Genomic DNA, 287480 nt, shown 5'->3' with positions numbered 1-287480 from the left:
TGGCTAGTGTTAAGTGTCATGTTGGCTGGTGGCATATTGCCACTGTCATGCTGGCCGTTGGTCGGTTTCTTGTTGGCCGTTGGTCGGTGTCGTGGTGGTCGTTGTCGTGTTGGCTAGTGGTGTTGACTAGTGGTCATTGTTACGCCCTGCCACGCCCTAGTATATTAGAATCTACCGCCTAACCTATACTTGTCCGACAGGACGCAACCGCAATGAGTTCTTAAGGATAATCGGGAATTAAATTACCTCAATGCTTAACTCCAAGCAACTAAGTGTATTAGATGAGCAAAATGTCAAACACCACACCAACGCTTATAATACGTGAGCAAAAGTTACTTACAAGACAAAACACTACACAAACGTGCTGGCCGCTAATCGCAATGGCCCACTTCCCAAATACTGGACAAAGAGACGTTCAGACTGTGATTAATATAGACACCTTCTAAACAGCAGTTACGTAAGAACTGAAATGCCGATAAGGGCGTCGACGGAAAAAAACAGTTATTGGAAACTACGCAGTTTAAAAAGGATAGTAAAAAATAGCCATTGCACGCGATGCGGGAAAACAAATTAATTCTTTGGTCCGAGGACGGCTGGCGCCGACGAACAGATTAGATCAGAACAAGGTGGCCATTATTTGCGAGATTGGCAGTCATTAAATTTAAAAGTCCAGTGGAGAATCGCCAGAGGTCAGATTAGAAAAATAGCTTCACGAAAAAAACATCATTAAATGTCCCGTGTGCAGAGAATGATAAGCTGGCTTAAAAGTGCCGTGTGCACATACAGGTAACTCTTAAAAACACATACCAACCAAAATAAGAATAAAAGCGTCTCAAGTCCCTAGACCCTAATTTTAAAGTAAGGCGCAAATTAATAATTAAAGTTAGAATTCGCAGTCGACAAAATGATCACAAAAACACGCTACAGTCATTGCCGTGTTGGTCGGTGTCGGTCGGTGTCATGTTGGCTGTTGTTGGTCGGTGTCGTGTTGGCTGTTGGTCGGTGTCGTGTTGGCTAGTGGTGGGCAGTGTCATGTTGGCTGGTGGTCGTTGTCATGTTGGCTGGTGGTCGGTGTCATGTTGTGTTGGCTGGTGGTCAGTGTCGTGTTGGCTAGTGGTGGTCGGTGTCGTGTTGGCTAGTGGTGGTCGGTGTCGTGTTGGCTAGTGGTGGTCAGCGTCGTGTTGGCTGGTGGTCGGTGTCGTGTTGGCTAGTGGTGGTCGTTGTCATGTTGTGTTGGCTGGTGGTCGGTGTCGTGTTGTGTTGACTAGTGGTCATTGCCGTGTTGGTCGGTGTCGGTCGGTGTCATGTTGGCTGTTGTTGGTCGGTGTCGTGTTGGCTAGTGGTGAGCAGTGTCATGTTGGCTGGTGGTCGTTGTCATGTTGGCTGGTGGTCGTTGTCATGTCATGTTGTGTTGGCTGGTGGTCGGTGTCATGTTGTGTTGGCTGGTGGTCGGTGTCATGTTGTGTTGGCTAGTGGTGGTCGTTGTCATGTTGTTTGGCTAGTGGTGGTCGGTGTCGTGTTGGCTAGTGGTGGTCAGCGTCGTGTTGGCTGGTGGTCGGTGTCGTGTTGGCTAGTGGTGGTCAGCGTCGTGTTGGCTGGTGGTAGGTGTCGTGTCGGCTGTTGGTCGGTGTAGCGACTTTCTGGTTATGTTGAGGAACTTATGGTAGTATCCTATTTTCGTTTAATAAGTAACAAAACCTAAAGTCGCTGAGTGAGTCCTATCCGGGTAATTATAAATTCTATTCTGTTCTTAGGAATAAATCTCTTAAGTGTAAAAAACTATCACAAACAAGAGTTAGCATTATTGTCAAATCATAACATGTTACTGCAATAACCACGAATCAAATCTGGCATATTAGAACCGAATCGTTCTCAATTATATAGCACAAAATGCAATACAATTTAGCAAAGTCATCACGCTAACAATTCTATTTCTGGCCAAGTTGGTAAGTTAGAAACACAAAAGTCCATCAGTCACTCAAAGACCTGTAGACGAGGCTAGCAGGAAATTGCTAAAATAAGCAGTACACGGGACTGGGCGCCCAATTATCTCGCCCGAGTGACCATCGCTTCGGGCAGCGAATTTCGCTCGCACGCACAGGGTACATTAACATTGTATGCTCTAAATGACCGAAATAAAGTCGTGGTAATGTACACCTCAAAAAGATAGAAAGGAACAGACAATAACTACATTAATTTCGAAATACAAAACACTTAAGAATTATCGCCGTCTTAAAACCTATTTAACAATTCGTAATAATTCCTAATGATAGTGGAACTTTGAGATTGTATGCTTGTGACAATTAACAAATTTGGGTGTTTACTGTGTTGATAAACACGTCCAAAAATGACCTTCGCCAAAAATGTATATTGACATGTCGCGTAATATGTGATATTGTCTCTTGGACGAAAATGTCTTGGTGCACCGTAGTTGCACAAAAAAGCATGACGATGGTCGCAGCTGGTGCTCCATATTTGACGAAAACAATGAGTAGGTTTTTCCAAAGATTCCTGCAGCGTTTCCGATTGTACACGAGATCAACTTCTTTAATTGGAATGACGAATGGCCTCCTGTTCAGCGAATGAAAGCCAAAGCTATGTTCGTCCAACGCTGATGGCCTCAAGCGACAAAAATGTCTCGAACCAGCTGCTGTAGAAGTGTACACTCGACTGGTGTTTGAATTCGTTCACGGCTTGTGTTCGTTGGGGGTTGAAGGTTGAGCTGTCTAGCTGCCAACCTCAACTGCAACTGCAACCGAACCTTGGGGGTTTATTGCCAAGCAATCTCAAAGTCCCGATGTTTTTATATACTCAGTGAGTATATCCGCAAATGAATAAAGGCTGCAACCTGGTGAATTTAGCGACTAGTTCAGGTTGCAGTGGTTTAGACGCGGCGTAGTCCACTGGACCATTCCAAAGTGTACGAATACTTCTGAAAAACAAACAATTTTTGCAAATTTAAGAAAACATTTAACATGAAAATATTAATCGTGGAATTAACACAATGATTTTTAACATAACTGTGCATAAACAAGTTACCCTTTACCTTTTAGCAAAAAAATATATCAACAGATATAATAATTTAACATTAAGCAGAACTTATTTTAAACAAAAACAAAACACAATTAAAATTACAAGTTTTCAAGCTGTTCTTAAAACATTAAATTCCTAGCGCAAATGTTTATTTATCCCTTATCCCTTTAAAATCAACACCGCTAGAAAATATTTCTATCTTAATAATTTATCATCAATAGTTTCCATGTATAGCTCATTCATATGATTATGAACCATCCCTAGAATAAAAAATAGTTGAATTATTATTTGTTCACATGCAATATTCGCTGTCTTGGTGACGCCATTTATTGTTTTCACCCAACTGGAATTTGACCAATTGGCGTTGTCTATTGTAGCATTGTACTTCCCTTTTGATGACGAACTTTAGTCCACCTCCTGGCAATTGACTTAAAGATGACAAAAATGTCAGAAAGAAAGTCTTTAACTCGTGCGACCTGTATAAGGCTGTCGCAAGTCAAATGAAAGTGAGATTCGAGCATCGCACTTAGAATTTTTTTCTTGCTGTCATCTTCAATGCATGAAAGCTTGACGCATCGGCGACCGTCACATTTATAAATGGCTGCTGTGCTGAAAACCACCCCTATTCTGAAAACCACCCCTATTCCACCCCTAAAACCACCCCTATTCTGAAAACAAAACCTTCTTCATAGACGAAAACTGCCAAACAAAACAAGTGATTATATCATGGACACACGGGGTCAGCGACTCCGTCATGCCCGAAACAAAGATACATTTATCGCACATTTATACAGTTTATATTTTTATTTTTAATAGCAGTTTATATTTTTATATTGCCCAGGTTTCGCTTGCTCCCTACGCTTTTACAAAAGGATGATCAGGCCTTAGGTCAAAACTTTCAGGATACAAAAGAACCTGCTTGAGCATTTTCTCTACTATACAAAATTCACAAATCTACAGCTGTCACGTTTTTTTTATCTAGTCGTCAGGTGGCTTAACCCTTCACCTGTCCACGACTTAATTTCTAAAGGGGCATAAAATCCATCCCTTCTCAAAAAACGACGTCTCGTCAGACATCTAGAGGGCTTCAACCTCTCTTAAATTTGTCACGTTAGTACTTCATGAGGATACACCACTGCCATGAAATTTACGTACTAATATTTGTCACTTTTGTACTCCATGAGGATTCTCCACTGCCATGGATTTTTCGTACAACTAACTCAAGTGCTGCGCAAAACACGATTTGACAGATCTCACGATCGGCGTTTCAACTTCAATTTCAAAAATATTTGTTCATTGCACAAAAAGACAGCGCAAGTCGTTATGGCTGTTGCAAAGTTACGATGCGGAATAGGAAACCTTTGTTTTCCAAAACATGAATTATTTTTAACTTATAGCTTTGCAGTTCTTTAACGGTCCGACAAACATTGGATCCAATTTGAAAAAAATTCAATTCAAACCGTATTTATTTCTATCATATCTTATTCTGAAACTCAAATATCCAAACTGCAACAACGCAAAAATGTTCCAAATTATTTTTTTAAACAACAATCTTAACTCAAAAACCAAAGCTTTCTTACAAAAACTCAAAAAATTTCAAACAATATGATCAATTTTTCTTTCGTTTTAGTTTTTATCAATGATTTCCAAAAATCTGGCCAAAAACATTTTAAACAAACAACGAGATTGCTTTGCTCGAATTCTGCAATCAAACTTTGAACTTTTTGTTCCTGCATTGAAATGCTTGCCAAATGATCGCTCGACACACTAGACTTATTTAGCGATGACAAAATTGAACTTGACTTTTCCATGACTTTGCAAAAACAGAGTGAAAAAAAAACTCAACAAAAACAAAAATCAATCAATTTTCAACAAACACAAAAACAACGAAATAATTGCACTTTTATCCAAAAAATTTTTTCAAAAAAATATCAACCTTCAATTGCACAATTTTACCCGAATTCCAATTAGTGTTTCAAAAACAACCAAAGACTCGGGGCACCAATTAAATGTAGCGACTTTTTGGTTATGTTGAGGAACTTATGGTAGTATCCTATTTTCGTTTAATAAGTAACAAAACCTAAAGTCGCTGAGTGAGTCCTATCCGGGTAATTATAAATTCTATTCTGTCCTTAAGTGTAAAAAATGAGCGTTAATAACTATCACAAACAAGAGTTAGCATTAATATCGGCATTACACAAATCTACTTACAATATTATTGTCAAATCATAACATGTTACTGCAATAACCACGAATCAAAACTGGCATATTAGAACCGAATCGTTCTCAAATATATGGCACAAAATGCAATACAATTTAGCAAAGTCATCACGCTAACAATTCTATTTCTGGCCAAGTTGGTAAGTTAGAAACACAAAAGTCCGTCAGTCACTCAAAGACCTGTATGCATGAACACCAGCGTTCGGCGTCCTCCGAAGTTTGCAAACATTTGCAGAACAATCCTAACCACCGAGTGGACTTCACTTCCCCAGAGATTTTGGGCTCGGCACGAGACCGCTACCGCCTCCTTCTGTTGGAGTCGCTGCTTATACAGCAGCACAAGCCCGCTCTCAATGTTGACACGGTCTCAGTCCCCCTGTATTTGTTTAATACTTAAATGGTATATTCGCGCAATTCCATCGTCGTGTTCATATTTTATTTTTAATTTATTACTAATTCCCTCTTACGTGTATCTGTTGCTTCCCATTGACCTCATTGTCTTATCTTTGCCCTACTTTCGCCTTACTGATGTAATTTTTCGTTGCAGTTCTTATCTCCGTTACTTTGCGACTTCCTTTTCTGTTTATATAACGTTCTAAAACGTCCGAGCGTATATATAGTGACTCGTTTTTATCTTAGTCTCACTTACTGCACTGATAATGGCAAAAGAAATTGCCGAAACGTTTGCTAATAAAAGAATGAATCTTTTATCTATTATTTGGGCCACTCTCTTTCTACTGAAGATAAATTCGGTTGATATATAGATCAGCATGGTCCAACTGCAGGCCCGCGGGCCAAATACTACCGTAACTGAACAAAGGTATACATTCCATAAAGTTAGTATATACTATGTATAATTTGCCAGAAATAAGCTTTATCGTGTTTAGTATTTTCTGATTAAAATTAGTGTTCAAAAAGAAAAAGTTATTCTTGTAATTCTTTACGCTTAGCTTCAGTGTTAAAAATAAGTCGGACAGACATTTCACAAAAATAATTATCCAGGTACTCAGTACTGGTAAAAAAGGTATCTTTTTAAATGTATTTAGACTAATATTCCAGTAACCTCATGCTTCCTAAGGTTAGTTGCTAAACTTTTCTTTCCCTGCTTCGGTTTCTAGCGAAGATCTTTCACAGACAATATATTCCAGCCATCTGTGGAGAACAAACAACTGCGACGCCTTAAAATCAAGTTTATTCAAGTAGCAATGACGTTTTTCCGTCACGTTTAGGCAATCTTGGGCGCAATGTTGTCATTAATGTTGGAATCACGTTTTTCCGGAACGGCATTCTTGAATTTACGCGGTTTCTTCAGAATTGGCGAAAGTTTTGACGATCTTAACGCCATACTTGCGAGACGTGTTTTACTGCCCTGTAAGCTGTTTGTGTTATTGAAAGCGGAGTTAAGCTGAATTTTTCGAATGTACAATAAATTTATAAGCGACCTGACAGTATGCACTCTGTAGTTCATTGGCAGTTTGTTTAATTTCGATTTAATAGTACGCTGGTCAGTCTCCTTGTTGAAATATACATTGAATCGTTCTTTAAGCTACGCCTCTAAACTACAAAATTCGCTTAAATGAAGATTGCGGATTGTATTAAGGTTAGCATTAAACATCAGCATCCTTAATCGTGTTGTTTCGTTTTTAACAAGCATTTTTCTACGATTGTTTGGTGTCATTCACCCTGACGAAGGCGACTTGAACAGGTTGCTAAAACGTTGGTTAAGAATTACAATAACCTACTATTAATATTTGATTAAGTATTTAGCACATATAAGGAGGAGGTCCATTATCTTGCGTTGTTAATAGGCTTTAAAATATTAGGCAATTCATACGACCGAACTTTGCCTAGCTTAATACTGCACTTCATTCATTTACCTTATAGCTTAACTTAGAAACCCTAAACCTGGTGAAGCACAGTTGTTCAAATGCTCGCCAACATTGAAATACGTTAACAGTTCCATTAATTTTCAGTTCTTGAATAAGAAAATACGGCTGCTATTCAAATGAACAACTTCATCGGTTGTGCTTCATTAGTTACTTGATCTTCATTAGTTACTTGATGATGCACAGTTGTGCGAAAGCTCGTCAACAGTAAATACAGCTTGTCAACACTGCCACTTGCCTTTAGTTTATTAAAAAGAATTTATCATACAGTAGTTTCATTTAGAAATTAGAAATACAAAAGGTAAAATAACAAACCACAATATATATTCAGCATGAAATTTACAAGCCCTTGAAAGATTTCAAGCGAGAAAAAGCATCTTATATTTAACGACAAATCGTATGATTGTGTATTTCTACAATGAAGACGTTTATCTCCGCTTCCCTCAATCACATTTGGTGCTTTTTTAAATAAAAACAGTGTTTTTGTGGTAATAATGGGGTAATAATTTCGTTGGTAATAATTTGTCTTCCACAAATTCCCAAGTCAGTTCAGAGATCCGTCATCCAAAAAAAAAGCAAAAGACAGATTTCAAAAATAATAATTCCAGTATTATTATAGTAAAACAGTAATAACGGCGTAAACAGTTATACTGCAAAATGCTACTTACTTATGTATGGGATTTGATCTTCATTTTACGTCTAACTACAACCTCCGCTCCTCCAGCCATTATCTCATGGTTTATTCGAAAGGTTCACAAACTTACTTTAATATGGCCTTTATTATTCTTACTACGTATTTCATTTTTAAAACTGATGTTTTCACAATAAACAATCAATAAGTTAGCAGTGAACTTCGGTATAGAATGTTGCAAGCAAATCAGTTTGTTTTCTCTGCAATGGCGTTTTTTTTTATTTTGGTTAAATGTCTTGACCATTCGATGAAAAATGTAGTTATATTATTTATTTGTTGGTTTAATCTCAAAGTGTACTTAATTTAAAACATTTGTTTAAGTATTCTCGTTTTTTAAATTCCTTCTAAATTGTCAATTGAGCATTTTGGAGGTAATTATCATAAGGATTAAAAACACAAGTTGGAATAGATGGTTTTGCTTTGTTACTTAAAGGCAGGCTACGTCCAGATTGTTTGGCCTTTGTCCCAGAGTCCTGGATAATTAACCTAAATGTCGCTACATGATGATTGATAGGTTGCAAATGATTTAAAAGTTAGCAGATATTTTAGTCACGCTTTGAAGTTAGAGATTTGTTATACGCTGTACAAGATAAATACACACACATTTACAACTTCTGTGGATCTTCTGAATGTCTGACGTAATGTTGTTGTAATACCGCAACGCAATGTTGTTGTAGCACCACATACTAAACTTCTAGAATTAATTTTCAGATTCGCCATATTATGTTAGTTTAACTCTCTTCAAGTATTCAAATACTTTAGTCTTTAAAGTATTTGAAAGGTTTACATTTATTTAAAAATTAACCTTCATAAAAAACATACTTTTTTGCAAATATTTTTCAAACAGGGCCAAACTTAAAGTAAACATGTTATATATTAACTCCTTGAATATAGTGTTTGACGCCATGCTGGAGTGAAACGCTTTTTTGACAGGTTCGGGTTCGGTTAAGGTCTTTAAAAATGTTCGGTTCAGTTAAGGTACGGTTCTTTAAATCTTACAAAATACGTTTCAGGTTCGGGAAACATTCGGTTCGACTTTTTAATTCAAATAAACAATAAAAATTAAATCAATTGGAAGAATTTTGCTACATTTTTTTGCTAATAAATCCAAACAATGATATTGATGGCGATAAATTTGGTTTATTTACACAACGAAACAATAATTCACGATACAATGGATGATGGCAGTAATGGTTTGTAAATTAAAAAAAAGCAATAAAAGCGCGTTGAAATTGCGATTTAGATTGATAACTTAAACTTTAAGAAAAAAAGAAAAAACGGGCGGTCATGAAACATTACAGTTATTTTTTAAGAATGTGCTTAGTTATTAGAAGGATTTGATGATTATTCTTTGTACAATGTTCTTTTCGCTCCATTTTAAAGATGAAGAATCTGTGAAACATGATTGAGATAGTTAAAGCACCACCCAGTGTTGCAATGACTTAAGTTAATGACTAATTGCATACATTTTTTTTAAGTCTTTTCGAAATGACTGGTTTACAACGTAAAAAATGTAAGTAAGTACACACAATACAAGCAAAATAAAATCATTTCAAGAAATTGAAGACCACGAAAAAGTAGTGTATATATTTATTTTTCTACTAAATTTACATTGGCTAACGATACCGAAAAATTAATAGTCACTCTGTGGAGTAAAATAATTGTCCGCACAACATCTTGGTTCTGTCCGCACAACATCTTGGTTGCCAATCAATTGTATTTAACTTACCATTTGTCGTTATATGAAGATGCTATTCTTGATCGAAGTCGGTCGCAATTGGGAGAACACGATAAGTCCTAAAAAGCAACATTATTTAAAGCAAAAACATCTAGGAAACCTACTGTTAACACCAACGACATAATAAAGCCAAACATAATCTGGTATGCACAACAGAATAACAACTTAATCGTCTGAATAAGGCTCCGTCGAAATAAATTCCAAATTTATCAGTATAAGGCCAAAAGGGCCAAAATAAAACGGTGGGAGAGGGTGTGGAGCGATCGGGGAACATGGTTCTAGTTCTAATTTAAATGCCGCCGTTAGGACGCCGCATTTTTAAAGTTTTTTTTGTGATTATTGGTGGGTAATGGGTGGGGTTAGAAAATCGGTTGGGATTGGAATTATTAGGGGAGTTAGTGATGTGCTTAGGGGTGCGGTTTTTTTGAAAGTTTCGAATAACTCTTTATTCATTTTTAACATAGCTATAACTTTGATATTCTTATTACGTCCTCCAACCATTATGCTCCAAAGAATCTTTAATAGTGTTTTACAAATACAGTATTACGGCCACCAAGTCTGCATCGTATTAAACTAAACACGTTTAAATGCCGCCGTTAGGACGCCGCATTTTTGGCGCCGCATTTTTCAAGCGTTGTTTGGGATTATTGGCGGGTAATGGGTGGGGTTAGAAAATCGGTTGGGGTTGGAATTATTAGGGGAGTTAGTGATGTACTAAGGCAGGGTGGTCCAAGGTTGACAGCCTCACCGGCCACAATATTTCATGCATATTCTTCGCGGGCCACACAATGTAGGCTACATGCGTACAAGAGGATCGACGATTTTTGTTTAATCGGGGCATGAAATGTTAAAAAATGACGTCACAAAGCATCGTCAAAGACTTATAAAAGCTCCAGAAATTTTCTGTTATAGTCGAACTTGTGCCCAAATGCAATTGAGTGTTGTGACACTGGGAAAAATGGTGCGCGCGAAGCGCGAAAACTTTGCGTCTTTGACAAGACTTTTAATTTGGAAGACTACCTTTAATAAGCCTGAACTGTTCGCGGAAATCGTACGTAAAATTTTACCCAGTTAAATTTGACTGACATTGCATCTTGAAAAGGGTCAGAGCGTTAGCCTATAAAGTCACAGTAAAAACCTCTAAAACAATACTTTCCAGTAGCGTGATATATTTTATTATTCATTTACTTTAAATTAGCAAAAATAGTAATTTATATAGAGTCGTACTTTTTATGTTATGTTCATATTAAAAATACGGAAAACAAAACGCAAATATACCTTATAAGTTCGCAAAACAGTCATTTTAGAAAGCTCCATATAGGACGCACTGCTGCTTCATTTAAACCGGTCTAACACATAACAAAAATTAGGTGTTCTTGCCACCCCCTGGATCCAAATTTGGTGAGCGATAGGAATCTGGTTTTTGGTTTATTTAATGGCATAACAGGAAAATGTAATCATAACCAAACAATTGCAGTATGTTTACTGTTCGTTGATCACATATATTTGTTTGAACCCTCAACGGTCCGCGTAACAATAATTCAACTGTGCTTCGCGGGCCACGAAAAATGATGTCGCGGGCCTCATGTGGCCCGCGGGCCTGGGTTTGGACCACCCTGGTCTAAGGAGTGCAGTTTGGAGTTGAATAAAATGTCGTTTAGGCCTGATTGTTGGAATTTAGGTCTTATTCCTATTCTTTTACTAATTTAAAAAGTAAAATATTTTTAACAAGTTATTTATTTTAATCCATATGAATTACATCAGTTATATTATTAGTTAAGTATAATGGTAAATTCATCGTGTGCTTTACTTTGCTGATAATTTTGTTGAACTATCGTTGTAATTTTTTTATATTTATTATTTGGTACAAAATCACAATATTTAAATGAGAATTATTTTATTCTCTAATATTTAGTACTAATAGGTACAAGCAATACAGCTTTGATTTGGTAATTATATAATATGGTATAATCAATAAAATCAACAATTAAAAAAAATAACTAGTACTTTGGAGCATAATGGTTGGAGGTTGTAGTAAGACGTAATAAGAATATTTACTTCTGTATGGGCTTTGATATTCTTATAACGTTAACTAAATAAATTTTCTAAATAATATAGCTACGCTACTTACACAGTATCAAATGGTAAATGTGTTTTTGAAACGGACGATTAAAAACTAAACCTCACCATCAAACTTTTTTTTGTCGCCAATGTTCTGAATATATTTGAAAATTGAAATTTGTTGGATTGCTGGTTGTACTATTCCTGTTTGTTTTACGATGTTGTTTATTTATTACATGCACATAATTGAGTTATAAACTATTGTATACTGTGTGTATTATTGTGTATGTTGCGTAGATAAGGGTGTAACTAACAAAAACAATAATTTTAAAATATAAAATGATACAAATGAAGTAAAACGTTTTTCATCCTAATACGATATAATAGAAATCCTAAAAAAAAGAAATTTAATAGTTTTAAAACTACAAACAGCGACCAAGTTTAAACTCACACTCAAACTTCTTTTGTGACGGGAATCGATGATTTGATGAAGTTTCCCAAAACTTCCGCCACCTCCAGCGCCACCGCGACCGTTAATAGGTCTGTAGTGCATAAAATATATATATTTTTTCAAACACCTTCATGTTAAGGAGTTGTTTTATTTATATTATACCGTTACTGATTATATATTATGAACTACAGCTACATTCTGGGCTGGTGGCACACTTTAATGTAGGACTGCGGAGTTGGTTTAAAACAATCCAACTCCGATTCCCGAGTCCGACACCGACCAATAAAATAATGCGATTTCGTCGAGTCCCGAGTACGATCCTGACTCTACAGCCAGTATTTCACTAATTTACGTAACTAAAATAAAGTTCAAATTCAGCAATTCATAGGGGTGTTATTTAATTCATTCACTCACAATACATGGTTGGAAAATATTCACCATAATATGCTCTTCCGCCTTTACAATTTACAGTTAGCTATAAGTTTTAAAATTTCGTACTGCGCATGCAGACTCAGAACTCGGGTAATTTTACGTGGTCTTACTCGAGTCCCGAGTCACGAGTCCGACTTCGCAGCCTTGGTTTAATGTTTTCGCAAACCAAATTATCAGCAAAATTCGAACTAACAATTTAGACCAGAGGATATTAGTGTGAGCAATATTAGAAAAAAGCGTTTTCTGATGCAGTCTAATTTGATATTTTAACGTCTTTAAAGTTGAAGGTAGCGCCATTTAAAAAAACAACAAAAACACAGTCTTCTGAAACAGCTATTTCGGATTTAAACTTTAGTTCCATTTTATATTTGCGAAGGTGATATCGCGATACAGAGGACCGAAGATTCTTTTCAGTATAATTAAATCTTTTTATTGCGTAACTTACCCTCGTTTTAAAGCCACAGCATCAGTTGTAATCAACATAGCAGCGCAAAGCACAACAAGGAATATCAGTTTGTTCATTTTTAACTTGTAGCTAAGTTTACAAATAAAGGGGTTGTATAAAACAACGTAAAAAATATTGTACATTTAATTGACTGAATTCTCAATGGACTAAAATTTTGAATGAAAAAAAAATTTTGAATGAAAAAATGTGAGACGCATTAAAATCAATTCCATCCACATTCAGTTTGGTATTTTCAACCAACGGCTCCAATGCTTTTTGTTAATAAACAAACACCTTAAGGTAACTGTTTCGCTTTAAAGGCAACACCATTAAAGGCCACCCCATTGCTCAGCTGGCTAACAACATTTATTTGAGTGACCACACCTAGGCAGTCAAACCAAAGACAACTCACAGTCCATATTTGGCCGCAATCTGTATATGAAGCCTTGAGGCAATTTGTGCGTTTTTGTAACATTTTGTTGTGCTGACCTGCGATGACGTTTTTGTAAAAGGGATTTCTTGCACGCTTTCTTAATCTTGATGTTAATTATTCAATTAGTGTTACCCCAGCCGATATTCAAGGCATGGTCGTTTCGATAATTACACAATCTTTCGTTTATACTCATGGTTTTTCTTATGACATGAATGTAAGTGTTATTTATCGCTATGCGCGTAACTGTGTTTTATATATAATTATTTCCTAGCAAATGTCGCAATTGTGTCTGTATGAATATTTTCTCGCAAGTTTTTTCTTAATTAAATCTCTAAAATATAGCTAAAATAGAGGCGTCAGTCTCTTTTATAACCACTTGTTGTTTAAGGCTGTTCCTTTCCCTAATCCGGTAACTTCATTTACTTTCCTATTTTGGATGCATTGCATCGATCGTGGGTGGGAGGCAAAAAAAACTTGAAACTTGATGTTGGCAAAATTTAGGGGTTTGCTGTAAGCTGTAAGATTTCACACTCGAATATTGTTATTGTTTTTTATATTGTTTGTTATATCTTCTCAATCTTATTTCGCGGCAACTCAAATGTTAGGTGTAAGTCAAACATCGAAGCATCGGCGACACAATCCTCTTCACTACAACTTTTGAACCAAACATAAGATAAATACCACAAATAAATTGGAATTTAAATATTTTGAGCTATGTCTTCATATTTCTTTCACAGTTTTAAATAAAACTTGAAATTTGATGTTGGCAAAATTTGGTGTTCGACTGTAAGATATTTCACACTATAAATATTGTAAGGCTATTTTAACGAGATAATTACCTTTTAGCATAATTTTTTCCAATAAAACCATTAATCAATTCAAGGAAAGATACACTCACGAATATGTTCAACAACTGTGATCTAGCCCCCTGAAGCTGCTTTTTGACCAACGATAACGTTTTACGTATCATTAGTACAACGAAAGGCATTTCTATGGGGAACACAAAAAATATTTCCCACCATCAAAAACAAAAATAATTAATCCGTGTTAAAAAAATTATTTTTGTCCCCTTAAATAAAATAAAAATTTGTACCTCCCTTAAAAATATAAAACCCAGCCCCTGTCGGATAATGTCTATTTAATTTTAAGTCCATTTGACCTTTCCTGAGTTTCTTGTTTTCGTGAGAGGGAAATCAGATATCCGTGAATTTTAGACGCACCTTATCAATCACTAGTTGCTTGGCATTTCTCCTCCGCAAAAAAGACCCATGTAAGCTCTGTCCAGTGGGTTTGACCTTTCTACTTTATTTCTGCCTTATTTTGCTTGAATGAAACCGGGCAACGGCGAACTTTAGTCGCTCCTAATCATTCAATTACTTGCCTCACAACTTCATCAAGAGCTAAGAGCAACATAAGTTTATCGTCAGCCAAATTTTACCTTAAAGGCTCGCACTAAATACGCCATTGGCATATCACAAATAAATTGACTTGACTAGAAGTTAAGATATATAAAAATGCTTATTTACGACACTGGTAATCGGAGTTGTTAACCAAAGTTTTCAACCTCCTATTCAAGTTGCCTACTTCAGGGTGAATGACAAAAACAACATCAGAATGATGCAATGATGGTCACAAAATGCTTGAAAGTCGATAAACATACAAACACCAAGAAACCATTGACACTGGTGTTGGTTCAATTAACTATTATTTTTGTGGAATTAGAACAAACAGATTTTACAAGACCTGAAATATTAGTTAGTTAGTTAGTAAGCAATATCTTATGAGTTGTGTAAAGTAATACAATGGTTAGATTTAGCTTCGCTTCCATTCTGATAGATGACGAATCTGTGAAGATAATTGAATATTTTTAGACCAGTGCTTTTCAACCGGCTGTATCGTCTAAATGTTAACTCTGTGCGTTTTATAAACCTGATAGTTAACCAAAACCTGTTAATTTTTTTCTTAATTGAGGTTGCTTCGATATGTGTCCTGACCCACCGCCTACCAGAAGTACCTGATGTTTGACCCGACCAATGGACCAACTAAATATAAAAAAATAAAAATTAAATTTTTTTCCCCCGTTAAAAATCGCCAAATATAGTTTAGATTAGAAGAAAAATTATTGTCAAACTCGTCGAGAAATTTTTGAGCTGCGATAAATACATTTACAATAGGAGGCTACAGTAAGTCAACTAGAGTTATTAGGCGTCCTTACCCGCTTTACAGTTTTGTAAAGACTTAATTCATAATGTGTTGCAGTTTAAAGTTAACGAGATTTCGCTTCACCATTCGTCATAAGGTCACAGTAAAACAGAAGCGATTTAAATGCACAAGTATAGGGGTTTAAGCTCACATATTAAACTGCGATCAATGGTACCGGTCTGAACTTCTGAAAGCAAACGTTATACGACGCTATTTCAATGCATTTGAAATATTCGACAAACTTCACCGTAAAGCTGACTTTATAATTTTGTGGAGCTTTATTGACCCCATGAGCTTAGGAAAAGGATCTAATGATTAATAATTAGAAGGATTTGATTAATTGTTATTCTTCGTAGAATGTTGTTTTTGCTCCATTTTTGAAGATAACGAAGGACAACCCTGTGTTGCATGTGCCAAAATAACATATCACTTGCCAAAATGTTAATTGTGAATTCTAATATTTCGCGCTTACTTTTTTAGGCTTTAGGACAACGATTAATTTTTTGAATTTTAAGTAATAAAAATGGAATTCCATGATGTTATGTTTGGCGTGTGTTTAAAATTCCAGTTAGAATTTTATTGCCAAATTCTAGTATCGTCGTTTTATTTTCATCGCTATGGTTGAATTGCCACTTTTGCGCACTCCTTAAAATTCCTCCTTTAATATTTAAATTCTACCTTAAAAATGTAAATACCCTCTTAAAGATGTAAACATTCCACTTAAAGATGTAAACATTCCACTTAAAGATATAAATATTTCACTTAAAGATGTAAACATACCACTTAAAGATGTAAACATTCCACTTAAAGATGTAAACATTCCACTTAAAGATGTAAATACCCCCTAACATTATCGCTGTTTATTGTATTCCTGGTTATTCATTTTCGATGAACTTTTATTTGTTTGGTTGTGTTGTTATATTTTTGTTATGGAAATACTATACGTATTTTACTTCATACTAATTCTGTTTGTCATAGCTTTGTTCGTTATCTTTTTAGTGTATCCTATAGCAAATGTGCCATTCGCAAAGATAAATACCCACTTAAAGATGTAAATACCCCCTAAAGATGTAAATATTCCACTTAAAGATTTAAATACTCCCTAAAAGATATATGTGTTTTTGACCACTCAGTGTAACCCCAATTTTTATAAGTGTGGTATATTTAAATGAAGTTTTTTAGCAGTACCTATTACTCTTAAAGGTAACTAACCAATGCTGCAAACAAACTGGAAATTCTAAAATCACTTTTCGCACATTAATTTAAGTTTGTTATTTCGCTAGGAAACTAGGTCAATACTGGACTATTTTTTCCGTGGTTTCGCTTGTCTGACTTAATTTAGTAATCTAGTTATACGCAAATATGAAAACAGCCAATGCAGTATTCTTGAGTATAATTCAACAACAAAAACACACGATGAAAAGAGCAAAACAAAGGACCTAGCAATCGATTTTGTTCGCATACATTGAACAATGAAAGAATAATATTTATGTAACTTATTTCACATTAGCTTCGACCTCACTTTTAGGGTTTTCAGTTTTTGCAACTACAAGTCTCTTGCATCGCATGTAAAAGTTGTCAAACAGATTTGAGTAAAGCAATGGGTTTAAAGCACTGTTAATGGGAAGCAAAATACCAGCACTGACAATGTAAATATCATTAGTAAGAGGAACACCAGAAACAGCTAAAAAGCCACAAGTACACAAAGGAATCCAGCAACAGAAGTCAGTGATAAGCAAGCGAGAAATACGCGTTTGCATTTTGTTGTTAGCTTGTTTCTTTTTAGCTTTTGACATTTTGTTGCTTTTTTTGTAAATGACAAGATAGGATATAAGCATGACAATGAACAACACAAAGTTAAGAGAGATAAGGAAGGTTGAATATTGCCAAGAAGCTTCGTTTACTGAAGTAAAAAACCTCGGCATGCAAACACTAGTTTCACCAAAGTAACCAAATTCACCTTTAATAGGATATTGTGGGAATGTCGAGCTTATTAGTTGCTTGACTTCATACCAGGGTAAATCGGTAAAATTCTCCTTCATTATTCGTTTTGCAAGAAGCAAAGTTTCATTTCGGGGAACTCTGTCGGTTTTATAAAACAGGTTTGGAAACCACACATGGGAGGTAAAGTATCCAGATGGGTAATAAAACAAGGGTATAGCACCCAGTAAGAAGCTAGAAGCCCACACAGTTATACAAGACAAGTAAGCCCACTTTAGTTTTAAGGTTCTAGTTGCAAATGGATTACAGACGGTATAAAGTCTACAAGCAGTCATTGTGGCCAATATTAAAGCACTAGCTTCAGAAGCAAATAAAGCAATGAAACCCAATATATTGCAAGTATTACTAGTTCGCCAGGCAGCATTATTTAAGCAATAATTACCTGAAAGTTGGACACCTTTAGCAGCTATACCAAGCAAATAAACACCCATCAAAAAATCTGCACATGATAAATTTATTATAAACAAATTATTCATTTTTTTAATGACATTAGCTTTTTTATCAGTGACCATTTCCTTTATGGAGGTGACAAAAACCATAAAGTTTCCAGCCCCAGCTAAAAAAAACATTATCCAAACCATGGCTCTGAAAAAAGGGTTTGCAATCATTTCATTCACATTTGAAAACACGGTGTCATACTTGCTAACATCCGGGCATTCGTCACTTCCGTCCGAACACTGCTTCAGTCCATCTTCAACCAGGTCGATGTCGACAGACAACGGTTGTTTGTTGTCGCAATAAAACCTTGTGTTCTTGCATCGCGATTCTGTTTCATCTGATCCATCGTCACAGTCAACTACGCCGTCACAAACCTGGTCGACGTCGATGCTGGTGTAGACTTTGTTGTTGCGACAATTGTGGCGTTTTGGACAGAGGTTCTTTCCAGTTTCGTTGCATCTTGATTCACCGGTGGAAGGGTCAACCAATCCTTTACAAGCCAATCCAACAATTCCGTTTAAAAGTGAACACGGGTCATCACAAAATGGAGGACGGTCTTTGCAGTCCCCACATTCGTCCTGAAAATACCCGCATTCAGGTCTTCCATCGCATTTAGAAGCAATTAAAGGACTCGGGAATGCATAGGTTCCAAGAAGTATGTATGCAAAGCATTCGGTTGTGATTTGATCTTGTGAGTTTTGTTTTTGCGAACTGCTGCACGGAATGGTGCTTTGTCTCACACAACTGACTTCAGGGTTGCAAAGTACTTTTTCTATATCCACGCAGTCCGTTGCACTGTAGCAATGCATTTGGTTTGGAGGGCAAGTGTCTCTAGCGTCGCCCAAGATATCACTGCAAAATGTTTGATCGTCGCACAAACATTCATCGGAAAGATCGTAGCAGTCTGGAACCCCGTCACACACTTGCTGTTGAGAAACAACCAGTCGTTTGTCTAAACACAAGAAGCACTTAAAGATTCCATCAACGAAACAAATATCTGATTCGTCGCCACATTGGCCGACCTTATCGTAGATATTGCTTTGCGGTAAGATACATGATTTATATCTTGGTGACATCACACATTTTAATCCAAATCCAGATCTTTCACGCGAACAGCGAAACAATTCAGGCCAATATAGCCCATCCTCGCTTTGGTAAAAATCTTCAAATAATCCATCAGTACAAAGCCACTCTCCTGTCTCACAACGTTCATCTCTTCGATTCCCACAAGGTCCAAACTTCTTGACGCAAGTTAAATCATCTATATATGAGATTAGGGTGTTTTTTTTAATCTCGTTCAAACAATGCCACAAATAGTTAACATCGCCAGCTCTGCTATCGAATCTCAGACAAGGTTCATCTTCTCCATCTTTGCAATCCTTGATTCCATCTACAAGTTGGTTTTCCATTATACATTGTCCAGTTGGTTTGCATGTGCTTTGGTTAAACGAACAACCGCACATGACCACGCCAACTTTGCAAGTTGTGCAGTACAACTCGTCGCTATTATCTTCGCAACTCTTTACACCGTCGCAGGCAAGATCTGTGTGGATGCATTTACTTCCATCTTTACACTTCCATTGGTCGTCAGGGCAAGTTGCTACGCAATCCCACTCATCGCTATTGTCCTCTTTGCAGTCTATCCATCCGTTACAAACATCGCTTTGCTGAATACATTGACTACCAGTTTTGCAATTCCAAGTTCGATCAATGGGGCAAGTTGTACAGTTGGATTGGTCGCTATTGTCGATGCAGTCCTTTACACCGTCGCAAACATCACTTTGCTGAATACATTGACTACCAGTTTTACACTTCCAAGGTCGTTCGTCGGGACAAGTTGTACAGTTCAACTCGTCGCTATTGTCGTAGCAGTCCTTTACACCGTCGCAAACATATCTTTGCTGAATGCATCTACTACCAGTTTTACACTTCCAAGGTCGTTCGTCGGGACAAGTTGTACAGTTGGATTCGTCGCTTTTGTCGTAGCAGTTCCACAAACCGTCGCAAACATCACTTGGACGAATACATTGATCTCCAGTTTGACATTTCCACGCGCCATCTCTACAAGTCGCGCAATTTAAATCATCTTCGCGTTCGTAGCATTTCGGAAAACCGTCGCATAAATGACTCTCGTTAAAGCAGTCGTACGGAATGCTGATATTAGGGGAAGGTTTAAAGAGACACGAGTGAACTGGGCAATCAAAGTTATAAGAACTGACAGACTGAACAACACAGGCCAACGCTACAACAAATGTGAACATCATTGCTTAACGAAATTACTATAAAAATACGATATTTGTTTAAAACCTATAAAATGGTACAAAGTGAAATCCAGGAAAAAGATAAGTGGAGTTCAGAACCACAGGAACCATCAGTTATCACTGAGTGGAGGTAAAAATTTATAATGTCAACCAACCCATAAAAAGTTGAACATAAAACCTTAATTTAAGATTTCTAAAATGTGACATAAAAAAATATACATATACTACTAGAAAGATCAGAAATTAAGCATAACTGACAAAAATAAAACAACTGGTTGTCTTTTGTCCTGCCCGGAAACTTTTAAATAAATTTTTAGTTTAGTTGGAGCCTCTCGTGTCGTGCCGGGAGACATTAAATAACTTTGTAGTTCAGTTGGAGCCTCTTTTTTCGTGCCGGGGAACTTTAAATAACTTTGTAGTTTAGTTGGGGCCTCTCTTGTCGTGCCAAGGAACTTTGTAGTTTAGTTCGGGCCTCTCTTGTCGTGCCGGGGAACTTTAAATAACTTTGTAGTTTAGTTGGAGCCTCTCTTGTCGTGCTAAGGAACTTTAAATAACTTTGTAGTTTAGTTGGGGCCTCTCTTGTTGTGCCGGGGAACTTTAAGTAACTTTTTAGTTTAGTTGGGGCCTCTCTTGTCGTGCCTGGGAAATTTAAATAACTTTGTAGTTTAGTTGAGGCCTCTCTTGTCGTGCTAAGGAACTTTAAATAACTTTGTAGTTTAGTTGGGGCCTCTCTTGTCATGTCGGGGAACTTTAAATAACTTTGTAGTTTAGTTGGGGCCTCTCTTGTCGTGTCAGGGAACTTTAAATAACTTTTTAGTTTAGTTGGGGCCTCTCTTGCCGTGTCAGGAAACTTAAATAACTTTGTAGTCTAGTTGGGGCCTCTCTTGTTGTGCAGGAGATCTTTAAGTAACTTTTTAGTTTAGATGGGGCCTATCTTGTCGTATCAGGGAACTTTGAATAACTTTGTAGTTTAGTTTGTGCTTCTCTTGTCGTGCCGGGAAATTAAAATAACTTTGTAGTATAGTCGGGGCTTTCCTTTGCGTGCCGGGGAACTTTAAATAACTTTGTAGTTTAGTTGGAGCCCCTCTTGTCGTGCTAAGGAACTTTAAATAACTTTGTAGTTTAGTTGGGGCCTCTCTTGTTGTGCCGGGGAACTTTAAATAACTTTTTAGTTTAGTTGGGGCCTCTCTTGTCGTGCCTGGGAAATTTAAATAACTTTGTAGTTTAGTTGAGGCCTCTCTTGTCGTGCCTGGGAAATTTAAATAACTTTTTAGTTTAGTTGGGGCCTCTCTTGTCGTGCCTGGGAAATTTAAATAACTTTGTAGTTTAGTTGGGGCCTCTATAGTCGTGCCGTGAACTTTAAGTACCTTTTCAGTTTAGATGGGGATCTTTTTGTCGTATCAGGGAACTTTAAATAACTTTTTAGTTTAGTTGGGGCCTCTCTTGTCATGTCGGGAAACTTTAAATAACTTTGCAGTTTAGTTGGGGCCTCTCTTGTCGTGCCTGGGAAATTAAATTAACTTTGCAGTTTAGTTGGGGCCTCTATTGTCGTGCCTGTGAAATTTAAATAACTTTGTAGTTTAGTTGGGGCCTCTCTTGTCGTGCTAAGGAACTTTAAATAACTTTGTAGTTTAGTTGAGGCCTCTCTTGTTGTGCCGGGGAACTTTGCAGTTTAGTTGGGGCCTTTATTGTCGTGCCGGGGAATTTTGAGTAACTTTTTAGTTTAGATGGGGCCTTTTTTTGTCGTATCAGGGAACCTTAAATAACTTTGTAGTTTTGTTGGGGCATCTCTTGTCGTGTCAGGAAACTTTAAATAATTTTTAGTTTAGTTGGGGCCTCTCTTGTCGTGTTTAACTTTAAATAACTTTTTAGTTTAGTTGGGGCCTCTCATATCATGCAGGGAACTTTAAATAACTTTGTAGTTTAGTTGGGGCCTCTCTTGTCATGTCGGGGAACTTTAAATAACTTTGTAGTTTAGTTGGGGCCTCTCTTGTCGTGCCAAGGAACTTTGTAGTTTAGTTCGGGCCTCTCTTGTCGTGTCAGGGAACTTTAAATAACTTTTTAGTTTAGTTGGGGACTCTCTTGCCGTGTCAGGAAACTTAAATAACTTTGTAGTTTAGTTGGGGCCTCTCTTGTCGTGTTGGGGAACTTTAAGTAACTTTGTAGTTTAGTTGGGGCCTCTCTTGTCGTGTTAGGGAACTTTAAATAAATTTGTAGTTTAGTTAGGACCTCTCTTGTCGTGTTGGGGAACTTTAAATAACTTTGTCGTTTAGTTGGGGCCTCTCTTGTTGTGCCGGGGGACTTTAAATAACTTTGTAGTTTAGTTGGGGCCTCTCTTGTTGTGCCGGGGAACTTTAAGTAACTTTGTAGTTTAGTTTGGGCTGCTCTTGTCCTGTCAAGGAACTTTAAATAACTTTGTAGTTTAGTTGGGGCCTCTCTTGTCGTGTTGGGGAACTTTAAATAACTTTGTAGTTTAGTTGGGGCCTCTCTTGTTGTGCCGGGGGACTTTAAATAACTTTGTAGTTTAGTTGGGGCTGCTCTTGTGGTGCCGGGGAAATTTAAATAACTTTTTAGTTTAGTTGAGGAACCTCTTGTCGTGCTAAGGAACTTTAAATAACTTTGTAGTTTAGTTGTGGCCTCTCTTGTTGTGCCGGGGAACTTTGTAGTTTAGTTGGGGCCTCTCTTGTCGTTTCAAGGAACTTTAAATAACTTTGTAGTTTAGTTGGGGCCTCTCTTGTTGTGCCGGGGAACTTTAAGTAACTTTGTAGTTTAGTTGAGGCTGCTCTTGTCCTGTCAAGTAACTTTAAATAACTTTGTAGTTTAGTTGGGGCCTCTCTTGTCGTGTTGGGTAACTTTAAGTAACTTGGTAGTTTAGTTGGGGCCTCTCTTGTTGTGCCGGGGGACTTTAAATAACTTTGTAGTTTAGTTGGGGCCTCTCTTGTTGTGCCGGGGAACTTTAAGTAACTTTGTAGTTTAGTTGGGGCCTCTCTTGTCGTGTTGGGGAACTTTAAGTAACTTTGTAGTTTAGTTGGGGCCTCTCTTGTTGTGCCGGGTGACTTTAAATAACTTTGTAGTTTAGCTGGGGCCTCTCTTGTCGTGTTAAGGATCTATAAATAACTTTGTAGTTTAGTTGGGGCCTCTCTTGTTGTGCCGGGGAACTTTAAGTAACTTTGTAGTTTAGTTGGGGCTGCTCTTGTCCTGTCAAGGAACTTTAAATAACTTTGTAGTTTAGTTGGGTCCTCTCTTGTTGTGCCGGGGGACTTTAAATAACTTTGTAGTTTAGTTGGGGCCTCCCTCTCTTGTTGTGCCGGGTAACTTTAAGTAACTTTGTAGTTTAGTTGGGGCCTCTCTTGTCGTGTTGGGTAACTTTAAATAACTGTGTAGTTTAGTTGGGGCCTCTCTTGTTGTGCCGGGGAACTTTAAAAACTTTGTAGTTTAGTTGGGGCTTCTCTTGTCGTGCCGGGTAACTTTAAATCACTTTGTAGTTTAGTTGGTGCCTCTCTTGTCGTGTCCGGTAACTTTAAATAACTTTGTAGTTTAGTTGGGGCCTCTCTTGTCGTGTCGGGTAACTTTAAATAATTTGTAGTTTAGTTGGGGCCTCTCTTGTCGTGCCGGGGAACTTTAAATAACGTGTAGTTCAGTCGGGACATCTCTTGTTGTGTTGGGGAACTTCAAATAACTTGTAGTTCAGTCGGGACATCTCTTGTCGTGCCGGGGAACTTTAAATAAGTTTGTGGTATAGTTGGGGCCTCTCTTGTCGTGTTGAGGAACGTTAAATAACTTTTTAATTTAGTTGGGGACTCTCTTGACGTGTCGGGGAACTTTAAATAACTTTGTAGTTTAGTTGGGGCTTCTCTTATTGTGTCGTGAAACTTTAAGTAACTTTGTTGTTTGGTTGGGGCCTCTCTTGTTGAGCCGGGGAACTTTAAGTAACTTTTTAGTTTAGATGGGGTTTCTCTTGTCGTATCACGAAACTTTAAATAACTTTTTGTTTAGTTGGGGTTTCTCTTGTCGTTCCGGGAAATTAAAATAACTTTTTAGTTTAGTTGGGGTCTCTCTTGTCGTGTTGGGGAACTTTAAATAACTTATTAGTTTAGTTGGGGCCTCTCTTATCGTGTTGGGAACTTTAAATAACTTTGTAGTTTAGTTGGAGCGCTTCTTTTGTCTGCCAGGGAACTTTAAAAAACTTTGTAGTTTAGTTGGGGCCTCTCTTGTCGTGCCAGGGAACTTTGTAGTTTAGTTTTGGCCTCTCTTGTCGTGCTGGGGAACTTTAAATAACTTGTTGGTTAGTTGGGGCATCTCTTGTCGCGCCGGGCAATTTTAAATAAGTTTGTTGTATAGTTGGTGCCTCTCTTGTCGTGTTGAGGAACTTTAAATAATTTGTGGTTTAGTTGGGGCCTCTATAGTCGTGTCGGGGAACTTTAAATAACTTTGTAGTTTAGTGTTAGCTTCTCTTATCGTGTCGGCAAACTTTAAATAACATTGTTGGTTAGTTGGATCCTCTCTTGTCGTGTCAGGGAAATTTAAATAACTTTGTTGGTCACTTTGGGCCTCTCTTTCGTGTCGGGGAACTTTAAATTATCTTGTAATTTAGTGTTAGCTTCTCTTGTCGTGTCGGCAAACTTTAAATAACATTGTTGGTTAGTTGGAGCCTCTCTTGTCGTGCCGGGGAACTTTAAATAACTTGTAGTTTAGTTGGGGCCTCTCTTGTGGTGCCGGGGAAATTTAAATAACTTTTTAGTTTAGTTGAGGCACCTCTTGTTGTGCTAAGGAACTTTAAATAACTTTGTAGTTTAGTTGTGGCCTCTCTTGTTGTGCCGGGGAACTTTGTAGTTTAGTTGGGGCCTCTCTTGTCGTTTCAAGGAACTTTAAATAACTTTGTAGTTTAGTTGGGGCCTCTCTTGTTGTGCCGGGGAACTTTAAGTAACTTTGTAGTTTAGTTGGGGCCTCTCTTGTCGTTTCAAGGAACTTTAAATAACTTTGTAGTTTAGTTGGGGCCTCTCTTGTCGTTTCAAGGAACTTTAAATAACTTTGTAGTTTAGTGGGGGCCTCTCGTGTCTTTTACCGGGGCGCCACGAACTATTGCCATAAGTGCGAAAGTGTTTTGTCAATTGCTTAGTATAACCTGAATAATTTCCTATTTTTAAATGAAGTAATACATTTGCACCAATGAAAGCTCCATTTTGAATTCTATGTTGTACGAAATTTATACAACCCCGTTTCCGTAGCACATCATTTTTATTTGAGCAGTTTATTTTCAAACCACAATGTTGTCAAACAAATAAATTTTTTTTTAACGTTTATTTTTAATTATTTTAATGCTAAAACATGTTGTTAAATACGATGCAATGACCAATGAAGTAAATATTCAAGTTTATGTGATAGTTTGAACTTTTGCAGCATTCTCTGTCCGGCTTTCTGGGTTTTACAAAAATAAAAAACCCGAAAATTTGTATACAGTTAAAGTTAAAGAAAAACTGAATTTAAAAGTCGAAAAGGTTGAATAAATCAACATCATTTTGCTAAAGACGTTTAACCCCCATTAACTGATAGTGGTACAAGTTTGTATCGAAACGTATTTGTCGAAATAACGTCGATCTACTCCGCCAATTTGTCCTTGATATTTATTTTCAAGTTACATTACAGATCCATGCATATGGTACTTTAAATATACTAAAATTTTCAAATATATGTGAGAATTAGGCAACAAACTCTTTTGCAGCCAATTTGTAAGTTGTTTATATTAAAAAGCCAAAAATACAAATTTTGAAAGCACATTATCTGTTCCGATAGTTGTTTATTGCTACTTATAGTTTAAAATATTTTAACCAAATGTATTTTGTTTATAACGTATTTATCGTAGAAACTTATTTTATAACATTAATTACGGCCGTCGTTAGAATTAACTACATTTACCTTTCAATTAAATTTGTTTAAAAACATGAATTCCCAATTACGTATATCAAGCGTTTTTAAGTTTGTTAATTAACATAACATTTTGATTTAAATTCATGAACATATAGCATCTCTTTAGCCAAACTATTGCAGATAAAAGAAACATGCAACATACCTAATGTATCACTTCGGTGGCTTTCAACGAGCATAAATTAGGAAACTGGTTTACCAAAACTTAATTCTATCAACTATTTTAATAACACTAGATTTTTATCGCACCTAAACCGTTTTACACCAAACAGTCACACTCACAATTTTTCTCCAACTGCTACAAATGCAAGATTGATGGAGGTTTTATGAGCAGGACGCCTCAAGAAAAAAGCCATATTGGGATAAAAAGATAATTACGAAGAAGCTAGAGAAATAGCGGAGCTGGTTTGGAACAGAGAACGTCTTGTGACTTCCAAGTAAGCTTCCGACTAGCTCATGTTTGCGATCTCAGCAGCGCTGGACGTCGCAGTCGCTCGCAGTAAACATTTGCACCAATCTGACGTGATGATGTGAGGTAGAGTGCAACAGTTCATTCCTCCAAGCAACATCAACATTTATCAGGAATATGACGCAATGATGTGAGGTAGAGTGCAACAGTTCATTCCTCCAAGCAACATCAACATTTATTATGAATCTGGCGCAATGATGTGAGGTAGAGTGCAACAAATCATTCCTCTGAGCAACATTAACATTTATCTTGAATCAAGCGGATTGTTGGGAGCCTGAAACCAACCCAAGCTGCCACAATAAGCAACAACACTCTGACGAAACATCCACCCGCGATAAAGCGTTTAGCGAGAAACCAGGTTTGCGTATTTAAATTAAAAGTGGCATCGACCAACTTTATAACACCATTTATATTTTACTGATTGATTAACCCAGTGGTTGGCAAACTGTGGGAGCCATTTTTGGTGGGCCGCGAGCTACTTTTTAGTATTTAAGTTTGTACGTGTATTCGTGGGCCGTACGATAGCCGTTCATTGCACTGTATTTTAAAAGTTTGAATTTTTATATTGTCTCAGCGTGGTTCAGGCCCGCGTGCCAAATGTGGCCCTGAGAGTGCCTGTCAAACTATGTTTTTTGCGAACTTAAACAATGTAAACGCAATTGTTTAGCGCTTCGCGCGTTTATTCTTCGTGTTATGGTACGTTTTACATTATGGCAGTGTTTTCGGCGTCAAGTCGCCTTGTAATATTTAACCTTTCTTGGTGTCAACAGCCTAACGCTGCGTGGACTTAAACTCCTACAAAATGCAATTTCTACCAAAAATATAGCTAGTTGGAAAATAGCTGTTTATATAACGTAAGTAACATTTATCAAAAACAACAAAGATTTCAAGTAATATATGCAGTTTTGTGCGAACATTACATGTGATTGCTAGCTGATATAGTGTTAATCTGTTACATGGATTGCGTTCGGTGAATGCACGGATACTTCGAGTATGCGTTGATTACCACCAGCCAATAGTAGCCCATAAAATTCACTGCATGATCAATGTGAATTCTGCTCCACGGCTTCTCTGGCATCATCCACGGATGAATGACTGCTTTGGTTGGTGCGTTCTGGTGCTGTGGACAAGTCGTACATCGCTGACACAATGACTGCATCAGCACTTTGATTGCATTTAGGTGGCCAGCCTTCCCTTGTAAATCGCACAACACGCGATAAGACAGAATCCACTTCGGTTTCCTTCTGTAGGGTGGCGCTATCGGCGGGCTTCACTTCTAAGCTTAATGTTATGATAGAGCAAACTATTGCGGGCCGTACAATAAAACATGCAAACTGAAAAAGTTGGGAAGCACTGGTTTAGCAAATTATAACATTTATTAATGTATTCTAAATCAAAGCTTATTCATAAAATGGACACAAACATTACTATCATCAAAAGCATTAAGTTTGTAGAGGACAAAATACATTAAAACCAATATTAAAAATTTGTGCCAATATGTTTTACCAACAATAATTTTGGATTAAACTTAATGTGATTGTTTTACCGGTTAAGCAAAAAAAAACTAGAATTAAAGTTTCTGGAGGTTAATGAGCGAACTCTAAGTCGAAAGACAATTGGGAACATTGTAAATCAATTATTGCGACGTTTATTAAGTCGTTCCTTGCGTGAGAACTTTGTATTGAATGTTGTAATGACGTGTTTATTGAACTTCTTACACGTTTATACATGTCTTGATATTGGCAAAGTTTCAAACTTGACTAGAAGAGATTTGCTGAAATTTCATCAACAAGTTTTTCTGATGATTCACTTACTGAACAATAGGATTTGCTAAGTGAAACCAAACACTGTGTTTTCTTTCAAAACTTCAATAGGTTTTAACAACAGCCAGTGTGACATTAAGGTTAAATCAATATTATGAATGGCCTTCGGAGTACGTAAACCGTACTCGTTGGTCAAAAAGCAGCTTCAGAAGGGCTAGATCACAGTTGTTGAACGTAAATGGTTACTTTACATCAGTCTTGCGATAAAACATGCACGTGGTTTATTATTCTTGACCATTGAACTTCAAAAAACAATTTAAATCAATTAAAGTAAGTTTCTGGTGGTATTTTTCTTCTTTTTGGTAATTTCAGGCTTCCATCACAATGAAGGCCGAATCAACATTGTACAAAAAAAACATTCATCAACCCAGCCCAATTTTTAAAAAAAAAGGATGATTTGTGTCAGACTTTCCAATTCATTTATAACTGTCACATTATATTGGCCAATATTATTTATTATAAGTAAGTTCTAGCACACTTTTTCAACACAAACAAAACCTTAATATTAACCAAAAATGCACGATATTTAACTCATAATTATTTTATTCTCTAATATTTAGTACTAATAGGTACAACTAATACAGCTTTGATGTGGTAATTATATAATATGGTATAATCAATAAAACCAACAATTAAAAAAAATAACTAGTACTTTGGAGCATAATGGTTGGAGGTTGTAGTAAGACGTAATAAGAATACCTACTTCTCTATGGGCTTTGATATTCTTATAACGTTAACTAAATAAATTTGTGAATAGAAGTCTAAACAATATAGCTACGCTACTACAAAAGTATCAAATGGTAAATGTATTTTTTAAACGGACAATTAATAGCTAAACCTCACCATCAAACTGTTTTTGACGCCAAAGTTCTGAATATATTTGAAAATTAAAATATGTTCGTGGTACTATTCCATTTTGTTTACGCTTTTGTTCATTTGCTATGCGGTACACATTATTGAGTTATACTTTTTTGTATACTGTGTATATTATTGTGTATGTTGCGTAGATATGGGTGTAACCAACAAAAACAATAATTTTAAAATATAAAATGATATAAATGAAGTAAAACATTTTCATAGTTTTAAAACTACGAACAGCGACCAAGTTTAAACTCACACTCAAACTTCTTTTGTGGCGGTAATCGATGATTTGATGAAGTTTCCCCAAACCTCCACCGCGACCGCTAATAGGTCTGTAGTACATAAAATATATTTTTTTTCAAACACATTCAGGTTAAGGAGTTATTTTATTCATATTTTACCGTTTCTGATTATTTAGATTATAAACTACAGCTGCATTCTGGGATGGTGTCATAGTTTAATGTAGGGCTGGGCTGCGGAGTTGATTTGAAATAACCAGAATCCGAGTCCCGGGTCTGATTTAGACTCTAAAGCCTGTATTTCACCCTATCACGTCACTAAAATAAAGTTGATATTCAGCAATCTAGACGGGTCTTATTTAATTCATTGACTTACAATACATGGTTGGAAAATATTCACCATATGTTATTCCACCTTTACAAACAGTTGGTTGCCATATCAGTTTCAAAATTTGGTACTGCGCATGCGCACGTCGGACTCGGGACTTGGCCTTGGTTTAATGTTTTCGCAAGCCAATTTATCACCAAAATACGAATAACAATTTAGACCAGAGAAACAGCGTTTTCTAAACCTCAGGCGGTCAAACTTTATTTTTTAACATTAGAGGATATATATAAAACATGGCGGTTGTATGTGAATCATGTGTAATTATTTTTTAAAACAACGGTAGCGCCATTTTACTATAGCCTTCTAAAATAGCTCGTTTTATTTGTTTTTAAACTTTAGTTCCATTTTATATTTGCGAATGTGATATAGCGATACAGATTACCGAAGATTCTTCTCAGTATAATTAAAACTTCTACATTATTGCGTAACTTACTCTCGTTTTAAAGCCACAGCATCATTTGTAATCAACAAAGCAGCGCAAAGCACAACAAGGAATGTCAGTTTGTTCATTTTTAACTTGTATCTAACTTTTACACTAAAATGCCTTTTTGAAACATAAAAATATTGTATCATTCAATGGACTAAAATACTTAAAAAATACTGAAATACTAGATTAGACATGAAGTCATTGGTAAGCGCATGATTCCTACCAAAATGTGTTTTGTCGCATTTATTTTCGTCCTAGTTTATTTAAGGCTTTTTACAGTCGTGAGCTTTCAGACAACTATGGAGCCAAAACAACCGAGACGCACTAAAATCAATTCCATCCACATTCAGTTTGGTATTTTCAACCAACGGCTCCAATGCTTTTTGTTAATAAACAAACACTTCTGGGTAATTGTTTTGCTTTTGCTCAGCTGGCTAACAACTTTTATTTGAGTGACCAAACCTATAGGCGGTCAAGGACAATTCACAGTCCATACATGGCCGCAATCTGTATATGACGCCTTGAGGCATTTTGTGCGTTTTTTTCCTGTTCTGTACCATTATTTTGTGCTGACCTGCGATGACGTTTTTATAAAAGGGATTTCTTGCACGCTTTCATTATTAGTCTTGATGTTAATTATTCAATTAGTGTCACCCCAGGGCGATATTCAAGGCATGGTCGTTTCGATAATTACACAATTTTTCGTTTATACTCATGTATTTTTTTATGACATGAATGTATGTGTTATTTATTGCTATGCGCGTAATTGTGTTTTATATAATTAATTCCTAGCAAATGTCATAATTGTGTCTGTATGAATATTTTCTAGCAAATGTCGTAATTATGTCTGTATGAATATTTCCTAGCAAGTTTTTTCTTCGCAAATTAAATCTCTAAAATATAAAATAGAGGCGTCAGTCTCTTTTATAACCACTTGTTGTTTAAGGCTGTTCCTTTCCCTAATCCGGTAACTTCATTTACTTTCCTATTTTGGATGCATTGCATCGATCGTGGGTGGGAGGCAAAAAAAACTTGAAACTTGATGTTGGCAAAATGTAGAGGTTTGCTGTAAGATATTTCACACTCTGAATGTTGTTATTGTTTTTTATATTGTTTGTTATATCTTCTCAATCTTATTTCGCGGCAACTCAAATGTTAGGTGTAAGTAAAACATCGAAGCATCGGCGACACAATCCTCTTCACTAAAACTTTTGAACCAAACATAAGATAAATACCACAAATAAATTGGAATTTAAATATTTTGAGCTATGTCTTCATATTTCTTTCACAGTTTTAAATAAAACTTGAAATTTGATGTTGGCAAAATTTGGTGTTCGACTGTAAGATATTTCACACTATAAATATTGTTAGGCTATTTTAACGAGATAATTATCTTTTAGCATAATTTTTTCCAATAAAACGATTAATCAATTCAAGGAAAGATACACTCACAAATATGTTCAACAACTGTGATCTAGCCCCTGAAGCTGCTTTTTGACCAACGATTACGTTTTACGTATCCTTAGTACAACGAAAGGCATTTCTATGGGGAACACAAAAAATATTTCCCACCATCAAAAACAAAAATAATTAATCCGTGTTAAAAAAATTATTTTTGTCCCCTTTAATAAAATAAAAATTTGTACCTCCCTCAAAAATATAAATCCCATCCCCTGTCGGACAATGTCTATTTAATTTTAAGTCAATTTGACCTTTCCTGAGTTTCTTGTTTTCGTGAGAGGTATCCGTGAATTTTAGGCGCACCTCATCAATCACTAGTTGCTTGGCATTTCTCCTTACACAAAAAGATCAATCTAAGCTCTGTCCAGTGGGTTTGACTTTTCTACTTTATTCTGCCTCATTTTGCTTGAATGAAACCGGGCAACGGCGAACTATAGTCGCTCCTAATTTATCAATTACTTGCCTCACAATATAAGTTTATCGTCAGTCAAATTTTACCTTAAAGGCTCGGACTAAATACGTCCTTGGTATTTCACAAATAAATTGACTTGGACTTAAGTTATGTTACAAATAATTAGACTAGAAGTAAAGATATATAAAAATGCTTATTTACGACACTGGTAATCGGAGTTGTTAACCAAAGTGTTCAACCTCCTATTCAAGTTGCCTACTTCAGGGTGAATGACAAAAACAATATCGGAATGATGCAATGATGGTCACAAAATGCTTGAAAGTCGATAAACATACAAACATCAATAAACCATTGACATAAGTGTTGGTTTAATTAATTATCATTATTCTTGTGCAATAGAGCGAACAGATTTTACAAAACATGAAATATTAGTAAGTTGTGTAAAGTAATGCGATGGTTAGAATTAGCTTCGCTTTCATTTTGATAGATGACGAATCTGTGAAGATAATTGAATATATTTAGATCACACACAAAACATATTGTTACTCCATGGAGTAAAACAGCACAAACATAGATATATATATATATACATCACATAAAGCACGAATGTCAGTGTATTTTACACTTCTTCTAAATTTAAATTGACAGTCGATAACAACACACATCGGTGGCCACTCTTTGACCTAAATCAGTGGATAAACAAGGAAATAAATCTTTGTAGTGTACGTAAAGTTGCTCTGCTCTGAACTTCACATTTAACTTACTATTTGTCGTTATATGAGGATGCTTTTTCTTGTTTGAAGTCCATCACCATATCGTCAATGTTCTAAATACATTTGAAAATTTAAATATGTTTGTTGTATTATTCCTGTTTGTATTTACGATTTTGTTTTTTATTACATTTGGTGCACATTATTGGGTTGTAAACTATTGGATACTGTGTGTAATATTGTATATTGTGTAAATGTGGGTGTAACTAACAAAACAAACAATTTTAAAATATAAAATGGTTGAAATCAAGTAAAAAGTTTTTAATACCAAAACGATATAATAGAAATCCCAAAAAAATTTTTAATAGTTTTAAAACTACAAACAGCGACCAAGTTTAAACTCACACTCAAACTTCTTTTGTGGCGGGAATCGATGATTTGATGAAGCTTCCCCAAACCTCCACCGCGACCGCTAATAGGCCTGTAGTACATAAAATATATGGTTTATCAAACACTTTCAGGGTTAAGGAGTTATTTTATTCATATTTTACCGTTTCTGATTATTTAGATCATAAACTACAGCTACATTCTTGGCTGGTGTCATAGTTTAATGTAGGGCTGGGCTGTGGAGTTGATTTGAAATATTTCCACTCCCGAGTCCCGAATCCGACACCGACCAAGAAAATACATTTCGTCGAGTCCCGAGTCTGATTTAGACTCTAAAGCCTGTATTTCACCCTATCACGTCACTAAAATGAAGTTGATATTCAGCAATCTAGACGGGTGTTATTTAATTCATTGACTTACAATACATGGTTGGAAAATATTCACCATATGTTATTCCACCATTACAAACAGTTGGTTGCCATATCAGTTTCAAAATTTGGTACTGCGCATGCGCACGTCGGACTCGGGACTCGGGTAGTTTTACGTTGCCTTATTCAAGTCCCGATTCCCCAGTCCGACTTCGCAGCTCTGGTTTAATGTTTTCGCAAACCAAATTATCACCAAAATTCGAACTAACAATATAGACTGGGGGATAGTGTGTGCGTAATACTTAAAAAAACGTTTTCTAAACCTGAGACAGTCAAATTTTGTTTTTTAACTTCTTCAGAGCAGATATATAAATCATCTTTTAAGTTGATGGTATTGCCATTTTACGGGCTTTTAAAATAGCTGGCTTTATACGTTTTTAAACTTTAGTTCCTTTTATATTTGCGAATGCGATATAGAGTGCCGAAGATTCTTCTCAGTAAATAAAACTTCTACTTGATTGCGTAACTTACTCTCGTTTTCCTTTTAGAGCCAAAGCATCAGTTGTGATCTACAAAGCAGCGCAAAGCACGACAATAAATATCAGTTTGAAAAACTTTAAACAGTTGTACAATTATAGGTTAAAATTATTGTCAAACTCAAATATTTTTTTGTGTTTTCTGATTTAAATAATTGTTTAAAATAATAATGTGTTCCTGTAATTAATTACTTTTGCTTCACTGGTAAAAATAAGCCGAAACGTCATTTTACAATAATATTACTTAGGTGCCACAAAATTTTTTTTTTTGAATGTATTATAACAAGCTTCCTAAAGATTACTGAATTTTGTACTGTAGCATATAGCCTACTTTTACGTCACTATACACGTGACCATTGTCCACTGACGTGTGACCGCCGCACCTAGCGAATTGCTTTTCCGCATTTGACAATTCATTCTACTTTATACGTCTTACTGATTAGCGGCTTGAATCACCGCTCTGTTTATCGCTGTATTTCTGAGATTTGTGAATATACTCTAAGAGCAACTATCTACTGAGTGGATTGTCTTTGCTTAGAGTACAAGAAGTTAAGGACAGGTATTCTAGCGGCCTGGTCCTTTGGAGTCGGATTAAGAACTTGTAAGAGACTTAGGCAGCCGTCGGCCCTCGTCTATAGGGTCAGCAGCCTTCTTATAGCTCCCAAGAACCCCTCTACGCTTCATGTACCCTGCTTAGGTTTGCCGTTGATTATTCTCGCTTAAAATTCTCGTAATTTAGCTGCTTTCAGCGACAGTAACTTTCAGCAACTGTGCTAAAATAACATCTGTGACGCCATAAAATCAAGATTATTCAAGTTGCAATGACGTTTTTTATTTTAATCTTTTTGATATATTAATTTATTCTAGATTAATGCTTTTTCGTAAGTTGCCACAAACATTTTTAGCGATACAACTATTTTTTGATTAATGTGAGTGAAATTGTGTTAGCGGTTGATCAAAGTAAAAAAAAAATAACATTTCTGATGGTTAATGAGAGGTCTGGAAGTCAAAAGACATGAAATAATTTAAGCTCAGACAAGTTGGAACGTTATAAGTCAATTAGTGTGGCGTTTATTAAGTTGTTGCACGTTTTAGCAATCTCGCGTGCGAGCTTTGTTGTGATTGTTGTAATGACGTGTTTACCGAACTTCTTGCACGCTTATCTTGGTATTGGCAAACTTTCAAAAATGGCTGCAGAGATTTGCTGGAATTTCATCAAAGAGTTTTTTTGATAAATCATTCACTGAACAATATGACTTTCTAAAAGAACCAAACACTGTATTTTCTTACAAAACTTCAATTTACAACAGCCAGTGTGACATTAAGGCTAAATCAATATTATGAATGACTTTTGTAATGTTGATACCGTAATCGTTTGATAAAAAGCAGCTTTAGAAGTGCTAGATCCCAGTTATTGAACACATTGGAAACACATGGGCCGATCTGGTTTAGTTTGTAGAGTTTTAAAAAGAATAGCAATGTTGTGTAGTGACTTAAAACATGCACATGGCTTAGTTATTCTTGGCCAGCAAAAAAACAATTTAAATCCCTTTCTGGTCGTTTGTTAATTTTTTGAGCAGAAACGCTGGCACAGGGGCTGGGAAACTACGTAAAACAAGCGACTCCTGCCAGAAAAGAACATTTTCTGATACTTGTATCAATTTTTATTTGTTTTTTGTTTTTTATTTGCTAGTTTAGCTGGAACAGCTACAAATTTTACAAGTTTTTTTACCTAGTGAAGTGATTCCCTATTTTCTGTCTAATTTACGGGGAATTTAAACTTGGGCCTTAATTTATTGCGCTGGCAAAATAAATAAGTCAAAACAAACAAAAAAGATATGCGATTCAGTATTAACTTTACCAGGCATATCTCGAGCACTCACAATGCTTCAGTAGGCAGAAAATGCCGGAAATTGATTCCATCAATCACATATAAATGACAGTGTAAAGTCGAAGAATTTCTAGCCTCTGTAAGTCCAGCTCCAAACTTAATTAACTGAAAGATCAACTTATTTTTGAAAAGCGCTGAATATCCTATTTAAACAACAATTTCATATTGAACAAAAATTAGTAACGGAGTGTTGCTCTTCTAGCGGTATTATATAATTGCTTTAAGAGCAACACTCTGTTATATATTATGCCTGGCAGCAATAGCTTTATTTTTAGTAACTTTGTTAGCCCAAAGTAATATTTTAGTTTCCAAATAAATGCAATTTATCTATTTCCATTAATTATGAATAAATATTCTGCGAATTCACTGATTAATAAAAATCCAAACTGTAGCAAGAGTAAATCAATTATGCCATGCAACCGGGATTTAATTTTGAAATCTATTTATTCGACAGGGAATAAAAAGACTTTTGAATGACTTTAAGTTAAGCGATGGGGCATCGGTCTGGCATCGGCCATTTTTGTCGAGGTTTGGTGCTTCCTAGTTGACCGGAATTCGACGGGTTTAGGACTTATTCCGGTTTAGTCGTTGTTACGACTATTAGGCATTAGTCGTATTTTGGTCTTATTCCGAGCATTCAACTTAAAATGTAAGGAGAGAAAAGTTGAATGTTCACCTACTTTCTAATTATTTAACAAATCAGTCGTTTTAAATTAAACTAACTTAGTTAGTCATTGTCATTCCGACGTTGATGCAAAAAAGAAAAGAAGAAATGTGAAGCAAGAAAAAGAATCTTAAATCACCAAAAATGGTAAGTTTAACTTAAATTAAAATTTCAGTATTTTGTGGCCTAAACATTTATTTGTATTTTACAGATTCGTCATATATCACAATGGAAGTGAAAGCTAGATGGAGAAATAATATTCTAATCTTAACAACTAATGTCTACTATTTAGTGAAATTACATAATGATGAAAAATTACAATAAAAAAAAATTCTAATTTTAAAGCTATACCAATGTTTTTTATTTTAATTACCTCATTACCTTATATCATATAGCGACCATTATTTGAAAATGGTTACAAAACTTTTACGGTTAATGCAATGGTTCTTAACCTTTCTGGAGTTGTTAACACTAAAATTAATTTTGTCTTTAATTAACCCCTTTTGAAATAAAAAAAAATGTAACCTGAATTAACAAATAAAAAACATTAGAAAGACCAATTAATTTGAATTCATGCAGGAAGCTATGATGTCAAACGAACTATAAAACAAAAAATATGCGCGCGAAGGGCGAAAAAAATTTGGCAAAATAGTTCGACAGGCTCTCAGGATACATGGAAATTCATAGCAGCAACAACTTAAAATAAAATACAATGAATTTTCGGCTTCACGCGGCCCACAACTACATGATATGTTCTAGTAAACCTTAAACAGTGAGTCATTGAATTGTCACTCGTAAATAATCAACTTCAATGCAGTATTAAAAAAGCAAGCAGGGAAATATTAAAACCTCCTAAAGCAGGGGTTTCCAACCTGTGAGCCTTTTTCGAGGGGGCCATGAAAAAAATTAAAAAGTAATATTTTTATTAGTTTATTATTTAATAGAAATAGATTTCACTATAAAAAAAATAAATAAATTAAAATTTAATGAACTCTTGAAGCTACAAGAAGAGACAGCAACCTGATTGAGCTTTGAGAAAGATAGTTTGACAACATTTAGGGTAAAACTAACCAATTTTTACCCTAACCTTCATGACATTGATGTTGCCTTTCCCATTAATGCATCGCTGTGGAAAGACAAAGCAGCGTAGTGTCTTGATATTCAATATGACACGCGTCTGGCTCTTTCCACCACTCTACTAACAATTAAGACATTGTCAGAGCAAAAATAAGCTCAGTCATCACATTAACTGAATATGTAATAACTAATTAACGAACTATCATGGTTATTGTGCGTTGTATTCACATTATTTTGTCATTCTAACTGTCGGTTACTGTATATTCAAAAAGTTGAAAAAAATAAGGGGGTCAATGATTTCTCAAAAATTTCAAAGAGGGCCACGCTGTAAAAAATATTGGGAACCCTGCACTGTCTAAACCAGTGTTTCTTAACCTTTTGTACTTGGGGGCGTACCTAGAGACGTATAGAAACGCGGCGGCGCAACTTTCGAGCGAAGCGCGCGCGAATTTTTTGAGGTGTACCTCTATTTCTCTTACATTGCTTGCCATTTTTTATTATATAGGCTTTATTTGTCAAATAGTAGCCTACAATTAAGTGGAATGTCAAAAAATGAACATACAATTTAGGTACATTATGTATATATATCTCTAATTTGGTTTGATAATAAATTTCGAGTAAATCAACACCATCTTGAAAATGATGTTTTGCTATGAACTTGTATCATCATCAGTTATAGAAATTCGTTATCAAGCTCAACATTAATGAACAATTTTAGTAATTGCCTCAATTTTCTCGGAATAAATATATATTAAGGTACGACAAGACTTGAGATATGGGAACGAGCTGTTGAGCTTGGTTTGCAAACTCCGCAGATAAAACAGTTGATTGATGATCATCCATCCAATTCAGACTATGAACATCCTTTGTGGCATTACCATGCATTTTTATCATGATTTTAACTTGCTTTAGCATACAAGGACTATGCAGTGCACTTCATAGATTTGTTTGTATCATGTTCCTTACATTTTGGTTTTATTTCATCAATGTTTTTCGTGTTTTTATTAAAGGCTACACCTTTCATCTTTCATGTTTGTATTTCTGTATATAACATGCACTTAATGAGATTTAAAAAAGTTTCCTCACGGTTTTAAAGCGTACTACAAACTCTGTAAATTAAAGCAAGTCTTCCATATTTATGTTTCATACTAAGTTTTCCAACAAAAGTTTTCATAATTGTGTGTTGACAATGTTATCAGCTGATTAACTATTGAAACAATGTGGATAAACTTAATTACTAATTATTAATCACAAACTTTTTTTTAATATTTTGCAAACGGTGCCAAATCTGAACTTGGTATATATTCACCCCTTGAAATATAAGTTGTGACGTCATGCTGGAGTGAAACGCTATTTTAACGGGTAAGATTCAGTCCCTGTTCAACTCGTCAATTTTACAAAAAAATGCTTCAGTTTTGGTTACGGTTCGGAAAAAAATGGCCCAAAACCGGTTCATAAAGTTCCGGTTCGGATTCGGTTCGACTCCCTGATTCAAATAAACAATAAAAATTAAATCCATTAAAAGACTTTTCTACATTTTTTTACAATAAAGTCGAACAATGATTTTGTTGATGAGAAATTTGGTTTATTTACACAACGAAACAATAATTCACGATACAATGGATGATGGCCGCAAAAGCTCTGAAAACTGGGAAAATCAATAAATGTGCATTGAAATTGGCTATTTAGTTTTATTACTAAATATTTTGGAAAAAATTCAAACGGTCAATAAGCATTATAGTTAGTTTGTAATAATATTTTGTAGAGATTTATTGACCTCCATAAGCTTGTGAAAAAGAATCTATAAAGATTAGTTATTAGAAGGAATGTTTGATTATTCTTTGTACAATGTTCTTTTCTTTGAAGATGACGAATCTGTGAAACATGATTCAGATAGTTAAATCACAAACCAGTGTTGGAATGACTTAAGTTAACGACTAAATGCACTTAAGTTACTGTTTTCAAATGACTTGACTTAAAATAATGTAGTTATATAACTCAACTGTGACTTAAGCCGTTTGAAAATGTCTTGTTTACAACACTGGCACACACACAAAAAATAATCATGATAAGAGCACACAATACCCAAAATACATTTTAAGAAATTAAAGACCACAAAAAATAGTGTAGGCTATGTCCTTTTGTTTAAAATGACATCGGCCACGATAACGGATAATTAATTATTAATCACAATGTGGACTAAACTAAATTAAGTGTCCGTACAACGTAATGGTTCTCAATAAATTGTGTTAAACTTACCATTTTTTGTTATATGAAGATGCTTTTTCTTGATTGAAGTCGTTCACAATCTGATTATTTTCCTCCTGAAGGAATTTGAAATTATTTTACATTATTATTATTAATGTTTAATCAAGTATTAATGTGTAATGTATAGATGTGGGCGTATCCCAAAATTAATCAAATAATGATTTAAACAACGTATTTTATTTTAATCCTAGTAAAATTACAATTGTTGTGTCAAACCAACAAGCAGCAACTCAATACTTTATTCGCAAAAACTTCTTCTCACCCTCAAACTTCTTTTCGCCTGAAAACATCTGATTCTCTGCAGTTTGCCGCCGCCGCCGCCGCATCCGCCACGGTCCCTGTACAAAAAAATCATGCAACAAGACATAACTTGGACTTTTGTCAAATATCTTTTAAATGAAGTGTTTGCATTGAATACATTTTATAAAATTTTGTTATTGATCATACTTTTAGCACACAACACAATTTTAGGTAATCTTTTTGTTATTTTTGATTGAGTTATTGCTCATAATCATACGAGTTTACCAATTTCAACTTAATAAAAACTGTGGCTATTTTCTAATCGAACTGGCGAGTAATATGTTTTCCTATATTCAACGCCTGTTTGTTTATTGGAACTATAGTTGTACATTCTGGGCTTCGGCCAAAGTTTATTTAGTTCTTACATTTTATCAAACTGTTTTAAATAGTTTGAATTTCTATAATCTATATATCATCATTTATTAGGTTTTTTTTATTTATTTACGTAAACTTACCCTTGTGACGTCACAGTATCAGTTGTGATCAACAAAGCAGCACAAAGCACAACAAAAAATGTCAGTTTGTTCATTTTCAACTTTAGTCTTACAATTGAAAAACAGGTATTTAAAACTTAAAACAAAGTTGTGCAATCAATTTGTTCAAATTGTTGTTTAACGCAAGCTACATATTCTTGGACCTTTCACAGACAATATATTCCATCCAACTGTGAAAAACCAACAACTGCTGCGCCTTAAATCAAGATTGTTAAAGTTGCAATGGTGTTTTTCCGTCACGTTTCGGCATTCTTGCATGCAAGTATTGCCATTAATGTTGAAATCACGTTTTCCGGAACGGTGATGTCGCAGTAGAGTGCCAAAGATTCTTTTCAGTAATTAAAACTTTTTATTGCGTAACTTACTCTCGTTTTCCTTTTAGAGCCAAAGTATCAGTTGTGATCAACAAAGCAGCGCAAAGCACAACAAGAAATATCAGTTTGTTCATTTTTAACTTATTGTTAACTTTTACAATAAAAGACCTGTATGAAACATAAAAATATTGGATCATTCAATGACAAATTTTCAAGGACTAAAAAATACTGAAATACTAAACTAAAATGTGTTTTGTCGCATTTATTTTCGTCCTAATTTATTTAAGGCTTTTTACAGTCATGAGCTTTCAGACAACTATGGAGCAAAACAACCGAGACGCACTAAAATCAATTCCATCCACATTCAGTTTGGTATTTTCAACCAACGGCTCCAATGCTTTTTGTTAATAAACAAACACCTTAAGGTAACTGTTTCGCTTTAAAGGCAACCCCATTAAAGGCAACCCCATTAAAGGCAACCCCATTATCTTAGGGTTCATTCGAAACTTACAAAAATGCTACCTACTTCTTTATGGGCTTCGATATTCATTATACGTCTAACTAAAACCTCCAGCCATTATCTTAAGATTAATTCGAAACGTTAAAAATGCTTCCTAATTCTGTATGCGCTTTGATATTCGTTGTACGTCTAACACTCACTTAAACTAGTACGAAATCAAAACAAGATTCTAAGCAGAATTGCCTCGTTACAATTTGAGGAAATATTCGCCAGCCACAAGTCACGACATTACGAGAATTCATCGCAATATGTTTCCGCAATTCCTTCAACGCTTGAAAAGAAGCTAAAACTCAACTCAACAACAACATATCTCAGAACATATAGGATTTTTAACTTAGTAAAACCACTTATGTCCGATAATATCGTATAAAGTAAATACACGACACTGATTAGTTTAAGTATTAATAGTTTCAGGATACTAGTGTTATAACGTTTTAAATATTAGTACTTTTAACTTTATTAAAGAGTTATTTAAATCAACATGATTTATTACTGTATGGTCCCGCTCAGCTAAAACTCTGCATAGTCTGTAACGCTGCAACAAGTGTCAAACCAGATTTGATAAAATTTTAAACTGAACAGCAATGACTGTAGTCAGACGTAGAATTAATGATAAAGCCCATACAGAAGTAGGGAGCAATTTCTTACGGCCTACCAGTTACTATTTAACCTTTAATGATAAATTTCAACATTAAGTTAGAATTCTTTTTTACGCTCAAAATCTTGGCATTTATGTGCGACAGGTTTTTGACCAATTTCTATTTTAATTTGTGTTAATCAGCACTCGCCCGGAGAGATTTGCACTCGCATTGGCGAGCGGGCGAGTGCTTAAGCCCAACCCTGTATAGTTAACCCTTTTCTTCCGGAGTTATCTCCCGTACTTTATAAATTTCTAAAAACAAGTCCAAGTAATTTTTTTTTTGGAATAAATGACAAGTTCCAGTCCAAGACATCAGTTGCCCAAGTCAAGTCCCAGTCAAGTCATAATTAGAGCATGTCAATTTCAATTCAAGTCCTTGTCATAAAAATAAAACTTTAAACTATGAAAACTGGTAAACTCATCCAGATATTATGAACAAAAACCCGAGAAAAAAATAACATAAATGCAACATATAGCAAAACATGTGGCAAAAATAAGATAAGACAAGGTATTGACTTAAGTCATTACAACACTGTATATTTCATTATTACTGTATACTATATTATAATTTTAACCCCGTCTTTATGTAATGACGTTTTACCTTTTCATGTTTTTTTAATAAAACTGTAAGAGGCCACCACATAGAATCCTTTAAAAGTTTAGCAACCACTGGTTAAAAAAGTACTTCACATAGCAGCATTTTAAAAAACATTTAACAGACAGAACATTTCTATTTTTTTGTAAATAGCGGTTTCAAAATAAGTCGATAAAACATTTTTAGGGGCTCACGAATGAATGTTTCGAGTAAAAAAATGATGAATAATGAAGCAAATATTAACTTGCCTATAAATATTTGATTATTACCTATAACTGTATTTTGAATTTACACCCGTCTTCATGTAATGACGTTTTACCTTAATGGTAAAAATAACGGCCCAAATTTCTGCGAATGCTCTAGCCATCATCAGTGATATGAAGGCAACCATTACGGTATTGATCACTGATGATGGCATAAGCATTTGCCGAAACGTTTGAACAATAAAGTATGTCGCTTTTTACGTCTATTTGAGCCGTTATTTTCACCATTAAACTTATGAACAGATCCTTATATAGTGTTCTAACGTTTTACCTTATCATGTTATTTTAATAAAACTGTAAGGGGCCACCACATAGAATCCTTTAAAAGTTTAGGAACCACTGGTTAAAAAAGTACTTCACATTGCAGCATTTTGTTATACACACAAATGCTGATGTACGCTGAATGATATCTTTGGTGAATCATGTCTCACTCTTGAAAATCGTGTGGTTAGTTTTTACGTCATAGTGGTGCGAACAAAATATTTTTTTCCTGAGAATGTTGTTATTTGCGGATAGCTTGCTTTGCATCAGAGGCGGATTTCCTTAAATTACATAACACTACTCGTGAAATTACGTTGATGAGTAAAATAATGATTATTTGTTGCTGTTATTGCAAACAAAAACACATTCCGTAAATTGTAAACAGTTCTTTGGGCAGTTCGCAATAATATTGATCAATTTTTTTCCAACCCATAAACCATTTAGTTCAGCTTTAGATAGTCATTTCTGTTTTGCCAACTCTTCGTTTTAACGCCAACCCTCCTTTCACTTTGACTAGTTTTCCTGTGTTTTCACTTTAAAGTTCGGTGAGTGGCAATGTTGACAAGTCATTTTGAACTGACTTAAGTCCCAGTACTAAGTTGCCAAAGTTCCAGTCAACCATATTTAGAGCAAGTCAACTCTACGTCACGTCCTTCTCATACAAATTAAACGTTAAAATACTAGAATTTTTAAATTTGTCCGATTATTATCAATACCAAACACAACAAAACGCAAAATATAGCAAATTAATTTTTTTATATGCAAAAATTTGGATAAATTTCTCAATTTTATCAAAAAACAATATTTACAGTCATCCGACCTTTAAGTCTTTCGCCTCCTGGTTGTATACAAAAGTTTGTTTAGTGACCCCAATGGTTAGTTTTGACTACATGTTACATGAAATATTTATGCAAAATGTAACGTTTTATGTAATTCAAAATGTAAAGATAGACACATTTAAGGTTCAACCAGTGCCGGATTAACTATTAGGCTACTAAGGCGAGGCCCTGGAAAGTCCGGTCCTACATTTTTTTAAGGTTTATTTTTGTAAGGCTGATAGTGATACGGATCCAGTACCAATACAGTACAGTTTTTGCTTAAAATCGAATGACTGAGTCGAGACAATATGTGCCATGTGTGTGAGTTTTTGCAGCTTGTTTGCAAAATTAGGCTCTCTTTAGTAAACAGCCTTAGACCTAGAACAGTCTATACCCTATATCCTTAACCGGCCCTGGGTACAACAGCTGTTTTTTTATGCCTTAGATGCATACAACAGCTAGCGTCGTGCATCTTTTCGTGTGTGTGTAAGGTAGGGTTTGCCATTTGCACGCAAAGGCCAAACGTTAAAAGGTAAGTTGTTTACTGCGCTTTACTTCCACGATCGGGGTTCAGTATGGTTCAAACATCTCACGATTCTCGCCATGCATTTCACGTTTGTTGCTCACGCATTTAAAGTGCGTTTAATGCCGTCGCACAGAAATGCGAATTTTCTTGATCGTTCGCAGTTAACCCTCGTGTGTTTCTCATGTAATTAGGTCATCGCAAATTATTTCCGAAATATTATTTTTTTAAGATTTTAAAGACAAATTTTTGGTCGAAATTCTTTCCAGTTTTAATTGTTTTTACTCAAAATTAAACAAACAACAAAAGCTTAGAGACTTTAGAACCATATATATATATGCGAAATAACAGCTTTATTAGGTCCATAGTGAAGACTAAAACAATTTGCAAAGTTTTGTGTCTGATGTCCAGTTAGGGCGTTTTTTGGGCGTGTACAACCCTTTTTTTGTTCACTTTATTTAGCTGCCATGCATTACGCTTCCATATAGATTTCATTGCGACCACACCCTCCTCGCTAAATCCTTAAACATCGTTCATCTTTTTAAGGAAAGAATTACTTTATTTACAAAAAGCGTGATTTTTTATGTATAAGAACTCCCAGTGAAAAAATTACAATGTTTGGAGCTTAATGGTTCTCATGTAGTTAAACGTCCATACTAAAGCATGATTGGTCTTCTTGTAAATTATCCGAATTATTTATTTAATTGTAATGTAAAACATTGCTAAACCGTGTCGAAGAAAATTGACTGTCCAAAAAAGTCGCTCATTTACTTTTTTCGAAACAAATATTCGATTTATTTAATTGTTAAATTTATTTATTTATTCCCAGCGATAATTTTCCCAGGAAACATGGAAACAAAAAATTCAAAGTTAGCATTTTAACATTCAATAATTGCCGTAAATTTCCCAGTTTTAGGTCAAAATGACCTTAGTTAAGTTTGGTCATATCGGTTTTAAGACTTAAATCACGTCAAGTCATTATTCAACTAAGACTTTCGGATCGTCTATAATTGTAAATTTTTCTTATTGGTAACCCTTTAATACAGGGGTGGGCAACTTACGGCCCGCGGAGAACTTTTTTAGATTGGTTTTGGCCCGCGACTAGAAAAAGTTGCCCACCCCTGCTTTAATACAACTGTTTTTGTACGATTTTAATGCAATTTATAACGAAAATATTTCTACTTTGTTTTTTGGTAAAGTGCGTTGCTTTAAATTTGTTCATTTTTACATCACAATAAACTCTTTGATTTTTTTAATTTTTATTCATTGTAAATCAAGATACATTTTAAAGCGGTCCACGAATGAATGTTGTCAAAAAAAAATAATAAATAATGAAGCGACTAAAGCAAGCAAATATTAACTTGACTATATATATTTCCAGTCATTTCGAAATTACTTAAGTCTCAAGTCCAAGTAATTTTTTTTTTGGAATAAATGACAAGTTCCAGTCCAAGACATCAGTTGCCCAAGTCAAGTCCCAGTCAAGTCATAATTAGAGCATGTCAATTTAAATTCAATTCCTTGTCATAAAAATAAAACTTTAAACTATGAAAACTGGTAAACTCATCCAGATATTATGAACAAAAACCCGAGAAAAAAATAACATAAATGCAACATATAGCAAAACATGTGGCAAAAATAAGATAAGACAAGGTATTGACTTAAGTCATTACAACCCTGTATATTTCATTATTACTGTATACTATATTATAATTTTAACCCCGTCTTTATGTAATGACGTTTTACCTTTTCATGTTTTTTTAATAAAACTGTAAGAGGCCACCACATAGAATCCTTTAAAAGTTTAGCAACCACTGGTTAAAAAAGTACTTCACATAGCAGCATTTTAAAAAACATTTAACAGACAGAACATTTCTATTTTTTTGTAAATAGCGGTTTCAAAATAAGTCGATAAAACATTTTTAGGGGCTCACGAATGAATGTTTCGAGTAAAAAAATGATGAATAATGAAGCAAATATTAACTTGCCTATAAATATTTGATTATTACCTATAACTGTATTTTGAATTTACACCCGTCTTCATGTAATGACGTTTTACCTTAATGGTAAAAATAACGGCCCAAATTTCGGCGAATGCTCTAGCCATCATCAGTAATATGAAGGCAAGAGGCCACCACATAGAATCCTTTAAAAGTTTAGGAACCACTGGTTAAAAAAGTACTTCACATTGCAGCATTTTGTTATACACACAAATGCTGATGTACGCTGAATGATATCTTTGGTGAATCATGTCTCACTCTTGAAAATCGTGTGGTTAGTTTTTACGTCATAGTGGTGCGAACAAAATATTTTTTTCCTGAGAATGTTGTTATTTGCGGATAGCTTGCTTTGCATCAGAGGCGGATTTCCTTAAATGACATAACCCTACTCGTGAGATTACGCTAGTGAGTAAAGGAATGACTATTTGTTGCTGTTATTGCAAACAAAAACACATTCCGTAAATTGTAAACAGTTCTTTGGGCAGTTCGCACTAATATTCATCAATTTTTTTTCCAACACATAAACCCTCAACAAAACCTAATTCATTTATCCAAAAGACTTCAGTCAAGTCAAGATATTTTGCCCGAAATACTTAAGTCAAGTCAAGTCATTGACTTAAGTCATCACAACACTGGTAAGTGGTTTTCACAGTTTGGTCCCCGGTCTGGGGGCCTACTGGTAGGTTTAAAGGGGTCGGCATAATCTCTCATTTTACAAGCTGGTAAGTTATATCGTTATCAAAAATATTTTAAATTAATTGTTTTTTTTATATTCATTCTTTCTACAGCTTGTGTAAGTATAGTTGGTTTGACTACTAAACGAATCGTTAGTAAAATAACTGTAAAGTTAAATTGAAATATTCGCTGTTTTAAACATTACAGCAGTCCGCCAATATTTCAAGGGAGGATAAAAGTTTCGCTAGATGAAAAAACAGTCTACTGCTAGAGTTATTACGCTAGAAGTTCTGTAGGTGTCAAATCAATTTAAAGTAAATAAGGTCAATAAAAAATTTACATTCGGCCAGCGAGCCGGTATTTACAGTTATCCGGCCTTGGTAACTTTTGCCCCTGGTAGTATATAAAAGTTTAGTGAACTCAGTGGTTGGTTTTGGCTGAAGGTTAAATGTATTTTTTCTGTAATTAAAATGTAACGATAGGCACTTTTAAGGCACAAGGGCTGTTTTTTTTCTGACGTACAGATGTACACTACAACGTATTGCTTCTTTCGATATGTGTATGTAAGGTAGGGTTAGTCATTTGCACGCAAAGGCCAAACGTTAAAAGGTAAGTTGTTTACTGCGCTTTACTTCCACGATCGGGGTTCAGTATGGTCCAAAAATCTCACGATTCTTCCCATGCATTTCACGTTTGTTGCTCACGCATTTAAAGTGCGTTTAATGCCGTCGCACAGAAATGCGAATTTTCTCGATCGTTCGCAGTTAACCCTCGTGTGTTTCTCATGTAATTAGGTCATCGCAAATTATTTCCGAAATATTATTTTTTTAAGATTTTAAAGACAAATTTTTGGTCGAAATTCTTTCCAGTTTTAATTGTTTTTACTCAAAATTAAACAAACAACAAAAGCTTAGAGACTTTAGAACCATATAAATGTGCGAAATAACAACTTCATTAGGTCCATAGTGAAGACTAAAACAATTTGCAAAGTTTTGTGTCTGATGTCCAGTTAGGGCGTTTTTTGGGCGTGTACAACCCTTTTTTTGTACACTTTATTTAGCTGCCATGCATTACGCTTCCATTATAGATTTCATTGCGACCACACCCTCCTCGCTAAATCCTTAAACATCGTTCATCTTTTTAAGGAAAGAATTACTTTATTTACAAAAAGCGGGATTTTTTTTGTATAAGAACTCCCAGTGAAAAAACTACAATGTTTGGAGCTCAATGGTTCTCATGTAGTTAAACGTCCATACTAAAGCATGATTGGTATTCTTGTAAATTATCCGAATTATTTACTTAATTTTAATGTAAAACATTGCTAAACCGTGTCGAAGAAAATTGACTGTCGAAAAAAGTCGCTCATTTACTTTTTTCGAAACAAATATTCGATTTATTTAATTGTTAAATTTATTTATTTATTCCCAGCGATAATTTTCCCAGGAAACATCGAAACAAAAAATTCAAAGTTAGCATTTTAACATTCAATAATTGCCGTAAATTTCCCAGTGTTAGGTCAAAATGACCTTAGTTAAGTTTGGTCATATCGGTTTTAAGACTTAAATCACGTCATGTCATTATTCAACTAAGACTTCTGGATCGTCTATAATTGTAAATTTTTCTTATTGGTAACCCTTTCATACAGGGGTGGGCAACTTACAGCCCGCGGAGACCTTTTTTAGATTGGTTTTGGCCCGCGACTAGAAAAAGTTGCCCACCCCTGCTTTAATACAACTGTTTTTGTACGATTTTAATGCAATTTATAACGAAAATATTTCTACTTTGTTTTTTGGTAAAGTGCGTTGCTTTAAATTTGTTCATTTTTACATCACAATAAACTCTTTGATTTTTTTAATTTTTATTCATTGTAAATCAAGATACATTTTAAAGCGGTCCACGAATGAATGTTGTCAAAAAAAAATAATAAATAATGAAGCGACTAAAGCAAGCAAATATTAACTTGACTATATATATTTCCAGTCATTTCGAAATTGCTTAAGTCTCAAGTCCAAGTAATTTTTTTTTTGGAATAAATGACAAGTTCCAGTCCAAGACATCAGTTGCCCAAGTCAAGTCCCAGTCAAGTCATAATTAGAGCAAGTCAATTTCAAGTCAAGTCCTTGTCATAAAAATAAAACTTTAAACTATGAAAACTGGTAAACTCATCCAGATATTATGAACAAAAACCCGAGAAAAAAATAACATAAATGCAACATATAGCAAAACATGTGGCAAAAATAAGATAAGACAAGGTATTGACTTAAGCCATTACAACACTGTATATTTCATTATTACTGTATACTATATTATAATTTTAACCCCGTCTTTATGTAATGGCGTTTTACCTTTTCATGTTTTTTTAATAAAACTGTAAGAGGCCACCACATAGAATCCTTTAAAAGTTTAGCAACCACTGGTTAAAAAAGTACTTCACATTGCAGCATTTTAAAAAACATTTAACAGACAGAACATTTCTATTTTTTTGTAAATAGCGGTTTCAAAATAAGTCGATAAAACATTTTTAGGGGCTCACGAATGAATGTTTCGAGTAAAAAAATGATGAATAATGAAGCAAATATTAACTTGCCTATAAATATTTGATTATTACCTATAACTGTATTTTGAATTTACACCCGTCTTCATGTAATGACGTTTTACCTTAATGGTAAAAATAACGGCCCAAATTTCGGCGAATGCTCTAGCCATCATCAGTAATATGAAGGCAAGAGGCCACCACATAGAATCCTTTAAAAGTTTAGGAACCACTGGTTAAAAAAGTACTTCACATTGCAGCATTTTGTTATACACACAAATGCTGATGTACGCTGAATGATATCTTTGGTGAATCATGTCTCACTCTTGAAAATCGTGTGGTTAGTTTTTACGTCATAGTGGTGCGAACAAAATATTTTTTTTCTGAGAATGTTGTTATTTGCGGATAGCTTGCTTTGCATCAGAGGCGGATTTCCTTAAATGACATAACCCTACTCGTGAGATTACGCTAGTGAGTAAAGGAATGACTATTTGTTGCTGTTATTGCAAACAAAAACACATTCCGTAAATTGTAAACAGTTCTTTGGGCAGTTCGCACTAATATTCATCAATTTTTTTTCCAACACATAAACCCTCAACAAAACCTAATTCATTTATCCAAAAGACTTCAGTCAAGTCAAGATATTTTGCCCGAAATACTTAAGTCAAGTCAAGTCAAGTCATTGACTTAAGTCATCACAACACTGGTAAGTGGTTTTCACAGTCCTTCGTCTGGGGGCCTACTGCTAGGTTTAAAGGGGTGGGCATAATCTCTCATTTTACAAGCTAATAAATTATATCGTTTTTAAAATATTTTGAATTAATTGTTTTTTTTTATATTCATTCTTTCTACAGCTTGTGTAAGTATAGTTGGTTTGACTACTAAACTAATCGTTAGTAAAATAACTGTAAAGTTAAATTGAAATATTCGCTGTTTTAAACATTACAGCAGTCCGCCAATATTTCAAGGGAGGATAAAAGTTTCGCTAGATGAAAAAAAAAACAGTCTACTGCTAGAGTTATTACGCTAGAAGTTCTGTAGGTGTCAAATCAATTTAAAGTAAATAAGGTCAATAAAAAATTTACATTCGGCCAGCGAGCCGGTATTTACAGTTATCCGGCCTTGGTAACTTTTGCCCCTGGTAGTATATAAAAGTTTAGTGAACTCAGTGGTTGGTTTTGGCTGAAGGTTAAATGTATTTTTTCTGTAATTAAAATGTAACGATAGGCACTTTTAAGGCACAAGGGCTGTTTTTTTTCTGACGTACAGATGTACACTACAACGTATTGCTTCTTTCGATATGTGTATGTAAGGTAGGGTTTGTCATTTGCACGCAAAGGCCAAACGTTAAAAGGTAAGTTGTTTACTGCGCTTTACTTCCACGATCGGGGTTCAGTATGGTTCAAACATCTCACGATTCTTGCCATGCATTTCACGTTTGTTGCTCACGCATTTAAAGTGCGTTTAATGCCGTCGCACAGAAATAGGAATTTTCTCGATCGTTCGCAGTTAACCCTCGTGTGTTTCTCATGTAATTAGATCATCGCAAATTATTTCCGAAATATTATTTTTTTAAGATTTTAAAGACAAATTTTTGGTGGAAATTCTTTCCAGTTTTAATTGTTTTTACTCAAAATTAAACAAACAACAAAAGCTTAGAGACTTTAGAACCATATATATATATGCGAAATAACAGCTTTATTAGGTCCATAGTGAAGACTAAAACAATTTGCAAAGTTTTGTGTCTGATGTCCAGTTAGGGCGTTTTTTGGGCGTGTACAACCCTTTTTTTGTTCACTTTATTTAGCTGCCATGCATTACGCTTCCATTATAGATTTCATTGCGACCACACCCTCCTCGCTAAATCCTTAAACATCGTTCATCTTTTTAAGGAAAGAATTACTTTATTTACAAAAAGCGTGATTTTTTATGTATAAGAACTCCCAGTGAAAAAATTACAATGTTTGGAGCTTAATGGTTCTCATGTAGTTAAACGTCCATACTAAAGCATGATCGGTATTCTTGTAAATTTTCCAAATTATTTACTTAATTTTAATGTAAAACATTGCTAAACCGTGTCGAAGAAAATTGACTGCCCAAGAAAGTCGCTCATTTACTTTTTTCGAAACAAATATTCGATTTATTTAATTGTTAAATTTATTTATTTATTCCCAGCGATAATTTTCCCAGGAAACATGGAAACAAAAAATTCAAAGTTAGCATTTTAACATTCAATAATTGCCGTAAATTTCCCAGTTTTAGGTCAAAATGACCTCAGTCAAGTTTAGTTATATCGGTTTTAAGACTTAAATCACGTCCAGTCATTATTAAACTAAGACTTCCGGATCTTCTCTTATTGGTAATCCTTTAATACAGGGGTGGGCAACTTACGGCCCGCGGAGACCTTTTTTAGATTGGTTTTGGCCCGCGACTAGAAAAAGTTGCCCACCCCTGATTTAATAAAACTGTTTTTGTACGATTCTAATGCAATTTATAACGAAAATGTTTCTACTTTGTTTTTTAGTAAAGTGCGTTGCTTTAAATTTGTTTATTGTTATATCACAATAAACTCTTGATTTACCATGAAATAAAAATTAGATCGTTTAAAAAAGAAATAATTCCACACATTTATAATTGCTTTGTTATTTATTTATGTTCTGGATACATTTTGTGTCGAGTTTTGCTCCTTCCTGTTCAATTCCACCTGAAAATATAAAAATAACACGTTTCTAAATAGATGACAATAATAGAAAAAGTTAAAATTTTAAAATACGAACAATTTTTTACTTTTATTCTCATAAGGTTGTTTTCAGCAGAGTAACGTTTGAAATGCTATATTTATATTAATCTTTTATGTCGTATTTTATTACCAAATTGTATTTTTGTCACCTAATTTAATTCTTCCAAACTTCATTTTCCATATTATCGAAGTCTGGGGCTTCATTTTCGTAGAGATCTTGCACTATCTTTTGGAAATCTTCATTTTGCTGAATAGCTTCAAACTCTAAGCAGTTCAAAACATGAATATTAATGAGATTGTCCTATTATGATACAAAAAATACTTGTAAAAATAGAAAACTTACAAATATTACGAAATACTAATAATATAGCATAGAATGCCATGGTCCTCATAAAAAAAAAATAATTCTACCATTATAGATAAAAAATATACTGTAGAGTACTTATAAACAGTTTAAAATCTGTCTAATATCATACAATACTTCAAAAACTATATTACAGCGTACTTCAACATCATTAGTGTACTTATAAACATTATAGACTTTGTGAAAACAACTTAGAATACTTATCTCACCTTCATCAGTGAGTTCGTCGATAGATTTATCGCCGAATATCTTGAGCCCCCATTTGATCACATGAGGGGCAGCTTTGAGGGCGAACCGACCAACCTTTCGCCACCTTCCCCGGCGTCTTCGGCCCGAACGGCGGCGTCTGCGGCGTCTTCGGCGCCGGCCCCAGCCCGCCACATCGTCCACTAGGAGCATTATGGAGCAGAGGATGGCGAAAAGAACCAACCTGTTCATTTTGCTTTAAGTTCGATTTCAAGCTGTGAAAAACATATGTTAGCCAATAAATATACAAACCATACGTGAACAACGAACTTAATCAACTTCGTCTGATCTTTGTCAATTGATGTACAACCATAATTCAACAAAACACGTACCATTATTACATCAGTACATGCATTGTTTGATTGGAACGATTGCAGAATGCTTTTTACATCTCTAATTACCATATCTTATTGAAAGTATCGATTTAAAGCGTTTATTTGTAGTTTTTGTCGTTAGTAATTCAATATTTTAAAAGTTCTTCTTCTGTTCCTAAACAGTAATTTAAATAAACCTAAAAAGCTTTTTCACGATTTCATGATTGCTCTTTCATAAAATGGCGCAAAACAACAAATAAAATATCCGGCGTTTACTATCCCACTATCCTACCAAGTAAAATACAATATTCTGTAGAATTTTAACCCCATATAGTGTTTCAGTACATCTTAACCAATCCTCCTACATTTAATGGACAACTGAGAAAGCACAACAGGCTAAGGTGGTTATATGGCTGCATTATTTGTTTTGCTTTATTGTGAGAAGTTTATGTCATTTAACGAATGTTATAAGTTATAAGATGATCGCTAAAGTTATGGTGGTGAGTCATGTAGCATAGTGGTACTTTGTGATCATGAGTAATCTTACTCATTACACGTTGAGAGAATAACAACAACACAGTTTTCTATTTGGGCTTTTACCAGCAACTATTGGAGGCAGTAAGTATAAAATTTAAAATTTCGTGCAATGCTTTAATCGGAAGTCCCTTTCTGTGTGGTTTATTAAATTACAACTTCTAATTGCACGCTTAGGGTTTTTCTTGGGTAGGATTATTTTGATGGCTTAATTTGCAACTTATTGGCCGCGCTATAAATTTTTGAGTCATGTCAATATTGTCGCTGAGTCAAGCGAGGTTTTATTTTAAATAGAATTTCGCTTCACAATAAGTTGGCGAGCGTAATACAATTAAATAAACCCGGAAGTCTTGCCATTGAAATTTATCAAATGTTTCATATCCCTAATTATCTGTGTTAAAAAGCAAACTGTCATAATGCAGCAAAACAATACTAACCTCTGTATAATAAATGCAAAAAAGTAGAATTGGTTGTTGCTGTTAACTGTTCATTGATTTTAGGCATATTGTGGATTATATTTTTACTAACATTTTTACCGTTTTTTTAATAAATATGTAAAATCAAAAGTGACTGATTTTTGTTGGTTATAGATTTTATTTTTATTTGGACATGTTCAATTTTATTTAAAAACGACTACAATATGCAAGGCATGTTTTTTTACGATAAATTTGTCTTTTTTTTTGTTGTTAAACCGACTACTTTTCAAGAATAAGCTTTTACCTCTGATAGATTGAAAACGTATTTAAAACCGGGGCGGCGGTAAAATGACTTCTAGGATACGAGAAACTGTTTTTTTAATTAAACTTTCTCCTTTCTATACCACAGTGTTCTTCAACAGTGTTTTATCCAGCCCCTTAGGGGAATGCGGAATATTTTTTCCAAGCAGGGCTAATTAAAATTTTGATTAACTTTAAATTTATACTATTTGATAAATGACTTAAATTTATTCAAAAAAAATATTATTTTTTAACTTGTTCAGTCCTATACTGACACTCTTCCTAACTATGTGAACAGCCATTTGGGGAGCAATTCGAGAAAAATACTTAATTTTAGAATCTGGCTTAAATACAACCCAATTCCAACAATATTTCATGCGCACATGAGTAGAATGTACAAGTACGGTTCCACGTTCTTATCGCTACCTTTCCGACATTGAAATCAGCCTGATGTTGTATTACAGATGGATCGCTTTTAATTGGAGTTTCAGTGCATAAGTTTAACCTAAGCAAGTATTTCTTAAACTCTTTTCGCTGCGACCCAAATTACCAAGCTTATTTATTACAACGAAGTTTTGGCGACCTAATGCTCTGCACTGAAAATTTTGTAAGCGAAGAAACAAAAGGCCAGTTCCATAAATAGATTATAATTTAATTAAAATCAGCCATCTGCGTATTGCTGCCGGAATTCCCTTAATTATGAACAAGTATTACTCAGAACTTAATCTCAATGAATCTAACCGTGTGAACTACTGTACAGTCGGCGGCTCAATCAAATCCAACAGCCACACAATTTTAACTGACACCCCATCGATTAAGAAACGCTGAGCGAAACTAATCTTTACTTCTACGGAGATAAATTGAGAAGAACGAACTAAACAGGCAGGTTTGATAAAAGTACTGCCACTATGAAGTTGCAACTAACTTATTTTCGACTGATTTGTAAGCACATACTAAACTTAATGAAACGGAAAATATTTTTAAGATGACTAAAACTGTCGGCCAACCTTATGTGTACAAAAAGAAACCTCCTCGCCCTTTTAATGACTTCAAATTGGATCAAATATTAAGGCTTTCCTGTCTTAAACAAAGTCAGTCATTTGTAGGTTCCATATTTCGAATTTCCTTTTTCAAAAGAAGAAGAGAAATAATTTGCCACAAAATAAGGCATCATTTCGTATTTGAAAGGAATGGCAAATATAATTCCTTATTTTGTGTCGAAATGTATTTCTCTTAAGAACTTACAAATGACTGACTTTGGTTGAGACATGAAAGTCAAAACAATAAACTTAAAACGTTTAAAGCTTTGGAAATAGGATAATAAGCCCTAATTGATTACGAGAAAAAATCGAGACAGAAGGTTTTGCAAGTTTGTTTATTTTCCGGATACATGTTTGTTGGGCCTTTCCTCAGTCATCTTGAGTATAGTTGTTATATTTCATTTTGCTCCAACTAAAAGGAAAAAAAGAGCTAGTTTAAGATAATATCACAATCTATACCAGGGGTGGAAAGCCTTCATCAGTCGCGGAAAAAACTTAACTCAGAAAGGTCTCTGCGTGTATTGGAGTGACCAATTTTGTTCAGAGCATTATGTTATTAAAACGTGTAACTTTGAATCAACTTTGCAATCAGGCGGAACTAGGATTTTTTTATGTATTTAATTATTTAAGGGGGAAGTGTTCGAAAAAAATCCCTTGTTCGATTTAAAGGTTGATAACACACGGCGTCGTCAATGATCATAATAATAAAAGAACTACTTTAGTAAAACACGGTATCACTTTTTTGCATAAAAGACGGCGGACCTGATAAATTAGATTGGGGGGCGGATGTTGCCCACCCATGGGCTATACCAGGGGTACATTACTATTTTTAGCAATGGCCAGTTACAAAAGTTTAAAATTTGCTTAGATTCGCTATAACTCTCATAAAATAATTTACAGTCATACAAAATGTAATACGGTATAATTTACACATGTCCTTCGCTTTAACAGAGAATTCTGTAACGTCCGTTACAATATAAAGGAATTTTCAATGAACAGCAGCAATTGTTTGCTCATCAAACGCATTTTGCTAAGTAAATACTGAGACAGATAAGACCTGGATTCAACACTAAAAGGTCCGCATTCAGACCGCGATCCGCCAGTTAAGTAGCCCTGGTCTTTATCAAAGTGGCTAACATTGTTCAAACATTCCTTTACAAAATGAGTTTTTCCTTCTTTAACATAGAATACGGTTATAAGAATTTATATCACGGACAATCGAAACCTAAAGTAGAGCTTCCAAGTTCTCGTCATCAATATCGTCAAAATCTGGGGCTTCCCCTTCGTTGAGATCTCGCATCATCTTTTGGAAATCTTCATTTTGTTGAAGAATCTGGAACTCTGAGAGATGAAAAACGTGAAATAAACATGGCTGTCGATGTGAGTCATACCATGTAAACAAAAGTGGTTTAAATTATGCCAAGTTAAAAAAAACTTTCACATTTTATGTAACATTCTCTCCTTTACTATAGGGGTTATTTAACTGGGAATTAAAATTTAGTGAATTAATTGACAAATAGAATAAATTTTTCAATAAACAGCGCCTTCCTCTTGAAAGTATATTTAAACTTGATTTCAATTTTACATTTTTTAGGCTAATAACAGAGGGTTTCTTAGATTATAACGTCAATTTATGACGTCTTTGTGACGTTACATTTTGTAAGTCCGCTTTAAATAAAGTCTAAGAACCCCTTCTCTACGAATTCTGCGACATAATGAAAATATGCGAATGTTTTGAAGACTTGATTTGCATAAAATACTTTTAAGCACACTATGCAACAGGACTGCGGAGTCGGAGTCGGGAATCGAGTAAGACCGCCTAAAACTACCCGAGTCCCGAGTCCGGCATGCGCATGCTCAAAGGTGGAATAGCATATGGTGGATATATTTTAACAATGTATTATGGGTAAATGGATGACACCAAGGGTATAACTAAATTGCTGAATATCCATGTTATTTAGTTACGCAAATTGGCGGAATACATGCTGTAGAGTCAGGCCGGACTCGGGACTTTTTTTGGCCGGAGTCGGAATCCGGAGTCGGACTCAGGTTCACTGTGAATTAGTTTAAACAATATAAAATACCTAAAAACATCACAGAATACTTATAAACAAATCAGAATGCTTTATAAGCGTCATAGAATACTTATACACATATCAGAATACTTATCTCACCTTCATCAGTGAGTTCGTCGATCGATTTATCGCCGAATATCTTGAAGCCCCATTTGATCACATGAGGGGCCGCTTTGAGGGCGAACCGGCCAACCTTACGCCACTTTCCCCGGCGTCTTCGGCCCGATCGGCGGCGTCTGCGGCGTCTTCGGCGCCGGCCCCAGCCCGCCACATCGTCCACTAGGAGCATTATGGAGCAGAGGATCGCGAAAAGAACCAACCTGTTCATTTTGACTGGAATTTGATTTGAAACAGCTTAAATAAAAACTGTTGAAAAAATATTCTAAATGTAAAATCTGTAGAATGTTCTCAAACTGGGGCTGTTGAAAAGCTGTGTAGTAGGCCTACTTGTGTTTTTAAATCAGTGCTCTTCAACCGGTGTGTACTGTGCACTGTAGGGTGCATCCAAATATGCATGGGGTGCATGCATTACGAAAAAGGTATACCAGTACGAAAAGGTATTAAAGGGTGCATCAAAAACTTTTTTGAAGGAATACTAGTATTTAAAACTGAATGCTGTTTTATGACATGCAATAGAACTCGCAAGCAGCTTGCAGCCATCAAACTCTCACCGACAGTGAGTAAAACTTCGGCAGCTCTACTCGGTTTCATTAACATTATGATATTGATATGCGTAGTGATGTTTCATGTCGCTTTTTACCTCGGTTTACTTTTTAAGTAAACAGGGTGCATGAGTTCGTCACAACAACTTTAAGGGTTCACCAAATTAAAAAGGTTAAAGAGCGCTGTTTAAAATCATCGACTGATAAATTGTATTACGCGGAGCATATGTTGCAATTATAAAAGTAATTTTAAAGCTTCTGTAAACCAATTAAGTTATATATTAGAGCCGGGTAAGAATTGGAGTATAAATATTGTAGCGTGATTTTACTTCATTTTGTCGCTCGTTTGTATATAGAAGCAAAAGTGTTTAAGAAGTGTTATTTTAAACTGTTTAAAAAACTGTAAATACGACAATTTGGGAATTTTATCACCGAAAACATCTCGCTGTTGAAATTGCTTAATTATTTTTTTATTATTGCTTTTTTTCATTGTTTTTTTAGTTAAAATTATGGTGGGTTTATTAAACATCTGACTAACACCATTCGACAGTACATATCATTGAATAAAAGCGAGTAGAAAGAATGTTTGTTTTTATATAAAAGACTAAAACTGTTGTAATTATTTAACGAATTCAATAAGTGGCAACACCAAGCATCCAAACATCATTTCGAAATTTACTGTCCAATCGTTTCACCCATGACTACTTATAAGTGTGCATTTTCGAGTTTAAAATACACTGATGAAATTATTCAATAAGCTTTAATAAGCTAGAGAAGTTTACCTCTTACAACATCAATATAAAAATATTTTAAACAATGTGCGGCTTTGCTAAGTTTTAACTCTTTCCTTCGTAAATTCTCGCAACAGTTCAAACCGTTCCTGTCGGGATTATTTCATTGTTTTGAAATTAAACCTATCTCAGCCCAAAGAGTCACAACTGGGTTCGCCAAATTTGTTTCGGGGTCACCAGTAAGACATACTTTTACTAATTAATTGGAATAACTAAAGCAAAACAAAATAATTCAAATCACATTACACTAACAAATGTGAGCCGAAGCATACCTCGAGAAAAATGCACTTTAATATTGTTAAACCAAAAAGTTTACAAAATGTGTTATTAAATCAAAAGAAGTGGCTGACTGAAAAGTTTAATAATCGCTGCCTTAAACTAATGTTACTTGTGCCACTTTGTGCCAATTAAAGTTTGGTTAAAGGCGTTGACGCATTTCTAGCAGGCTGATAAGCATTTATTGTTAACATATCCCATCATTAATAAAGGCAACCAATCTATGGAAATTCAGCAACGCAATTAAAAAATAAGTAACTGCTAAAATAGGTAATTCCTGATTACATAAGCTTTTAATTTGTAAATTTGGATAATAGTTACGAAAACTGTTTAGGTTGTTTTTACGTTTAATACCTTTTTAACGTTTAAAAACCAAACATTCTCCTACCCAATGTGTTCTCGCTCAAAGCGGCCTAATCAAACCACCAAAGACGTTTGGCACAAATCTAGAAAGTTGTGTTGCTTATATGGCGGGCATATTTCCTCTAGCCTCAAAATTAAAGCTTAATTTTAATCTTAGCGTTTTCCGCACGATATTACTTTTAAAATTGCAACTTTGGTTTGGTTTCTGTTGCTCCAAGCATATGTTGTTGTTCTTGCCAGAAAGTCATTTACCGAGCGTGTTGTGGCTGTGTTTGCCAAGAACCAAAAATAAACCGAACCCTGGCTGTTTGTCACTAGACTTTTACTCGCGACGTTGCGTCACTTCATGCTGTGTTTTGATATTGAGTTGCGTTGAAGGTTTCCGCTTAAAAGTCTCTGCAAATTTAAACACGGCTTGAATAACTTTTTAATTTTGTAAAGTTGTTTTTATCTTTGGTGTTTAATTAATTTGCCCAGGGTTTACAACAATAGAAGTTTAATTAAGACTTCAGAAGTAACAAAGGGCACAACTCAATAATTAAAACAACAGACAAACCCTTTCATGGATTATAAATTTCATGGATTATATTTATAGCCTCTTAAGCCATAATTAATGTATAATTACATATTATGGATTTTATCGTATTGCGTATTTTCAAATGTGTTGCTGTTGCTCGCTTTTTGGCGCTGATAGAAATTGCAAAAACACCGCTTAGCAAAACTTCCGTCTTGAGTTGTGAGACCGTTTACCAAAAAACTTCCGGCCGTAAGATATTAATCACATCCGCAAGCCTACCAATTTAACTCTCTTACTGTAAACATTTTATTCTGTTGGTCGCCAGTCAATAAACAGAACGGCTGTGGCTTGCTGGCTTGCTGGCTGGGTTGCACAAAACCAGCCAACAAAAAACTTCGTGGACTTGTATTCAGAATCCCACATCTCCATTGTTAGAAGCAAGGTTAAATGATCGAGGCAAGAGACAATTAATGAGAACTCATAATTAACCCACTTCAACATATTTATAAAAAAATGCTCCTATAATAGGAGCTATTGGGCGCTGATCTGAAATCCTACCACATATCCGTCCTGGGGTTTATAATGCTAACATTATTTGGGTTAGGTTCGGTCAAGTATTGCTATTATATTTATTCTCCCGTATTTATTCCTTTCTGGCGATTTTAACTTTTACAAGCCGGTTCTTCACTTAAATATGCCACCTTTATCTCTACCGACACCTAACGGAACTGAAATCTCTTTTTTAATTGACGATACAAATTCTTCAGGGTAGCCTATAAATTAGCAAAGTATGTCTATTTATAATTCACAAAAAAACTTTGAATTGTACCCAACAGAGTAACAGTTTGATAACTATTAGTCTTGTAGTCATTAGAATAGAATTTTCTAATCAAATAGCTGTGTGGTCTTCCTCAAACGTACAGCAAGTCCTGCCAAGTCCTCAAACATGCCATGTGGTGATGGACTCCAGACAGTTAGCAAGATGAAATTAGCGATTTTATTGCTTCACTACTTCAATTCTTTAAAATTTTCCTATTTCGAATGTATTTGTAGTGACGTGTCCATCTAATTAAATATTCGCCGTGACGTTACCTGACTTGAGTGTCTTTTACCATTAGTCGTTTCGCAGTAACCGTTTCTCACTCGCTCCTCTTTCTCTCTCTTCTTACTCTCACTCTCTCGCATGTGCCTTTTCCTGCTACGCCCTCGGCAGTCTGACCTGGGCGCCTTCCGTGAGCAGTCGCCTTTGCTAATGCTAATACATCGGACTGATAAACAAGTAGTCTTTGGGTAGATGTAAACCTTCTGATAGGAATCTGATATAAGGAGTCATAGGGATCTAACAATAGTCCCAATAAACATCCAAGACACCCCCAAACCGCTACACATTTGTTGGTTTACAGGGAGCTCCACAGATCTTAACCAACCAAGTGCTGCGTGTTCAGGATAATTAAGTCACCAGGAGATTTGAGCATAATTTGTTCAAGAACTAACAGATTCTACAAAGATAAAGCTATCACTAAGCGATGCTATTATTGCCGAACATTTAAAACTTTTAACTGAAACGCTAAAGCCGCGAGATTTTCATTCAGTTCCAGTCTATATTAGCAATAGCTGCAGCACCAGCTAGTTCAAAAACCCTCTTAAATTTACTAATATGTGATAAAACCAAAAAACATTTGGAAACCTCGCTTCTAGCGCTAGTCACAGATTCTTATAGGCCAGGGTTTGGCGAACCTTTTCATCACGCGGGTCACAAACACGACCTTAATCCTTACAAAACGCACTAGTGGGTTATACACTTAATTATATGCTAACTTTGAGCGAAAATTTGCTGCTGCGTCGTTTTAAGTGTTATTGTCTGGGTTGGTAATTCGAGGTTTTTAGACGATTTACAAATTTGGATTCCTGCAAATTTTAAGAACCTAGGTAGGTTAAAAATGCTGTAGCATTTTGGTTGGATTTCAGCAGAAAGCATGGTTAAACCAGAGTTTTCAAAATTTTTAGTCTGCGAGCTCTTAATTTACCGTTAAGGGTCGCCACCCTTAACATTTTACAGCGATAAACAAAATGCTTCAAGTTGTCTGCCTTTCTGCACGCATTTGTAGAAGTTCAGTTAATGTAGGCCTCTTCGTCACCCCTAAAACACTTTCGCACGACCCATAGATTGGCCAGCCGTAATTTACACAATATAGTGCTTTCTAACGAAAATTTGCTTTTTTTACATTTATCCTTTCGTAAAAATTGTTCGTAACATTTCGGTATTTTAAGAGAGACAAGTGGGTCATGAAAAATCTGTGGCGGATTACTTTGTGACCCGCGGGTCAGTAGTTCACTATCCCTGTTATGGGCCGAAGACAAAACATAACTACCTACGTCAAGCGCAATAGTTTTAAGTTTCGCATGAAACTGGTGGCACTTGTATTAGGTTCAAAACTACTGCGTACCTATCGTTTTTGCAGACGCGGATTTAGAAATTTAACTTTTAGGGAAACCCCCACGGACAAAACATGTTTCTTCAGATTCCTTTTTGCAATCAAGCGGTAATCAAGAATCCAAATTTGAAAGGAAAAAAAGAATAAGTACCTATTAGTTTCGACTTCTTTGAGACGAATTATTTTACATTTTGTAAGCTTTACCTTCTGTATGATTAAGATTGTATATGAATCGTAATTACCGGTTTTTCCAAGTAAGAAAAAGTGGCGCTGGTCTAGAATCCTACCACAACGTTAAATTAATTATTAAGCAATGCACAATACGTGGGTTAGGGTGTCGGTTAGTGTTTGGGTGTGGGTAGGTCAAGTAATATTGTTTAACACTATTAATGGACTCACCTAAACCCAAACGCTACCGGCACCCTAACCCTAATAATGTTCGTTGTGGTAGGATTCTAGACGAGCGCCGAAAAAGTAAATACTATACTAACTTTTGACAATTGAAGAGAATGTCTAGCGATATTTTGATATCAAAGGAAATCGTTCGGGTTTTAAGACACGGAAAATATGGCCTGAAGATGGATTCCAGTAAGTTCCAACTGCAAAATGCGTTGAAAGTTGTTATTTAAGTTCCCAATCAGAAGTAAAGTAAAACTTTGGGCGTATTTATTTTAACACTAACAAAACAAGTAATAACTCTTACCCTAACCAAAATATTTGTTAGCAATACAAATCCCCGGACGAAAATATGGTAGGATTGTATAGACAAGTACCAAAAATGTTCATACTGTGCTGTATAATTTTAGAATTAGTTATATTCTCTTGTAAATTTACAAAACCTTTCACTGAATTAAAACTTGAAAACTTTTGTACACAATTTGGGTTCTGAAGTGTTAATTTTATTCAATATGCAACAAGCAAGAGTTATTTTACATTAGACTTGGGCGGTCTCTCCGTGAGAGAGTATAGCTACAGAAGCAGATAAGCAGACACAAGAAGAAGGCGATATATAGAATACCACAGGAATATCGTTGGGCAGATAAAGTTACCTTTAGGTAGAGGTAGAGTCACTACACAATATTCATTGGAGACAATTTAAACATACCTAGCCTACAAAAAAACAAAAAAAGTATGTATTTAAACATGTACCAGCCAATTTCAAGGGTTTTAAACTTCTCCGAAATATATAATTACAGGGGGTATATAAATTTTAATATTGCAATATTTTTGTTTAGGAGGTTATGTTGCTGTCAACGACATATTAACTGCATTTGCTGGTGGACCTTATGAAATAAGGCTTGAGGATGTGCAAAGAATCGTCAGGCAAGATAATAAGAAACGCTACGACTTGCGACAACAACATGGAATATGGATGATCAAAGCGTCCCAGGGCCACAGTGTGAGGGTAAGAGTGTTGGAAATTTGAACAGTTTAACCCTAATAAAATCACATTGCAGCGATTCCAATAATTTATAGATTTCTTGTTTATGAGGGACTATCGCTGTAAGCCAGTGTGAGACTGACTTAAGTATTTTGGCCAAAATTACTTGACTCAGCCTTCACCTGCCTTGTCAAATAACTCTTTTTCATTAAATATTTTTTAATGTTAAATTTTTGAATGAAAACCACTTAGTGTTCTGTGAACTGCATTTTGGTAATTCCTAATTAATTCTTATATTCAGACGAGTTATTAATTTATTAGTTTAGTTTAACATTTTAATTTTATGAAAAAATTAAATTATCAAATAAACTTAGATCTTGATGGTTGGGAGCTTTTATTTCCATAATTTATTGAAAAAACAAACTTTTGTAATCAAGTATGCTTAAAAACACCGATATAAACCAAGCTTATGTAAAATGTCAAAAAAATGTGAAATTAGGAATTGTTTCCTATTTTGCCCAATGACGTAAAAATCTTATGATATAAAACATTAATTGTGGCTCATTGCTATGTTATAATATTTACCTAATTCAAACAAAATGTCAAATCAAATTTTATATAGGTTGAAAATCCCGATTTGCAACTAATCACTAATCCTTGGAAGTACGACACAATTTTACATGGAACCAGACAACGACATTGGTCAATAATTCAGACTGAGGGTCTAAGAAGGCTAAGGGTAGGATTTTTTTAAATAACAAGTATTGTTTTTTGAAAACCTTTCAAACTGAGTACCAAGTTTTTATATTTGTTGTTAGGGCCTAAGAAGATTAAACATAGGAATGTTTTAAATATTTTAACAGTTTTCAAAGTTGAACTTCTATGTTATTCAGAATATATATATTTAAATTGATGACCAATACAATTTGCTAAAATGTTAAGGTATATTGCATTGCGCTAAACCCGTTACAAGATTAGTGAGATACAATTGTTTGAACATAAATTTTTTTTCATGTTTAAAAAGTGGAAAACTTCTGAACATAAAAGTATGAGAAATTACACTTTTTATGAAATTTTTGTCAAGCAGCTTGTTATAACAGTTATCTGTAAACTTGATAAGAATTCAAGAAGCAACCTTACTGTGATGTTAAATTTATGAACTAATTATTTTTATTTAGCGAACCCACATTCATTTTGCAATCGGTCTTCCTGGAAATCGTAATGTTGTAAGTGGGATTCCTCCTGGTTGTGATGTCATAATCTACTTGGATGTGCAGAAAGCAATGGCAGGTTGGTTAAGGTTGAAAATGTGAATATGATTTAACTTAATAAGCTGCTGTGTATCTATTTTAAGGTTTCTTAAATTTTAAATGTAATAATACCCCAGATTTTATAATTGTATTGTTATTACTTTTATTTACCAAATCAATTTTAGCCATTGCTTTCAATCTGACTGAGCATTTTCCATTTTAAAAAGTCATTTAAAAAATAATTGACTGAACTAAAATTATATATTCTTTAAGATTCAGGCAACAACTTACCATATCGAAATGGTGCATTTCAATTTAGAACAAGTAATGATTTTTGTTGCATAGCATCCCAAGATTAGGAATTTTCAAACCAAGTCCTTTTTGGCAAAAGTTGACTTGCTTTAATGATGAATTGACTTGGGTAATAAATGATACACAAATAAACATGCACAACAACTGTTAACTAACCCTTATGAAGCTGCTTTTTGACCAAAAATAATGGCTTTCATAACATAGTATTTGGAGCTGATAATAGTGATTATTTTCCTGTGACTGTTCGTTTTTCTAGGAGGACTTAAACTGTTTGAATCTGACAACAAAGTGGTTTTATGTGAGGGAGATCACGAAGGAAGGATTCACCCAAAGTACTTCAAGAAAGTTGTGTCTTTGTCAGGAGTTGGTAAGCTCATCAGATTGTCCACTATTTAAAGTACTTAATACTGTTTTTGTGATTTAAAAAAAAACACTTTGGCAAGTTGTTGTAGAACAGGGGCGGGCAACTTCTCCAGTCGGCGGGCCTGATATGGGAAAATGAAGTACTCGGGGGGCCGGATGCCCGATCGATATATTAATTGTACTGCCATAGCCTGCATGTTTGTCGCATAATGTTGTATTCTTTAAACACGGCAACACTTTCATTGCACAGCAAACATACTGCTTTCTTGCTAACTGAAGTGAAAAAATACTTGGGCATCCAATCCTTGGTAATTTCGCGAATCGCGACACTCCTTGTCAACTTTACGTTTCTTGACAAAATCCTAAGGAAAATATTTATTGTAAATTCTAAATCTAATTTGGGAACACATAACAAGACCTAAAAAGCCACAAAACCTAAAGCAGAAAAATCAATAACACAAACGACATAATAAAACTAAATACGCAGTATTACCCGCCACAGAATGAGAACTTAATTGTCTGCATAAGGCATAAAATCGCAATAAATCCTAAATTCATCGCAATAATGCCTATATGGCGAGGGTATTGGTGATCGGGGGCCACGGGTTTGGCATCGGCAGTTTTGTTGTCGACGTTTTGGGCACTAGTTGAAGGGTGCCGCTTTTTTGTTACCTGATATTTTGTCCCTTTTTGGGGGGTTATTGGTGGGTTTAGATTTTGGTTAGGGTTGAAGTTTTTGGGGGAGTTAATGATGTACTGAGGGATGGCGTTAAAGGTTCGGTAAAGTGTCTTTTAGGCCTGATTCTGGTCATTTAGGTCTTATTCCGAACTAGGTTTTATTCTAATGTTGATGTTGTTCTTATTTCGATCTTATGACTGGAGTCCTCTAATTGTAATAAGCAAGTAGATCACGGCAGACTGTTGCCGTGGGCCACATTATTATGTAAGACCGGAAACTGTCTGCGGGCCGCTCAAAATCCCCGGCCGGGTCCGGTCCGCATGTTGCCCGCCCCTGTTATAGAAGTTATGCAGGTCCTCCTTAGTGTTAAACTGTTATGATTTGTGAAATGATTGAATACTCAATCTAACGCTGAAAAACAAATAGTTGCCTAAAGATATTCATTTAATTGCAGAATTAAGATTCACTGTTCCACCGGACTACAGATATTAACATACCTTTTCACAAGTTGTACATTTACTGCTTTTACTGGCTTTCTTCAATCTATCGAGAGTCTATATAATTTTCTAGGTATTATTTTCCTTTTTTGTTATTCTTTAGCTGTATTTTATTTTGAAAATAAACTTTTTTATCCTTTACATAAAATGTTCAAATGTGTATGCAGTGATTTTTATTGTATATAAACCAAAAATATAAATAAAGGAACTTTCAAAGGTGTTATTATTTATTCGAATTCCGCCGGAACCGGCCATTCCACAGCAGATGGATCTTTTACGAGGACGTCCATGTCGAGATTGTCGACGTGCAAAATTAGAAAACGTGTGTAGTTGACTAAAGCTTCAAGATGCCATGCTTCAACATTGTCTAAACAAAAAACAAAATATTTTTTATTATTAATTTATTTAATGTCAATATTATTTAAACAAAAACCGCAGAAGTTTAATGCTTTAGTATGAAAATATGGCATTTTCAGTCATTTTTTTGGTAAATTACTGATCATGTTAAAATTTTATTGCAAAAAAATATAGACTAACATGAAAAATAATTTTGTTAGATTTTACAATTCCTGTGCCAGTATATTATTTGTGAGTGATGTCCAACACTTTACATTCTATTGTGATACTGATATATTTTGAACAGAGTATAGCAATCTGATGTCAAAATATATCATTACTATGCACAAATAACGAATTTTTTTTACAGGTTGTGTTATCTTCAGTTGTTAACATGCTTTTTTTTTAAGTTTACCTTTTACTGTAGAAACGCCTGTGTTTGATCATATTAATTTGGTATTGTATTAAGACAGGGGTGTCCAACAAGCGGCACGTGTGCCAAATAAAAAATGGCACGCAAGCCCCCAAAAATACTTAATTTGTTATTCAGGTATTTTTTTTTAAATTGTCATTGTATATTCACAATATTAAACAATTACGACACTTAACAATTACTTTTACTACTATAATATTATATTTTTTTCACCGACGGACACTTAAATGCATTAATGCTAACTACACGTTTTTATTATTTGCAAAAAACGCTTTTATTATTACAAAGAATTATATTACTAAACTTTGGCACGGGTAGAAATTGGCACGTCGGCATGTTTGAGTTGGACACCTCTGTATTAGGATGAGTACTGAAACTAAAACCTGGCATCTCGGGTAAGGTTTCAATGTGATTTATCAGACATTCCCAGTCCCCATATATGTTATTGTTTTTTTATGTTGTTTAGTATTGAGCAGAGTTTATTACCTAGCTACTGTAGATGCTAATCTATACACAATTTGTATTCTGCAATAAAGCCCTTTTGGAGCCGTACTGGCTGTAACTGCACATGTTAATTTATACAGCACAACATGCCTTCTGAAAGGTGAAATCGTATGTTTGAACAGGATGCAGCAGGCAACGGTGTTATGGTTGTTTCCACCCTGTCCCCTCTGAGCCTGTGTAGCTCAGTTGGTAGAGCGATGGTCCCGGTATGGCCGAGGTCGTTAGCTCGAACCTTACCACAGGTTAGTTTTACGAACGAGATGCAGTAAGTAACGGTGTTATGGTTGTTTTGCGACCTGTCCCCTCTGAAACTGTGTAGATTAGTAGAGTGACAGTCCCGGTATGACAGAGGGGGTTCAAACCTCACTGCTTACTAGTTGTTTTTCCAGCCTGACCTTGGTTGCATTCTGATCAGGCCAAATGATTGTGATAAGTCTTGCAATAAGCATTTTGCGCAAAATAAAACTAAACAGACACCACTTACATGAGTTTGTGTCGTATACTATTTGCCACAAAGCAGAAGCAAGATGTGCATCGCTGCTCAGAATCCCTTCGTCCAAGTACGAAAATATCAGGTTTATCGCGCTGTAATATTGCTTCAGTCTCTTTCCTACGTCCAAGTTTTCTTTCAGTTCTTCTTGCAAGTGATTCAAACGCTTCTCAATATCACACCAAAGCAACTTGATCATTATGTTGATGACTATCTGTAAAAATAAATAGTTCTCAAGAGAAATATATTTTGCTACCAAATATGTAGTCATCACTCATCAGTATCTTGTTCAAATAGAATTCAGTGTTTGATTTTTTTTTTATATTTGTGCAATAAAAGAATGTGTATAAAGAACCTAAACAATTTTGAAAGTAAAAAAAACTTTAAAGAAAAAATGCCTGTTAACCCCCAATATGACTAATTAATTGTTATATCACATATCCATGAATTCGAGTCAGAAAGGTTAAAACATGAAAGGAAGGCAAACTTTATGGAATGAAATCCATAATACCTTTTCCTCACACCACCAAAAGGCTTATGAAAAACTGAAGACAAATCAAATACCATATATTGTTGTAGGCTTTCAACAACTAGTCCAAAACTGTTTTTTGCCAACTTTTCTGATAATTATTTTAACGCTAACTTTTATAACAAACCTCCCCGTCCCTTCCTTCTTGTTTGAGCCGAATAATCAAAGCCCAAATATGGACGTAAACAATCTGAAGCCACATATTAAACGAATCTTCCAAACCAGCATTTTCTCGCAGCTTTGAGTGTTGTACCTTTAAAACAAAAATAAACACAATGATCCAAAGAATTCATTTACAGTGTAACATGTTTAACAAAAAAGGCTTCTATTTTGTTATACTCGAAGCACTTATGTTTTGGAAAACAAATAAATCCTTTAAAAAACGAATAATATATTTCAGTTTATCTCAATAAATTTATAGATTTTATTAATTTAAACAAAAATATTTGGAATTTTCATACATCTAAAAAAATTGAGGTTTTTATAATTTTTCTATCTGCATTTTATTAGCAATATTGACATGTGATTTCATGCAGTTACCTTCATATAAACTGAATTAAGTAGGACATATGCAGCGCCTTCCAATTCTCCCAACTTGTATTTTGAAGGCAGTGTCACTCCTAACTTATAAACGACTCGCTTCAACTTTTCAGCAATTGAAGGTGAATTGTCCATTTTTACGGAAGTGTCCGTTGAATAGTTTTGTTTGCCATAAAATTGTAAGCAATTTGGGCATTTTGTTTGCAGTTTGACTGACGTTTTTTCAAACGAATGTGTAGCGTTTGGCTTTACAGCATGGACGCTTAAAGTAACGTGTTGGATTCTTTGTAACTTGGCAATGTTTTGCAACATGCTGATATTTCTTAAACAAAATATTCTTTCCATTTTGTTAAGTTTTAAAACTCCAACTAAAAACATAAACATATGGGAAGTTTAGTTTCAGCGTTATACCACAAATCAACCGACGTGTAAAAGAAATATTCGTATTTAAACACAAAGTAAATAAATACTAGAAAATACAGAAAAAAGCTTTTTTTCCATTTTAACAAAAATAATTACACGGAAATGGCAAAATATAATATGTAATAGTGGTTATTTGGGCACAGCTTCATGGCGTTGCACGATTGTTTCACCACGCAAAATAGACTATTGAAACTAGTGGGATGCTAATTAGTTCACATCGCCGATACAACTCCAGTAGTTTAATTTCTGTCATTCGAATTTTAGACATAACAACTACGCCTGGTATTTCGTCGAGTCAAAGAGATTATAATAATCTCTTTGGCATAGTTAACGAATATAACAACTCTAGTTTTAATAATGGTCTTTTTTATTAATTTGTTTGAAATTAAGGTGTGTTCTATCAACAAATGACGTTCAATAAACACTTTATGTTGTATAAACATTGTTCAACAATCAATGATAATTACTTAAAAAATGTCTTAACTCTCTAAAATCCTTTTTTGATGGAAGTTTTACATGACAAATATAAATTATTTTTAAGTATGGATGTTGGGAAAGTCCCATAATTTTATTATCTTTGTTTTGACAAAGTTTTGCTTTTCGGAATTTGTTTGGAACTACCCATGTATGCTTCAATTTAACATGAATCCCAAACCGAAAGTGTCGTTAATTGTTTTCGCAATAACCTTGGTTTTATCGCTGTTCGTAATTATTCCAATGAGTTTAAATCTGAACAATTTCAAAGGCAATTGTCTGTTATATTCCAAAGGTAATAATTTATGTGAATTGTAAGTTGGTATATACGTGGTACGCCATTGTTCGTAATATACAAGTAATGGCGCTGGTCAATAATCCTACCACAATTTTTATATCAACGCACAACAAAAATTATTTAAAGTAATACTTGACCCTGCCTAACTAACCCATAACGCTAACTCGCACTCTAACCCAAAAATGTTCGTTGTTGTAGGATTGTAGACAGCGCCGGAATCTCTCGCAGACAATAAAATGTAAAAGAAAGATTCTTGTTTTCGTATCAGGTGATCTTAAGACTGATTATTAAAACAGATAAAACATAGTTAACTGACGATGCCTTATAAGCGAAATATGTAATTCTGTAAAATTTTAAGAAATTATTTTATGTTTTATCTGTTTTAATTAACAGTTTTAATGTCATTATTGTAATATAATTTTAAAAGTAATTACTTCTTACAATCGAAGTTCATTAATTTTGTTTTTTAGGCAGTCTTTCGAATGGAAGCAAAAATGCCACTTTTAAATGGGGATCTTCGAGCAATTGTAACTTTGTGTTGTACATCGGTTACTTGGCACTTGTCACTTCTACAGTTCTAATTTGGCAATCGGCTATTTATGTGTGGAAAGAGTATGATAGGTATAGTTTTTTGTGAATGTTTTATTGTTTTAAAATCTATTTTCCTCTGATAATTTTATGCATTTCATCATTTGAAAAAAAAAACAATGTATGCAGTTAAGTTTTCACTTTAGGATTATTATGGGTGTAATTTCTTCTGAGAAATGTGGGACCTTGTGAATTACAAATACTTTGTGTGTTTGCATACAATATAATTACCCTAATTATTTTTAAAACATTTAACCCATTTTAATTGAAATAAGGAATATAAAATGATAAATATTTAACATTTTCGCTAAAATATGTGCTGGTACCTTAATTTTTTTTAATTTTTGTGTTTTTAATTTTGTACGTTTACATCCTGAAAAAGTTAATTTTTGCTTTAAATTCAGGAGTCCTTTTGGTGCATTTATTGTATTTTGTGGAAATGGAGTTGTAGCATTGGGAATTCTAATTGCAGCGCTGATTTCAACAGTTGGTTATTCCGCATGGTGTGACTCATTCATAAACGATACTTCCATGTAAGTTTATAGTATCAGGAATACATTAAATAAATGTATTTTTCCTAATTAATTAAACTTATTGTCAAAAGCTGTTGTTTGTAAATGTAGGAAATAATGCTGTGGAATTATTAGGCATTAACTTGGACTTTAAAAATGCATTTCAGGTGTCAAAATGTCGATCTTTCAATTTTGGATAACAAGTTTAAGATTGTGTCGAAGTATTTTTATGGACACATGATGGTAGCACAGGTACATTAAAACATACATTCAAACTAACGTCCCCCCTAATACAAATAATTGTTTTTTGTTGACTAAAATTGTCTTTAAAGCCTTTTACTAAGTCATTTAAAAACAAAGTGGTTACAATGGGAAATTAATAGGGTTATTGTAGTTGTTACTGATTGATCTTCTTTCTAAATGGCAGCATAGTTTATTACCTGTCTTAGTTTAGCAGTGATACATTAAAACTGACATCACCAATAATAAGAATAAGCTTTTTTGGAGACTAAAAAAATCTGAAAATAACCATTTAAAAAAATTGTTACTTTTCGAAACTTAAATTAACAGGGTTATTGTTGACGTGTTACTGAGCAGTGAAATGCTTTAGCTTTTTTTTACTTACAGCAAAATTTGTTACCTTTTGCAGCCTGCCTTAAATCTATTATTTCTTTTTTAGTTTGGAATTTGGAGCAGTCTAATCGTTTGGCTGTTTGCGCTTGTCGTGTCATTTTTAAAAGTGCGACATTTTCACGAAAGTGACGACTTGCTTCAGTCTCTTGCCTACGAAAAAGAAAAACTGTTTAATCGAAGAGGAAACTATTCGCGAGTGCATTTTGAAACCTCAGACACGGCCCAAGTGCTTTAATGTGCATTTCTTCATCGTTAAATCAAAATCTTGGGTGGCACAATCTTCAGGTTTTACTGATTCAGGGTAAAATAGATGGATAAGCCACCTACTCAAATTGCACTATTGCCTATTCAGTAAGTTCATATACTGTGGAGCATAAGGGATGAATGTTGTAAAGATCTAGTAAGAATATCATCAAAGCTCATACAGAAATGAATAACAGTATCAAACATCAATGGAAAGTGAATTAAGAGATATTTGAAACGTTTTAAATGCAGCCTACCATGTGGGCTTTGATATTCTTACTACTTCTTCATATACTGTCTTATTTGCTTGACCAAGCCACACAGCTCATAAAATACACTGACAGTAAATATTGAGAACGAAACAAAAGACAAAACTTTATCTATAAAAAAGAACTATTTATTTACATTTTCATATTTAAGAAAAAAATTTAGTTTTTTGTAAAATTGTTACTAACAATGAATATACAAGATCTTATAATGTTGGGTCATTTTTATTAAGTAACAAACTCAACAAAATAAGCTGATTTCTTTTCAAAGTAATATATATTGTTGTTGTTCTTTAGTTATGCGCAATAAAGCATTGTTTATATCTGGGTGGTCCAAGGTTGACAGCATCGCGGGCCACAATATTTCTTGCATATTCTTTGCTAGCCACATACATCAGGCTACATCCATACGAGGGCGTGATTTGTTTAAAAATCAACATCACAAACAATCGTCCAAGACATATAAGTTTCACAAACTTTCTACTATCGTCGAACTTGTCGCAATGGAATCGTAGGGTATGAGACTGTTAAAAATGACGCGAAAAAGGGCCTGGGTTTGGACCACCCTGGTTTATATTATGATTGTACATTTATTAAATGTTTGTTTTTTCTTATTTTGTTATCACATGTTGTCTTTATTCGCAAATTTTGTTCCAATATTGTCTTAGAGCTATATTTTGTTTGCCATGTATATATTATGAAATGTTTTCCCCGAGGGTTGTGCAACCTCTATCTCTAATTTCTCATTTTTCACAAACAAACATGCAGTTTTATTGAAGCAGTTGATTATACTTGGTAAGAACTACACTTAAACTGTTTCCTTTTAAGTAATTTGTCCCTCTTGGGTTTAATTTTAATTACAGTTGACCTAAAGTACCGCTAGATTTTTGTGTGACTAAATTTTTTTAAGTGCTTTATAATAATTGTGTGCCAGCAAAATAACCTAGCAAATTCATTCGAATTAAGATATACTGACGATGCCTTAGTTGGCGAAATATATATATATATATCTTTTAAGATCTGGTTAATGTGTCTGACCTGAATTGCTAGCTTTGCTAGATTATTTTGCTGTTACTTATCAGGAATTAAGGTCGACATTTATCTTGCAAGGATCAAGGTGATTTCTATTATTCACATATTCAGTGCAACATTAGTAATTGTGTAAACATAATATGCTTTACTTGATTAACAAAGGTTATTACACCAGAGGTTTTTTAATGTTGAAATCAATGAAATAAGTTTTGCTATTTCTTGCCAATTAACGAAAAGGTTTTCTAGTTCCAAATATACACACTTTTATGTTTTGCTGATCGTGTCATTGCATTACATTTTGTATACTTTCAAATCATTTTACTGTAAATGTTAGGATTAAAAATAAAATCTAAAATTGAATGTTCGAATATTATTGAAGCCGAACCATCGTTTGTTTCCATTTTTACGTCACTGTGTGGTGCCTTTCTTTGCTTTTTTGTCGATATCAAACATTCTCCATTTTGTTCTAACACCATGCAACAATATATAAACTAATTTGTACTTCGTGTGTTTTTGTTTTTCTTGCAACGATAAAAAAGTACCCAATATTAAATAAAGCCATTACGACGTCAATTATGACTGAAACTCATATATATCTTGAAATCTGCACTGATACCACCCTAGTATCGGACAACTGAGTAACTATACCACTTGGTTTCAGGTATCGCCTGCGGCTCAATATTGTCGTACTATCTTATTTTATGGAGTATTTTTTAGAGTATTAAATATTGAATTTGAAGTAGAATTTGAAATATTTAGGTAAAAAAGTGAGGTCCACGGCCCACGCCTAGCCGTACTACACTGTATTTAGTTTAAGGCAGTTTATTTCGATCACACATCATTTGCATCAGTTAGTTTACTTTAATCAGACTCCAGCCATAAGACCGTTGATAAGAACAACATCAACGTCGAATAAAACAAAATTCGGACCAAAATAGCACTACTACCTAATAGTCGTAGTGCCGTTTGAAACGGAATAAGTCCTAATTCCGTCGGAATAAGACCTAAATGGTCAAAATTTCAGGCGTTATTTTGGCCATTAGAGCCTTATTCAGATGAATTTTGAACGTATTCCGACAAATTTAGGCCGTGTTTAGACGATTGCATGATCTTATGCTGTACTGCATATATTTGGCTTTATTATGTCGTTGGTTTCAATGCTATGGTTTTATAGATTTTTCTGCAGGTATTGTTGTTTTTTAGGTTTTATTGTGCACGCTCCTTTAAACTACAGTTTACTGAACTGCGAACCGCAGAGTTCATTCTGCTTAATGTTATTGTTCGTCACGTGACAAACGATGACACACCTGAAATGGCAAATAACAGGAGTGAATTGCTTTGCGGCGAAATGGATGATGGGCGTTGTTGTATTTGCAATAGCTCGGTAATTTAAACACTGGTTGTTATATTATTCTCAAAGCTTGTCATATGTTGTGTTAACTGGTGCTTACACCTTAATTTCAACATTTGATTTTATGTTGTTGGTAATAACTTATGAAATAATATTTTATTTAATAAATAGGCCTAGTTAAATTACTTTCAACACATGATTTTGCATACTTAAAACAGCTTGTGATTTTTTAAGACTTGATAAACCGGCGCTGGTCTAAAATCCTACGACATATATTAAATCAATGCACAATATTTGGGTTACGGTGCTGGTTAGCGTTTGGGTGAGGGCCACTGTGGAAAGTATGACAAGTGCACCCGCGAGTTTTTTTCAACCGTTTAACAGTGCACCCCGAAAAAATCTAAACTGCACCCGAAATATGTAAAACGCTTGTGCGGAATACGTGTACACTGCAATGTATGCAATACAGAGTGCATCGGAAAATCATAAAGTGCACCCGAGGTCCACTTTTTTTGCCTTTGTTGCACCTGGTCCCTCGTATTTTTTCAACCGTGCACCCGCGAGATCTCGTCGAGATCTGCCATACTTTCCAGCAGTGAGTGAGGGTGGGTCAAGTATTATTATTCATTATTTAATAATGATACTTGGCCCACCCTAAGCCAAACGATAATCGAACCCTAACCCAAATAATGCGCGTTGTGGTAGGATTCTAGACCAGCGCCGATCAACCTACAGATTTACCACTTTAAATTACATGTCGCTATTAAGGCAGGTTGTTGTCTGATTTGCTTGGCAGGGCAATTACTTTTCAGGCACTGGTTAAGAATCCTATACCATCAGAATAACTGTGGGTTAACCATGCAAATCGATCAAACCATGAATGTGCGTTGTAGCAATACTTTTTGTAGGCCACATATGAAGCATATAGACACACCATAGTTTATACTCTTTCTGACGAATAGCTGAAATTCACTAATGAAGTTTAAGAATATCACTTTTTGCACTTTTTAATTTTCCAGCAGACTTACAGGAGTTTGTAAAGATGGGTAAACTTACAAGTTTTTATGTGGCGTTCAATAACGACCAAACAGTTTTCAATCCTGGCTCATTTGTAGCCGGAAATGTTGTGATCGTTCTCAGAGAGGCAATGGACATGAAAGGTGAAAATAACATGTGTGTTATTTAGGGTTAAATATCTGTTATTCAAGGTTATATCAGGTGTTATTTTTCCTGTTTATTGGGGAAAATAGATAGATTGCATATTTTAAAACAAAAAAACTATTAAAAATTTTTTTTTTGTTTCTTTACCTCTGACATTGTGAATAAAATGCTCAAAACCTTTAAAAATTTAAAGCTAGTTCCAAATATGATTTTGAGGCTCAATTTTTATTGATCGAAAGTTTTTAACAGTTTTAGGTGACCGACAGCTTGAAAAAGTCATTACATATTGACTGATTTAAAATGTAAAAAATCGCACACACAAAAGAAACAAAAATATTGCTAACTTTATTGAGATGGGCTCAATGCTTTATTATATTTAACTTATATATAAATTTTAGGTTGGTTTTGAAAAAAAAAAGCAATTTTTATTTGCTGCACCTCTTTGGTAACACCTGACTAGATCAATCATGCAAAAATTATGTATAATTTTAAGTTTTTTTCTTGTTGCTAGTTTGATACTTTAGTTTTAGTTTTGTGTTCTGTAATTGTAATAGCAGTTTTCTATTGGTTTTTATTTAAGCTGTAAAGTTGAAGTTCCATGGATTTGCTTACGTGCGATGGTCGGAAAGCAGCGGTAGTGGAAAGAACCGACGTACTCGGACGTATTCTGCTCGTGAAACCTACTTTGACCAGGCTGTCGTCGTGTTTGGAAAAGGTTTGTGTGCTATTATTATACACACACATCTTAGTGCGCAGTCTGCGATGGCTTCCGGTGAACTGTGACATGTAAACTGTTATCGTTGATAAAAAGCGAAGGGCAAGATTACATTTGTTAAACACATATGTGTGCGTATTTTTGTTTGTTTTCATTTATTTTCCTTGTTAAGGTTCTGGTGGAGCATCTGAAGGAAGTAAAACTCTTCCAGGTGGTCAAAGTGTTTTCCCGTTCCAGTTTCAACTTCCAACCAATTTACCGTCATCCTTTGAAGGTTTGCGAATTATTAAATGTTATACCTCAGCAGTATTCATATATTTTATATGGATATCACTCGGCAAATTGGATTTTATTTATTCCATTTTTTTACACACTATGAGCAATTTATAAAGCAATCAAACATATTGTACTAGTTTAAATTCGATTACCATTTAAAAATGTGCATAATTGAACGGCTGATTGTCACTTTTTTATTAACCTTCTATAAAAATGTCTTGTTATGTTGAAAATGTTTTAAAGGCATCATTATGCAAAAAAAAGTAAAAAAAGCTCAAAATCAAAAGTTAAATGTGGAAAAAACTTTAATTTATTTGACAAAGGAAAAAAAACAACTTATTATTAAAATATTGCATTAAAATATGATCAGCCGTACTTAACAGAAATAGTACTCCATAATTTTATTTTCTGAAGTTTTTCAACACAAAATTATTTAATTAACTGTTTAATGTTTCAGGACTCCACGGTCACGTGAGGTTCTTTGTGAAAGCGACGATCGACAAACCATGGAAGTTCGATCACAACACAAAGAGAGCTTTCACCGTGCTCGATCTCGTCGATTTGAACTTTGACCCCACTGCAAGGGTATATTCACTAAGTATTTCTTGAATTAGGTGAAATCTTCTAATTTAAAAGACAAATAACAAGAGCTTAAATAATGTAGAACAGTGGTTCTCAACCTTTTTAGCATACGAACCAGTCAAATTTCAAAACAAATTTTGCGGACCGGTTTGGCCTTTAAGAATCAAAATCAAACCTAAATTTAATTACGCAATAGTATGTAACTAAAACACTTCTTAGCTTTAACATACAACTGGTCTTAAAGTTTAAGACTTGAACAGTTGTAGCCCAGTTTTAAACAGTTGCAGCATTGTGACATGCAATGAAGTCCAAAGAATATCATTAACTCTATGTACGTCACAATGCTGCAAATTACGGAGCTGGCGAAGTTCTAAATTTGATGGATAAGCCTCAACATCTTGAATTTTGCAATTGAGATATCAAATTTAATATATTTGCGGACCGGCAGGAAAGATGACGTGGTTGAGAACCACTGATGTTGAATATGAAAGAATCTATTTTGATTAATCTAATTGTAAAATCAATGTTTCACCTATATATAATTATGTAGACTTGTCATAAGTTTACTAATTTTTTGTATGCTGTAAAACTATATCGTTCATAAAAGGACCCCCAACTAGGGAATATATATATTTACATTTTGTTTTTCATAAAATTAATTCAGACTTAATTTTTAGTAACCTTTTAGATTTATAATTTTAGTAATTTGGTAGTGAAGGATTTTTACCCAAAATAGTTTTTCAAATATTTTATATTCAGCAAATATTTTAGCTTTATTACAAACCTGTATAATTCATATTCAATAGTAGTTGTCACAATTTTGTTTGTTGATTGTTAGTCATTTCTATGAAATACATATATTATATTGCACTCTGGTAACATATTTTGTTGATTCCGTCAGTTAAAGTAAAAATATTTTTTATTTGGCATCTTTCTTTTGTGGCCTGACTGGTATCACTATTTTATACCAATATGATAAAGTTTTTTTTTTTGATTTGCGAACTGATAACCTATTTTCTATATATATATTATATGGTAATATAATTTACTTTATTTAATACCAGTACAACTCTAATTTTGCACATAAACTTTGCACAACGCTGAAAACCAAACCAAAAAAGAAACCTAACCGTATGTTAACAGTATATTATTCACTTTCAGTTTCACTTTACCCAGATTCTGATTACTTCATATTACACAAATATCTGACAAGCGATCCATTTCTGAAGTTCAAAAATTAGAAAACTTAGAGCGCTATTATATATTTTTTTGGAAATACTGTTCAAAATTCACCAATATTAACATATAGACATCAGTTCAATATTATCAATTTCTATTACTCGCCTTCTAATATGCCACACCTTCAGTTGTATATACAAATATACTTTATGTTTAGAATGTTCCAGCATTGACAGACAGCAAGACACTGTGTTGTATGTGCTGTGCAAGCGGCCCTATAGAAGCACAAGTTCGACTAGATCGTACCGGTTATGCACCAGGAGAATTTATTTACATCAATGCAACTGTTGATAACGCAAGGTATTTATAGTTAAAACTTCACATTGACAACGCCAGGTATTTATAGTTAAAACTTCACCGTGATATTACAAGGTATACATGAAAGATCTCATCTGGTTCTCTAATTCAATCAATAAGCGCTAAACATGACTAATTATAATTGTGAGTGGCTTGTATGCTCTCGTTTTGACTCCAATCTAAATTAGGCTTAACCGAAATTGCTACTTTATCATTTGTCCAATGGCCTTAGTCGCTCAATCAGAACAAAGAATTTTAAACTAAATTGATTGTAAATATATAAAATGTAATTATAGTTCAAAGTTTAGTGTATTTTCTAATTTTTAAGCACTCAATAAGTCCAGTTTTAAATCTAATCTAATTTTCAAAAACCTAAAACAAATGTTGATGCCCAAGCCTTGAAATAGAGTGAGTGCAAAAAGTTTTCTTATAAAGAACGTTTAAACTTTCAATTAATTTTCATTTATATGTAATTATGATCCACAGAATTCTACATTTTCTCATACTTTTTTTAATTTTTTTTGTTAGATTTTAATAATAATAACAATATAGCATTGGTAAAAATTCAATGACCATTTGTCTTGTATAAATTTCTTCTATTGTTGTAATAAAAGACTTTAAAAAAATATTGCAAGTGTAAGAAGTAAAAACCCTATGCTTTCCTGATAAAAATTATGTTATGGTTTATCTAACTTCATGAGAAGTAAATAATCACTAAATCACCACACAAAAACTCAGAAATTGCTACAAAACTAAATAACTATGCAAGCATTTTTGTTTATCTCTAGTTCGTCCGACATGCCTGGTACGTCTGCTTCGATTATTCAAACGGTGATCTTCAAATCTACCTCAAAGGCTCGTACAAGATCAAACGAGGTTTGCAAGATCACAGGTCCTGGTTGCAAAGCAGGTGGCACATGCAACTGGAGTAATGAAAGAATACAGGTGGGCTTGAGTATTTTCATATACCTAAAACAGGGGTGTCCAACTCAAACATGCCGGCGTGACAATTTTTATGTCATAACTGCTTCCCGTGCCAAAGTTTAGCAACTATTTTTTTTATAATATTAAAAGCGCTTTTATACAAAAAATAAAAACAGTATAGTGTTATAATATCAGAAGTAATTGTTTGTTGTCGTAATTGCTGGGATTGTTTTGTATTGTGACCAGACAATTGGCTGTATAACAAATGTAGCTTTTTTTATTTATTAGGTCGCTTACACAAAGTTCACTTTAACAGATGATGATACAAGTACAAATCAAAATGTCTTTATTAAGATGATTTTGATTTACTTATTAGCATTCTTTACTTTGATTTTTTTTTCTGGTTGCAGTAAAAATGGTGCGTATTTTAGCTAATTTCATGGTTTTTCGATTTAAATAAACAATCATCACAGTTTTATTTTTATTTTTACCACTATGGTGAAATTGGATAAGCATAATTATTTAAAACTTGATTTTAACATCATATAATATGTTTAGTATTTTAACACAACGTCTGTAAACAAATAGATAGAACACTAAATTGTGTCATTTTTCATAATTTTATTAACGTTTTAGGATTAATCTAGCACCTGTCCTCAACTTGCACAGTAGTTTTAAAACATTTATTTGTTTATTTGCTTTCCAGATACCACCTCTTCCGCCTTCAATGTTAAGATTTTGCAACATCATTATCATCAACTATTCTGTCCAGGTAATTAACGGTGCTTATAAAAGGCAACAACACAGTCCTAACAACAAGCAAAAAATTCAAACATAACTTGGTTGGTCAACAATTTGTAATTAAAATTTAACAGGTGTAATTTACATTTTTTGAGCACATTTATTCAATTCCTAGTACCCTACCCTCTGTTAAAAATATTCCAGTTTTTAGGTAAAACTGAATTTATAGTGTGTTTTACAACAACACTTTAATGAATAAATTCTTTAAATAGCTTCTAACCAGATAAGAAAGTTTTGTAAAGTAAGCCGTTAAAGTAAAAAATAAATCTATTTTTTTCTGGTCTGTTTAAAAAGAATAAAATATCTAATTCATTTTATCAAATATCAGCCCTAACAAAATATTTTAAACAACAAAAAATATGGTTTTAGAAAGAAAAACAATTTTTTTTACGATAGGAAATAAAAATATTTATGCCAATTGTTGCCGAAACCCAGAAATACATCGTAAAACTATTTTTTATTTACATTGAAACAATTAAAAATATACCTCAGTAGATTTTGCCTAAAAACTTAACTTAACTTTGACGAAAAACCCTTTTTCCACAGTTTTGTGTGGAGACTCCGGGTACCAGCATCAACCTTCGGGTTCCGGTTCCGATCACAATCGGGTCGATTCCACTCCAGGGACTTACCCCCTACAATATGCCCCCTCCCGTCATGAACCCCAGTGCACCCCCGCCACCAGAAGCAACTAACTTTCAAGGTAATTTGATCTTTTTTTGAATTTTTTTCATACTCCTATCTTAGGCAACAATAGTGTTACTTGGATTCAATTTTGTTTAACCTTATATTAAAGTCATTAAAATGTTTAGAGATTATTCACTGTTAACAAAATAGCTTATTTATGTTGATTCCAATCGTTACTGAATGTGTTGGATTAGCATTAGTGTAAAAAAAGCAATTAATAGTGTCTCAGTATTCCAATATTTTGGTATAGGTATTAGATATAGTCTTTATTATTTCTCTTATTGACAACTTTAAACAATAAAAAATACATAAGATTTGTTATAATGCGACCACTGTGTTATTAGATTATTATCATGATTGTAAAAAGAAAACTAGCAATTAGTGATTTCACTGTATTCCACTATCTCGGTTTATAATAATAAAGTTGCAGAAGTTATTTTAAATTATTGATATAGTCTTTATTTACTTTGAGGGACAGCCAACTTTTAACAATAAAAACCACAATATTTTAGATCTTTGGCGTGGCTTTAGTTCCTGATTAACTTAAAACTTAATACAGTTTTTCTGTTAAGCTTAAAAGCCATTACAACAACAGTTAAGCAGTTAGATCTTTTATGTAAAAATTTCCAGGCAGCTATAAATTAATATTTTTTTAATGTAAACAAATCTGGCTTTTACAGAAAAAATCGAGCTTAAACATCATAAATAATTAAAAAAGAAAATCAGTTTGTGATTAAAAAACGTAAATAAAAGAAAATAACATTTTTTTTCAACACTTAAAAAAAGTCTAGTTTTAACTTCGTAAATAACTAGTTTTTCTAAATTTGTCAAAAAATATAATAAATTACAAAAAACATTTTTCCAGCTCCACCTCCATCATACGCAACCGCAGTTGGAGAAGCTGTTAACATTCGTGACGAGGATGATAATGATTATTTGATGGGTGAAACATCTTACGCCCCACAGTACGCCTACTACGACTGGAGTAAACCTGCGTTCACCTACAACAACTAACAAACAGAGTTATCAATAACCAAGGTCACTGTTCAGGGCCTCTATTGCTTAGGTTTAGGTTTCTGGAATAGCTTTTTGAGGGGATATGTAAATAGTTTAAAATAAGACATGAACCTAATTTTAAAATCTTTGTTGAAGCCGAGTTTTGTAGTTCAATTTTTTAACGATAAATTTAGTTGTGATAAAAAACAACTAGCCTTGTTGACAAATTACATTTAATGTTGACAAGCTTTCGCACAACTGCGCTTCATCAGGTCTTAGTATAAGTTCTTTTTTTTATTTAAAATTGAAATTTTGGTATTATTCTACGTTTAATTTCGGACACGTTAACACCTGCTACTGTCTGTTTATTATTCTAACTATATAGCAACCCAAAGACTAAATTGAGCATTTGAACCTTGGTTAAAAATATTATCTTAAAGTTGTCAGTGTAATGACTTTAAAAATGAAAAAAAACTATATTAAATGTACATATTACTTTTTGTTAGTTTACCTTAAGGCATTTTCTTCAGCAATTTAAAACCAATTTAGTGCCTTAATACAATGAAACGTGAATGATAGAATATTTGATTGTAAATATATGCATTTTAATTATTTCTACTTTTATACTTCCTAACATAGATTTATTTTGTTTATTCTAAGTGTGTTACTGTCGTATACAAACGTAAAATATGCCCCATACACGACTAAATACGCCTATTATCATATATACTTCTTTCAATAGATAGATAATATTACCTGAATCGATCGGTGCTTTTCAACCTTCAAAAGAACCGTTTGCACTTTGTTATTTCGAAAATTTTTTATCCGCACGAAACAAGCACATTAAGTTTGCAACCTTTAGTTTTCCCTATGTGTGAAATACCAATGAAAGGGTTTGTGTATTAAAACACCTGTAACACACCACCGGCCTTGATTGCTGTTTTACACACAACGAAAAATAGTAATATGCCCCATTTTCATCCGTACTTGTTATGTATCTGTTACACGTTAGTCTTCCGCATTACAGTTTTTCGCCACGGGTTGAAAAGCACTGGCCTAGATTCAATATATTGTAAATGAGTCATTTCGCAGTGTGGTGCAGAATTTTTTAACTAAACCAACATTTATAATTCGCATAGTACCTAGGGTTTTGCCAGTTTCGTTATTGCTTCAATTGTGCTCTTCTTTAGCTGTTAGAAGTTCTCTTATACCATTTTAAAGACGGTCTTTTTTAAATGGTACTTTTTATGCCAAATAATTTGTGCATATAATATACAGGGATGCCCGAAATCTTAAGAATAACAAATGTGATTTTACCTGGCTAATAATTTGAGTATTAATCTGTATCCACCCCCTAGGGGAGCGGGGGACAACTATGTTTTAGTCTTTTTAAAAAGGTAATTTAGAGTCTTCTTACGTGTGTATTATTTTAAATGTACGAGGCATTATTCTACTTTCACTCTTTAACAAGAAGTCTTGACTCAAGAATCTGTTTCAAGTAGCGTTGTTGAATTTTTTAACTGAACCAAAATTGAAAATTCGCATTGCACCTAGGGTTTTACCCCTTTTGTTATTGCTTTAATGGTATAATGCTTTTATTTAGCTGTTAAAAACGTTCCTATTTTACCAACAAAAGACGGTCTTTTACTTTTTATGCGCGCTAATTCACAACTACCAAATAATTTGTGCACATAATATACAGGCATGTCCGATGATACCGGAGCCGATACCCGATACCTAGTAACAGTATCGCTACTCGTCCGATACTAGGGTGGTATCGTATAGGGAGCGAACCGATACTAAATGATATTATGCACTTGAGTTTTCGATCTAGTATGACGGTTAAGAAAATGTAAACCTTAATTTCCTGAAAATTGTTGCAGTTTTTGGCTTAAATTTAAGTAAGTTTGCTATTTAAAAACAGTATTTACATTCTAGCATCGAATCGGTAATTCTTGCCAAAAAAATCGAAAACCAAAGTTGTGATCAAATACAAGTTTATCCGACATTTCTGCGATATCTTAGAACTGCACTGCTTTGAAAAATATATTGTTACTGAAAACGGCATAATATTGCATATTGTGTAAGAATGTACCTCAGCTTTGTGACGCTTACGCTTTTTATTTGTGCAAACGTCAACATCTTATTACTGAAAACTATTGTTGGTTGGTTGTTGCTTGATAAAATATTCGTTTACTGTCTCTCATATTGATAACTTTGTTAATAAACATTATACATAACGTAACACTATATTTAAAATATGTGCTTGTTAGTTAGCTTAAAGTTTGTTATTGAGTAATATTGGTATTATGAATAATAAACTGTACGTAGTTCGTTTTTAGAAGGGAAATTTTTATTTTTTGGACAACGTTGTGATGTATTTTAACAGGTAGTTTACATTTTTGTGGTGTGGGCTCAAATTTCCAAGTTTTTGAGTTGAGATACAATTTATGATGCATCTTCCATTCAATAGTTTAATCCAAATCAGCACCGATTCTATTTTTGTTATTGCGATAAATGTACAACATCTAACAAATTGTTAACAGTTATGCTTTTCAGTGAGTAAAGCTGTTAAAAATGAAAGCAACTTATTTAAACCACGGAGCCGCTCAACACAAGGGTTTGAACTTACCGTTCAGTTTGCCTATAGGCAGAAGAATAAAAATATTAGTGTCGGTTGAAATCTATAAATAAGAACAACCAAAAAAAGAAAACCAGAGAAAATCTAACACTTATTTCATGCACCAGCTATAGCGTTTTTACAGTAAAGTGGTTACTAACAACAACGCCACTTTACTTTTATTTCACTAGTGAATGTTGGTTTCCTCAAGCTGTGCACAGCGCAGTAGGCTACCCCGCTGTTTAATTCGTCGGGTGGATACCGAGTGGATCAGACGCATTTTGAACGAAATTTGCAATCTCGTGGTTTGAGTTAAGTTGTAGCCTAATGCGAGCACTTGGTGTGCATTTGTGTTTGACTATACTGAATGTATTTCTGTCCAAAACGCCTTACTTAAGACAGATAAGTTAAACTTTTCTTTCGGAAAGTTTTTCTGATCGTGTTACAAAGTAGTGTGCAACATTTCGGGGCTAATTGCAGTTTTAATGCGCCAGTCAGTTAAGAATGTCTGAGATCATATATTGACTTTTTATGTCTCTCTTTACCGCTTACCGGTGGTGAGAGTTAAGTCGGTCAGGAACGCCGTTCCGGTAAAATAAGTGTTGCTGAAAGGTTCAATTAAATATTATTTTTTTGGCAATTTATTTATATTTTTGTACATTCAATTAGTTTGTCGCAATCTCCTGGAATGTATTTAGACCAAATTTCAGCTGCCCGATATTAAATGATAAACATCAGGTTCTTGTTTTTTGACGTAACATGTGGTGTTGAGAAAAAACATCAGAAAATGATATTACTTTTACCTCTGCTCTTTATTAATTTAGAATAAGGAAGGCGCGTCTAAAGTATAACTTATGTTGCAAAGGGAGTAAAAAATATTGAACCAACCAGTTAAGGTTTCGTAGTCTAAATAAACGTTAATACGTTAAGTACTAAAGCTGTTCAATTTATTCAAAAGCGTAGTGACGTTAATATTAATTTTGTATTTTTGCATGAGTCATTTTTACAAATATTCCTAAAAATTGTAGGAAAAAAAAATTTTTTTTAAGAATCATCAATTATAAATCAAAATGAATAAACAAATAATTAATATTATGTTAATGTCACGCTTGAACGATATAATGTTGTTGAACTCCTTTACACTTTGACGTATTATGGTTAAAACAACCCGCGCGAATTTCAGGAAAAGTTTTGCGAAATAAAATAATTAAACTTGTTGAAGCAGTCTGTTTATAAAATGACCAAAGTGTTTATTATGATGATTTCGTTGAAATGTGCAACGCAGCACATGGTTTTGTTTTTATACATTTCGAGGAATTCCATTACTTGTTTAGCGAAGTTCAATGTAACGTTGTGCGTTCACTGTTCGTTCATAAAAACGTGTTCTTGATGTTAGTGCAAATATCTAAAATTCCCAACTTGTAGTTTGTTGCACACGTTTACTTATTAAAATTTAAACCTTAAGATCAGGAATAGGCAAAAACGCAATTACTTTCATTTCATGCCAAACGTCTGTGGCTGGAAGGCATTGGAATGCTAATCTGCATTTTATGGTAATAATGTTTTTTAAATTACAATAAAGTCACACTTGAATCACTAAACTAGACGTTCAGATTTATTTGTTGTACATTTTACAACAGGTTAATGTTCTAATATTATAAGTTAACTGATTAAGAATGTATTGAGGCACACAGGTGTAATACTTCATTAAGTTTGTAAATTACTGAACTAGAATTTCTAGATATATTTGTGGTAGATTTCTTACAGAAACCATGTAGCTTGTTTTAATCATTTAATAAACTGCCGATTTGATTTTGACGATGGTTGATGAAACGTCCACCATAGCTCCGAGCACTTCAAGAAAACGTAAGCAAGCTTCACCTTTCGTTAAAGGATCAGTGATAAGGATTTCACTTAAAAACTTTTTGTAAGTATTTATGGAATAATACACCAGGTTTAAAAGAAAGAAAAAAATATTTTGACCATGGAATTAGGGATGTTCAAAGTAGAATACCAAGGTATTCTACAATAATAGGTTTGGAATCTAAAATAACGAATCCAGAATAGCGATTCCTAGTATATTTTTATTAAATTATTTAACCTCGATTTTGTTTGGGGAATGGATTAATTTTTTTCTACCCTACAGTACAGGCAGTGGCGTATCCAGGGGGTGGGTTGGGGGTTCGGACCCCCCCCCCCCCTTTTCGTAAGTGACAATATTGTTTTTTCGTTTTTGTCAGCGTTTAAACTCACCGCCCGAAGCTGCGTGTTTTTAATGTTATTGGGTCACGTGTCTTAAGCTAATGTGAAACCAAAATCAAACGCAAAACGCCGTTTTTCGTTTCTTGTTTGGTCGACCGTAAACGCAGGATATTTTTCTCTCGCATTTCCTTATTCGTTCAGGTTGGCTGATTAGCAAGTGTGTGTTCGACAATTAACAACAATAAATCAAGCGGTCTCCGCCTTTTTCTCGCTTATAACGTCGAGTTAGGCGGTGCTGATGTTTCTCGCAGTTTGCCATTTCATATATTTTTCTACTATTTTAACTACATAAGTGCGAAAAATTTTCGCGCTTCACGCGAATGACTTTTATACGCCTGTTTTGTTTACATTTTAATGCTGCTTTACTGTTGCGGAGTGGAGGGTTGCCCAGTGCGTCGCGGACAAATGAAAAACGAATTAAAAATATTGGACATATTTTTTTAGTTTTTTAGTTTCGGCAATTTAATAAAACTTGCAATAAATTTAAAAGAAATGCCGTTGTTATATTTATGACGTCATTAACTATTTTATGACGTCATTAACGTCAGACGAAAAAGCGGGGAAACCCCAAGTTAAAAATTCGGGATCCCCCTTTTTAAATTTCTGGATACGCCCCTGAGTACATGGCCCACATTCACTGCAATAAATCGCCCAAACAATTTGCTAACATGTGTACATTATAATAAAAATGTTTTACATTCTTAACAACTGTCATTTGAAGCAGTTGTGTAAACTGTAATACATGTCCACTGTCCAGGTTGTTGCCAAAACTTATATTTTTGCCAATAGTGAGTACAATGAAATACTGCACACAGAACTCTTTAGCAATTCGGTCCTGTTTTTAAAAGCATTGTTGGGTCTAAGTTCTTTTTTGACTAATTGATCTGTTATGCAGTCAAATAATATACTGCAAAGAATACAAAGTTACTATTGACATAATGAATACTTGACAATTTACGCTGTGCATAACTGCATAACCTCGCTGAATATTGGCCTAAAATTGACCTTAAGTAACCCTATAGCGCATTTTCTCGATGGCCAGCACGTGTTACTTTTGCAACTTAACGCATTTAGGGCAATTGCGAACTCCGCTCCTGACATTACACGTTAGTCGCTCGCCCAATAACGCTTGATTGACACTTAATTATTAGACGAACGTTATCACCAGACGCGAAGTAATTGGTCGCCCGAAAAAACGCTGACACTACACTACCAGGTTACATTTAAAGCAAGCACTGTAAATTGGTCGTTGCAGCGACAGGCCAACTTGCCACACGCGTTTGTGCAATTAGGCGCTACAATCGGCGGTAAAACATTAAATTATATCGGTTCCAATTACCCGAAATAAACGACAGAATTGGATTCCATCTGGATTCGAATCCAAGGATTCCATATTCTACTTTGAGCATCCCTACATGGAATATATATTCATGTATTAGAATATTTTAATATTTTTAACCAAGGTTCAAACCATGGTTGGCCTTTCAAAACTTAAAGTTGCATGATTACTTAAATTAATATATTAAACATATTTATCAAGTTGCCTTCAAAAATACTTTACTAGTTGAGATAAATTTTTTTTATGTTTAGGGTTAGGATTGAAGTAGAATTTGTACTCGCCAGCCGGGCAAGTATCTACCAATCAGCACTTTCTGGACTAAATAACACTTGCGGCAAAAAGGCGCCTGCAAATTTCCATCCTACCTAATTGTTTTTCAATAATTTAACCTTTAAAACTATTTGTGTATAAATGCACATAGTTTTAAATAGCAAATTAGTGTGTTTATACAATTGAGGCTCAGCTATACAAGAAGTTTAAATGCACCGCAATAGAAATGCAAGTTAAATCGTTGCTATAAAATACTTAAAACTTAGTTGACCGCTTCCTAGTATTATTGGCGACTTTGATTGTGTTTGGGTGAATGCTATTTGGCAGACACTTGATTGTCTCAACAATGTCCAGTATGTTGTCAATACTTTGACTTATTATATTTTTATGTTTCAGAACTTATGATGAGTGCACAGTCCGATTCAACCCCAAGCTAAACGTCATCATTGGACCGAATGGGACCGGCAAATCAAGCATCGTCTGTGCAATCTGTATAGGCCTTGGTGGAAAAACAAGTACGTTAAATACTTGTAAAAATAATATTTTTTCATGTATTAGAATATATCAATTTGTGAGCCATCTCACACTTTTGATTTGTTTCTAGGTGTCTTTTTGTATAGGTGCCTAAATAGGTGCATATGTGCTGTATATAAAGAAACGTGTTTTTCATTTTCTTTTTTGCAGAATAAGAGCATTATTAAAGTCTTTATTTTTTTGTACGGCTGCGGGTTGTATACCCCTGTACTAGCAGCATTGGTGTTAAAACTTAAACTCAGACGATTTTGAGATTTCGTTTTTCTGCCTAATTTTTTTTCAGTTATTTTATAGTATTCAACAGTTTTTTTTTTAAAGCAACCCATCTCTGTTTTAGATTTTTTAGCTCGAGCGAAGGACTTAGGAGATTACATCAAACATGGGAAGGAAAGAGCCTCTATCGAAATAGAATTGTAAGTTTTTACCTTCACTATTTAAAGCGGTGACCCCAATTGTGGGATGATTTTGACAATTTCAAGGGCAGTTTTTAGAATATTATAAGGAGTGCATTTAATCAGACGTCTTAGTTGTAAATTTGATTAGGCACCGTATAATGAAAAGGAAGGCTAAAAATCTTAAAAATCCACACTTTGCTTTCCAGGAGCAGTCTTCCAAAATCGGACCTGATTCGTCGTGATATTTCTCACGGAGCGGGTGGAAAGACCATCACAACATGGCATATCAATGGACAAACCGTGGGTTTAAAGTTATTTTTAGATAAACAAATTTATGTTCTAAAATATTTTGCATAACTTCTGCAACATACATCTTTATGATAATTATATTAAAAATGCAAATATATGAACAAAACTTTTGTGTAAATATTCTTTATGAAGAAGGAATAACCACTATATAAGATACGGGAAAACTTGCCTTAGTATACCCTATAAGTTTTTTTGAACAACCCTTTCGTAGCAATTTGTATCAATAAAGAAAATAGAAATGTAATGTGTTGATTTTGTTAAATTTTATAGCTTCAATACTTTTATTAAATCAAATGTTTTGCAATAAATATATTTTCAACCATGTTTTTTGCAACTTTAGGAGAACAGCAAGAAGGTTGATGAGCTTGTGAGTAGCCACAACATAAAGTTGTCAAACCTGTGCCAGTTCCTTCCACAAGAAAGAGTGGCCGACTTCGCCAAAATGAACAAGATTGAGCTGCTGGAAAACACAGAACTTGCCGTAAGCCTAAGTTGTTTGTATGTTTGTTCGACTTGTTTGATTCTGACTGTTGTGTGTTTTTAATTTTTAATTCTCAAATTTATCACCCAGCCTAACCCGTTTTGCTTTAGTGAAATAATGGCAGACCTCACACCAAAATAACCACAACAAACTAATTACTCTAACAAATGTTGCAGCTAAGTACATTTTTTACACAAAAATATGAAATTTTAGACAGCGGTTTACAAAATTGTGCAGGCAAAAAAGTAAAATATTTTTTTTATTAAAAAGGGAGTGTGAGTCAAGAAATAACCACAGCACCATTGTCTGCCTGTTCATAAAACTAACCTGTGGCAAGATTCAAACTCATGACTTTGGCAAAAGTACTTTATGAACTGAGTTATGTAGCCTCAATTTTAAAGCAAGTTGAGGAACAACCACTCAACTGCTGTCTATGACATTATTTTCAATAATAAACCCTTGTTTTGTTAGGTATGCCACACTCAGATGCAAGAGGATCATAAATGGTTGAAGGAATATCGCGCCGTGGAGAAAGAACTGGAAATCAAGCAACAAGGAGATAAGGATTTTTTGGACAAGCTCATGCAGAAGAATGACAGGGTGGAAAGGGAGGTTAAAAGGTGGGGACATATAAGTTAATTATAAACCTTTGTTTATTTCTGTTCTGTGCAATGGTGGTTTTTGCGATAAGAAATTAAAAAAATTAAAAAAATTAAAAAAAAACCTAAATTAAAAAATGTTGTATATATATTATTTTGAGATACTTTATTGAATCTTAACTAAACACAGATTACCACATTTATTTCAGCTAAAACAGTGACTTTGATTTACATTTCAATACCTACAGCCTGGAATTAAACATTTAGAGATTCAAGTTTTTGTTATTCATGTACTGAAAATGGCAACTTTCTCGTGCCAAGTCTAACCTTTGTTATTTTAATGATAGACGTACCAATGTAATATAGCAATATAATTATTTGCCTATTTTTTATTGAGTTTTCTATATCTGCCAAGGTATTTTATATCACTTTTGTTATTTTAGATATCAAGAAAAAAATCGGATTGTTGAATGTTTGAAGATTCTCAACCAAAAACGCTCGTGGCTGGTGAGTTTAAACAGGCTTTTTTCTCGATTTTGCACTTTCAAGTATTCTATTATGCATAAACTTAATCAAGCCCAGTTATTATGTTTCACACTAAGTCTAAAATAAAATGATGGCTAAACATCTTAAAATCTAATCCGTTTGTTATGGAACATCAAACTTAAGGTACAAATTCCCTGAATTTAAAAGTGTCTGTTTATTTTTATGCCAATGACTGGCAACAATAATTACTTTCACTGGGACTTGACTTGTTTAACTGAGAACTTTTGTGGAAATTAGATGTGCTTTTGCTCAAAATTGACCTTCATTGCCTTCTTTGACTTTGGTGATAAAAATATAACTGTTTTAAAGCAATTTGTTAATAGTTTGTAATTTTATGATTTATGTAATAAAATTTATAAACTGGCTACATAGTTAATGTGTACCCTCAATAATTATTCACAGAATTTCCTAATTTTTTTACGTAATCTAACTAATCTAAAACCATACAAAATGTTTCAAATATCTGTTAAAGGTCTTGAATCTACAATAGCATTGTTTTAAACACTATTATTTTGCAACAAATATTATTACCTATTAGCTATTACGTGTAGTCCAAAGTCCTAAAACTTGAAATAAAAATAATTTCCCAATTTTTTTTTAGGTTTACGAAGAAGCTCGAAAGGAGTTCTACACTTGCAAGGAGGAAAGCAAAGTTCTCAAGCAGAAAAAGCTAGAAGCGCAGAAAGAAGTCCTTCCTCTGATCAAACAAATCGAAGAATCAAAGGAGCTTCTTCTGAACCTCGACAAGGATAACAAGAAAAAGGTTGGTTGGAAGCTTTGGAGTACTTATTTAAATGTTCGGGCATTTTTATCAGCTATTGAGTTTGTTTTAGATTTGATTTTTGCTGCTTCTTTAACGACCCGTATATTTTTCACATATCTTACTCTATTCACAGAATTCAAAAATTATAGTTTTTGCGCTTTTGGCATAAATTAATTGCGAATACCAACACAAACTTACTTAGTATTATAAGTAGTTATTGTAATCCATATTTAAGGTGTAAGCTCTATGTTTAACTGTCCTAAAAAATGGTCAAATCAATTTATCAGACCTTGTTAATCGCATTGCTAAACCCGTAATTAACCTTAACTGTTTAAACACTTACAATGATATGGTTTTTACTTTGTCAGTGGGTCTAAAATTTCTGTATATATAATTTATCAAGAAAACAACGATTGGATCTTAATGTTCGTTTTAAGAACAAAAAAGATAAGCAATCCTTACTTGATAATCCAACGCAAAAATATTTTACTAATTTGTCACAAATGTAATTCACTTGTATTGCCAACCTGTAGCATATAAATTCTTTTACACACATTTTGAAGCATATTTCTTAGGATTAACATGCAGAGTTAAAGATCACTTATTATATTCTTTTATAGGGCGATGAATTGCGAGGTATGGCTAAACACTACACAATTAAAAGCATATTTATTAGTGTTAATATGCAAGTTTATATATATTCCTTGTTTATACTTTTATAGGGCGATGAATTGCGAGGCATGGCTGCAAACACGAAGACTGTTCACACAAACATCGCGGAAATTGACGACAAGGTTCAGGAAAAATGGGAAGAGTTTAAAGAGAGGGAAAGAGATGACCAGCTTCGACTAAAAAAGTAAGTGTTACTTGACTATAAATAGTTTGATTTTTCGTCTAGCAGACATTGGAAATAATTACCTAGAGATATTGAGATGCCATGCCAACGATAAAGATGATTTTTTTTGCAGATTAACATAGAGACATAACCTTACCTAGTTCTTTTTTTTAAGCATTAGAAGCTGCAAATTTCTAAAAAAAAACAGGATTTCTAGATTTAGATAAAAAATTGACACCACACTCGTTATTTTCATTTTTTTTAAATATCTTTAATTATCTTTTAATATATTTTCCAAGTGTTCAATAAACTTCCCATTACAGAATGGAGCAGTACGAGCTTCAGATCTCCGGTTGGAAGACGGAGCTTGAGGGTTTGGAAGAAGGCGACGTCCACGATCAGATGGAAGAGATTAAGGAGAGGATTCGGGAGACGGTTAGCGAGATCTCGAGCGCAGAACACGAGCAACAAGCACTGCAGGAGAAACGACACCGGACGCAACATCAGGTCAAAGGTTAGTTAACATTTATGCTTGAAGTCAAAGGTCAGATTTCTATTTTATGTTTTTGGATTTGTTTGGTGTCAAGCACTAGTTTTTTTGGATGAGTACTAGTTTTTTTGGAAGGTTAGGTTTATGCTTTCGTTTTTTTTTTAAGTTTTTTACTCGATTACTTAATGTTCAATAAATAGATACTTCAAAGGCCAATTCTTGATATGGTGATACAAAATATAACTTCTGTAAATTGTCACAATACATGCTTTTGTGAACGATTGTGTTTTCCTCATTAGCACGAGTTCAAAGGTTAGTTGTGATTTTATTTGATTTTGGTCGTTATTGGGCGTTGAGCACTTTTTATGAGTTATGACTCAACTTTTTGGCATATCGTTTTTTGAATGATTTTCAAAGGTTTGGTTGATCTTTTTGTTGTTGGTCTTTACTTTGTATTACTTCATAGGAGTTAGGCATCATTCCTTAGGTTTGTAAAAATAACAAGTCATCAATTCGTGATTTTTTTTTTTTTGATTTTTGAAAATTAGTGCAATTTATTATTGAGTTTTATCTGTTTTTGTAAAGATTTCCTCAACATCTATTGCTTTTTGTAGGAATAAATCTGGGCATCTTTGCTTCCATTTCTGTATTTAATTTTGATTTAATATTTGTTGTTTACCTGTTTTCACTAGTAACAAAATGTTAAGAAGGTGATTTTATAAAGAAGTTATATTTAAGCTTGAAGTGTTTTTATAGTAAGGAAAATCTTAATTTATAATTTTGCTATACTAATAGGTTTTCGTTATGACATTAAACTGAAATTAGATTTTGTTGAGGCATAATTAAAAGTGAATTTCATACATTTTAGGTGGTCTTTAAATAGTTTAGTTGATTAAATGTGTGGAAACTATGCCATTATATTTTCATTTAAGACAGAGATTTAGACATTCAAATAGAATTTTGTTAAGGAATAATATCTGACATTTTTCGTGATCCTTAATTATCTTAAATTTATTAAAAGGGTGGTTGGTAAGTGGTAACTTGTAACCATAAGGTTGGATTTTCGGTTAAGTTTCAAACATTTAAAGTGAAAAAAAAGCTACTTATAACAGCTCTTCTGTATTTTGAGGTATTTAATTAGGTGTTTGCAGTATTACCTAACGATATGAAGTTGTTTGCATTTTTTTAAACGTATAAATTTACTATTTCACTTTCACTAAAATAGTTTTTGTGATGACATATTTTTAGACATTTTAGGTGATACTTGATTAGTTAAGTTTATTAAAAGGGGTGGTGTAGGTGGGCGAAGGCTGGCGCGCCACACACACACACTATGCCTTTGCAGGCACAGCTCACACACATACAATGTTTGTATGGATAGATGTTACGTTCCACATAGATGTCATCTCTGGTAGTTTCGCATTTTTCCACTTGGCGTAGTATAGTAGTATTTTTCATTGTAGTAGTTTAGTTTCACTTTGCTTTGCAGTTTCTTGCGATTCACCTCGTATGATTTGTAGTGCTCAGTTTTATGCATCGTGTCATGGCGCTTAGGACTCTGGTGTTAACGACTCTCGTTCTGGTATTCTTGGGAGCCCAAAGCCCGGCACCACCCCAACCAACTATAATAGCTTGCAGCTGAATATAACATGCTTCAATTTGAAGTCCATTAGGTTTGTGGCGCGTACCCCTCTTGTAAATTCTGTTTGCGTAGTCGATTGATCAAACATTAACCCACACAGGCTGATTTCAAGCAAATCAAACAAAACGCTTGAAAAATATTGAAAAACGAACGTAAATTAACATCTAACAATGTAAAAAACTAGAAAGCTATAATTGGTATGATTGAATTTAAAAAAGACAAACTACGCATCTATAACAGTATCTCAATTCTAATGAACCTTCCTACGCTTGTAGGAGTAAAATATGTTTATTGTAAATCACCAAAACAAACTGATTTAGGTTTTCTAAGATTAAGACTTGGTTTAAACTTTGTCATTGATGTGCAACCAGAATCGTTGTGTTTCGCCATTTCAATTAAAGGCAGATTATTTTAATCGAAAGATAATTCTGATTAAATTTAAGTGATTATTTTTTACTCCCACAAGAGATTAATTCGCATCTGAAAATACTGATTTTTGTTGCATGTTCTTTATTTTAAAATTTAATATTATTTTCGGTTTCTAACTTTTGAACTTAATTTGTTCTTAACCACACAAAAACTAGTCTCAATTGTTTTATATTTTAATATAAAGTAAATATATATATAATACTTTTTGTAATATTAGAAAGCTTTGCAAAACTGTTTATTTCAATACTCATATTGAGTCATATATCTAACAATTTCTAATTGGGGCAGTTTGAATGTTTCTAAATTTGTTGTAATTGTTCATTTTTCCACAAAAATTTTCTCTTTTGTAAAAGTAGGGAAAGTATGGATAAGCAACTCCAATAAAAATTTGTTTTACATTTTTTTTATTTTTTTTATAACCAACAGTTAATATGGCCTGCTAAAAAGATAAACAGCTACCATATAAAAGTTGTTGCAATATATAGAGGAAGTTATTATTGGCCTGGGCATTTAACTAATGTTAAAAATTGTTTATTTATTTAAAATTTATCGTTTAATTAAGCTTATTACAACTTTTTGAAGCAATTGGGGTTGGCACATCAATGTAGCCTCCTCTTTGTCTTGCGAGTTCATTTATTTTAACTTCTAAATAGTGTAATGCAGTATTATGATATTACATATGGTTGATAAATATTGGTCAGAAACTGGCGTCCAGCATTTAGATCAGGGGTGACGAACCTGTTTGCTATCGCGGGCCACTTCGTCAGTTATCGCTGAGTAAGCGGGCCACACAGCTTTTAACTTATAATATAAAACCTGTTAAAATCAGAAAAAAATGTTCAATGGCAAGCTAAGCTTACGCTCAACTAGTTACTACTGCAATGTACTAAAGCAGCAACAGGCTCAAGGTGTTAAATTTAATTAATATTAGATATTTTATGCCACAACAATGAATAAACAGTTGAATCCTGAATTGATGGTTACTGTATGGATTTACACAACAGTTTCTATGATTCCTGCATGATATACGCGTCATTCAATCCGGCTATCAGCTTTTGATATCGCATCGCAAAGAGTAGAAGCGGGTCAAAGAAACCTCAAGACTGCCGTGGTCTCACCCGAATGCTTCATGGGCCACACAAAATTATATTCACGGGCCATCTGTGGCCCGCGGGCCACGTGTTCGTCACCCCTGATTTAGGGGCATAGTGGACCCCCAAAACCAAAAGGCAGAAAAGTTTTAATGCCAACTTCATTTTTTGGGCTTTTGTCTTTTTGAAAGCTCCACTAATCTTGAGAACCATTCGGCCAAGTTAGCGTTGAGCTACTAATATTAGTAAACTGACCAGCACGGCTAGAGAACAAGTCTGTAGTGAGATTCGAACTCACAACCTTGGCCAAATCGCGACCAAACATCTACTTTTGCAAAAAATCGAAATGACTTACAGTGTGTTGCGTTAAAAGTAGTTACCTCGAATCAAGTCAATTTGACGCTGGTCTAAAATCCTACAACATTTTTAATCAACAGTAACAAGCTGAAAACAATTGGGGCATATCCAGAAATCCGAAATGGGGAGGTTACGAATTTACAACTTGAGGATGCCCCGTTTTCCGTCTGACGTCATAAAATAGTGACGGGTATGACGGACAAGAAAACGAAAAACGGCATTTTGCGTGTGATTTTGGCTTCGCATTAGCTTTAGATGCGTGACTTAATTAAATTAAAAAAACACGCAGCTTCGGACGGTGAGTTAAACCCTGACAAAAACAAAAAAGGACATAATAGCACTAACATAAAGGGAGGGGGGGGGGACATGCACCAAACACTAACCGACACCCTAACTTAAATATTGTATGTTGTTATAATAATTGTAGGAGTCTAGACCAGCGCCGTAAATTAAAGTTTCCTTTATAAATCAAAAGAGTGGCGTATTCAAGGCCAGGACAGCACGAGTATGTTTCGTTTCTTTTTGTGCGAGGTATAGTGGTTCGCCCAAAGCCTTTCACCACCCACTAATTAAACATCGCAAACCTTTATATACCACTCATCTTTTGTATGACTAACGTTTGTGGCGCGCACCGCCAATAACAAGTAGCTATTTGTGCATATCAATACAATAATTTAAGTTTTCACTCCCGTGAATTCAAGTTTGTGCTATTCATGTACTATCTAAACTCGTTTTGAAAATTGGACATTTAAGGATTGTTATACATTTTTTATAAAATAACGTTTTTTCAATGTTTATTAGCCGGGAATCGAACTCAGTCCTAAAGTTTTGATTCTCTTGATTATTTCCACCTACGTTTTTTAGATAAGCTCGCAAGCAAAAAACACATTAACTTAACCATTTTGGTTCTCAAGATGAACTTTTTTCCATTCTCAACCATGCCAAAAACCTTGGAGGGAGGTTCGGACCCCCCCCCCCCCTTTTCGTAAGTGACAATATCGTTTTTAGTTCGTTTTTTTCAGCGTTTAAACTCACCGTCCGAAGCTGCGTGTTTTTAATGTAATTGGGTCACGCGTCTTAAGTTAATGCGAAACCAAAATCAAAAGTAAAACGCCGTTTTTCGTTTCTTGTTTGGTCGACCGTAAAGGCAGGATTTTTTTCTCTCGCATTTTCTTATTGCTTCAGGTTGGCTGATTAGCAAGTGTGTGTTCGACAATTAACAACAATAAATCAAGCGGTCTCCGCCTTTTTCTCGCTTATAACGTCGAGTTAGGCGGTGCTCATGTTTCTCGCGGTTTTTCATTTTATATACTTTACGACTATTTTAACTACGTAAGTGCGAAAAAATTGAATGATCTTAATACGTTCGTTTTGTTTACATTTTAATGCTGTCTTTTGAACAGCGCTCCTTTACCGTTGCGCCGTGGAGGGTTGCCAAGTGCGTCGCGGACAAACGGAAAACGTATTCAAAAATATTGGACATATATTTTATTTTTTTATCTTTTAGTTTCGGCAATGTGATAAAACTTGCAATAAATTTAAAAGAAATGCCGTTATACCAAAAAAAAATCGCGCTCGATTCGCTCGCCAGGTGTGCCCTCTCTTAAAAAGGTTAACAACACTGATTTTAGAACTATTTAAGTGGGGTTTTCATGTTGTGCTAGTCGAATAACACCCGGAAAAACGATCTCCGTTTAGTTCTGCAGGTGGCGAAAGACGTGCTTGTAATTTAGCCTAATCCCGTACATGGATCTACCAAAATCAATCACATATATTTCACGGTCTTGTTTTCGATTTACTCCTGAAGTTAACGATTGCACACTAGCGGTATTATGTATCACGTTATCACAATCGCTATTTTATGACGTCATATCCGTCACTATTTCATGACGTCATTAACGTCAGACGAAAAAGCGGTGAATTCCCCAAATTAAAAATTCGGGACTCCCCCTTTTTAAATTCCCGGATACGCCCCTGATGTCATTCGTAAATCGTTCATAAACACGCGGTAAATCGTTACTAGTCGTATTGCCGTATTCCAAAACTAAAAACAAAAGCGACGCTGTTGAGAAGTTGTGTTTGCTCTTGACGAGCTTTTGGACAACCGTGCCTCATCAAGCCAGAATAAGAATAAACAAAAATTACTACGCCAACTTTTAACACAATTTCAACACTGCCACTTGTCGGTTGAAAGCCACTTAGCCACATTTTGTATTTAAGAACTAAAAATAATGTTTAGCACAACCTTATTAAGATCTGATGAAGCACGGTTGCGCTAAAGCTCGTCAGCTTTACAATACAAATTGTTGGTGGCCGTATTTGTGTAATTCAAAATCTAGAAATCCGGTTGCACTGTTTAACAACGAATTGTACAGTCATTTTAAACAATTTTTGTTAAAAAGTGTCACTTATTTTTCATTTCTTTTTTACCATGTCCCTTATAATTTTTCATTTTCTTTTTTACCAAATCTCCCTTTTTTGTTGTTTTCAGTCCAGGAGCGTAAATTGGCCGACCTTCGTAACATGAGCAAGAAACGACTTGAAAATTTATTGCAACTTTATTTTTTGTTTTTCTTTTCAAAGTCTCACTAACCTAGGGAATTACAAGCCAAGTTAGCGTTGCTACTAATATTAGTAAACTGACAGGGATTTAATTTGCAAGGCTAAAAAACAAGTGGTCTGTGGCAAGATTCGAACTCACTACCTCGGTCATACTGCAACCAAACGAATCGGGATAGCGTTAGAAATAGTTAACTCTGGTCTAGAATCCTACATGTTTTCACTAACAGTCACAAACGAGTTGTCAAAATCGAAATTACAAGGAAAAATAAATATAATAATAATACTTGACCCAGCCAAACGCGTACCCTACCCCAAATAATGATAGCATAGCAATATAAACCCGGGACGAAAATGTTGTAGAATTCTACACCCGGGTCTAAAAATTCAAACTTTTCTTTATAAGTCAAAAGGGTGGCGTAGTAAGGTCAGGACTTCTAACACCTACCTTTCGTTTTTTACTGGTTACCACCTCACTTATTCCACACCGCAAACCTTTATATACAACCTAACTTTTCTACGGCTAACGCTTGTGGCGCGCACCGTCACACAACGAGTTCTTTGTGCGTCTCATTACAATAAAATAAAGTTTGTACTGCCGTGAAGTTGAACCCTACAAAGATCTGATGAAGCACGGTTGCGCAAAAGTTAGTCAACTGTAAAATACAATCTGCTGATGACCTGTATTTGTCTGAATTTTAAATCTAGAGATCAGGTGGTTATTTGTTTAACGACAAATTGAACAGTAACACCTGATTTCACTTTTTTAAATACAATTTGTCGTAGAACATTGTCACTTGTTTTTAAAAATATAAATGTTTCTAAAAAAGTGTAGCTGTTTTTTTTATTACATTCTAACCAAGTCCCTCATAAAATCTTTGTTGTTCTGTTTTCAGTCCACGAGCGTAAATTGGCCGAACTTCGGAACATGAGCGAGAAACGACTTGAAATTGTTCGTCAGAAGAGCCGTGACTGCTACAACGCGACAATGTGGCTTCGATCAAACAAGCATATCTTCAAAGCCACTGTACACGAACCTATCATGCTCTGTGTGAGTATATACGTTCGGAATTAACTTCTAAGTTTGAAAAAAAGTTGAGTGATCCAATATAAAGTTTTTAAAACTATGGATTTTTTGTAAAAGTCTTTGGAATTTACCCGATAAATATGTTTGACAACCATGTGGTTAAGCCTTAACCTAATTTCCTCGTTTTAGTGGGTAAATTGAACGATATGTATTCAAGCTCTGAATATTCTAGTTCCATTTTTTTAACTAACCTATGCGAAGCGGCTTCTCTGCATTGCTTACTATCAAATATAAAGCAGGAAACCGACTTTATGTTGAATCTGATATTTGTTGTGCATTATCTACTGCCTTACCAAACATTGAACAACTTGTTGCCAAAATAACAAGGGCAGCAGTCGCACTGAATGTAACTGATGTAAATTGTTACTTTCGTTTTTAATAAACTCGCACCACTTTATGTATTCGGGGTAAATTTGATATTCGTTTTTTTGTTAAAAAGGTAAAATATACAAAAGGGTGAACCCTTGCTGTAGTTATATGTTAACTACTTACTTGCTTATTCTGTGGAAGATGTGAATATATAACAACCCCTGCTGTGTAGTTATATGTTAACTTCTTACTATTTCACTCAGATTGACATGAAGGATGCTCGCCACGCCGAACTAGTGGAGAGCCACGTCTCATTCAGGGATATGCTGGCCTTTGTGTGCGAAGATTCGGACGATAACGACAAGTGGGTGCTTTGTAGTAGCCGATATGACGTCACAACTAATATGACGTCACAACTAATATGACGTCACAACTAATATGACGTCACAACTAATATGACGTCAAAACCAATATGACGTTGAAGCAAATATGACTTCATAACTAATATGACATCAAAACTAATATGACGTCAAAACTAATATGACGTCACCACAAATATGACGTCAAAAGTAATATGACGTTGAAACATATATGACTTCATAACTATAACGTCAAAATATATAACTGTAAAAGTATTATGACGTCATATTCCAGAAGCAATTTTTGTTTTTGCAAAACTGACATTAACAAAGAATTTTCCATACACACGTATTGTGAGAATCTTGTTAAGATATTTCAAGCCCTTAGTCTTAAATTGCCTTGATTTGTAATTCAAATATTTAGTTTTATATTATCTTCCAGTTTGTGAGATAAAGCGAACTTTTGTCTTACGTTTGCGCATTTACATAAGATTGAACGGCGCCTTAATAACGTAGGCATATCTGAAAGTAAGCAAAGCCTAAATTTGCTGACACGAAAAACAGATGTTTGGCACTTCACAATTTATTACAGCGAAATAAAACAATAGTTTTTGTTTAAATCGGTGTTTCAAGCCTATGGCTCGCGCCCCTATTGGGGCGCAGGTAAAATTAATTGGGTCTCCAATCGCAGTGCTACCCATGGTTAGATTTATTAAGATTGGTTTTTGAGCATAATTTGTCTAAGATTTAAGAAAACTTTAGGACAAATAGGAAGACATAGCTGAAAATAATTCGGAATGATGAATGCTAATTCCCAATGTTTTTGTTTTTTAAGTTCGATTATTTGTTCGGCAAAGCTTTGCTGTAATGCTTGTCAAGTAGTGTTGCGTAACACTTGGTTTAAAATTGATCAACCTACATAATATCCCTCCGCCAACTTGTTTACAGATTCATCCGCGAGGTTTACACAAAACAAGGCTTCAGGGTAAACGTCATAAAGGCGCCTCGAAGTTACGATGGATCACTCATGCGTAGCGAATCATACCAGCCTCGCAGCAATCTTGATCATTATAAGTAAGTCAAAAAACGTGGATTTTCCTCCAGCAAAAAATATCTGCGCATTCAATTTAATAAAAATATCTGCGCATTCAATTTAATAAAAATATCTCCGCATTCAATTTAAGCTCCATATTTTTATTCACAGCAAAATCTTGCCCTCAAACAGAACACATAATACCGACAATACGAGTCCTAAAAAAATAATAGTCAAAACTATTACGACGTCGAAAGCAGGGCTGGGGAGCTACCGTAAAATAGCATTAGCTCCGGCTCCAGCTCCGGAGCCATCAGGCAATTATTAAATGGCTCCAGCTCAAGCTCCGGAGTCGTAAAACTCATATGCTCCAGCTCCGGAGCCATCAAACACATACCCAATGACTCCGGCTCCAGCTCCGGTGCCACCAATCACTTATTCAATGGCAAGTTTAAAAAATTGCTTTTGGCTCACTAACGTTGGAGATAGCACAAAATATAATTTCTTAGCTTTAGCACCACAAATTGAAAAATGGCTCCAGCTCCACAAAAATAATAAAAATGGCTCCGGCTCCGGCTCCGGCTCCAGCTCCAGCTCCACAAAAATAATAACAATGGCTCCGGCTCCGGCTCCGGCTCTGGCTCCAGAGAAAATGCTTAGCTCCGGCTCCCGCTCCCCAGCCCTGGTCGAAACTATTATGACGTCAGAACTGTTATGACGTCACAAGTTTACAACTGTGATGTTGTCAAGACTATTATAACGTCAATACTAAAAAGTGTTTTGTTAAAACTTTACTTATAAGAATTTCTGTCGAACATTAACCTATTGTTTTATATAAATTTTACGTTATGGTTTCACACCTTTGTCCATGAAATTCAACATCGGTTGTTTGTTAATTGACAGGAAATGGGGCTTTACGTCATTCCTTCGCGAGTTATTCGACGCCCCTGATGCTGTGATGTCATACTTATGCAAACAATACAAGGTTCACGAAATCCCAGTTGGAAGCGCGAAAACTAGAGACGTTGTTGACCAGGTGCGGTGTGGAAATGCATTTTTTGTTTAAAAGTCCATTGTTTTATGGAACTATTCTCCGTTAAATAGAACATTTGATATTGTATTATTATTTAAATATAGCATTTTAACACTCTGATTTTTAGTTTTAAATGATTAACTTATTTAATAACAGTTCTACTTCTTGGAGTCCGGAACGGCTCTACAGCCTGTATTTCACCCATTTATCTAACTAAAATAAAGTGGATATTCAGCAATCTACTTATATGGGTGTCATATAATTCATCTACCCACAATACGTGGTTGGAACATATCCCATTATATGTTGTAACCTTTATAATTTACAGTTTGGGTCCGTATCAGTTTTGAACTTGTTACTGCGCATGTGCACGTTTGCCTTAGGACTTACTTAGTCTTAAGTAGTTAACTCGACTCCTAGCTCCGACTCCAGCCAAAATATACTGTCTCTGTCAAGTAGGGCTGCGGGGTCGGACTCGGGACTCTAGCAGTAATCGCGTACGCGCATTTCACAGTCAAGTGTTTCGTTAATTGTACCGCATTTCTTTACTGTTTTGCCTGTGGTCATTACTATTCGTCTGTGTTATGTCAATTGCCAATTATCCAAGCTATAAAGGCTTGTTTCTTTTTTCCTTATTTAAGAAAAAAAAAAAAAAAAGAGCCGTGGAGTCCGAATTATACGACACTCCTGTGACACCCCATCCGTCAGAAATCAGTGCAGTTCTAAGCAAAAAGGTCTACGACAATCAGTGCATTCAAAGGATCAAAAAGTCCGACTTTTGCATTAACAAATGTGCATAAGAAGATTAAGTTTCACAATACTTGACCCAACCAAACCCAAACGTTAACCAGCGCCCTAACCCAAATAATGTGCGATAATTTAATAATTATAACGCTTCAAGCCCCAATACCTCAATTTGTGACGTAATAATCTTAAATACAATGGACGAGAAACCATCCCAGTTTGGGCTTTTTTCCCCAGCATTTAAAGAATTACTAAAATAACGCACATTATTTGGGTTAGGATTCGGGTTGGCGTTAGGGTTTAGGTGGGTCAAGTGTTATTTATCCTATCTCATATTTTTTGTTATCTTTTCTGAAATTTTAATTTATCTACGCCGGGAGTTTACCTAAAGGTCCAAATCAGTGCATTGCCAGGACCTCAAGGTCTAAAAGTCTAGACTTTTCTGCCATTGGATGCCCTGATTGTCGTAGACCTTTTTGCTTAGAAATGCACTGATTTCTAACGGATCGGGTGCCTGTGAGGCGATCGCTGAAAATCCACCTTAAATTACTGGAGCTTGACGCAATCGTATATTTAGTGGAGCTGGACTCGATTATTGATAACCGACTCGGTTGTTGGTAACCGTAGCTCTGCTGTCGCGTCCCAAGTATTCGTCTCCAGCCAAAGAAAACTTTTCAGGGCCAATTGTCCGGCTTTGCAGCCAAATAAGTTGAAAAAAAATAACCCAGCGCCCAATTTTTGGCCTTTTATATTGCTGCCTTCCGACATAGCTTTTTAACTATACAATATTAAACAGTTGAAGAAAACTTTTGCAAATGTTTTTATTTTGCTGCAAAATTTTTGATTTGCCCTTTTCGTAGAATACTTAAACACAGTATAAATTACAACCTCGAGTCCAAATCAACACTGACCTCTAAACTGCAACCTCTAGTCCAAATCAACACTGACCTCTAAACTGCAACCGATTCTCGTCAAATGAAAAAACAAACGAATTAAAACTGTTGTTTAGCTTCGATTTAAATAAAAAACTTATTAAACTGACAATTTTAATCGCCTGCAAACATATTGTTTGAATAATTTGCTTAAAAAACTCTGTTAAGTCGTGAGCCGACCAGCAGTCGTGCTTCCGTCCTGATTACGCTTTACTTTTGCAGGTTGTGCGCAACAGCGGTCTCAACCGGTTTTACATCCCCACAATTCCCCGCTCTACTTGTGGGTCGCGATATCAAATCAAGAAGTCAAAGTACAGCAGTAGTTCGATTGTGGGAAGCAGGTTGGTGACGAGACTTAGCACCCTAGATACAGTAAAAACATTGACGCGTGTGTGTGTATGTGTGCATGTGTGTGAGCGTGCATGCATGCATGCATGTGTGTGTGTGTGTGTGTGTGTGTTAGGGCGTTAGGGCGTTTTGTAATATGTTGCAATCACCAGCGGGGTTCGCATTACCAAAGATGATCTCCCAAGCTTTGCACTGAGACTTTACACCAGGGATGTCCAACCTTTTAGCTGAAGGGGCCGCATTGCCACTTTAAAAATTTCGATGGGCCGCAAAACCTATAATACTAATGGGGTGACGTCATAAGCTACGTCATGTCGTGACGTCTTAAAACAACTGAACTTATAATTCTCTCTTCGAGAGTGAACTCGTGTCTAAATATATATACATGTAAATGTCGGCCATATCGGGCAAAGCGCGAAAAATTGAGTTTATAAATGCCGTATCATGCCATGGTACGACATCTTTGGGCTGATATATTTCCTTCTAACGGTCCGCAAAAACACGCATCTTGCTTAAAATGATGAGTGCACAAGAGTTTGATGGATGTTGAAATGCGACATTAGACTCGATAATAGTCTCAGAAAAAACATAAGATTAGGCCCACGTCAAATACTGCGCGTTCTACACGTTTTGATGATAGTCGAAACAATTGTTTTAAACAAAGGCTACTGAAAGTGAGAATAAGTGGTGGGCCGTACGTAAACATCAAGCGGGTCGCAACTCGGTCCGCGGGCCACGGGTTGGACATCCCTGCTTTACACCAAACTTTTCTCTTAAATAACTGTTAAAAAGTTAAAAAGATCACAGACTGGAAAACAAGTTTTGCACTGATCTTAAATGATTTAATCTTATAACAGGAATGAAACATAACATATTTTTTAAAATGTATTGTATGTTGAGCCTATGAAAATGTCAGTTAGTTTAAAATTCTTTCGATACCAAACTTAGTTTTTCGTCCGACAAACATTTTCATTAATATTCCATTAATGAGCGTATTTTAGCTTCATTAGGGCAACAATATGCCGCGGCTGAAGATATTAAGCGTTGGTCCCTAGTTTGGTTGTAGAATCAAACATAAATATCAAGTACACCGAAAGCCATTGTAGACTCACCAAATCTGTTGATCCATGATACACATATGTGTGTTAACAACTGAGATCTTCTGACGCTGCTTTTTGACCAACGATTACGGCTTACGTATAGTTAGCACACCGAAAGCCATTGCAGATTCACCGAATCTGTCGATCAATGATGCAAGCAGAGCAGACTAGAAAAACAACTAGCCTGCTGTGAGGTTCGAACTCACGACCTCCGGTCAAGCCGGGACCGTCGTTCTACCAACTGAGCTATGCAGGCTCAGAGAGCAAGTCGAAAAACTCTCAGTTATTAACACACATATATGTGCATGTTTCATTGAATAAATATTAAGTAATGATACTCTTAAGTGCTACCGACCTCAATCCGCTAATATCGGGCATTTCCTATTGTGCCACACTTCCACCTTCCACCAAACCTACATTACCTTACACTGTATTTTTACTCTAAAATATTGGGTATAAGTTTTACAGAAAACATGCCAGACTACCCTAGTTGCAATACACTTGTTTTAAGCCGGTTTTTACACCAACCTTCCATGTGCTTATGTTAATGCTGTTGTATACTTCACTTTGCAGTGCATTACGAGAAGCTGAATTCCTCGATACAAAAGTGGATCCGATTGAACTGAAAACCGTTGAGCGACAAATTCAGGTAAAATACGCAATACAACATTCAACTAAACAAAACAAAAACACTATTTTTTATATATATAACGGCATATGTTCCAAGTAAACAAAACAAAAACACTATTTATATGGGAGGATAATGGTTGAAGGTTGTACTAAGACGTAGTAGGGATATTAAAGCCCATTCATTTAAATGATTTACTTATGTGCACGTCGAGTTATTTTAAAACGCTGAATTAAGTGCACTAAGGTCAAGCCATTCGAAACAGTGAAGTAGTGTACTTAAGTTAATCCAAGTAATTTTAAAACAGTGACTTAAGTACAGTTAATCCAAGTCATTTAGAAACAGTGGCTTAAGTGAACTTAAGTCAAGGTGTTTGAAACAGTTGCTTAAGTGAACTTAAGTCAAGGTGTTTGAAACAGTTGCTTAAGTGAACTTAAGTCAAGGTGTTTGAAACAGTTGCTTAAGTGAACTTAAGTCAAGGTGTTTGAAACAGTTGCTTAAGTGAACTTAAGTCAAGTCATTTAAAACACTGATTTAGGTGCTCTTAAGTTAAGTAAAGTCACGTAAAAATGCACTTAAGTATTTGAAAACAGTCACTTGAGTGCACTTAAGTTCAGCTAAGTTATTTAAAAATGCACTTAAGTTAAGTCATTTTAAAATGCTAAGTTGATTCGAAATGCTGACTTAAGTCAGACTATTTAAAAACATTGACTTACCGCACTTAAGTCAATTAAAGGTATTTACAGTTAAGTGCTTCACAGGATTTACTGCAAAACTTAAGTTAAGCCCAAGTCATTTAAAGTTAGGTCAAATCTTGAAAAATAAAGACTTACTGTCCTCAAGTTAAGCCAAGTTATTTTAAAAGAGTGACTTAAGTGCTTCACATGGGTCACAAAAAATTGTTGAGTCACTTTGACTCGTTACAGACTCTCCACGAAGAATTGTCGCATGATTCGAGTCGTTCCTCTGCACTGAGCGAGGTTCGGCGTCGGATGGAGAAGAAAGATAACGACCTCCGAGCGAAGATGAAGGATCTCCAGCAACACAAGAACAAAAGGAAAAACCTAGAGAACAAGATTATGATCAAGCAGAAAAAGTAGGTCAAAGTTCAATATTTAATGGTTTTGAATTTGTGCATTGACAGGCTGTATTTCGCATAATTTAATAAGTTCACTGTTTGTAGCTCTGGATGATGGTTTTAAGCAAGTTTAGTGTTTTGGGTAGAGATGTCCGATACTTGACATTTTATTGATTCAGATACCCATATATTTTGAGATCCGCTACTATAGCGAGCGGCACCACTACCATGCTTAAACAAGCAAAGCAGAAAAATATTAACGATCAAGATTATATTTATCAGTTGGTTTAAAAAAAATCGATTTATCGTTAAGAAGTTTAATTACCATCAATTGTTAACAGGGGCGTATCCAGAAAATCAAAAAGGGGGGGTCCTCAATTTTTAAATTAGGAAATTCCCCTATTTTCCGTTAATCAGTAATGAATAATGACGTCAAACACTTGTGACGAGTATGACATCATAAAATAGTGATTGTAATAACGTCATATAAAAAATATAATCAGACACAGCCAATTAAAGTCCAGCAAAACGAACACGTGCGTCAAAACCGCTTAGTGTGCAGAAAAAACTAAACCAAGACGGTGAAATATGTATTATTGATTCTGGTAGACCATGTTTAGACTACAAGCAGCACGGTTTCCTAAATTCCGTGTCCCGGCTCACGCTAAATTACAAGCACGCCTTTCGAAATACACCCTTTGCTAATCAGCCAACCAGAACCAACAACGAAAGATAAGGGAGAAAAATATCCTGCTTGTTCACGGTCGACGAAACAAAAAAAACGAAAAGTGCTTCAGACCGTTTGTTAAGGCCTGACAAAAACGATAATATCACTTCCCCCACGCTACTGAGTAAAACTATATTTGTTATTTATTTAATAATAATGCACCCTTAAAAAGAATTATAGTGTAACGTAAATCAAAATAAACTTATAACACAAAGTTGTGAAATATAGCTGGTTCGCCCGATCCGTCAGAAATCAGTGCAGTTCTAAGCAAAAAGGTCTACGACAATCAGTGCATTCAAAGGATCAAAAAGTCCGACTTTTAGACTTTGAGGTCTTGGACAATGCATTAATTTGCATTTACAAATGTGCATAAGAAGATTAAGTTTAACAATACTTGACCCAACCAAACCCAAACGCTAACCAGAGCCCTAACCCAAACAATGTGCGATAATTTAATAATTATAACGCTTCAGGCCCCAATACCTCAATTTGTGACGTAATAATCTTAAATACAATGGACGAGAAACCATCCGAGTTTGGGCTTTTTTCCCCAGCATTTGAAGAATTATTAAAATAACGCACATTATTTGGTGTTAGGATTCGGGTTAGCGTTAGGGTTTAGGTGGGTCAAGTGTTATTAATCCTATCTCACAATTTTTGTTATCTTTTCTGAACTTTTAATGAATATTTTTAATTTATCTTCGCCGGGAGTTTACCTAAAGGTCCAAATCAGTGCATTGCCAGGACCTCAAGGTCTAAAAGTCTCGACTTTTCTGCCATTGGATGCCCTGATTGTCGTAGACCTTTTTCCTTAGAAATGCACTGATTTCTAACGGATCGGGTGGCTGGTTTGACCTCGTCTTTTGTTCAATGTTTTCTTTATGCTGAGCTTTGTACCAGTGTAAAGCAATTTCATCGCACTTCTTTGTTATGTTAGGTTTGTTGTGACTTTGTTTTGTGGAAGCCTAGATTTTTAAGGTTGTTAACAGTCGGTAGCTTTGGCCACCCTGACAGATAAATAGAGTGGCTGACACCTTATTGAAGGTTTCAAAATAGTCAGTTTAATTCTTTGTAGTCTACCTCTCTTGTATCAGTGCTTTCTTCGCCATGTTGAAAGTGAATTAAGATTAATTAGAAACATTATAATATTTATAATTTATTTACATTTAATTTAATATAAATTTATACTAATTAAGATGTTGATGATCCATTTGTCGGCGAAATACTTAATATCCTTATGAGATCTTTTAATAGTGTCTGACCAGAATTGCTAGCTTTGTTATACTATTCTGCTGTTAGCTTTTTTGTTGTTCAAATTCACAACATTTAAGAAAGTTGAACTTTCTTTTTCTTAGCTGATCAGTTTAATCCCAAAATGGGAAACACTGTGTCTGTGTCTGTTAAAGATTTGACAAGTTTTACTGAACCTTTAGCAAAAGAGTTGAAGTCACAATGCTATGTTAATGGAAAAGAGAGAGACCCCACGACATCTGCAAAAGTCATCCACAAACTAGGTCTTGCGTATAAAATAATTGCACGATTATCAAAAGGACGCGACAAGAAAATATCCTACATTCGAAGCGCCGTTTTGTTAAAAGCAGCTGTTGTGAGGAAACCTGACAACGTTGCTGAGGTTGAGAAAAATCTTGATGAGGTTTGTTCGCATGTTCTTCAACTTGCTGGCACCCATGACACCAGTGTGGCTGATTTGTGGAATTTTGTTCATCGATGTGCTAAAGAAGTTAACGAGCACAGAGATTGGGTGAAAACCATAGGTTTAGAAGCATTAGCACGGGCGCAAAGCGATAAAAAAAGAATTAAACTGACTGAAGAAATACAAAACGTTATTACAGAAAAATACAAGTTTCTCATGGCAGATATAATGGAGTTTTGTGTGGAAGCTACAGGTCCAGCTCCTTGCAAATATGCTTTGGTTGGAATGGGATCACTTGCTAGAAATGAAATCACTCCTTATTCAGATTTCGAGCACATATATTTGTTGGAAGAAGGTGTTCAAAATCGTTCAGATTATGATGAAATACTTGAATATTTCCGTTGGGTGTCTGTGATGTTTCAAGTTGTGGTTGTAAACTTTGGTGAAACCATAATACCAAGCGTAAACTTACCTTTTATTAACACAGAAAAAGATTGGTCTTTCTTTGATATTCAAACTCGCGGCATTTCGTTTGATGGAATGATGCCACATGCTTGCAAGTTCCCACTTGGTAGTACCGAGCTAATCAAACCTGTTTCTGAAATGCTTGAATATTTAGGTGGTGATACAGACCTTAAGAATGATTATCACCTTGGTGACATTTTGACTAAGATTTGTTTTGTTTGTGGAGAAAAAGTTATATTTAAAGAAATGAAGCAAAAAACAAATACAATTTTAAAACAGCCTTTATTAATGGAAAAGCTGAATGTACAAATTGAAAAAGATATAGAAAACTTTCATGTAGTTAAATGCCTTTTGGAAATGTCTGAAACAAAAGCAAATATGAAGCGAATTGTATTTCGAAGCGTAACATTGTTCATTGCCGCACTCGGTAGAAAATATAACTGCACAACTGCATCCACATTTAAACTCTTAAGAGAGTTATCACCAAGTATAATAACGCAAGAAGAATCAAAATGTTTTTTGTTAGCATTGGCTTTTGCATGTGAAGTTAGATTGAAGATTTATTGCAAAAATTCAAGCCAATTTGACTATGTTGATAGCAGATGTGAAAATATGCCATTTTGTAAAATGTTGATTGACATGTTCAATAAGGTCAGAGCTGTAGCTTTTTTCCTAGATGCTTCCGCTTTACAATCTCTGTTTAGTGGTGCACTTACGGACCAGGATACCAAGATGAACTTCACTTTCATCCTTTTTTCATTGCGCCAATATCATTCAGCTATAGCGACTGCAAATTGCTTTAAAGCCAATGTAGCATCAAACTTGTACGTAATATTTTCATATATTGAATTGCTGTGTCATAAGAATTTAGAAGATTTTTGTTCTGGATCAAAATGCATAAAGTCTATGATGCCCTATGTTTATGAAAATTGGCATTCACTGCGAGAAAATATGAGTGTATCTGCACAAATAGAGAAAATATTTGGTGCTGTTTGCAGTTTAATATGTGGATATGAATTTAAACAACTAATGTTTGATATCTTTGTTGAGGCAGAAGAATTTGAAGAAGCTGTCAAATTACTTCCTTATATGAAAAATTCACAAGAAAAATATGCCAAAAGTCTTCATAAGTATTATTTTAAATTTGGCATATATTTAGAATCAATGAAGTACTGTGAACTACATTTACATCAATGTCGTAGAAATGCATTTGATGAATCTTCAGACTTAGATACTTTACTGGCGCTCGTAGATATTTCCAAGTTGTATTCACGAATGAAAAACTACACAGAAGCAGTAAATCACATACAAATAGCTGAAAAGTATGTGGAAAGTGATTCATGTGTTCCAACAAAAAGGTGTTCCTTTATTCAAGCAAATTGCAAAGCTGTACGTGGAACTATAGCTCAAAATCAAGAAAATTACGAACTTGCACATAGTTTTTATACTGAAGCTTTAAAACTGTTACCTTCTTCTGATGTCTATGCAAGTGCCAGGTTAACTTTCAGGGGATATTGCTACCTTTCCAATGGTTTGCTGCATATAGAAGAAAAAAGATATGATTTAGCCCTAAATATGTTAGAACAAGTAAAATCTTTGTTGCAAGACAGTCCACATGATAAAAATATTATTTTATATGCACTATTTAAAATTGGATGCTGTCATTATTCCCTCCAATGGTGGCAAGAAGCATTCGAATCACTACAAAAATCACTTGATATGTTTTTACGCCTACACAACACTGATAATAAATGTGATAGGATCAGAGACTGTTACTTAATGCAAATTTTTTGCCTCTTTCACCTAGACAATTATCACGAATTAGTTGAAAAATTCCAGCAAGGACATAAATACATACAACATGTGCACCATACACCATATTACATTATCATTGGCAGGTCATACCTAGAGATTGGCCAATATAAAAATGCTCTAGTGCAACTTAAAAAGCAATTGGAAGTGTTTCCCGTTAACCCTGTGCTAAATGCAGGAAGCTATCGTCTAATGGGTCAATGCTATCTTAAGTTGGGAGAGTACGAAAAAGCGACTGAGAGTTCAAATAAAGCTAAAAGTCTGTTTATCAAACTGGATACTCAACTTGACCAAAGTGATAAAGAATATCAACTTAAGGAATTCAACAAAATAATTGCACTCTGCCCAAAACAAAGGAAATAAGCCAATAATCAACAGTTTATATTTTTTACACGGTGCTTAATTTCCCTGTTGAGTTTATAAATAGTATTGATTTTATTCAAAATTTTGTTATTTAGTATTTGCAATTCGTTCGAGATAAGAATTTATTTTATGTGTAGGTACAGCTTTTTATTTTTACCGATATTGTTTGTATGTATGTTTTTGTTTTGTGTACTTGCACCTTAACCTTGTGATTCTTTTTTTTGGATTTGGAAGTCGCTAGTAAAAATTGCAACCTTTTTAAGTTCGTTAAGTTTTGTAAGTTTAAAACGGATCCTATGTAAGCGCTGGTATACTGAAACCCATTTTTATTTTTTCCAGTTTGAACCATTCTTTCTAAAAAGGCCAAAGTAACAATAGTTATTTCTTACTTGCCTAGCCATGTATTACTGTTTTATATTATGTATAAAAGTTGTGCCCATTTTATTAATAAAAGTCATTTTAAAGCGACTTATCTATCCTTACATAATGCTTATAAATATTATAAATGTGACTTTTTTGTATTTTCCAACTTTCAGTTTAAAGGATCTAGGGGATTCCCCTATCAACATAGGCTTGTTAAAAGTTGAAACTGAAAAAGCGGTGAACCGTATCATCAAGCAAAAGAAGGACCTCACCATAAAGTTCATCAGCAACATCAAGGTTGAAGTTTTGAAATTATTGTCGCTAACTTTTGTCATTAAATGGGATTTTTAGTATCTATGAAAAGAAACACCATTTATAAGTAAACGTTTGTTTGATCTGAAATCAAACCTTCATTCATTTTTCTGTTCTGAGCAAGGTTTTTAAGTTTATCCATTTACAGATTAAACAATTTTATATAAATATAAGGATCTCCTGCTTACATATTAGTTGATATTTTTTGGTTGTTAGTTTATTATCATAATTTAAAAGTGTAGGAAACATGTTAAATTAATAACCGGGTTTGTATGTAAACCACTTTGTACGTCTAACAATGAGATGCTTGACAGTGCGAACAAAAAGCAGAAGGTCACTTAGGTTTATTGTTTTGTGACGTTGATTTATGACGTCATATTAAAAAAAATATATATATATTGACGAGCTTTGGCGCAACCGTGCTTTATCAGGTCGGAGTAGCTTGTAACCATTGTACTACAATTTGTTGCTAAACAATTCCACCTGATTTCAGGTTTAGAATTAGTTGAAAACGGCTACAAACAAAGATTTGTGTTTAACATTGGAGTAGTGTTATTAGTGCATTGGTCGAAAGATTGATTACATGTAATACTGAGTTGTTGTCGTCATATATTTACAATTGATTGGCTTTTTATTAGACAAACATTCAGTATTTGTGTTTAATGGATAAAATACCATATTTCATATCGTTGACCTGTAATTTGCAATACAACCTTTTTTCCAGTCCAATTTGATTGACTTGTGTCGCCTGCGGGCAATTATAGCTTAGAGCAACAGTCGTACGAAAAATCAATTATATTTAATGAAATAGAACTGCACAATGCGTCTGAAAAAAGCATCATCGTCAGGAACCCCTGACTTACTAATCGGATCGGCACAAATAGTATAACCTGGTATTTGCTAAACTGATGTGAAAAATGTCAAACTGTGTTATACCTAAATGTCCTAAAACACCTCTTAAAAAGTTTGAAGTTGTCCATTTTTTGCATTTTTCGCCTTTATATTTATCAAAACAATTTCATTATTTTTTACGCTTTTAAAGGTTTTCAAACCACAGTTGTGCTTAGTTTTTATGTGTTTAAAATTACTATTATCTTTTACCCAATAAATCGTATTAAAAAAGTAAAATGATATTAAAAAAGTCCTTCACAAATACTGCTCTAGTTGGACATCTCATTTTTAGAAAGTCTTTTTAAACAAGCAGAAATCTAATTCAGATTTTAGTTTAACTCTTAGCACTTAAAATGTTCGAAAGCTCCATTGTTTTGCCATAAACTCCATAAAGTCAGTTTGGTTTATATCTATCGTTTTTCTGCACAGTCTTGTGTGCATTGGAGCATTGACAAAGGAATTCTCCAGCTTAAGTACACGCAATGTCTGCGACGAAAAGCGAACGCAGAAGGCAAAGTGAGGGAGGCAAACCTTAAGAACACTGAACTCATACAGTGAGTGAAGCTAAACATAATCCTTGCAGTGTTTTATTTTCTGAATAAAATAATTCCATTATTGTTTATTTTCTGTCAAAACATTCTCTTTACCGTGGTCAGTGTCTTTGACTGTGTAATTTTTTTTATGTGTTGATTTTCTGTTATAGGTATTTTTATGTATGTGACCTAGTGGTAACTTACTGGTAATATCCACTCTTTTATATTGAACAACAGTTTGGTTTTTTAAATATAAAAACCCTATCATACGCGTTTTTTTTTAGTTTTACTTCGACTATATTTTACATAACAGTGAAGTAATAATTACTTTTTTATGACGTGTGGTTTAACAAGAGCGAAACCAGCTTACTTTACATGTAGAGCTTGTGAACGAGCAGATGAAGCAAAGAAGGAAGCTGAAGTGAAAGCGAAGACGTTGTACAAAGAAGCAGTTAAGCTTACTGGCGAGTCAGTTCAACATCTCAACCCGGTAAGACTAATGGTAAGAAAGTTGGTTGATAAACTATCATAAGAAAGTTGGTTGATTAACTATCATAAGAAAGTTGGTTGATTAACTATCATACGAAAGTTGGTTGATTAACTATCATAAGAAAGTTGGTTGATTAACTATCATAAGAAAGTTGGTTGATAAACTATCATAAGAAAGTTGGTTGATTAACTATCATAAGAAAGTTGGTTGATTAACTATCATAAGAAAGTTGGTTGATAAACTATCATAAGAAAGTTGGTTGATTAACTATTATAAGAAAGTTGGTTGATTAACTATCATAAGAAAGTTGGTTGTTGGTTGGTTGGCTATTAGCTAAATAAGTTGGTTGGTTGGTTGCCTAATTGATTGTAAGGAAATTGAGTATTTAATGGTTATTAAGTTGGTTAGTTAATGGTTAGGAAGTTGAATGGTTAATGCTAAAGAAGTTGGTTGGTTGGTTGTGTTAATTAAAACTAAGTAAGTTGGTCGGTAAATGGTAAGTGAGTTGGTTGTTTGGTAATTGGTTAATGGTAAGCATTTTTTTGGTGATTATTAGTATGGAAGTTGGTTGGTGCCTGGTTGCCAGTTGGTAAATAAATTCATTGGTTTTCTTAATCAATTGCAGTGGAGTTAATCGGTGGTTGGATGGTCATGTGTCTGATTTAAAGCTTGTGGTCGTTATTTATATGGAATTTTTGGTGCTTTTTGTTCAATTGCTTGTTCGTTGCTGGTTAGTGATTGTTTAGAAGTTTGTTTAAAGGTTGTTAGATTCATGGATTAGTTGTTGATTTTTACTGCCTTAATTGCATTTCAATCTTAAAATATCACCTTATTTACCCCGTTGTAATATTGTAATACGTTCGTTGTATTTCGATACAGTTTATAATCTTGAGTGGACATTTTTTCAGGATTGTTGATTGTTTTCACTGAATGTTTGCATTCAATCTTAAATTCCAACTCAACTTACTCGGGCGTAATGTTACAATAGTTCACATTAGGGACCCCTTGAATATATTACAATTCGATGCAGTTGTATTCTAGTTTGTATTATAGACTGTTTTCCAGGATTTTGCGAGATACCCCGACGACCTTGCTGAGGTGGACGTAATGAGGCACGAAATGAAAGCCAAGTTGGATTGCTGTGGGCTCACAGATCCTAAGGTAAGTTTATTTAACCAGGCACATTTGAACTTGTAAGCGACAAAAGTTAATTAGGTAGTTTTGCTATTGGTAGGTTATTAAAAAGAAACGACTGTACAACTGGTAAGTTCAAGGCTCCGCTGAAAACCTTGCGGCGAAGCAATTTACAATTAATTACCGCACGTTGGCGAAAGAGAGCATACACGAAGGGTCAAAGGTCGTCGTCTCTTGGGCGACGGTTTTGTGTAAACCTGAGTCCAGTTCCGGCGAAATATACTGACTTGTCGAGTCCTCGGTGCCAACTCTACAGATCGTATTTCTTTTACGAAACTAAATTAAGATCGATATTGAGCAATCCACTCATAGGAGTGTCATGTAGCTCACCAACTCGCCAACAGTACATGGTTGAAATTGGGAAAACTTTCACCATATGCTGCGTCTGACTCGGACAGACTTGATAGTCTTACTCGAGTCCCGAGTTCGACTCTGCAACCTTAATTCAAACCAAGAAATATTTAGGCCTATACTGGACTAAAGTTGGAATTTAGCGACGATGTTGGAAAATATTCTACCATTCGATATTTCACCCTTTACGTAGCCATAGTAAGATGTGTAATCGGTAATCAACGTGTAGGGGTGTCATGTAATTCGTTCACTCACAATACGTGCTTGCGAAAAATTTCCACAATATTCCACCTTTACAATTTCCATTTTGCTTCCTCATCAGTTTCGAAATTGGAACTGCCCATGTCCGACTCGCGACTCCGGTAGTTTTACGTAATCCTACTCGAGTCCCGAGTCCTCTAGCAAAAATAAACCTACTCTGCAGCCCTTGTACAAAACAAACTAGGATGGGTTTTGGATGTTACATTTGATGAGGAATTTTCACTAAACCTAGGTTTAATACTTAGCCATTTTAAAAACAATTTTAAAACAATTTACATGTTAAAGCCCATACAGAAGTACATTGATGTGCCTTCTTACTATGTTGGAAATAAATAAAGAGTTATTCGAAACGTTCAAAATGGTACCTACTTCTGTATGAGCTTTGATATTCTTATTACGTCTTACTACAACCTCCAGCCATTATGCTCCACCATTTCCTTGTTGTTGCAGGTTTTCGAGGAGTACACGCAACGCAAAAAAGAAATCGAACAATTCCAGAAAATGGTCGACAAGACCGAGCACTCTATCGCCACCCGGCGGGAGGACATGCTGGCCATAAAGACAAGATGGCTGAAGCCCCTCAACAAGCTGGTGTCAAAGTAAGCAGGGTTTTAACTAGTTTACCTAAACATTAGACCATTTTTGAATTTTTTTTTTGAATCTTTTCCCCTTTTAACAAAATTGAATATCAAATTTACCCCCGATATATAAAGAGGTGCGAATTTATTAAAAACGTAAGTAACAAATTACATCAGTTATATTCACAGTGCGACTGCTGCCCTTGCTTTTGAGCAACGAGTTTCAATTTATGGTAAATTAATATATAATGCAGAACGAATATCAGATTCAACATGTGAAGTCGGTTTTGTGCTTTAGATTTGATAGTAAGCAATGCAGAGAAGCCGCTTCGCATAGGTTAGTTAAAGAAAACGGAACCAGAATATTCAGAGCTTGAATACATAACGTTCAATTTACCCACTAAAACGAGGAAATTTAACCCCTGGGGTAAATTTAGCCCAGGTTAAGTAAGGCATTAGACAAATCATGGAAGGAATTAAAGAACTGGCCTGGCGGCGTTAAGTCATTTTGTTTAAACGTGAGCTGCTCCGTGTCAAAGTAAGAAGGGAAACTTGGGCTTATTCACGTGTGCAAGTCTAGTTTGGTTTAATTCATGTTCGTTAAAACACGCTTCAGGTAATAGATTAGTTTTTTTGACATTTATAACCTAAATGTTTTATATTGCATATAGGTGTAAGTGAAATGTAGGATAATTCTGTTTACCGCTTATTGTTCAATACAGTTTACTTAAAAAATAGTCAAAATATAACTAGCAATGGGTTAATCTCATTGGCAGTTCATTCGTAGCTCATGAAGCGGTATTTAAAAGTTTACAAAATGAAACCTCCACCTCTTTATGGGCTTTAATATTCTTAACACGTCTTACTACAAACTCCATTCTGCTTCAAAATATCAACAAACCTTGAGTTTCATCATCCCATGAAAGCCATAAACCAAATATAAAACACGCCAATGCAATGTTTCGTGTTAAAGTATCTACCTAGCGATTGTAAAACTCTTAGATTATGTTTTTCTTTCACATTATGTTTTATGTTTTAACTATTACTTCGCTATGAAAACTATTACACCAGATACAGCTAAAGCTTACAAAGATGTTTTTACTTTCACATAAAACAGTGGTCGACAAACTGTGGGCCTTACATTTATTTCTAGTGGGTAGGGAGCTTTTTTAATAGTTTAGTTTCAACATGTAGTTGTGGGCCACGTGACTGATATCGTACATTTATTTCACCCAATTTTCAAGTTAGTTTGTCTGGCGTAACTTTGTGACGTCATTCTAAAAATTCGCATGCTCTTAGGCCTTACAAAAATCCCGGATACTTCCTCTTTTTTTGTAGTGGTTTTACGTAGTGGGCCTTTAGTAGCTCTGGAAAGAATATTTTGAGCCAGACAAAAGGTTTGCCGACCACTGAGAGAGATTATGTTTTTTTTCCAGGATAAACTCCCACTTCGCCAAATTCTTCCAACACATGGGATGTGCGGGGGAGGTCGACCTACACGCCGATAACCCGGTTTGTTACGTCATATTTGCCAATTGTGACGTAGATGTTATTTAAAAATTAATTCAATAAGTTTTTTGCATTTATTTGATTGCATTAAAATTCACAGATTCAGTTAATCTGTCGAAGCTTTCCAGGTATTTGAAAAAAGCTATAAATTTACCAACTTTATTTAATAAACAAACAATTCGATAAGAATATACAATTTCATACTTGGTACATTATTCATGAATCTGTAATGTAGCTTGATAACGAATGTCGAAGCCAAAAATGTCGAGTAGATCGAAGTCATTTCGATTAAATTGTGATGATACAAGTTCGTATCGAAACGTCTTTATTCAAATGATGTCGATTTATTCTCTAACTTTTAGGCTGAGGAATTCATTATCAAGCTGGAAATGAAAGACTTATTTGTTAAGATGCGCAATATCGTCCTATTGTTGCAGGATGTCGAACTGTGTCGTGAAGTTATCTAAAAAATAAAAACGGTTAAATTGATTCGATAAAAATCTTTAAATAATTAATTTACAGATTCGTTTAGTCTATTCAAGGCCCCCGGCTAATTAAAAAAAGAGATAATTTTTCTGATTTTATTCAACAAACAAATTAAAATTACATACCGACTAAACTATGCATGAATCTGTAATGCAGCTTGATATAATAAATTCCTAAGCCTAAAAGGTCGAGTAGATAGACATCATCTTGATTAAGACGTTTCGATACGAACTTGTATCATCATCAGTTAATGGACATATTTAACCACATTCAACACACATTAACTGTTAATGATACAAGTTTGTATCTAAACACCTTAATCAAGATGATGTCGATCTACTTGTCATTTTTGGCTTAGGAATTTATTATCAAGCTGAGAATTACAAAGTCCTACTTATTGTTGAGTAAGATGCGCAATATATTCCTATTGTTTCAGGACGACTTCGACAAATACGGGATCCGCATCCGGGTGAAGTTCCGAGCCTCTTCGACCCTCCAGGAGCTTGATCCGTTCCGACAGAGTGGTGGAGAGAGAAGTGTCTCCACCATGTTGTACCTCGTCGCACTACAGAGTCTACATCGATGCCCCTTTAGATTGGTCGACGAAATCAACCAGGTAATTACCCTAAACAGTCCCAAACTAACCCCTAAATTACCTCTTACTTTACCCCTAAAAAAACTTAAATAACACCCGATATTATCTTATAATTTACCCACAAACTAACTTCTTAATTACCCGCAAATTACCTCCTAATTTACTCCCAAACTTACCCCTGAATTAACCCCTAGATAACACTCCAAATTACCCTTAAGTTACCCCCAAATTACCTCCTAGTTTACCCACAAACTAACCCCTAATTACCCCAAATAACCTCCTAATTTACCCCTAAATTACCCCCAAACAACCCCCTAAATAACCCCAAAATTAATTCCTAAATAACCCCAAAATTAATTCCTAAATAACCCCCCAACTAACCCTTAAATAGCCCATAATTAACCCTAAATCACCCCAAAACTAACCATCTCAAACTAACCCGATTTTAAAATCGTTTGAAATGCAAATGTTTATGGCGTTTAAGTGTTGTTTATTTATTTGTTTCTTCCTTTTATTCTCCTATTTATTTCAGATCATACTTTAAAATTTAAAGAAAAATTACTTTTCTATGTCAAAAACGTTGCAACTTATTTGTGCAGGGCATGGATCCCCACAACGAACGACGTGTGTTTGACGTCATCGTTAAGTCGTCATCAGAAGAAATCTTTTCGCAATATTTTCTCATCACCCCAAAGGTTTGTTTCTGTGATAATTAAAGAATTATTCGAACTTACCAACCGTTTAATTAGACAACATTAAACAATGATTTTATGTTCTGCGATGTTCTCGCAACAAATAACAAGCGTGTGTTATTGAGGTAGCTCATGGCGTTTTGGTTAAGGCAGAAAACCATAACAATTTCAACATCAACAATATGAAATCTGTTTAAATCAGGGGTTCTTAAACTTTTTTTACCGCGGACCCCTAAAATTTTCTTTCATCTTGCGTGGACCACTGTAGGCGAAAATTTTTCAAAATGATGTCTTAAATTGACTTTCACAATACAAATAGATCGACTTCATAAATTTGCTGATTTTGGTCCAAAAATGAGAAAGTGAAATGGAGTCTAAATACATTTGGTGTCAAATACGTTTTCTTTTTGATTAAATTGTTTTCTTTAATGATGTGATTACTTCTTAAATATTCCCTAATATTTCATTTAGGCCTTCATGGACCCCCTAAAACTAGGTCACGGACCCCCAAGGGTTCCATGGACCCCAGTTTAAGAACCCCTGGTTTAAATTGAACAGAAATTAATCAAGCTGTCGGACAGAATTTTTTATTTTTACGTGTAAAGATTTGTAAGTATTAAAAAAATGCGAAATCCTGCCAGCAATACAGCAATTTATCTCCATGTCAAAACACTAATATCAAAATAAACGTAACACTATTAAAACAATAAATTGCGTATCTTTATTGAATCAAAGTAATTGGCGCATGTTTCTGCTTGTCGATCACTGTTCCGCTGACGCGTATATTAACAATAAAACTAAAAGCTTAAAAACCCGAGTAAAACCAGGATCAGAAATTTTTGTCGCCTGGCACGATTGAGTTTTATTTATTCATACTGCAGCTCCTTCCAAACCTGACATACAACCGCCACATGAGCGTCCATTGCGTTTACAACGGACCCGACCTAATGTCACCGAACCACTGGAAAATATCGAGGTTCGTCAGACGCAGGAGGGCGCTGAAGTATGAGGATGACGAAGATGACGCCACCACCTCTGCTCGATGACGTCACTGCACGTTGTAATGACGTTACTGCCTCTTTTGTGATGACGTTGGTACAAGTTTTGTTGATATCCTTTAAGCAGACGCCTATTTGTGTTAATTCATTTTTTTATTTTTTAGATTTTTCGCCACCGCTGATGACGTAATACGCGAAGATATGACGTCATAAGAAAACTTCAAATTGCGCCATTTTCTACAATTTATTTTATTTGAAAAGAAAATCTTACTGATTAAATGTTTTAAAATGTTTTTCCTTTATTTATAAAATATCTTCCTAAAATGAATTTCGTCCTCGACCTAAATTAAGAACAACTCAATATTTTGTATTTTTACTGAATGCGTTTAACTTTTGCTTCTAGGGTCGTGAGTTCGAATCCCACCTTGTACCACCACTCTTTTTGTGCAGTTTATAATTTTTAAATGAACTAGTTTTCACAACAATTCCGCCATAATTTGTGCAATTAGTTTCTATTTCGCAGTAAGTGGGAAAATTAAACTTGTATTTTACCGAACTATCGTTAAACGTGAAGAAAATGTGCGATTTTAAGAAATTTAATTTTCTGTCAACTTCGAAATGTTTGTTTTGCCGCAAATTTTAGGCCATTATTTTTTACTTTTTACGTCGATTTTTACACGTTTTATTACGACTGAGCTCGCTTTATGTCTTGCCGCACGAATTATTACTACGCCGTGAAAATATTCGCCGCTTTGTGTTACTTAATATATTTTTCACGAAAACTTTAAAAACCTGATCAGTTTGTGAAGCAGCAGTTACTAAAAAGTGGTCTTATTATTATAAAATTAACACTAATAATTTATTTGATTTATGCATTGATGCTTTTACCATCCAAATCTAATGCTAAAAAATGAAATAACCTAGTTTTAACAGTCTACAAATTTCTTTTCAAACACTACATCGTTTTAACTTCTTCTACTATTTTATAAGGTTATATCTTCCGTAGTGAAGTGTTTGATTAGTAATCACTTACTGCACGAGTACATTCCAACTTTAGTCCACTATAAGCCTAATTATTTATTGGTTAGAACTGAGGCTGCAGAGTCGAACTCGGGACACTTGTAAACTATTTATGTCTATCCGAGTCCGACGTGCGCATGCGCAGTATTAAACTTTGAAACTAGTAAGGCTACAAACTGAAATTGTCAGGCGGAATAGTATATGGTGGATATTTTTTAATCACGCATTGTGGGTAAATGAATTATATGACACCCTATGAATGAAATATCCATCTGAATTTTGTTACGTAAAAAGTGAAATACAGGTTGTAGAGTCGCAGCCGGACTAGGGCCTTGATAAAAATCGCACTTTTGGTCGGAGTAGGACTCTGGTTTACTTTTTTAACGGAGTCGAGTGTTATTTCAAGTTTTTAAAATTCAAAACATTTACTTAGTGGTGCACATTACTTTTAACAAATGGTGCATACCAGAAAATATTGTGCTTATCTGTCAAACCTATTTTTTGAAGGGTTTGAAAATTTCTTTTAACTGTCCTGTGGTAGTGCCTATGTGCGGGGTTCGGTTGTAAAAAAACGAAATCTGCATTATTCTGAACTTGTTGGTCCACTACATAATGCAAAGCACTATCAGAATTTACAAACTTTGTTGTCACGAGAGTATTTGTAATAAGGTATCATGTGACGAAAATCCTGTGATCGACTGGTTCGCAATTAAATTATTTTCATAATCCTACAGTTTACGCCTTTTACTTTCCAAACAGCATTTGTTTTTCAAATCTCTTTATTACAAAAATCTTCAAAATAATTAGGAACAAAGTGTACATTTCTTGTAACTACGATTGGCGACATAATGCAAATTAAATGTTTGCAAAACCACGGAAAGTAACTATAGTGCAGCATTAAGTTTTAGATTTCTGTACTGCAGAGGCGCTGTTATAACATGGTATTAGCAGTAGGCTAGAATAAAACCCAAATTTTTCGTCAAGTTTTCAGAAATAACACGTTTCAACATTTTACTATATGAAGTAATTGTAAGAGAATAGATATTGTCATCATTAACAGTTTTTTTTAATTGTGCAACTTTCAATTTGCAAAATACCTTCAATAATAATAAAACCAATGGTATTGGGATTACGAAAACTGAATTCTATTACCCAGGGAAACTGGGGTCCGTGGAACGCTTAATGGTGCGTAGACTAGTTTTGTAAACGTCTATTAAGGCCTTTGAAATATTAGTGTGTGTTTTGAAAAATATAAATCATTTTTTTTAATAAATAGATTTTATTAGAAAAAATCGCTTTGATGCCTTCATATTAAATGTGTTTAGAATGCATTTCAGTTTCGCAATCGTTGGACGAAAACAACAGGTTTCTTATAACGTTAATTGATGACGTCATCTTTGAAAAAGTATGCCGACCCTGGTCCACACGAACCAAAGAGATTTTCATTGGTCTGCGTTGAAAATGGTTGGCCAACCCGTGTATGGCGTCACAGGTGAACAGGTACGTTTCGATTTACAAAATTTCATGCATTACGCTCAAGGTTTTTATATTGAAGTATAAAGCTACTGGTGATATACGATAATGCAAAGCAATAATAAACAAAATCACAATTATGTATCTCTATATATAAGTGTCAAAAATCACAAAGTTCATTCTGCTATAAACGGCCTTAAACCGCCTACAATAATCCATAGCTGACAACCAAAAAACAACCACAACCCAAAACAGCTTCTCTCTAAACTGCGCCAGCTGGCGGATCTTTGGCGGAGGACGCGGGTCCGCTAGATGACGCAGCTGAGCCCTCCCATGGAAATCCACCTTTCCATTCCTTGTAGCTCACAAGTGTGTGTGCGATGTAGACAACAGTAACGAACCAAGCGAACACAGTTCCCCCGACAAGTACAGACACGTTTCTACAGTATGCTGCGGCTACACAGGCCGCTATGAAGTACAACAACGACCAGAAAGCGTTGAAGGCGAACTCGACCAAAGTCCAAGGAGCTCCCGCGCATTTCGTGTGCAACGCTAACAGGTACATCACTAGGAGCGCCCTGGAGCATAAATAATTTATATTAGGGGTGTGAAGAAAAATAGCAATACCGGATATCAGTAGCTACAGTTATATTGGTAAAAGTTTATTTACTTTTTTACCTTTCTACTTAGAAAATAGCAATTGTGTACTTTTTATAAACGTAAATAAAGTTTGTAGATTGTATCATTCTAAAACTTTTTATGTTTCGATTACTATTATAACGTTATTTCTTTACTCTTACAAAGGCATTTGTTTACTATTATAATGTTATCAACTATTCTAATTTATTTGTTTTCGAATAAATATATGTGTTCTTTTTTATAAGTTGCATTTGCCTTATATTATAAAGATTGTTTTGTTCGCTTAAAAAAGCTTAGTAAAGATAATTTTTGGGTCGCCAAACTTTGCTGTTTTTGAAAAAAGTTGAGAAACACCGAGCTATAATTATACTTTTTGTTCAATGCGAATTGCAAACAAGTTATGGACTACAAGGAAAGGTTACCCGAGTCCGACGAGCGCATGCTCAGTACCAATTTAAAACTGATAATTATGTGACAACTCTATGAGTGGATCGCTGTATATGCACTGTACACTGTTAAAAATATTGGGTAATTCATTGAAAAAGTTTTGGGTAGTGCAACAGTTTACCCCGAAACAGGGCCAAAAAATTTGGGTACCTTGAAAACCTACCCAAGTAGAATTGGGTAGCGTGCATACCTGAAGAAATTTCCTTTTTTTTGTTGGGTATGCAAAACAAATCCTTTACTAGAAGAAATTAGTGCAGACGAAAAAATGTTCTTTAAGCGGCCTAAAACGTCTTCAAAACTTCAATAATTAAAAGTTATATATAAATTGTGATAAATAGTAGTTTTATCTTTCCTTCGCTTATAATAATGATTGGGTAAATTTACGTGGATCTAATATTTTATCCGACCCGTGGCCGCCATTCCTCAGAGGATGGAGCCATTTCGGAAAACGTTTGGTGACCACTGATCTAATAAAACAACACTGGGTGGTCAAAAAAATGGTTCAAAACTAATTCAAAAAATGAAAGTTTGGAAAGTCCTGGTTTAGGAAAATTCTTGCAAGCTTTGTTTCCAACTTACAGCGTTAAAATCCAGGAAGTGACGGCCACAAACATCACAAACTGGAAAGCTGGAGAATAACTGAGCGCCCATGTTCCAATGGAAGCGATCAGCGCCCAGCAAATCAACCCGAACACAACCTCAACTATCTTCAGAATGCCAGGGATTGAAGTGAGGTAATTCATGTTGAAACCGATTCCGCCACTGTCAGACATTGCTATTTATCAGGTATAGTTAGTATTAAAGGTCCTATGAGTAATCTGAAAATATAAAATTTAAACATTTATAATTTGTTCCTATTTTTTTTTGTCTAAATTTACCAGTGTTCGAAGTGATGTGAATAATAAACTTGTGCTTCATGTAATATTTATGCACTTCCAATGATTGGTTAAATAAGTAAATATTATTTCAGTTACCAGGGGCACCAGGTCATTTCCCCAAAAAATATTTTTTTTTGCCAACTTTAACCCAGTCAATACAAAATTTTGTTCGAAGTGAAGGTGACTGGGACGTTCACGGAAAATATGTGAATTTCAGGCAAACCCGACCCGGGTTTCGGTTTCCGCAGCTTGGTTGGTCTTGGTTGGAAAACGATTCGTTAAAATCCCAGTTTTTAAAAAGCTACAATAAAGCCAATTGAGTCGACTGTTAATAATAAACTAAAGAGGTTACAGTTACGCTAAGAAGAATAAACACTTTTTTACCATTGGGGCGTACAAGTCTTTTAGAAATGTAAAATGGGTAAGTATTGTCTAAGTCTGTATTAAAAATAGTGTGGGTGAGCAATGCCGAAGCTAGCAAGCTACAGCTTTGGGAGGGGATTTATGCCTAATTTCAATCTAATATAAAAATGTTTGAAGTGATGTAATTCATGCTAATACCGAGACATTGTTTTTTATTAGGTAGTTAGTGTTAAAGGTCCAGTGAGTGATTTGTAAATATAAAATGGATGTTTAGATTTTTTTATTTGGTTTATTTTACCTGTTTGGCAACTTTAGTTGCGTATGTCACTAACACAAAGTATATTAGTGAAGTGTTATTTAATTATAGACGGCCACAGATCATGCATTAAATAAAAAATGCTAAAAACAAAATCAACGTAATTGCCGTTATCTAAATCTTAAAAAATACTTATTATTTTTTGTTGGTTTTGGCAAAATTTACCTATTTTGATAAAAAGATTTATTCCAATGCAACGTTATTTTTCCGTTAGTTTAATCCTAGGGTTGTTATATTATTGGTGTAATATTACAAACACTATTAATATGACTTTTGTGATTTCCCGGAATTTCCTTTAATTTAATCTTTAAACATCTAAAAACTTGTATGTTATAATATCTGCTATACGCTTTTGCTAAAACCCATAGATGTTCGTTCCATCGAAACAGCGTGGTCGTAAAATTCTTCCTCATAAAACTGAAATTACGACCACGCTGAAATACCTAGAACCGATAGTATACCGGTAGGCCGTTTATTGACTTGTATAACAAGGCACGGCTACACGTTCAACATAAGGCCTACCTATAAGAGACTAGATCACGTCAAAGTGTTCATAAATTTTAATATATTATTAAAATACAAAATCAGTAACTGAGGCCTCTAAAAAGATTTATATGCATTGTTTATTTTCACTAAAACAGCTGTAACTATCAATAAATCACAGATTGAATTTATCAAGACAACCAAAATGAGGATGACAATCAAACTTATAAACTTAATGAAACTCAGAAATATCAGGACTAAATCTTAAATACAACTAAATTAACAAAGCTTTTTCCAGCTGATCAACTCGTATGTGTCCATACTTTCCTATTGTTCACACAATCTAGTTCCGCCGATGCCGTGCTTTGTTTCAAATAATGAGACAATATGTCTATGACATCACTATTGGGATATTGTTGCGCGACAGTCACAAGGCTAGAAACGTGATCTGTCACGTGATCACACCGGTGTCGTATTTTTTGTGGAAGAAGGAAAACCGTAAACATTGCTACATCAGGGTTTATTGAGCCACGGACCGCTCCACCCTTTAAACTCTTTAGCTTACTTTTATTGGGAATCGATTTAACGAATAGATTTTAGGGCACATAATATGGTTGTGCATTGAAACATTAACAAAAGAACAAATAAAGTCAAATACTTTTCCGAAACTAACGTTTGACGTCAACAATACATCTAAAATAATTTTGCCAAAAATATGCGTACCCAAACCCAATCACATTCAGGCACATAATAAGATTTTGTCGAAAGAACAAAAAAATGAATTACTTCTCTGTGAGTTCGCCATAACGTTCACAAAATGCTTCCTACTTTCGTATGGACGTTGATATTCTTACTACGTCTAACTACAACCTTAACCATTATGCTCCAACGTCTGTAACTGTTGCATCTTTGAAACTAACAATACTTATAATAAGCGAAATTTTGCAAAAAATATTTATCCCCAATCACATTGAATAAACTAAATTGCTTGTTGGGTGAGGTTGTAGCTTGCAGGTTACCCAACTCAAATTAAAATAACTTGTAAAAAATCTACGACCCGCTCTGCGCCTATTGGTGACATACAAGGTAACAAACTATGTTTTAACATGATTTTTTTTGAAATTTGGACCTTGCTGTCATTCGCCATTCCCAAATTCACATAGCTAGTTTAAAACAGCATTTCTAAAATATCCGATTAAACAACAATAAATGCTTATAAGATGCGAAATTCGACCAAAAATATGTACAGTGTACACCAATCATATTGAAATAATTAAATTGCTTGTTGAAAGAGGCTGTAGCTCTTACAGGTTACCCAACTCAAATTGAAACCAACTTAGTAAAAAGCATACGGGGCTCCTACGCCTACTGGTGTCATACAAGGTAACAAACTATAGTTTAAGATATTTGTTTTTAATTAGGCCTATGTTTTTAAACTCTATTTATACCACATAGCTAATTTAAAACAGCAATCCTCAAATATTCGGTTAAAAACAACAAGGCTAGAGTGCTTACTATGCAAACGTGTGACAATGATGCAGCATTTATACCGTGTTAAAAGTGTACATTGTACAAAGTAACTTACTAATTGGGCGTATTAAAATTAACGCGCTGATTATCACATTATGCGACCTAACTGAAACTGTTAATATTTCCTAACCGCGGGTTTTGCTTGCTACATATTCCGAACCTTATCCATCAGCGTTTCGCGGTTTGAAGCCTTAAGCTCGCCTCACTATGTAAATAACTCACCTAACCGTCTTTTCTTATCGCGGCCTCGACAAACATTTAAGAAACAAGCGCATTTAGCGTCGGTTGTAATGTAAATAGACGGTTCAACGCTGTGATTGGAAAACCATACATGATAGTGGAGCTAGCTGTCACTAGAATGCCGAGGTATTTACGGCCTTTTTGATGTAAAAGTCATTTTTTGTCAATACGCTAAACATCTTAATTTAAAAAAAATATTCTTTCAGGAAATACGTAGTCCTAGTTCATTTAGTTAAAATTTTAACTCAATTTTGTTGCTCTCTTTTAGACCTAATTGACGTCCTTGTAACGTTCCGTGACTTACTTTTTTACTATGACCCACCCTGGTTTGCCTGGGGTTATGTCGCTTAAACCAGAGCATTCCATACCTGGGGTTATGTCGCTTAAACCAGAGCATTCCATATAAGTCTGTGACCCTCTTTTATTTGATAAAACTTTTCGCGACGATTCAGTTTATTGTTTCTCAACCATTCTTCGCGGCAACCTTAATACTAAGCAAACACAATAGCGAAGATTTGGTGACACAACACAAGTCATTAGCAAAAAACAATTATACAGTGGCATAAACCCGCATTTGTCTTTTTTTTTTGAGAAATATTGCTCAAAACACATCTCAATAAATCCAACAACGAGAATCATTGCAGTCGACGCCTTCTAATTACAGGTAGAGACCAATTGCCTGAGAAACACTGTCTTGTCAAGAATATTGTTTAAGGTTTGAACAATAAACTTACAACAACAAACAGGGTAGGTTTATTCAAGACTGGTATGAAACCGTTCTACCCCACACAAAACAATGACATGACTTCCACATATTGTCTGCTTATCGGTTTTGCTCATGTAGCCCACACATACAATATTAAGTATTGCATCTTACTTCAAAGACTGAATGGAAAGGATGGGTAATTCAACTGAATTAGCCGACAATAGGTAATTTATAAACTGACTACTTAAAACAGCTTCGCTTTCTCTAAATTTCCCTGCTAAACCTGAAAAACACTGGATACAAAAAGAACCACAAAGGTTCAAAAAGATCTAAAACAACTTTATTTAAAAAAAACATATTACTATAGTTATTAAACCTTTGTGGTTCTTTTTTGAATCTTTCTATATGATCAATAGATCAACAACTGACATAAGTACAGGCTTAGATCCTCAGATAAACCCAAAATAATAATATTACCGCTACTTTATCTACTGAAAAAACATTTTATTCCAAGCATAGCCCACTCTTCAACCTCCGCAAGAAGTGAGAGTCTGTTACGATGCAAGGTTGTTTATAAACCCCAGTTGTCATACTCCGCACGACCACACGTACACAGGTAAATCACCGCAACACTGTAACCGTTCTAGAATTGACAACAACAGCGCATTGTGACGTCACACTGTCACCGGGTGCGGCTTTGTGACGTGACAGGGCCTTAATGGAAGGCGGCACCTGAATAGGACATCGTAAAAAAGCTTTTTGGGAGATTTTAAGTCGTGCGATCACTGAGGATTTTTTTCAGCACTATACACAGATTTTCTTTATATTTGTAAACTAAGTGCCTGCATTTTTCTTGTTTTTTGTTCACGTTTTTTATGCGAAATGTTACTCGAAATAAAGTGTTGTAAGACGTAGTGAGATCAGCAAAGCCCATACAGAAGTAGGCTTCATTTTGAACGTTTTGATTAAATTTTTATTCGTTTTAAACATCGAATAAAGAGATGTTTGAAATGGTCAAAATGCTTCCTGCTTCTGTATGGGCTTTGCTGATCCCACTTCGTTTAACAACAACCTCCCACCATTATGCGTTTCAAATAATAAAATGCAATCATTATACTTTTGATTTATGTTGGAATTCCAATAGCTTGACTTACTGTTGGTTTTAAACGCCTTGGCTTTTTGCTATGAAAGTGACTTAATTTTATTCATTTAAAAGCTGAACTTTTGCAACGTGATCAATTTACATTGTTCGTTGCTAACCTTTACAAGAGTTGGTATTGTTTCATGTTTTTCTAACTTAAAAATCTAAAAAGCGGTTGTTTCCATGAATTATAAATACACTTTTGTTTATTATGAATATTGCACATACTTATCACTTAGTTGCAACGAAATCATTAATAATATAAATAAACACACAAGTGCACAATAACAAACAATTTAACATTTTAATCGCATAAATTAAAAACTACACTTAAACCGGGATTTTACGCGCGTTTACAATTAATCTAAAATATTTAAATATTGTACAAACGAAAAAAAAACATTCCCTATCGACTTAGCGCATTGAAAATTGGCAAAAGTCGAAAAGAATTCTGTAATTTTAAACCAAAATACATTTTGGACACTAAAACACTTAGGTACACTATGAGGTACACTATTAACTGATCTGTTATGTAGCTTCATTATAACGAATCTCTAAGCCAAAGATGTCGAATAAATCGACATCATTATATCACGATGATACAAGCAGGGATCAAACGTCTTTATCAAGATGACAATTTTTTCTTTAAAATTAATTCTCCAAATACATTTCTGTTGCAAAACTTTTTCTAATAAAAAAACAAAACAAAAAACATGGAAAACATAGCCTGTCGACCCTGTAAGTTCAAAACAGGCAGCAATCCCCACAAAACGAAATTTAAAATGTTTTCACAATGCACTAAAACAAAAACCATCCCAATTAAATTTTCATTTTTTTGAAATAAAAAGCATCCAGCTGGATTTGCAATCTAAAAAATATGCATGTTTTATTTTAAAAACCTGCATGTATCCGCGCTACAAATTATCAACAAAAACATAATAATTTGCAAAATAAAACTAAACAAAGAGCATCCCCAGCGACGCTGTAAGTTCATCTGGGTCTACAATCCTTACACAACCTTCCTTAACTGGCTCAGTTTTTCAAATAAAAGAATTATTTATTTTCTTAACTTTCTGGTTTTCGCGGCGATGCAATTAATAACAAAAAACATTATTTTCTACATAAAATAAACATAAAACGAAAACATTCGCTGTCGACCCTGTAATTTCAAAGGGGTCTACAATCCTTAACAAAACCCCACCCTGTCGGTCCTGTAAATTTCACGCACTAACGTGACCCCCGGCGCCGCTGCGGTCCCAAGGGTACTTCCCCTTCCAATCGCGGAAGCAGACAATGGTGTCTGCTGCGTAACAAAGGGTGTTGAAGAAGGCGAAGGCTGCGGCTGCTTGTAGACTAGTGTTGTTCCACGTGAATGCAGCTGTGACGCAAAACGCGACGAAGTAAAGCACACACCAGATGGCGTAGTTGAGGGTCTGGACCAGGGACCATGGAACCGAGGCCAACTTGGTCTGATGGAGCCCGGTGAAGAATACCAACGAGAATAAACTGTGGAAGATAAGAAGTTGTATTCATTTTTTTCGTTTTGTTGTTTTTCAGTCATGATTTTTCTGTTTCGCTTCCACGATAAAAGGGAAAAATACAAACAAAATAACAGAAAATCTCGGAAAACAACGGCTTGGGCGAGCTGCGGGAAAAGCATAAAAAGCATGAAAAATATTTTTTTAGTTAATTAATTTTGGACTTGTTTTGTTTTTTTAATTTCATAAGTTTTTGTTAGAAATGTGTGATGAATACGTCATGCAACTCAATGTTCGAGGGATGATAAAAATATATAAACATGCGCTGCGGGAAAACATGAAACTTTTTTTTCTCTTTTTTTTTTGTCTTCTGTATAAAAAGTTCTTGTTTGGAGCATTTGGAGTAAGAATATCAAAGCTACCTATACTTCTGTATGGGCCATAATATCCCTACTCTGCATTTCTCTAATTTACGTTTCACGTATAAAGTCATTCTTTTAAGTATATAAATGCAATTTTTGTGCGCGTTTCAAATAAGCTTAGAAAAAAAAGCATATGTTGACCTTAGAACCTTAGTTACGACAATATCCATTTTTCGTCAATTTTTTAGCTGGGAAATTTAGACTAATATCAACTTTTTTGGCTCTGTTTGAGGTTATTGGAGGGTAATGGGTGGGGTTAGAAAATGGGTTAGGGTTAAAATTAATAGGGAAGTTAGTGATGTACTTAGGGGTGGGTATGGGCTAAGGTAAAATGTTGTATTTGGCCTGATTTGTTTTTGTTGTATCGGCCATTTAGGTCTTATTCCTTGGTAGACGTTATTACGACTATTGTGTATCTCCCCTGTTTTTCTTTTTAGGCCACATATTAAATCTTATTTTATTTTACTCACAGAGTTATGATCCACGATGTAATTGATACGAAGAGAACGAACTTGTAAGCAGGACTGACGACAGCTCTAGGCACAGAAGCCACTAAAGCCCAGACCATAAGACCGAAGAACGACTCCAGTATCTTCAAGATGCCTCCTGGCGTCCTGAGGTACGCATAGTTGAACTCTATATCGTTTGATGACGTAGTTGTTGATGACGTAGTAGTTGTTGTAGTTGCAGTGGTTGTGTTTTCTGTTTGTTCCATGGTTTACAGATTATTACCTTAAAATTAGCGGTTATCAGACTGCGGCGTACTTGGAAAAAGTCTACAAAACAAACATAACACCTCAATACATTATACGTCAGTAAATAAATAAATTAATACCAGAAGAACTTATTTTTATTGTATACTATGCCTGGTACAACGGTCTATTTATTAATCCAATAAATTATTGCATTTTTTGAACCCTTTTAATAGCAATATTAACTTACGGTCATGTTGTGTTTTCTCATAAACTCTTCAAGCAATATACTAACCTATTTTATGTGCCTGATGCGTCATCGTTACTTAAATGTTACGCCAAGTTAAACCAAATAAACGATTTATTTTCGTGATTAGACTAGATTTTAACGGAGAACAAGTTAGCTCGAGAATGATACAGTTTTAATAACAATGGTGTTTTGACGTCACGGTGTGACATAACTTTATGACGACATCCCAATTAACCAAAATCTTTGATCTGTCCTGCTAACAGACCCCTAATCTTTCAACACTGGCCTTGAATAATAATTTTGCAAAATCACGCCTTACAAGACATCTTTTATTGCAATACTGTTGTCTAATTAAAATAAAGATTACATTAAAAAAACACTGCAACAATAACCTGAGACAGAAAAATAGTTAATTCCGTGTTCTTATGAGGCCAATCAATGATAGTTTTTAGGTCTCGCATGTCTGCATATATTTGTACTACGAATGGGTTACTTTACATATATATAATATATATTTATAATTCTATATTATGAGTAAATCATCAGATAGCAATCTATTGAACGTAAACGAAATAAACAAAAATCCTTTATTTCTAGGCAAGCTAAAATAAAAATATGTTTAAAATAAGCTAAACAAATCTAGTTTTCAAATCTGCCAACAACACTTTATAGCTTGGTATGAATTTTCATAATTATAACAAACCTTACCAGAACGCAGCCACCTAAATGCATTGTGGCTAGCTGTTCATGTGACCTGCAACCGGCGTAATAAAGCTGTTAATAAATAGCTAAGGTTGGTTTAGCTGCATTACGATTGTTGGCACAAGCTTCGTTGTGTGCAACTAAACATTACGAATTATTGTCAGTAAACCGTGATAATTGGCATATTTGTGGACATTTTTATAGATGAGTAATAGTACTGAACAACTATATTTTCATTGGAGTGAAATATATATTTGTTTTAAAATTTAACAATCTGATTTTCGGTTTCTACGTCTTGTAATTGTTTTTGTTTCTTTTTCATCGTTCGGATTCCAGTAGATTTTTTTATTTAAAGGTATTTTGTTTTTAAAGGTCCTATGCACTTAAATTAACCGAAATATTTTTCGTGCTGATTTGTGTCAAGTTATTCTCTTTGAACAAGTGGTTATCCTTTTTGTACGTTAACTGTCACACGTGTTATACGGCACCAGAAAAAAATATTATAGGTGAAATTAACATAAATCACAATCGCAGTGGTTCAATATTTTGCATATTTTGTGACGTAATACAACACAAATGACGAAACAAAGCACCGATTCCAGAACTCGACTTAGTTTAAAAAAAATAAAATAAAATTGATCGACCTCAAGTAAAACGCATAACAACATACTATTTTCGCACGTGATGAAATAAAGTTTAAAATAAATTAAAACGCGACACACAACAGCGAATTCGACAATGTTTTTAAGAATTATTGTGTTTTTAAATTTGATCGCTTTTTTGGTATCGGTATTGGAACAAATAAGAAATATCAGAAATCCTTATTCAGTTAAAACAGTTTCATTATTTTTGCTCAAATCCAACCAAACTGCGGCGCTTTTACGCCAGTCTTTGTAGTAGACAATAGCGTGTATGACGTAAGAATAGGCGTTCGAGAAGGCGAAGGCGGCGGCCAGTTGCAGGTTCCGCTGACCCCGGGTTTTGGCCACCGACACACAGAAGGCCACCCAGCAGAGGGCGCCCCAGAGCGCGCAGTTCCAGAACAAAAGTTTCTCGTTTTGGGTTCGAGAAGCAAAACCAAGGCTAAAGACAAGTGAACAAATTCTGTGGAAAATGTAAAAAGTGATGAGATTCCTAAGACGTAATAATGATATCAAAGCCCATACAGAATTAGGAAGCATTTTGCAAAAGTTTAGAATAAACCTTTAATTTATCTACTTCTGTATGGACTTTGATATTCTTATCACGTTTTTTCTATAACCTTCAACCATTATGGTCCAGAGATTACTGATATTCCAAAGTTATTGTTTTATTCTCGTTTTAGCTCCGAGAGGCGAACGCAAGGCTAAACGCAATTGAACAAATTCTGTGGAAAGTTGAAAAGTAAATAAATGAAATTACTAATACGTAGAATGAATATCAAAGGCCGTACAGAGTAGGAAGCATTGTTCGAAACGTCCAAAATGCTAACTACTTGTGTATGGGCTTTGATATTCTTATTACGTCTTACTATAACCTTCAACCATTATACTTCGAGATTACTTATATATCCAGGCTAAACGCAATTGATCAAATTCTGTGAAAAATTGAAAACGCAAAAAAGAACTTCAATATACTTATGAACAATACGGATCTGTTGTTTTAACCAATGATGATACCAGTTCGGTATGAAACAACTTTTTTTCAAACACAGTTATAACACTTATAAATTTACTTACACTGTAATAACCAAAGATGGCAAAAATGCGTTATTTAATTTATTTAAGTTTCTTTACAGTAATGGAGTAGTTTATTAAACAAGATTTTTATCTATTTGTTTCATTAAAAATCCTTTTAATTCCAAGTTACTTACACAGTTATAACCCAAGATGAAACTACAACAAACAGAACAAACATTTGAGCAGAATGCCCAGCTTCATACACAGATGCAACCAGAGTCCACGTCAGCAAACCAAATATTAGCTCGAATGTGTACAGAACAACATGCAGTCGGTTCCCCATACTAGAAACTAGTATCTCGCCAACACTGAAACAATACGACTTGATTAACAAGTAGGTTACGCTTTATATTTTAACTTATACGTTTTAATTCATACATAGGACGAACAACGAACAGGTTTTTTTCAACTAAGCTGTACAAACTCAACTCTTTTTGCTGTGACTATTTCATCTTTGTTAATTGATTTAACTCAACAATTAACTAAGAAAATAATAAGGTTAGAAACTTCAATAATGACAATAATTTCATGGTAACTTTTATATGTTTTTCTCCTAGGTTCGTTCTGTTTAATTGCGAACGTCACTAAGTAAAATAACTATAGAACTTGCAATTACGGCACACCTTCACACAAACGAGTTTATTACAGCAAAATGCACTTAATAAGTAGGTTTATATTGTGACTTGTATGTTTTATATATAAGAACGTGCAATTTCTAGCACATCTTCAAACGATAACTAATTCTACCTTTTATTATCGAGTATCGACTCCGATCCGATATTATCGGACATTCACACTTGTACCTACTTTTGTATCTCACTAATACTAAAACAACAGAATTCCATAATATCAATATATTATCTCTACTCGTTGGCATGAAGTCTCAGAATTGAGTAGGCTATACCCGTAATTAGTGTTATAATAATTTTATTTCTGTATATTGCGTTTTTTTAGGTGGGTTATGGCACATGACTTGCCTGGGACTTGACTTGGGCCACTGACAACTTAAACTGCATGGGACTTGACTTTTTTTGCAAATGACTTAACCTAACTTAGAATTAAGTTACGTTGCAAATGAACTGACTGGGACTTAAGTCTTAGTTAAATAACTTGTTTACATACAGCCCGTGTACTCGTATTTTTCTTGTTACATGCGTTCGATCTACTAACACAGTAAAATATTTCATAAATATCCTACGCAATCTCAACCGCTCAGTCAGTTGTTGAACATCGACTTTACATTTGCTGATAATTCAGTTCCGCATCGTTGCACCCGGCCGGCAAACATTGACCCGAACTCATGACGTTTTATCACCAAAAAAATATTGCAGAGATTTAAATGGTTATTCTTAGTGGTTAGCGAGAACGAATAACAATAATAAAATACCTGTTATTTTGTAACTGTGAGTCATATAATTTACTCAGGTGCTCGGCCTGAAGCTAAAATAGTAAGTGTGACATTTTTCGGCCAAATGCCTTTATGCAGAGGTGGCATAAATTTAGTTAAATGCATACACTTGAACTATGCACAGATCTGTAATGTGGCTTGATAATAAATTTCAAAGCCAAAAAGGTCGAGTAGATCGACATCATCTTGAAACAGACATTTCGATACGAAGCTGTGTTATCTTCACTTAACACAAGTTCGTATCAAAACGTCTTAATCAAGATAAAGGAAACAAAAGTTCATCATTAAGCTGCATTACAGATCCGTGCACAGAGCACCTAATTAATGCTATTGTCTTTTCCAATAGGGTTGTCCAATAATGTCGGAACGGGTCCGATACACCGATGTCAAGTTTACTCGTCCGATACACCGATAATATCGGAGCCGATCTGATACCAAGTTAATGTAGGAAGATTTATCCACAATTTGCGATTAAACTGGTTGAAAAGTAATTTCATAAAAAAATAATAGGTTAGCAAGCTACTAATTTTGCTTGTTTGGTCATAGTAATGGTGTAATTGGTATCAGGGTAAAATCTTAAGTCATCTCTATTTTGCAACACAGGAATTTTTGTAAAACTTTTACTTGAATATAAAAAAACACAGTAGAAAACTAACACAACATCAATATAAGAAACATTTTTAAAAATTGCCATTGGAGGTAGTTTGTACAAATTTTCTAAAAAATATAAACCGAAATAAACAAATAAAGAGCACAACAATATCACCTTAAAATTAAAAGAAAATAAAGTACAATTTATTTCGCAAATATTTAGTGAAAATGCAATTTCTAGTAAAAATGGGATTGAGGGTATTCTTCTTCATAAATTCATGAAAATATTTTAAAACCCCTATTTTTTCATAAGTAAGCATTAAATGTACCCAGACTATGCAAAACCACCGACTCCATCGGACCTGTAAATTCACGCTTCGCTGACGTCACCACCAGCCATTATGACGCCACTTTGCCACGGGTATTTCCCTTTCCATTCCTTGAAGCAGACGAGGGCGTTGATGCCGTATAAAAGTGCGACGATAAAAATTGCGGCGGTTGCGGCTTGTAGGTGCGCGCGGTCGCAGGAATAAATGGCGCTGAGAATCCCGGCGACAAAGTAGAAAACAACCCTCACAATGCAACTTCTGAAGAGTTTTTGAGGCCAAGAAATTGATGCGAACTTTGTCTTATTCAAACTCAGCACGAATATAATGAAAATTAACCTGTGATGAGAGAAATATAGTTTTAAAACAAATTTTAGAGCATAATGGTTGGAGGTTTTCGTAAGACGTAGTAAAAAGCCCATGCAGAAGTAGGTATTATTTTAAAAGTTTTGAATAACTTTTAATTCCTAAAAATGAATAAAGAGTTATTCGAAACGTTCAAAATGATATTTATTGCTGTATGAGCTTTTGATAAAACAACTTTTGTTTAGTGGGCTACAATTGCAGCTTTTTTTGTATAACTGCCGAGCATAAACCTATTGTTTTGTTAAATGTGATTCACCCTGGTCAAATTTAGTATCAACATCACTCAAATAATGTTTAGTTTTAACACCGTTACTCATTTGGTTATTAAAGTATATCTGTGACTGTGCAAAATGTGAAACACATGAATATAAATTTTAAGAAGTCCGTGACATTTATTGATTTCAGTAGCAAATTGTAAATGTTTGCAATCGAGAAGTACATTTTGTCTTATATTTTTAAACTTAATTTAGTTAAATTACACCAAAATCAACTAATTGTATTCACATACTCACAGCGTTATGCTCCAGGAGACAATACACACGACCAACACAAATTGGAAAGCAGAAGGAATTGAGTTCGGCTCCAACAGAATCAACACCCAAGGAACAAGCCCCAATATCACCTCCAGTATCTTCAAAACTCCCCCTGCAGACTTAAGGTAGGCCACGTTGAAACAAGGGGGTCACTTAATGACGTCATTGTTTGCTCAGTTTTAATGACGTCACTAGGTAGGTTTTGCTGCATACTTGTAATTCAGTGGTCGTTAACCTGTGGTAAACAAGATGTCTAATGCTTATTTTATCCCAATAGTTTTGACTGCGTTATACTTTCGCATGTTGGGTTTACGAAGATTGGTTCTGAAAAAAATTGGGTCGCGAAAGCTTAGGGTTGAGAATAACCGACCGTTTAACCTGGAATTGTTTATGTTGTTGCTATGGGCAACGTTATTCGAAAACAGCAGGGATTTTAAACTGGGGTCCATGGACCCCTTGGGGGCCGTCACCTAGTTTTAGGGGGTCCATGAACGCCTCATTGAAATATTAGTGTATATTTTAGAAGTAAATCAATTTATCAAAGAAAGCTTATTTAAAAAAAAACGTTTTTTTATTTACACTGACTGCATTAAAGACTCCATGTCACTTTCACATGTTTGGACCGAAATCAACAAATTTATGAAGTATATTTGTATTGTGACGTAAATGAATAATGTAATTTTTAAAAATTATTTACCTACAGTGGCTTACGCGAGCCCAAAACAATCAGGGGTTCGCTGCAAAAAAAGTATAAGAACCCCTGTTCTAAAGGCTGCTTCACATTTATAGCGTTGCCAGCGTTAACGGCAAATTTCCTCGCTCCTAACCGAAAGTGTCAAAGTTGAAGTATTTCAACTTCCCGTAAGCGAAAACGATTTTTTTAAAACGTTTTACTTTAACGCTAGACGCGTCTAGTGTGAACCAACCTTAACGCTGATAAATCTTGTTCAAAATCTATCTTATGACAGAAGCATAAACAAAATAAACATTAAAAAATAGAAATAACTAACTCAATGCAAACGTTTTAATAAACCTTAATAACATGCTTTTCAAATGCAAAAATAAAGTTTAATGTAAACGTTTGTATTGGCTGCTCTGTATGCCCTTCTAAATCGTACTACAACCTCTTGATAGATTTTGTAGCGAAGACATAACCTGTTAATAATTAACATGTAAGGCTGACCAACTACTACCAATGTATCTCATAGCGGAGTGTTGTGTTGTTTTTGTAAATTTCCGCCCCGAACAATTTTAGTGCTGGCGCAAATCGTAATGGGTTAGATGCATCATGGATACTTAAGCCTATACAGAAGTAGGTGGCATTTTGAACGTTTCAAATAAATCTTAAGGTAATGGCTGGAGGTTTAGTTAGACGTGGAAAATGGGCTTTGATATTAACTGTCAGCAACGCCGTTCCGGTAAAAATTTTTTTACAGATAGCCTAGGCCTTACCAATAAAAAACGGATTTTTTACCATATTTTTTTTCATCAGGTTATTTACTTGAATGCATTTAAACTTATATTTCAGTTGTCTACTTGTGCATAATATAAAATAAAAACCTCATGGTTTCTAAAGGTGCTTGTTTCAGACGTCAAGTTATGACGCAACTGTGTGACGTCATCTTCGAAAGTCCCGAACGATAATAAAAAACAAAAAACATTATGGTTATTTATTTGTACTCTTACAGGAGCTGACGATGCCACTTGGCGAAATATATTTTCCTTATAAACAAAACGTCTGATCCTGTTTTTACTCATGTTTTTAACCAGAGTTTTACTTGATATCACAAAAATAGTATACTAGTTTAACACCTTAACATATATGCAATTGTTACTATAGGATTAGCCACTTTAAAATCGATTAGATCAACAAAATATCCTTGTGATCATTTTAACGGGTTGGACGATCTTGCCTTAACTTTTTAATAACACATTTAACCCACATTGTCCCTGTGTTAATACCCTATTGACATTTTCCCCTTATTGTTTTACTTCCTTCAACGCTTGGTAGCAGGCTTTTACCCATCAGTAAACTTTAAATTCTAACCGGGTTAATCCAGAACATGTCCTATTGGTAAACTGGTAGATCAATCAGGTTTCTACAATCAGCACGAACCATATTCCGTATATGTATGACCACGTTATATTCTGTTGGCTTCAGACGGTTTAAATTTAATTTTGTTTAACGAATGTTCTTAACCTTAACTAGAAGGTTCGAAAAGGATTCCTTTGCTCTTTTCGTTTTTGTTAAACAGGGCTCGTTGTCTTGAAAGGGTTGTGAGAACTTATCAATTTTGTCAGTTTACGTTTAAGAAAGTATAAACATCTAACAGTGATATATCAACTAATCTTGGGTTACAGAATCACAGTTATGCTGTAAACGTTACAAAGAGAAAGGTTGCTTTTCATTACAGTGAACCTCCTTTTTCAAAGTAGATATGTTAACTTTTAGCGCTTTAATCTTACAACACTAACAGCTTACGAGAAAAAAAGTTATATTAGGTGATAGAAATATTGCCTTCGGCAAATTTATTACCGAGATCACCTAAAATATTCAGGATTTTAGTGCAAGAAGGCCAAACTACAAAACCAGCTAACCCGTGGTGAGATTTGTATCCACAACCTCGAAGTAACAAAAACGCCTATAAAATATTGGCTCCAATACGTGTGAGATTAACTCTTTAAAAGTATGACATGTGACGGCATTATTCAGAATTTTATTAAATATGACGCTATTAAATCAATATTAGGGAAGAACACACCAAGGTTGGTTATAGCATCGAATACACGTGAACACTTACAAAACTATTTCGAAGTAGGCTCTGCACGGGGCTTGAGTTTAGCAAAGCGTGAAACGCTCGCCACAATAGAATTTAAATGCAAATTACGCCCAGCGCAGCCCAGTGCAGCCGCAGCTCAGTGCAACGGGCCTTCAGTCGTTTTAATGAATGCGGTTTAATGTGAAGACTGCTTAGTGATTCGTAGGTTAAAATAAAGGTCAAGGCACAATTCGTGAATCCACCATATCTTAGTGTTTAAAAGGAAAAACATTTAATCATTAGCGCTATTTATTAGTAGGTCGATTTAATGAGATAAAGTATGTTACGAATTACTGTCATTTCACTTCACGTCACCTTTATTATAAAGTTCATATATTGTGAGAGAGCAATTGCTTTTTACGAAACATGTTTTTGTCCTTCCTTTTAAAAGTGCACTTTAAAAAACAAAACAGAAACTCTTAAAATGCTACTTTAAACTGTGTTTACAAAAGAAATAAAGTACAAAAAATGCGGCTTCAAATAGAGTAAGGACAGCAGAAATGCTAAATGTTGTATTTTGTTGTAAGACATATAATTGCCAATAGATGGAAGTACATAAATATCAGCCACTCAGGCAAGAAAAGGGTTGATAGTAATGGCCTAATTTACCTGATCTACAAATGTATTAATCGTGTATGTTTTTGTGACCCGAACGTACAAAGACATATATCAGTAATAAATTCAAAATTAGACCGACATAATAGATAGGTTACACAAAGTACCCAGACAAAACTAAACACAAATCTAAATTTAACATATTTAAATGTCGCTTTAGACAAATTAATTTGCTCATATATTACAAATTGTTTAAAAGACTTATTTATTATTACGTCATTGCGACGTCATTATTATGTTATTGTGACGTCACGTAGAGTTATGGTTGTCAGAATAGACAACAAGGGGTCTAATACGAACGGAAAACTTTTGTGGTATATTTTAAACATTTTTTATAGAATTAGAAAATAACCAACGGCCGAAACGTCATTATTACGTCAGCGTGACGTCACGTAGTTTTGCAGGAGTCAAAACAAACACGAAAAAAGTTGATTTTCGTCGAACAAAATTTAGCGACACCGAGCGTCGTTGAAACAGCTTCAAGGTGACAATGACGTCACGTGACGTCACACGCGATTACGTCACGCCGCCACGGTGGTTTCCCTGGTTGTGGAGGTTGTGGTACAAGTGCAGGTTCCACGCCACGCCCTGAAGCAGATGAAGGCGTGGATACAATACAAGATTGCTGTGATGAAGATGAACACTGTGGCTGCGATGAGCACAGGCCACCTTCCAGTGTGTGTGGCTGACACCAGGGCTGCTACGACGTAGAAGAAAGCCCAGAACACGTTGAAGAAGAACTCTATGATGGCCCAGGGAGCGCCTGATAAGCGGGTGGCGTGCCAACCGAAGAAGTAGATTATGAACAGGATTCTGTGGAAATATGATTCTGGTTATTTCAAATTTTAAAATAGGAAATAGTACTTTAGAGATGTGAACGCAAGAAGTTGTTAATATAGTTGAAGCAAGCGCGAAGTGGAGTTCTGAGTTACGAAGAGGATTCTGCGGAGGTTAGGGGATTAGATACATTTTTTCAATGAAGGAGTGAACGCATAGAAGTTTAGGCTATTTTGAGTAACCGTGAAGTGATAGGAAGTGTTTTTTTTTTCTGCGGAAATCAGAGACTTGTTGTAAGTCTTCAACAGTTGCCTGCTGCATTCTTATTGTAAAACTAGCCTGTGCTGAGGTTCGAACTCACGTTTATATAAAGTGTAAGCTAGATCAGTTTCTGGCCTTTGTTAGTTCATTAGTACAATGTTGATTGACACCGATACCGGCCTATTACTGGACGAGTACCGATCCTACCATAGATATACGTTTCGATCAGATATTATCGGACATATTTCTAATTCCCAAGCATGATTTCGTTGATTCGAAAACCAAAACACTCTTACTTACATTGTAGCAAACTAAACAATCTCCATATGTTTAATGTAAAATTATAAACAAATATTTGCAATAAAAATTAGCACGTGCTTGGCACCACAAAAATGTATATACACGAATTTTCTTTACTGCCTTAGTGTTTAATGAAATAATTCGAGTTGGTTAGGCGGCTCAGACTCAATAGTTGCTCGGTTGAATAAATTTGTGATTAAGTTTCTTTTCTTAGGTATCACCTTAAACCTCTCTACAAATGTTTGTAGGTATGAGAAGTACTTCCAAAACAAAAATCATGTAAATTAATTATAATTTGACCCTCAATTAATTTTTAATGACACAAATAGGGTATTAAGGTATGATCCAGCCCTAGTCACAATATAAGATTATATTCTATATATTCACATTACAACTCCTAAGAGTTTACACATACTCACATAGTAAGTATCCATGTTGTGACAATAAGCTCTAATTTGTTAAATTACAAAACTGGAATTATTTAGTTGCCCAACCATATTTATTATTACATATTTACATTGAAAAACTCGAGTTTTCACACATACTCACATAGTAAGTATCCATGCTGTGACGGTCACGAACATCACAAACTGATGAGCGGACCATCCATAGTAGATGGATGCAGTGAGAGCCCAGGAAAGCAGCCCGAACACGATCTCACCGACCTTAAGCAAACCTGGCACGGATGTGACGTAGTTGATGTTGACCGCCACAGATGTACTGTGGGTAGTTGTGGTTGTTGTTGTAGTTTGGTCAGCCATGGTTTTGAAGTTGGCAAGAAATTATGGTTCTCAGTTCGGATTAAGCTTGCACTTTTAAATACACTCTATGCTACTGAAACGTAAATAGAACATTGTTGGGTTAAATAGATAAAAAATTAACCATTTAGGAAATAAAATGAAATGTCTAACCATTGGGTAAATATGAACCTTGTTTTCGTATGGATCCCATTTGTTTCAATTTTAGCGAAATCTTGCTCAGAACCCAGCTTAATAAATCTAACCATATGAACTACTGCAGATGGCGAACCAGGAAATCAAACGGCAATATTGGGTCGCGACGCCTTCAATAGGTTGATGAACACTGGGTTAAAGTTAAATCAACTACTTAAAATTAACGCGTTGATGTAATAAGTTGTTGTCAGCCATGGGTTTGTAGAGGCGGTAAATTACGATTTTCAGCGATGTTTTTTTGTATTTTAAAGTTTCTGAAACGCAAAGCATTGTTAACCAGATGTTGTAAATAAATAAAGGTTTATTCGACAAAATGTTCCCCACTTTTGTCTAACTACAACCTCCAACCATTCATAAGGTTTATTCGAAACGTTCAAAATGCTACATACTTTTGTATGGGCTTTAATATTCATTCTACGTCTTACTACAACCTCCGCTCCTCTAGCCATTATACTCCAAATTTGTTTACATTTCAAACAAAAGGAGTTTTACTAAGTTAAAACAAACTATAAACTGTCATGACTCGTTAAAATACTTCTAATTTGGCTAAACATCAAGCCATTAACAGTATAAAAAGTGCAATTTTATACAAAAACTATGTTCGATTTTGAAACTTCCAGCGATGTTTAAAATCCACACAGATATTGCTGATATATAATAATATAGTCTGTTCATATTGCGACTGACAACAAATATTTAGCTCAGACCACTAACACGTGCTTATCAACCGTTGGTTGTGTCGTCACAGTCATACGATTGTCAATACGTGACGTAACAAGGGAACGTAGTTACGCCACAATAATCAGCTTCCTGTGATAATTACGTAATGTCACCAAATGGTGAAAACAACTTTTAAATATCACATTAACAACAGTGTCTGTGCCTAAAGCGCAAATGTTTTATTTACAATTGCTGATAACGATATTTTTCTCGCTTCGTAAAGTCCAATTAGGGAAGTACTGGCCGATACTGAATATTTATTCCAAAACCCGATATTTTTGAAAAAAGTATCGGGTTTTGATACGACGTGACGTCATAATTATGCTCAAACAAGAAAAATAAATTGGTTTAGAACGTTAGGGGAATTTTTTTCTCGGTTATTTGGTAAAAATTGGTTTAAGTGTTAAGAAGTTTATTTACCTCCAGTTGTTAAACTTTTACTATTTTCGGAGACAATTACCTTTCAAGGTAGAGACAACTGTGCTGGATTACAAATGAAGGCTGGGGTTAATATATTTAATCGGATCGGCACCGATATCAACACTTGGCGTGTAAGACTCTGCAGTGAACAGATCACGTAAAACATACAAAAATATATTATAAATATGACAAATAACAACACATGGCACAAAAACACAAATCAAGAATTGCGTTAGTAATCGATGTTGTTAGCCCTGTCCTAATTACATGCAAAAATCCCTTATTTGGAAACAAAGGAAATTAGAAAACGCCTTTGTTTCTACTTTTCAAAGAACGGGCCTCGCGATATTCTAATAAACAACAATGTGCAGACTGTTACATGTTAATGTGTCACTTTTTAATTTTTATATCACGAATCATCAATATGACTACAATCACGAAAACACTCACGCACCCATAGACGCCGATTGCTCAAAAAGGGGTGCTCAAAAGTTTCCGCTAAATATGAAGTTAGGAAATGAAAAAAAATATGACATTATATGTGAAATAAGATATAACTTTTAGGATGCAATACTTTTATTGCTTGACAAATGCAAAAAAAGGCGTTTCGTATTTTAGGAAATGTCTCCTAATGGTCCAACCGGTCCGTTTTAAACGAATGAAATTAACTGTAAACTTTCGTAATTAATAACGGAAGCCACTTGGAAATAATAGATGATTTGCTAGGGAGGAACTTGCTTAATTGCAACTCTCTCACCAACCAACTGTCAGAGTCGGAAATGGCACACATCTAACGAAATATACCGTATTTTACAGGAAGGTTTATCATTATGTAGAAGGCTAAGCATCCCAAACTAGGCGTTCATGCTCACGCCTAAGACCGTTTGAGAAATTGAGAGAGCGTCTCGTTTCCTTATAACACATTAACATGCTGTAGGTGTTATATTCAGCCACCCCCAAAAAATTTCAACCCTTACTGTCATTTGACTTTGTTTTATTATGCCAACACGTCGCTTAACACTTTAATTCTAGTTTTAAACTTCGCATGTTATATAGTAAAGGCCATATGCTGTTCGCCACATTCACTTCGGGTTTTTTCACAGTTAAATCAGCATAAGCATTTAAAAACAGCCTGCTAATATCTTCCTTCCCAGCAAATTGTTTTAATAGCTTATCGCAAATTGAATGACAATTTTTTGTTTAATCCAAGGCATAAAACTAATATCATAACAGCAAATAGACATAGAATAAAAATCAAAGTCAATAAAGAAGTTTAAAACGCTTTAGTATTCATTATACGTCTAACTACAAACTCCAACCATTGTTTTAAGGTTTATTCGAAACGTTTGTAAAATACAATTTACTTCTGTATAGGCTTTGGGATTCATTCTGCGTCTAACAACCACCAACCATTATCATAATGAATAATGGAAACGTTCACAAAAAGCTTCCTAGTCCTGTATGGACTTTGATATTCACTCTACGTCCAACTACAACCTCTCGCCATTAAGCTAAAACAGTTGCTCTATATACAGCGTTAGCAGGTTGTCTCTAAAACGGCGGGAACAGTCATTTAGATTTAACAACTACCAGCACTGTTTCCTGTTTGTTGTCAGGCCGTTAATTTGTCGCCGAGAGGTACTTAGCATACAACTGACTCTCACAACTACAGCCGGGGTTGTGGGCCTCTGTTATTATCCCCTACTGATTTAGAAGTGGACACATGTGCTGTACACCGTCCAAGTAAGGGCCGCTACTTATGACCTCGCATTGTTGAAATCACAGGGGAATTACAAGTGATTGTTCTATCTAAGGCTGTTCTAACAGCGTTTAAAGAGCAACAAATTTAAAGTCAATCTTTCTTAAACTGTTCGGTTTGCGAACTTTCACGTTTAACATTAATAAACAGAATATATTTCGTTGTTTGCTTTTACATACATTTGTCAAAGAAATGACCTTAGTGCCTAAGTTTTGAATTTGACGGTAAATTTAAAGTTTGCATATTAAGTAAAATGCACTATAATTCAGTAATACGTAAAATTAGGGTGGACAGGTTGCGCGACTAACATACTCGGAACAGTATTGCCGAGCTTTTTAGATGATAAATCTAAAGAAGCACAACGTATATAAGATTGCAACTTAATTTACATTACTCCTACGACCGTAGATTTCAATCCAGTATTTGCATACATTGGACCACAAGTTAAGAATCTTTGAACCTTTTAAGTTTCTCTCAAAGCCATAGTTTTCTTCTCAAAGCCTGTTGAGTATTTTAACTTTTACCCATTTGCACTACTTTCATATATTACTGACTTTTTTATTAATTTTATTACTACTTTACTATTTATATGTATTTTACTTTACGATGCCTTTGTAGGCGAAATAGATATTCCTTTAAAAATGACGTATCCTGGCTTTTACTCGATTTTAAACTTTGAGTTTTATTTTTCATAGCACAATTGAAAGTTGCTGCATGAAACCTGGCTTCTAACAATAATAAGCTCAACAGAGTTGTCAGGAGAAAAAAAAGCCTCAATATTTAAAGCAAGCTTAACACTTTAGCACAAACCCAATATTGCCTTATGATAAGTAACATTTCGTACAAATACCAGCAAACAGAGGGTTGCTTCCCTAGAGAGCTTTTGCTTTTAACTTTCACTTTTTCCAACAACAGCCATTACATATACTGGCAGGTTATTAATAGCTGCGGTTGTAACGCCCTCTCTATGCCACAACACATTAACATAACCAGCACAAACCATGTTGTCAGCGCATTTCCAGCTCTTCGTTTAACAGTTTCACGAGGCATTGGCACGAACTAAAATGTAATGCCTCGGAAATAATAACGAATAAATAAAGCTACAACTGGTCTTTGAATTAATGCGACTCCAAAATGAAATTTTGTCATAACAACCTTTTGAAAAATAGCGCTTGGAATTTAGCGGTTGATAGGAAGGCCACAATTCATTTGCCATTTCTTCTAAAATTCTAGGCAATTATTTTGGCAACTTCGAGAAAATAAATCGGCGAAAATCTTAGTAAACTTTGCTTTTTAACTGAACAACAATACAGCTGCAGATTCAGGCTCTAATAACAATGTAAGCGAGATATTTAACCATATTGGTTGAGTTCATCACGATAAGACTTTACAAAAATAAATTATAAAATTTAAACGCAAAAATATCCAAAGCCAGAACCACAACAATAGAAATCAAACCAACCGTTTCCATGAGAAAAACAACCACTGATATAAAAGACACTTCACCTTAAAAAGCTTAACCAGCTTAATCACCTTCTACAGCGCGACTCTCCAGAAAGTAAACGCCCGACGCACAGCATTGTGACGAACAATCATCAGCATACGTCACTTCCGCAGCGTTGTCGCTCGCGGAAAACAAACGAGATCATCAAAATGGAGGTCGGTTGCTGTAAACACGTGCTTAAGGCACCAAAGGAAGGGGGCAACAGAAGAAACTTTTATGGCTGAATTTTTAATGGTTTCTCTTTTCTGCAATGGCTGGGGTCTCCTAAAAGCATGATCCGACCTCGTTTATCAATAAATATCTTTGACGAGAAATACCTACAAACCATAACCACGCCATAACGTCAATTGCCGCAACATATCGTCGGCCTAGTGAATTTACAAAATATAGGCCTTACTAGCGTATATATCGCAAAATGTTGGCGTAACACTTTGGCAAAACAAATTAATTATAGGTGCGGATGCTTGGCTGCCGCAAATTATGGAATGTAGCCGGGTCACTGTTACGAAAAATGCAAAACGTCGCCGAAACCGTATCCTTAATGCTGTAGCGAGGTGTGCGGGGCTAACGCAGGGGTTCTTAAACTTTTTTTACCACGGACCTCTAAAATTTTTTTTTGAGCTCGCGCTGACCACGCTAGGCCAAAAATTTAAAAAATGACGTCATAAATTTACGTCACAATACAAATAGACTTAAATCTGCTGATTTCGGTCCAAAAATGTGAAAGTGAAATAAAGTCTTATTACTGTACAGTCAGTGTTCTATTTTTAATTAAATTGTTCTCTTTGATAAATTGATTTACTTCTAAAATATACACTAATATTTCAAAAAGTCGTTGATGGACCCCCTAAAATTAGTTCACGGGCCACCAATGGGCCCATGGACCCCAGTTTAAGAAACCCTGGGCTAAAGGTTAGGTATGGGTCGATTAATCACACTCATCGACCGAACATAGTTCACAACGTACTCTGTTGTTCCCAACCAACCTACATTATACCTGTAGATATCCACGGGCCTTATGGTTAAAGCCCCGAACAATCTGAAACGAGTTTTTGCAGGTACGTCGCAAAAAAGAAAAAAACATTTTTACTAACCATCCAGCTATCTCCTTTAATGGTTTTAAACTGATAATTCAATTGCATATTTCACCTCCCATTTCCTAGGGTTACTTGCGTTTACATTCCCGTTTGACATAACTTTGTGACGTCATCACTAATTTTGTATGCGTTTTTTTGCCTTTTGCCTGTTTCGTGGTTTTATTTTGAACTTCACAGGTTATTATTAAACTCTAATTTTTGAAACAGCCAATCTTGATTTATTTTATTACGTCAACAACAAAAAACTTTAAAAACGCCCAACATTTAAAAGTTTTCAGGTTATTAACCAGTGGTTCTCCAACTTTTTAGCTTGCTGCACACTAAAATAATCTTAAATATTCCGCGGCAAACTTTTAACAGAACCATAAAAAAGTAAATTTTTTATGTCCCAATATGAATAATTTGTAATGGATTGTGCATATTTAAGTCTAAAATGCTTGTGCCTATTGCTTATACCCATAACTTTTTTTTCAAAATTACAAGTTTCGCGGCACAGACTTTGAGAATCTCTGTTATAAACAGTCTGTCAACTGAGTTAAGCTTAAACCTTATGAACTGTCGCTGACATTACAAAAGCAACAATCCAAAGCGGATGCAATCAACTGCTGGCTGTGAAGTAATGTGCAAAAGCAAAATAACCAGTAAGTGCAAACCTACAACATTGCTGTGCATAAGGATTGCGCTTTCCTAATAAAACTCATCGCAAATAACAGTTGTGTAAAATATTTTGTCTAATTCTAAGGACTTAGTTATTGATATATACAGTCTTAACAGCGTATTTAATCTTAATAATGTGGTTAAAAAATATAGAAATAGCTCATCTGTTGTAAACGAAGTTATAAACGACGTTTCGGCAGCAGCAGTATAAGTTATATAAAACGGTGGTTTATAATTTTTGCTCACACCTAGATTTTCTATCTTTGGTATGATTTACATGCACTTTATTTTACATACACTTTAAAACTCAGTATGTTGATAATGCAAATTCTTAGACAACGTTCAATGTAAAAAGCCTGGAAATTACTTTTGCAAAACCTAACAGTTTGATTTGTTCGTTCTGCCTCCTAAACAGCAACAAATATTTTAGCCTGTGCTATGATTTCAACTATCAACAAACACTGCTGCCTTACAAACCAGTCAAATACGCTTTGACAACGTTTCACAACCTGATTGAAGCCAGTTAGTAAATCCAACGTGAAGCGAAAGAGCTTTATTGTGTGTCAACAATGAACCGACAAAGCCATGTTACGTCTGTTGACTCATAAAGGGCGACATTGTCCTGTCTGCTAACACTGTTGCTATCTGAAAACATAGCTGCCAGGGGCTATTACACTAATGTAGGTATGCAAATGTAGAGTGTTGTAATTCTTCCACTTGCACTATTATTGTTGTTCGACAAAATGTAAAATGCGTAATTCGATTATGGTCATAAACTACTTTTTAATTGATTAAACCAATTGGTTATTGCGGTCTGTGGATGGTTTTTAGTAAAGTTTACATAAAAGTAAGTTAATCTAAACATACTTTACCCCCAAAACCCAGTAACAACGCAGCTTTTTGTCTACCGTTGAATTCGTTCACAAATTAATTGAAAAAGGATAATATTAGTGTTGTAAAAACACGTTTTCAACACTTTAGTAATACAAGGAAGCGTTAACGCCACGAATGGCCACGTCAAACACTTCAAACGTTAGTTCTTAATATAAAACACACTTATTACATCTGGAGCATAATGGTTAGAGGTTGCAGTTAGACGAAGAAAGAATACCAAAGACCATACACAAGTAAACGTTCAAAAGCTTTCTACTTCTGTATGTGAATTGATATTCTAACTAAGTCTAACTACAACCAACTATTACATATCTTTGCTTTTCACAAACCTGACACAAAATACAATAAAAATCTTTCTTTTTGGCAAAAAATCCTGAAAATAAACGACGACATATGCCCAGTAATTTTAATATTTTTTGTTGAACAAACCTAGTATCAATATCTATGCCTTTACAACAACGTATCTACAATTCAAGAACTTTTAAGTAGCCTAACCTTAACATCCAGCTAAAATAACTGTTTCTTTCACGCAACAAATGCAAACCACGGAAAACCTTAATCCTAACATTATGACTGACCTTAACTATCCTTAAAACAATCCGTGTTTGCGGCTTAAGTATCCATTAGAAGCCGTACTTTTGGCATTTAAAAGGGCGCTGGCCACGAAGCCAATCCTCAAAATTGAAAATTGGTCGAATAAACAACATTTGACCCGCAAACCGAATAATGTGCGTTGATTTAATAATTTAAACGCTGTGGTAGGATTCTAGACTAGCGCCTTAAATAGCAGATACTAGAAACGACTAAATCTGTCTTGCATTCCCTAAGCAGCGCTAAATCGGGAACAACCAGCCTTCACCAAACCACATTTAAACAGCAAACAGCCTTGCTTCCAGATAATTGAAGCGACAGCCGCTCTATGACGTAATAATACCGGCTTCCCCCAGGCAATTTGCGTCACGCTCTGCTGCGTTTGTTAAACACCACCACTGGGGCGTTACGTTTTAAACGTTTGCGCCGCCGTTGGAATGAAAATGACCGAAAATAGGGAAAAATATACCCATGGTTGTCAAATTGATACTGTTTTTATTATTTTTGGCCTTTTTAGGGAAACCTAATCAGCCCAAAGGTAACATTAATACTCGTAAACTCTACAAACTTAATTTTCTGATAAATTATAGTACAAATACCAATATTGTTTCGAGCAAGATGTGAATCTCTTTTTAGTGCCAAAAGCGGAATTAAAAGTTTTGCCAATTTAAAACAAATATACGCATTAATTGCACTTTAAAATGGCTTTCACCATATTTATATTTGATGACATAGTTTATGACGTCATCTCTAAAAAATGCATTCCCTCCCCCAACATTGTCGCATATTTCCAATGCAAACCATTCAGCTTTGGGCGACACTCTAGGCCAGGGATACTCAACTATTTCTAGAAAAGGTCCAGTTACAAAAGTTTGAACTTTGCTTCTGATAATTCTGTAATGTCCGTTACTAGAAAGATTTTTTAATGAACAGTAGCAATTGTTTGCCAAGAAAAACTCATCATTGCTAAGTAGAAACTGAGACAGATAAGATCCAGATTAAACACTGAAAAGGTCCGCATTGCTCTAGGCCTAGAAATAACATTTTCGGGTGCCTGTGTAACCAACCAAAAATCAAAGAATGGTTTAAACTTTAAAAGATTTTTTACGTTTATTACGCACCATGTAAATTTCCAGGTCAGCGACTCAGCATGTATAAGTAAAAAGGCTATTTTAAAGCAAATTTCCCTTGAAGTATAAATAGCCTACGTGAAGCATAAATAAAAAAACACTTTTTGAAAGGGTTTATAGTGAACTACAGGAGTACGGGGTTGAGAAAGTCACAAAACCTGTTGAAAAACTTCGAGTCCTGTTACTAACCCTAGTTCCTGACGTTTCTTGGGTTATTACAGGTTATTTATAGAACGCTGAAGTGAAGCAAACGGTCAATGAAGAGGTCGTGATAGCAGCACACACCCGGAACTGCACACAAACTGCTGCAATAAAAACAACTCTTCAATCGCTATACTGTTTCCTTGTTCAGCAAATAGAACACCAAAATACCAAAGCGCTGTTTGTTAGCTTTGTTTTTCGATTTCGCGGATGACAATTTATTTTAGCCCTGTCTGAAGCGAAATGTATTCATAATACAAAAAATACCTTTTACAAAATAGCTGCAGTAATCCGTTTTCTTTACACTATGCAACCGGATTAAATCGATTAGGCCTACCTTTTCTGTGCATACAAAAAATCTACCTTGAAGCATTTAACAATGTTCACTTGTAGCTTTTATTTTGCCCAAACTTTCAATAAAGTGATCCAGTTATGTTGACGTCTGTGCCTTTTATCTAACAGTCAACGAACGGATATTGATTGCATAGAAGTCAGCCATGAAAAATTTATGACAGGTTTTATTTGAAGCGTTTTTTTTTTTGCTTCTTTTGTTTAAAATTAATAGAAACTACACCTAAAGTAGCACGAAGAAGAAAGTATATAAACCACATTATTTTAAGTGTTAAAGACAGGACTGCCTCAAGTTTTTCCATTCATTTCCCTCCAAATGTCAAATATAGACGAGCAGCCTTTTACTGCTGCAGGTAATTCAGCAGCTATTATAAGCGAGAATATCTCAAGCTTCAAGTGTATGTTTGTATCAATCCACAGGTATTTGTTCGTTTGAGGTTTAATGAAGACCGGTTTTCAACTCTTTAAATTCTTAGCTGGATCTTTACTCAAAATAACAGGAATTTGGTTTGTTTTGGATTTAATTTTGAAACAAAAACGAAAATACTTCAAATAATCTCCAAGAAAGCACAAGTGTTATAAATATCAGGCATAAGTTGGTGAACAGCAACATAATGTGAAACCAACATCAGTAATTCCAAGTCGAAAAGTTAAGCCAATTTTCAAATTAGTATTCTGTGCTGTGATTGGTCGAACCCGCCTGTTGTGTCACGTGACTTAATCTTGCTTGACCTCTTGTGCCCTCCAATGGACCACCTTCCTGCACGCATCCCACAGGTCCGGATCGGATTGCATGTAGAGGTACGGATTAACGGCTGGGATCAACTTGGGAAGAAGCTGGGAAACAATTGGAGGAAAGTTTTTTTTTTTTAGCAAAAAACACTTTTATCACAAATTTTAGGAAGATTTGCAGGAAAAGAACTAAAACTAACAGTCAGCTTTTTCAGTTAAAAACTTGTATATTTTTATTTTATTTTGCTTTATGCTTTATGCTTTACATTTTTTTATTCAAACTTTACTGTAATCTTTAGTATAGAAAAACACCATTATCAGTTATCCTGACAAAACAGCTATTGTCCAAAAAACAGCTTTTTCGAAACAAAAAAGACTAAATAAAACTTAATTTTTCGTTTACATACTGAGTTTAACAATAAAGAATAGCTTAAGGTCGATAGGAGTGTTAGGCATCTGGCCCAATTTTGTTTTGTTTTAAAAGCTCTTCTAGTAACCCTCAATTTTCAACTCACGTAAATTCCCGCCAGCATCCAAACCGGGACCGTCCCCACTCCCACAGTGACCTTGAGAGCGGCGTAGAGGACAAACGGCAAGTAGCACGAGATGAAAACAATCGGAACCACCCTGGTCAACTGTGACGTAATAATACTAGTTGTTTAACAAACGGCGAGTTCAACTTTTCAGACACAAAACAAAGGTAGAAATTATAGCTGGTGTTGATGACAAGACGTACGGTAATAGAAAAATAACAATCTTTGTCTAAAGCAGTGTTGTAGTGCGTTCAGTCAACGATTTCAATTAAGTCAATGTTTTTGAATGGAATTAACTTTCCTGAAGTGCCTACACGAAAAATGTTTAAAAGTCTATGAAATTCACAAGATGGAAAATTCTTGATTTCAAGCCATTTTTTTGTGAAATAGGGTTTTTATATTATTTTATTTAAGTGGCTTAAGTTGGATTTGAAAAGCTAACTTACAGGTTGTTTTTGTTTGCTTTCTTCACTCAGCATCCTTGAGTATCTGAACATCTTGACAAGAGGGTAGATGAACCAGACTGTCGATACAAGTGTGATGTAAGCCTTCATCTTGCTATAAATAACAAAAATGTTGTTATGATTTCGTAGATTTCTTTACAGAATTGTGCACAGTAGGACACTTATTTATTTAACAAAACGTTCGACCTAATGTCTCTATTAATTCCAATGAATGACTTGACTTTACTAAAGTCTTCTGGACATGTGTACCTTGTCAATCAATTAAAGTTAAGTAATTCATTTAACAATTTATTATATTTGATCAATTTATCCAAAATTTTACAATATGCAATAAGATGGCTACTTCTTTCATAATCAGAAAAGTTTGTCAATTTTAATTGCTTATCGTTTTATTTGATTTCAGTAGTTGGACTTAGAGATGACGTGATCTAATAAATACTTCCGACTGCTTTTTTAAGACTTATTTTACAAATGATATGATTGGTTTCTTTGTTGACAACCTTGCCAAATATAAGCTAAAATCTGGCAAACATAAAAAAATAATAAATATATGGCAAACGAACGCAGTCCCGTTACAAACATATACTTTCAGTAAAAAAGTAATTTCGTAAGCCTAATATTAAATCTGTAGAATGTGGTATGCATCTCGAATGAAACCTGAACCAGTTATTTAACAAATCGCGTAACAACTGGTTACCACATCTCCCTTACCCTCCAGTATCATTGAGGTCGACCAGGCAGCCAGTTGTGTGTGGTTTGGCGCTTTCGTAAGATCCGAACCCGAAAGCAGGGAGACTGGCTGCTAGCGCGCCTAGCGACCAAACCAGGATCAGGAAGAAGTTGTAATTCTTGCCGACTGGAAGTAAATGATGGAGAGGTTAGGACAGGAGAATTGTGTAAAAATATTTGTTTTTTTTATGGAGATTAAACCATATGTCAAACAAGAAAAGTACACTAAATTCACGATTTGTATAAACTTTGTTAGAAGTACGACTTCTTATAAAAGGAGCAACCTTATACTTAAATTTACATTTTAGTTTGACCTTTTTTAAATACCTAAAATTACACTAACATCCGATTTTAATAAACGTGTTATTATATTATCTGAATTAAATTTAATTTTTTGAATTTTTATACAAGAATCATAATAAAACAGCCTGCAGTGCTGGTAATATTGGTCAAATTCGATTCGCACGAGATGCATATATAGTTCAGCAATATACCAATATACGATGGCATAAATCCCATGTTATAATCTATACTCACACAGCTCTGGTTTACAGTGCTGGTAATATTGGTCGATTGCAATCCACACAATACTTGCAATGCTGATGAAGCCAGAAGCTAAACCCATCCAGGCGTTCACCTGCAGATACAGAGCGACATCAATCACATTATCAGTTTCATTATAACCTCAACTTCGCAACATCATTGTACGTGCCATATTTGCACATACCCGAATTCGCCAATATTGAAAACATGTCGTCAAACTTAAAAAAGTCACTAGTGCCTAAATCCTGACGTCATGGATCATCGATCTGACGCCAAACTGACGTCACAAGTCACACAGTCACATATCCGGCAGTATAATTTAACAAACCACTAAGTGAATATACTTTTTATAAACCTACCTAAAAAGATAGAATTATAAAAGCAACTAGAAATGACGGTATTTTAGTTCTAAATGTTTGATCAGGTAAAGATAGTCAAGCTTCTAACTTAGCTCTTCAACATTTAAACACAATTTGCCAACGTGCCACTTGTTTTAAGTTCACACCAGAGTTGGATCAATCACATTAATTCAGTTCAATTACAATTACTCCCTTAAATGTTTTAATTACACAACTTTAAAAATTTCATGACTTTCAAATTTAATTACATTAAAGCCTGTAATTAATTGAGGCAATTACAATTGATCCAACTCTGATTAACACTCAATTTGGTCCTACCTGACATCCGAACTTCCCGAAGGGCCAGCTGCTCTGGAGTGTTGACGCCGCGATGACGAGCATGTGTATCATCATCATGACGTCACTGGTGGCTAGTGACGTCAGCCATATGTTCTTCTGCTGGAGGTCCTTTCGGTTCCAGATGGCCAGGCCCACCACTGCGTAACCGGAAGCTGCGGCTAAGACTGGGGGAAAAATGAAGTTAGGGGGTTGGAATAAAACAATTGTCCAGGGGGGCTGCTAGGTTTCTGGTACTTTTATTTAAATACTTTGTTGAAGACAATTTCAATTGAGCATTATACACAATGTGAATAGCCTGTGATCTTGCGCTGGAGTTGTACTGACCAACAATTGAACACGTCTGGGAGTTGCAATGACACTGATAACGACATACGCCGGTAGTGCAACTGTCCCGGTATGACCGGAAGTCGCGAGTTCGAATCTTACAATTGACTAGTTTTACGAACAAAATGCAGCAGGGAACGGTGGTATGGTTGTTTCTCGACTTGCTCCCCTCTGAACCTGTGTAGCTCAGTTGGCAGAGCCACGGTGCCGGTATGACCGAGGTCGTGAGTTCGAACCTTACCATAATCTAGTCGAGTTCGGCCACAATGGCCTATTCTGGTTATGATATAGAAAACGATGTCTGTCCAAACCAAGTACTTTTATTAACTCACCAATAAGAAGCGACAAAACTCCATAAATCACCCGGATGTAAGAGTTGTCCAGCTCCATTTTAAAAACCTAATTTCGCACCAAAAACTACAACAACTAAAGAGTACGAAACAAACTAAAAGATGTACAAAAAATAGTTTATTTGCAGTATTCATTGCACAATCCTTCTACCAAGCTAGGTGAAAGAAATATATTCTATAAAAAATCCACTGCTCCATAACCAGTTTCGGCGCTCTTTTACTTATGTATAGGTGAAAATTAATAAAAAAAAACTTTCTATAAATGCCGCATACCACAACGCATATTGTTTGGGTTAGGGTGCGGGTTAGCGTTTGGGTGAGGGTGGGTCAAGTAATATTATGTTGATTATTAATAATACTTGACCCACCCTCAAGCAAATGCTAACCTGCACCCTAACCCAAACAATATGTGTTGTGGTATGCGGTATTATTTTGTTTTGTTTTTTGCATAACTTCTCACGTACATAAAAAAAAAGAAAAAAAAAAACAAAAAAAAAAAAGTAAAAAGAGCGCCCCAATTTCTCTCTTAAATGTCGAAACGCCTATTTCAACAACCCGTTCTTATTGTTACAAACTTTGTACGTTTCCCTGTTAGGTCTTCGACGCCTTTCGGGTCAACTACATGATAAAAGTCTTACTTGCTCTCTTTTGAACAGAATCCTGATGCAGACGCATTTAAACATCCTTATGGTTTTAAAAAAAGAAAAAAAACATAGCACAGGAATATCAATCCATATAGAAGTCGGCACCATTTTAAACGTTTCGAATTTTCGGAAATTTGAAACGTTCAAAATGTTTCCCACTTCTTTAGGGTCTTTTATATCCTTACTATACGTCTAACAACAACAAACCTCGTTTTACAAATTGCACCCTTCTTGTTTGGGATATTCATTTTATGTTTAACTACAATCTTTATCCACTATACTTAAAAAAGTATTTAACGTTTACATATTTCTCCTCGTGTAAGAGTTTCAACATCCATCTACGTCTAACTAAAACTGACCAGCATTGTCCTGAAAATATTAAACTGTTGGCTACTACATGTGCTTTCTTAACACTGCCAACGCTGGAATCAAACTTCCCACACGTGAAAACTTTTGTGTCGACTTCAGTGGTATGTTGATTGAAGCGCCGACAAGAACTACGTTTTGCTGAAGGCTTCTTTGTTTCAAGAAGCGTTTAACGTTTGCGTTCGTCGCGCTAAACCAGGTTTAAACCAAGTTAAACAGGATTTCAGCGCCTTATTTTCAGTTGGTCATTGAAAGTGGTTATTTGTGCTCTGCAGATATTGCTTCTTTTTAAACGAAGATAAGAAACGTAATAAAAATGTCAAAGCCCATACAGAAGTAGGTATCATTTTGAGCGTTTCGAATAAATCTTAAGATAATGGCTGGAGGTTGTGGTAAGACGTAGAATGAATATCACAGCCCATATATAAGTAAGTAGCATTTTGAACGTTTCGAATAAATCTTTATTCGTTTTCAACGTCACACCTACTTCTGTATGGGCTTTGATATTCTTATTACGTCTTGCTACAACCTCCAACCATTATGCTCCAAAGGTAAGAAACACTTTTTAGGATCTTATATGTCCCTGTATAACTGGCAAAAGTGATAATATAAGAGTTGGGATTTTTATTTTTTAAGGATTAGCGGGGACAAACAACTTTTATTTGGAATTTAGATAAGTCTGAGCCTCCTAATGTGTTAACAATTACGAGTTTCTTATTAATGCTTATGTTTTATGCTTTTTGCACAACGTCAGCTCAATAATTCGAAACGCAAACATTGCAATATTGCTGAAAGTTGCTTCAATAAATGCAAAAACACTCTACGTTTCTTGCTGCTTTCAAAGGAACCAACATTACGAGGAAGTAAGTTGGCTTTAACTTTTCCAATATTTTGTTTAACAATGTTCGAAATGTGTTTTATTCTGATATAAAATGCTTGCGCCATGGCTGTAGTCAGTTTGAAATAACTCGAGTTCGATTTCAAATCCAGGAAAATAAACCGGCTCCATCTCTGACGAGTACCGATTCCGACTCCACAGCCCTGGTTTTGGTTTTCGCAAAGCACAACGTCGTCCGACATAAAATATTTCTGAGGCCAAATTGCTCCTTATGTTTATATAAATCACGAAATTAAAATAAACCATTTATTGGCAACGAACGACAAGTTTCCGCTCAGGTAGCTGTGGCTTTTCAGTTTCGACAAACCGTGAGTGACTAGATTGAAATGCGCTTTTTATGGCTAACAATGGACGGCAAAATGTTAGAGCTCACTCTTATAAATAAAGTGCAACACAAATTGTTTTACGACAGTTTTTTATAGCAGCAGCTATATGCATCCCGGCCGGGATTTGAACCACTAACCTTCGGAACTCAGTTTTCTACCTTGTTTGAAACAAGTTGTCACCCGCCATATTTTATGCAGCAGCTAGATCCGACCCGGCGACTGTCTAAAATTAAAATTACTGAGATTTTTTCTCTAAACCCTATCAGAACAAAACATTGCATACTAATTGATTCCAACAAAATATTTATGCATCCAGGGCCTGGATTTGAACCACGAAACCTCGGAACTCAGTTTTTCAAGGTTTGCTCAACCAATTGCAAGATATTATCGATTCCTCTCTCGAAGGATTTCCAGCTGCATCGAAAGTCTGGTTTCCCCTGGGTGGCGCAGCTGAGCAGCTTTTCAACGTCACCAGAATGTTTCCACGACGTGGGAAAGACGTAGTGCAGCTTCGGGAACATCCACTTGGCGAAAACGCACAGGTAGATGTGGCTGTCCATTCCCCAACACCTGGGAATCAATCGGTATGGTTAGAAATAACCTTAAAAGGGATTGTTGTTAGTTTAGTTTAATAAAAACTGACGTTTTAAATTATCTATTTTAAGTTTTGGAGGATAATGGCCGGAGGTTTTAGTTTAAAATGGAGCCAAAGTAAAAAATGCTTTACGGTGTCGTTAAAAAATTCCAACACTTGAAATCAATGACAATGGGGGTGTTTATATTTTTCCTATATAAAGAATTATAAGAATTGTTGCTTGCATACATTGCATTTCGACATATAGATAAACTATAACAATTTGAAATGCAACATCAAAAAATACTGTTTGGCTGAAAATTTATAGGCGTTATTACATTTTAGTGTGATACGAAAAAAATTCCAAATTTATTACATGTGGTCTGAAAGAGCGCAACCATTTCGAACAAAAATCAGTCAGCAAAGTGTAAAAACTTACAATTTAAAAATATAAATTTCGCCAAGTAAATTGCGTCATTAGTTTTCTATAGAAATAAATAGCAAAAAACATTTATTATGCCCTCTGCGAATGTTATAAAACATACTGATCTAATAAGACAATACACAAAGATGTAGTAAGAATAACAAAGCCACACAGAAGTAAGGAGCATTTTTAGACGTTTCCAATATCTGTTATTTATTTTTAACGTAGATTTTGTCTTATAGTAACCTCTAACCATTATGCTCCATACTAAGCATTCATTGTACGTTTAGATTAAAGAAAATAATATTTAGACGTAATAAGAATATCAAAGCCCATACAGAAGTAGGTAGTATTTTGAACGTTCCGAATAACTCTTTATTCATTTTCAACATAAAGAGAAGGCACTGAGTTATTCGAAACGTTCAAGATGATACCTACTTCTGTACGGGCTTAAATATTCTTATTACGTCTTACTACAACCTCCAACCATTATGATCCAAAATAATATCTAATTAGCTCACCTGCTTTTACTAGAGCAGTAACCTTTGACCTCCTTGCAGTGTAATCCGTACCTGAAGAGTATCTGCTGACCTTGCCAGCCTGGGGTCGGACAATTCTTCCAGTCCTTGCATGAAACGCCAGACATCGCCCTACACAGTTGTAAGTGCATATTTATCAACCTTTAAAGTCGTTAACAATCAAAAGTCCTTTAGTTTTAATATATGCGACACCAATTTTACAAATAGGTTTAGTTTACTCAGTTTCTCTATTTCAGGATTAGTTTAAATATTGCCATTAAATATATGTGGAAAAGACAGTTCAAGCTAAAGATGTATTTTGGTTTTTCCTACTTTAATAATAACTTGCCTATGTTTCCTGTTACTCAGGTGATCAATAAATTGTGCGAAATTCAGTCAAGTATTAAAGGTATAGTAGTCCGCGACACATTTAAAATTACGCTTTCTGTCCAACAAGATTATAACTTTGTCTAAGAACTATATTATGTAATATAGCATATTTTTCAAAAAAATCGATATCAGCTTTGATTTCTATTCTATTAAATTAACCAGAAACTTTATGACAGTGGTTCAAAATAGAGGTGCTATTGTTAATGCGCAATGGTGCCGAAAGATACTTTAAGAGTCTGATTTTTGCTCAAATGGTAAGACTTTTACAACTCTTTGTGTACAATTAGAGTACAATAAATCAAATTATATTTTCCTAGATTGTGTAGGGTGGTTTATGTTGTTTCATTTATGTGTATTGTGTTACATTGGAGAGTTACTTAAAATAAATTATTGTAGAAGTGCGGCAATATTTTTATTTGTTCAGGGGTGACGCAAACCATAAAGTTTGGCAACCACTGCTTTGTGACAATTAACCGAAAACTCAGTCGGCGAGTTATTATCTGTACTCGTTCATTGGTCGATGCGAGTATTTTTGAAGTTTCTTCCGTATAACATCTTGCGCTTGTATAGTTATATTTAGACCTTGAATTTACCTTTCGTGATTGCTGTCACTGTCTTGTGACGTCGTAAGCGTAACAAATGACTTTAGTGACGTAAATATGACGTCAAGGTTATCGGTGACGGCCAGATTGCTCATATCAAGCTTGTACGGAAAAAATCTGCAAAAAGACGTGTTTTGTTATATAAAAAACAAAAAGGTTGGGAACCAGTAATGTAGTTAGGGTTAAAAACAAAAACTTTTCAGTTGAATTACAGTTTGATTTGCAACAAAGAGGCTATTAAATGTATATGTCCGTGAAAAACCTTTAAATTGTTCAAAAATCTAACTTGCTAAACGTTCAATGCACAGAAATAAATTCATAAACATCAGCCAAAAAAAAAAGCAAAACTCACGAAAAACTATTAAAAAAAACTAGGAAACCAAGGTAAAGTTTCAGTCGCTTTTCTAACTATAAGATGCTTTATTTCTTCCAATTAAAATCTCACCCATTCTCCCAGAGGCTTCTAAAGACCGTAGTAAATGACTTTATGAGCTTAACAGCTGCAAGTTGCGGGGTGGGATGCTTCCTAACGATGTTTACCATCCTTGTGAGATCATCGCATTGTGTAGTGTAGGAATCAGGAGGACAAACAAGCTGGTTCTCGCTGAACCGCGCTAGAACATAGCTGGAAAGAAATATTTAATGCATTATGTCACTAGGTCCTTACAATATAAAGTAAGCATTTCGCCAAGTACATAGCATCATTAGTATTTAGTATTCCTATACGAAGCCATCCTTGCGTGCACCGCAATCGTAATAAAGCAAACTGATTTCGGTAATAGCCTTTTAAATCTTACTGTATGTTTTTGTGAGTATGATTCAAGAGCTAAGAAGAACTTTTTAATTTTATTTTAAGTTTTACTTTATGTGATTAAATGCCAATTGCTAATGTAGTTTTTTCGGTTTAAGTTCATTAATTAAAAGGTAATGGGAAAAGAATTGGTTTCCCACTTTTATTACATAAATATTGTTTTTTGTCATTTTGTTCGTAGAGCTCTCACCGAATCCTTTCAACCTTGAGGTGACCTTGGTCCAACCCGGTGACGTCAGTTCCGTCACGCGTGGTCAAGCACGCGGCGTACAATCGGGGAATCCCCGGCGAGCCTTGCATCCGTAGCAATACGTTCAGCTCATCCGCTGCAATCAGGAATCGGCTTCCTGAGAAATAACGAACAGGAGTTACAATTATAAATAAAGGTAATCTAGAAGTTAGTAACATTCAAGGGATGTGCCCTGAAGATGATTACCTGGATAGGTTATCGAAACGTCGGCACAGAATAAATATTTGTCAGAAGAACCCTCTTTATAATTAATATTATGCCTGGCAACAACAGTATATTCATTTGAGGGATGTTTCCAATAATTTGTCACTAAATTTTACATCACAACCAGTATAATGTAGCCTACGTATATTTTAGAATGATCTTAATTGAAAAAATATTATTAAGTCTAAAATTTGCATTTGAGCAGGTTAGCCGGCTTTGTATTTATCTGGGTGATTTCGTACCGGATCAGAACCGATGCCATAAGGTTGGGATGTTGGAATTGATCCAATTTTATAGGATTCTCAAGTTCATTTCTCCTATTACCTTAACTTAAGGTTTACCTCGTATCAGATGATGCCTGTTTTTATAAACAATCTTAACATCATCTAAACTTATTATATATTTACTTTGTTAGGTTATTTATCTTTTACCTGCCGAAGTAAGGTTCAAACTTGGTGCCTTATAAATCTTCCTCTCCATCGGGTCTGACGTCATCAAATCAACCTCGGCCGGATTTTCGTGCGTATAAGTCATGACGTCATTAACGATCGGATTGTCCACGTCATAATGAAGCTCGCCGCGGCGGAAATACTCGCCCCAGAAGATGTGCCTTAGTTTGGGCTTCATGGCGCTTTGCTCCAAAAAGTTGATTTCTGGGCACGAGAGAACCTTCTTCTCTTTTATGGCGCGAGAGATGGACTCTGGTGCCACGGATCTGACTTCTCTCGCCCTCAGTTTCGTCACAATTTGCTCGAAATTCGAAAGTTTTTCGTTTATTGGTGGAATCGGGGGTTCGTCGCTGCTTCGGGACTCCCCCTCCACTGAGATGTTGATATCGACGAAGGGAATTGTTCGTGACGTAGTTGGTTCTGTTGTTTCCCAGCCGTGTGCTGACGTAACAAGGTATGTGAGTAAATTAGGGGCGTTTGAAGGGCGTGGCACTTGTTAAGTTCAGATTTGCAATTTGTCTTATATTGGGAATGAGATGGTTTGCAATCAAAACTGTCGTTTGGACAGTGGTTTTCAAACCTTTTAAGAGCCTAACTAATCAGTTAATCACACAACTTTTTCAATTTTGATGGACTAGGGTCGGCATAAAAGATTTTTTAGAGAAGACTCAAGGAAACCTGTTATGCCGGGCATTTTTTATTTAATCTACATGTATTTATTTTAATTCATTTAATTTTAAATGTTACACTAATCTTAGTAAGACCTTCGCAGACCTCGTAAAAGTACACTTAGTGCAAATATAAAATGCAAAGATTTTTTTTAAATTTATTTAGTATGAAAAATATTAATTTTAAATAACAAAATAAGTTTGTTCTTAATGAACCCCCATAAAAATCCACTAACCCCAGTTTACCAAACCCTCAGTAATCGAAGCAAGCGTAACCCAACACGAAAATATTTTGGAAAAACCCACGTCACAAAACCTATGACGTCACAACAATTACCTTCAGTTCCTTGTTCAAGGTCAAACTCTCTCGGCTGATTAGCTTCATCGTATTCTTTATCGCCACCTTGTGTCCGCCAACACTTATTTTCTAAAACGAAAGAAAATGTTTATAATTTAACCGGGTTGTAAAACTTTGCCCATTTGCCACAAAACTAACAATTCTTTAGTCGCTATTTTTATTATGTTTTTCTCTTTATGGTTAGGTAAAAACTAACACTGCTTTGTAAATTGTCGGAGAGAATATTGATGAGATTTGTAAAGCTTCTACAGCGCTTAAAACTTAAAAATATTTTACTCATTTTACCAACGAAAATTTTGTTTAAAAATTTGACTTGAATTTATTTAAAATCTTAACTTTTGGGGAACGTTTTAAAAACAGGTATTTACAACACATTTTTTTTTTTATGGACTAACTTAAGTTTTACTTACGAATGGGAACTAATTTGTGAAACATTAAAACGGCAACATTTCCGATAATTAAGAAGAACATCCATCGAATGATTCCAACTTTTGGCTTTCTGTTCCAGCACGCTCGGAACATGTTTTGCCTCGCAGCAAACTGTTGCTTTCATGTCACAATACAAATAAACCGCAAGCAAATGATTCTAATCGCCTCATCTATAAATAAGGTAGGCGTTATGTTGTTCATACATGCCATGAATTGTCGATGATAAATAGCTAGTAATTAGCAAAACGTTTTTAGATACACCATACACGGATCGGTAATGTAGCCTGTCACATTAACTAAAGATGATACAAGTGCGTATATCTTTATCAAGATGATGTCGATTTACTGGACCTATTTGGCTTTAAAATTCATTATCAAAAAACATTTTTCGTATAAGTGAAAAGTTTTAAAACACTACCGTAACAAGATGTATCGAGTTGGAACTTAAAAAACTCAAAATTAGATTTGTCGTTTGTGAACTGCGATATTTTACAGGTTTTACACTGTGTATTTTTAGCACGATTATACATTCGTAATTTTTTTAAACTAGCCATAAACATTTTCCCATAAACCATGTCATTGCAGATGTAAATGTGACACACAAGAAATTTGTTAGAATTTCGCCCATTCATTCTACCTTTGCAGTATAACTAATTTTATATTGATAACCTGACTTGCAAAATATGAAATATGAGACAGCTTGTAGCCCAAAATAGACTTGTAAAGCTTAACACGGACACTAAAGTATATCACCTAAGATAAAATACCGATTATAACGGTTAGAACCATATCTAAAGTCTCCTATTACCGTATCATATTTAACCTGATTAAATATTACTGTACGAAGCACTACAGCTGGTATCTAGTAACGAATGCCTACATAGTGCTTCTATCTCGCCTCGGGCAATTCACGCCAACAGCCAGAGGTTCAAATTAGAAGTTTCAGACACAAATAATTTCGCCCTGCGCTCCCTACCGTAAACAGAGAATATTAATAGGTTTCAGACAGGTTTTAACAAGACTTTGCGGAAATTTTTCTTTTTGCGGATATTTTTGTTTTTGCGGATATTTTCATACTTTTTGCGGAAATTGTTGTCCATAATTTTTGTAATTGCATTTTTGTTATCTGTAATTCGCTCAACTGGATTCGACACGAATTTGCTAGAATTTAATCAAAAAAACGTAAAAATAAAAAACTAAACTATCAAAATAAATTGGAAAGTCCGAATATGAGCGAAGACCCAACTAAAAAATAACAAAAACGCAACTTATAGCAAGTAAATATTTAATTTAAAAAAAGTAAGATAAATGACCAAATTTAATTAAAACAATTGCCTAATCGAAATATCTTTGTTCAACCAAAGTCACTTGGCCGAAATGGTTAAGTCAATTCATTTAAAGCAGTGGCATTAATGCATTTATGTCAAGTCATTGACTTTAGTCATTACAACACTGCAACACGCTTTCTCTAGTTTCACTGTGTAATCAAATGATTGCAGCATTGCGCTTTAACTTACGAAAGTATATTATTCTATGTACTTTAAGTTAAACTCATTCGTTATTTATATCCCTTCTTTCTAAATTCCAGCGGTAAAAAAATGAAGTTTATTTTGAGCATCACAGTGTAAACAAAGCAACACAATCAACATTATGCAGCAATAAAAAGTTTAAAGCAAAAATCGTTTGACTTTGAGCAACTTGTTTGTCACATTGGTATGTCACATTAAACCATAAAGCAAGGGCCTAAACTTAAGTTAGTAGTCAAGGGCTTTTAAACTGGTATGAACCACGACCTAAATTACCACATTTTCAATGTCTAGTTGTTTTAAGACTTCACATCTAAAACATTTTAGCCCGACCCTAACCAACGCAAACCGAAAACGCCTTTAGGGAGTCGTTTTTTAAACCAAGATGCAAGGCGATAGTTTATGGACGATATTCCAGCTTTCAACTGCGTTAAAATGCGTTATATATTTGCTCTATTTTTATGCAAACGATACACAACTGCTTTGGCAAACATATAATAGCATGTCGGGTGTCTGTAGCGCCATCAAACGACAGTAACTCGGACGCATTTCTTCTGCAAGGTGGCGCTCAAGCGTCGCTCGTGGGTCTCTTCTATTTTTGGCTGGCACTTGCAATTTCTGTGAACAAAAAAGAGTCTTAGTAACATAGGCAATAATTTAAAAAAATAGGCTTCTGCATTTTTAACAAATATATGTCAATGTTTTAACAGGACCTAAGGTTTTATCACAGTTGATATAAAAGTTTTTTGCCTAGTGGTTAACTAAGAAAAATTAGTAATGGATAGTGCGTATTGAAGTCTAAAATGCTATTTATAATACAAATAAATTATTTTTCAAAATTACAAAAAAATTAACGGCACACTTAGCAATCTCTCGAGGCACACCATAGAAACACAGAACAGTTTAAAAATCACGCGACTACCATACCAATTTTTTTTATATTTTGTGACCTTGTCATTTAATTTAAATTTTAGCTATTTTTCAATAAAAATAAAAAAATTGTACAGCAAACTAAATTACACGCAAAACGTAGCACTTTGCCAAGTAAATCTACTTTCACATCGCGCACAATATTTATTTCTATTAAAATGAAAAGGAAAAAGCTGAGTAAACCAGAAACATCGGATGTAATTGTCGTGTTTAGCGAACCGTGAAGGTTGCGGTGACCTCTGTTGTTCGCAAAGTGACGTAGAAGCGAACTCCCGGATGTTAGTTTCACCGTTCATTGTTTCATCTTTCTACAAAAAGTACTTTATTTATTATTAACTTATATCCATTGCAGCACAATGGTTAGAGGTTGTAGTAAGACGTAATAAGAATATCTATTCGTAACGATTTATTCCAAACGTTCAAAATGATACCTACTTCTATACGGGCTTTGATATACTTACTACAACTTATATCCACTTTATTCAAAGTTACATTTTACTTTTCAGCAAACCCGCCCGAACCTGACATTTTACTTCGATACTGACACTCTGCACGGTTGCAACCAATTGGCTCCGGGTATCGGCTGACATCCGATATTATCGGACATCCATGGTTGCAAATTGTCATTTCTTGCCTTAATGCTGTTTAAATTTATTTTGAAATGAATAGTAGCGACATTTTGATGTGTTGACTTGGGCAACTGATGCCTTGGACTGGGTCGTTATTTTATGTAAAAATTATGACGTTAACTTATTTTACAAATAGTTTGACTGAGACTTTAGTTATTTTAAATTGTTTACTATTATCGGTCTTTAAACCCTACGAAAGCCACTTTCTTGTTGCTAGTTACCCACCAGGAGCGGATGTCTGTCATCCTCGATGAAGATGTAATCCTGATCTTCCTCAGGACTCCGCATTAAATCCTCCGGGAGAAGCTTGCTTGTGTCTCTACAAGTAGAAGAAAGGATGTTTCGAATAAAAGGTGTTTTTTTTATTGGTCCTGCTTTGATTTTTGTTCGTAAGTTTGTTTTTAACTTTTATTAAAAGACAATTAATTGCAACATCAAATTTAATAACTAATTGGTTAATAAGAAAAAAAGTCATAAATCATCAACAGGAAAATGCTAAGGTACGAAAACACTTTACACAAATTAATTTTATATGTCATTTTTTTATATTATTGTCTTTAAAATAACATTTGGTCGATTACTCAATTTTATGCGAAAAAAAATTTTTTCATGGCATTTGTATTTAGTTTTTGTGTTAGTTGACATTCAGCTATTCCTGTATAAAATTTGTGTCTTGATATGTTCATCTTTATATCTATTATGAATTGTAATAGGTTGTACACTTTTTTTGAATTTAAGCGTCCTAATTTAAATCCAATAGTCCCTTGAAACGCCCCGGAGTGAGAAACGGCTGCTTTAGTCTTTAAAGTTTGAAACTGTGTTGTAAAGTTAGAGGACAAGAATACGCCAAACCTCTTTACTCACTTGTCCTGGTTGTAAAGATAGTTGAAGTTTGAGACGATCACAGGAACCGGAAATGAGATGCAAAGGATTCCCAGAATTGCGCAACAAGCCCCAGCTATCTTACCCCACAACGTCACTGGGGCCACGTCACCGTATCTGGGTACAGACGGGTGAAACGTAAGTTCTGGACCAACTGTTATATATATTTGTAATATATATTTCAACTGAAAGCCTGTCAATGCTTAGCATAAAGCATATATTTCTCTTAAATTTTCTTATTTAAAACTTATTCAGGAAAGGAAGCCAAATACCGCCCAGCAGTTGCTAAGTTTGTTGCAATTTGGAACATTTTGCTTTCAATAATTGGTGCCCCGAGTGAAGCGCTCACCCTACTGTTGTCATGGTGATAATGGCCCACCAGAAAGAATCCGGAATGCTCTTGAACATCGATCCTGGAGCGTCGACCTCCACGAAGAAGACAATGCTCGAGAAGACAACAGCGAGAACCATCTGGAATAAACCGAGGATGAATATCTTCTTCAACGAATATTTATTTAACGTTAACATTTTTTGATGAAAATCGTCAACCAATATGTATGTAAGGTTGACACTTGGTGGTGAAAAACGTCTGAGACAAAAAGTAGGCTGGCGATATAAAGTAGACTTTATAAACTAAATAAGGAATGAGGAAGATTTCTCCTATATAGGATTCAAACGAAGGTAAATATACTTTAGAAGTTAGATTATCATGTCATAGTCAAAGTCAGTCAATAATAAATTCTTGTCATTTAGAAAAGAAATATATTTTTCCACAAATGTGGCACCGTCAGTCTCTTTTCAAATAGAATCTAAGGAATAATGGCAAAATATCAATATGATTTTATTTAAAACAGTTTAATAAAATTTAAAAACGTTTTGCCAGTTTATAGACGACCGCAAAAAGTTTCTTTATGAAAATCGTCATGATAAAAAGTTGGTTTGCGATTTAAGATGCACTTTTTTACTTTACTGGGTTTTGATTAGGATTGCTGATGACTTATACTGGGACTTGCTATTTTTGCAAAAGACTTTAGTTATACTTAAGTTATTTCGCAAATACCTTAAATGGGACTTAAGTCATTTAAAAATGACTTGTTTACAATACTGCTTAAAACATTCGAAAGAATTGTATTTTGGTATGTATAATTTAACTGATGACTCAAGTACATTAAATAAATCGAAATTCTATCTTTCAATCGCGTGCCCAAGGCTTAACTTTTAGGTTAAGGCGCAATTCAAAAATAGAGTTTAGGCTGGTGTCACATAACAACTGTTTCTATCCAAGTCGTAAATATTTAAAACGCTTCGTTTTGTATCTTATATCCTTGCGTTTATCCATCTAAGGAAGTTATCGCATTTTGTCCGGTAATGAATTATTGAGCGTGTTTAACATCGCCGCTTACTGATTGCATAGTTTGCCATATTCGCAACTTTGGGGCTGAACGCGCAATTTTCACACTTGAATTATTCATCAAAACTCCTCGTTTCTTGCACTTTGACATCAATATTTCATGCTGCAATTTGAGAACAAGACGGACAGAAGTTTTATTGCCACACGTTTTTTGGTGGGAGGTACATTATCACACGTATATTTATTGTTTAATTTTTGATATATGAATACCTCTAAAAGAGGCTAGAGTAGCACATTTTTGGCCAGAGCAAAAATGCTTTAAAAAAACAATGCCATCTTGTTTTAAACAAGCATTTGGGAACAAAGAAGATGCAATTTTAGATTACTTTTATAAATCGACCGTTTGAACTTTAGTCGGGCTTGGGTTAAAATAAATAAACATTCTTGACGAAAACTATTCAAAATTACAATTGAAAGCATTGTGTACTATGGATTGCAAACAACACTTAAAGAAAAACCATAAAGTTATACCATTATTTTATAAATTCTGGGTGAATTTAGGTTGCTGCTCATCAAATATAACGTAATGTTAAACTGAAAAAAAACTAGGTGTGTACGATTATTGCTTTTTGTGTAAAGGTTTACATTCTTACACAGTTCTATTGATAACCGTTGATCTAAAACAAAAAATAAAACGTTTTACGCCCCAACCATAACAATTTTATTTGTTTTGGTTTTATCATATAGTTTGAATAAAAAATATTTCAATCAAAAAAAGGCCTCAATCGTTTGCATTGTAAATCTGGAGGATGTTTTGAGTCAGTGTACAAATATAATTTATCACAGCTATAAAGTTTTATATATTATATCCGCTTTCTTCTTTATTTACTGAAACTGATGAACCTTTCTGTTTTTTCAACAAACATTTTATTTAACTTTAAAAACATTCTTAATATTTTTCACCTATTTTTTTTTTTTTAACAGCCGAATATTAGCATAGACGTATGGTTTGCATTTTAATATTACATGTAAATTAGCTGCGGGTTGAAAACTTAATTCAGTCAAACCACAATAAATTTCATCTAATTTAAAATTCCCAAATTAAACATTATTTATAAACCTCGTATGGTGTTTGCCAAGTTGTGTAAATAAATAATGAGATGTAAAACGTTAATAAACTTTTTTAAATTACAAATATTATTCTGTTTTGAATTAATTGATCCATATTTCTGAATAGGAAGTTACTGTTTTATCTTTTAGATCAGGGAATTCTCTTTATTGCCAATCTTTTCCATAAATCCCACACTCCACAGTATTGAGCTTACCTGAAAGCATACGAGGAGAAAAAGTACCCTGGTGCTCCGTACCAGTGTCAACCCCAGGATCCTGAATCCTCTTGAATATCTCGACAACTTGAGGATTCGAAGCATTCGTATTAGTCGGATCGTTCTAACCGAAAGCACAAATAATAACACATAAAAAGTTTGTTTTGGACGTTTCGAATATATCTTTATTAATTTTTTTAACATCCGATGTTCAAAATTCTTTCTTTTTGTGTATGGGCTTTGATATTTATTCCATGTCTAATTACAACCTCCCGCCATTATCATAAGAACTATTTGAAACCTTCACAAAATGCTATCTACTTGTTTTGGGGCTTTGATATTCTCACTATGTTTATTTAACTACAACATCCAGCCGATATTATGCTTTCAGGTTTTTGACAATAGCTAAATAAAATATCACTACTTATCATAAATTATGTCGTTTTTAGATTTCTTTATAGTTTGTGACGAAAATAAAGCAATCCTGTACAAATCCTTTAAATCACCTGAGTATAGTGGCAGAGTAACCACAAAATTAACTGGAATTAAAAGAGCTTTTTTGTTCAAATCTTTATTAGTAGCCAACAAAATTGTTGCTATCCTCACTCGTACTGGTGCACGACCTTACCTGAGTATAGTGGCTGTTTGCGGGCGAAGGTGCGTCTTGGTTTCAATCGTTGTCACGATAAGCGTTATAAAGTATGGAAGGATTGCAACAAGATCAATCACGTTCAAGAAGTTCTTAAAACAAACATGACTTTGTTCGAGCATCCCCGCACAATTGCATCAACTTTAGCAAGCTGTGTTATAAAATCAATCAAAATCGTAATTTCGTTCTTATAACCAAATGTTTAAAAAACAGAACAAATCTTCCACTTAAATACGTAAAGTTTTTTATTCGCTAAATTTAAATGCAAAATGTTAGTAGAAAAAGTTCGAATTTTTTGTACTTTGCTTAATCTGCAACTAAAAACATTGATACAAACAACTTATCTCACTTTGAAGAAAACCCTTTTATCCGGGCAGCTCGAGAACCTGCACATTAGCTCGGTGAGGAACCAAACGATGCAGGCGGTCTCTGTAAGGAAGAGGATTCCAGCAGGACTCCCCATGTCAGCCTCCAGAACAAACCAAGAATACTGCGACCTTTTCGACACTACGTCCAGCAGGGGGCACATCTGAGCAGAAACGGCGAGTTTTTTTTCGCTGGGGTAATTTGCTTGTGAAGGCTAGTTACTTAACTTAAGTTTTATAGAAATGCAAGTTTTACATTTGTGTATATGTAATTTAGCAGTTGTGTGTATGGATGTTGGTATTTGTGATTTTAATATTATTTTTTGCTGAACATTGGGTTTTTCTTGTACTTGCGTAATTTAGCAGTTGCGTTCTTGTTGGCTCACTTTTTTCGTTGTTGTTGTTTTTCTGTGTAAAAGTTGCTTCAAAAAACACAAATTATTGAGAAAAATATTGATTTTTCGCAAGGGGAGCTTACAGTAGTAATGATTAGAGTTTTATTTCAAAAAATATATATGTTCGTTAAGCTGTTCTCTGTCACAGCTTCAATATGTCTCCAGATATAATTAAACTGGTGCATTGACCCGCCAATTTTTTGCTGGGGTCACCATTTTTAGTGATGGTTAGGGTTACTTAAGTTTATAGAAATGAATCAATTTAATTTTGTTCATATGAATAACTTTAATTTAGCAAGTGTGTGTAGGGATTCCCGATTCCCGATATGTTGGACAAAAGCATCAGATCATATACCAAATGACGTCATTCTTATATTGTGGTTATTACGTCAAACTTCGCCTTACCGTTAAGAAAGCTGACTTATCCAATGTTTATCTTACTCTTGATAATATTGTCGTCCATCCTAGTTGTGTGTATTTTATTCTCTGAACTTAATATAATTATTCCTACATTTGTCACCAACAAACCTGATCCATTAACTCGAAAACTTGCCACTGCGTGATGACGTCATCCTTTGACGCTGACGTCATAGACAAAGACATAGATGACGTCATAAACGAGTCGGCGGTCTCGTGGCGCACTCTGTGCTTGGATGACGTCACTACTGATGACGTGGCGAACGCGAAAGGCGTGACGGTGCAATTTCCCAGCATATTCCTCAAGTCGTGTATGACGTCATAGAGCTCGAGGTAGCATCGGGCGATCGCGTATCGATGCAGAAGTGAGAGTCGCGTTTTGGCGGAGGAACACCGCTGCGCAGCGTCCGCCAGCGCCGCGAAAACCTCGCTAAAGTTGTACAGGCCCAGAACCGGCACTTGTGTCTGTGACGTCATTAATTGATGACGTGTAGGTGACGCGAAGGCGTGACGACACTCGAGGACCGCGGGTCGGATCTCTGCAGTGACGTTGTGGCTGAGGGACTCGAAGTTGGGGAGAGTCTCGAGGCAGAAGACGACAACTGATAATGTGATGACTAGAGCTGAGATGAAAGTGACGACTTTGGCGCAACAAGAACTGTCTCCATCCTCAAATAATCTCCAAACCTTCCTCTTCAACTTTCCTTGAGGAAGAACCTTCACCTGTCATTCAATCATTAAATCATTTTTCTAGAAATTTTATCCATTCAGACAAATCTTTTGCAAGATGGAACACAAATTAAGAGTCATAAAAAATGATTTTGATTTATCTTTGTTTTTTAAGAAAAAAAACAATTTTTTAAGTGATTTTGCAGAATTTGTTAATTATTTCAAGGTGAAAGTTACGGTTGTGGCTTTAACCATCTCAAGTAAAAAATACACATTACCTTAAGTAAAAAAATTTAGTAAAAAATTACATTTAACTTTAAGTAAAAAATACACTTTACCTTAGGTAAAAAATTACATTCAACTTTAAGTAAAAAATACACTTTACCTTAGGTAAAAAATTACATTCAACTTTAAGTAAAAAATACACTTTACCTTAGGTAAAAAATTACACTTAACTTTAAGTAAAAAATACACTTTACCTTAGGTAAAAAATTACACTTAACTTTAAGTAAAAAATACACTTTACCTTGTCCACGTGGAGGATTTCCTCAGCTTTTAGAAACTCCTCCAAACTATTGCGATCGAAGGAGTAGAACTTTAGCTCTTTTATGAAGATCTCAAGAGGAACATCCTCCGGTCTTCTAAGGATCGCATCCTTCTCATAGAAATCAAGGATCCCGTCAAATGATCCCCGATGTCGATCCAGGAAGACCTCATCGCGCCGCGCGTCATAGAACCTCATCCTGCGCTCCCTGTTGCCTAGCAACGTGTCCGGATGCTCGTCCAGGGCTCGGGAGTCGACCTCGAATTTCCTCCCGGATACGTTGATGATCTCCCGAAAGTCCTCGGGGATCGGAGCTGGGAAGTTGGGATCGGAGGAACTGCTGGTTGCCAGGGAAACGTCTCCTCCTGAAATGCTCTTCCTGAGAAGACGCGGAGGTTCGAGGGATTTCGAGCGAGGATGAGATCTCCTCCTTAGCGATTTTGGGAGGATCTTTCTGAAAATAAAAATGTTTTGTTTTTTCAGATTAACAAACCTTTATTATGCGAAAATTTGTTCTTTTATTTTCATGGAAAAAGTCTTTTTTAGTATCTTTTTTTAATTTATATTTTATTTTATTTAAATTTGTTTCGCTAATATTTGCATTAAAAGTGCTAACCTGATTAATTTTTTGAAATCTTTTCAAACTTTCTGAAAGATAAATTTCTATTTTTATTTTTGTATCAAGATTAGAAATGGTTTTATTTTGACAAATTTGTTTTATTTCCTCTTTAGCGATTTAGGAAGAATCTTTCTGAAAATTTGTATACTTTTTTGTTTTAAATTTGTTTCCCTATTTAAAATCTTACTATCTTTTAATCTTTCTGAAAAAGGTTTTTTTATTTTTCATTTTTTTTTATGGTTAAAGCCACAATCGAAACTTTTAACTCAAAATATTTAACAAGTTCTACAAAATCACATTCAAAAATTTGTTTTACGAAGAAACATTGATAAATGAAAATATTTTCTATCCCCTGGATTTGTTTTCTAACTTCCAATTAATCTCCCTCTCACCTGAGATGCGTTCTCACTGTTGCGTAATCCGACAAACAATCGCCGCTCGACGAATGGTATTCTGACGTCACAGAGGAAGGGTAGGAGGGCGATTTCACGCTTGACTGAGCGCACATTGCCCTCGCTTTGCTCCGGAACGGATTAAATTTCTAGAAAAAATGAAAAAATTGATTTAATGAATGATTTTCGTGATAGCGGAACCATGTAGCTGCCAGGGACAGCGTGTTCTTTTGATTTAGCGATCTCGTACGTAGGAGTAATGTCCGATACTAGACTTTTTATTCCGATATCCGATATTTTGGACAAAACAATCGCGATCCGATACGATACTAAATGACGTCATTGATTATATTCGTTTCAAGCAACTAGAAGTCGCCAGATACAAGTTCATCCTCTTTAAAAGTGCTAATTGTTTTATGGTTTGCTCTTTTTTAATTGTGATCACGAATTGATTAATTGGCAAAAGGGTTTCAATACTTTAACGTGTATTTACCATGTTGCCAAAAGCTAGCACCTTTCTGTGTCGAACCAGTTTAACTCTGGCCTCCGAAGATTCCTCGTCAGAACTCCTTCGGTCTTCAAGCTTGGGGGGCAACCTGGGGCTCAGGGGCAGCAGCGCCGGGGCTTCTCCTCCAGGCGTCGTGACGTCACTCGTCGTCGGTCCGTTGTCATGGCAACAACAGGTCGACAACTTATCGTCGCTGGGGGCGCTAGAGGAAAGCACGGACGAGTCTTCGTCCAACAGGGGAGACTCGATGCTGTTTCCGGGGGGGCATTTCGACGATGAAGTCACGGTAATATCGGGTGTCGATGACGTCACGACCAGAGACGTGGGCCGTGACGTCATGGCGGTGAAAAGGTTGCCGATGAAAGTTTTAAGGTTTTCCTCGGGCATCCGTACGAAGGGAAAGTTTATTTTTTGCTTTCGGATTGTTTTGGTGAAAAATCTTGTTGCTTTAATTTAAGAAAACCTCTTTAACCTAATTTGATTTAATTTAATTTAATTTTCCTAAACTTTGCGAAACTCCTGTATTTGATGTTGTTTTTTCAACTTTCCAAAAATGTTTTTCGGTTGAATTATTTTTTTAAATTTGCGAAATTCTTCTTCTTAACTTTGTTTTGTCTTCAAAATTTTGCAATATTCTCTTGGGCTCGGTCTCGAGTTAATTCCAACAAGTTTCAAGGAGCACTTCTTACTTTTTCCAAGGGTTCAACTGAACTTTTATGAGAGGAATGTAGCATTTCGTTTTAGCTGTTGGATTTTTACTTTGCACCAAGAAGTCTTGCACGTGAATAAGCTTTTTATTTTAATACCTTTACATTTGCCAGCAGTTTTCAAAAAAACTTCCTAAAAACGCTAAAAACGCTTTGACAAAGCTATTGCATTACAAACTGGTTATTTTCCAAAATGACAAAAAGTTCTGCGTCACACATAATAACCTATTACACGTACGCAAATTAAAAACACTTTATAAATCAGTTGTTTATTGACTCTAACTACACTGGAAAGTGTTTTCGTTGCAAGTGATCTTTGTATTTCATTAAGAAAAAAAAATTGCCCTAATTTAAAGAAAAAATACCACCTTGAACAGTAGTATTTCACAATTAAATAAAAAAATATCGAACACTATTGCTAACAATAAACAACTCATTTAGCCATTCCTTTTTAAACTTTAGATAAACTTTTTTTCAAGTCTTCTAAAGTTCTCAACAGTTAGATTTAAAATTACAGCTCAGCACACATTAGCACTTTTCGAAACAAACAGACTCGCGTTCAAACCAGAAAAGCGATCGCTGTTTAACGAATAAGAAGGTTTTGGTCCCGTTGGTCGATACAACAACAGAAGAACTTTGTAATCAATCTAGTCAATCAATTTCACGCTTCAGCTAAGCGCTGTGCGTTTACGGGCGTCTGGAGAGATTAAACACATTCGGTAAACACTTCAATCAATTTAAATCACGGTGCAAAGTTCACTTTTGGGGGTTTTGGTTTTGAAGAAACTTATTTATGCTTTCAATAAAAATAGTGAAGCTATAATATTCGATAAAATCGACATTTCGTTGTTTACAAACTTGCCGGAAAATAGCTCCTGTCATCATCAGTATAAATATTCAAGTTCAAACTGTATTCAACAATTTATAATGTGAACACATTCCAGATAAAATGCTGATAAATACCATCCGAGCTATGAATGTTTCACTAAATCAAAAAATACTTTAATTTCAATGTTTCATTCTTAAAGTTCGAGAAAAACCCGAACAATATAAACTTTGTTCAAAGAAATCACAAATGATAAGATGCCTTAAGAATGTACATCACCTGTCGTAACGTCCACTACTTACAAAAATTACTCAAACCCTGTTTTCATTCAAAAAAGCGAAAAGCCTGAAGTTTAACATTGTTAAAACTTAACAAACTTTGTTTAAATTCAAATACAAAAATGCCTATAAAGTGCATGTTTTGCCTTATAAGGTTAACGAACGCTCGAAACACGCCTAAACTTTTGGTAATTATCCTGCCTAAAACTTTTAATTGTTACGTACAAATTACGGCACATTGATGCGCGAAATATTTGAACAACGCGCTTTTGCATGCCTCCCCTGTTAGCGAACAAAGGGAAAACGTAGCCCCGGCGCAGTCTTTTGAAGTCGTTGATTAATTATTTACGACTTCGGGGCTTCCACCAAATAACGTGCACTCAAATTGATAAGTTGTTTATAAAATATTCAGAAATGTAAAAAGCACCGGAAAGGACACGCAGTGTTGGTTTGGAAGAATTAGCTCGGACAATTTTGCTGCATTTTCACCTGGTTTGGGAAACTGGTAGTTTTTAACAGTTCTATTTAAACCTAGTTTGTTTATATAAGAGTTTCATTCACATTCAGGTGTTTTGTCTTAGACGGGTTAGACAGTAATCGGATCGGAGCCGATACCCGATACCAAGTGGTAGTATCGGTACTTGTCCGATACTAGGGCGGTATCGGTGCCAAATAGATGTTGGAGCTGTATTATTAGGGGACTATAGGTTGACGCAATTACTAACATATTTTTACACAAGTCTTATTAATATTCTAAAATTAATATTATAAAACAAATCACATTGGATATTTCAAACTGATGATAGCTTTCATAAAACTAGAACAACTTCTGCCCAATGTGTTAAAGTTACGCGAATGATTTTCGACCAGTGCTCCATGGAACATAACTCTGCAGAAAACCTGACCATCGAAACACTATAGTTACTTGGAACATCAATTGAAAATAACTGACTTAAACAACTTTGGTTATTGCTTACATCAGCACAACTGACACCCACCTAAAACAGTGCTTTCAACTACGTTCCTTTTTCACGTTTTGTATTTGCGCGGCTACAAACACGCATCGGCGGGATTGTGAATAAACTCTCCCGGGAATTGCTGCTTTTATTCACTGTTGTTCGTTTTCTTGCTTCTGGCGTTATTATATGAGCCGAAAATTTATTTTCTGGACATATCTTGTTTTTTGTTGATAAATGTTTCATTAAATAGAAATACTTACATTTTTCTAACATCTGCGTAATGCAACCAACAGTTTTAATATGCCATTAAAATTTTAATATGTTATCAGATATTGAAAATAAATAAAAAGACGTCAGAAACGTTCAAAATGTTACCTACATCGAAATGAGTTTTCATATTCCTACTACACCTGACTAAATCCTCCAGCCATTTTTCCAAATGCAAAATCGGCAAATTTTCGCTGAAATTTGGAAAAGTCAAACTCTGCAACTGCCACCAAAATAACCCTGAAAAAATTTACAAAATCACCCGAAAAATGCAAATCACCATAAAAACTAAAAATATGCGTTCCTTTCTTAAAACAAAACCAACGTGGACAAAGACAGCGCCAGTTCTATCCCGTGCGTGGAAATCCCCAAAGGAAAATCTGTTTGCATTTGAGTTATTACGTTACCCAGTAACCTTTAGTCCGTCTGATATTGCATTAGGCGTGTGCTCTGCAGAATCATGCAAATAATAGGATTACAACCTCGGCTTTATCATGCCAATCACTCAAATAACGTGACGTCAATTTGTCATTGCGTTGATCTTTTGTAAAACATTCTAAAAACATTCTAATAAGGAGTTAAAATTGTAGTTGGTGACCCACTTATTTTTCCGTCGTTTATTTCTACATCAAACCAAAGTGTGAAAAAGGCAGTTTAAAACCAAATTGTTTAGCAACTAAAGCAATTTTCGTGGTAATGGTCGCACTGCATGGCTAGGCCTGTTCCAAGACACATTATCCTACTAAACATCTTCCAGTTTGACATTCTGTTGTCCACACTTCACGCCACAATACTCTCTTACGAAGTTCTTTAATTAAGAAAAAATAACCAGTAAAATGGTTAGAAGAATACGGCAGAAAAATGCCATTAGCAAAGATATGAGGTTTCCCTAACTCGCTATGTCGAAATTTCCGATTAAACCAAATATGCATGCAAATTTATGCTAGTTTTGATGGACGAAAATTGATGGTGAAAGGTTGCGCGTTTTGCTTCGAAATCCCGTTTGTAAAGGGGTTAAGGTGCTTTGATGAGTTAAATATGCAATAACCCTTTTTAACGCTTGTCGGAACAGACTTTTATTTAAATTACGCATCAAGCATCAAATCTGTGTGCCAGTGTTCCATTTACAAAACCGCTGACGAATGGCCAGGAATCTTCCCAACAAATGAGTTAAGTGTAGAAAAACAATAATACAAAACTTAAAAAACATACAAAAGTACCAAAAAAATAGAAAAATACCGTAATAAATACTTTCTATTGTTGCAAATTTAAAATAACATTATGTTTTATAAATGAAGTCACACATAAAATAAAATGAAATTTTTTTATGACGGTTTTTGAATTTAAAAGCGTGTATGTATACGAACTGAAAAAACAGACAAAATCTCCGACATTTTAGTTTTTAACTGTTTGTAAAGATGCATTTTTTTAGTAAACTGCTTATTTAAAGGTGGTGCTGAACTTCATCGAGCACAAATTATTTTGGCTGCAACATCAAACCAGCGAGCAACAGTCATTTAACCCTTGACCAAACACTGTTTGAATCATTCATCTAATCTCTAATGGGTAAAATCTTTGCAGCTGCAATCATTGAGGATCATATTATCCGAAATCAATCGCAATAATCCCTTCCCAAATTTTCTAAACCTGTTGTTAATTTGTGAATATCGCGCCCTCACAAAAAATCGATTTCAAATCATCTCACCTTGCTGTTAGGAAACAAATATTTCACGCCTTTCATTTGCCGGAACGATATATTTCCAACGCTGACAGTAGTACCAAGTATTATGTAAAAATAAGAAGTATTCAGCAGAAATAAAGTTATTTTATTAGAATGGTTTAAGGCTTCTCAAAAGGTTTACAATTATTTTTTTGTTTCAAACGCGACTTTTAACACCGTGTACAAAATGAGTAAAGATTTACTTTAAGCGTTCACAAAATGCTCCCTACTTCTGTACGGGCTTTGATATTTATTCTACATCTAACTACAACCTCCAGCCATAATCTTAAGATTTATTTAAAACATTCATGTACCGCTTTCTTCTGCTTAAAAAACATTTTATACACCTTACTAAATAAATCCCATACCTCGTCCCACCCATCTATACGCTGTGGCTCCTGCGGTCGAATGCATTAAGAGCGCCTTCTATAGTGAAGTCTGCGCATTGACGAGCCAGCTTTGATGGAGCTGATGCCTTCTTCCAACATATTTTTGCGCCTTTTTTCCCTCCACGCCGGTTTTGGCGCACCTAAAGAACTTATTAAACGGGCTCTTAAACTTTTTTTACCGCGGACCCCTAAATTTGTTTTGCTTTGCATGGACCCCGGTAGGCAAGAAAGGCTCCAAAATGACGTCACAATACAAATAGATTTCATAAGTCTGTTTATTTCAGTCCGAAAAATGTGAAAGTTAAATGGAGTCTAACTATACATCCAGTGCAAAACCCTTTAATTTTTAATTAAAGTGTTTTTTTTGAAAAATGAATTACTTCTTAAGTATACACTAGTTCTTTAATTAGGCCTTCATGGACCCCCTAAAACTAGTTCACGGACCCCCAAGGGGTCCATGGACCCCAGTTTAAGAACCCCTGGCCTACAGCGATGTGCGTTGGGTTGAACCTGACTGCGATAACAAAGCACTGAAATAACAGCGTTATTGTGACTTAATTCAATGTATTTGCGAATATTTGTCAAAATGGAATGTGTTCACCATTTTTAGAAGTTTTATATTAACTTTTGATGGCAATGCTGTGATTTGAAAATTTCTTGCGTATAACTAACAATTTGGACTGGAAGTTGACTATTCATTTGTTGAAAAAGACTTAACTGGGACTTAAGGTACCGGTATTTTGCAAATAATTTAACTGTGGACTTAAGTTATTTTGCAAAATACGACCTGACTTGGACTTCAGTCATTTCGCAAATGACTTGACGGGGACGTTTTTAAATGACTTGTTTGCAACACTGGAAAAAGAAAGCGTCGACCTCATTGAACATCCACAGAAACTGGTCTGATGGCGCCAACGTAGCGTCTTAATTATGTTTGTAAGCGTTTTTCCTCCAAACCATCCAACTCTAAAACTGGACTCACTCCGGCGCGAAAACAAAACACTGCAAGCAAAACAGCCCGGCCCCATCAAATAGCCACAAAACTGGCCGGAGTGCGCTAACGTAGCGTCTGGCCTACGCACGCTCGTGCATTAAATTTTAATCCAGGCCCGACAAGCTTGAGCGCAAATTGCATGCTTTGTCGCCGTGAATTATTAACGCTGTTATGTCCTGTCAATAGCCCAAGTTCCAGCCTATCTTGGCTGCAGCCTTTTGCCTGTGTTGCCGTGGTGGGCCTCGCCGCATACGTCAGTAATGAAAGTGCGCATTATCTCGTGAGATCGAGTGACGGCAAAAATATGGTGAATGATTGCCTCCTTAAGTCCACCATCGCGTTAAAACTATTTCTCACATTTTTTTTAATTCCATAAAACTGTAATTTTATATGATGTTGTTTTAAACAATAGTGAATTGAATAAAAATAATGCGCGACATATTTCCAAAGGTACTAAATATTACATATACATAAAACTTCTAACAATTAGAGCCAGTCGTTCATAACAAAAATATTTTAGTGTTATAGTAGTTACAGGAGCCTTGATGGATCTGGCTTTAAAAGAGTGATTTAACATTATGAAATATAACTGGCGAACTTTTCGGTCAGTAATCAGAATACTTGGTATACTTGTTTAAGTTAAAGCCATTTATTTCGTCTGGTTTATGATGTCTAACTAAATTAGACATGACTTTTATTTTAATTTGCCTTGAAATTAATTGTTATATTTCAGGTTAACCAACGACATATAAATTATTCCTATGTCGTTGGGTTAACTAACTTAGGTATTTTTGCTTATAAACAATTTGAACACTGATCATAAAATACTAGCTGCATTTTTACTCTATGTTTTCATGCTCATCGTTGTTTAAACGTCAAGATCTTGTAGTGTTTATGATACAACAAAAATATAATTTCTTTGACTCTTTAAAACAAAAAATTAAGGCTATTACCATTAAATAAAATAAAAACTGTGTTGTAAGGTTAATATCAGAGTTTTAAATCTTTATAATATTCCTTAAAACTTCGCGTTCGCGTGATTTACCAGAATGTTCTTTTTTGGGTCTATCTTAGAAAACTTATATATACGGAAAACGTTAAAATAAGATTAAAACAAACTTAACCACTATTATTTTAATTTTTAACAAATAGTTTTTTAAATGCTATTTTTTATAACTAGTATTTATAAATTATATTACTTGAAATTGCATTTTAATTTTGTAAACAAGAACAAGTTTTCGTATATTTGTTATTTCTCTGATGTTGTCGGCGATTTATCTGGAAGATTTTAGAAATGTTGTTAAGTGAGAAATTTCCAGCTGTTTTCTAAATTAACATCGTGAAGTACTTTCGCTATTGTAGCCATGTATGACCTGATAAAACTTGTTAATAAAACGTTTTATCTGTTTAGATATGACCCCTTATTAAGTGGTTTTACTATGGTAGCGTGGAATAAATTGAACATTTTGTTGTTTAAACAAAACACTTGTTAAACTGTATGTTTCAAATAAAAATAGTGATATCGAAAAACAATTCATAATATTTTTGTTGTCGACGTAAAACACAATGTTTTATGGATTTTTAAGTTTGTGGTTTATATATAGTTAAAATTTAGAAATAGTTAAATAATTTAAAGTTTGTAAGGTTTTAATTAACCGTTAAATTTCCAAATTCCTAAAGCTCAAAACATTGCAGGTTTAGCACTTCACAACTCTATATAATTAGTATTCAAATGTTAAAATATCTATAATCTAACAAATTTGCTGTATTTAGGTAGTTTCAAACATTTATTGTCTTAAACGAAAAAAATGGCAAAATGTGGCGAGGGAGACCCCCGGTGGATAGTTGAAGAGCGATCGGACGCACACAACGTCAACAATTGGCACTGGAGGGAAAAAGACGCCACTGACTGGTCGAAAAAGAAGCTTCGAGAACTTTTTAAGGGTTTGAAAATCGAAGACGAAAACATCGCCTCATGTTGGATCGAAGATCTAACTTCGTGCGAGGGCGAGGCTTCAGTAAGCAACAGGAAGAAAAAGATTATCTGCTTCTACGACTTTGAGCTCAAAGCAAAGTGGAAAGGCAAAATGAAAGACAGCAACATCACGTACACCGGGCAGCTTGAAATTCCGAACTTGGGTGAGGAAAATGATGCAGATGAAGTCGATGTTTCAATCTTTTTCGGGAAAGATGATCGCAATTGCAGCGAGTTGAAGGAGTTTATGAGGAAGAAGGGCGTTGTTGTCATAAGAGAGAAAATCCAGGAGTTCATGGATAGTTTGCGAACTGATTGCGCCGCGACTATTCAGGTATTAAGTTAAATATAACAGAATGTTTTAAACGTTGCTTTTCAAAAGTTTTTTAAATTTAGATGTTAAATAAGACTTCTGATAAAATGCGAGTTTTTATGTAAATAAAATGCCTTGGGAAAGCTGGCGTACACTATGTTACACAACATTAAATCCAGAATCTATAAAGTCTTTGTCGGTAAAAAAGTTTTAGTCAACTTGCAATTTAGACTGTGATTGAAATTGTTGTTTAAAACAGAACTTCTCGTAAATTTAACAAAACCTAAACTGTGATCTATATTATTTCTGTAAATTTTTTAATGCATTTTTTTTAGATTCAGTTTCTCCAACATTTGCAATAAAACTAAAACCTTGTTTAAATTTTAAAATTGTTAACTTTTTAAAAGTATGTTGTCATTATAATTATAGGTCATATGTTTCTTACATAAACTGAATGTGTTAAAAATCACTTTTTAAGTTGTAAAAATGACTTCATTGTTGTTTCTGAGTGAAATAAAAAAATTCAATATTACAAAAAAAGTTTTTTTTTAAATATTTTTATAAAAATGTTTATAACTTTTTATTTCTGTCAAAAGAGAACCAAATTGTCTTTAAAATATATTAAATCTTACGTTTTTGGGAAGATGTTGAATTGAGTTGTTTATTTTGTTTTAAATCAGGTTCCAACAAATGGTGAAACCATCAAATCAAATGACTTGGCCGTGGTTAGAGACGCAAAAGCGGAGATGAACAAGGTTTCAGCCCCAGCGAAACCCATTTCGGTGGGCGCCAAACTCCACACGAAGAAGCTACTCATGTCAGAAACCTTCATGACAACGGTCGAGGAGTTTTTTAAGACTTTAACCCTCAAAGATCGGATCTCGGCGTGGTCGCGGAGTAAAGTTGATAACGACGCAGCTCCTGGTGAATCCTTTTCACTGTTTGACGACAACGTTACCGGCGAGTATATTTCGATCGTGAAAGACGAACGGATCCAAATGCGATGGCGATTTAAAAACTGGCCCCAGGCGCATTTCTCCACCGTTACGATGAAGTTAAAGCAGACTTCGGAAGGAGCCAAACTCGAACTTGAACAGTCGGGTGTGCCAGAGAGCAATATTGAAGCAACAAAAAGTGGGTGGAAGAATTACTACTGGCGATCAATTAAGATGACTTTTGGCTATGGGGCCAACATTTTATAATGCTTGTTTGAAGACGATTTTTTTGCAGGACTGCTTTTTGATTGCCGTGAACTGAAAATTGAAACTCCACCATACTACTAGTGACATTTTTAGTATTTATTTGTGACTACTGAAGTTCTGCTAAGCCGACCTGTTCAATCTCACAAAGCTTGCACTATTTTATTAAATTTTACGATGTATGTATTATTTCCTATCATATTTATTAAATTGGAGTAATATCATTTACTTACAGCATCGTCGGCCATATATGTTTATGTATATAGCAAGTTTGCGGAAAAAATAATTTCAAAATAATTCCTATGAATTAATACAGTATCTCACACTTTTTGTGCCTTTTGTAAAATGTGTGTAAGTTTCGTTATTAATGTAATAAATAATTGTATAATGTAAAGTTGTGTTAAATAGTTAAGGATATCTTCACGTCAAATGCTTTTTTTGAATGACTGCTGATGTTAATAAGTAAAGACTTGTGTAGTTTTGCTGACAAATGTTGACGCAGCTCTTTCAATTAGCACCAAACAATGAAGCGATGAACCTAATCAGAAGACAGATGTTAACGTTTGTAAATAAAAATAACAAATACAGCATCGGTAAAAAGCATAGAAGTTTAATCATTTGTGCATGCTTCCTTTAATAAATGATATGGTACTGTGAATCCCCTTCAGTATGAAGTTTCTTGTACTAACAGATTGAGCAAGCATTGGCGCATGGTTGTTTCTCGACTCGTTCCCTTCTGAGCCTGCATAGCTCAGTTGGTAGAGCGACGGTCCGGGTATGGCCGAAGGTCGTGAGTTCGAACATCGGCACAAGGCTAGTTGCTTTTCTAGTCTGCTCAGCTTGCATCATAGATCAACAGATTTGGTGAGTCTGCGATGGATTTAGGTTTACTAAGTTTAATCATATCAGGAATATTACAGTTTCTGAAACATTGCGTCTTATTACTCAATCTTGTCCCATTTTTGCTTATTTGGCCACAGAAATGACGTCATTGGGTTCATAATTTTTTTGAACTATGAGTTTTACTTGCTATCCTCAACAAACTAGATTTGTTTGCATATTTCATCTATGAAAACACAATCGAATCTGTGTACTATATTTCAGGTATAGTTTTAACACAAAGGCGTCTTATCGCACCCTCGAAAATAAAAGTTTTATCAACTTAAATGATTTAAAGGCGATTTTTGTTTTGCGCGAATCGTTAACATCTTTGGAATGTAGAACTCCACTCCAAAAGTAACATTGTGCTCATTCCAACCTCGTTCATATATAGGTATTACGGTCAATCGGTCATATAGGTTAGTTTTTGCATTTGAATGATAAAATGCATCATTCCGTTGTAGGAACGAACATAACTTAGAACCTGTAACTATTCGATATTTTGACGCTTAGAGCTTTTATTCTTATCACTGATAGGAGAAAGGTGTAAAATCTTGGAAAGGAATAAGTCTTGTAGTTCAACCGTGGGAGACAATATAACCACTCTACTATTTGGCTCAGTTAAATCTAAACTAAGCAAACTGCCATTGCATTTCGAAGAGCATAAATGCCAGGCTGCTGTTCGTTTTTTACATTCTAAACATCGACAAAACTGCTCTTTCAGCGAATCCAGTTTACAGCGCAGCAGCAACACGTCTTGTCACAATCGCGAATAGTAGAGGGTTTCAGTAGCATTTGATTGCATCAATATATGTAGCAGAAAAGCGACTGCCTTGGGGATGAGCTGGACTGTTGCCGACCGGGCAAACAGGTGCATACGAGGGGTAATATACCAAAACATTTTAACAGAGGTTTACACACACCAGTGTTGTAAGCAAGTCATTTTGAAGTTCCAGCCAAGTCATTTTAAAAATAACTTAAGTCCAAGTCAAGTCTTTTGCGAAAATAACAAAAAAAAAACTGTTAAACTATTAAAATAAACTGTTAAACTATTAAAATTGGTAAACTCGTCCGGTTACAGGCAACAGTTGAACTAAAAAAATAACACAAACGCAACAGCACTGAAGATGTTTAATGTGCAAAACTTGAGATAAATTTTAAGGAAAAACACTTCGTTTAATCCCAAATTATTTGACAAAATGACTTAAGTCCAAGTCAATTCATTTGTCCAAAATACTTAAACCAAGTCAAGTCATTTTGGTAAAAATACTTAAGTCAAGTCAAGTCATTTGAAAACAGTTGCTTACGTGCACTTAAGTCAAGTCCAGACCTTAAGTCATTACAACACTGACACACGCGAAACTTACACGTTATGATCTCACTAAGAAATGCGGATGCTTTCTCGCTACTGTCTCATGTTAACCAAGGAAAAATAAAAAATTATTGAAATTTTGTGCGATTTTGTTTATTTTTGTACAAAGTTCACCCGAAACGCTGTACATAACCAAGTATACAAGCTCACATGCCTTAATATTTCAAAATATCATGTAAAATTACGGCAGTAGGCCTATATTACATGAAGTACTTGTTTGATCTTTGCGTGTTAAATTTGAAAAAGTGACATATCGAATCAGTTTCTAGATTTCAATTTCAATTTTTTTATTAAATTTATTCAATCCATTATGATTTATGCCTATATTATTTACATTATTTGAGAAAATGAAATCAAACAAATTATTGCATTGGACAATTACTTAATTAGCACAATTTATTTTGTTCGTACTTGACAAGGTAGGCCTTTTCGTTTTTTCGTTTTAATGCTTATTTTTTATCATTCAGATAAGTTAATTAGCAATATTTAGAAATAGAATATAAAAGATTTTCAGGAAAGTTAGATTTACTTTGGTGAAGTAATGTAAAACTATTTACAAACTAATTTACAAGTTTTTTCGTATAAAACCAGTTCCTTAGGACCAAAAAAGTTCACTGTCTTAATACAAAGAACGTAAAGTACACATCAGCCTTAAAAACGAAATTCAAGTTTTTGAGTTTTTCTTGTTAACAGCCAACAGTTTATGCAAAGCAGATGCGTCCAATTAAGGCCAAGCAATGTAGATCTTCTGGCAGCTGTAATGCTGGCATACCATGCAGCTAAAAATATCTCCGGGAATACCTGCAATAAGACAACCTATGTTCAACCTCTCTGTGTTCTATCTCCGATACGATTTTTATTTTTACACAAACATTACAGCAAAAAACGTGAGTTACCCTTTGTAGCCTCAAATTATTCCGTGACCTAACGTAACTAAGTGACCCAAATTAACCCCGTGACTCAACGTAAACCCGTGACCCTAAGTAACTAATTGACCCAACGTAACTAATTGACCAAAAGTAACCCCGTGACCCAATGTAACCAAGTGACCCAAATTAAACCCATGACCCAACGTAACCCCGTGACCTAGCGTAACCCCTGTGTTTAAATGCAGATGAAAGCTTACGTTTATTGAAACAGTTTGGGTGGGAACAGACTTCCTTGGTACACCTGGCCTGCCATCGGGTGATTCCCCGTCCACCCCTGGAACCCTGGGTGCCGGGGGAGGGTTGGTCGCCCCCGATGTGCTTGAAATACTTGGCCAGATCTTTCAGGGAGTAAGGACAATTGGCCTGTGTGATGCAACAATGGTTAAGTGTGTTGCAACAATGGATAAGTGTGTTGCAACAATGATTAAGTGTGTTGCAACAATGTTTAAGTGTGTTGCAACAATGGTTAAGTGTGTTGCAACAATGGTTAAGTGTGTTGCAATGGTTAAGCTTTTGACCAAGCAGGTTGAACTTAATTTGGTGAGGGTTTAAAAATGGAGAAAAAGTGCGAATTATTTATTCTGTCAAATATTCGTTGAAAAGTAAAAACACCAAATCTTTTTTAAAAAGTTTTTCTTAGAAAAGGAGAAAATATTTAATTTAAGAAGTTTTCTTTGCGGCATGAAGAAAAAGAATATGGGGAAAATATATTTAGTCTTCTCTAGAAGACGAAAAATTACGTGAAATATTCGGAAACCAATCTGTTGTGCTAACAAAGTTTTTTTAAGGCTTAAACGAACAATATGTTAAATAAATCAATAGTCAATTTTAGTAGGAGTTAAAAGGCAACATTGTAGGAGAAAATGTGATAATATAAGACTTCGCATTTTGTGGATTATTAACATTATTCAATATAACAAATCGTTTACGCAAAGAAAACAACAGGTGTTCCTTTTCCAAACTTAGAACAACCTCAAACTGGTTCACACCAAAATTTGAGGTTATTTAAAACACAAAAGTTTTAAAGTAAAAAAAAATAAAATTGGCAAAGCTGTTTTGTTTTAGAATTTTCAAAATATGCAGTTTTAAAGAGTTTACCCAATAATTACTCTAGAGCAGGGGTTCTTAAACTTTTTTCACCGCGGACCACTAAAATTATTTTTTGCTTCACGTGGATCACTGTAGGCAAGAAATTATTAAAAATGACATCATAAATTGACGTCACAATCAAATAGGCTGTCAGAAATGTGATGATGATTTAAGTAAAAAGGAGTCTAACATTCAGTGGTAAAACGTTTTATTTTTAATTAAACTTTTTTTTTAATTTGATTACTTTTTAAACGTACACAAATATTTCAATTTGGCCTTCATGGACCCCCTGAAATTAGTTCACGGACCCCCAAGGGGTCCATGGACCCCAGTTTAAGAACCCCTGCTCTAGAGATTGCGACAGAGTTGCGGAGTCGGTTAAAAAGTAACCCGAGTCCACAGTCCGCCTCCGCAGCTCTGGTTAGAACCATCTCAACCTGGTGAAGCGATAATTTCAGGCTATTTAAAGAGCAAAGAACACCGTAAAACAAGAAAGTTTAGAAGCACTTTAGAGTTCAGAATGCGACTTACAATATTTCCTTCGGTGACGACGCATTGCTCAACCAATGCTGGATCTGGAAGGCAAGTTATTGATTGCTGCCAGACTTGGGACACACATTGGGCAATTCTATGTCAAAAACAAGGCAATAAGAAGAAGAGTGAAGCACCACACAGACCCGGATTTATAGAATCGTGCTGTGTGTCTTTTTCTTATTTTTCTGGTTTTAGGCGTGGTGATTTTATTCTACACACCTGGAATAAAAAAAACCTCAGAAGAATCAGAAAAGTGTTGCTTTCGTGAAAATTAACGAAAAATATTTTCAGTGGAGATTTAACAACGACCTTAGAATTATTCGACACGTATCAAAAAATGCTAGATTGCTATCAGAATAACTAAACAAAGTATAGAAGTGTGTTGTGTGCCTTTTTTATAGTTTTCACATGTTTTTAATGCCTCTTCTAGTGTGGTGCTTTTTAATCGTAGCAGTTACCTTATCGATTAGGTAGAAATTTTTTTAAATGTATAAAAACAAGAAATTCAACAAAATCATCTTTCTAATTGATTCAGCATCTATACGATATTTTCGTGTGTTTTACTGAAGTATTTTTTTCTCACCCGATTTCAGTGATGTTTTCGTTGCACTCCACGTTGTAAGTGCAGTTCCCTGACACAGGAGCGAACTGATAACCAGAACAATTCGCACTCTGGCCACGTGTTTCAAGGTCATCGATGCGACAGAGGTCAGCGGGGTAGGCTGCAAAGTCAAGCATGTTTCAACAAACTTCCTTAAACAAGTTTGTATGTAATGACATGACTTGGACTTAAGTCACTCTGAGAAATGACTTGACTTGGACTTAATTTATTGATGCAAGCAAATTGACAAACCTAGTTTTTAAATATTTTTTTTATTGTAAAAATTGTTTACAAATCAAAATAACGCCCAGAATTGCACGATTACCATTTTTTAATATTTAGTTCAAGAATTCTTTGATTAATTGACTTTACTACTTAGCTTGGTCTGGGACTTTTTTGCAATTAACCTAACTTGGACCTAGTCATTTCGCAAATGACTTGACTTGGACTTAAGTAATTTCGCAATTGACTTCACTGAAACTTAAGTCATTTCACTAATGACTTGACTTGGACTTTAGTCTTTCCGAAATAACTTGTTTACAACACTGTAATTAATATCCGATAAAACCAGTTCTTATTCCACCTGGTGTTTTACTTACTCTCATATTTCGCAACGAATCCATCACTTTCAACTTTCGCGTTTTTTCGCGTGTACGTCACAAACAACTTCCTTACCGTTGAATCAATTTGGAAAGGCGGCGTCACGATTATTTCGCCACTTTCTATGACATCACCTGATTCCCTGTAAAATGAATCACACTAAATCTATTAATTTAACTTCAAATATTACTCAAAATAATTAAACTCAAAGTATTTTTCCTTCGATATGCGAATGTCAAGCAAATACAGAACGAAACCTTTAAGATAAGTTAAACAAAAAAGATTAAGAAATATAAAGACTGAGGAATTTTATAATACGTTAAAGGAAACTGCAGAACACTCTAGAAAATCTAGCAATTCAGGGCAGACAATATTAAAAGATCTTAAAAGAGATAAATGTATTTCGCCAGCAAAAGCATCGTCTGTATAAAATCTTAAAATTGAGGTCGAGATATATCCTACAAGGGTCAAGGTGATTTCCAACATCACATATTCAGTGCAACATTAAAGGAGGTTGTCAGACTCAAAGTTTAACTAGATTGCGATATATTGTTTTAACTAAAGTTCGAATGGAAGTAACAAAAAGTATTTCATTATTTGGGCATGCTTTACGTGACGGGTAGCCTATGTGCAAGTTATAAAATCGACCGGTCAAATCAAACTACATTTCTCACCTATCAGATTTACCTTAACTGAAGTGCTCGTCAACAAAAACATAGTATAACCTCTTAAATGGAGACATAAAATAATTTTCGGGGGCATCAAAGTTAAGCCTTACGCGGGCCACATATTTTTATCTCTGCCTGACCCAGATTTCACATTCTCGCTTTATAGCAGTGGTCGGCAACCTTTGTGCACTGCGGACTGGCTTGAAACTAAAATTTTGTCGCGGACCGGCCTTAAAAAAACAACAAATCCTCAGTAAAGGAAATTTATTACAACTTTTTCCAATGTACTAATAAAATGCATACGTTTTTTTCGAAAACTTTCCTGTCTGACCATCAAAATAATAAACCATTTCATTATGGGACGTTGTTTATAAACATTGTTTGCATGGATTTATTCTATTGCACTTTAGGGTGAGCACGGTAAACATACAAAAAATATAATATATGGAACTTTTTCGATATATTGTACGAGGAGTTAGATTTTACAATAAAGAATGCATTTTAGGATGTTGTGAACGTGCTATGTAACTTATTACGGCCACAGCACACTAGTTTGTTTTGAACCTCACGAGAGCTTGATACTAATTGTGTTTTTTTATCAAACCAATCAACCATGGAGTATATTTAAACTAAATTTGTGTTTTGAATATATAAATACATTTAATTGTTTTTGACTTTTTCCTATCCTTTTCCGACTTTTACGTACGGCTTGGGTTTAAATCAAAATTTGAATCTGTCAACGCTGCTACGGACCGGTAACGAACTCCTCACGGACCGGCGCTTGCCGCTTTATAGCACTATTTAACCCCAACTAGACTTTACAGTTTAAAATCATAGTCTGACTTACGGTAGATCCATCGTTTTGCTTATCACTTCTCCAAAATCATCTATTGTGTAAATATGGTAAAGGGTGGACCTGCCTTCGCGGACCTGCAACAAAATGTAACTTGGAATAAACTCCTAAATTTCCGACCAAAAAAATTGTTTTCACCGTGGCTTATAAAATATTTTACGTCATAGAATATTTCACGTCATAGAATATTTCACGTCATAGCATATTTTACGTCATAGAATATTTTACGTCACAGAATATTTCACGTCATAGAATATTTTACGTCATAGAATATTTTACGTCATAGAATATTTCACGTCATAGAATATTTTACGTCATAGAATATTTCACGTCATAGAATATTTTACGTCATAGAATATTTCACGTCATAGAATACTTTTACGTCATAGAATATTTCACGTCATAGAATATTTTACGTCATAGAATATTTCACGTCATAGAATATTTCACGTCATAGAATATTTTACGTCATAGAATATTTCACGTCATAGAATATTTTACGTCATAGAATATTTCACGTCATAGAATATTTTACGTCATAGAATATTTTACGAGCTAGTATTGTTACTTACCAAGGTATTAGGGGTAGTATCTAGTTATAAGTAGTATCCAGCGATTTTCGATTATTTCGGATCGGAGCCGATACCCGATGTAAATCGGTACTCGTCCGATACTTGAGTGGTATCGGTGCCGATCCGAAAGCAAACTAATGTTTGCATACAACCACAGCCACTTCACAGCATAAAGTTTTAAATAGAAGGGTAGATTTAAATTAAAATAATACAATAATAATAAATAATGACAAATAAGCTCCATAACGCAAAAGCAAATTTTCAGCCTAATGTCCTAAAAATGACCACTGTACTATTTTATCATGTCTGCTTGTTTGAGCGTAGTAATATTTTGTATCGGTTAAATTGTCAAATATAGTAGGGCTGCCATATTTTCAGTACCCAAAAAGAGGACAATTTTTGACGGCAAGTAATTTGAGATTATTACGTTTAAATTTGATGAAGGTATATATTTCCTGTTTGAGTTTGATGAAGTTTTACATTTCGTATAGTTGCAGGCAAAAGTTACTTTTGTAAGAAATAAGAACATAGCCTGCCATAACATTAAAAGTAGGCTAGCCCCACAAACTCACACCTTTGCTATATTAATAGGCCGTTTTACATGTGAGATTGAGTTGCAATTTCTCTGACGCAATGCTTGCAACAACAATCAAGAAGGTAGGGCTGGTAGGGCCATTTGTTGAAAAACCTTCTTTAAGCTTGGGTACACTATGCACGGATCTGTAATGTAGCTTAATAATAAATTTCAAAGCCAAAAAGGTCGAGTAGATCGACAGCATCTTGATTAAGACGTTTAGATACGAACTTGTATCATCTTCAGTTAGTGTGACTGAAAAGCAAATCAAAGCTTCACTTATAAAAGGTAGGACGCAATTGTTATCATCAGAGTTTTTACAGTTTTTTGGTGTCAGCAATTCAGCATGTTACATGGCTACAGTATTTTTTTGGAAATAAAAACGATGTCTTGCACAAACGTCCTGTTGAAAGTATAAGCAACTAACTCGAAATGCGAAAAAAGAGGACATTTGGGCATTTTTGAGCGTCCTCGGAGGACCATTCAGTTTTCTTGAGAAGTAACAAATCCTCCTAAAAGAGGACATATGGTAGGCCTAATATAGCACATCTCTAACTGTCTCTGGTTCTACGTTTTGTTAAACCTTAAATCATTTTTATCAGCACTCAAATTAATCGTTTCTTGGGTGTTTTAACTTACAAAAGCAGAAATTATAGGAATATACAATTACAGATTCCACCTCAATCACTGCTTAACCTTCAACTCACCGTAATACGACCTTCAGTGAAGTCAGTGAAGCGCAACGAAATCCGATTTGACGGTAGAGTTCGAATCACCCATTGCTGGCTCCCCAAATCACCCTTAAAAGTTCCAGATTCATCCAGAAGCTTCGTATATTCTGCAACGAAGAAAATAAAGCATTAGAGGTTGAACTAACCAGCAGCGCTGTAGTGACTTGAGTCAATGATTAAAAAAAGTGCACTAATAAGAATTCGCAAGTTTCATTTAATTTAAGCACATACACAAACCTTCTTGATTCATTTTAAAATTTCAACTTTATTATTGGAAGACCTAATCACTCCAAAATAGAATGTTGAGTGAACTTGACATTTACAAGTTTATGAAATCATAATTGACGTCTAACATCTAACAGACTTACTTCGTCTTCTTGCGTGTGACGTCACAATCAAAAATGCCACGAGAAACGTTAGGGTGAAAAGATTTGTCCGAAACATCTGAAACGAAAAAAGTGTTTGTCAAACCAAATAACGAAGCTTTGATGTTATTTACGACTTTTAGTTGATTTGATCTTCTCTGCAGAAAACTCGATTCTGCCGAACAACCAATGTCGCGCGATTACGCCTATTGTGACGTCATAAATCAAAATTATTTAAAACCCCAAAAACAAAAATCCGGTATCAGCCCCTGCTGCCTTCAAACAAAAAAATTAGTAATAACAATTAAAACATTTAACCAAATCGCGTAAAACTCAGGCAAAATTTCCAAATTCCAAGCAAGTTTTAAAAAGTTCACGCAAGCACTAAATACACTTACGTTAGCCTTACATTTCAACAACACAAAGCATTTTATATTCACCTTTTCCAAATGCTCTTAAAATTTTCCAAACTCGTCGCAACAACGATGGAATGCAAGTGAGCTGGTTGTACACAACGCACTTGAGCAATCTTGCGACTTCCGCTGCGAAATTCAATTGCTCTTGATCGATTCTGCATTGGTCCGAAATAAGTGACAAACTTCCTTGATTGGAGTTCTTTTCTCAGAGTCATTTTTCTTAAACATCTTTATAATATAGCTTTCTATTGAATATAGAACCCCCCAACCTAAAACCTTAACAAAATAAACAGATTTGGCCGAGGTTGTGAGTTCGAACCTCACCGCAGATGGTTGTTTCTATACAGCCTTTTTTGCTTACATTAATGATCGACAGATCCTGTTAGATTCTAGAAGTTTCCAGGTGAGTTAATTACCAAGTTCGTAACCCGATGTCCTTAGAATATCAATGGTCTTTGAAGCATGCAATTAGTATGAAGTTACAATAGTACTAATTTTTAATCTGTTTTAACTGTTCCAGTTATCTGCTGGTATTTGTACGCGAAATAAATATTTAAATAAGTTGAAAACAATTTATTTTACTTTACTTTTACCGCGATGTTAAACAACACATGACTAAGAATATCAAAAATAAATAATGCCAATTTTATACGTTTATACTTATGCAAAGATGTAAGAAATTCTAGAATCTTTTGGAAAACCGCAAACTAGATTAGATAAAATTCACAACGACGACTAAAATTGTCAAGTTGACCTTCTAAAGCCCGGTATGCGCTGTGTACTTTTGACTTTGACAACGTTCTTCAAGGTCAAGTGGCATCATTCATTTAGTTTGTTTTTCAAATTTTTGAACGTTTTTTTCCTTTGTTTAATACCATAAACGATTTATTGTTATCCTATTGAGGGCGAAGACACAAAAGTGGTGCAACTAAGTGAAAATATGAAAAACATAAATGATTCCAAGGCAGAATAAACCACTACAAATTGATCGCGTGCTAATAATAAGGTCGCAAAGCAGCATGACCCGCCTCTTTCTTCAAGTGCTTCCTCATAGGAAATAATTCAAAAATTCCAGGTCTCTTACGCTTGCAAAACATTACTACAACTTACAAAACCAAAAGGTCAAGTCTTGGAACGATTTTTGCTGGCTGTCACCTGCCTTTGGTTTTCGATGCTTTTCTATCAAGTTTTTGAGTTTCGTTTCTGAGTCTATTTTAATATTAGGCTTGGGAAAATTTCGGCGTCGTAAACAACCCATTTCAAATTAATTTTGTTTAAAATTAATAATAGCAATTGATTTTTTGTCCAATCCAAGTTATTACAGTCAACAGAGATATTACCAGTTACTTTTAACTGTATAATATTATAGCGTATATCACTGTAATTTAAAAACGGAAGCACGCCGGACCTGTAGAGCAATTATATCCAATGTTGTAAACAATCACTTTCCAGGCCAATCTTAACCAACAACAATTAGGTCAAGTCCCAGTCCAACACTTTACTTATCCAAGTCGAGTCCAAGTCGTTGCTATCGTCGATCTTGTCCAAGTAACTCAACAGCATCAAAAGCAAATGCTTGAACATAATAAAGTTAATGATTTTATTTCACCTCTAGCATTCTTTCACTTGGCACCAAAGCAAAGCAAATACAGAAAGCAACCTGGTTATGCAAAATAGTGAAGTAATCGCCTTGATTGGAAGTTAAATCATTTCAAATCGGCTTGCTTATAAAACTGTCTATATCGCCTACTTTAGTTTTATTTCAAAACTATGTTTTCCGAAATGATCTCGGTCTTATTGCTGGAGTCCGGGGCTGCGAAGTCGGAGTCGGACTTGGGACTCGATGAAGTCGGTTTGCTTTGCTGGAGTCGGGACTCGAGTAAGACCACGTAAAACTACATGAGTCCGTAGAAATTGCAAATTAAAGAGGTTACACAATAAAGCAAATAAGTCTTTCTTTGTGCCTCATAAAAATCTTCTTACATTGATTTTGGTTTAAATTTTGCCGCAAATTTATTTTAACTCTTTGGGTGCGCGATTGCTCTCCACTATTACCGCTTACGCGTGTTGAGAAATAACATCGATTTAAGTGTGTACTGTGTTTGTTAAAATGCTAATTTTTGCAGCAAACCAAAAATACTAATAATAAATGTATACAATAAGAAACCTGAAAAAATATCAAGTGAACCTAAATAAATTGCCTTGCATTTCTACTAAATTATATAATTGTAATAAAAATGATTCTAGTTAAACGTGTGTTTTGATTTTGGTTTTTAATAGATAAAGAAATGTTAAACATATTTGTGTCCTGATTAAAACATATTTAAAGGTAAATTATTTTTCCGTTTGATGTGTTTGTTATAAAACATGAATAAAACAAAGACAATAGAGGAAGTTACAATTGCATCAGCTGATAACTGCATAACAACAATTTGTTCGGATTCAGAGAAATCTTCCACTGATGAAGATTTACCTCTGTCTTCGTACTCTAACACGAAAAGAAAAAATAAAGAACCGCTTAAGATATCTATAAAGAAAAGGCTAAAAAACAACTCCGGCCCCAAAAAATCAGGGTCAAACAAAAATGAAAGTTTTATTCCAAATGAACCAAACGACGCCATGTTGGTATTTGAAGAATTTTTTTCCGAAGATTTTTATCAATTCATTGCAGAAAAATCGAACCTCTTCATTAAGAACAATGGACTAAAAGCGGTAAAAAGAAACAGTTTATTTTTTAAGCATAGTGATAAGTTAACCCCGAAACACATTAAACACTTCTTTGCGATGCTAATGTACATGGGATTAGTCCATAAACCAACCCACATGTATTACTGGAAAACAGGGAATTTATTTCAAGACTCATTTACCTCAAAATTGTTAACGAGAGACAAATTCTTCCTGATTTTATCTGCGTTGCATTTTGTTGACAGCAGTGTTTCTCCGCCTGACGATAACCCTGTATACCACCTTCAACCAATTATCGATTACTTGCGACAAAAATATCGTTCCAATGTTATCCCAGGTGAAAATATCTTTCTTAGCGAGCAGAGTTGTAATTACAAGGGTGTCACCACTTTCAAGACTCCATCCAAGCTTGGTCACGCAAGAAAATGGTCGATTAATTTTCTGGAACTGCGTGAATGCAAGACAGGATACTGTTTTGATTTTGACGTCTTTATCAGCCAGAAACGTGACAAAGCGGATGTGAACAGCACACATTACCTCGCTATGTCAATCATGGAGCAGCATTTAAACAAACGCTTCCATTTATTCACAAACGAGCAATACACATCGGCCAAGCTGGTCAAAGACTTGCTTCAACGGAACACTGTGTGCACTGGGGTCTGCAAACAAGTACGCAGTGGTCTTCCTTTGTGCTTTATTGGGCAAAAACTTGAAAATAACGGCGCGATTTACCACGCAAGCGACCAATTAAAAGCAGTTAAGTGGAAAGGAGAAGGGGAAGATGTTATTGTTCTTTCGTCTTCTGCAAATAGAAACTGGGATGAACTGAAGCGCGGTGGTCTGGGTGTTCAGAAGTTGCAGCGGCGCCCACAAGTGGTGACTGATGCCACTAACAATTGTGTTATTCCCTGTCGAAAAGACATTGCATACATGTGCGAAGGCACTTCTTTCCGGTGTTTTGATTGGTGGAAAAAAGCTTTTTACCAAATATTTTCTCTAGCAGTTGTCAACACTCATGTTGCATTTAACATCAAACAGAAATCTAAAAATCTGCAAACTTTACCGTTTACAGAATATGTTTCGAAAATAATCCACTGTCTTGCAGCTGATCAAATGTCAGTGTCCGTTTCACGATCTATACCCCAATCCTGCCGTTTTCAGGGGCGCCACTTTCCGACTCACCTCACTAAAAAAGACAAGGTTCCCCGTAAAGGTTTTTGCGAAGTTTGTCATGCGCAGGAAAAGTTTAAGGCCAGCCTTGAGAAGCGTAAAATAAAGCGAGGTGTGCGAACGAGGTGCTGGTGTGACAAGTGTTGTGTGTTTCTTTGCCCTGTTAAATGCTTCAAAGCTTACCACACAATACAGAACTATGAAACCCCTTTGGAATATAAAGGTGTGAAATCACAACCACATTCTGATAATGAAGTTGGCTAAACACAGTTTTTACGATATTTTTATATTTAACAATAGTGAAAATAATATTTATAAATAAAATAATTGCATTTGGTTTCTATAGACTTGGTGCTAGAAGTTTATTTTCTGCAAAATAAATATATAATAAAAAAATAGGTTTTTAGGATCATAAAAATGCTTCTTCTTTTAGCATTTTTACATATTACCTACGTAGCTTACGAAGAATTTATGCTAATCTGCTTGTTCCTTAACTGCCAACCTTATTGTCTGTTTAATTGTACTTTTTAAATTTACATATTCACTTTTTTAAATATTTTGTCAAAAGTTTTATTATGTTACTTTATTTCATTCTTTATGCTTAGAGTTTTTGTAAACCATTTTTATATTTTTGTTATTTTCAAATAGCTTACACGCAATACAAACTATCACGACATCTTTGTAAAGCTCAGTTGAGTTGCATTGCTGCAAAACTATTTTTATAAATTTCTAGACTTTACTAAACTTTTCAGGATCTAGTAATCACACAAGATTTTAAATCATGGAAATTTTAACTTAGAATTACTCTAAAGATGTACAGAAGGCTCCTCAGTTCAAATTCACACGACATCGGCCATGACTATTTCTTACAATCCCTCGAGGAAATTCCAGTCTTACCTCCCAACTATGAAGGGCCACCTCCGTGCAAAAAACAGAGATGGAATGTTTATCACCATACGCAAATAACACATGGAAATCACCAAGTTACAACCACACATTTACACAATCATCCTGCTACTCAGATTTGTCAAAAGGGGCGTGTCAGCCCCACCCACATTCCAGTTTCTAAAAGCAACAAATCTACTAAACCAGTGAACGTTTCCAGTGACAGCAAAGAAGATTGGGGGGATAACCCCACTATCAAACCTCAAGAAATTCCATTTCTTTGTGAGCCTGGAGTTAATATTCCCAACTCCAAGCACACAACACCTTACGATGTGTTTTGTGTGTTTTTTTCAGATATGTTTTTTAAACTGATTTGTCGCAATACAAACCAGTTCGCTTCCCGTCTTAAACGCTCTTCAGCAGTTTATGTTTCAAAGCACAGTAAGACGAATAGTTGGTCCAAAGTTACAACAACTGAACTGAAATCCTTCCTTGCAATTCTATTTCGAATGGGTTTTGTCAGAAAGCCTCAAATCAATCTTTACTGGAGCAATGATGAGGTTTTCCAGGAACGATTTTCTCCACGTTTAATGACCTACGAGAGATTTAAAGCTATTTTGAAGATGCTCTACTTTGCGGAAACTGATCGCGTAAATAACAGTGGACCTTTGTTTGAAATAAAGCCTATTGTAGATCACTTTCAAGAAAGGTTTAAAATGGTAATTTCGCCTAAGAAAAAGGCCTATGTTCATGACAATTTGGTGGATTTCAGTGGATTTGAAAACCCAACAAAGGTACAAGGTAAAGACTGGGGAGTTAATATACTAGAGTTACAGGAAAGTGACAGTGACTATTGCTTTGATTTCAACGTCACCTTTTCACATACAGAAGCTAACAATAGCAATCAAGTTTTTGAAGTAATGAAGGACCATCTCCATAAAGGCTATCATTTATATATGGATGATAACCACACGTCACCAGATTTGTTCAGTTGTCTGTGGAAAACTGGAACTCATGCTGTGGGATTGTGCGACAGAAACCTGCTACCAACAAAATTTAACAGACAGAAACTCAAAAAAGGAGACACTGTAGCCTTTCGTAAGGACGAACTACTCGCTCTTAAGTGGAAAGACCAAAAAGACCAGGTATTTCTGTCCACGGTTCACGATAACAGCTCAAAAGTTGTGGAGGTTTATTGCAGATACGGCACTATGAAGCGAAATAAACCCTCTTTGGTGCAAGATTACTCGACACACATTCCTAAACATCGCAACGATGATTTGCTGACGTACCAATTGTTTTTTCCAAAGACACTAAAATGGTGGAAAAAGTTGTTCTTTCACTTGGTAAATTTGGGAATGGAAAATTCATTTAAGGCATACAACGTCATTGCGTCTAAAAACGGCCAAGCAAAAATGGTAATGTTAGATTTTATAATCAACATTACAGAGTCGCTTAGTCATACCGTTGAAGAAGAAATAAAACGATCTCATTTCAGAAAACCTAAAAAGCTCAAAAGACACAGATTGCAGGTTTTTATATTTTTATCTTTTTTAATTTTTAATAACTTTAGCAAAATGTCTTTATAGGCTGGGTTTAAAAGGGAAATACACAAAAATATATAGTATGTTTACTTTTAAATAGCTGTTAATATTCATGTCTTGACAAGCTGGTAAGTATATTTGTAGAAGTGATTTATTTAATTAAGTGTTTTAAAATTAAAAAAAATTAAATGCCTAATTTTGGCAGGTAAAAATGCCTGGAGGTAGTTAGCCAAGATCAAAACTATTGAGTTATTTTTTATATATGTTGTCTTTAATTGTAAGTGCTTTATATTTATAAATCCGAACATTCTTAGTATAATTTTTTATTAATTTAAACAACTACACAGGATTCATGAATATAGCAATAGCCTTTGTGTTTTTTCCCTAGGGTGAGCATTATGCGATCAAAAACCCTCGTCGAATGTGCTTAGTTTGCAGTCGTCAAGAGTCGTTTCGCATGAAGAAGCAGGGTCGTGGTCGAACGAGCAAGAAAAGTACAAACTTCTGCTGCGAAACGTGCAACGTACCACTCTGTCTTGTACCTTGTTTTGAGTATTACCACACTGTTAAGGATTATGCTAGGCCACCAGAATATAAGCAATAATCATTGTTTCTCTTTATACTACCGATTACAGTTTTGGTTTTGTGTAGAAGAGCTGCTTTTTACATCACTGCCATATTATGTGCTATCAAACAACTCGTAATATAATTAATTGCTTTTTTATTATTATAAAAACGTTGCTAATGTCAATATTTTTTACAAAATGAATTGCCATATGATACATCCTTATTTTGCCGCTGATTTTATGTTAACTTCTACCTAATGTCAAAGGGATAATAAGAAGTGTAAATTGGCCTATTGTCTTCCCAATACAGCACTTAACTGCCTTTCCTTTTTTTACTTGTTCAATTGTTTATTTACCACTAAGTAACCCCAAAAATATAATCCAAAAAAATGTTTTTATTAGTATGCTTTCAAATTGCGTGCAAATATAACCTTTTATTGTGTTTTACAATTTTAATACTTAAGACCTTGTATACAATTGTTGCATCGCAAATAATTCAAAATTTTACAGAGCAGCAATATTGCTCATATTATTAACTGAAAAACCAAAAGCTAGTCCGCAAATAATTTCTGGCAGATTATTTCAACGTCAAAATAAACTTAATTACGTAAATTTTTTTCGAAAAACAAATAATTTTCATCCCACCATAAAATCAAACACATTGCATAGACATTGATCTCACCTTTCCAATGATGCCTCGCTTGCTATAAATTTGTTGGGGAGTAAGGGTTTAATTCGGCAAAAACCGATATTAATATTCATGACATATCGCGATAATATTTGAAAGTCTCTAGTACCCTCATTAAAAATCACAATCGAAAGAAACTTTCACACGTTCATTTTTAAAGGCGTAGTTTGTCAAAGAACAAAAAAAATTTTTAAAACTTTAAAATTTTTTAATTTTTTTTGTTCTTTGACAAACTACGCCTTTAAAAATGAACGTGTGAAAGTTTCTTTCGATTGTGATTTTTAATGAGGGTACTAGAGACTTTCAAAGATTATCGCGATATGTCATGAATATTAATATCGGTTTTCGCCGAATTAAACCCTTACTCCCCAACAAATTTATAGCAAGCGAGGCATCATTGGAAAGGTTTAATCCTGCGCTACTCAAAAACATGAGTTTCAACCTGGGATGAAATTTTTAATTTATTTTTTATGGCGAATATTAATATTTTTTTGAATATTAATTTTTTTTTTCAAAATCTAAGAAACATAGTCCATTCTCAAGACGGTGGTAAAATTTTGTTTGAAAAAAATATACGTAATTAAGTTTATTTTGACGTTGAAATAATTTGCCAGAAATTATTTTCTGACTAGCTTTTGGTAACTGAAAAGCTTTACTCTGTCTGTTGTATTGTCAAAAAAACACACACTTTTGTATCTACAGTATTATTCTGGCGTCAATTACCTCTTTTGTTTAATAAAAGGCATAAACATATTTTTAATAAATTGTATGGCGAATTGCTTTTAGAACATTTGTGGATTTAGTTTTTGTTGCATTGTATTTAAACTTTTTTTTTTATTAAGTCTTAGTTTGGATTACAACTACGATTGCACAATGAACAGTTAGTATTAAAAAAAGTATAGCTTATCTATTTTAAATAACAATTTAGGTAAACGTTACACACAGTAGGCATTTGTTACTTAGTACAATTAATTTCACTAAAATGTGTGCTTTCAATCAATTAAATTGTTTTTCCAATTGCAGCCTTCCAGTTCACCTAGCGGCTGATACTAAAATATATTATACCCGCTAGATGGCAATAGAGCTCTTGTAAAACGTAAACATCAAATTTTGTCAAATACACACTTCAGCGTTGCACGAATTCCGCTGCTTGAAAACTTTGTATTAATCTAAAAGATATGAGATAAACATCAGATCTTTTAAATTTGCTAAACATGAACTTCTTTAACCCTATGGTTGGATTTTTGACTTTGCACAAACAAGTTGTTTATAGCAATTATACAAAACACGAACTGGCACTTTCTGCGAAAAAGTTTGCAAAGTTCAGCCGGTTCGTTATTTGAGTCACGAAAGTAGCATCCTGGTCTGTAGGTTCGTCGTACCGCTTGAACTGAACATCCCACACCTGATTAAATGCAAGGTATCCAGACTTTCGTGTGGTTAACTTATCGCTAGACTGATGTAGTGCGTGAAATTGCCCTGAGGCTGTTTTGTTAAAATGTTGCGATTCACAAATAAATCTCAGGAGAGTAAAAAAAGTCGGAATTATAAAGACATCAATAAACCTAGGGTTAGCTATTCGTAAAAGGTAAGATGCAACATTTTAAGTAATATTTTCGAGTAAGCGGGTAGCACATAATGAAGAGATAATACTGAAGCATTGATTTGTTAAAAGTGAATTAGCCTTATCGTCATAAAATGTTGTGTGCCATTTTAGACAGTTAACTTAGTCTCCTTGCAGTAATACTTTATCTCCGATTTTAATTTTAGCCATTAAGTTTTAATATTTTCGAAAAAAAATTTGACAGTTTGGTTTTTATTAGATAGTAAAACTTTAGTAAACTGAAAAAAAGTTTTACTTAAATGTGGTTATCAAACTTTGCTGGTCACATACCGTCTGGTGTGTAGAAGTCCAGTGTTTTTTTAAAGTGTTTTGGGGGACCGTTCCCAAATTTTGGACTGCAACTTTTTGGTATTTAAATGACACACTTGCGGTCTCTTAAAACTACTTAGCGGTCACCCAAACCAAACCTTAAAAAAACCCTGTCTAGGACTGTCGCTGCACACAACTTAGTCTATATGAAACCATTTTGCTCCGATAACTTATGTTCATTAAAGCTGAAATGTGAATAAATCCCAGAACTTATACACAACTTGTAGATTATTATTGGTCAATTTAATGCGGTAAATAGATATTTTAACTTATGACAGTAACAATAGTAATACGCTAGCTTTACTTTTTCCTAATTCCACAGTGCCATTTAGACAGATGTTCAATACTTAGTATGTGTAAAGTTGCCTTGTTCATAATTTATAAACTTAGCCATTATAGTTGTTACCATATATCTTTATCAAAGTATCAACATTTTTCAATAGTTTAAATATCACAATCAACTAATTCTTGTTTCTTGCATAGATGTACCCCTAGTGCCAATTTCTTTAGTTCAATGTTCTTCTGCCATAAAAACTGAGTCAATTTTTCACCGGAAATATGTCGGGCCTCATCAAAGTCGCGCACCATCAGTTGGTCGATGATGTCGCAAAAAAACTTCAAAAAGCCAAACTTGGATCGCGGAGTGATTCTGGAATGCTGGACCCAGATAATTTGCAAAACGACAGCGACTCTGAAATTAAGGTACTTTGTTAATCTGTAGCCACGTATTTCGTACTTTAACTTAAATACATATTGTTTAAGCGCTATTGTATATATATAAGCAATCTTTCACTAACATTAATAAGTTTTAAAGCTTCTTAACCGATACATTAAAATCAGGAGGTAATTCTTTTGTAAATAAAACCTGTATAAAAGTTTGCTGTATTAATGATTTTCTGGGTAAAATGTTTGAATTAAGTTAATAGCATTAAACAAAATCATAAAAGAGTGATAAAACTGCAGAGAGAACCATTACAAAAACTTTTTTTTATTAATCAGATAATTTTTTTAACTTGTTAATAACAGCTCATTTCCTTTGATAAAGAATATTTTTTGATCATTAAAACACATGAATTGGTTGTTAAAGATTTATTGTTTGAAATGCCAAAATAAACTTTAAGTTTAGACGTATAATGGAGTATGTGTGCAAAAATGTAGACTAAATCTAAAATGACGAACAAATTATTATTATGTTTTGTGTTTTGTCCTTAAATCAATCGTCAGTAAAATCCATTGAATGACAACAACAAAAGTCAAACCGAAATAACATTTTGACGTGTTACTAAGTTAAACTTAATTCTTGTTGAGTCATTGACACATTAATGAACTTTAAGTTTATTATAAGGTCAATAATTTACAAAATGCCAGTTAAATCCTACGGGAAATAACTTTGCTAAGTTACAACTTACTCTTATCGAACAATTTTAAAGCATAATCATAGAGTCACCAGAGTGTGAAACAGTATAGAGCAGTGTTTTGCTATTTGACAATTTAAATGGGGCGATACAGAGCTTTTCAGGAGTTAGTTTGGACTATTAGCTGATATTATATAGTTATTTATTGTAAAAAAGTAGTCAGGTATTTGTTGATTAATTTTACAGTGTATTTAAATGTAATTTGTTATGTTATGATTGTACTCCTAAGCATTAATAATAAAATGTCCTAAGCATAATGGCTGGAGGTTGTAGTTAGACATAGAATGAATATCAAAGCCCGTACAGAAGTAGGGAGCATTTTGTGGACGTTTCAAATATATCTTAAGATTATGGCTGGAGGTTTAGTTAGACGTAGAATGAATATCAAAGCTCATACAGAAGTAGGGAGCATTTTGTGGACGTTTCAAATATATCTTAAGATTATGGCTGGAGGTTTAGTTAGACGTAGAATGAATATCAAAGCTCATACAGAAGTAGGGAGCATTTTGTGGACGTTTCAAATATATCTTAAGATTATGGCTGGAGGTTGTAGTTAGACGTAGAATGAATATCAAAGCTCATACAGAAGTAGGGAGCATTTTTGTAAGTTATGAATAACTCTTTGATTTAAAACATAGAAAGAATATTACCTCATTTTATTTAGGTTGATTATTCCTACTAGGTCCTGATTCGTAATTTTTCTACAAAAGTGTTAATTGAAATATTTTTGTCGATTTAAACATGAGAGATCATTAAATCGAGTTTTCGTAGACATAATATTACCACAACTTTTCTAAATTATTTCATTATTTTTAGAAAAGGGGTTAACTATCAAAATATGTTTTACAATGCTTAAAAGTTGTCCTAAATTATTATTTTTACACTAAGGGTGATAGAAATTTATAGACTCTACCTCTTCATAACAATACCAAAAAATTCATAACAATATCAAAAAAGTAAACCTGTTCACCAATGATGTTAAAGGTTCGTGAAACGGACAGCGGTACTTCAAGTCCAACTCATCGCATCAAGCCAAGCTCAATTCCAACTCGAAAACTCTTGGATAACGCAACCCACATTTCCAACCAGATTCAACGACAAAACACAGAGGTTTCTACATTTAAATATTTACTGTTTCCTAAAACTGTTTTATAAATTCTATTGCAAAAGCCTATAAACCTGTGTTTGTATAATAAAGATAGTGGTTTTGTCTCACCTAATACTGAGGTGTATTTTTGACTTGATTTAAGTTTTTCCTTATGATTTTGTTCACTTTTGCATTTTAGTTAGTTTACCTATCCAAGTCTATTTATTAACAATTCAATAAGTTTGGCAAGTATTTTATTTTATGCTTTAAAAGTTCAATGAAGAACTTTCATATTATTTTGCTTAATTAATACATACTTTTTGAAGTCACAAACACCGTTAAACTAGCTCTAGCAGTTACCAAGCACATCTAAGCCTTACTGAGGGCAACATCACACATTCGAGTTGAGATAATAAAAATGCCCCAAGTCTCTGTTTACATTTGGTCAATATTTAACAGGATTGCTGTACCTAGGGTCGTTTACTAGAAACCTAACCCCATACTTTTTACATATGGCTTCGGAGCTTTTCAAATATAGAGGTCCCTATGATTTGTATATTAAAAGTAAATTGTATGAGCCAGATAGTTCTGAACGATCCAGAGAGGTTAAAAAAGATCTTACACAACTTTATTAAAATTCAGAAACAGTCCTAGATTCTAATATAAACAATAATAAGAATATTAATAACTTTTTTCTATTAGTCGGGGACACAGCATTTCATTTTTGTTTTTGCCTATACTCATACCCTGAGAAAATGCTTTAGAGTAATGGATGTCTTTACAGTTGTGTAATGATGTTTTGTTGTTAAACATTCATGTTTACATCTGCTAAGTGGTTAGGTTTAACCACTAATTACCTGAGTGTTTAAACCCATCAACTGCATTAGGACAATTGCCAAAGTGGTCTGACAAACAGTATTTAGTTGAAAGTACTTACCATACATAGCATATTGATGCAATAATCTTGGAGCAATAGTGTGTTGAAGCAGTTGTAAGATTACCAAATTATTGTTGAAACAGCCCATTAAAGAAGATATAAAGGTTATTTGTGAAACATAATTAAAAAGATCCCACAAATTTATGTTAAAAAATAAAATGTTGAATTTAAAATTTTTTTTTACATGTTTCTTTTTTTAGATTAGATAAATATTTAGGATATTGCAGGTTCGGTTGTATTAAGACGTATTGGGAATATGAAAGCCCATACAGAAGTAGGTAGCATTTTGTTGAAAATGTATAAAAGAGATTTTCGTAACATTTAAAATGCTACCTACTTGTGCAATGGCTTACATATTCTGACTAGATAATTAAATTGTTAGAAAAACTTTACTGTTTTTTTGCTCCTACACGTTTTGTTAAAGTAATGAAAACTCATTAGTGGATTTTTAAGTTGTGCCATTTGAAATTGCAAAAAGGTATAATTTAAAGTTGTTCACCCTTGTATAAACTTAACCAGGTATTTTCTAAAATAAAATGTATGGCAAATATGGACGAGATGCACTTATAAGTGAGAAATATTAAGAAGGCAAGTTCACAGTTGAAGAGGGTTTATGTAGTCACTGTCAGCTTATTACGTTCAAAGTAGTGTGACTCGTTTTCCCATGGGTCCCTCGCTTGCGTTTGTAATCATGCTGTGGTGGACCCAGATGCGTTCTCCCAACCATTCAGAGTAAGAGATGCATCTGTCATGAATAATTCAACACATTTGTAAAACGTTTGGTGCGAAGACTTATTGGCACAATAGAAGCAAGGTCTGTCTGGATAGCTTACACATGGATTTATTTCAGGGTATTTTTTTTAAATAAGAGAATAAGCCTTGTCAGCACTATCACATGTTTTCATTACTGAATACTAAACCAAACTACTGAATCTAATCAAAACAAGTGTTGTTTGTTTACAAGAGTATTACTACAGAGAGTTATTCCAGTTTTTAGCTATTGTAAAGAAATACAGTCAGAAATAATACCTTGATGTAAGTTCTATGTTTGATAGTTGTGTGGTAAGTTCATAAGCTTAAAAAAAAACAATAGTTGGTATGATTTTTGTTTAAAAACAACTTTCTTTTGGCCATTATTCTCTTTTTATTATTGGCCTGCAAAAGCTTAAATATCAATAGAATAAGAACAAATCAAAGAATTTAAAAAAAAGAGAGACTTAGTCGTTATTGCACAGCAAGGTATTGATGTGAAAAATATTTTCTCTGCTCCATAAAACTTGAGATTGTATGTTGTTTGACGGAAAGCTAACGTTGTAAGTTAAAGCAGAATTGGTCGTTCAAAGTCGTTAATTTTCGTTTGTTTTACGACCGACCTGTGTAAATATTGCAGGAATGCCTTGATCAACTCTTGCTTGGAATATCTCTGCAGAAATTTTATTCTTGTTTTTTATTATGCCAGCAAAACTATAAAGTGGAAACATTTTGAGTGTGCTTCCAAAATATTACAGGCTACCTTTAACTCAGTTTCAATTTTAAAATCTCAAAATAAACAGTTTTATACAAACATCCTACAATTTCTTTGAGTACTACCAAAATAATATGCTTCAATATATATTGTTAAAAAACAAATTATTTCATTCTGGGTTGAAGTTCCCAACTGTTATTCAAGCTAGCTAAAACAAATGTTTAAATGTACTTTGTATTCTGTTTGCAATTTGAATATTTTTGTCCAGCATGGTGTCTCTTGTGTAATTATAATTCATTGTATTCTTGACATTTTGTCAATATTTGGGCAGATAGATTTTTTTTATTGATTTTCGGAAAGCGTTTAAATAATTTATGTGATATGAGTCCATTTTTAATGCTTGGGTTGTTCTGTCAGTCTGCACTAAATTAGTTTCTTATTTAAAATGAGGTTAGAGTTATGTCCTTTACAGATATTTGCACACAATGTTGTGTTTGTGAATTTTCTGCAAAATTGCTGCTGAAAGTTTTCAACAAGATGTGATTTGATAAAAATAGTGTAAATCCGTTGAAAAATATATTTTTTAAAATAGCACATAGCTCAGTTTAATTGAATTTATTTATGAGAAAATATTTGAAATACAGCAATATCAAATACCACTGGAATCTTTACCCAATTAAAAACAATCTGCCATTGCCATAAGTACAAGTACAGCTATAATTTTTTTGTTGATGCGTAGATTATAATAATGTGTTCATGTAGGCGTCTTTTAACATCGAAGCATTTCCTTGTCAAGGTTTATGTTGTAGGTGTGATGTGTACGTGAATCACATTTAAACTTCTTTGCACATTTCCTGCATGATAACCTACTGCATACATTTCTGACAGTTTGTGTAAAATACAGTGCTACTTACCTACAAGCAACTAATTTGTTGCTCAGGTTAAGAAAGTTAAAATAGACTGCATTTTAATCTTTGTAAATAAGCGGATTATTGTTTTTGTGTATCTACAAAATTGAAATTAGTAAAAAAATGAGGCTAGGTAGGATTATTAATTCTAATCACAGTCAGTTAATTTTAAGACAGTGTTTTTGTTTTGGTATTATTTGTATGATATTTATTATAATATGTAAGGATTGAAACTTTTTTCAAAAATCTATTTTTATTTCATTTCAGCTGTTTAATCTTCTGTATTAGTAGACTTACTATTGCAAAATGCAAAGTTTAGTGGTAAGTTACATTTGAGACAGTGCCCAAGTGGAGCTGTTTCAAAATATAATCTGTAAAAATAAGTAAAGACTATAGTGCTTCTTTTTTCTTAGCCAATTTCCAAAAGCTTCATAACAAAACCATAAACCATGACAAAATTAACATTGATATATATATATATATATAAATATATATATCCTGAGCTGAAACACTTGCACCACGGACAATAAAATGTTAAAGAAAGATTCTTGTCTTTGTATCCAAAGATCATAAAACTGTTTATTTATTATTATATCCTGTTTTTTTGTGTTTAAAACACGGTAATTTAATAAAAAGAAAAATACATTAGCAAAACTGTTTTTATAGAAATAAAAAATCGGTGTTTTATGATAAGTGATAATACAACTTATTGCCTAATTCAGTAGTAAGTTTTTAGTGGTTGTAGTTCTTCTGGAAACATTGTGGTTAAGGTTTTTTATATTTTTGTTCAGGAAGGAACAAAGTTGAACCAGTATTTGTTGAAGGATGACCTTGGTCACGGTTCATACGGAGTCGTCAAACTTGTTTATAACGAGGATGACAATAACCTCTACGTAAGTTAACTTTAAATAAAATATCACTTTATAACCGAACTTTGGCAGGTCATACAAGTTAATGTTAATATGGTGGCTTGTCTTGTTGTGAAAAAATGTGATGAATACTTCAAAATGAATTATAGATAAATATATTGTGTTGAGGTTTAAAATAAATGTTAAGACCCAAAACCACTGAAAAAAAAGTTTATGCTAATGTGTATAAATACTCATGTGAGTTCAAGATAACCTTTTAAATTAAAAAAACGTGAACAACAGCAATAAATTGTAAAGTCAATGACAAAAACTCCTCTTAAGTTAAGGTTAATATTCATGTTTGTCAAATACGATGAATACGTAGAAATAAAACATTATATAAATAAAGAGTAGAAACAATTCAAACTATAAAACTTGATTTAAAAAACGTGTCTATACTAACGACAAATTCATTATTTTTTAAACATCCCAAGGCCAATGAATAGAAAGTTCAGCTAAAGTTTAGTTTTTTATAATCCATTTTGCATTGTAATCTATTGTTGATTATTATCAAGTAATTCAGCCTCATTTGATTTTATTGCAGGCCATGAAAATCTATTCCAAGAAGAGATTGTTACGACAAGCTGGATTTGCAAGTAAGATATTTATTATATTTTTCAATTGTTTATTATACTTCCCAGAATAGAAAGGTTGTAAGGTCATGAATTTATTGAAAAAACAAACAGTTTGGCTCATTAACTATTACAATCCATGTTTTATTTTATGCCACATTTTTAGGTAACAATTAAAATCATAATGTTTGACGAAGAAAAGCATAAAGCAAGAATTTTTTTTTTACTTTTTATTCAAAATTACTTACAAATAAAAGTGTTGCAGCTAGAATTACTGAGTTTTATTTTCGGTAGGCCTCTCTGAAGGCATATTGTGCACATACAATATGTAATGCTATCCTTGCTTGATTACAGAATAAACATTGTGTATATGGATCTTTCAGTTGCTGTTTAATTTCGGAAAATAGTCATTTTGAATACAAAAGAAAGCATAAAGCTATACAAATGTGTGATGTTATCGTTGGTTAGTAAGATCTAGAAGCAGTTGATCACAGAATACACACTGTGTGTGTATGGACGTTTCAGTTGCTGTTTAATGTTATTTAACATTTTTGGAAAATAGTCATTTCCATTAACAAAAAAACCTAAAGCAAATATATTTTATTTACATTTTATTATCTGTAGAAATTTCCTTACAAATTATAGTGTTAAAAAACTACTCAGTAAAAAAAATTAAAATCCTTCAATTAATAGTGATCTCATTTCCACTGTAATGTAAACTTTTGTTCTATTTTTGCAGGAAGGCCTCCACGGGGGGGCAAAAAGGCCACAACCCCCCTAGACCGGGTTTACCAGGAAATTGCCTTGCTCAAGAAACTCAATCATCGGAACGTTGTCAAACTTGTCGAGGTAATTCATCATTTTCACCATTAGCCATTTTCATTTTATTACAGATTTTGTTAATTTTTTTGTTTAAAAACTTCATTAAACTAAATTTTGGTCTCTGTTACTATGACATTTTATAAACAAATGTATTTTTTTTTTAAATATTGTTAAAGTATTGTGTTTCCTTATAATAATTAAAAGCGTGGATGTTTTAACAATTTTTTTTTTAAATATATATAATATTTAAATTATTTACCATTGTAATATCTGTTTGTTTGATTGCTTTGTTGGTAATCCATTAAAACATTTTTTTTAATAAATGATCAGTTTTTTAATAAAGTTTCTTTAAAATCTTCACAATATTATTCTATTAAGTATTTCAGTTGGTCTACTGTGAGGCCCAAAATTCACAAAATAAACAATCTTTTATTTATAAAAGCAAACTGCTGGTTAATGGGCTCCAATTGTCTGCTCATTGAATTTGTCCGTCAATTCTCCGCAAAATTTTAAGAAAAGGACACAAAATTTGACGGAGTATGTTTTCTTAGACACACGGCTTGTTTGTACTGTGTCAGTCAGGTCTGCTTTGTGATTGATCTGGTTTGCGTGACCTGCTTACAATGACATTGTGATTTTTTACAATGTTTACAAACTAAATAAACCGGTGTGAACATTGTCCTGGTATAACATTCAACAGTAGTTTGTTTTGAAATAAACGGATTTCCTGCTTTTGTCAATTTTTTGCCAATTTGCTAGTTAAGATCCTACTGGTGTATTATATTCACAAAACTTTGACATTTTTTTCTATGTTTTGTTGTATTGGTTTATCCTCAGACTTGCAATTATCAAAAGTTTACATTTTTTAATGTATGCTAAGTATCATTTATTTAGTTTAAATGGGGACCATACTTTCATTGTTGTAATAATATTTGAAAAACAGTATATTTCCGCTAAGCATGAAAAAGTTGTTCTGAAAGGTTTTCTTCAAGCGGCTTGAGCCAAATAAGATTCACCCTTAGTGCTAAAGTTTTCACTTATCACTTTATATTTTTTTATTTAGTCAGTACGTTTATTATATGCCCTTTTAGAACCAACCAACCAATAGGCTTTTTGTATGCTTGAAAACATTCATTTTGTTTAAAACAGTTAATTGAGTAAAACTATTTTTTAGTACCAATCAACCTAATAAAAAAATCAATACACAGTTAGGTAAATATTGTACAGAAGTGCATATGTGTTAAGAAATATTGGTTTAAAACAATCAATAAAACCCATACAAAAGTGTTTAGCATTTTGTGAACGTTGCAATAAATATTTTATCTTTCTTTAATATTTCAGTTTTAAACACTTTGGTTTGAGTACAATTGACAAAATATTGTCACAAATGTTTTCATATTTGATAAACTCATTGTTTTACATATTTAGATTTGTTCTATTTCAACAGAACAATAGAGTAACTTCAACACATGGGATAAAATTATGGTGGCTGTTTTGTTTTAGGAGTAAAATAGTTACAATTCTGGTACCACTGTGATTGGTATTAAATATATCATGTACTGGTGCTGCAGCACTCCTTGGTACAATTTTTGTGTACAATAAAAAGTTTTTTTTAAACCATGTAGCACAGTTAATTTGCTTCATTAATCTAGTTTATTGTAACATACAGTTAATCACTCAGCAACAATATGAGCAAGTGTGCTACAAACTATTACTAATTTCTGTAGGTTGCGTACGACAAAAAAGGTTGTGAAACACTGATATAAGCCACTGTTGTGTCGCTGATTAAAAGATGACAAACTCCCTTGTGTCATTTCCACTTGTGTAAACGGAACAGGCCTGACAAGCGTACAAGTTCCCTTATTAAAGCTGTTAACTCACAACCTGAATTAAACAGGAAATTGGTGAAATTTTACCTGAGTAACAACACAAGCTTCCCTGTGGTTTAGTTTTAACTAAATATAAAGACAAGACATATATGCACTTTCTATCATAATTCCAAGCTTTTTTATTATATAAGTACATGTTAATTCTGCCGAATTTGCCTTTTAGAGAACAACGTCAATTTTCTATACTTCTAAAATAAGCAAAAAGATGAGACAAATTTAAAAACAGTTTTGTTAAAATCTAGTTTTGGTTCGCTGACCAATTTAATTTTTTATTGAGAGTATTACAGCACAAAACATTTAAAAGTATATGTTAAAAGTAAACTTTACACTTTATTGACACTTTTCATCCTTAAGTTTATTGTGATCAACCCTTTTGGAGTCGTACTGGCCATATAACGGCACATAAACATACTAATACTGTCAGGCATTGCTCCAATTGGAAAATTCTTTGTTTAATAGTCCACAGACATTATATAGTACACTTCAATTTGGTTCCAGCCTTAATTTATTTTACCTTGTTTCACCAGGTTTTAGATGACCCAGATGAAGACAGTCTCTACATGGTGTTTGAGCTCATGGAGAAAGGGTGCGTAAAGATGTAATTGTTAATTAGGTTTATTTTTGTCAAAGGAAGACCTGCAAATCATTATTGGATTTGGGTTACAAACTTACAAAATATGTATAACTGTAATAAAACTGATAACAAGTATTCAATTTGCTAAAAAGGGCTTTTTAGAAGCAAAAACTACAGGGCCTTCAACCAAACAGTGTTTTGATATGAACAAAACTGGACTTTTTAAAGCAGGCAATAAAAAATATTAACAAAGATTATTTATTAATAAAACTTCAGCCAAAAGCCAAATCAATTACAACGCTGTTACGAATTAGTTTAGTAACAGTAAAAAATAAACATATAGTTGCTTTTAAAGCTTTTTATTTCATTCCAGTGAGATTCTTGAAGTACCTACGAGTGATCCGTTGGATGAAAAAACTGCCAGGAGATATTTCAGAGATGTGGTTTTGGGACTTGAATATTGTGAGTATTTTGTGTCTAAGTTTAAGGTTATTGCATTCACTTTTTCAAGAATGTTTTTATTTTTCATCCATCCCTAATATCAAATCGATCATTTTTTTAGGCTCTTTAGAAAAAAAAATTATTTCACACCTTTGTAGCCAATATACATTTTGTGTCGATAAATAAGTGTTTTTGTCAATAAAAAAAGGACTTTTGTCGTTAAATTTTATATTTGAAAAATTTTACTTTTTTTATTCTTTTTAATTTGTATTTGACAAATAAAAAGCAAAATAACCTCACTTAAAAGATTTGTTTTAACTTAAGATTTTACTAGTTCTTAAAAAAAACATGTATTTCTATCAGAATAGGGTTACAGTCACCAATCAAAATTGTCCAGAGTCTGCAAAAACGTGTTGTTTCACTGACAGAGGTATTTTATGTTGCAGTGCATTTCCAGAAGATTATCCATCGAGATATTAAGCCTTCCAACCTCCTCCTGGACGATTCAAACCACGTCAAGGTTGGAATAACTTAAACTTGAAGTTAACTAGGCGTTTATGTTTGTGAGGTGGCATTGTATATAAACAAATTGTATTGAATACATCACAAGCTTTCGCGCAACCGTGCTAAAAAAAAGTTTGATTTCTGGCTAAGTTATGTTGCTTTGAGTAATGTGTAAAAATTTTGACTGAAAATCTTGTTTATTTCTCGAGTTATGGAACTGTTGCTTTTTGGCCCGATTTGAAATTTTGGAGGTTTGAATTTTTGAAGGAATATTAATAACTTATCCCCGAATAATTGGCAGTCGAGTCATATCTCATTTCAAAGAGTAGACTCGTAGCTATCACCCTATGTAAGTCACTTAGGGCACATTTTAATTACAAGGCTGAATATGACTGGATATTAATATTCATAAATGTTTCAACAAAAGTCTGATTGCTGTCTAGCTTAGGTTGCTTTGAGTAATGTGTAAAAAATTCTGATCGATATCTTGTTTACTTCCGGAGATATTACGCAAAGAATTTCGAGCTGCCAACTTCCCTTTGGTGCTCCATCAGGGTCAAATTAAGATAAACATTTTTCTATTTTGACCTGATGAAGCACGATTGTGCGAAATCTTGTTAAAATTTCAATACAATTTGTCTTTATACAGTGCTAACTGAATCCTATTTAGAGTTAAATAAAATGCGGCCATTCACAAAGTTATGTATGCGAGATCCCTTGTAACCAAAGCTCATATTAAAACTGTACCAAGCTAATTTGCTAAAATCAATAAAACTTGTAATCTATTACAACCTCCAACCATTATGCTCCAAAGTTTACTTAATTTGTAAAACAAAATCTCAAATTGGCAATAAGCAATGTATAATGTTTTTTGGTAACAAACTTCTAAATCTTAAGAATGTTAAAAATACATGTCAATTCACAATCGAAACCCTCTGTATTTAATTAATTTTAAATTCTGCTTGCTAGAAAGAAAATGGTCGCAAATTTACCCCTGTAAGTAAATCGTGTAAAGTCCTGATTCATTCTTGTTGAATATACTTCCAGAGCTGAATGAAATAGTTTCGATTTTAAAATGTTAAAAAACGTTTAATAAGAAAAAGGCCAACGTCTGGTGATCTTTCAGTCTTAATTAGAATAGATTTATTATTACATTCTCATATTTTACTAAAAACACAAAAAATACGCAAAACCTTTTGATTCTCACCTTAAACGCTTCAATGACCTTTCACCTAATTCCCTTTCAGATTGCTGACTTGGGTGTGAGTCAGCAGTTTTCCGGGGGTGACGCGGAGATGACGAGCACAGTTGGCACCCCCGCATTTATGCCACCAGAGGCGGTATCGGGCCACACCGACAAGTTTCTGGTTCGTAAAATTCTTTGAAATTTCTTGCCTTTTTGGAGTAAAAACGTTTACAATTTCCGCTCGAAAGTTAAGCTGTTTACGAATTGGACAATTATAGTTCAGGGGTTCTTCAACTTAGGTTCATGGACCCTTGGGGGGACGTGAACTAGTTTTAGGGGGTCCATGAAGGCCTAATTAAAAAGTAGTGGATAGTTAAAAAGTAATCTAAGTTTTAAAGAAAAAAATTATTTGGTCAAAAATAAAACGTTTTTGCACTGAATGTATTTATACTCTATTTTTCACTTTTACATTTTGGTCTGAAAACCAGCAGATTTCTGAAGTCTTTTTGTATTAGAAGTTTAGAACATCAGTTTATGACGTCATCTCTCAAAATTGCTTGCCTCCTGTGGTCCATGCGAGGCAAATATTTTTAAGTGGTCCGCGGTAAAAAAAGTTCAAGAACCTCTTTCCTAGTTTATAAAGATACTTTTAACAGAGGCATTCATTTTTTGAAAAAAAGCCTTTTAATAAACTTCCTGGTGTCCGATGCTTAACTTTTATCCCCAATATTTTGGGCAAAATTATCGCGATCCCATACCAAGTGACGTCATTACTATACTCAAACAAGCCAAATAGATTTACTGAAACGTTCAGGTAATTTTTTCAGGTTATCATGACTGATATTCCTATATTAATTTAGTTCCGATACAACCACTTGAACCACTTAGCATGGTGATCGGCTCCGATCCGGTATTATAAGTAGATTTAAATAGGCCACTTCGGAAATAACACTTTGTTCTTCAAATTGTGTTATTTTGATTAATCTCATACAAAATTTAAACTTTTTTGTTGCAATATTGTGTGTCTTATATATTTTATTACGTCATCAAATCATTGACGTCATCATGTGATAGAGTTACGTCATAATGTTTCCAGGGCAAACCGCTGGATATTTGGGCACTAGGTGTCACACTGTACAGTCTCGTGTACGGGGAACCACCGTTCAGAAGCGACAACATTCTGGAACTTCACAAGAAAATCTGCAGCGAACAAATCAACTTCCCCGACACGTAAATAACATTCTTTCACCTTTTCCTTAAAAAATCAAGTTAAATTTTGTGCAATTTAAAACGAAATGGCAATGTTTAGCAAGCTTAAACTTCAAAGTTTACTATTTAAATATGTAAACTATGTATCGTTCGTTTCATAATAATTAAGCCTAATAAGGTGAAACCAATTTTATTCACAAGAAAATCTGCAACGAGCAAATCAACTTCCCCGACAAATAAAAACAGTTATTTGACACCATTTCGTACTATTGGTCGGCTAAGCTTATAAACCAGTGATTCCCAAACTGTGTGCCTCGAGAGATTGTACGCAACATTTAAGGCTTAATACGCATTATAAAAGATGAATAATATTGAGACATTTACATATAGTTTGTCGTGTGCTAAGGGCGATTGTGAAATTACTCTATTGTTTGTCTGTTAAAAGTAAAAAAAATAGGTAAGATTTTTTTAGTGTGCCGCCAGCTAAAAAAGTTTGGGAACCATTGTTCTAAACCAGTGCTTGTCAACCTTTTTGGAACAGTACACACGTTTACTGACGAACTTGTGGAAATATATGTCGCTACTAAAGCATCCTCACTATCTGAATCAAATAGAATGTATTTTTTATCATATGACAAATTGCCGAGTCATGTATTTAGTTTAAACTTTATATTTGCTTATTTTTGGTTTTTAGTTTAATCTTTGTCATTGATGTGCAACCAGAATCGTTTGTTTTCCCCATTCGGATTGAGGCAGATTCTGTTATTTAAAATCAAATCCTGATTATAAATCACTAAATTCGTTTTTTAACCTTTCTCAAACCAAACACGGGAAGCTTAAATTGAGAGTCGAGGGATTTCAATTCGTATCGTAGAACAAAAGCAAACAAAAAAAATGTACAGTTCAACGAAATTTGCGAGTAAGGTTTTATTTCTTCAGATTTATCAATGTACAAAATTCGCGACAAATTACTAAATAAAGATTAAACTAAATACAGAACTGAAAATCAGTTTGTTTGGATGTTATAATGTGATAAGTTTATTTCGCTACTAAAAGCATCATCAGTATAGAATTTGAAATTTATCTTATAGCATCCAAACAAACTGATTTTAGAATTTTTAATTTCTGTGCTTAACTAGAATCGTTAACAATTCTGAATTCTGAAAATAAATTACTAAATTCGTTTTTTTCTCTCAAAGGCCAAATGTGACGTCAAGTTGCCAGGATCTTATCACAAAGATGTTGGAGAAAGACCCGGGGTCTAGAATCACCCTTGGTTCTATAAAGACCCACCCCTGGGTAACCGAGGGGGGTTTGCTTCCCTCAGAGAGCCAGAACTGCCACCTAGTGACCATTACTGACGAGGATGTGCGGCAGTGCGTGAAGAGAATTCCAAAACTAAACACCCTGGTGAGTTGACGTAATAAATACGACGTATAAAACACAAAATCATTTATTTTACAGAAATATATATTTCGTCCGATGAATAGGTATTAATTAGTTTCTGTACAAAATGCAAACAATACAAAAATAGTATTTTTTTGTTGCTGAAACAAAGAAATAAGCTTTTTTTGTAGATCTTACTGAAAAAGATTTAAAATATAATGGAAGATTATTATTTTGTTCAGGTTTTTGATAATTTTTAATGACTCTTTTTTTGATCATGTGATCAAACTAAAAAAGGGCAGTTTTTATATTATGCGCTGTGGGTCTCCGATAGTATCGTATATGTCCGATAATATCATATCGGATCCGATATATTGTGCCTAGTTGTAGTATCGGTTCTTGTTCGATACCAAGTGGTCGATACATAATTCACATTTGCGTGTTTACCATTGATTGAAATTAAACGCCTAAATTTTTCTTTATAGTTTGCCATCAACTTTTTTTTATTTTTTATTAAGACTTGTTTGGTTAATTTTTTTGGTCGCTGCCACACAAGGTTTAGTTTTGCAGGCTTCATAGCTGGGGCGAAAATAGAATAATCTTGTGATAATAAAAACGGGAATGCAGCTTATAACCCTAATAAGGTCAGCTGGTATCTGCTGCCAAAACTTCTTATAGCAGAAGAGCGATTTATCTATTGAATTGAACGAACAAGAATTGTTAATTATCTAAATTAAGTGTTTTTCTATCTCTCATGTGGTTTAACTAATTGGCTTTTCCTTCACTTTGTGTTTGTGCTCCAAGCAGTAAGGAGCTCCAGTCTTTGTATTATAACTTGTAGTTACAGTTGCTTACTGATTGCTAACTTAATATTAACATTACTATATTTACTTGTTTCATATAACATTGTTGTTTTATATTCTATTTTAATAAGTTGTCACATGTAACAGATAAAGACTTCTGTTTATTTACGATTAAACTGGATTAACAATTAAAAAAATGAAAAACTCTCGGTTTACCAAAATGTTGTTTTTTTTCGATACATTGAAGATCTTGGTCAAGTCGATGTTGCGACATCAAAGTTTCCGGAATCCCCTCGCGCAAAAAAAGACCGCCGGCAAAACATGACTCAGCACGGTGCAGAAGGTGTTTTAATGACGGTGCACTTTTGTGGGCTCTGTACGATATTCTAGTTTCTTAAGTTTCCAGCCTTATATTGCCCCAAGTCACTTTGTGTGCAAATGAAGAGGAAAGATAAAAAAAACAAAAGTCACGTTGTAATTTAGAGCATTTTAGAGTTTTTGTCCGGTTATATTAGAGCATTTCTTGTAAGGTGAACTCAAAACGTTTAGTATCCATCCTTGTCACTTTGAGATATAATATGATCATCACAGGTTTGTTTATAAAAACTATCAAAACCAACTTATGCAATGTCAGAAAAGAATTTAGAATGTAGACAATGTGCCTGCATCAAGGTTGACAAGAAATATAAATATTTGAATTGATTCGCGTTTTTACAAGTCTTTGAAAAAAACCATGTTGCCCAAAATAAATTTGAATATATTTTGTGTGCAGTTTAAATAGGTGGTTCAGAAATGTCATTTCAAACAAATGTTTAAACTATTTGTTTTCGTGTTGATGACATCGTTACTCTTTTGCTTAGAATTATGATCAAAACACGAGTAAAAAATCAAGTACAAATGGCAGGCGAAACGTTTGTCAAACCTCAATGTTGAATTCATATTTTTGAACGTTTCAAATTTTGTCACAAAAGGCATCTTACGAAAAACATCTCAAGTAAACAGATCGTGTTTTCCTTTCTATCTTAATTTTTAATGAGTTTTTTCTCTAGGTAAAGCTTAGGTACTCTATACCAGGGGTCGGCAACCTTTTTTGCACTACGGACCGGTTTAAAACTAAAATTTTGTCGCAGACCGGCCTTAAAAAAAACTAATGTTTAGGAAAGGAAATTTAATGCGAACTTTATGCTTGTTTAGCCGCAAAGAGGTTCTCCCATCTAGGAGTTGTTGAACTTGCTGAAACCCGCGGGCGGTATCCGGCCCGCCAATTTAACCCAGCCCGCGGCATATAATAATGTATGATCCCATTTTTCGCAATATAAAAACGAAAAAAATAATGGCAATATGAAAAAGTACGAACCGCAAACCGACACCTGAAATTTATTGGATAGACATACGTACAAGGCTTGGCAAAATTGTTTTTTTGACAACAAAAATCATTTTTTAACGTGGTTGATGTCAGAAAATCCATTAGGCTATTTTTTGTCATTTGTATAGATTCTAAAACTATGGAGTCTAATGTAGATAATATACATACGTTTTTTCGAAACCTTCCCTGCCTAATGGCACATAGTTTATAAACATTGTTTGCATGAAATTCTATTGCACTTTAAGGTGAGCACACTTAATATTGAAACCCATTATATTTTGGCCCATTTTTCGATATATTGTGCCATGGAGTAGTAGGCTACATTAAAACGAAGGTAAATGTGTTAAATATAAAAATGCATTCAATTATTTTTGACTTTTTACCAGGTTTTTACGTACAGTTCGTGTTTAAACAAAATTTGCCGGCCACTGCTCTAAAGTAGTAAAAAACTTAAAAAGATGCGGTAAAAAAGCTCGAGAGCGCTGTGTGTTTCAAAAACCACTCACCAGCTTTTGTTTCTTTCTATTTTCTCTCGCCTAACACAGATTAACAGATTAAAAGTGTTTTTCAAGCCATGGGTCGCGGCCTGAAGTTGGGTCACCGTTCGCTTAGGTAGTAGTTTATGGTTAGCTTTATTGAATAGTTTTAAACAAGATTTTCTTTAAAATTTGTGAAAATTATGCACGCATTTTGAAGACTTGCATCATATTAGTTAAATTTTAACTTAATGCTGATTCCTTACGTTTAGTTAACTTACAAAAAGTCCAGTTAAGAGAGTTTGATCATAATTGTTTCGCTGTCACACTTACGCCTAATATTTGGGTCCCCACGAAAAAATGTTGAGAAACACTGGTGTACAACCTCTAAGTACCATCAACTGCGCAGTAAATCATTCTCGATTAATACGATAAAAGCGAAGTCAGATTCAAACCGCCAATACTTTTGCAGTAATGCGCGATTCCCATGTTTGTAGTTTTTGGTCTTTGTGGGTGGATCACGTTATTTTTATTGAGCTAGACTATTTATAATCGTTTTACAAATGACTAAACAAACTTAAAACAACTAGGAATAAAATCAGAACAAATAGAAATGAAAAGTTGTTTAGCCATTATACACATCCTAATCAATTTTTCAATTTTACCTCTTATTATGTCAATAAATACTTTTAAAAATGGTTAAACTTGGTTAAGAAAGGTTTCCTGTGTAAAACAACAAAAAACAAAACAAAGCAATTAATCTAAGGATATAAAGACAAACTCTTCAAAGTTTTCATGCCTTATACATAGTGAATGTTTTGGGGTTTAAAAGATATTTTCTTTACAGAAAAGTTTTGTGTATTTAGATTTATCGTATTTTTCTGTTTTTTCTCGCAGTTTTTCGTGACATTAAAGCTCTTTATTCTTTCAACGTTGCACTTTTTGATCAAAAAGAACCTTTACTAACTTTCATTTTTCTCTTCATATTATAAAATAACTTGTTCTTGATGTTGTTTATATTAATGTGAAATAAAATGTTGCAATTGCTCTTACGAGAAGACGACAGGTTGTGAAAAGTATTTTGTTGATATATAGACAGAATAGGGGTGGTACTAAAAAAATCGAAATAGATATGAACTTATTTTTTGTTTGGTGTGTTTAGATCGTAACGATATAATCCTAATTAGTTGAATTAACCAATTACAATTATTTTACTAAAACAGACAATCTAGCAACACACTATGAAAGCATATAACGTTTATTATGCATTTTAACATTATTTTCTCTGGCAAGATGTGTTAATTATTATGATTTTTGGTTTGCTGGATGTTGGTTGTAACGATATGATGCTAATAGATTTTAAATAAATGAACTTTTTTCCAAAAAAGTTTGAGTAACGAAAGTATTCAAACGTTTATTATTCACTCTCTACATTACTTTTATTGACTATTACAATAAACCATTAAAACTTTGTGTATTGTGTTACACAACTACTAAAAATCAGGACACATTTTAAAAATAATGTTGTCAACCGTGCTTCAACAGGTCAACGTAAACTTCTTACTGCTAGTAAATTTACCCAAAAGATTCATCTTAAAGCACTAATTCCCAAAGTTTAAAATTTGTTGCATTAAAGCTAAAGCTATGCTTGTATATTTGTCAAAAAAACAACTAATATGATCAATGATCATCCTAGAATAATAGCCTTCTCTGACCTGAAATATATGATCTAATAAATATACAAAAACTTTAAAGGTACGATTAATATTATTTTGAAATAGCAATAAAAGTATGCATATAAACAAGACAATAGAAAGATAGGTGAATAACTGTAAAGGCTTTGCGTTTTTAAAGTAATTAAGTATTAAATTCGTTAAACATAAATTGTTGCAATTAGAAGATTGTGCTACAAAAAATTGTCTGACAAAATTGTGTTTAAGGTTTGTTCAAAAGATTTTGAAATAAATAAATTTCCTAACGCCTGCCTTTACGTACAAAATACAGCATGAGTTCTACAAAAAAACAGGTAAAAAATTGTTGCAAGTAAAACGTGTGGTGCAATCTTAGTAAAATTTCATGAAGGCAACTCTTTTGGAACATTGCATCAGAAAAAAAAACAGAAATATAAACAAGCCTCCGCGCAAGAAATCAAGGTCTCGAAAAACACAAAAAATATGGGTGATTACTCTATGTGGAGGGTATGTTGTAAAGACGGTTAATGTGGGAAATATTGTTACGCTGTTGCATATTTTTTGGTTTTTTTTGTATTTCTGGTAAATTATCGAGAAAGTAACACTGGAATTGTTTAAAGGGACATTTAATAGTTAAAGTATATTGTGTACTGGACGAGAAAATGCGGAAAATATAATTTCTGTGTAGTTTTTTCTCACGTAGTTACGAAAAAAGTGTCACAACACAACAAGTTACGCCTTTTTCAAAGTTAGTAACAAGTACGGTAAACAATTGCGATGTTGACAATAAAGTACAAACTGAAAACATAAATGATTTTTGATTTCTTTTATGTTTATTTTGAAGTACCGGTAGAAATTTATCGTGAAATAGTACAAATGTTGAATGAATCTTTACACTTGCAGAATATATGAACAAATAATCCTCTTTTAAACTGGTACGTTAATAAAATGTTATTAAATAGATGTACCATTAAAAAATCCGTGACGTGTGCTTACAATAGACAGAGCTGCATCGGAGTAGAAATCAGCACAAAAAAATGATTTACAAACAAATGTTGATCTCCCTGAATGACATCGACATGGTGTTGTGCACTTTACAGTGAAGCCGCAAAAAGGATTCAAAGAGCAAATGTCATACATTTGCAAAACAAATTCGAACCGGCTGCTAGCTGTATTCAAAGATTTATAGCAGTGATTCTTACCATGGGTGTAATTACCCACAAAGGGGCGTTTTGACAATTTTACAAGGGGCAATTTGGACAATATATATGAAATTCAAGCTGTTTTTCGTCAATGCCAATTGTTATAAGTGATATTTAATAAAAATATACATACGTGTACAAACACTGCGATCTAGCCCTACCAACGACTTACACACCGGAACCCCTCACAGGTAACCGAATCTGTCGATCAATGAAGCAAGCAGGGCAGGCTAGAAAAACACTTAGCCTGCAGTGAGGTTCGAACTCACGACCTCCGATCAAGCCGGGACCTTCGCTCCACCAACTGTGCTACATAGGCTCAGAGGGGAGCAAGGCAAGAAACGACTGTGACACCATTACTTGCTTGCATCATTGATCGTCTTATTCGGTTAATCTGTCAAAGGATTTCGGCGGTGTTTGATCATTAAAAAATCAAAGGATATAGCTTTACAATTAAAAAAGGGCAATAAAAATCTAAGTTGTTCTCAAAAGACGTCGTTGAAAGGGTTAAGAATCACTGTTTTGAAGTAAATCTCATTAAAAATGAAAGAAAAAGCTTTTACAAAGCTGCAAGCCACAAAAAGCACAGAAAATATCGCTGAGGAATGTTTAGTTCTCATTCAAAAGAAAAACAAATAATCTTAGGATTAAAACTTGAAACGGATTTTCGGGTGTCCACTGACTCCAAAACAATTGTTGGAAAATGAACAAAAACGGAGCCAATAGGTAACATGAAAAAATAGAAATTTATGCGGAAACCGACTTAGTCGTGTTGAAATATGGTCGATAATTAATTGTACCGCTTAAAGGTATAATATGGTTTATCGACTTGGGCATTTGATGTTGAAATATAATGTGGATAACACAGCTAATTTATGTGTATGGCATTTGTTTTTTCGACAAATGTTGAAAAAGTTCGAGTACTTTTATTATCAGAGTTACATTTCCAACAGAAATGTGAATTTCCAACAGAATGTGCTACGTTTGATACTTTGGTCGTATACTGAGATTATTAATGTGTTATTCTTATTGTGGGATTGTTTAAAACATCCGTAATACGAGGACAGACACACGTAAGGAATTTTTAACGGCGCTGCAATATCTTAAAAAGGAAAATGATAAGAAACATTTTTAGGAACTTATCACTCAATGATTATAAATAATTTAGCCTTTGAGTCACTTGAAAAACAGTACAATAAATAAATTTATCAATTTTCCACTGAAGATTAGTTCCAATAAATAATGTTACTTTTTTACTGAAAAAATACTAAAAACAAATCACCCTGTATACCACAACTTTAGTATGAGGTAGCCACATGGGGTATTTTCAAAGGTCTAAAGTACACATAGGGAAAACGCTTTAAGTACTGTGGACACTTCAATTATAGTCGCACCTTTTACCTTTTTTGGCCGTGTATTATTGTAATTTGTTACCAAAGTTTTAAGCAGTTAAATAATCTTGCCTTGTTGTGAGGTAGAGGCAACGATAAACATTATTGATAGATATTTACGATAAATATTATATTGTTAAGATACTGATACCCGATATTTTTTGGGGGGTACCGTTCTATTTGATACCAACCGTCGTTTAAAAAGCTAATAAAATTAAACTACAAAAAAGCCAATTTTAATTCGGTAAAAGATCGGCAGCGATACCCTAGTATCGTACGACCGATACTACTACTGGGTATCGAGTATCGGACCCGATCCACTATTATCGGACAGCACAAGGCATTGACCCTGTAAAGCATATCTTTTAAAACTTTTAAGTTTGATTTAGGTTAATCGAAGTTAGCCTTTAAAAGGTATTTGTTCCACTCGAGTTTTGAGATTCAAACAAAAAAAGTTAGAAAAGTACAATTGACACAGAAGTAACACTTTGTGTGAACTAGATGCAGCCTTAACGGTGACCATTAAACCCTTAGCGCGAAACCTGAATGGGATAATCGCGCTGTAAAGACCCAAACCTGGTTACATGACTTCAGGCAGTCCTATCCGCTTCATTCAAGTCTTTTCGATCGGGATAAAACACGAGGAAGTAGGCGACGACGAAGGCGCACAAATGACACGCTCCAGTGGCCAGCAACATCGCCCTAACGCTGCCGAACACGTGGATCACTGGGCTGCTTATCAGTGATGAGAAGATGTTTCCGATGTACATCTGGCAAGCCAGGATTGCGCAATCCAAACCGAAACCGCGTTTTGTGCCGCCCGGACTTTTCGCCACGTACTGGTAAAAGTTCGGAATGGTTAGAAAAAATATCAAAGTTAGAGTTACGGGAAATTTTGTTGCAAATGTTTTTATTTTAAGTGTGGCGATTTCCTCCGATGCCAAATTACGTCATCTCTATGTTCAACTAATCAATGCAGGTCGTTAATCATTGCCATACTAAGTCTAATTAGCGCTTAAAATCAATGTTATTTACTGAACCTAAAAACATAATCTTTAAGTTGAACCTGTTTTTGATTTACACGCTGCGCGGTGCATAGCTCACTGATCTGGGTTAAATTTATGAAAAAAAAGACATGAAATAAATACTTGATTGAATTTGGTCTTTTTAGGAAAGACATCTCCCAACAACCGTCCAATGCAATTTAAAAAGTATGTGCGTGTGTGTCTATGCTTGTTTCTCTGTTAAATGTTATATGATTGCATGAGAGCGTGTATGTGTGTATGTTTATGCATGTGTTCATGTAGCTCTATCGGACGAGTACCTAAACCACTTGGCATCGGGTTTTTATCGGCGCTACTAATTTTATTTATTGTAGGAATCCAGCAATATTTACAGACGGTAAAAAATGAACAAGAATGTTCAGCAACAGAGCTTTTCGTGTGTGTGTGTGTGCACGTGAGCATGTATGCACGTGTGTGCTTTTGTCCTCTCTGTATATGTATGTGTGCGTGTATATACGCCTGAATCTTGTAGCTACTTACTGACCTGCTTTATCTGGTGGTACTTTCCGACCAGCACGTAAGGCACAGTGAGTATCACTGAAAAGGTGACCCCGACGCACCAGCTCAAGCCCACTATGACCTCAGTCGTCGTCACAAAGAACATAATGGTTGTCGTGGCAACCACGAGGAGGAATGAGCAGGAGTAGAGGAGACGAACTCCGACTTTATCGAGCAAAGTGAACCTCTCCATGGCACCTGGGAAATATTGGGGGAAAAATTAGACTGATATTGCAAAATATTGAAAAAAAATAGAACTACTTTAAACAAAATCCAACGTGGTTTTTTTCTGATTCGTTTCAAACTTAGTTCCAAAAAAACTTACCAGGAAAATATGGCGTCTAATACGTCATAATGAAGTCGTCCATATTCGTTGTGGGTTGCAAAAGTTTAAACGGAGGGGGTTATAACTATGCCACAAATTATTTTTGTTTTGCAAGCATGTTTTTTTGTGTTACCGGGATATATGCAGGCAAGTATTCTAGATGAAATGCACATTTATTGAAATTCTATATAAATGTTAATTTGAAAGGAAGATGGTTGGTATATAAGGAAATGTTGGATGGACTTTTGAGAACAAAAATATTTAGGGAACAGAAATAATTTTATTAGGGAACATACAGAAAGGTGATAAACTATGCAACAATGGAATCGTGTAATTGTAACTACTGCAATTTCGAAGTTTTACCAAATATTTGGGGATTGTTGGATGCAGAAATACGAAATGCAATTCTACTTGTTTGGTAACCTAACATTTTACTTCAATTTCGGGGAAAACGTCTTAAATTTAAGTCTAAAAAGGAAAAAAATACCCTGCAAATTATATCAAAAGCAACATAAATTTAAAAAAAGTTTAAAACTAGTTTTAAAAACTCGTTTTTAAAAATGTTTTGAGAAAATACTTTTTTAATATAATAAAAAAACAAAAACTCTTGTTCATTCACTCAGTTGCAACTCACAAGAAAATATGATCATGGCCAGCGAATAGACAGTGAGGCCCCAGCAGCCCATCTTCACCCCAGCGTTGTAGTTTGATCGTTCTGTGGTGTTCAGCGCCGCCTGCAAAAATATCAATAATTTGATGCGGTTGAAGTTGAAGTTGAAAGTCGTAGAAATTTAAAATCTAACAGCGAAGCATTACTAAGAAAGCCATTGGGTGCCGTTGTTAAGGCACCAGACGATTAGCCATATTAAGGTTGGGTCGGCAATGGGTGAGGTTAGAGTTTGGGTTAAGGTTAAAATTATTAGGGGAGTTAGTCATAAAGTTGCGAATGGGGTTTGGGATAGATAAAAGGTTGTTTAGACCTTATTCTGGCCATTAACGTCTAATACCAACGGATGTAGGACTGTAGGTCTTATTTGGACTATTATGTATTAGTCCAAGTTCTTTTATTACGACCATGATGTTATAATTATTGCAGCCTTCAACAGCACTATTCACATGAACTGGCAGTTGTCCATCTTACCCGAGGCTAAACAACGTGTGAATGGTCGTTACAAATTCTATATTAACCGTTTCTTAGGACTCGTGAAAAATCAGTTTTAAGGCGGATTTTAGTTGTATGAATACCTGGGGGTTCCCCTTGTACACGACCCTTCCCATGAGATCTGTGTACCAAAGCAGAATAATCTCGATTCCAACGAAGCCGAAGCATTGAGCGACGCAAAGCCATCGAAGCTGCGTTGGCATGGTAACCACCGACAACCACAAGTGACGGAGAGAGACCGGGGCTGGAATTAAATACAAACAAACATAAATTGTTATAAATGCATACCAGAATAACTTATTTTTAATATACTATGCCTGGTAGCAACAGCATATTCAAAGTTAAGTAACTTGGGCTTAATTGGCAGACCCCTTAAAACTGGCCACATAAGATCTACGGACCCTGCTTTGGAACCAAAAGTTGAACAAAACCAAGCACGAAACACAGCTCAAAGCAATTGTAAAGTACAAATACTAACAAGTGAAACTATTCACTTGCAGATAGTTTTAAAAAATAAGTGAAAAACGTTTTTTGCACCACTTTTAAGTAAAATATAACAGTTGAGTATTAAGTAAAATCTACATATATTTTTCCAATTTTAAACTGTTTGAATAACATTGGTTAAAAATGAAAAATAATTTTTTTAAACAAATTGTGGTGATCATTTTTACTAAATGAAATGTAACATGTAAAAGCTATTAAAATGGTATGCATGTTCGATAAACAGCACAGCTTATTTTTGCTTCCTTTGAGAGAAAGGGTTCGTGAAACGCAAGATATGTGAAAATCAACCGAAAGTTAACCCTGAAAAGTCGTTCTATGGGTGTTAAGTGGGCCAAGAGGAATCGTGTTACACAATTGGCCGGAGCATAAGAGTGTAGGACAAAGAATGGAAGGTTTACGTTTAGGAAGAAGGTTAGTGGAAGTGTGTTGTTGAAACAAGTAACCTGAGCTATGACTGTTTGTTAATCAATTACCCTTAAAACAATGCAGACCAAATGTGTGTTGATCTCATTTTGAAGCTACATTGTTTCAATAAATCAAGTTGTAGAATAAGAATGTAAAAAAACTTTACAGTTTTAAATGGAACAGTTTAAACAACAAGAATTGGTTGACTAACTAAATAATATTACTTTACATAGTTTTTGATAAAGCAATAGGCATTTAAACACATTTTTTTAAACAAGCCTTGGGTTGTAATTGTGTCATTTTATTCATTTTTTAATTTTCAATTGAATTTAAAAGACAAAACGAGACAAGAGGTATAAATTATTGAATTTTTTACAGCTCTTAAAAAAATTGAGTAAAAGTAATAAAAATGTAAAAATATTTAAACTTAAAATACCATCTTCATTTTTTGCTTTCTTCTTTTTTCTTCTTTTGTTCTTTCTGGACAGTCGTTTTTTAATTTTTTTCGACTCCGTTATTTCGTCGTCAGGATTTAGTGACCTGACCACTTTAGGAGTCCTTTCGCAGTCCGTGTCATTTGAGTCCTTGATATCGGACGATGTAGGACTGTCACCTAACAACTCATCTTCCGAACTGTCTTGCTTACTGTCCTCCGATGCACTTTGACCTTTGGAAGGTTTGCTGTTTCTAGAGTTCATGTCGCTCATTTCTTTCGAGGTCATTGACCTTGTAACTTTACTGAACTCACGACTTCTGATGAAGTCCAAAAGTCCGTGGGATTTTGACGGAATGCTGTTCAGTGTCGGAAGAGAAACAGACACATCGCCCAAGCGAACTAAAAACATAGAAATAACAGGTTCAAGTCAATATTTAAGACAGAAGTATGTTTTTATGCCTAAAAGCTTAGTTTATTTTAATAAAATTGCATTTTTTAGTGGTAAATCGTGTTTTGTTATGAAAAAAAATGATTCAAATTAGCTACACATACATATTAATGGCAATGTAAAAACTTATTAATATTTTGTTGTTTGTTATATAAACAATGTACTCCTACCTTTGCACATTTTTTCGCAGTTTTAGCGAGAATTATTTTTGTTGCAATACAAACTTCTGCAAAGATCTATTAAAACCCAAAATAAATGCACTAATAATGACTTATTTCATACAGGCCACCCAAAATTAACTTCAAAATCTAATAACATAAGACTTTAAATAATTTAGTCTATAATTTGGTCACATCTCCGAAAATGCAACCTGTTTTTATAATAATTAAAATTAGAAACCAAAAAAAAACTTTACCATCATCTGCTGAAGAATTATTCGCATTGAAATCCTCATCGTAAGCAGAATCACTTTCGAGCGAGGAGAATGAATTATCGCTTCCACATTGCTCATTTAATCCTCCAGGACAGGACGTTGAGATGTAGAGACCTTTGCTGAACGAAATGCGTCCGAACATACTCACCGGACGAGTTAAGTGCCGACCATCTGGAATAATTATTGGAAAGATTTTTATCTTTATTTAAGCATTTAAAAAATGTATTCGTTTAACACATATTTTTTTAATTAAATTTGAGGTAAAGCAAGGAATAATACTGAAATAATTATTTAATTCTTGCAATTTGGACTTATTGGTACAAATGTAGCTAATTAAAATGTCCACATTTTATGAACATAATTTTAGGAGATTTTTTTTTAAATTGGTATGACCTCTAAAAACAGAAATTTAAGATTTTCTTAAATCATTTCCAATAGTTTAGATTTTCCAAAAGAATGATTGAAGAAATATTTAGCTTGCCTAATGCATCCAAAAAAGTATTCATTTGACATATTTTAATCAGCCACATCTGTACAAATCACTTTAAATTACGAACATAAATTACATACTTGCAGAATTTTAATGATCATTTTTTCATTGCTTCACTTTAATGCAAAAAACAATGAACAACAAAATACTGAAATAAGTAAAGTATGGTTGCAATTTGTACAGATGTAGTTAATTGAAATAACATAATTTTAGAACATTTTTGGTTTAAATTAATATGAAACTTAAAAACAAAAATTTAGGATTTATTTTAGATATTTTAGGGTAAAATGTTTGCAAAAATACTGTACTTACCCAAGTGTTTTGGACTTGCAATCTGTACCTGAAACAATATATGGTAAAAATAAAAAAAAAATAAAAAGTAAAAATAGAAAGGGTTTTATGCTAAAATCTATAAAATATATTTATTTTACTGATCTGGTAGGGACAAAAATTGTCCATGATTTCTTTACAAACTATATATTAAGACACAATAACACTTAACAATATATATTTAAAAAATTTCAATCTAATTTTGTTGTAATTTTGTGCCCACTAACTTCACTACTTTTATCAAAAAATCAACACTTGATTTCACAACATTAAGACTCACCATGAGTGAATTTTGATTAAGATCTTCTTTATTTGTTTGCTGAACGTTCACAACTGTGTTGCCGTTAGTTAAGTGGTTTCCAACTATGAAAATGTATAAGGGTTTAACATTAAATTCCATGCACTCATCATCATTAATTGATGTATGTACAATGCTTTTTGGTGCAAACATATGTTATTCTTTCAATATAGGATGTGAAATATATATTTCTGTGAATATAAACCTTTTATAGTGTTATATACACATCAAAATTTATTACAAACTAATCAATTTAAAATATGTATTGGCAAAAGACAAGGTAAATATTAGGTTGGCATTGTTAGTTTTATTTGTACTAACGCATAATATTAAAAATAATAATAATATCATTTTGTCAAGGTAGTGTTTCTTTAAATAGATAAAATTTAATATTTTATTCCAACCATTGGGTAATTGCCATTCGTTTATAATGTACATGAAACATTGCTTTTAACTTTTCCGTTGTTTTTTTGCCTTAAAATGTAAAGGGGAAAATAAGCTGATATATTTATATAATGGGACCCTTGAACTTGTTTAAGAAATAATAGTTGTTCTATGAAAGATATCAAATAAATTCAATACTAGGAAACATACAAGTCAAAATGCTTTAACAAAATTAAAAAAAAAGTGTCACATACAGCATTGTAAGACAAGATATATATATATATTAGAAAATGCTAATTTAGACCACAAAAGCATTAATTACCTGATTTAGGTTTGTCAGAATCCACCCTTGTTAATGTTTGAGGTTTTGAAGGCACAATAGACATTGAAGGAATAATAACAGCGGCGCTGGATTTTTGTATCCTCGGGATTTCCTGTCGATACAACAAATACATTACCTAAAATTTCACAGAATTTCTAAGGATGGCTTCAGCTTTGATCAAAGGAAATAGCATCTTGTTTATTATACCATTAACAGATGTTTGTACATCCCCAACCCAGTAATTCCAAGTGTTTGGGGTTAGCTTAGGTTTGATTCCATGGAAAGTTTACATACAAGCACCTTAATTATAATCCTATACCTAATCCTGCTTGTGTAAAATACTAATTTTTTAGACTTTTCCAAATAAGGAAAAAATACTTAAAAATTGATTTTATGAAAACCTTAACTATTGATTTAATTTTATAGCTTAGAGCAGTGCTCCATTGCTTTTGCAGTTCGTCTTAGCATCATATATTATATACATAGAATCAGTTGATTTTCACCTAGTAAAAAATATGTGAAGATTTATTCAAAACGTTACAAAACTTTTATATGTGTTTAAATAAAACTAATCTGTTTAACTTCACCCTCCAGCCATTAGTCTTCAATAACTTATTGATTTTATTTCACAGGTTGAAGCATTGTATTTACAGAGAGTGTCTACAGCATATTATGAGCTGATGTAATTACTGTGATCTATGGATAATAGTCTTAAAATGCTTAAAAAGACATAATAAATAAAGTTAATCCTTTTCCACTGTCAGCAAACTATCAAAGATCAATAACTGAGCAAGAAGCTTACATCATCACATGCCAATAAAAAAATGCTGATTAATCAAAGAGCTTGCCTTTATACTGAAGAGATTGCATAGAGTGGTGGAAACATAAGCTATCACTGCAAAGATGTAAACCACTTTGATCTGGGAACCAAAGTAGTAAGAAACAGCAGTTTTCTCCCAATCTATTCCATCCACAATAAACCCAAGTGCACCTCCAACTCCTATTGAAAAAAATTGAACAGTTTTATGTAAAAAATCATAAAATCTTTAGGGTCACAAATATACAGATTTTTAAAGTTGTGTAATTTAAGTATATTTATCATTTTCATTTACGGTTTTTGGGTATATTTGGCGATGATGCTAAATATGCAAAAATAATCTTGTTTATAAGGTATAAACTAAGTATTTCACAGCATCCAGTTAAAATAAAATATAGATATGTTATAGTAGTTTTATATCAAGTATACAAGAAAACAATATACTAAATCCGATACCATAATTTATTTTTAATTTTTGAAAAAGGCAATCCTAATAATAACAGGTTTTTAAAACTTAATGAATCATACAGTAGCCAACTAAACAAGAATAACAGACAGATAACAAAGTACTTTGCTTATATGGTTTACCAATAAATACAGTTTGAAGTGTGAAAGCCCTCTGTTGGTCGTTTGGAGAGCATACATCAAGTGTGTAAGCCCTTAGAGGGGTTTCAGCTTGATCGAGACAAAAATCCATACATTGTGCGCCTGCTATACCGATAATCACACCCCAGAGACGGCGGTTCTCTTCATCTGAACCTCCGAATGCTTCGCCTGTGTCACAAAATCAGTAGCAAGTCAAAATCTAAAGTGGTAATTTATTGAAATTTGTTAAAAGGCTTAGAAACTATACTGTAACTTATGCTTGGTTGAAAATTCACTCTGTAAACTAAACAACAAAAAAATTGTTCACTGTTATACACAATTATAAGTAAGTTCATAACATTAGGTAAAATTGAAATTTGATTGAAGAATTCAAAAATTCAAAAAACGCGAAGTCAATATATGAAATACAAATTTCATTCAGTACTTCGGTTTAAGAGCATTTTTTTTTTAAATATGAAAATCATCAAATAAATAGGCACATTATATAAGACTTCAAAAAAAAACCTACATATAATTTACAATTTTTCTATGTAAATTAAACCAGCAAACACTAATTTAGAATCATGAAATAAGTTTTAAACACAATAAGAAACCAAGGATAGAAACTAACAATTGGCATATACCACAATTACATTTTGTTTGCCCAGTTACAAACATGTAATACCTCCAATTTAAACTTTTTTACTTGTTTTCTTGGAACCAACTCACTTATGTCTTTGCTGAATATTAGCAGAGTCAGTCCAAAAATGGCACCAATCACCAGGCCAACAATAAATGGACGTCTTCGGCCAAATTTTGAAGTGCACCGGTCACTCTGTGAGCCCAGAATGGGGCCGATTAAAACCCCAATGATGGGACTGAAACACCACATGAAACTGTAGTATGACTCTGGCATGCCTAAAAACAACATTACAAACATGAATTGTCATAATTGAGGACTAACTTTTATAATCAATATTTAAACTTGTATATAAGTGAGCAAAAATATAATGTTATTCAAACTTGAAGACATAATCTAAAGTTAAAAAAACTAAATTCTGAAAGCCTATTTATAATGTATAGATTTAGGAAATCATTATATTTATTTTTTATTTGACAACCAAAAATATCACTATAAAATACAGACTTGAAAAAGAGTTAAATACCTTTTGTAAATTTTGTATAAATTTTTTTAAAACTTTAGTATTTACACATAAAACACATTATGTTTTTTAATTTTTGACCTACCAAGTTGCAGTATAATAGGTGTGACCAAGACGATTTCAACAGCATAAAGAAACTCACGTCCACACATAATAGAAGCATGTAAAAGTAGTTTGGGCCATTTCCTCTTTTCTGGGATTGTGGTAGAGGAAGATTGACTTTTCTTCACTTCAGATTCTGTAAAAAAAAAAACAAAAAAAAACAAACAAATTAATCCTATTTAACTTATTTTAGATGTTTACTTTGTTGAAGTTACAACCTACCTCAATATCTCAAATTTTTTTATCAATCCAGATTTGAACTTGTAGTACTTTTTATGTTTAATTAAAACTGATACAAATACACCGTTTTGGACTGCTATGAAAACCCGATCTATATGTTTTTGACAAACGATATCAGATAGTGATTTTTTTTGTAAGATATGCTAATACCCTTATAAATTGACATACACTCAAATGATATATTTGGTTTATATACCTATTTGATAAAACAACGCTAATGAACTTTGTTTGATGCCAAACATCATAAATCAAATACTTTGTTACATCCTTCAGCCATAAAAAAGTTCAAAATTGTAAATTTGTTTTAGGGCAGTGCTACATAATAATAAATAGTAAAACATTGGCAAAAATTTCAGCAAAAATGTATTGACACTGATATATCTGTATGATGAGTGAAATGTTGGTAAACAGATATTTCAGTCTATCTCTAATAAGTTATGTGAAATGTTGCAATACACTGATAAATATTATTTTACCTGGATCACATTTTGATGAACTAGAAACTTCTAAACTTTCTTCACCACTTTCTTCCATTGTTTAAACACAATTTAAAACTTACACTATGCTGCGAATGCATAATACACATTAAATGACAAAGAATTGCAGTATTTGTACAACCTTGTGCAATAAAACGAAATAAGCCGCTAAATAAACACACTTTATTTGTATTAAACTAGTTTGAACGGCTTTGTAACATAGTCTCTCACGCAAAGCAAAAAGAAAGTGATATGCCGATTTATTAACTAGCAATATATCAAGCCTATTTCCTTGCAAATAGTTCTATCCTAGCCTGAGCTAAGTAAAAGAAGTGAAACACTGTACTATGCAATCGATTAAAAGTTTTAACTGCAGTTTGACAGCTTAGGAGGCCATTCCCCACAATTGTAATTCTTTTGTTTACGTTTTGCAAATTGAGCCGATCAGCTGATTTCGCAAAATATTAGCCGGGGGCACTCATAACGATTCAGACCTGCAATTAGTGTTTGATCTTGGGTTCTGATACTATTTCGACCAAACTGTTTTTAAACGATTAACATTCTTAGTTCAAGCAAAGATCGCTTATATCCATAAATATGCTGTTGCTACCAGGCATAGTATATTTAAAACAGGTTCCTCTGGCAATTTATATTATTTTCTACCAACGTTTCGGCTTACTATCCGGCAAGCCTTCGTCAGGGACTGACACACAAAGCCAACAAGACACAAAGTTTTACAGAGGAACCTGTTTTAAATATTGCTTATATCCTTTGACGAATATGAGAAACGACTTATGTTTGTGTTTGTAGGATGTTGTTTTGAACATGTCTTTCAACAAGTTCAATGTTTATCCAATGAGGCGTCACGCGTGGTTTTACTTGAATTTAAAAAGGCGATATTCTTTAAACAAACTATTTAAGTAATCACGAAGAAGCTTTCATATGTGAGTTCTAAATGTTAGCTTCCTATTAACATTATTTTTTATAACTTAAATACCGGTAGATTACGAAAAATTGCGTCACGCAAATTACAATCAATTGCTGGCTGTGATTAAACTGCTCATTTGGTAAATTACGAAGTACTATTGGCGCTGGTGAAATAAAAGCTAGTTATCAGGCTAGGAAAAGTTTTTGTTGGGCCAGAAGTAATAAATCAAGAAAAGCACAGCGTGCCTATTTGCGGGTTGTTGAAGAATATTCTTAAACGTTTTGCTTTCGGAGAAATTATCAGAAATCAAAATATTTTCTATATATGAATACCAGGCGCTCTTTCACTATTGTACGTGAAAAGTTCTGCAAAACAAATAAAATAATAATGCCGCATACCACAACGCATATTGTTTGGGTTAGGGTGCGGGTTAGCGTTTGGGTGAGGGTGGGTCAAGTAATATTATGTTTATTATTAATAATAACTTGACCCAACCTCAACCAAACGCTAACCCTAACCCAAATAATATGTGTTGTGGTATGCGGCATTTGAAGAAATTTTTTTTTTTTATGAATTTTTACGTACAATAGTGAAAGAGCGCCGAATACCACAATGTTAATATTTAGCGTCTGTAAGGTGAATGGGCAATTTTTGTTTTGTATTTCTGTTTGACCAATGTTACCGTTAAATAGCGAACAATAACCTTTAATAAACGAAAAAATATTGCAAATACGTATTGGGAAGCTAGATTTAAAACGAAAACGTTACTTTGTTACTTTTTGCTTGGAAATTATATCGAATTGACATATGTTTTATAGTTTTTTTAAAAGACGTTAAAAAGCAATTTTTTTTCGTTTTTTTTTGATTTAAATTTGGTCTTATTTACTTTATATTGCCGTACTATAAGTTTGATGGAAGGCGGTAAAATAAAACTTTTACATGTTTGTAGCATTTTCGTTGTTTAACGATTTTGAGTTTATGGGTAAAAAAGTTCTTGTCAACAGTCGAATTAGGTTTTTCGTCAATATTAAAAGAGTTATATTAAGTTTAATGGAGGTGGATGCCAACAACCAACAAGATAACACTAAATGGAATGGACGATGGAACCACATACAAAAGGTCCTTGAAAGACCAAGCCCTTTTGCACATCCTGATTTCGAAGCCAGCTCTGAGATTCTAGACTTCATTCAAGAGAATTGCAAACTCCTTGTGATAGGAGCTGGAGGTTTGGGATGTGAACTGCTTAAAGATCTCACACTTGTAGGATTCCGTCATATTCATGTGATTGACATGGATACAATCGACCTTTCTAATCTAAATCGGCAATTTCTCTTCAGACATACTGACATTGACAAACCGAAGGCAACAGTTGCAGCTGAGTTCATTAACAAACGTGTTCGAGGTGCACAAGTAGTTCCGCATTACTGCAAAATTCAAGATTTTGATAGCTCATTTTACAAGCAGTTCCATATTGTGGTATGTGGCCTTGACTCCATTGTTGCCAGAAGATGGATAAATGGAATGCTAATTAGTTTGCTTGATTATGATGAAGATGGGAACCTGGATCAAAGTTCGATTATACCTTTGGTAGATGGCGGAACTGAGGGTTTTAAGGGTAATGCGAGGGTCATTCTTCCTGGAATGACAGCTTGTGTTGACTGTACGCTAGACCTTTATCCTCCACAAGTTACATTCCCAATGTGCACTGTTGCCCATACACCTCGACAGCCTGAACACTGTATTGAGTATGTGAGAATGTTTGGCTGGGAAAAAGAAAAACCTTTCGGAGACATAGCAATAGATGGCGACAACCCCGATCATGTTTCTTGGATTTGCAAATCTGCTGCCAAAAGGGCTGACGAGTATGGAATTTTGGGCGTCACTTATCGTCTCACACAAGGTGTAATAAAGAGGATTATTCCTGCTGTGGCTTCAACCAATGCAGTTATAGCCGCCGCTTGTTCTACAGAAGTATTTAAACTGGCCAGCAGCTGTGCAGTTCCCCTTAACAACTACATGGTGTTCAACGACGTAGAAGGTGCTTACACTTACACGTTTGAGGCTGAGCGAAGTGACACTTGTATCGCTTGCAGTCAAAAACCGCGTAGTTTAACTTTCAAGTCGACCGATCTGCTGCGAGAAGTTATCAGCTACTTGTGCGAGAATGGAACTTTGCAGATGAAAAGCCCTGGTATCACTACAACAGTAAATGGCAAAAACAAGACCCTTTATTTGAAATCGATTGCCTCGATAGAACAAGCTACAAGACCGAATCTATCCAAGTCCCTTGCAGAACTGGGAATTGTAAATGGGCAAGAGATAGTGGTGGCTGACGTCACCACTCCTAATTCTCTTCTCTTTCGCCTTCAGCTTGATTAAGTCATGTGACATCACTGTGTTGATTTAGTCGTTTTTGATAAAGTTGTTCATTTGTATAGGATTAGTTTCTGTCTACTTTGTTCAAGTTATGACTAAACCTTTTATGTGCATGTTGTACTCACTGTTTGTGGAATCAATTTTGTTTTTGCTCCAAAACAAACAACAATCACAGTCGTTTATCAGTGGCTTAAAAAGGTACTTTCAGCTTTGTACTGCTTGATTTAACGTACAAATGAAAGTAATCGACTTGGCACTGGTCTAGAATCCTACCACAACACACATTATTTGGGTTAGTGTGCTGGCTTGGGTGGGTTAAGGTTTACTATTAAATTGTAAGTAAATACTTGACCCAACCAAACCCAAATAATGCTAGCAATATAAACCCCTGGACTAAAATTTGGTGGGATTCTAGACCGACTATCTACAAACAATTAGTCCTACTAATACCCTGTGTTTCTTGAAATATATGTACTTTTCAAATGCAGCAATAGTTTTAGTGTTAGTTTTGCTTTTGCAATTCCCAGTGTCTGTGCTGCCTTTTAGTATTTGTAAATAAATTGCTTCAAACATTGGATCATGGCTCCGGAAAGCTTTACTGTTCTTGTGACTGGATTTGGTCCTTTTGGAGATTATAAAATAAACTCTAGTTGGATTGCAGTGAAGGTAAGTTTAATATAAGTTTGAAGCTTTCATTAGGAGTTTATTACAGGTTGTATTAACAATATAAATTTATTCAGCGTGTATAGGACTATTATACATCTAGAGCAGTTATGTAAACAAAACCAGATAAAAAATACAAAGTTGTGAATCCAGGTTTTTGTGAAAAAAACAGAAGCTACTCGTTTACCACCTGAAACGTGTACCAAATAAGCATATTTAAAATGTTAAGTTTGCCCAAGTGTATTATTTTTTTACTCTATTCGTAGGAGCTTGCCCAGCAAGGTTTGGGAACCAACATAGACATTGTAACCTGTGAAATTCCAGTGGAATACGATGCAATTGATCAAATGGTTCCTAAACTATGGGCTGACCATAATCCCCAGGTAAACTTGTTTTTATGTCTTGTGTATTCTTTCAAAACATTCTAGTCAGAATGAGTATTTATTTTCATTTCACAGCTAAAGATGTATTTTTTAAGAATGGAAAAGCAAATATCACTGTTGACAAATTGTATTTTAATGTTGACAAGCTCTTAGAACTCTGACCTGATAAATCATTTATCAATCAACTTGTCTACAGTGCAGAGTATTTATTTTAATGGTTAAGCAGTATTTTAATATACCATTTTCTGGCTTAAAATCTTGATAATATTTTCAGAAAAACTTTTAATTTTTTCAAGAAAACTTTTGATTTAAACTAATTAGTGACAAATTTTAAACACGTTTGTATTTTTTTTTTCTTTTTGCATTTTTCGCCAGCATAGACGAAGTTACAAATATAGGAAACAAGACAGGCTGTGTACATATCACCAAAACAGGTGTTTTACATTTGACTCACAGCAGATCTTGTTGAAAGACATAGAGTAAATAGACTTTTACTTGTGTGAATAAAATAGTGTAGTCAAGTGGTTCTCAACCTTACAATGCAAAGAAACCATTTTTTTCTATTTGATTTATTAAAAGAAGAATATAAGTTTGGGAAGCCACAATAACATTTTATTTGCATTAATTTTCCTAAACTCAGCATGATATCAAATAACCTAGTAGGTACCACTTTTCTTGGCCCTACCTTATGACAGTCTGTCATGTTGTTTACTGAAACATTAACAAGGGAAGGTACTGTAGTGGCAAGCTTGTATTCGGTCAGCGTGTTCTGATGAATGTAAGTAGTTGCCACGTGCGCGACACGCAAACACAAAACACACGAAAAAGGCAAATGCGAACACGTACATAAAAAGGCATAAGACACACTTCGCTTAACATGCTGCAGGGGCTCTCTGTAGTTCATCAGTCCAAACTAGTGTCTTGCTTTTTATAGACAATGCTTTGTATATCGGGGACATTATTCGTGCGGCAGCTGGAATAAATCTGTGGTAAAAATTGACCATACCTGCAAATTCTTGTAGTGCTCTAAGTGTTGTTGGTTTTGGAAAGCGACGGATTGTTAAAACTTTGTCTGGAAGTGGTCTTGCTCCATTGCAGTCGACGCGATGACCAAGGAAATCAATTGTAGACTTTCCAAACGAGCACTTGTTTAGGTTAATAACAAGTCCGTTATCTGCAAGTCTTTGAAAAATTTGTTTGAGGTGTACGAGGTGCTGCTTTATTGACTTACTGGCAACTAGAATGTCGTCTAGATAAACGAATGCAAAATCAAGTTTGCAAAACTGTATCCATAAGGCGTTGGAACGCTTGTGCGGCGTTTTTTAACCCAAACGGCATACGTAGAAATTCAAACAAACCAAAAGGTGTGATCACCGCAGTTTTTGCTATATCTGCTTTGGCAACCGGTACTTGATGATAACCTCTTACCAAATCAATTTTAGAAAATACTTTTGCTCCCGCTAAACGTGCGGAGAAATCCTGAATATGCGGTATAGCATACCTGTCAGGTTGGGTAGCTGCATTCAATCGCCTGTAATCGCCGCAAGGTCTCCAGTCGCCAGATGACTTTTTAACCATATGAAGTGGTGACGACCATGGACTAGATGATCTCCTGATTATTCCTAATTCCATCATTTTCCGAAATTCGTCCTTTGCTATTTGCAACTTTTCCGGAGATAACCGTTTTGCTCTTGCGTGCACTGGCGGGCCTGTTGTTGGAATGAAGTGTTCCACTTGGTGCTTTGGAGCTACGCTGAATAGTGTTGGCGATGTGATGTTTGGAAACTTTTCCAAAAGCTTTCTGTACACGTTGTTGCCCGAAACCAGCGTGTTTAACTGCGGCGCGATTTGCTTTGCGTTGCTGATTGGAATGCTGGCAAATGATTTAGCATTCAGCAGGCAATTGTGCCGGAGGTCTACTAAGAGAGAATGCGCTCTCAAGAAATCTGCGCCTGAAAGAGGCTTTGCTACAGCGGCTACAGTAAAGCGCCAGCAAAATTTACCAGATGCCAGATCTAAACATATGTTTCTCGTTCCATATGTATTTATGTTACTTCCGTTGGCTGCGATAAGTTTGGGGCCGCTGGATTGCTTCCGTTTTTGAAGAGATGAGGCAGGGTAAACGCTGATTTCCGCTCCTGTGTCGATCAAAAAGTTTCTTGCGGATATTTTGTCCCATACGTAAAACAAATTCCCTCTTTTGCCGACCGCTGAAGCATTTAGTAGCGGCCGGCTGTGTCGTTTCCCTGAAACGAGCAAGGTTGCTGACATTTCCTCGCTTTGTCTTTAAACCTTTCGTGGAAGAAACACAAACCACCGGATTCGTTCCTTTGTATTTTTGTCTTTGAAAACGTTGGCTTCTTCTTGATTTTTGCGATAGTAAACTGCTGATCATCATTTCGCGCTTGCCACAACATGTCAGCACGTTGAGCCAGAAAGCGAGGATCTTCGAAACTTTCTTTTACCAAAACAACACGAATGTCTTTTGGCATAGTTTGCAGAAAGAGGTATCGGAAAAGAAAGCATGGCACATGGCCAGCCATAAGCGAGAGCATTTCGTCCATAAGCTGCGACGGCTTGCGATCTCCAAGCTCAGTTATGTGCAAAAGCTTTGCTGCTCGTTCATACTCGGAGAGGCTGAATGTGCTCAGTAATCGCTCCTTTATTGCGTTGTACTTGTTCCTTTCTGGTGGATCTTCCAATAAATCGATCAGTCTACTTGCGGTATGCTGGTCCAAGGCAGATATGACGTGGAAGTACTTAGTTTCATCGCACGTAATTTTTCTTAAGTGAAATTGCGCTTCAGACTGTTGAAACCATACTCGAGGTTGCTCGACCCAAAACGTCGGAAGCTTCAGAGAAACGGCGCTTTGCATGCTTGAATCTTGATTTTCAACCATTAAACTCGTCTATAGCCAAGAAATTTCGTTTCTTGGACCGGGGTCACCAAATGTAGTGGCAAGCTTGTATTCGGTCAGCGTGTTCTGATGAATGTAAGTAGTTGCCACGTGCGCGACACGCAAACACAAAACACACGAAAAAGGCAAATGCGAACACGTACATAAAAAGGCATAAGACACGCTTCGCTTAACATGCTGCAGGGGCTACAGTACCACAAAATGTTTAGAGTCAAGTGAAGGAGGGGTGACATATGACCTGTTAAGGTATGTAATGACACTACCTTGTATGGTTAAATGACACTACCTTGTATGGTTAAATGACACTACCTTGTATGGTTAAATGACACAACCTTGTATGGTTAAGTGACACTACCTTGTATGGTTAAATGACACAACCTTGTATGGTTAAGTGACACTACCTATTATGGTTAAGTGACATGACCTGTTATGGTATAATGACACACGCTCATATGGTTAAATGACACAACCCATTATGGTTAAACGGCACAACCTGTTATGGTAAGTGACAACACCCATTATGATATAATGACATGACCTGGTATGGAATAATGACACCCTATTATGGTTAAATGACCCGACCTGTTATGGTATGTAATGACTCTACCTATTATGGTTAAATGACCCGACCTGTTATGGTATGTAATGACTCTACCCATTATTGCACAGCCTATATGCTCATGTATACCTGTTTGTTAGTGCCAACCAAAAGAAGTGTTTTCAAATATCCCATTTGTTAAGCTATCATAAAAAACTAAACTCAATGTTAGAACACTGTTTGCTGAGCAATTTTTATTTGAACATCTAATAAGGATTCTGTTCTGATTCTATGAGGAACAAACCTTATTTACAATTTTACAAGATATTTTCCAGGAAGTTAGTCATACTCTCTTTATAAATATTTTTAAATTATAGGTTTTATTGTTTTTTTTAGCTTGTCATTCATGTTGGTTTGTCGGGAATTGCTCGCACATTTACGTTGGAACAACTCGCCCATAACCACGACTATAACAGGTTTGGGTTGCTTCTTTTGGTTTAAAGTTTTGTTTGTTGTTTATTCATTTTTTTAAGCCAATAAAATATTTTTTTTATTTTTTGTTTAATTTAAATGATTTAAAACTATAGTTTCAAATTAATAAGGGTTACTTTTTCACCCAATAATTTTTACATAAGGTTTATTTTCCCAACTTCAACCTTTTCAATTAAATCAAAATGTTAACAACTAAAATACAAAATAAAATTAGTTCGGACCCATTTTTATTTTTCTATACCACCGGTTTTAAGTTTGTTCCATACAAATTAATTCTGTTTGGCAAAACACATTTTGTATAGCACAACCAACATTATCTATTTACCATGTATTATTCTGCATTCTTTCCTTCAAATTATCCTTATGTTTTCTCCCTGTTTTTATCAAACATCGCTCCTAGTGTCTTGCATTTTAAACATGACTTTGTTGGTGTTAACAGCTACTTTTGTTGCTGTGTAAATTTTATATTTATGTTTAATTGATTAGCGCTGTTGCCCTTTATTTATTGTTATTCGTCCAAATTAAGAATTACGTTGTTGTAGCCATCTATGTGTTTGTTAACTACTAACTGATAAAGCTGTCAGTAGAACTCCCTCCTTATTCTGGGGAATGTACAACACAAACATTTTATACACAATAACATCATGCATAGCGCATCCAACATACTCTATTTACAGTTTGTATTATTCTATAGATTTCCTTCATATTTGTTTATCACTTTTTAAGGGAGGATGTTCAACATAAACTCCCAGCTGATCACTGTTGCAAAAAGTCTGGCGTGACGATGATCAAATCATCGTTGGACATGAAAAAGGCCATGGAATGCTGCAAGCAACACAACGTGTCTGCAGTAGTTTCTAAAGACGCTGGCAGGTAAGATTTTTTTGATCACCTTATTATCAGTAGGACGATTATTTTTTTTTACTTCAAACTGATTTGAGTAATCCAAATACTATGTAAAAAATATGTAAAAATCTTACCAAACGGCATCTTTCGAAACTATTGTCTCCATGATTACAATTTTAGAACTGATAAGAATGCCAAAATTCCATCTTGTTTTTCTGAAAAAAACTAATTTGCATTCCTCCAGTGTCAAAACTCCAAAACAGCTCTTAACAAGTGACTGACAACACCTTTGTTTTCATCAATGCATTGTTTAAATTAATGTTCAATGCATTGTTTAAATTAATGTTCAATGCATTTGTTTAAATTAAGTAATACATCCAAAACTTTTGTCCAAAAAGTATTTTTGGTTTTTAGTCAAAGTATCTTAAAGTTTCGATTTTTTAATTTAAAAAAGTATTTTGCCACATTTAAAACTAAAACATGCAGGCGCCAGACAGGGTAGGCAAAAGTTTCTAAAGATGTGAAGAAACAGGCATATAGCATACACATAAACCCTGTTTATACATGGTATTTGGATTTTTTAATGATTTGAATGAGAAATTACTACCAATTTTGCAACTTAATTGCTAACCTTTATGCTAAAAATCCTTGGTAAGATGACTTATTTCGATAAGTATTGAGCTAGTTAACAATATGCTTTTGTAGATTTATAAAATAGGGAATAAATGCAAAAAGGTTCTAAATGTTGGTTAAAAATATTATTTGACAAATGTAAGGAGATAAAAATATGTGCCTAAAGAATTCAATTTTTTTAAATAACCACAATGCCGACCACTTTAAATCAAATTTATTTTTTAGATTTCTGTGTGAATACATTTACTACACTTCACTGTCGATAAAAAAGAGTCCGGTTGCATTTATTCACGTTCCCCCGCTCGACCAACCGTACAGTAAAGAAGAACTAGGGAATGGTTTGAAGGAAATTATCCTGGTAATGATCAAGATGACCAAACATAAAGACACAAATTTGAAGAATAAAATCGTTCAAAATCTACCAATTAAGCTTTCTACGTAGACCAGTGGTTTATGAACCAAGTTCTTAGAAGAATTTTTGAGGTGTAAGCTCAATTTCCTTAAAAACATTTTTTCTTTAAAAAATCAAATAATAAATTTATTGCCTTGAGCCCAATATTCTAATTATTTTCTACCTGAGTGTTTAAATGTTAGTGATGTATAATACAAAGGAGCAAAAGGGTCCCGCCAGGGAAACACTCTAACTTTAAACACATTTTTTTTTTCATTTTAAATTTAATCCTAATTGATTCGATGTTTGAAACTGCTAACCTTATTTTTGTCTATTACTTGCTACTCTGGCAGTTAGTGTTTGGTTTAGATTTTTTTAAAAGAACTTTTATTTGTGCACATTTTTATTTCTGCTAAAGCTGACATATCTGGATGGTTCTTCAAAAAAACCTAAAAGAAAAAAGAACTTTTGTTGGCACTGTACTGTTTACTATGTATTTGTAAATCACCTTAAACGCTTTATTCATGCAAACTCTTTCATGTTTGTGTTAGGATTATTGGTTCTGTATACAAATCTTTTTTATTTTTAAACTATTTTTTTTGCAAACCATATGTTTTTATGCCATTTAGTTTTCCCGTTAAAATTCTCGGCTAACCTATTTTGGCTAATGGTGTGAATTAAGTATTTTGCCAGTTTTACCATTGTTTATTGAATCTTCAATTTGTTCTGTTTGCTTGCGAGGTAACAATTTCCAAACACTGTACCTTCGTTAACAATTGTGTGGTGGTTGTTTTGCTTTTAAATTTTTCCATTTCCTAATTTTATTAAGTATTTTTAAGCATCTAATTTTTCTGTTTCAACAAACTAAACATGATTATTTGAAGTAAATTTTGGCTATTTTGTTTTGGATTCTTAAACTGGTTAAAACTACCAAAAAAAAGCCAATTCATAAGTGTGGTAAAATGTTGTGGGATTATTAATAAAAGTTAGTTTTCACAGCAAATAAGGTTTAATGAAGCCATTTGCCAAAAAAGCTTTTGAAATTGCCAAAATCAATTAAATTCCCACCATCTAGTTAAAATGGCTCTCAATCAGTTTTGTTTGCAGCTATTGTATTGTGTCGTGTTGTGTTTAATGCTCTTAGTGAAGTGAATGCAGAGAAATTATATTCTAATCAAGTTCCTTGCCTTTTTTAGTCAATTTTTATGCTTTTTGTTTAAAACTGTATAATACAATTTCAAAATTAGGATAAATATGGTGACAAAAGGTATGTAGTTTATATTTAGGTTAGGATAAAAATTAAAGTGTTATAAATATATGTTTTTTTTAATACTTAGCAGCGTGTGATATTATTTAAGATAAATATTGTTGATTATGTATTCAGGTTTATTGTATTCTGTATCAAATAACTGTGTTTCACGTTGTTTTGGTTGGTAAGTTCTCTATGTTATTTTAAAGATTCTTTTAAAATGGGATATTTCGTTTTTATTAAATATAAAAACAAATCTGCTTTTCGTATCCGTGCAATTTATAAATTAGTTATTTGCTTTGGACGTTTTTAGTTAGGCAGTATGTAATTAACATTATTGCAACTTAAAAATGTATTCTGTTTAATGAAATCATATCGCTTTGCAGAAGCATTGTTCTTTAGTATTACACAAAAATTCTTCAATTTAATGTCCTTGTTTGGGAAAAGTTATATTTGATGAAGTTGAGTCATACTGTAAAGTGCATGAATAATTACCGACTAAGAGTTTTTGTGTTTACTGTAAGTTTTATGATGTATTCGGCCCGCCAAGCAGTTTAATCCGGCCCGCGGCTTATTTTCAATAAAATACATAGGCTAAGCGAAAACCAGGGCAAGTTTTACAGATCTTGTCAAGACCCCGCCAAATTCGATTTTTAGCCAGTTCTAAATGCTAAAATGGAAATTCTTTTCGAATCTCTTCTGTGTTTCTCGTATGTTCCACGCGATTGTTTGGCAACTTTACAGACAAATAGTGTCCTTTTCTCAGTGGCACTCTCTCTAACGAAAGTTAACAAACTTAGCCTAATATTTAAAATATATATAAATAACACGTTGGTAACTTAAAGCTTTTAAAAAGAAGAAAAACATGTATGTAAGTTTTTCGTGCAAAATTTTCACGTAATTTAATCTTACGTTTTGATCAACGCGCCCCACAACTTAATAAACAATGCTTCATGTACCATCTAAATTAAAGTTTGCATTTTCAAACACATAGTCGCAAATTTTTCCGTTTTGTGACCTTCTTTAAATCCGTCTTCAGTTGTACATTTTCGCACAACTCCAAACGTATTAACAAATTCATTGATTATTTTTTTACACCGTCAGAGTATGACGTCATATTGTATGTATTTTAGATCCTATATTTGACCCGGCCCGCCACAATATTTTAGGTTTCTCATGCGGCCCGCGGCTAAAAATAATTGCCCACCCCTGCTGCGAAGCATCGCTACTCACACCCAAGTGTTAAATGCTAAATGGCCTGTTCTGCCATTATCTCTGCAGTCAGCAGTTGGATTGTCTGTAGCTATTTAAGACCGCCTCTATCAGCTTGTAAAACTAACTTCTTCTTACCTATCGACTTGTGCTGTTTACAGCTTTGATAATTGCAAGTAGCATCTCCTATATGCTAACTTGTTCGACTATAGTTTGAACTGGTTGTCGTTTATCAGTTAATGCAATTATTAATCACCAGAAGTATTGTGGTTGGCTAACGAGTTAACGCACGCAACTTAAAATTTGGAGTGGAGTGCTTGTAATTATAGAGTATTCGCCTGGTAAAGTGTTAAATATTTCACCTCGATACTCTTTTCCTTTCGTGGCCGTTCTGGCAAATCCAGCCGGCATTCCGACTTAGCTGATCCTCAACGCAGTCGCTCTTGTGCTAGTGCAGTGTTTCCCAACCTTTTTTACACTAGTGCCCCCTTGGGCTCAGTATTATTTCATATCGCCCCCCTCATCTTGCTTTACAGTAAAGTATTATATTAATCGTTGTCTAACATCATATTGTCTTCACTTTCGTTTCGATAAGCTGTCAGTGATATTTTAGGTTGCCTAACATACATTCACTATTGGAAGTTATACATACATTATTTCACCAGGTTATGTCATTACCAGGCAAAATTCATATCTTTCTGCACCAAGACTTTAAATCCTTTTCTAGTCGCGGGCCGCAATCAAACTCATAAATGTCTCTGTGGGCCGCGCAAAATGTTAACTAAGAAAAATGTTAGAAGAACTGTGAATCAGGCGGGCCCCGGATTTTTTTCATCCAAACTACTAATGAAAAGTGTAATAGTGTTTGTTAATGTTTTGATGTCCGGGCGCACCTGGCGAGCGAAGCGAGCGCGATTTTTTTGGGGTATAACGGCATTTCTTTTAAATTTACTGCTAGTTTGTATTACATTGGCGAAAAAATAAAAAATGTCTAATATTTTAAAATATGTCTAATATTTTTGAATACGTTTTCCATTTGTCTGCGACACACTTGGCAGCCTTCCACGTCCCAACGGTAAAGAAGCGCTGATCTAGTCCAAAAACAGCATCAAAACGTAAACAAACTGGACGTAGAAAGATCATTCGCGCAGCGCGAAGAATTTTCGCCCGTATTAAGTTAAAATAGTCAAAAAGTATTTAAAATGGACTCGTGTCTAGTTGTCAAAGAGTCGGCGGGTAGAGGGCCGTAGATTGGCGACCCCTGCTTTAAATATACAAACATTTTGCCGCGTATAAAACGGTGAAACGCACCAACAACCAACAGCTGTACATAAGAAAGCCAATTATTACGTAACAATGGTCGGGAAACTACTACAAGTTCGCAGTACGGAAGTTGCCATTTAAGGTTAAAAGTTACCTACGTCCTACAGTGTTGTTTGTTACTATATGTATGTGAACTTTTTATAAAATTTTGATATAAGTACTTTCATGTAACGCCCCCTTATGTGCGTTCAGCGCCCCCCAAATCATGAAAAGACTCAAAACGCCCCCTTGGAACTCGCCAACGCCCACAGGGGGCGGTACCGCCCACGTTGGGAACCTCTGTGCTAGTGTCACGCTGCTGTTGGATTAAAAGATACAGTCAACAAATGCATGCCTTACTTGCGAGACGCGTTTTACCACGCTGTAAGCTATTTTATTAAGAGCGAACTATGCTGAATTATTTGAATGTACAATAAATATATAAGCGACCTGACAGTATGTTCTTTAAATTACAATGAAAGTTTGTTTTAGTTTCGATATAGTGAAGTTTAGATAGCACGGTGGTCATTTCTCACCGGTTGAAATATACAATTCAATTATGGCAGTGGTTTTCAACCAGGGTTCCGCGGAACCTCCGCTTGTACAGTCCAGGGGTTCCGCAATTTCTAAATTGTTTAGCTAATTGAAGTGTTTTTAATACACTGGGGTTCCTCGAGCCAGTGAAATTATTGTCCTGGGGTTCCTCGATCCAGTGGAATGTTTCCATAGGATTCCATTCCAGCAAAAAGGTTGAAAAGCACTGAATTACGGTAACTACTTGGATCACTTAAAAAATATAAACGGCCCAGAAATGCGTTAAGAACGATTTCTCTTTCACGATCACGTGCCTTTAGTGTCATTTTTAAGCTTTGGTTTAGAATATTCGCTCAAAATTGTTGTCTGGTTATTTTAATCGCATTTTACATTACCCTTTAAAGAAAAAAACTTGGGAGAAAATCGGTAATTTTCCTATTTTTAATTTGTAACGAAACAAGGATTTATGACCAAGTGTAAGTTGTTTATAAATTAAGATTACGACTTTTGCAGAAAATGCAAAGCTTATCACTATGACCAAGTAACAAAGGGATATTAGTAACTTAACAATGTTTCCGTCCAGTATGGAAGTTGTATGGGAAATAAATTCGCATTTCGATAATGTATGTGTGGATTTATGTTTAAAGATGTTTCAGTGCAGTTTTTTACAATTAATCATTCTAGACCCACTTTAAACCAAACTATCGTAGTAATTAGTATTCAAGGTGATTTTTATTTTAATGTTCTGTTTATTTATTCCATATCCAGTCTGCTTTTCTTAGCACTTTTCACAAAAGTTTTGGGTGTGCAGCAGGGTTGTGGGGTAGGACTCTGGTCTAGAATCCTACCACGGGCACAACGCAGATTATTTGGGGTTTGGGTTCGTTTGAGTAGGTTAAGCAATAATTATTAAATTTTAATACTTGACCCATCTTCACCCAAACACTAACCAACCCCCTAACCCAAATATTGTGCATTGATTTTAATGCTGTGGTAGGATTCTAGACAGGGCCGGTCTCTGGCCTCTACAGACATTGACAAAAACATAAACCGTTATTGCCAAAATTATATTTCTTATTAATAAATATTTTTTAAATAAATTTATTTATTTTGATTGATGTAGTGTGAGTTGTTAGTAGTTTTAAAATGGCACTTGCTGGAACAAAAGTGTTGGAATTGGCCGGTTTGGCTCCAGCTCCTTTTGCTGGGATGGTTCTGGCTGATTTCGGGGCAAAAGTTACTAGAATCGATAAAACAGTCGGCATGTCGTTAGATACATTGGCACGGTAAGTTAGAATATTCTAGAAAAAGAAATGTTCTTTGAAATGAAGCGAAATTGTGTCTGTTTATTTCATTTTAAAGAAAATATTACGCAATTTCGAATATTTGTTAGGCCCCGGTTAGTTGATAAATAAATCACTGACAATTTGTTTGACCAAATTATTTTATTTCGATTGTTGTTGTAGGCAACATTATGCATTTTAGATAATAATTGTTCAATTATTTGTTTAAATTATTCATGAACATATTGTATGTTGAGTTTGTGGCTGAATTAAGTTTTTTTTTTTTTTTTGCACAGAGGAAAGCGTTCGATTGCAATCAATCTAAAGAAAGAAGCCGGGCAATCCGTTGTGAGACGTCTTTCCGCCAAATCTGATGTCATAATAGAACCATTCAGACCAGGTCTTTTAATTTTAGAATAGATTATTTTAACTGCTCTGGTCAAAAGACTCGGCTTTAAGTTTTTAACTGCTTCATCAAAAGTTTTTTTTTTAAATTGATGGAGAAACAAAGACAAACTAAGCACAAAACTTAGCTATAAGCTTGGATTACAACACTAGCTATAGAGCTATTTGTTAATAAACAATATTTAAAAGGAGCATAAAATCTATCTGTAAGATTTGAGTATTTTGTACTCACCCGCTCACCAATGCAATCTACTACAAATTAGATTAAACACCTAAGATTAAGGGCTACCTATTGGCAAATTGCTAGCGATACACCCAAAAACGCATAAATACAATCACAAAAACACATAAAGTATATCGAACGAGGTAAAAACTGCAGTCATTTACTATTTATATACTTTACATTATGCTGTTATTTAAAGTAAAGTTAATATAAGTTTGTAAAATTCAAGTAAATTTAAATGTGTAAAATTTCAATTTGTTGATTTTGTTCCAGGTGTCATGGAGAAGTTAGGTTTGGGTCCAGATCGACTGATGCGTGACAATCCGAGGCTTATTTATGTACGCTTGAGTGGTTACGGACAAGATGGTCCGTACAAAATGAAGGCTGGGCATGATATCAACTACATCGCTACATCAGGTCTGCAGCATACCTTGACTGTGTAAAGTTTATTTTGAACTTTATGTTAAATTCGTTGACACACCCCAGAAGAAAACACAGTTTTATTCCTAGTCTGACATTAGGTGTTATTATTCAGAGGGCCTTTAATTACATTACTTTAAAAATTCATCAAACGACTCTCAGTTTTAAGTTTTGTCTCTATATAAATCCTTTTGATGAACTATCTTATCTATTTTTTTGTTAGAATGCACCTAATTTGAAAATTTCAGCTTTAGCCTTCTTATTACAAGCCACATGAGACGTACGTTACATTGCTAGTTGTTTTACTTTTATTTGTAGGAATTTTGTCGATGTTTCGTCGGAGTGGCGGTCAGCCTCACCCTCCAATAAACCTTGCTGCTGATTTTGCAGGTTTGAAATTGTTTTGCAACTTGTACAACAAATAAGGCATACTTTTTTGTTGTTTTTTTGTGCAACACATATGCCTGTTTGATACTTTTTAACCAAGTATAATCAATGTTGCGCTTTATATTGATTAGCAATTACTGTTAGTATCAGGCCTCAGACAATATATGTTGTAGTATAGTATTATCAGTATTTGGTATTTGGCAATGATACTTATGTATAGCTTGTTATCAGAACTAAATTAATCTACCAATTTCATGATCCAAAAAAGTTATTATCTTGAAACCTAAATTTAAATTTTCTAAAAATAGTAGAACAACTACAGGAGACAACTAAACTTTAGCACCAAAGTAAAATTGGCCTAAAACATGGAAAAAATACCAATAAACGTTTTAAATTCATTTGTTTTGATTATTTGAACATAGTTTTGACGTCATTTTCTATCGGATCGTGATACTTTTGTCTAATATATTAAATATCGGTAGCGTAACAAAATGTCATATACTCAACATTCCTAGTTACATCAGTTAGTTTTAATGAAGATAAAACGCAAACTTAATGTTTCAAATATTGTTGATCTTTTTAATAACAGGCGGAGGTCTAATGGCAGCTTTTGGTGCAGTAACTGCCTTGTTTGAAAGAGAAAAGTCTGGCAGAGGTCAAATTGTCGACACCAATATGGTAAATCTACAAACAACAAATTATTGTGTTATAAAATAACCCAACTCTAATTTCTTTTGTGATTCCCAAACTGTGTGCCTGGAGAGATTGCCTAGTGTGCCGCAAAACTTTGTGTAATTTCGGAAAAGAGAGTATTTGTATATAGGCATACACGCAAGCATTTTAGACTCAAATACGCACTATTCATTACAAATTCATAATTTTGAGACATTTACATATAGTTTCTCGTGTGTTAAGGGCAATTATACAGTTACTCTATTGTTGTTTTGCTAAAAAGTGTGCCACGAAATAGTTAAGATATGTTTAGTGTGCCGTGTGCCTCATGTTGGGCACCCCTCGATTGGAGTCATTACAACAAAGCATTATTTTCACATTGTCAGGTTGAGGGGTCGGCTTACGTGTCTTCGTTCCTTTTTACCTGCCGGCAACTATTTTCCAACCCCCCTGGTGAAAACATGCTCGACTCTGGCACTCCTTTCTATGACACTTACAAAACAAAAGACGGAAAGTTTATGTCCGTTGGCGCTTTGGAACCTCAGTTTTTCGCTCAAGTTTTAAAAGGTATGGTTTGGGTTTTTAAGTATTTTTTAATATTGTTTTTTACCCCAGAAGAAAAATTATGCTTAAATGCGTAATATTACACTATTTTGTAGAAGGAAATATTTATGTTAACAATTTAGTAAAAACAAATTTAGTAAATTAAATATTATTGTGTTGTTTTACTTAGTAACCTACATTTTCATAGATTTAAAACAGTATTTTTTTCTTATGCATATCTCTAAGAAATAACGTTTGGAAGAATGTCATGGCTCGCATAACCAGAACCACGTGTTTAAGAGCTTTGGTTTAGAGCAGACCTGGGCAAACTGCGGCTTATGGGTCGGCCCACCAAACAATATAATCCGGCCCGCATCTCATTTAGGCAAAAATAAGCCAATATTTTTTCCCTAATTTCAGAATACTTTTATTGAATACATTACTCCTGTAAGGCATCCTCACCTATTCCTGCTCTTACCATCTTGTCAAACAAGGATATTTAAAGAATATTTTAAAATAATCACACGTTGTATTATTTGTATTTTAGATCCACTTTTGCAACGACCCGCCAAGACATTTTCTATTTGTTATGCGGCCCGCTCCTAAATATAATTTCCAACCCCTGGTTTAGAGCAATATCTTCTATTTTTGAAACCCCGAAATTCAAATTCTGATCAATATTTTGCTCAACAAATACCAATTTTTGAAGTCAGTGAAAATTTTAATTTACCAAAAACAGCCTGTTGTGCTATGCAATGCTAAAATATATGTTTAACCTTAAAGGTAATGCAGTCTTGGAATTTTTAAACCTCAAATTAATTTCGCACTTCTAAGGGTTCAACATCGAAGAAAAGTTCCAAAACTCGCAGATGGACTCGAAAAGTTGGCCGGAACTTCGCGCGACCTTGACCCAGAAGTTCGGGGAACTAACCAGGGAAGAAGCCACCCAAAAGTTCGCCGATCTTGATGCTTGTGTGGCTCCGGTGTTGGAACGACACGAAGCTCCACTAGATCCTCACAACAGGTTGGAACAGGGCTGCTTAACCGGTGAACCTCGGTCCGAACGGGACCTTTTCAGTGTTAAATCCGGTCTTTATCTGTTAGTATTTACTTGGCAATGCGAAATGATGAGTTTTCTGTCGGCAAACAATTGCTGCTGTTCATTTTTTCATTGAAAATACCTTTTTATAGTAACGGACAGAATTCTTAGTTGAAGCGAAGGACATATATGTAAATTATACCGTGTTACACGGATCTAAGCACATTTTTAATAGTTGAGTCCCTAACCCTGGGTTAAAGAAAGGGTGGGGGGTCCACGACTCCAAAGTGTGTTTTTGTGGCTTATTTAGCTTAAAAGTGTTGTTCAAACTTATAGAGAGGTTATATTGCATTAGAAAGCTAGAATTTTTTGGTTCAAACTGCGTTATACCAATCATTTGTGAGCATATTTTTTCAACTATTTGATAAAATATTTTTTGCAAAATTCTCGCAGTAACCACATTTCTTTAATCCAGGTCAATAGGGTCGTTCTTTACCGACCCGGACGGAGCATCCATCCCCTCCCCCGCCCCGCGACTTTCTTGCACCCCCGCCACTCCCGACCAGGGGAGGCAACCGCTAGTGGGCGCTCACTCGCGCGATGTTTTGCTCGAAAACGGGTTTCAGGAGCGGGAAATCACCGAGCTGATCGATAGTGACGTCATAATGCAAGCGCAACTTTCCAGTCGACTGTGACGTATAGTGTGTTGTGACGTCACTTGTTGTTTGTTTCTTTGTCCGTGTGTCGCTATGCAATAATTTATTAAGTATAAATGTTTTCGCCAATCGTCGTTGCCATCCTATATTTATTAATTGTTATTTATTTTATAAATTATTTTTAATACAGTCCCGGTTTGACCGAGGTCGTGAGTTCGAACCCCCCCGCAGGCAAGTTGCTATTATAACCTGCCTTGCATGAAAAGCATTAATTGATTGACTGATTGATTGATTCGGTCTGTGAAAGACTTCGGTATACTATAATATGTAAGAAATTATCGTTGATTAAACAACCACTTTCAGGCTATAGATCACAGTTGTTGTACACGTATGTACTTGTCGCAACACGTCAGTACATCAAATTAATTCTTTGTTTTATCGCCTTAATGTTGCGTCATGAAAGATTTTGTTTAAATTCGATTGCCGATATCTCTTGCTAGAGTTTGCAACGAATGCCTTGTTACACCAATTTTTATGCGTCAGAGCTGTATGTGATGTTACGTATATCCGTTTAATGTGAGCGCTTTGTTTTGAAATTCGCCTTATTGTCAACAATCCATTATTTTTAGAATCGAACGCCAGTTACGTCGCAATGTAGATCGAAGCGCTTTTGTTCAAGCCATATTTGGACAAAAATATTATTTCCGTCTATAAGAGTCGAGAGAAAAAGGTTTAGACCACGCCTTGTTATCACGTGATATTTTGTTAAGTATTATAAGAATTAATGACGTAAATCTTTCTTTATCGCAGAAATTTTCTTAACTGATTCTCGTCTATAAATAGCGTGTTCAATCAATATGAATCAGAGAGAGAGAGAGAAAGAGGCTTTTATAGCTTCTACTCAGACAGCAAACTCGAGTGCTTTTGTGACTGAACCAGAGAGAGGCTTTTACAGCTTTGACTGAAGACAACAAAAATTGACTGTTCATGTGTATCTGAACTAAAGGAAAGAATTGGACCTGAATGGCCTCACGAAGACAGGCCATCTCAAATCTTGTAGGAGTGTGGTCGATTCATCTTGGCAATTATATAAATGAAGACTCATTAACGGACCCATACCCTACATACTTAAATATCAAAAATCTTTGGAATGCTGTTTCAGCTTACTTTCGCCAGTGGATATGCTTAAATAATTTTTTAATTTAATAACCTACATCATTTCGACACGTGCTTGCGATTAATTCTTCAAGTGCTTACATTTTTTGACATGTCTTATCCTTGTGGCGGATAATAATGTGTGCTGGTCTGACGCTTTAACCAGTTTTCTTGATAATAGGTTGTCGTTATATCTTTGTACGCGAATAGCAAGTGCTGAATGTTTCATTTGTAAGTGTTTGATTTAATGGTGTTACACCATTTAACGTGAAGAATTTCACAGTGGCTACAATATTAAGTGGTGCACTTTATACTTGGTGTGTTGATGAATTAACGTTTTGTTTGTACTTTTAATTCAAGCGTGTTACCGACTAAAGTTCAATAAATGTCGAACGATGATGAACTGAAATAGACTTGTCGTATTGGCCAGTAGCCAGTCCTTGCCAATTACCAATAAAGTGTTGTTTTGTTTTGTTTACCGCGGCAACTGGCAGTGTTTTAAACAAGTCTTTTTTAACCGACTTAAGTTCCAAGTCATTAGTTGCCCTCTCTGATTTACCGAAAGAATTAAGAAGTCAAATCATTTTATCAAAACGACTTAAGTCAAGTTAAGGCATTCGGAAACAGTGACTTTAGTCAAGTCATTTACGTAAGCCATCACAACACTGCAAAACGCACATTCCTTGAATCGCAATTTTGCAACCGCATACGTGAGGCGTTGACTTCAGCCCTTACAAGACTGGTTCGCACATGAAACGTTTCCAGTTCAACTGGCAAGGTTCTACAATCGAAATCAACAAAAAGCCCCGAATTCTTGATGATTCAATGCAATTGGACCAAGTGCTTCCGCCTAATTGTGCGCAAAATCATTCGACTGGCATTTACAGTATTTTGCTGGAGAGATGTAGATTCTAGACTTCTTTTATTCTCAGCCAATGCAATGCTCACAAACACAGTGAAGTAGAAAGCATTTTGAATTCAAGTTTCGTGCAAAAATGCAGCAGATTGTAGGTTACCGTTATATTATGTTTAAAAATCAACTCCAAGAATTTTTATTTTTTTTTTACGCGTTATTTTTAAGCACAAAAAAGAGAAATGAAGCGTCTTTTTAGTGCGATTAGCCTATTAGAATCATATTGTACAAATAAAATAATGTACTTGAGCTAATTTAAACAATAATCGGTTATGCTGAGGTCGGGTTGTTTAGGGTTTGAGTGTGATAAACAGAGATACATTTTCAGGAGTCGTAATTATAGAAGTAGACTATCAATTGTAAAATTGTTCTTTCAGCAAATCTTTTTTAGAAGTAGGCTATGAGGCCTATTTTGAGAAACTGTTTGGGAACCGTTTTGGCCACTTAAAATACATTAGAGTAGGGGTAGGCTCATGAAAATCAGCAAAATGTATTAGAGGGCCAGGTCAAAATTTGAAATAGATATAATATACTAAGGGGATTTATTTTAAAATAAAGTTTTAAATGGTATTGATTTGACATACGGGTTAGAATATGAAAGCTTATTGGTGCCTGATAATTAGAAATTACTCAAAAACCGAAGTGAAAAATCGTAAAAGGATTATTTTTGTTAAAAAATTATGTAAATGAGCCACGGGCCGTAGTGTGCCAAGTTCTCCCTAAGAAACACAGGTTAAGCCGTTTGATTTGAACTTAGAAAGAACACTATAGGTCTTGTATGCTAAACAACTGATCAGCTGATACAAGAAGTTACTCAAGTTTGGAAATATCTCGCAACACTATTCAAACTGTTTTACATCGGACGATCAAATCATGACGTTGACTCATTTCAGTCTCCTACTTTTCTTGTTTTTGCCAGGTATGACGTCAGATATGTTACTTCACAAAGTTACGTCACGCTGCGGAAAGCCTGACGTTATTGAGTGTGGTGCCGACTTCAGTCAATGATTGGACTTAATGCGCTTAAGTTTAGGCAATGCCTTGGGTTAAAATATCGCAGACTAAAAACTAATTAGTCCATAAACCAGTGTTTGTCAGCCCATGTGGGTCGCCACCCTAACTTAGATCGCCGTTTAGTTTGGTGGATCGCCCTTTCTTCAGTAGTTTACGTTGTTAGATTTCATTATGATTGGTTCTGAGCAATATTTGTCCCAGCAGTTTACTAAAATTACGAAAGCAATCCAAAGACATATGACACATAAATTTTAAATGTGAACTTATTAATGTTATTGATTTATTTCTTTGATCACTTTAAGCTTGCAAAAAGTTCAGTGAAAATAACTGGGTCGCTAAAGATTCGTCGTTATACTTACGATTAGCATTTAAGTCTGATGCGTCGTGTCTCAGAAAAAAGAGATTGAGAAATACTGGTCTAAACGATTAGAAACTCTGAACGATAAGAATTGCGTTCACCTTTTATAAGTGAGGCGGGATATAATCAGTCACACAAACTGATAGTTATACAAGTTCGTACCGAAACGTCTTTGTCAAGGTGGTGTCGTTTTACTCGACCTTTTCGGCTTTGGCACTCATTATAGATTATTTCGTTCTTCAACCTGTACTTGCTTGTGTTTCAGTTATTTGCCAAGCTTACCCAACATCCCGAGGTGAAACGAGTGTTCATGTGATCCACAAGCGACGAGCAGCTCCTTTGCTGGTTGGAATACACCAAGCAATTGACCAGGGCTTGGGTGGGTGCTCTACAAATATATGCTTCCTAATACTTTAGAGCAGGGTTACGCGGTCCGCTGGCCGAATACGACTGGCGTAAGCAAAACATAAAGCTCAATTTATATCTACATCTTCATTTTATGTGAAATTCATGTAGTACTAATTTTGATCCTTCAGCAAATATTACCAATGTAAATGCTTTCGAAAAAACTCAAATAGTGTAATATTCAACAAGTGTGTTGCAGTGATGACTTAATCTTAAGTCAATAACTGGACTAAAATGAACTTAAGTTACCGTTTTCAAATGACTTGACTTGACTCAAGTCTTTTAGGCAAATGGCTTATGTTAAAATTATATGTTTTCATAAAGGATGTTTTTTAAATTGGGTTGTTTATCGTAATATTGCTTGCTATATGTTATTTTTAATTCAGTTATTGCTCTTAGTCGAACAAGTTCACCAACTTAACGTTTACTTTTTTACGACAATTAGGACTTGGCTTGTTATTTATTTTAAAGACTTTCTTGGACATTTTTTCACGCAAATGACCTGACTGAGACTTAATAAGCTATTTAAAGTCATTTCAAAATGACTTGTTTACAACACTGTTGGTTATTTTTCGTCGACTCTTTATAAGCCCACATAATCTTAGTTAAATTTAAATGTCACCACTTAAGTGAAACTTACAAGATTGTTTTCTTTTTTAGCGGTTTCTAACAGCAACAACAACAACAATGCAAATGGAAGTGGTGACAACGAAGGTAAACAACCTTACAAATAAAATATAAATGGTTAAATGACTTGGATGTCAATGCGAGTAGAGTATATACTTATCATATTACATCTGGTTTAAGGAAGTTGAGCGAAACGTTTATAAACGCCCCTAGCTCTACAAACTAGGTGGCACTGCTAAACGACAAATTGTATTAAAATCTTAACAAGCTTTCCCACAACCATGCTTTATTTGGCGTTTAGGTATTTTTATTAGTTTACCAGCAGACAAACCGTAAATGGACGTATTAAAGCAAATTACGGCTGTGATTCGCGCCTATTTTTTCTTTCTATTCTTTCTTCACACTTCACAACATTTTGAGGACCAAATGAAATTAAGCAACCGCTACTGAATTTCATTTTAAACGATTGATAATTTGAACATAACCGCTTTTTTGCGTACGAAATTGCATTGCACTTGAACAAACAAGCATATAGGTCACCACATTCGTAGGGGAACATACCATAAGTCCTGAAAAGCAGCATTTTATAAAGCAGAAAAGTCTAGAAAACACAATTAAGCTGCCGGAATCCTCAAAATACGACCTAAATGGTCAAAATAACGCCTAAAACTGTAGGAAGGGGATATGGGACGATCGGGGCCATGTCTCTGACGCCGCTGTTTTGGAACAGAATTTTTTTACCCTGTTTGGGGTTATTGGTGGTGTGTTGGGTGGGGTTAGAAAATAAGTTATAGTTGAAGTTATTAGGAGAGTTAGTGACATACTTAGGGGTGGAGTTTGGGGTAAAGTGTTGTAGAGGCCAAATTTGACCTTTCAGACCTTATTTAAACGGGTTTACGACTTATTCCGATATAAAGTGTTTTACGACTATTATGTATTAGTTTTATTATGGTCTTATGTTTTATTCCGACGTTGATGTTGTTCTTATTTCGGTTTAATGGCGGAAGTTCATTCATAGCATGTTTGCTTTGTCGATGTAGCTAAAACCCTTAAAAAAGTACGCGCGAAGAGAAAAAACACTGTGAAGCATAACTTCCAACATTTTAAAGTTGTCTCTGATTTCTAGGTTAGCAATTACAAGTAGGCCTATATGAAAAAATCTTGATTTTAATGCAGTTGAGATTTATTGCAACGCTTTACACTTGCAAAGCGTCGTATTTTTGTAATATTTGGCTATTTTCATAGCGACCCTAATACTAAGCGTTAGTATTTTACCCAATATAATCGCAACCCTTCGCATATCGTTTTCTGTAGTTTCTATATGAAATATTTGTACATTTAGGCTCAGTACCTATCGATGAAGAATCTTCCGTACCAGTCGATGAAGAATCTTCCGTACCAGTCGATGAAGAATCTTCCGTACCTGTCGATAAAGAATCTTCCGTACCTGTCGATGAAGAATCTTCCGTACCAGTCGATAAAGAATCTTCCGTACCAGTCGATGAAGAGTCTTCCGTACCAGTCGATGAAGAATCTTCCGTACCAGTCGATGAAGAATCTTCTGTACCACTCGATGAAGAATCTTCCGTACCTGTCGATGAAGAATCTTCCGTACCTGTCGATGAAGAATCTTCCGTACCAGTCGATGAAGAATCTTCCGTACCTGTCGATGAAGAATCTTCCGTACCAGTCGATGAAGAATCTTCAGTACCTGTCGATGAAGAATCTTCCGTACCAGTTGATGAAGAATCATCCGTACCAGTCGATGAAGAATCTTCCGTACCAGTCGATGAAGAATCTTCCGTACCAGTCGATGAAGAATCTTCCGTACCAGTCGATGAAGAATCTTCTGGAAATGGCAGCGGGCAAGGTAAGATAGATAATAGTTAGTTGTTTAAACATACCTTAGACAATATTTGACTTGAATTGGTTCATAGGGCCACTTAAACGTGTCATAGTGGGAAATAATTTTAAAACTTAGGTAGATAGAGAAATACCTGAGTTACAAGGCACATGATGTTTTCGTAGGCCTCAACAATGACATTTTCAATGGTTGTTTGTAAACACTTAGTAACTTCAGATTTTTGTTTTAGCATTTTTATAGCGTAAATAAGGGCAAAAATGGAAAGGACAAAAATGCTACGCAATCTGATACCTGGATAAGAAGGCGGTCATGGCCCCCTCAAAACTGTATTTGCCTATGTAAATGCAAAACAATCTTACATTTTATTTTTTTATGTCTTAGCCTGTCACCAACTGCGTGGTGTTCTTACTTCTGTATGACGTAACTCCTGGATGTGCACCTGCCCTTGATTTATTGACGATTTTTAATTTATTAATTCAAATTTAATAATATTGCGGCCCTTCTACGATTTCGCATTTCTACAAGCCAATCGTAGAGTGCCATTTCTCAACTGGTTAAAACAAATTTCCTGCTTGTAAAATGCAGTGTTTTAATGACTAAAGTCATTAAGTCCACTTAAGTCACTGTTTTTAAATGACTTTACTTAACTAAAGTATTTTAGACAACTGGAGAATCGGGCTGAAATGGAGTGTTTCCCTTTTTTCTAAAATTGGGTTGCTTACCTTATTGTTTGCAAGTAAAACTATTTATTTGTTACATGTTGCTTTTTCGTTATTTTTAGTTTAGTTATTGCTAATAATGGTTTGGACTTGAGTTATTGTACAAAAAACTTGACTTTGACCAGAGTTATTTTACAAATTACTTGACTTGGACTTAAGTTACTTTACAAATACTTGACTTGGACTTAAGGTGTTCTACAAATGACTTGATTTGGAAATAAGTTATTTTACAAACGACTTGTTTACAACACTGTTTAAATGTGGATGTATCGTTCTAGGTGCATCCGGTCTTGGAATCTGAAAACGATCAGCATAAGTAGCGACTATGGGAAAACTTGATCTATCAACCACTCCTATTTTCACGACTGTTTTTCTAAAAACATTTCATCTTTAAACCTTTAAATATTTCTTCATCGAATAACAATATTAAAAAAAAATTACCAGAAAAAAATTGTTGTGTAGTTACAATATTATTTAAAGACAGTGTTGTCAACTATGGAGATTTGTCACATTTCCAGTTCAAACAGTTTTTTTTGTTGATATATTAGCATATGAGGCTTTTGCCATTTAAGAGTGAGTTTTTTTTAGTAAAAGCGCTAGGAGTTTGTGCTGCATATTCTAACGGGGGCAAACTGGCCACCCTTAATCAAACTGCATTAATTCGAAACTGAACATAAATACTCCATATATATATTTTTTTAACTAGCGTAGCAGGACGCAAACAGAAGAAAAAATAAATTTGGGAAAACGATCTAACACAAGAAATACTATAAACGCAAGAAACACGTTGAATTCTTGCCGCCCTTATCTTCGTGCTCCTTATGATCCTGTATATTTTTAAGGCGCTATAATTACATGCAAATACGCAGTGCCTAAATGTTAAAATATTTAATTGTTTTTTAAAACAATGCTAGCCCCCTTAAGCAAACAACGGTGTTTCTTGTATTTAAGGTCAACCAATGTCGAATAATACTATTGACATGATACGTCAGAGTCAAAACATCAAAAGCAAGTGTGCGCAAATTGTTGTATTGATTTAAAATAAAGAGTTCACGTATCTGTTATATAGAAACACTTAATTTAAAAATTAATTAAAATGAGCTAAAACATATTTATTTGTTTTTATACTTGTATAAAATAAAGCTACTTTTGTTGAAAATCGTAAATTCGTGACTTTACCTCTCCCTAAATGTGACGTAATATCACCATTTTTAGCCAGTTGACTTTTGGAAATTAAAAAATTAAATACAAATTACTAAGGCCATTTAAAAAAAACCCTAAACGATTATATTTTTCACAACAATAAAAAAAAATCATTATAACAACAGTTAACATAAGACACTAGTATGCACTTTTTTTTATCTTTGCAGAAAATGTTAGCAATTTAAACCACAGCACGAAAACAAGAATGCAGATTGTAACTAGCGCCCCAAATTTTAAGGTGCGCAATTATGTTTTTTGAACACCTTTTAAAATCTCACCACAATTTATCTTTTGTTCAATATTGAAATGTGCAATGTACCAATTCAGGTGTGCACACATATCCTAAAGTGTGCACCCCAGCACCGGTAACAGAATGTAGTCAGGTTCAGCTATTTGCAGTTTTCCATTTGATGAAATTTTAAGTAAGTTCGAAAATAAATATTGTCAGTAAAATCCGAGTTTTTTTATTAGTAAAATAATGTATTTTTATTTTATTTAAGGGTTAAAATAAATTTAATAAAGTATTCATTATGAGTCGAGTATTGCAAGCTGTAAAGCCCCATATAAAGTCAATAAAGTTTCCGGAAAGAATCAAGTGGACCCCGGTTATTCCCCGCGAAGCCCCCAAACCCACCACAAAGTTCCAGGGGCTTCCCCAAAGTGTCCCGGACACCATTGAAGTGTTCCGGGTAATTCCTGACCGGTTTCGGCGCCGGGCAGTCGATGTTGACGAACTTGAATTTATTCAACGTGGCGGACCGGAATAAAACATAGTAAAATTTATTTATTTTTTTATCTTTTTTTGACCAAATGGAAGTGGACAACTTTAAAGACGCTTTCAAATATTACAAACAAAAAAAAAGTCAACCATGCCTTGATAATGTTATAAATCTACAAGACATTTTAAATGTTGAAATTCAACATTTTCCACTTTTACAAAAGCACCATAAATTGGGCTTAAAAGCAGCAAAAACTCTAGAAATTCTTCATTTACCGATGATTCCTGGTTTATGTGTCATCCGCAATCCGTTTACTGCATTTGGGCAAAAAATGTGGAGTGAAAAGTGCCTGCGCGTTTATCCTGAAAACTCTGGCAAGACCAACATTCACAAACTTGATCCGGGCCACCTGGGGCATTTGTGGGAATCAGCTGACGATCGGATCAGAAAATCGTGGGGGGTTCACACAGGTAACAGAAAACTGTTGGTGTTGATTATTTTTAAATCCCTACAAATAATTTAGGAGATTTATTACAGTTTTTTATCTCAGCTTCTACAGTTATAATTGGGTTTAATCTTACGCAATTATTAATTTGGAATTGAATTATAATTTTCAAGGTGATCTAGCTCCTAAGCATTTTGGCCAAATTTTATCCTGAATGTTTGTAACTAGTGGTTTATTATTGTGTAAAGATATTTAGGTTATAATTTAATTGACTTGATTTGCATTAACAAATAACTTACGGATGTCTGATACTCCACAGTTTATTCCAAATTGACAAAAAGTATTGTGAAATGCTATGATGTCTAATGTCTAAATATGCCCAATGAGCAAAAAACTATGAATTTTTGAAACGTTTATAGAAAACAATTTTAGATTATATATTTGGTGAAAATTTGCTTGTGCCAAAATAAGTTAAGTAACATCAGGTTGTTAACCAACGTTTTTTTAAATGCCTTTTAAGGTAAGATGGCTATGTCCGATTGTAGATCACGGCTGAAAAGCCAATGTCAAATTGATATCGACTCTCAATCAAATATTATTCGACATCCCTAATCACCTTTTAAATATTTTGCAGGGTGTTTATCCTTGTTAAAAACACTGCCGATCTGGAATCTTCGCTGGGCAACGCTGGGTTATCATCACAACTGGGATACAAAAGAGTATTCCGAAGACAACATTTCCCCTTTTCCACAAGATTTAAGCGAATTATCGCAGATCTTTGCAGAGGCGTCTGGAACTCCGGATTATAAACCAGAGGTTTGTGTTGATTTCTGTAACATTTGTGTCTAAATGTTATGTTTTTCCTTGGTATAAGTAGCCAGAAGTCATCAATAGACCAGTTGATTCTGTGAATTAATTCAATCAAATTGTAAAAATAACAACAAGCCTATGCTGAGGTTCGAACTAATGACCTCCGGCCAAAACCGCAACCGTCGCTCTCCCTAATTTAGCTCAGAGTCAATGCCTAGAGTTAAATCACTGTTAAATGTTAACTTAACTTGAGTCTTTTGGATAAAAAGACTTGACTTGAGTTAAGGTGGTTTAGTAGTTTTATTAAAATTGGATTATTTACGCCAACTGTTAAATATAAATAAGTGGTATTTGTTTCATTTTTCATGTTTATTTTGCAAAATATTGTTCAGAATGAAATGTGTTTATTGAATTAGTGAATTAGGTGCCTCATTCAAAGAGAATCATTTAAATTCTATTTGAAATGTGTTTAGCATTTTTAGAAGTTTAATATTAATGTTTGATGCCAATGTTGTGGCTTGAAATTTACAATTTGCGTCACTTATGACTTTGGACTGGGACAAATGACTTGTTTACCACACTGAGAAACTACCTTAAAAAACCCAAATACATGGTTTGATAAAAAAACTGCTTAGCATTCATTAAGCCTGTTGTATCATACTTTTTGGGAATTTATTGTATTATTTTTATGCGTTTGTTGTATAATGTATATATACCAAAGTTTTTACTTAAGCATTGAGCAAATAAGGTTCCAATTGTTAGTAAATCCTTTTATTTAGGCAGCGATTGTAAACTATTATCACGCTGGTTCAACCCTGTCCCCCCACACTGACCATTCTGAGAAAAACCTCTCTGCACCCCTCGTCTCCATCAGTTTTGGACTCCCAGCCATCTTTCTGATTGGAGGTAACGTTTATTTTTTTGTAGTTGGTTCTGTGTTGTGTGTTCATATGTTACCTGTACAGATAATCTTACAATGGATTTTTTGTTAAATGGAATCTACATTATATAATATATAAAGTACTTATATGCTGCAGGATTTATTAGAATAGATGTTCAGGTTATAGAATTACACTTTTGTTAGGTTTGATATTTCCTTTCATTTGCAATCCAGTTGTAGTGTGAAAGTTTTAGTGTTCAGAAAAAGAACTTAACCAACTAATCTGATATAATAAGTAAATTGTCTATGTGTTAGAATTATACTTTTTGACAAAGTAGGTTATCTTGTTTTTATAAAGTTAGCATACAAGCTTAATCTAACCAAACTTATCTAACTAAATCTACTTTTTTTAATTTTTGTAGTAAATGTAATTGTGACATGGGATATATTTGTGTTTAATATTTCTCCAATAATGTAGTTAAGTTGAAGTTATGTAATAACACGATTTTACACATTAATATAAGTAAAACTAAGATACTAATTCCTAGTTAGTTTTATTAACTGAATAAAATTCTTCCACATTTACTAAAAAAATAATAAGTTCTGCAGTATTAGACACCGATTACAGTCTTTAATTTAATTATATATAAAATTATTTTTTTGTTATTTAATTGAACCTTTTTTGGTTTAGTTTATTCAAATACTGTTTAATTTATGTAACGGCTGGCTTCAAAACTTTTGTCATTTGGTCCACATAATGGCACAAGATAATAATTTAGAAGAAATCCTTATTAGGTAGATTTTTTTTAGTAGATAGATTTTAGGTATAAACTTCCTAGTAATCAGGATTAACACAATAATTACATCTAGGTACGACGAAGTCCCAAACACCCAGCGCCCTGCTCATTCAGTCGGGTGACGTCATAATCATGCACGCGATGTCGCGATTGTCTTACCACGCCGTCCCGAGGATTATCGAGCGCGAGGCTGTCTCCCCTGTTCACGACCCCCTCGATTTGTTCATGGCACATTCAAGAATAAACATCAACGTTCGACAAGTGAATTCGTAACAATCGCCCATTGTTGAACTTGTTTTGCTTCAAATTGCTAATAAATACGCTGGTTGACAATAAATGTTTGATTATTATTGGGTAATTAACAATAATTGTAACACTCTAAATCATTAATAGGCAAGGCGAGCCTTTTAAAAACAGTATAAGTCAAGTCATTGACAGTCTTTAAAAGTTACGAACTAGGTTTGTTCTTTAAACATAAGAATTTTTTGTTGTTTTTCTTCAATTTGTTTTTTTAAACAAGTGATCATCAGAAATTATTTTTATTTGATTGAAAAATCACATTTAAACTCGATAAAGAATCGATTGGCACATTTCATCAAAAATAATCACAAACTTATATTTCTCTCTAGAAAATAATAAAATATTTGAGAAGAAAAAATGCTACATTCTAAGAACACTGTTAGATAATTCGATTTAAACCAATTGACCATATTTATAATTAGGCTGCATTTGCATATTACCGTGCAACTAAATCATAGCAAAAAAACAATACTTAAGAACGTATTTGATCCCCTATAAGGTTTGATAAGTAAACGAAAAAATAATAATAAAATAAACATACAACAAACAGTAATTATAAAGTATTAAAATAGTAATAATAATGTTTCCAGGTTCATAAAACGTAAAAGTATTGTTCGACTGGTTGGTTGATAGAAATATTATATTGGAAGCCCATATATCCACTCGGTTATTGGTTTACTTTACTGTATTAAACTAACCGTGAAATAAGAGCTAAGATATACTCCTTAATTAGAAATCACAGTATACTTCACAAAAAAGCAGAAAAATGATCGCCGTTTTAACTAAAATTATTTCTATCATTGGACCACAATAGAATGAATATAATTCTCTGCGCCAGCGTAAAGATTATAACCACTCTATAAGGTTGAAGACACGTGTAATCATTAAAAATTTTTTGCTTTAACACGACATTCAAGAGCGAAAATCGTACAAATTTTGAAAAAGCCTTAAATTAGCAGCTTTTTTAAAAAATCGGAGATATGGGCTGCTGGCCAAAAGTATGACGTCACAATTAGAAAGCGCGTGAAATAACGTCACAATAGGGGTGAAAAAAATAACTTCTGCATCATATGTTCCAAAATCAGCATACCGTTAAACCAAAGTATTCGAACAGAGCATTGTCGAGAAACGCCCCTTTATTGTTTAAAATGTGCGCTCAGGGGCGCCGCCTAGTGCTGTCGTTCCTCTGGAATGCAACTGCGATTTTCGAAGCGTCAGGAACAAAGTTCTGCGACTGGAATCCCGTCTGTAGATATTTGAGCGCGTACCCCGAACCTCGGCGAAAACTCTGCAACAATATGACGTCACTATAGCGTTGTGATGTCACTGGGTAACGTTGGTTGATTTAATTTATAAGGTCACTGATTCTACCGCTACATTATTGAAACTCTATCGAAAAGCACAAAGTAAAAAAGCGCCCTGTGAAAACGTTCATTTTGATAATATTGTCGAATAAAAAACAAGTCAGCTATATATAATCGACCTTTTTGGGTTTGCAATTCACTTTTTCCAGCTACATTACAGGCCCGTGCATATTGCATAGTCTACTGAAGTGCTATGAGACGCATGACGTCTTTCGGTTAAAAGAAATTTATCAAAGTGGGGTGAGAAATGCTAGAAACGCAATCGGCATTAAAATAAATTATTTACGTCGTTAAAGTATGGAAAAATACGAATTAATGTCATTTTCTGTCACATCGCGATAATTTTTGTTCAAAATATCGGTATCGGGATAAAAAGTTAAGTATCGGACATTCCTGACTTAAACTGACAGGCTCCTGTCGTGCTAATATATATTTACACCAAGTTCTGTAGCATGACAAAATCATTTGATAAGCCTGGTGTTAATTTGACTTTGTGTGAGCAGCGCATAGCGTGAAGTGAGGTGACATAATGTGGGAAGTTTAACCATTAATCGACTTTTGGACTCTGTATTGTGTGTGTGCAGCTATGCATGATGTAACCTTATATGAGGTCATAAACATGCGCGGTTCATTATTCACATTCTTGTGTTTGAGTTTTAAGTTTAAGCAAATATACCATTGGTTAATACTGTTCGTTGCTTCTTAAAATAACGATGCAAAAAACTTGCACAAAGGGAAAAAAACTCAACAATAAACTGATATTAGCTTGGAAAAAATTATTTTAAAGATTACAATGTTTTAGGAAACTAAGCGAATGCTTGTTAAGTGGTCTTTAATACTTTGAAGCTGAGTTAATGAGATTAGAAGAAATGACCAACTTCTTAAATTAGTAGAATTCTGAAATTTAAAGTAAAACAACATAAGCCATATTCAATTTACAGGATTTGCCTTTTTTGGATTTTTTTAATGTTTGAATACTTTGTTGAGGTTTATTGTTAATTTACGTTTGTGGAACTTAGAATGAACATCGATTGTCGAATTTGCAGCAAATATTCGCAATTTAACTCCATTATATCGACCCAGGATAAAAAATGGTGTCCAAATAAGTTTTCCACTCACCCTTCGCGTTGACTTTGCTCGCTTTCCGTTCCACTGCTTCCTTATATAACTCCCCATTGTCATCCGATTGTTGTCGGCGTCCACTATTATGACGTCATCGCTGCAAACGCTCTCCTCATCCGACGAACATTGGATTCCAGAATCGTTCATTGTCGAGTTGACGTCACAATCGGCTTCTTCCAAGGGCCGATATCGGTCGGAAATTATCGCGATACCACGAAACTGATATCGTTCGCCGGGGATCGCGGCCGATTCTTGGTCCAACGTCACAAGGCAGTCATTGTCCTCGTCATAATCGTCGGCTGTGACGTCATTAAGGAGGGGTTTGCGTCGTTTTGTGGAGAAGCTTCGGCGAAGTTTTTTCCCAAACCCGGTTTTCTTTTTGTTTCCTTCTTTGGGGGAAGTTACGAGTTGTGTTTTCGCTGGAAGTTAATATAAGGTCGGTTATTTACGATAACAGCAACCTTAGTAGGGAATGTCTAATACTTGACATTTGAATCCATTCATTAAACTAGTTTTAGGGGGCCCATAAAGGCCTAATGGACATGGTAATGTATATATTACGAAGTTTTAAATTCTTAAAATAACTTTTATTAAAATTAAAACGGTTTTGCACTGAATGTAGACTACATTACTTTTTCACATTTTTGGGCCAAAATCGGCAGATTTTTGAAGTCGGTATTGTGACGACAATTTACGACGTAATTTAAAAAACAAATTCTCGTTTCCTGTGGCCCACGCGAAGCCAAAAAAAATTTAGGGGTTCGCGGTAAAAAAAGTTTAAGAACCCCTGTTTTAATCAGATACGCGCTTTTTTGGACGAAAAGTTTTGCGATTCGATCCTATTATGAATATGCAAATATTGATCAAGTTAAAAAGTTTAAGATATTGTTTGCAGTTATTGGAAAAGTTTCTGCTTCTGCAACCTCAGTTGCTAATCCAATATTTTTTAATAAATTTATTTCCAAGGGAGAATGGCTGCGTTTGATCTCAAACCATTGCCGACATTCCTACATTTCATTGTATACCACCCTAGTATCGAATGTGGCGTACCAATACTACTATTCTGTATCGGGTATCGGCTCCGATCCGATATTATCGAACATCCTACTTCCGCAAAACCCAGTTTAGTTGCAAGAACATCGTTAAGCACTTAACACTGAACTTACCTTTGTGTTTCTTCTTGAGATGCAACCTCGTCAGAATCTTGCACCACACGCCGTGCTTCTTCTCGATTAACGCGTCACAATCACAGCAATTAGCCTCTATGACGTCATTATTGAAAACGTCGTCGTCATAGTGATTGTGTTCGATTTCCGGCGTCTCCAGCGAACTGTATCGACCGCGCGGCATTTTTTTTTTTTTAAATAAATAAACTAAACTAAGGAAGATTCCACTTGAAATCTAAAGAGAAGAAAAACATACTTTGATTAAAAAACCTGTAAATAGACAGATACTCCATTTTCTTACCAATACCCGATATTTTGGGCAAGTACAGCTGCCCTATACCTAATGACGTCATTAGGATGGTCAAATAGGCAAAATTTGTCAAAACGTACGAATACAATGTTTTTAAGTCAAAATTTTATTTAGCGTTAAAATCTGAGTTACTTGTCAGTTTGCTTTTTTGAAATTTTTTTAAGGTAGAGACGTTTTCGTTGGATTGCAAACTATTGCTGAAATTCCTGTGTAAATTCCATATTGAATCGGTACCAATACCACCCTAGTATCGGACGATTACCGATACTAACATCGGCTAACTGCTCTGATATTACCGACATCCTTGGTATTTAGAACTATTATTTGGATAATACAGAGGTCGGACTTCGGGCTCAGTTTACGGGAATCTGTTTTGAGCGGCATTTTACAGTATAACCTTATTATTGGATGACGTAAAACCATTGCGTAAATATTGCATGAATTCCAAAATTTACAGCACTATACTAAGCGGCACACTGAATTGTAAAACTACAGGCCAGTAACTTTAAAGGTTTGGTCAACTTTCTTTTTAAAACATCTGTGCAAAGGTCGGTATGATAAGCAATCTTCACACCGGTTCGCAACAGGACTGCTATGTACCAGTGTGATAACAGCTCGAGTCTTCGTGCAGATAATACTTAACCTACAACTCCTATCTGTTAATTAATAATTGTTATTTTTCGTAATCTTGCAACACTACGCGGGTTACAAAATAAAGTATTACAAGAATTGACTGACCAACGACAACAGGGTATATTTTAGAAAAATAACTACACTGAGTTCCTTTAAAATGGCTGTTGCAGAAATCAATGGACTTTATACAGATAAACCTGCTATATGATTTTCAACTTTTTGAGAATTTTGTAAATCGATTCCCCCATCCTTAGCCCAGAAAACTACAACTTAAGTCAAGCTATGAACTGCTGTGGCGTTGTCACCAATAAATCATCATTTAATGTGACTGATTTGTAACCAGTAATATAACACCGGGTGCCTTCAAAAAGACTAGCGAAATAAGTCGTTATTATTGGGATGAACCTTACAAGCAAATAGACGAGCTCGAAGTCTCAATAAGTAGATGCTGAAAATGAATAACGAGATATTGCAACGATCGAAATGCCAGCTACTTCTCATTCTACGTCTTACTACAACTATCTTAAGAGTTATTCAAAACGTTCACAAAATGCTACTTACCTCTGTATGGGCTTAATATTTATTCTACAACTAATGATTTTATTTTCTAGCTTGATGCTAAAAATACGCATTATGGTCACACAATATTTAGAATCAAGTGTAATTCTGTAATAACTCACCAATTAACTTGAATGATTCACACAATTAAACATCTGCATCAGTGTATGACGTCATAATGACACAACAACTTAACGCAATTTGAAATCTGTATTTCACCGTAAATATTTGACTAACAGGTTGAACAAAGATATTTTCACTTTGGTTGGGAAACTAAACTCTATAAAATAATCACCGCAACACAAGGTTTATGGTTTAACAACCTACGTGTATATGTCTCAATGATTTTGCAAGTAAACCTAGAACACGTGGGCAAATATAAAACTTTGTAGGTAAGAGAACGATAAGACGTTTGTTTTTAGAGCAAATAAACGGATGATCACGGTAATGTGACGCAATAATCACGCCATATATATTAAAATAACTTAAAGAGCACGGTTTTGGGTCTAATAGCAATATGTTAAATCAATTTTGTTAATTTTATTATAATACGTGATTAAGTTGCTATTGTAATTTTTGCTAGATATGTCAGTCAATTTGAAAGTCGGTTTTAACTTATCACTAAACCTTAAATAATCCGATTTCTACTGCATAATTCGTTAAACTACACCCAACTTTATTATAGATTATTTGCAGCGATGGAAATAAAAAAATTATACCAGTAACAACTTACAATTTTCCACCCTATTTTGTTTATAATATATTTTTATTTAACTTACGATTTTTAGTTTTCACCTATTAGTTTGCTCCGTTTTTTTTTTTTTTAAATTTGACCCAAAAATGAATAATGCAGACTATGTGTTATTTACGTATGTCGAATAATGTGACCCACGTATCCAAATTGTTCAACAAAAAATTTACAAAAGCGATGTATATTGCGCCTTTACTGTTTGGCTACAATGAAGTAGTTGCTTTACTTCGATTTCTATCATTACCCCAAAAGACAAAGGTTTGTTACTTTCACCGGACAAAACAAGGAAAACTGTTTCGTTTACTTTAAAATAACCTTCAAACCAAGTTTTAGTTTCAGTCCTTACACTTCATCTCTGTCTCGAAGAAAAACTGTTCAAACAAGTTTAACCGTCAGATAAATTAACCCACTATCCAAAATACGGCGTTTAAAATAACGGCGCTGGACTAGAATCCTACCACTTTTAACAATTATGAAACGAGTTGTTAAAAAAGAAATTGCAAAAAAGAATTAGACATGGAAGGATAAATATAATAATAATAATAGTAGTACTCGACCCACCCGAACTTAAACGCTAACTCGCACCCAAACCCAAATGATGTTAGCAATATAACCCCGGAAGAAAATATGTTAGGATTGCAGAAAATATGTTAGGATTGCAGCGCCTAACTGACAAATAAACAAAATCAGTATCAAGAAATATTTCGTAACTTTTAGTAAACCGACAGATTGTTACCACAAAACTGTTGCAATCATTCCCCAAACCCGTTATCGTTTTACTTAACCTAGCCTAACTTTAAGCAGTAAATCCCAGCACTAGATCACAACTGTACAGCGCACAGCTGGATCTGTTGCCTTCATAAATCCTAAACTACAAGCTAAGCTCAATCACCCTCATTCTGTTTGCTTGAAGCAAATATTTACTTGCGTCCTGCCGGCTGCGACCCTCCCCTCCAATAAACAAACAAGCACGAGCTGGTTTAAATCAACAGGAAGAAATTAAATGCAATTGGCACCGACTTGTTAACATGGGGAATACTTGGGAGTGGTAATATTGCGAACTAATTAAATCCTTGTTCACATATCGCACTTGTGCTTCTTATATTACATTAAGGCAGTTTAAAACATAATGTTTTAAAATAATTAGAGGGGCCGTTTAAACAGCGCAGCCCAAACTGTGCATTTGACTAGCTTGTTGCATTTTTTGGCAAAACGTTAACATGTAAGTATGTCCATATTCTGTAGCGTGTCTTTATAAAGTCTGACACAGTCAAGTATAGGTTACAACAAATTATCGCCGAAAGCAGTTCATATGCTGCATAATGTTTTAAATAATTCGTGGCCTATTGGCCCAAATGGCCAGCAATGGGGATTGCAAATAAAATAACCTGTTGTTGAAACAATAGTATAGTAAAACACACAGCAACTATTCGCAAGCCACAGATAAATTTGACGAAACTTCACATACTTCATTATAAACACTGGCAATGATAAACCATGTCATAAAAACGCAAATATAAACCAACCCGCTAACAACCTTGCTTAACCAGAGCACAGTCTTGCTGAACGTTGCTGCACATTAGGAGCGAACTACGGATAGAAACAGCAGCTCGTCTCTATAAATACGCGCCTAAACTGTCACAATCCACCCTGGTAATGTTACAAACAACAAAGCATTCCAATGTAAGGTGTCGGGTAACTCAAAGCTTCTCTTATTGGATCCGTTCAGTTCAACACAAGCTCACACCCCTATTGGACAACGGGGCGTTTGACCTGGGGCGTACTCTGGAGGGGCCATGGTCCCTAAAAGTGCCTTTTCTGCAAATTTTAACTCGTGAATGTACAAAGTTTTCCATTTGCGGGAATCTTAGTTATGTTTCTAGTGTGTTTTGGCCTATTTTTTAAAAATCGGTTTAAGCCCGAAGGTTTGTCGCTCCATTTAAAGTGAACATTTAAACTATACAAACGCATTTTTTTACAATGCACGCGAGTGTTGTTTTGTCTTATAAAAATACGTCACGTTTCACGTTTTTACGTAACGTTGTGACGCTATCTCTAAAAAAATTATGACCCCCCAAACAAAATTCTGGACCCGCCCCTGGTTTCGCCACACACCTACAACTAAAAATAGCAGCCGCTGTCACTGCTTTAAAGCATATATTCTGTTGTTGTTATTGTGGCATTGTCAGCTGGTGCTACTATCGTTTGTTACGTCGTTTTTGTTTGTTTCGTCACTTGAGGAATATTCCAAAAGTATATGAATCACTTTCGTAGTCGCTAGGCAACCATTACATAAGGAAAGCACTCAATAACACTTATATAAAGCAAATTATCTTTAGAGGAATGGTGTATAATACCAAAGTTTCATTAAAAAGGCTTAAACTCATATGAATCCTAAATAGCCCAAATAACACCTAAACCCGTAGGTATGAGCCTATAAGAGTATGAGTTATGGTTGGTCGATATTCCCCTAAAGCCACTAAAAAGATACCAGCTTCTTTCGTATCATGAAAAGCATAATATGCTGTTGTTGCGTTGGCATTGTCAGCTGGTTCTAATGTCGTTTGTTACGTATTCGTTCGGGGGTCTTTTGTCACTTAAGGCGTATTTCAAAACGATTTGAATCACTTTTGTAATAGCTAAGAGCAACCATTTGTAGCCCACTGCCTGCTGTGTACAACTTATAGCTTTTGCTTGTAATCAAATAACAAAATAATCGTTGACACAAATAACGCACTATTTTCGGTCGAAGAAACGAAGTGTTTGTTTAATTGAAAACCTTGATTTCCAGCCTTACAAAAAAAATGCGGACTTGATTATGTATCACATAATTTCAACGATGGATGTCCGATAACTCTAGTGCAGGTTTTCTCAAACTGGGGTCCGTGGCCCCTATGGGTTTAGGGCGTTCATGAAGGACTAATCGAAATGTTAGTGCATTATTTAAAAAATGAAATAAAATGTTCAAAATAAATAGTTTAATTTGAAAAAACGGCTTCGACGCCATTGACTGAAAGAAATCGAATTTTTCAAAACATTCGTTTTATTTTAGTTGGTTTAAAACAGAGGGTTTCTGATGTTTACTGGTTTTCTGATGTCAACTCTGAAAAAGTCATGCTGACTTCGCGTCAGCCAAAATACTGTTTAGGAATCTGCGGTAAAACTCCTTCTATAGTGACAACAATAGCGCGACAAAAGGTTGCAACAATGTTGACAAAAGATTATATTACTCTCCACCTAGGACGCCGACTAACACTGTTGCTACGATATTAAGTCAGCTGCCAACGCTATGATTTGGAAATGTAAGACGTTTAACCATAGCTGCAATGAATCAAAAGCTAAAAAAATGAAACGTGTGTATGGCGTGGTTTTAATGACAAATCATTTCTAAAATTTTATTTTTATCGCATTTTGGAAAGCTCTTTTACCGCAATAGTCGAACGTTTATCTGTTGTGTAAAACATATTAATTAGGAATATGTTATATTTCATAATTTATTCGCATAGCAGATATTTTGCGCAAAAAGTCCGATTTTGAATGACGCCATTACTATGTTCAGACAATCAAAAAATAATTCGAAACATTCAAAGTAATGTTTTCACAAATATCAAAACATCATTGGCCGATGTTTCTTACTCGCTTGACTGTTATTGCACACGTCTTGGCTGTGAACTTCATTATATCGCGATTTCAATGCTACGTAGAACTAATTTGTACAGCTCACAAGTCCCTTTTAACGACGCTTTAAACTAAAAATCGTGCTCAATTTGGTTCTGGTTATTGTAACCTCTCCTTGGTTGAATAGTTAAGTACAAGCAAGGGTGGAAGTAGAGAATTTTAAAGGGGAACCATGAAATATTCTTAGAGATGACGTCACAAAGTTACGTCATAACAGAACGTCTAAAACATGTAACTTTAGAAAACCTCATGTTATCGTTTGATGTAGTTAACAAATATACAATTGAAATCCTGGTTTAACTACATTAAGAAGATTTGGATGGCCTATAGTCACTAGGCCCTAGTGAATAAAGACTATAGCTTGGTAATTTAGCTTGGTAATAAAATAACTTGATTTTTGCCGTACCGCTTCATAATACAGTAATTGCAAATCCTAAACATTACAAACTTTGGACTAATACTGCATTGTAGAAATAATAAATAATAAAAACAACGTGATTCTAATAAATTCGTGTTATTAACTACACAGATAGCTTTATCAAGTAAGTTGTTGTGAGACCGGACCTCTGGGCAGGGGTCAAAGGTGATTTCCTCCCTGCACCCCTCGGTAAACACAGGGTAATTCATGAACAAACAAAGCCCATTGTGACGAAATTAAACAAAGCGGAAGTAAGAACTTCAAATTTTTAACGATCCTCTTGAAAAAAATATTCAAACATCACGTGGATTTATTCAACCTTTTTGCAAAACGAACAGTTTTTAAGCCTGACAAAGTTTGCGGCCGTATGTTCAAGGTTGAGCCCTTATTGCCTTATTTTACTTACTATACTGAAACATTTATATACATAAGTTTGTATAACTTAGGCTGGCCTAACGGTTTGAAAACGTAGCAGTGCTGTAATGACTTAAATCAATTACTGTGCACTTAAATCACTGTTTTCAAACGACCTAACTTGACTTAAGTACAACAGCAATCTTAAGGCGGTGATTCTAGCAACAAATGCTATCAAACTAATGCGTAGCTAAAGAAAATCACAGGCATCGAATAAATATTGCATAATCTTCCAGTTTTCCTGAAAAGAAAAACATTTATACCTGTGCGTTTTTAAACAACTCTAAGGTATTTGCACCAAGGAATTAAATTTAGACTCTCAAATTACGCCCGTGAAAAGATTTAACAACTGACAGTAAGCCTTAACGCCATAAACTAACGCAGTGTTTTTCAACCCAAGAGTCGCGGCCCAAAAGTGCATCGTTGTTTGATTTGGTTATGTTGTCGACTGCAGCGGTTTCTCATGGTTAGATTGGTTGATAATTTAATGCTTCTGACTAAGATTTCTTCAATTTTTTTGTTAGTTTTAATGTGTCCGTGTCTAGTTCATATCGTTAAAATTTGAACTTGTTAGCTCAACAGTTAATATCGCTGAATATTAATATTCATATTTTTGAATGGTATTAATTTTTTTAAATATTTTTCGCCAAAAGTGTGATTGCTGGAAAGGTGTAGGCAATACAAGGACTGTGTAAAAATTTCAAGTTTACATCGTCACAACTTTTGCAGATATTGCCCAAAACCAATTCCGGCGCGCCAAGTTCGCCCAGGCACTTTATGCCCACAACAAGTTCAATAGTAGAATAGAGTCGCCAAAAGTTTGCTGTTATACGCAAGTTTAATGTTTGGGTCGCTGCGAAAAAAGATTGAGAAACACTGTGCTAACGGTTTAGAAAAGATAGCACGCTAAACATGACTTTCTGTAATTTGCTTTTAGTTTTATTGCCTTTATTTAGTACTATTGTCGGTATTTATTCGTAAAAATACGAAACTATATACTTGTTTAAACATTTATTAAAACATTTATAATCCTGCTAATAAAATGGCTTGACCACGCTTTCATTTTGCAGCAAAGTTGATTTCGCAAAATTTTCAACGAAATATATTCTCCACTAATACTGAACCTAAACCACGAACAAAAAGTTAACTAACTGTAAACCTGTACAGCACCTGAGTTGGCCTCAATAACAAGCAGTAAGCTGCCATCCTTGGCTAGTCATGCGTTTGCTGTGACCTCTGTTTACCGTTTTGTGGTCAAAATAAGTTTCGACTTATCTCGGTACTTGCTGATGTCTGCCAAGCGTTTATTGTTTGGTCTGTAACATTGAAAATGTAATACTTAGCTGACACTTAATACTCTACTGTGTTATGCTTTCATTTATTTTTTTCTTGATTGTTAAACGGAATTTAAATATAAAAATAGAATATAACAGTTGGGCGTTAAATAAGTTGATGAAATGACTAAATCAGGGAAAAACTATTTATTTGGCTTTGTCGTAGTTGGCTCTAAGACTTTCAAAAGAACTAAAATGTCGCGAAAAGTCAATTCCTTTATTATACAAAAATAACATTTTCAACTAAACGACAACTTAAATTTTAACACTTTATATTTGCCGCCAAATTTTTAACTAAAAATCAAAGTAACAACAAACTAAGACCTAAGCTTGGTTAAAACAGAATTAAAACTTTACCTAGTGCAGTCTTACTGTAGGTGTTATTTACTGTTCACAATACCTCGTACCATTTTCTGTTAGTAAGTAAACTCATTATTATTTATTTCTGTTTGCAAACAGTTAACACCTGACTGGACTTCGGATCTTTAAAAACAAAACATTACCGCCTCAAGAACTGCAGACTTGATCTTCACAAATGCTCAAGTGTTGTTGTTGGCGCCCAATGCCTTCGGGCGGTTCAAGGTTGTTACACCTGTTTACTTAGCGCAAAAACACGGGAGGTTGCGGGTTCGAATCCCGACCTGGCGATGTAGTAAAATGGCAGTTTTTGTACGCTGGTATATTTGTTTCCATTTTTTTTTATGACCATACGCA

The 287480-nt window shown here is 34.5% G+C and overlaps 22 protein-coding genes and 1 pseudogene across 23 annotated transcripts; 10 read left to right on the top strand and 13 right to left on the bottom strand.

The window, feature by feature from the left end:
* Positions 1-52723: 52723 nt before the first annotated feature.
* LOC146139097 (uncharacterized) lies at positions 52724-53695 on the bottom strand. Its single transcript, XM_083392991.1, has 3 exons — positions 53448-53695; positions 53024-53138; positions 52724-52838 (listed from the first exon to the last, which is right to left on the bottom strand). The coding sequence occupies exons 1-2, from the start codon at positions 53674-53676 to the stop codon at positions 53029-53031; spliced, it is 339 nt and encodes a 112-aa protein (XP_083249117.1). The 5' UTR covers positions 53677-53695; the 3' UTR covers positions 52724-52838; positions 53024-53028.
* Positions 53696-56421: 2726 nt separating this feature from the next.
* LOC146139096 (uncharacterized) lies at positions 56422-58522 on the bottom strand. Its single transcript, XM_083393037.1, has 3 exons — positions 58263-58522; positions 57314-57429; positions 56422-56500 (listed from the first exon to the last, which is right to left on the bottom strand). The coding sequence occupies exons 1-2, from the start codon at positions 58489-58491 to the stop codon at positions 57314-57316; spliced, it is 345 nt and encodes a 114-aa protein (XP_083249163.1). The 5' UTR covers positions 58492-58522; the 3' UTR covers positions 56422-56500.
* A 5135-nt stretch (positions 58523-63657) lies between these two features.
* On the top strand, positions 63658-69076 carry LOC146139095 (tRNA 2'-phosphotransferase 1-like). 2 transcript variants are annotated; one of them, XR_014501315.1, is made up of 7 exons: positions 63658-63795; positions 64443-64612; positions 65211-65327; positions 65767-65878; positions 66407-66517; positions 67647-67762; positions 69043-69076. XR_014501315.1 is itself a non-coding variant. In XM_083391929.1 (6 exons), the coding sequence occupies exons 1-6, from the start codon at positions 63717-63719 to the stop codon at positions 67682-67684; spliced, it is 627 nt and encodes a 208-aa protein (XP_083248055.1). In that variant the 5' UTR covers positions 63658-63716; the 3' UTR covers positions 67685-67908. The 2 variants fall into 2 exon arrangements, 1 of the variants encoding a protein (XP_083248055.1); XM_083391929.1 differs by lacking the exon at positions 69043-69076 and having other exon boundaries at positions 67647-67908.
* Positions 67795-70917, bottom strand: LOC146139094 (ubiquinol-cytochrome-c reductase complex assembly factor 1-like). Its single transcript, XM_083391928.1, has 4 exons — positions 70522-70917; positions 70109-70234; positions 69447-69666; positions 67795-68056 (listed from the first exon to the last, which is right to left on the bottom strand). The coding sequence occupies exons 1-4, from the start codon at positions 70903-70905 to the stop codon at positions 67917-67919; spliced, it is 870 nt and encodes a 289-aa protein (XP_083248054.1). The 5' UTR covers positions 70906-70917; the 3' UTR covers positions 67795-67916.
* Positions 70918-71556: 639 nt separating this feature from the next.
* Positions 71557-75519, top strand: LOC146139093 (transmembrane protein 179-like). The gene is made up of 5 exons (XM_083391960.1): positions 71557-71713; positions 72187-72337; positions 72709-72837; positions 72984-73068; positions 73496-75519. The coding sequence occupies exons 1-5, from the start codon at positions 71572-71574 to the stop codon at positions 73682-73684; spliced, it is 696 nt and encodes a 231-aa protein (XP_083248086.1). The 5' UTR covers positions 71557-71571; the 3' UTR covers positions 73685-75519.
* A 1846-nt stretch (positions 75520-77365) lies between these two features.
* Positions 77366-84187, top strand: LOC146139092 (arrestin domain-containing protein 3-like). The gene is made up of 9 exons (XM_083391707.1): positions 77366-77501; positions 78083-78217; positions 78390-78491; positions 78951-79078; positions 80472-80614; positions 81400-81556; positions 82242-82307; positions 82883-83039; positions 83889-84187. Exons 1-9 carry the CDS (start codon positions 77384-77386, stop codon positions 84035-84037), a joined length of 1155 nt encoding a protein of 384 aa, XP_083247833.1. The 5' UTR covers positions 77366-77383; the 3' UTR covers positions 84038-84187.
* Positions 84188-88447: 4260 nt separating this feature from the next.
* LOC146139091 (structural maintenance of chromosomes protein 5-like) lies at positions 88448-125210 on the top strand. The gene is made up of 27 exons (XM_083391235.1): positions 88448-88566; positions 90907-91025; positions 91382-91457; positions 91646-91739; positions 92089-92229; positions 92701-92849; positions 93272-93335; positions 93976-94137; positions 94860-94993; positions 95296-95486; positions 102437-102591; positions 103200-103300; positions 104244-104369; positions 105232-105364; positions 107260-107378; positions 109059-109134; positions 110040-110209; positions 115749-115872; positions 117208-117332; positions 117693-117801; positions 118867-118962; positions 120058-120206; positions 121622-121697; positions 122617-122796; positions 123375-123470; positions 124349-124558; positions 124630-125210. The coding sequence occupies exons 1-26, from the start codon at positions 88460-88462 to the stop codon at positions 124511-124513; spliced, it is 3237 nt and encodes a 1078-aa protein (XP_083247361.1). The 5' UTR covers positions 88448-88459; the 3' UTR covers positions 124514-124558; positions 124630-125210.
* Positions 125211-126173: 963 nt separating this feature from the next.
* LOC146139090 (plasmolipin-like) lies at positions 126174-129631 on the bottom strand. Its single transcript, XM_083392118.1, has 2 exons — positions 128624-129631; positions 126174-127536 (listed from the first exon to the last, which is right to left on the bottom strand). Exons 1-2 carry the CDS (start codon positions 128815-128817, stop codon positions 127221-127223), a joined length of 510 nt encoding a protein of 169 aa, XP_083248244.1. The 5' UTR covers positions 128818-129631; the 3' UTR covers positions 126174-127220.
* A 5290-nt stretch (positions 129632-134921) lies between these two features.
* On the bottom strand, positions 134922-136316 carry LOC146139089 (plasmolipin-like). Its single transcript, XM_083391627.1, has 2 exons — positions 136072-136316; positions 134922-135207 (listed from the first exon to the last, which is right to left on the bottom strand). Exons 1-2 carry the CDS (start codon positions 136314-136316, stop codon positions 134922-134924), a joined length of 531 nt encoding a protein of 176 aa, XP_083247753.1.
* Positions 136317-144888: 8572 nt separating this feature from the next.
* Positions 144889-147789, bottom strand: LOC146139088 (MARVEL domain-containing protein 1-like). Its single transcript, XM_083391908.1, has 2 exons — positions 147509-147789; positions 144889-146434 (listed from the first exon to the last, which is right to left on the bottom strand). The coding sequence occupies exons 1-2, from the start codon at positions 147718-147720 to the stop codon at positions 146143-146145; spliced, it is 504 nt and encodes a 167-aa protein (XP_083248034.1). The 5' UTR covers positions 147721-147789; the 3' UTR covers positions 144889-146142.
* A 10164-nt stretch (positions 147790-157953) lies between these two features.
* On the bottom strand, positions 157954-161649 carry LOC146139087 (RPE-retinal G protein-coupled receptor-like). Its single transcript, XM_083391624.1, has 7 exons — positions 161592-161649; positions 160915-161099; positions 160232-160331; positions 159677-159821; positions 158948-159059; positions 158484-158603; positions 157954-158073 (listed from the first exon to the last, which is right to left on the bottom strand). The coding sequence occupies exons 1-7, from the start codon at positions 161647-161649 to the stop codon at positions 157954-157956; spliced, it is 840 nt and encodes a 279-aa protein (XP_083247750.1).
* A 2190-nt stretch (positions 161650-163839) lies between these two features.
* On the bottom strand, positions 163840-168759 carry LOC146139086 (uncharacterized). The gene is made up of 7 exons (XM_083391620.1): positions 168744-168759; positions 168048-168506; positions 167353-167509; positions 166797-166976; positions 166343-166468; positions 165363-165491; positions 163840-164413 (listed from the first exon to the last, which is right to left on the bottom strand). The coding sequence occupies exons 1-7, from the start codon at positions 168757-168759 to the stop codon at positions 164191-164193; spliced, it is 1290 nt and encodes a 429-aa protein (XP_083247746.1). The 3' UTR covers positions 163840-164190.
* A 2811-nt stretch (positions 168760-171570) lies between these two features.
* LOC146139085 (potassium voltage-gated channel subfamily A member 5-like) lies at positions 171571-181108 on the bottom strand. The gene is made up of 12 exons (XM_083391619.1): positions 180728-181108; positions 180214-180362; positions 179185-179656; positions 178101-178712; positions 177162-177341; positions 176792-176904; positions 176164-176287; positions 173837-173958; positions 173470-173604; positions 172831-172924; positions 172196-172284; positions 171571-171664 (listed from the first exon to the last, which is right to left on the bottom strand). Exons 1-12 carry the CDS (start codon positions 181106-181108, stop codon positions 171571-171573), a joined length of 2565 nt encoding a protein of 854 aa, XP_083247745.1.
* A 7531-nt stretch (positions 181109-188639) lies between these two features.
* Positions 188640-190736, top strand: LOC146139084 (activator of 90 kDa heat shock protein ATPase homolog 1-like). Its single transcript, XM_083391933.1, has 2 exons — positions 188640-189170; positions 189830-190736. The coding sequence occupies exons 1-2, from the start codon at positions 188670-188672 to the stop codon at positions 190349-190351; spliced, it is 1023 nt and encodes a 340-aa protein (XP_083248059.1). The 5' UTR covers positions 188640-188669; the 3' UTR covers positions 190352-190736.
* Positions 190737-192678: 1942 nt separating this feature from the next.
* On the bottom strand, positions 192679-200639 carry LOC146139083 (uncharacterized). Its single transcript, XM_083392102.1, has 9 exons — positions 200556-200639; positions 200119-200194; positions 199727-199857; positions 197868-197950; positions 196352-196494; positions 195735-195873; positions 195149-195245; positions 193726-193891; positions 192679-193400 (listed from the first exon to the last, which is right to left on the bottom strand). The coding sequence occupies exons 2-9, from the start codon at positions 200192-200194 to the stop codon at positions 193324-193326; spliced, it is 912 nt and encodes a 303-aa protein (XP_083248228.1). The 5' UTR covers positions 200556-200639; the 3' UTR covers positions 192679-193323.
* Positions 200640-210491: 9852 nt separating this feature from the next.
* Positions 210492-229013, top strand: LOC146139082 (calcium/calmodulin-dependent protein kinase kinase 2-like). Its single transcript, XM_083392367.1, has 12 exons — positions 210492-210704; positions 212402-212527; positions 216606-216707; positions 217267-217318; positions 218034-218143; positions 220533-220591; positions 220953-221041; positions 221467-221540; positions 222772-222891; positions 223807-223940; positions 225119-225329; positions 226356-229013. The coding sequence occupies exons 1-12, from the start codon at positions 210561-210563 to the stop codon at positions 226431-226433; spliced, it is 1299 nt and encodes a 432-aa protein (XP_083248493.1). The 5' UTR covers positions 210492-210560; the 3' UTR covers positions 226434-229013.
* Positions 229014-229704: 691 nt separating this feature from the next.
* On the bottom strand, positions 229705-242807 carry LOC146139081 (polyamine-transporter SLC45A4-like). Its single transcript, XM_083391313.1, has 14 exons — positions 242717-242807; positions 241984-242136; positions 241465-241653; positions 240739-240924; positions 240182-240333; positions 239334-239445; positions 238610-238692; positions 238312-238339; positions 237492-237680; positions 236629-237027; positions 235367-235527; positions 234756-234855; positions 233783-233994; positions 229705-233073 (listed from the first exon to the last, which is right to left on the bottom strand). The coding sequence occupies exons 1-14, from the start codon at positions 242772-242774 to the stop codon at positions 232825-232827; spliced, it is 2271 nt and encodes a 756-aa protein (XP_083247439.1). The 5' UTR covers positions 242775-242807; the 3' UTR covers positions 229705-232824.
* Positions 242808-244491: 1684 nt separating this feature from the next.
* Positions 244492-254364, top strand: LOC146139079 (NEDD8-activating enzyme E1 catalytic subunit-like). The gene is made up of 6 exons (XM_083393007.1): positions 244492-245596; positions 246599-246686; positions 246953-247066; positions 250919-250998; positions 251741-251887; positions 252719-254364. Exons 1-6 carry the CDS (start codon positions 244584-244586, stop codon positions 252933-252935), a joined length of 1659 nt encoding a protein of 552 aa, XP_083249133.1. The 5' UTR covers positions 244492-244583; the 3' UTR covers positions 252936-254364.
* On the bottom strand, positions 247939-250153 carry LOC146139080 (uncharacterized; annotated as a pseudogene).
* Positions 254365-258317: 3953 nt separating the features above from the next.
* LOC146139078 (alpha-methylacyl-CoA racemase-like) lies at positions 258318-263166 on the top strand. The gene is made up of 8 exons (XM_083391842.1): positions 258318-258467; positions 258761-258864; positions 259366-259509; positions 259831-259902; positions 260489-260577; positions 260958-261138; positions 261949-262138; positions 262629-263166. The coding sequence occupies exons 1-8, from the start codon at positions 258328-258330 to the stop codon at positions 262846-262848; spliced, it is 1140 nt and encodes a 379-aa protein (XP_083247968.1). The 5' UTR covers positions 258318-258327; the 3' UTR covers positions 262849-263166.
* A 2448-nt stretch (positions 263167-265614) lies between these two features.
* LOC146139077 (uncharacterized) lies at positions 265615-270306 on the top strand. Its single transcript, XM_083392015.1, has 5 exons — positions 265615-265796; positions 266515-266628; positions 267315-267368; positions 268624-269151; positions 270143-270306. Exons 1-5 carry the CDS (start codon positions 265751-265753, stop codon positions 270163-270165), a joined length of 765 nt encoding a protein of 254 aa, XP_083248141.1. The 5' UTR covers positions 265615-265750; the 3' UTR covers positions 270166-270306.
* A 1434-nt stretch (positions 270307-271740) lies between these two features.
* Positions 271741-275038, top strand: LOC146139076 (nucleic acid dioxygenase ALKBH1-like). The gene is made up of 4 exons (XM_083392046.1): positions 271741-272256; positions 272866-273047; positions 273821-273947; positions 274792-275038. The coding sequence occupies exons 1-4, from the start codon at positions 271878-271880 to the stop codon at positions 274989-274991; spliced, it is 888 nt and encodes a 295-aa protein (XP_083248172.1). The 5' UTR covers positions 271741-271877; the 3' UTR covers positions 274992-275038.
* Positions 275039-275249: 211 nt separating this feature from the next.
* LOC146139075 (uncharacterized) lies at positions 275250-280129 on the bottom strand. Its single transcript, XM_083391812.1, has 3 exons — positions 278671-280129; positions 277502-277923; positions 275250-276306 (listed from the first exon to the last, which is right to left on the bottom strand). The coding sequence occupies exons 1-3, from the start codon at positions 278852-278854 to the stop codon at positions 276175-276177; spliced, it is 738 nt and encodes a 245-aa protein (XP_083247938.1). The 5' UTR covers positions 278855-280129; the 3' UTR covers positions 275250-276174.
* Between the last annotated feature and the right edge of the window lie 7351 nt (positions 280130-287480).

This window comes from Ascidiella aspersa, chromosome 6 (genome assembly GCF_963924565.1).
Source record: "Ascidiella aspersa chromosome 6, kaAscAspe10.2, whole genome shotgun sequence".
NCBI lineage: Eukaryota > Metazoa > Chordata > Ascidiacea > Phlebobranchia > Ascidiidae > Ascidiella > Ascidiella aspersa.
This window is presented reverse-complemented; position numbering and strand designations above follow the sequence as displayed.

Excerpts from the sequence above, each read along its gene's own strand:
- LOC146139097 (XM_083392991.1), bottom strand. The coding sequence starts at position 53,676 with ATGAACAGGTTGGTTCTTTTCGCCATCCTCTGCTCCATAATGCTCCTA. Across the intron at positions 53,139-53,447 it reads CGACGAACTCACTGATGAAG|AGTTTGAAGCTATTCAGCAA; the intron begins GTGAGATAAGTA and ends TGAACTGCTTAG.
- LOC146139096 (XM_083393037.1), bottom strand. The coding sequence starts at position 58,491 with ATGAACAGGTTGGTTCTTTTCGCGATCCTCTGCTCCATAATGCTCCTA. Across the intron at positions 57,430-58,262 it reads CGACGAACTCACTGATGAAG|AGTTCCAGATTCTTCAACAA; the intron begins GTGAGATAAGTA and ends TTCATCTCTCAG.
- LOC146139095 (XM_083391929.1), top strand. The coding sequence starts at position 63,717 with ATGTCTAGCGATATTTTGATATCAAAGGAAATCGTTCGGGTTTTAAGA. Across the intron at positions 65,328-65,766 it reads AGGGTCTAAGAAGGCTAAGG|CGAACCCACATTCATTTTGC; the intron begins GTAGGATTTTTT and ends ATTTTTATTTAG. Across the intron at positions 65,879-66,406 it reads TGTGCAGAAAGCAATGGCAG|GAGGACTTAAACTGTTTGAA; the intron begins GTTGGTTAAGGT and ends TCGTTTTTCTAG.
- LOC146139094 (XM_083391928.1), bottom strand. The coding sequence starts at position 70,905 with ATGTTTATGTTTTTAGTTGGAGTTTTAAAACTTAACAAAATGGAAAGA. Across the intron at positions 69,667-70,108 it reads AAGAAGGAAGGGACGGGGAG|ATAGTCATCAACATAATGAT; the intron begins GTTTGTTATAAA and ends TTATTTTTACAG. Across the intron at positions 68,057-69,446 it reads AGTATACGACACAAACTCAT|ACAATGTTGAAGCATGGCAT; the intron begins GTAAGTGGTGTC and ends TTTTTTGTTTAG.
- LOC146139093 (XM_083391960.1), top strand. The coding sequence starts at position 71,572 with ATGCTTCAATTTAACATGAATCCCAAACCGAAAGTGTCGTTAATTGTT. Across the intron at positions 71,714-72,186 it reads TTGTCTGTTATATTCCAAAG|GCAGTCTTTCGAATGGAAGC; the intron begins GTAATAATTTAT and ends TTTGTTTTTTAG. Across the intron at positions 73,069-73,495 it reads GACACATGATGGTAGCACAG|TTTGGAATTTGGAGCAGTCT; the intron begins GTACATTAAAAC and ends TTTCTTTTTTAG.
- LOC146139092 (XM_083391707.1), top strand. The coding sequence starts at position 77,384 with ATGGGTAAACTTACAAGTTTTTATGTGGCGTTCAATAACGACCAAACA. Across the intron at positions 78,492-78,950 it reads TTTACCGTCATCCTTTGAAG|GACTCCACGGTCACGTGAGG; the intron begins GTTTGCGAATTA and ends TTAATGTTTCAG. Across the intron at positions 80,615-81,399 it reads GCAACTGTTGATAACGCAAG|TTCGTCCGACATGCCTGGTA; the intron begins GTATTTATAGTT and ends GTTTATCTCTAG.
- LOC146139091 (XM_083391235.1), top strand. The coding sequence starts at position 88,460 with ATGGTTGATGAAACGTCCACCATAGCTCCGAGCACTTCAAGAAAACGT. Across the intron at positions 88,567-90,906 it reads ATTTCACTTAAAAACTTTTT|AACTTATGATGAGTGCACAG; the intron begins GTAAGTATTTAT and ends TTTATGTTTCAG. Across the intron at positions 120,207-121,621 it reads CTCAACAAGCTGGTGTCAAA|GATAAACTCCCACTTCGCCA; the intron begins GTAAGCAGGGTT and ends TTTTTTTTCCAG.
- LOC146139090 (XM_083392118.1), bottom strand. The coding sequence starts at position 128,817 with ATGTCTGACAGTGGCGGAATCGGTTTCAACATGAATTACCTCACTTCA. Across the intron at positions 127,537-128,623 it reads ACTTCCTGGATTTTAACGCT|GGCGCTCCTAGTGATGTACC; the intron begins GTAAGTTGGAAA and ends TTTATGCTCCAG.
- LOC146139089 (XM_083391627.1), bottom strand. The coding sequence starts at position 136,316 with ATGGAACAAACAGAAAACACAACCACTGCAACTACAACAACTACTACG. Across the intron at positions 135,208-136,071 it reads ACATCGTGGATCATAACTCT|TTTATTCTCGTTGGTATTCT; the intron begins GTGAGTAAAATA and ends TATCTTCCACAG.
- LOC146139088 (XM_083391908.1), bottom strand. The coding sequence starts at position 147,720 with ATGGCTGACCAAACTACAACAACAACCACAACTACCCACAGTACATCT. Across the intron at positions 146,435-147,508 it reads ACAGCATGGATACTTACTAT|AATCCTGTTCATAATCTACT; the intron begins GTGAGTATGTGT and ends ATATTTCCACAG.
- LOC146139087 (XM_083391624.1), bottom strand. The coding sequence starts at position 161,649 with ATGGAGCTGGACAACTCTTACATCCGGGTGATTTATGGAGTTTTGTCG. Across the intron at positions 160,332-160,914 it reads TCGGGAAGTTCGGATGTCAG|GTGAACGCCTGGATGGGTTT; the intron begins GTAGGACCAAAT and ends CTGTATCTGCAG. Across the intron at positions 159,060-159,676 it reads GACCTCAATGATACTGGAGG|CAAGATGAAGGCTTACATCA; the intron begins GTAAGGGAGATG and ends TGTTATTTATAG.
- LOC146139086 (XM_083391620.1), bottom strand. Across the intron at positions 166,977-167,352 it reads CTCAAGGTTGAAAGGATTCG|CTATGTTCTAGCGCGGTTCA; the intron begins GTGAGAGCTCTA and ends ATTTCTTTCCAG. Across the intron at positions 164,414-165,362 it reads TACTGCTCTAGTAAAAGCAG|GTGTTGGGGAATGGACAGCC; the intron begins GTGAGCTAATTA and ends ATTGATTCCCAG.
- LOC146139085 (XM_083391619.1), bottom strand. The coding sequence starts at position 181,108 with ATGCCCGAGGAAAACCTTAAAACTTTCATCGGCAACCTTTTCACCGCC. Across the intron at positions 178,713-179,184 it reads AAATCCTCCACGTGGACAAG|GTGAAGGTTCTTCCTCAAGG; the intron begins GTAAAGTGTATT and ends ATTGAATGACAG. Across the intron at positions 176,288-176,791 it reads CAAACAGCCACTATACTCAG|AACGATCCGACTAATACGAA; the intron begins GTAAGGTCGTGC and ends GCTTTCGGTTAG.
- LOC146139084 (XM_083391933.1), top strand. The coding sequence starts at position 188,670 with ATGGCAAAATGTGGCGAGGGAGACCCCCGGTGGATAGTTGAAGAGCGA. Across the intron at positions 189,171-189,829 it reads ATTGCGCCGCGACTATTCAG|GTTCCAACAAATGGTGAAAC; the intron begins GTATTAAGTTAA and ends GTTTTAAATCAG.
- LOC146139083 (XM_083392102.1), bottom strand. The coding sequence starts at position 200,194 with ATGTTTCGGACAAATCTTTTCACCCTAACGTTTCTCGTGGCATTTTTG. Across the intron at positions 193,892-195,148 it reads TCGTCACCGAAGGAAATATT|GCCAATTGTCCTTACTCCCT; the intron begins GTAAGTCGCATT and ends TGCATCACACAG. Across the intron at positions 193,401-193,725 it reads CCCAAACTGTTTCAATAAAC|GTATTCCCGGAGATATTTTT; the intron begins GTAAGCTTTCAT and ends GTCTTATTGCAG.
- LOC146139082 (XM_083392367.1), top strand. The coding sequence starts at position 210,561 with ATGTCGGGCCTCATCAAAGTCGCGCACCATCAGTTGGTCGATGATGTC. Across the intron at positions 216,708-217,266 it reads AGGATGACAATAACCTCTAC|GCCATGAAAATCTATTCCAA; the intron begins GTAAGTTAACTT and ends ATTTTATTGCAG. Across the intron at positions 222,892-223,806 it reads GCCACACCGACAAGTTTCTG|GGCAAACCGCTGGATATTTG; the intron begins GTTCGTAAAATT and ends TAATGTTTCCAG.
- LOC146139081 (XM_083391313.1), bottom strand. The coding sequence starts at position 242,774 with ATGGAAGAAAGTGGTGAAGAAAGTTTAGAAGTTTCTAGTTCATCAAAA. Across the intron at positions 242,137-242,716 it reads TTCATCAAAATGTGATCCAG|AATCTGAAGTGAAGAAAAGT; the intron begins GTAAAATAATAT and ends TTTTTTTTACAG. Across the intron at positions 240,334-240,738 it reads ACTTCAAACTGTATTTATTG|GAGTTGGAGGTGCACTTGGG; the intron begins GTAAACCATATA and ends TTTTTTCAATAG.
- LOC146139079 (XM_083393007.1), top strand. The coding sequence starts at position 244,584 with ATGTTTGTAGCATTTTCGTTGTTTAACGATTTTGAGTTTATGGGTAAA. Across the intron at positions 247,067-250,918 it reads GGGCTGACCATAATCCCCAG|CTTGTCATTCATGTTGGTTT; the intron begins GTAAACTTGTTT and ends TGTTTTTTTTAG. Across the intron at positions 250,999-251,740 it reads CATAACCACGACTATAACAG|GGAGGATGTTCAACATAAAC; the intron begins GTTTGGGTTGCT and ends TCACTTTTTAAG.
- LOC146139078 (XM_083391842.1), top strand. The coding sequence starts at position 258,328 with ATGGCACTTGCTGGAACAAAAGTGTTGGAATTGGCCGGTTTGGCTCCA. Across the intron at positions 261,139-261,948 it reads TTTCGCTCAAGTTTTAAAAG|GGTTCAACATCGAAGAAAAG; the intron begins GTATGGTTTGGG and ends CGCACTTCTAAG. Across the intron at positions 262,139-262,628 it reads CCACTAGATCCTCACAACAG|GTCAATAGGGTCGTTCTTTA; the intron begins GTTGGAACAGGG and ends TCTTTAATCCAG.
- LOC146139077 (XM_083392015.1), top strand. The coding sequence starts at position 265,751 with ATGACGTTGACTCATTTCAGTCTCCTACTTTTCTTGTTTTTGCCAG. Across the intron at positions 266,629-267,314 it reads AGCAATTGACCAGGGCTTGG|CGGTTTCTAACAGCAACAAC; the intron begins GTGGGTGCTCTA and ends TTTCTTTTTTAG. Across the intron at positions 267,369-268,623 it reads TGGAAGTGGTGACAACGAAG|GCTCAGTACCTATCGATGAA; the intron begins GTAAACAACCTT and ends TTGTACATTTAG.
- LOC146139076 (XM_083392046.1), top strand. The coding sequence starts at position 271,878 with ATGGAAGTGGACAACTTTAAAGACGCTTTCAAATATTACAAACAAAAA. Across the intron at positions 272,257-272,865 it reads ATCGTGGGGGGTTCACACAG|GGTGTTTATCCTTGTTAAAA; the intron begins GTAACAGAAAAC and ends AATATTTTGCAG. Across the intron at positions 273,948-274,791 it reads AGCCATCTTTCTGATTGGAG|GTACGACGAAGTCCCAAACA; the intron begins GTAACGTTTATT and ends AATTACATCTAG.
- LOC146139075 (XM_083391812.1), bottom strand. The coding sequence starts at position 278,854 with ATGCCGCGCGGTCGATACAGTTCGCTGGAGACGCCGGAAATCGAACAC. Across the intron at positions 277,924-278,670 it reads TCTCAAGAAGAAACACAAAG|CGAAAACACAACTCGTAACT; the intron begins GTAAGTTCAGTG and ends ATTAACTTCCAG. Across the intron at positions 276,307-277,501 it reads GAGCAAAGTCAACGCGAAGG|AGTTTTCGCCGAGGTTCGGG; the intron begins GTGAGTGGAAAA and ends ATATTGTTGCAG.